The following is a 235,031-nucleotide window of genomic DNA, read 5'->3' as shown; positions in this document are numbered from 1 at the left end:
TTAATGGCAGTATTTAAAAAAGCAAAAGAAACAGAAGTCACTAGGAAATAAATGAGCATTGATTTTTAGTTTGCAATAGCTAGGAAGGTTTTTGAAATTATTTTTACCTTGTGTTGTCCCATTTTACCATTGTCTGTTCTTTAGCTCTACTCTATAAAAGATTAAAAATATTCTTCAGAGCGGCAAGATACGGAAAAGATACATCATCAATGTGTCCTGCAACTTCCTGGCATACTCTGTAAACCTGTACTAGGTATCAATAAATGCCTGGATAACCATGTACTCAGATAAGCACTAAATTATACTGAATAGCATGTGGCCCCCTATGAAACCCTATATTTGCTGCAATTGGCATATTCCTGCCTTTATTTTCTCTGAAGAAAAAGGACCTCAGTGAGACATCCTGTGCCAGAAGCTTCTAGGTTATGGCACGATAACGAAAAAATGCAGTAGAAACAGGCAATATATTTTTTCTTCCCTGTTGCAATGACTTAAATAATGAACAGCAACCCTGGGAAAAAAACCCCAAAACTGTTGCAGAAATGTTTGATTCCTGAAAGGCATCTTTGCAAACTGTAGCACTAGCTAGATGCCATGTGAAACTGTAGTACTAGAGTGACATTAATAAACAGGACCAAATCAGTATGTCTTTAGCTCATGTGGAGACTACTGAGGTTATAATAATGCAGTAAACCACAATATGATATAAACAAAGAAGTGCTTTCCTACTCTTAGGCATGCAATAATTTATGCCACTGAAAGCATAGTGTTTTAAATTTCTGTAGAAGAATAGTAGCAAGGTATCTCACAACTGTAAAAGTAATGGATAAAAAGGTTGTTGGCTGGATTTTGTGTTGATTTTATCTGACGTTTTGAACAGTACATGGCATATTGGTTGCCTGAACAGCCCTTTGAACTAGAGTAAGTTTTTGCAGAAATTAATTAGTCAAATTGATGTAAGATTTTTTTGTGGTCCACAATCATCATTACATCACTCCAATTGTTAGTTATCCAAACTGCAAAATCTGTACTCTAAATGTGTTGAGCTTCCACTTCCAGCTTTTAGATATTATTATCTTTGATTGCTAGTTTATTACCACTGTTCTACAGGGCACTGGACTTGTTTGTGAGAGCGAAGTCCGTGGATGATTGTTAAATGCATAGAAACATTAGGACCAGAAAAGTCTCTGAACTAAAAATGTTTTGGGGTAGGGGATTTTAGAGAGAAGTATCATAAATTTGCTCTGTCCTCATACCCGCTTTTCTAGGCATCCATGCTTGGTGCTCTTGGAGAGATGATGTTTAACTGAACTGATGTTTGTTTTGATCCTTTCTGGCTGTTCTTGTACCTATAGGTATTTACATGTTTTGTTAAGTAACACGTTAGGCTTGTATCAGTTTTGCTCTTTGAATATGTAGATGGTGCTCTCTGGCAGATTTGACTGCAGGGTACTTGTTTGACATTATGAATGCATCAATGTGGGTCTTGAATTGTAGAAGAACTGTAGGTAGTGTTTCAGGAAGAAAAACAGAATATAACTTCTCTACGGCTATGTGACAGCCCTTTCTTGATATACACACAGGTCACATTAGCCTTTTGCCAATGGTAGTATTCAGAAAAGACATGTACATTTTCAATGTCCACCAGGACTCCAAGCTTTTACCCTAAGTTAGTGTTTGCCAAAGCAGATCCCCATTCAGTAAAGACATGCTGCATATTTTGTTTCCAGATTTATATATACAAATGCATATTCCTTGCTTGTGCCTGTTTTGCAAACCACTCAAAACCTGCTCTGTCTCCATGAGCACAACTTAGTACTATCTTCGCCACAGAAGGATACTGTGGAAGGTGATCAACCACTATGATATGCAAAAAGTACCACCTGCTCCTGCTTTGTGGTTTTATCTGTTAGATGATTGATCCGTAAGTATTTATGATCCTCCCCTTCTGAATTGTCAGTGACTCAGAAACCTGTAAAGCTACTTTGACATAGAAGGTCAAAAGAGGGTCCCCTTTGACTGTGTGATTCTCGTTAAGAATTGGTTTTCACATTCTAATTATGCAAATATTTCTATGAGGTTTGAGAAATACCCATGGGGTGACAGTTATGCTGGGAGATGAAGGAGTCCAGTTCTTTCTTAGCTGGGCTCCTAACATTGATGCCTGAGTAACTGAAGAAATTCTTCTTGTGTCTCCTCATTAACTATGATTGTAACTTCTCAAAATCTCAATTTGGGTTAAGTGAATGCATCTATGTTCTGCCTTTTACCATGCTTTTGGATTTTCTTCATTTATTTACCTTAAAAAAATTAGATTGGTTTGAGATCTTTTTATTCTTGTGGGTGTTTTCAGCTCTGAAATATAGTTTTGAGTAAAGGACTGAAAGAATGTCTTCTTTTAGGATAGATCGTCCTTCATGCCCATGCCGAAGAAGTTAATATAATAAGCTCAGAAGTCTTTTTTTTTTTTGTTAGCTTCTCAATGACATACGAACAGCATGTAATGGAGCTAGCATATAACTCCGACAAAAGTAAAACAGTTCAAGTAGCCAGTTAGGAAATGGCTTTACCTACTCAGGGTCTTTATTTAATATTAGCAAAATTTTAGTGATAGCAGATGAAATTATTTTTGTACCTTTGACTTTACTGGGGTTAAGAAGCTAGTTTTTATACTATTTTTTTTAATGCAAGTATTAAATGCTTTAAATATTAAATATTATAATGCTAGTATTGCTGAGAAAAATATCTCATTAAAATCAGTGAAAGACATTTTGAGCACAGAGAAAAGAAAGATTTAAGTTCTACTTTTGCATATATATGTCTTCCCACTATAGCTATCAGAGATAACTTTGCTTCGATCTGCATACAATATGCATCTTTGGGGAACTATAGTTAAAGAGCTGTGTATTCTGTCTTGATAAGCATTGTGTATGTTATGCATGTTTTGGGCTTGGTAATCCAGTAGTCATTTCTGTGATCCATACAAACAAAATACCCAAACCAATAAGGTAACTAAACCTTTAATTACTGTAATGTATGTACCGAGCATTTCTCCTCCTCCCTACTTCCCTTCGCCCAAACCATCCTTAGTTCCCCTGGGTATCGTCTACTAGCTAAAGCATCAAATCCGTCACAGCGCACTTAAACGGCTGCAGGAAATTTGTTTTACAAGGCTGGTTTTAACTGAACTACCTGCTGTGCACCACATTGCTACTGTTTGTGAAATGAATGATGGGAAAAGCAAGTCTGTGATTTCATTTGTTCAGACCGATTAGTCACACGTTGCATATGGTATCATTTGCTTGTCACTTAATGACTGACCAGCCTGCCTGAATCATTAGTGCGGCAGTGCAATGAAAGGAAGACATAAACATAATGATGAGCTCAAGGAAGTGGAGTGCTGTTTTACCTAAAAGAAATGGTGCGCAGAAATCCAGCACAGCTGCAGGTGCTCCGACGACAATGTGGGAAGCAGTTAGCTTCCAATTTAGCAGAAAATTAAGAGCGAAAAAACTGTTATTTGTGAGAGAAGATACTCATGGCAAGCAATCATCCATGCTCAATATCCACAAGATGAGCATTCAGCTGTCTTTGTCGTGACTTAAAACAATTGGTATCTTGGGCTGCATTCAACACCAGATTGGTGCTTATTATCTGCAGTTTATTCTTTCTTGGGATATTTTGTAACCCCCCCCCTTTATTTTATGGTTAATTTGCTTGCTTGAATGTAAAGCCATTTAAGCTGAAAAATCTGGATTGTGGTTCATCATTGTGCCAGTGCTCTGAGCTGTGTGATGCAACATAATTGGCAATTTTCAAATTCATAATCCATTTTGTTTCATGCATACACACACACCCTGCCACCCCATCTCTTCAAATTGGTAAAAAAAGCAAGATTAGAGCATGCGGATTCCTTCAGTCAAATAACAGGAATCAACTAGAGGCATGTTTTTATAAAGTTAAATAATGAAATCCCACAAGCCAAGAGAGCGTAATTCCCAAAGAAGAACTAGTTTTCTCTTCCAAAAACTTGGAAGAATTCAGAAATCTAAAGTATCCTCATTCTTAGCCAGGCAAGGCTTCTGCCAGCTTCAGCAGAGCTTCACAGTGCGCAAAAATACTGGAAAATCTGAAGTTTTTGATTATGTCAATTTTAGTGATTTTGGTAGGAGGCTACTGAGAAAAAACATGTTGGAGGGAGGGACTGGAACTTTGCATTGAAAAGGAAAATGCAATCATTTCTTAAATGCATGGCTGTTTATGCGGATGCACATTGCTATTTGTTCAGCAGAACTTGAAATTCACTTTCTGTAACGGATGATAAAATGCAAACCAGGGAAAATTCAGGCCCAGAGTCCTTCTGTAAAAGCATTTTATTCTTCCTCTCCTGTTTCACGTCTGCCCTTTGTTCCTGGAGAAGCTTTCATTTCTCTGCACTTGCTTACAGGACTTGGAGGCCAAGGGAATTTCTGTGTCTCACCACCTTACCATAATGTATGGCGCTGGCAGGGTTGGTTTGTTGTTTTTTTTTTTTAAGGTTTATTGCTTCAAGAGTAACTCGGGTTTCTGCAGCAAACTCTGTCCTGCCTGAGCTTGTGATTTTACTGCTTCCTTGTGCTCCCTTTCTATTCTTACCAGCTGGCCACAGCCAGCGCTCAGCTCCACTCTATTTCCCCCAGCTAATGGCCAGCCGCCTCGCCTGCCAACTCTGCCTGCGATCCACCGATTCCTCTCCACCCGTTTCCAACACTCCTGTCAGCTTGTGGCCTCTACTTCATTAAACATATCCTCTGGTTTGTCAGCAGTGAAGGATTCTTTACGATGCTGGGACAGAAATGGTCTTAGTCCACCAACCTTTTGCCCGCCGGTGCAGTAGATGCCAGATCTCCAGGATTTGCCAAGTTGCACCAACTTGGGAAAAGATCGCGCTGAACTGTTTTACTACTGGACCTCTGTTCACCCCAGCATGCAAACCTTTATATCGGAGGAGGTTAATTTCACCTAAAATTGAAATGGTATTATAAACTTTGAGTCAAAATTTTCCAGTGGGTATTGTAGATCCGTACTTCCTGCGTTTGAAGACTTACGGATTTTCCGTGTTCTGCTTAGTTCAAATTCATTAGGCCTATGTACTCTGAATTGCTCTGTTTTCTGGCAATCTGCCAATCTATTCCTCAATGTGAAGGTGCTGGAACCTTTAAACAAGTGATCGCATATGAAAGATGACTACAGTGACTAGTTCACATCTTTTAACAGCTGAGTACTCAGAAGGCAAATGGGAAGTTAGCAATTACTGGGAAAGGAACTGAGAACAAGACAAAAACCATCATTTTGCTGCTCTGCAAACTACAGGTGTGCTTGTACCTTGGGCACCGTTTGGCTACCTAGTTGATCCACCATAGACAGGGCAATAGAAGGTATAGAGAAGGGCAGCAGAAATCCCAGTCTTAAGAGGAAGACTGGGAAGATTTAAGAGGAGAGTCTCTAGGAAAAGAGACACCAGGATGGAAAACAAGAGACCCATATGATCATAAACAGTGCAGATTACTCTGGTTTTCTCACCATACAGGAGCAATGTCAGACAGGACTTTTAAAACAAATAAAAGGCAGTACATGTTCACCTGGCACATGGAGCTGTTTGCCAGTAGTTGCTGTGGAAGCCAAAGCAGGACTATTAGTGAAGAAGGAAAGTCTTTATTCTTGTATGTTCATTTTTATTTGGACGACATGAGGGATGTGTGTAATCATGGTCTTCCTAGCAAATTTCAGCTGCTCGCTTTAACCATTCACATATGCTTGCAACTGGTCGTGTCTCTAACTGGCAATGGAGCAGCATCTCACCAGCATGGCATTGAGAGAGGAAAAGAAATGCAGCATTGCATTCAGAAACAGTTCCTAAAACTGTTCAGTTATACAAATTTAATGAAAAAATTACTTTACAACAATGTTGCAAGTCTGTCTTGGAGACCGGCATTTGTAAGTACTGCAAGGTGAATTCTATAAAATCTGGCTAACTGAACAGTTGTTTAACCCAAATGTTATAACTGTAAAAGTTGTAAAATATTTAATAGAAGCTGGCTCATGGTTGAGTTTGTGAGTTTCATATATTCAGATGGTGAGGTGCAGTCTCTGCATCGTAATTGACGGCAACAAACTCACACTGACAGCTGCCTGTGTATAATGACTCATATTTAAGAAATGTTTTTACAGTTGATTTATTTACTCATTGAATTGAGAATATCTCTGGTGGCAGAGTTCCTTATAAAAAAACCAATTTCTTTAAAAAAGCAGTGGAGTAAGCAAAAGAAACATTGCAGGATTTACAGAGCAGCTTCAAAATCCTCACAAGAGACCCTTCTGATCTCCTCCACCACTTTTTATGGTCACCGAAATTCAGGTAGGAAGCAACCAAAGCTATCTGCAAACTCCCCACAAAAAAAAAAAGATGCGGAGTCAAAGAGAGGAAAAAAAAGTTCAAGGGAAAATATTTTGATGTTCTTGTTTCAAACTTTATTCAGAAATTAATCTGAATTTAATTCAAAATTAGTCAGTGTACCATCCCCACCTTTCAAGTCTAATGGTACGAAGCACTCAACAGATCTCACAATATTTCTGGTTTGTTCTTAGTTCAGTTGAAACCATCCACTATTCAAATCAGGATTTTTTTTTCTGAATATTTCTGTGTTAGTCTCTGGTTCAGCCTTCAAATTCCACATCTATATCTTCATTAAAATTGTTTATGATGAATAAGTGAGAAACTATTTGCTTATCTCCGGTGCTCAAGCCCTGGATTTCTGGGAGTAGCAGACTCAAAATCAAACACCTGTCATGCCATACAGCTCCACATGGACACAAAAAATAGCCAGAAGTCAATGATGAACATTTCTTGATCAAATCTTTTCATATGACAGTCAGGCAAACAGCCACAGCTGTTTCATTTTCCATAAGCCAAGAGAACTTACAAATTAATTTCTTTCCCTGATCCCTATCTCCATCCTCATGAGTGTGGCACTGGGACAGCCAGCAAAATAAAGGGGCGACATATAGGATGGTTTTACAGCTGATGTTCTAGAAAATGTTGCAGTCACCATTTTTCTCTAAGGGCTTGTATTTTAATTACCTTTAATTCTTCTGCTTTCAAAAGAAAGTCTTTAAGACTTGTCAACAATTTAATGTTCAGAGTGAGTGTCAAGTGCAATTGTTGGTGTTAGAAATATGACTTACTGGTTAGATAGGCTAGCCACCATGCAAGCTGTAAAGTTTGGACAAGTATTTCTGGAGTTTGATTACAGGGCTTAGCCTCTGGAATTGGGGAATAGTAACGTAGACACAGCCACACTGGAACTAACTGACTAGTTTTCAGCTCAGTTTCTCAGGAATTTAAAAAAAGAGAAAAACTGTGTGAATATGAAAATTAAACTGATAAAAATGAGCTAATTAGGTTTTGAAGTTCATGAAAATAGAACAGAAAAAGGGGCTTTGAAAAAAAGATCGGGGGTGAAGAAACGGAAAGCAAGAGATGTGTAAAGGAAAAAATGGACTTATCTCAGTAACAAACCAAATAGTGAAACATTATAATTTCTCTTAATTTCAATCGCTGTGACTAAAACAATGAAAAGCCATACTCTGTTTATCAAAATGAAAATGATGTTAGCATTCGGCAAAATTTGGGCTGTCTGGTGGAAAAGAAAGTTTTCATTTAATATGGCTTTTAACTTGTTTTTACTTTCCTAAACAAGGAACTGTGAATAACATTCTTTTTCCCTACCAGCAAGTAGTAGCAAAATAGCTTCAGATCAACTTTCAGTATATTACATATCCCTCCATAACCCATCCTCCTCTTGCATTTAGACAAAGAAACAAGTAAAACCAGTGTGTATATCCAGTGCCTTGTTTTTCTTTTATTTACTTGAATTCAGAGAAAAGTCATATGGAGATTAACACTGTGAGCCAGCATGGGTACCAAACAAAAACTGGAAAAACAATTATACTGCTGCTGCTGGCACTCCTGTACAATGCTCAAATTGCATGGTTGTCAGTGCTTCCTGCCACATTTTGTTTTTTATAAGCCACTTTTGTCTTCAGCTAAAAGCATTAGTGTATTTTGCATCTATTCCATATTCTGTACCCTTGTAATTGAAATCCTTAGGAAAAAAAAAAAAAGGAATTTGAATAAAGCTTTTAAGCAGTGAAAGTACTATACAATAGGGAGTCATTACACATGTTATTTCTGTATCCAGTCCAATTCTATAGCTACATGGATATATCCTACTGGGTAGCTCAGGGAAGTCCGAGTCCACCAGACAGCGGGTAAAATGTCAGCATTGCTGAAGCTATTCACTCCACAACTCCATAAGGTTGCCCAGAGAGGTTGTGGATGCCCCACCCCTGGAAGTGTTCAAGGCCAGGTTGGATGGGGCTTTGAGCAACCTGGTCTAGTGGAAGGTGTCCCTGCGCATAGCAGGAGGGTTGGAACTAGGTGATCTTTAAGGTTCCTTCCAACCCAAACCATTCTATGACTGTATGATTCTATGATAGCATAGTAAAGTCCTTAATAATTGTGCAGTCTGATCAGTAAGCAGTCTACTAGAGAACCTGTGCAGCACAAACTGTTTATGACCAAGATGTTGGGAGGTAACTGAGCCACCCTGCTCTTGGAGCCAGGATGTTCATACAGTACTATCTGGAGGACCGAGGTAGGCAACGCAGCCATAGTGGTCATTAATTGTGTCTCTTATTAGTTCAGAGATCTAAATGAACAATAAGAAAAAGTTAGGAGATAAAGAAGGAACTTCTAGCAGAGTGTGGTTGTCAATCCATATGGCTGGAACCAGAACAAGAGGAAATGCCAGATTTGTCTGGGACACTGGAATACTTTGTTAGATACCCAAAGAGAGTTCTGCAAGTCTGATAAAATACTCCTTGTTGATGTCCTTCCCTTGCCCATGCCAGTGTAAAGGTTGAAGCCGCTCACTCATTTCCCAGGCTTGTCTTTACCAAGTGGGTTACTGCTACAGAGCCACGTGAGTGGGACTGCCACGCTCTCTCCCTCCTGAGCTGTTGCGCTTTGTGCAAACCAGTCATGAAACAAGAGAGGTGTGTCGTGCTCTGCCCCAGCATCCTTTCCTGGGTGATGGGACAACTGTATTTCAGTGCCTGCACTCCAGCAGATAGGTGGCAAGAAAGACTGACTATACATCTGTAGCAGGTCACACTAACGCATGCCTTAATGTTCCTGGTAATAACACGAAACAACCACAACCTCCAGAAAAAAACCCCAAACCACAAAACCCCTGCTCCTCCAAACTACACGGCCTTAGGTGCCAGGTAATGGAGCTGGAAGCCAAATCAACAGTTGTCATTGTTTTACTCGTATAAAAGTTTTTTAATTAATTTTTTAAAATTAAAAATATAAATGTATTTTTGCAAAGTGGTACAAAATGTAATGAAGTTTGTACACTTCAAGAATACCTTACAGCGTAGTGGTTGAAGCATGGGGATGAGAGAGGAGCGGGAAAATCCCAGAGAGATGAGAAGGGGTTTAAACCCGAGTTTCCTTTATTCTGGGGTTAATGCACTGGTGACTGAGCTCCTGAGAAAACAGGAGATACTGTTTCCTCCTCTTTTGTGAATCCAGCCCTTCTTTTCTTTCAGGAGCACCCAAGGTGTTTCATTAAGTGCTGAAAGGAATGTTTGCAGCCAGGTGAATTTTTGGTTTGTTTGTTTCAGTGAGAGGAAAATAAGAAAGTTTGATCCAAGCAGAAATAATCTATTTGCACACTCCCAATCCTGCATCTGTTCAGCTGAGTTAGTTTACCCTTCTTCCCTCTTCAGCATCTCCAGGAGTCAGCCTATACATCCACCGTGGTGAAAACTAAATTGGTGTAGTGGCAGAAAAGAAAGTTCAATCAGCACATAAAACCCTTTCTGTGCTGCAGAGCGATAGCATCCATGGCCTCCTCTGCAGCCACATTCTCTCCATTTTCACAGGCAGGGTTTCAGTGAAGGAATTGAGAGGAAAAAATGTTGCCCCTGCTGCGGCAATGAAAAGTCAAACAAGGCTGTGGGAGAGAATAGTAGTTCCAAGAGGGGGATTTTCCCACAGAGTAAATTGTTTGTAGGAATCCCATGGTTTCATTGCAATGGTCCCCGAGGCGGCACTCTTCCTGACGGATTGCTGTTGTGAGTCAGCCTAGCAGGAAAGCGAGCCTTGCAAGGAGCTAAGCAGTCATTAAACTCCTTAACTCTCTTTCATTAGTCAGAGCTATGCTGATTTAACAAGACCTTCTTCTGTAGCTGTCTAATTTCTCACCTTTAAGAATCTGTTGAAAGAAAAATCTCCCTCCCTCCTCCTCCTTAAGATGGTTTTAAAGTCACCAAATATCAGAGAAAAAGTCTTTCTTGTGCTCTAATGTAGCTGCCTTCTGTGGTGTCAATACTGATTTTGATACCAGAGCATCTTCATCTCCTGCTCAGGCCCTGCAGGAGTTAGCAGGAGTTGGATTCTACCTGCACTCGCGAGAGCATAAATTCAAGTTAGCTTTTACATTCGTGAAGCTACTCCAGATTTAAAGTAGGGCCTTTTGAGAGAAGACCATAATGACAGATCCTTTATTCCCTGCTGCAGATCCTAAGGGATGAGCTGCAGGCTTTGTGGAGGGCAAGGTGTCCCAGTGGGTATGGCTGGGGCTCGACAAACCTCACTTCTGCACAAAGCTCTGCCGCCAGCCTTCCACGGCTCCAGTTAGTGCACTCTCATGGGGCATCGCTTGTCGAAGTAACAACAGTACTCATCTCTTCTCTGAGGAGTTTTGAGGTCTAAATGCAAAAAGCATATTATGCAGGTGTTGCTAAAAGTATGCGAAGTTAAGTGGATAATGTGAATTTTGTTAGTGAGAACTTCAGTGTAAATGCTGGTTTTCTCTCTGTTTTTAACCTTCATGTCAGATGCCAAAGGAGAAGAAGAAAAGCAAATTAACTAATCTATTACATGAACTAAATTTAGTTTACCTACGTATCTAGTTATAGTTATCTATCTATCTATCTATCTATCTATCTATCATGTAGTTATATATCTATCACGTAGTTATATATCTACCAGTACACTACCTCAGTGGTGGTGGTCTGCAGTAGCAACAGTAGTGTTTCAGGATGCAATCAACTGGCACACTCCGTGGCTTTCTATGGAAAACCATATCTAATAGCAATTACATAAAAGAAACAATGTGTTTTGTGCAAAGTCCTTACCTGGAGACTTTTATTACAAAAATAAAATTGGATAATGTGTCAAATATATGTTATGCAGCAGGAATATAAAGATTTAGACATGACTGATGAATTAAAAATTACCAATGAAATAATTTAAAAGTGAGTTGTCTTCCATTTGACTAGATGAAAATATCTAAAGGTTGCACTGAACTGAAAGAAGAATTCGTAAAGTTGCTAAAACTTTTGAGGACAGCAAAGGGTGAGGATGCCTGTGAAGCAATAGTGCAAATGATCATTTGAAATAGATATAGATACATCTAACATTATATGTGTTGTAACAGATGGCACACCAAATGCATTTGATGTGAATGTAGTGTTAATTACAATATTTGAAAAAGCATTTGGACACCCATTTTTGGCATTTCATTACAATGGGCATCAACAAGCACTGGGGATGAAAATGACTGAGCAAAGCTTGAAGAAGTGAGAATATTGCAACAAAAATAGTAAAACTCAGTATCTCACATGCAATGAGCAATCACCATTTCCAAATACATTGGAAATAATCAATTTACTGTATTCAGGATTGGTGAAGCATAACAGTATATGGTGGTTTAGCTACTAGTGTTCAGCTAGATATGCCATTTACTGTTTGGAGAAAGAGAAATTGCACATGGCCTCCAAAGATCAGAATAATCCACAACTACCTCATCAGCAAAGGCTCATGACCTGATGGTTTTGTTTATTTTGATTTGCATTTGAAACACATTCTAAACTTCTCAAGTAAATATGGATTTCTGGGTACTGATATACTTTCCAATACCCAAGCTGCATTTAGGAAGCACAGAGTATTTCAGGACAGTGTTAACACTAACAGAACATTTTAAAGGATAATAGATTCTTTACTTCAGGCTCTTACAAGAGATTTAATTAGTTTTGAAAGCAAATAATCTAGTTTGCTACAAGTCTAAACACAATTGATTCAAAACATTTCAGAGCTCCTTTCTACTGAACACCTACAAGAAAAAGGTGTCTTCAATTTTAAGTAAAATTCAGTTTGGAAAATAAAATAATCAAATTCAGTAAACAAAAATGAATTATCTGAGAACTTGGTTAGGAAGTCTGGAATGTAAAACACCAGTGGTTAACAGGGTCAATCTTCAAAATAAAATTCAGGGCCTGAAAATACTTGACTACTTGCTCAAAGACAGTAAGATGTTTATAATTACATATGTCATTATTTGTGGAGCAACATATCCGAGAGATCTTTCCACCTATGCAGTACATGAAATTTGACACAAGAAACTTACAACTGAAATGTGTGTGGTATATGCTGTACCGAAACCAGTCAAGATCAAACCAACAATAACAATGCTTCCCACACAAATGTGAAATGGAAAAATATTCTCAGCCGGGGGGGACTATTGGTCTTACAGCATCTCTGGATGCGTGCACAAACTGCAAGAGTGAAAGAGTCACCATTTGTCAGGAGCAAAACTAGTTGCACCAGTAGTATCTGTAGGTGAACCTGAACTCCTAAGGGACACCCTGAGCAGTGACATGTGGTTTACGGATGTACAAGTGCCATATGTTCTCCTGCCACATGCTCTCCCTGTCGGCCAGGCTGGGTTGTTCTCCCAGCTGGCTGGTTGCTGGCACCAGCCCATCGCCCAACTCCCACCCAGCAGACTCATCAGGGAGAAAGACCTTTCAACTGGAGCTAGGTTCACTGAAGTCCCCTGAAACAATCCACCCATCCTGGGAAGGGTTTCCAGATCCTACAGTGCAGCAGAGAAAGCAGGGATGCTGCAGAGAACAGACGTGGGGAAGACAAAGCCAATTCACCTACGCTATACAGCTGAGCACAGTAATTACAGACATGGTGTGCAGCATGCTTGTTTATTTGCTGCTTTATATCACACGCTGTATAATAGCCCGCAGGAATCCGTTCTGCCCCTAATTTGGTCTTAATTAAGATTATGCCTTTACCTGGGTAAACAGCCAAAAAAAGTTGAGAAGGGCGGGTGGAATAAATAAATAATGCAGTACATTAAGCCATTGCCTCAACTGGTATCAGTCAAACTCCTCATACATCTAAAACTTTTGAATAGCAATGAAAGAAAATTTAATTTAGTAGGATTTTGCTCTGGGTATGGTGTTGAATCAGTCTGACTCTCAACCCAATTAAACCCATGCTCTTACCAACAGCACATAGGTAGGTGAAGGTATGTGTGCATGGACCTCTTGTGCCTTATGACCAAGCTTGGCTCCAAGCAATTGTCTGTTTCTTAAAGGTGCTGTTACTTATCTTTTAGATCAGACAGAAAATGGATTTACAGCAAAAACTCAGGTAGCAAAGAATAATTCCCAGATGTTGAACACACCTGCTGGTCTCTTCCTGGTAGGTGGTGATGAATAAATCTGGTAAGGCAGCCCAGATTCAGACTCACAAGCTGGAGCAATGTCAAACATCATGTTCATTTATGGGCCTGAAGTCATCCAAGGCTTTATCTTTGATGGTATTTCTGTTCTTAGATGACAAAAGGTATCAAAATGATATAATTGCTTAAAAAAATAAAGAGGATAGGTCTTTTTTAGCCACAGCAGTGGCTCTTCCACTTAAAGGAAGGAAAAAAAATCCCAATGAAAAAACCTAGTACAAGTTCATGCAAATGTGTTTATATAATTTGTTGTGCAGCATAGGGTACTTTGTATCTGAGGGGGTGGATTGGCTTCCAGGCAAGCAAACAGAGTATGCCAACACTCATTTCAGCTTGGTTGGGCAATGAGGAAGAGATGTTTCAGAGACATTTGATTTTCTTTCTGGAAAAGTGAATGACTATAAAATATATTTTTATCCCAAAGTCCCTACTTTGTTTGGGATGGTAATAATGATATGTCAGCTTGTAATTATGGATAGAAGAAGGTATTGTATCATGGGAAGAGCATCATGTCATGCACTGCTCCACTCTCTTCTGCAGCTCTTGGGACTACATTTGGAGTCCCAGTCATAGCTATGGAAAAACGCATCTTTGCTGTGTCTGGTGAACATGTAGTTACTACATGTGGCTTTGTGACTCTAGCTAATGCTGGGGACAGGCATAGCACTGGCCAATGGAAAGCTGCATGAAGCAAGAGCTCTTGGAAAATGTCTATCTCCAAGTATTTTGCTTTTCCAGTGGTCTTATTTCCTTTACATCACTCTTTCCTTTCCACAGTGAGAGTCAGAGGCACATAACCTGTCATTATGTTTTGAGGCCATTAAAGCATTTTCAGCAGTATTAGGCAAATCTACCTACGAACAGTGACTTTATTTACCAGAAAAGTGGTTTCTAGGGAAACCTTGTCTCTGTTCAAAAGAGAGAGAAGAAAAACATGCTGTTCATTAGAATGGCTCGCAGCAGACCTGCCACAGGTGAGGGTCTCCTGGGTCTCCTGTGCATTTTCCCTTACCAACTTCCTTCACTGGGAGGGGAAAATGGAGCCTTTCCAAAGACTGTGCATGGTTTGAAGGTCTAACCCTCACCTGAGGCGTGCTTCGTGATTGATGTTTAAAGAGGTGCCACCCTGAACATAATTCTCTGAAAGTTTTTTTAATACAAGTCTTTTCAACAGTGATGAAAGAGAGGAAAAAAAGAAAAACAGATAGCAGCATACACCCCATTTACAAAGGATTTGACAGTGGATTCAGTAACTACCTTCAGGCTTTTTAAATAGTTCCTATTTGGATGGCTAAGCAACATTTCAAAGCAATAGGATAACGTATTAGGATAACATATTCTCCCTCCTGCTTCCTTCCCAGATTCCTTGCCAGCCTTTTCCCCAGTCAAACAACTTTCACTGCATATCGCTGTGTCCACAAAGGAAGGCACAGGGGGATGAGGAGTGCTTTGCGCCCAAGCCTCCCTAGGACTTGGGCACACAGCTGATGCCTTGTGAGTGCTTCTGGAGATGCCTAATGGTCTCTGCTGCTGGGTGTATGCCAGTATTGTAGACTCCATGAGACTTCCTTAGTGCTATGCCTTTACAGAGAGTCTAGCATGGTGGCACTGGCCTTAGTAGTCCTTGGTGCCACCCGAATGGCAGTAATTCCTCACTGCAAGCTCCACACGAGGTCCATCACCTGGGTGGCCCTGCAAGCCCCCGTCTCTCCTGTGGAATGTGCAGATCATGGCAGTGAGCACAAAACATCTTTGCTTTTCAGCCATTGGACACGATGAGCAAAACCACGCTCCTTTTATTTTTCTAGCCGCTCGCGGCAACAGGACTGTGTCCAAAACTCTGCTGGCTACAAGTAAGCAGAGCATTGTCTTCCCTCTGCAATCAACTTTCTGTACCAGGGACAAAATACACATACGTGGGGAAACATACAGCCCCTGTGTTCTTAGTATCTCCTCCTGCCCACGTAGTACCAGCAGCCTTCCCCAGGAGCTTTTGCTACTGAATGGAAACAATAGCTGAGGATGGACCTGTGGCTGAGGACATGGAGTCTACTGAGAAGCTGAGGTCAATCCCTAGCACTGCCACTGCTTTTCTGATTAGTTTTCACAAGTCCCAGCCCAAGGGCTCAGCTTGGCCAAGCGGGATGGGTGTTGCAGCAAGCCCTGTGCTGCAGCATGGGGCTCTGCCCAGACCCACTTCTCCAGAGATGTAGAGGCAGCCTCTCCAGGCAGAGGCATGACCATAACACCTCCTGTCTTCTGGCTCTGAAGGTCAAGGAGACCTTCAGCTGTGTGAGCAGGGAGGCTCTGGGACAGCCCCTGGAGGGGGCCGTGGAGGTGCCCAGCCAGGCCTGGGTAAGGGCAGAGCTTGAGCCCACCAAAAGCAAGAAAGGCTCCAGGTTTTCTAGAAGATGGCACAAATCAGTGACCCACAAAGTCCTTCCCAGACCCACAGTGTCCCCCCCCGTCCCAGAAACCTGAAAGCCCTGGGGCTCTTCAGCCAGGTTTAGATGGGTGAGTTAAGGACTGCTAAGCAATCCCCACTCTTTTTAGCTTGAGAGAGATTAAATTATGTTTCTCACTTTATTTTAATGTATTTAATGTTTATTTCTATATGTGCACGAGTACTTAATTTAGCATAATTATTGAGATGAATTGCAGCTAACATTACAAGAAAATTGTAACTTGTCATAAAACAAGTGGGCCATATTGTAACAGAGCTGTTACCACACAGAAATGCTCTGCTAGAATAGCTTAATAACACAAATAAATCCACACTCCCCAACATGGTACTTCTTTGGGGATTTGATTAATTATTAGGAGGCAAAATGGCTAACAAAGCAGTGTATATAAAAATATCTTCTCACATCAATAAGATTGTAAATTTTAACTCTATTGCATGACAGCAAGTGTAAGCAAGAATTACACACAATGCAACGAGCTGAATGAATTAATATGCTTAGGGCCTTTGTTGCTAGAAATACTTTGCTCTGTATTATAATCAGCCATTATAACTCGGCTCAGCTGCAATTTAGGTTTCTCCTCACAGTTTAATAAGTGACAGACGAGCGTTTGTGGCAACAAGACCTTCCAACAATGTGCACCTTCACAGCTTTCCCCAGGTGTCCGAGGCCTGACCTTCAGGATCCAGCATCCTTTCCATGTGGTAGGCAGCTCTGGATACAATTGCTGCTGTCATCTCTTTTCCAGTTCTGATCCCTGCCTGCTGCAGCCTGGTCCTGGTTGTCTTTAGGCCCTATGGTGCTCCCAAGTACAATTTAGCCACCTGGCTACATCTCCTCACGGAGTCTAAGAAACCAGAAATACTGAGCACGTTGTGGAGATGTAGGGAAGAATCTCCTACACAGATATTCCTGCAGGGGTTTGCTCACTGACAGGCAGGACAGTCTGAAGCTGATTCTAGAAATTCAGCTCTGATCTCAGTGCCAGCCAACTGCTTGAATCATGAAGCCCATCTTACTTTCTCTCACCTAGCAGGAATGGAAGATGGAAGGTCACGCTGCTGCTTTGACTCCTTAACCAACATGTGCTGGAAAATTATGCTGATGTAAAATTCATGCAGCCACACAGGCTGTGTCTTTCCAGGTGGATTATGATTCAAATCAACCCAGGGCATCAGTGACAAAGATTTATCAAATGGTTGTTTATTCAGAGCTTCAAGTGACTTCATTCACCATAGAATAGACGGGCCTTTGAACGTTAAGGAGATAACCAGAGCATCCATGCAGAAGGTTTGCTTGACTGGCTGATAAGAATTACTTTTAGCAATACGATAATTTTTCTTAACACTAAATGTAACTCTGAATACAAGTTTTGTCATCAAATGTTCAAAAAACATTTCTCAGCCACCAAAAATCATGAACTCGGCTTAAAAAACATGAATTTAGAAACAAAGTATCTTTTGAGCCTTTGTATTTCCTTTCTGCTTGGAAAATATGTGTTTAATTTAGTCACAGCTTCAACCTTTTCTCGCCAGGAAGGAGGGCTGGAAGTTTACTTTTTTTTTAAATAAGTGGTTTGCAGTGCAATCACATTAAGCTATTGAGCTGCTACATGAAGCAGATTTCTGTTATGGAGTAAACACTGAAATCCCCACAAAGACAAAATAATTAATACAGCAGGCACAAGTCACACAATATAACTAACTTCTTTGCTGTCACCAGTATGGCTGTAGGCATACTGCTTCTTTTGGATTTTTTTTTTCTTTTGTGGGCTGATTGTCACCGTTAGTGAAATGGGGCAAGCACACAAAACCTGTGCTTTTTGCCAGGATGCTTGCAAAAAGTCTCCAGCACTTTTGCCAGAATAATGGTTGGATGATATACAGTAGCCACCCAAATTTGCCACCCGAGGCTTTGCTGCTGGTTGAAGCTCTCTGTGGGCTGCAATCGTGCCCCTGAAGTTTCTGCAGACAAGGCTGCCATGGAGTCATTAGACCCAGACATTTGTCCAAGCCGTGGAGGACGCCAGAGCTCTGCTTTGGCACTCTATTGCATGGGCATCTGGTCCTAGTGTTGCTAAGTGGCTGATTTCACCAAGTCAGTCATGTGTCTCCACATCATTCATTTAGTCCAGAAGTGGAGAAGGATAAAAAAAGCATTTTATAGCAAAAAAAATTACTATTATGGGAAACACAGTCTCCCCATTCAGAAGCCTTTGTGTTAATGTAGGAAAGCCAGCTATGTGATTAAAAAGATATTTTAAATTAGCTACATTTTATTTCCTGCACCTCTGCTGTTAGGTTTTTTGTCTCCATATGTCTAGGCAGAGTTGCTGGAAATCACATTTTATGAATGCATCTCCAGCTTCATTCTGTGAATGCTTGATTTTGCACCCAAGGTGAAAAACCCACCAAGAGTCATGCTGAATTTCACCTTTATGCGGTGGATGCATCCACAAGCTTAATGCTGCGTGTGTCAGTCTTCAAACAGGCTTAATGAAATGGCTGCTTAAGCTGACTATTTCCACCACAGCTGTGCTTTCTGCTCCAGCTAGTCTTGGGACACAGCAATGCCCAGTGCAACAGTACTTGCCCCAAAGTGTTTTCAAGCTTAATAGGCAAGGCAGGGGAGGAGTAGTATGATCCCTGTTCCCAGTGTCAGGGCCTAGGGCTGATTTTCATTAAGCAGAACTGGAGCTTAAACTCATGTCTCCTACCTCCTAGGCTGGATCTCTGATTTAGTACTACCGTACTAACTAGAACTCTAAAAACCTCAATCCATTGCTGCCAGGAAGAAAAGCATGTTGTGTCATAGACGATCAGCTCTGTCAACGCTGGTGGGGATCTGATGCTTTCAAGGCAAACCAAAAGAGACAAAACAGCAACCCAGCTTAGGCAACTGCACACTGAAAAGGACTTCTACATTTAGCTTTTTGGGGGCTGAGAATGACTTCATTATACATTTTACCTACATGTGATAAGAAAAAAAGAAATCACCGGTGACATTGGGGTGAATTTGTTTTTTCTGTATTTTTCAGTATTTTCTGCATTTTGAGGTCCATTGGATATTCAAGGAACTTGTACTGAAACAAAATATGTAGCATATTGAAAGTCTTCCATTGTAAGACAAGACTTCACTGATACTTGTTTTCAAAGAAGGGCTGATCTTCATGAGAACAAATAAATAGTGACAATTCAGCAAGATTGAAGCCAGATGACCTCATGGAAAAACGCAGTGTTTCATGAATTAGGATAGTTCCTTTAGTGTACACAAGATTAAATTGGCTACTGCAACAGATCCCAAAATATAGACAGCCCTCTGCCACAGTGTTACAACATGAGCAAAAGGTTAAGAAAAGACATTTGAAAAAATAGGTGATTGTCAAGGCAGACAACTTAATGACACTGCCAACTTTGCTGGAGCAGTGAACTGATCCATACAAAATGTTGACCTAACACAAAAGACTACCAGCACCTCCTTGCCAACATCCTAAGTGCTCCCCCAGCCCCCACACTCTGCAGTGCTCTGCCCAAGTCAAATTCAAAGTCTTGGGATTTCATCTTCAAGGCACTTGAAGCTCAAATGTCACCCCAAATTTCAGGACTGTCTTTGACAACTCCTGAGATCCAAATGACATTTTTTCTATAAGGGTGAAGTCTGCAGTATAGCGATTGGGACAAATTTTTCTCAGCTTCAGGTGTAAAACCACACAAAGACCTCCCAAGGACCATCCCAAAATGTTGCACTGCAAAGTTCTCGAGTGAGGACAAAAAAGAACAAGTAAATGCACATGACAGTCATCTATTGTGTTCAGTCTTCAAACTTCACAGAAGCGTGCTTCGGTAAGGTGTTAATGGATCTTTATAAGAATGTCTGAAGCACAGACTTTGGCCACCGTGCATGGGCTGAAGCTTCATGGACTTCATGGGTCATGTGTCTCAGGTGTAACTCAAAGAAATGGATTATACCTCTTTGGACATTTGTGGACTTGCAGAAGCTGCAGATGAGAATTCGGATCTGGCAGAATAAGGTAGACTATGACACAATTTGCTCTGCACCATCAATCATGAAAAAGAAGAACTCAAGTTAAATCCAGACAAATGCACTGTGAGAGCATCCAAAGAAAAATATTTCGGTCATATTCTCTAAGCTAGAAGGATATCAAACCAACTTCTGCTAAAGCAGCAACTTTTTCTACGATAAGGACTCTACAGAACTGTAGGGTTTAGGTTTTATTTCCACGGGGCCCGGACGATAGACCACCAATATGATGATTAAAGTCGCCAATTTATTGAGCTTAGCTGATCATTTTTATACAATTCTCTAAGTTGTTTAGAAACTCTGATTGGTTGCTGCATGCAAGCATTTGGTGTCCACGCGCACAAACATAAACGGTGATTGGTTACATCGGTACTGTCCACGCGCACAAATGTAAGATAAAGTTAGTAATACCCGCTCTGTACACACGCATAAACACAGGACATAATTGGCCGTATTAATTAGAGCATGCAAGACTTGTCTTAGTCCAATTGGTCGAGATAAGCCCCTGAATTGAGGTTGTTTGTGCCAAGTTCCCTTTATCGTGGAATGTGCACCTGTGTTTTTCTAATTGGGATCTTTCTTTCTCTATCTTCTTGTTTATTCTGTTCAAGGCCTTCTAAAGGTGTCTGGAATGCTCTTGTGACCATGAGCTACTTTTAGGCCCAATAACTAAGTTCCCTATAACTGAACCCTACACAGAACTGTCTTAAGGTAAAATAAAATATATGGTAATGTGATGTGATTTTAGGAGTTTATGTTACACCTTGCAGAGCACATCATACCTTTAAGCTAGGTTCTTTAAAAAAAAAGAACCATTAACCCAAACCCCCAATGATTTCAGCATCCTCCCAGCAAGATCCTGCATTGGTAAAAACAAACAACTCGTTTCTAATGCAAGAACACCAGTGTATGTCCATAAAAATATAGCTGGTAAGATGAGGTAACCAAATCATAGAATCATAGAATGGTTTGGGTTTGAAGCGACTTTAAAGATCACCTAGTTCCAATGCCCTTGCCATGGGCAGGGACACCTTCCACTGGACCAGGTTGCTCAAAGCCCCATCCAACCTGGCCTTGAACACTGCCAGGGATGGGGCAGCCACAACCTCTCTGGGCAACCTGTTCCAGTGCCTCACCACCCTCACAGTGAAGAACTTCTTCCTTAGATCTAATCTAAATGTACCCTCTTTCAGTTTAAAGGCATTACCCCCCATCCTGTCACTACATGCCCTTGTAAAAAGTCCCTCTCTGCCTTTCTTGTAGGCCCCCTTTAGGGTACTGGAAGGCTACTATAAGGTCTCCCCAGAGCCTTCTCTTCACCAGGCTGAACAACCTCAACTCTCTCATCCTGTCTTCATGGGAGAGGTGCTCCAGCCCTCTGATCATTTTTGTGGCCCTCCTCTGGACTTGCTCCAACAGGTCCATGTCCTTCTTATGTTGGGGGCCCCAGAGCTGAATGTGGTACTCTGGCTGGGGTCTCACAAGAGTGGAGCAGAGGGGCAGAATCCCCTCCCTCGACCTGCTGGTCACACTTCTTTTGATGCAGCCCAGGATACGGTTGGCTTTCCGGGCTGCAAATGCACATTGCTGGGTCATGTTGAGCTTCTCATCAACCAAGACCCCCAAGTCCTTCTCCGCAGGGCTGCTCTCAATCCACTTATCACCCAGCCTGTATTTGTGCTTGGGATTGCCCCGACCCATGTGCAGGACCTTGCACTGGGCCTTGCTGAACTTCATGAGGTTCTCACAGGCTCACCTCTCAAGCCTGTCAAGGTCTGCAGCTTTGCTGGTGCGAGGAAGGAGGCAAGCTTCACATGCCAAAATTACCATCCAAGCAAACAGAGTTTCGATAATAAAGAAGTGTGTGCAAGCTAGGCCTGCCTGAACTAACCTCCTACCTACAGATTTTGCTGCTCCAGTAATCTTTCAAGACAAAACCCAAGCCTTAGGCTGGCCTTTTGCTGCTGGCTCTCTGCACTACTGTTTTCTCCCTGCCATTACACTGAGCTGCCTTTCCCTTGTCCCCCAACACCAGTCTGCATCAAAAAGATGAGCTGGTTACCCTTCACTGAGCTTTCACAGCTCCAGGTGTCTGTCAGACACGCTCTGGCTGCAGCTGAGCTGGGTGAAACCCCACGAGTCCTTTGAAGCTCTTTGCTCTTAAAAGCAGTTAGACTGAAACAGGATGTTTGTCTGGTCTCGGGGCATGCCAGCAGTAGCGATCGCTGTCTAGTTTCCAAAGCTTACCCTGAAACTGCTGAGATGAGCTGGGCTGAAGGCAGGAGAAGAATCTGCCCCCAGTAATGAGGAGCTGAATGGGTGGAAGAGCATGAGAGATGATTTGAACATGGTGAGGAAACAAGAGAAAGATGAAAGAAGACTTCTACCCAGATATTAAAAGCCCTTCTGACTCCAAATGGGTTTTATTCATGCTAACAAGTGTGTCCTGCCCTACACTTTTAATCCTTTTAGTTGACAATGGCTTGCTCATGGGTGCAGAGATGCTCATGATGACTCTAGGTAAACCCAGCCTAGGTCCAACCAGACCCATTAGCTTATGTCTGAGACTGCTGTGCAAATGCCACAGTGCTATTGCTGAAGGCAGCAGTCACCTGCAGTTGCGTGGCATCAAGCCCAAGGTAAGAAGCTTTGCCAGTGCTTGAGCCTGGCAGGGAACTCAGTGCAGCCTCAGCACCGGCTGGGCTGGAGCCACGCAGCCATCACCACTCTGCAGCCCTGCTTCTGAGAACGGCCTTTAGCCTGGGCTCAGTGCAGAGAGCATGCAGCCTGGCTGGTCCTGGACCTGTGCTGATGCTGTGCCTCTACCTGAGCCAAAAAAGCATGAGCTGTATGGGAGAGGATGAGGACCATCACCCAAGCTGCCACAGCAGCAGCTCAGGTCTGTTGTATTTTCCAGGTTACCTGATATTTCTCACTCCCTCACTTTCCCAGAGACATAGCAGAAAGTTAACCTGGGCAAGCTGAGATGCAGCTCTCTGGGCTGCTCAGTTTTATTCCTGGTTTGCCCCAGTCCTCCTATCCCTCTTTTTTTCCCCTTCTGCCCACTGGTTGCTCAAAGAAAGGAGTTTTTGCTGAAGCCAGCTTTGAAAACCTAGTGCCAACCTCTTTTTGCTTTGAGCCTAAATGAGCAAATGAATAATATGGTTACACAAGACTGGCTGGGTGCCACCAGTCACACACAGTAGCATGGTTCTCTGGCACCCTGCAGTATTGGCAATGGTGACTGGAAAAAATAATAAAGACATTTATATTTTTATTATGGAGACATCAGCTGAATAACATCCTGGTGATGTACCATAATGCCTTGGCTGTCAGAGAAACTCAGAAAGGTCTAGACTGATGAAAAAGAGTTAAAGCACATTAGTATTCAGCAACCAGGATGATACCAAAGCAAACAAAAAAAAAAGCTATCTAGACCTTTAAGATACGACTCTTTCTCTCCCTCTTTTTTTCAATATTAATTTCTTCCCTGCTTGTCCCAGCTGTTACCTGCAGCAATAGTGGAGCATTCCTGGTTTTACTTTGGTCACTTACAGTGCTGAATTCTTCATCCCGTGCCAATCGCTAAGGCAGTATATGGCACATAAATCATGAAGTTAAGGACTGTTCTGAGCCATGGTATTCAAACTGGAGATACTTCAGAGCATGAAGACATTCAGGCTCAGGTTTTTAAAAACAAATTTCATTTGAGGTAAAATTAATTCAAAAAGGCCCTGAGGCTCCTTGGAGTGGAATGATGTGTAGCCTCAGATGAGCTGCAATTGCCCTCAGCAGGGCCAGAAGTCAGATTTATGAATCCCTCATCAGCAAGAGTCCCCTGGGTTTTCCAGGCTGAAGGGCCAGGACTTCGGCTGCTGCTTTCCCCAAACAGGACACTGCTGTGCACCTGGACCCACGTTAGCTGTCGGCTGCCTCCCCTCTCCCTTCCTAAGGAAGAGAGGGATAGTGGCAGAGGCGCATTCCTCTTTATGCTGCCAGAGCTTCATCCTTTTTCCAACAGTTTGGAAGAGGAGGCAAAAGTCCACTCTCCAAAGTATGGACAGAGCGGGGGAGCTGCTTCTTGGCCATCTCTGCCCAAGGAGATGTGTCCTGCATCGCACTTTCCTCCTAAAGACCCCAGTCTTGGTACATACCTCAGTATTCAGAGATCCTATAGTTCGGGTGGTGTGGGTGCTGGAGCATCACCTGCTGAATCTATTATCCCTCTTGGTAAGGTGGTTGTAAGGCAACTGGTGACATGTAAGGTCAGGCTGAGGGAATAAAACGAAGGGGGAGGAGGGAATGGTAACCGACAAGCTTTGTGTTTTTATTACGTTGCACAGCTGTTGCTCTTTGTCTTCCTCATGCTGTTGACCTGCCTTTGTCTTTTTAAACTGTAAATTCTTCAAAGCGGGCTTATTCTTCATTCTCTGTGTGTAAAAGGGGTACGTATTGCGTCTAAATAGCATGTATGATACAGAGGAATACAAAGAGTCTTTAAGAGTATACAGTTTTCCCTGTCTCAAGATTATCCACATTTCTGTAAAACAGAATGATCTGCATTTCTTGTCCTAAGCTGTAGATTTGTCCTACATATTTTTTCCCAGTACTTACCTTAGACATCACTGTATTTGCACTTACAAACATTTTGCAGATTACAAAATGCCAGTTTCTGCCTTTTTTAAATCTCTCATGGGAAGTGAAAGTTCCCTATGCTACCTGGAAGTGCACAGAAATGTCTACCTTGGGCCCCCAAAAATCGAATTAGGCTTGATAATTAAAAACTGAAAAGTGCATGGGGAAATATAAATCAGAACAGATAGGAAGAAAGGGTTAATTGCCACGAAGACCAGCATAATCCTGACCACGTTGATTGCAGTAAGGTTTTCATTAGCAAACAATTAGCAACACCTACACCAAATAAAATGAATTTCTAAACAACAGGTAGTAATAACAAAATATGTTCCTTAGCCAAGAGTCATTAGAAGGTAGAAAAGGATTATCCATAAAAACAGGATTAGAAAAAAGAGAAACCCCTGATGTAGCAAAGGGAGCCCCAGCAGGCCAGCTGGCTAGATTGAGGTAATAATCCTGCATTTCTTGAAAGAAATAATGAAAGTAAAAAGAAAGATCAAAGCCACTAAAAGAACCCCTTCACATGATACAGCATGCTATAGATAAATGCATGTGCCTTTTTAACAATCGTTTCTAACAGGCAAACAAAGAAGAATCAGCAGTAGGGTTCAGTAATATTTAAAGAGACCCAGGAACTGATAATGCCAGTTTTATACCTGTGTAACTCCACTGGCTTTTTGATTTATACCAATATAAGTAGGAGGAGAATCTGGACCCGTACGGTACCGTACAGTGTGCTATAGGACAAATTGTTGCTCACTTTCTCCAACTGCTGGGGGGGGGGCAGACAGAACGAACTAATAGGTCTCTTGGTTTTCTGGGATTTTTTTTTTTTTCCTTAGGAATGTTTTAGATCCCAGTTATTTTCTTGCCTTAGTACTAATTATTGTTCCCTCTGCTTAGTGCTGGGAAGGGCAGAGTGAAAGTTTACCCAGTTTGACTGTTCCTTGAGGGCTTTCCAGCCTTTCCTGAGGCAGGACTGCTACGGCAACAGGTAACTGGGGGAGGGAGCAGCAGTTCAGGGGCCCGAGCCCAGGTACGAGGGACCTCTTCTCTGCGTAACCAAAGCTCTCAGGCCCCGCCAGGAGGGTTTAGCCAGATTTTCAGTGTGATAAATTAGACTCCAGCGGTCTGCTCTGGGCCGAGCTCGCCCCTCACGTTCACAGGACCCATTCTAGCAAAACCCAGGGAGTCACGCCAGCGCACGGCAGAGCCTGCGTGGGGTTTTTTCAGCTGAGCCGCTCAGATCCAAGGCTTCCTCATAGGAGTTGCAGCCAAGTTTCAGGCTGGCGACCCCCACCTGCTCACCCCGGGCACCTGCCTTGGCTAACATTTTCCGTGTGCCCCCCGGTCCTGCACGCTGCCGTTTCCAGCACCACCGAGCCCCGGGACGTGCCCGGCGCCCCCCGGCACGGCCCCCCCGGCCTCTCGCAGGCCGGTTCCCCGCACACCCACCGCCGTGGCAGCGACGGCAGAGAGGAACAACTGCAGGCCCTCTCCCCCACCTCCCGAAACCCGGGCCAGACCCTGCTCTTCGGGTTTGCTCCAGGAGATGGCACCCTTGCAGCACCCAACCGCCCGCGGCCGCAGTCTGCGTGAAAAACCAGAGGCGGGCACCGGGGAATTTTGCCCTGCGTGGGGAAGGCAAGTACACCTGGGTGTACCCGAGAGGGAGGTTTCATGGGGAAAAGGTCACGGAATGTCTGCGGGAAGAGTAGTTGAACCTTCTGGGTTTGGTACCACACCTCCCACGTGTGGTTTGGACCTAGAAGAAGAGCAGGTTTGGACCTAGAAGAAGAGCAGGTTTGGACCTAGAAGAGCGGGTTTGCATCCGACATAGGTCACTCCGCAAGGTGCGAGGGTTATCGCCCGCCCCATGATATATATCCTCCCAGTAACCCCAGCTTTGTCTGCCTGTGTCTGCTTCCCACAGAGTCTTCAATCACACCGCGTTTTCCGAGACAGCAGGAGCAGTTTAGGACATTATGGTCTCTGCCTGCTTGTTACTGAGTAGCTGCTGGAGGTTGTCACCCCCGCAGCCCCCATTGCAGAGCCGGTGTGTGCTCCTGCCCCGGTCCAGGGCAGAGTCATTCCATAGGCTGCAGAGGCTTATGGGAGCTGGAATGGACCGTAGCTATGGCAGCACCTCACCTGTGGGGAAGCAACTTCTGGACCAAAGGTGGGAAATGAGGAGCTACCAACAAAGCCTGCCAAAGCGCTCACCTGCGAGCAGTGCCACACTGCACCCTGTGTCTTCTGCATGTGCTCAGAATTAGGAAAACATCTACCAGATGTCTTCAGCTTCTACCGTATTGAAACTGCAGGAGACATGGAGCTTCACCTGCTCTCACAGCTCTCGTTTACAACGAGGGACTAAATTAACAGAAAGTGCTAGTGAGACCAAGTCACCTAGAAACACTGACTTGATCCATGGCGTAAAATGGATCCACAGAACTGGATCTACAAAACCAGTAGATCCACAAAACTGTGCTCTAGAAATGGGCAGGTTGCTAACACTAAAGTCAAAACAGGATCCCTGTCCCGCCACAGAGCTTGGGCCACAGCCCCAGAGCCAAGAGGATGCACTGCACGGCTGTTAAACACCACGACCTCCGTAAAGAAGAACGGACGTTGCTGTAGTAGTGACGCTGTGCTTCAAGGTTGTCCTTTCTGCACACCCAGTGAACCACAAGCACAACGGCCGTGCCAAGAAGAGTCCACCTGTACTCTCCTGGCCCGCCTGAGACCCTCACCAAAGTCTCATCCAGGTCGAGTGTCTTTTTACACCCCCATTCACAGGCATGGGAGGAGAGGGCAACCTAGGGAATGAGCAACTCCACCATCAGGCAAAAGCTTAGGCACAGTCTTGACAAGGCAAAACTTCCTGGAGATTTCCTCCCACTCTGCTCCCTCCTATGGTTTCTCATGGAGGAGGGGGCATCCAGGCTCATTATTTATTTAACACCAGATTGCTCAAAAAGAGGTTTGAGCTGACTGTATAAAGAAAAGTAGGTTTCATTACCTATAGCGCTTCACATTTCAGAGGAGCTTGTATTGTTATGCGGTTTGAATTGTTTGACAATATAATTATTATTATTAGTCCATAATGTACACTAACAGGTCTGGTGGTGAAAGGCTGTATATTAATGCACAGTAACTATGTTTCTCTGGAGGGGGTTAAACAAAACTGTAACTAGGGTCAAAGCTATGCCTTTGCCTCCATCTGCTAGAAACCAGACATACTTGCTTAAATTTTAATTACAAATTAATCAAACAAAAATATGGTACATTTTGCACTGGAGGAGTAAATGCTAATTTTGCAGCTAACCAAGAAATATCTAATATGGGAACACGCTAATGCTAAAGGTTCCTGTAGTTTGCCTTTGAAAAAACACCTGATAAGATCCTTGAATTGGAACTGACCACTAAAAATCAGGAAAGAATGGCATAGCCCAGTGAACTAATTTTTACACCTTCTCTCTTTCTGAAGGTTCAGATAATTTCCTGGCAAGGGCTGTTAAACCAATATTTTTTTCTTAGTAAAGACTGACAAATTTCTGGAGCTCTTCTATAGCTGCACTAGTTTCTGGGAAGGAGAGATAAGCCCTTTGCTATTTGCCAAACAATGATGGCAAACAAAGCGGTATTCCACAGGAAGCAAAAGGCTTTTTAAAAAATGTGTTTTATCTGTTAGGCTCAAGGTAGTGGCCTGCTAGACCGAACAAGCAAATACATTTTGCTCACATTTCTCTATAACCCATGTTACAGTGCAAAGTACAGGCATTAAAGTACAGGTTCAGAACTGGTTTCAGGGTGCCTGGTCTGTTTTTTCATAGGAAAAGATTTGTGTGGTAATAATGGAGATACAGCATGCTCGTAAGAGCCTTGAAGTTATTCCTCATACCTAGCCCCCTGCCAGGGGAGAAGCTGACAAAACGCTCATCTCTTAAGAGATGCAACAACAGCTGTTGGTGACTGTGATGCGCCATCCTTTCTTCTGGGTTATCAAAAGCACATAAAACAGGATGCTTCTTGAAAAGAAGTGGTACCCTTCAATAAACTAGTGAAACTCACCCAGAAATGGGCAGGAGGCAGAAGATGGAGGTGGTGGCTAGAATATGTAAGTCCAAGAGATGGCCAGTCAGATAGACTCTTGAAGGATCTCTGTCAAAATACTTATTTATGTTTAGGCCAATACAAATCTTCATGCCTCCCAATCTATTCAATCTCCTGCTAAATGTACCTTTCGTTCCCTACATTCAGCCGGTTGTGCTCACACAAGCTGGTTCATTTGCTCCAGCAGAGCTGGAACTCGTGTTTCTTTGGACTGTGCCAGATGTCTTAGGCAACCATGACAGAGCTCTTCTATTGAGGACCACTTTGTGCCCTCACTGCTCAACAAGCTTTGCTGTAAATGCACCTTAGCACTGCAATAACCAGAGGGAAAATGTAGGCGCTAATGATGGTTGCCTCATCACCCGGTTATCTTGAAGGAATCTTCCCTCCTGATGGGCTCTCCTGTAAGCGAGGACAACACCAGCAGACAAATTTGAAAAATGCGAGTTTCCTCAAATCATGGTTTTGCTGGTGCCAAGCCATTTTGAGGAGATGTGTTACTTCTGCTGTGGCTGCCACTACCACCTGTTTGCTGGGATGTGAGAACTCAGCTTCTTCTAGGTCTGCCAAAGTCCCACTTTCCCAGTCCAGCTGTATCAGTTACCCTCCTGATGATGAAAGGAGAATTGCCACCAAGAGTCCACGAGAGAAGAAAGGGAAGGGGCACTGGGCTGGATTTCTGCAGGGGGGGAGGTGATCAGTGGAGAGAGGAAGGAAAAACCAGCTAGGCTAGGCCAGCCCCCACTTTCTTCACATCCTATCAAGGGAGAAAGCCAGTGCCCTGCCAGCCACACAGAGGACGGCAAGCCAAGCTGGAATCAGACCAAAGCTGCATAAGGAAAGGAGGGAAAGGCAGAGAGCTAGTGCTCATGCAAACCTGCCCCTATTCTTGCATTCTCTGTGTTACTACAGGGAAATACTCATTCTTTCTCTCCTTTGTTTCTGCCTCTTTCCAAGGAAGGTAATATTTAAGCATAAATATTTGATGTCAGCCAAGTGTTTGGGTTCCGCAAAGATGGTAGAACTGTTTGTTCTTCAGCCATCATCTGGGTCCTTGCTTTCTTCAAGCAGAGTAGGTGCAGAGCCTGTCCTGGACATCGGCCAAGCCTTTTCATGGCATGCTTCCCCATGGGAAAAATTCAGGCTCTCATTGCTGTTCGCTGTGGCGTGTTAGCAAAGGCCTTGTCTTCCATCCTGAGTGATTTAGTGGATTTGGTGACTGATTTCCCACTTTTGTAACAGGAGCTTCCCAAACGAAATCTAAGCACAGTGATCTGTCTCTCCATGGTCTGTCAATCAACCTGGACATATGGTTTTTAACTGTGTTGCCAGTTGCCTTGAGGCCTTATCTTGTTAGGCTCTGTTTAAACACATAGGAGGTATTGTCCCTGTCACGAGGAGCGATCTAACTGACCTGATATATGTAATGCTGTAACATGTAGGCAAAGCATAAGCCAACCACCAAGGATACATAACCATTCTCTTTGGATTTCTGCTTGTGTTTTAAATGCCCTCAAACTGTTCTTCTTCCTGTCTGTTCCCCTCTATACTAGACTCAGCCAGTGCCTGCTGCCTTATGAGCTGCTCAAAAATACGTTCAGCATAATATGTGTGCATATGGGAGAGAGGTCACTGAGGACAATTGAGCTTTATTAATGTTGGAAAAAGATTGGCAGTATCAAAAGGCTTCCCCTGCCCTGCACATCCATCCCTTGCTCCTATGGGGGAAAACTTTGTGGTTTGAGAGCATAAGTGAGGTCATGACACCTCTTGAATCTGCAAATCTTTTTTGTTCTTATGGCATCTTTTATTGCATCTCCTCTAGAGAAGGGGATGCATTCTTTTTTCAAACTGTGCGTGACAACTGCTCAACAGAAGGCACAAGGAAAAGGGGATGCTACAACAGCACAGGGAGTCCTGGAACCAAGATTTTGTCCCCCAGCAGCATGTAGGAGCTTCTGTCTGTTTGTAGGGGACGTGGCTTTTCCTCACCAATCCTTCGAACTATACTTTTGGTGAGGGCAGGTGAGAGGTGTGTACAATTCACTTAATTACTACCTTAACCCTCCTCTGAAGTGTGGAGCAAGCTTTATTTGGAATGAGTTCACTCCTACAAACACTAAAAAAAAAAAGAGAAAAAGATCTTAACAAATGACATAAAGACTCTTAAATATAGAGTACTCTCCTAATTGTATGGTAGTACAAACCTATCTCTCTCTAACAGATACACCCATAAGTCTTCAGACTAATGGATTAACTGTTTACATCTACTAAAGATAGGGTTTGATCCAGAGCATCTTTGCACTGATACAATGGAGAGGATAATTCTAGTTATCAACACATAAAAATAAAAAGAAAGGAGAGGGGTTATTCCTATACTAGACTCTATTTTTACTTCTTGACTTTCTTGAGCCACAGTGCTATACTGATTGGGCAGGAAAAGATTTTTAAACCACAACAAATTATGAGGAGTTTGGTTTTGTGCTTTATAAGACAAGGTGGAGAGTCCCACAACACTCCCTTGTTTTGGTCAAAGAAAGCAGCCACAAATTTTTCCACAGGATCCTGACCACCAGTAAAGTCAGCAGTGTGAACAGCAGTTGTGCCCCAGGCTAGGTACCTAGTGCTTGGGATCAAAAGAAAGTCAGATGCAATGCGATAGATGTATCAAAAGATTCCCCTTGCACCACGCATCCTCTCCTTGTCCCAGAAAGGAAATCATGGTGGTTTGGGTGCACAAATACAGTCAGGACATGTCTTGAATCTGTGACTATTCCTCTCTTTCCCACTTACTGATTATTGCATCTACATATTCCTTTTCTTAGACTGTGAGGGACAGAATTACCCGCTAGCACCCAGCACCAGGTACTGACTAGGTACCGTGTAGGCTCTTGCAGGGATTTGGGCTTCTTGCATTCAGTGCTGTTAGTACCTTTCAAAACTTACTCTTAAAAGATTGTTAGAATAACAAAGAACTTTGATGTGTTTTTGTAAGAGCTTTTTGATTTCACTTTAAAGTGATTTGAAGTGATCACTGGAGGCACAGCTCTATGGGCTGGATTTAAGCTGGATTTAAATTAATTTGCATAGTAGACAACATTTTCCAGGTTTTCTGTAGCAGAACATAAATTCTTTTGACCTGTGCAACTTTTAAATGCAAAGGATAAAATTCTCTAACATGCTCCTGGGAGGCAGTTATTCCTTCCCATGAAAACTATGAGATTTTGAAACTATTCTAGGAAGATGGTGTTGAAAATCCTTTTATGGTGTAGTTCAATCAGCATATCAGAAGAGGGAGTATGACATGGTTGACTATAAAAGCAGGGAACTGGACACCTACTTCCCAAACCCTGCATTTCTAATGAAACACACTGCTTCTTGATAATTTTTCCCATGTGTTGTGAGAAGACTTATCTGCTCCTTCAGAAGCTGAAGGGTGGATAAAGGCCAGGAAAAAAGTTCATTCAAACAAGCTAATTCCACTGGGGCACTCTCCAGTCCTATGTTTGCAATATGTGCTCCAGCCAGTGACGAAACATAGACAGATCCAACACAGGCAGTCGTCTCTACCAGACGCTGAGCACTGGCGCAAGTCTCATTGTCTCCAGTGATAAGGCACAAGAGATGGTGGCAAACACTTTTTCAGGGCTGTGGCTCCAGGTAGCTCTTCCTGAGGGATGGTGTACGGTTCCCTGCTGAGCTGGAGACATAGGCAACACTCCTTGCTGATGGCAAAGCCCATCACACCGCAGTCAGAGACTGCACTCTCAGCAAGACATGGGATGCCTGGCAATGAGCATAGACATTTTGCATGAGTAGATGGTACTTCTGGAGCTGTGTGAGGAGCTTGTTTTGGCCCACACAGTTCTAACAGACTCAGTTGGAAAGGGCCAGAAGTAGAAGATGTCTGGCCAGATTGTTACAGGTCCCTGGCTAATCAATTTGGAAGTGGAGAGTCACCCACTAAACCCATAGTTACAGACGGTTGCTGGGGGGAGTTGTTGCTTTGGTTCATTTGCAGGTGGCCAAAGAAGGGCGAAAGAAGTGTTTCCAAAATAATTGCAGGCTTTCAGTGAGCTGCAGTATGGCTACTGAGGGCACACAGGGGCCTGTTATCTGCTTCCCTCTGGAGTGTGCCAGCAGGAAGGGATCTCACTCAGATGCTGTATAGGTGTTGGCAGAGGGTTGAGAGAAGTCTATGGACATGTACCCATCAGCAGCTTCCAAGTGCCAAGAAATAATACCTGAGACACAGCTTATTTGTATGCTGGTAGTCTCCTACTATCTAATTCTTTGGGGCATGATGATCAGCTTGAATTGCAGACATCCAGCTGAAGGTTTTATGATGCCCCGAGCAGATGTGTGGTGCTGGCAGAATGTCATTTGATGATCCTGCCTAACCTATGGGAGGAAAATGGGAAAGTGTTAGTGATGCTGTTTTTCTAGACCAGTGCCAGCAGGTTGTGAATCTACTACATCCAGGAGAACTGGGGAAACAAGGTTGTTCCCACAAGACTGGGCTACGAGGAGAAGGTGCCTTTAGCATAAGTACCACTTTTGTGCTCTGTGTAAATTAATTTAGAAGCTATATGAAAAGTTGGGTGAGGGCCAGAGTTTCTTACTACTGAGTATACTCACCTTAGTCCCAGTTGCTAGAATTAAATGTGAGCCAGTAATAAAACAATTTCTCTAAGAGACTGAGGCATTTATTGAGGCATAGCCCAGCTGCCAGAAAATAAAGCACAGGCAAATGGGCAAAAGCAATGCATTACCTAAGTCATTTGAGACCTGGGACAGTAAAGTGCCGTGGCCCATGGGGTAGTATTGCAGACTGTCAATATACTGGTCACCCTTCTCTCCTGCTGGCGGGGGAGGCTGGGGGTCCTGGGAACCTCTCATCTCACGCTGTCCCCTCTGAGACAGGGCAGTGCAGCCTCTAGTGTGAGTTTCCAGCTGGCTGCCATAGCAAGGCAGAAAGGTGGTGGCATGGGCAGGGGTAGGCTTGAATCCTCTTTAGATATCCCAAGGGACGTGTTGCTTTGGCTGCCAGAGAGGAGAGAGGCAAAGGCTGCAGGAGCCTATTCTCTGCTTCTGGGCTTCCATCTCCCAGCCCTCCTCACCTCCAGATCTGTGCTGCTGTGGCCTGATTTTCCAGCTTCAGTTTGTGCTTTGTCCAATCTACTCTGGCATGTTGTCTTGGCTCCTTTTCCTCCTGCTGCAAAGATTTAGTGAACGGCACACTGTTAGCAACTCCTGGTAATAAGTTAATTCCACTTTCAGTTTAGTGGCCGTGGAAAGCAGTAAGACACAATATAATTTGGATTTGGGGGAGAATCCAGGTGGCACAATGCTCTGTGTCACAGCACGGCAAAACCTGACACTTCTACCTCATAGTGCTTTACACTTTGTCTTTGCCTCCTCTACCCTTGTTGGCTCCAGACATCGATGATATACCTGTTTATTATATATTATTTAATGTGCAGTGCGATTCGTAATACTACATTGCAGCTTGTGTACTTCAGACACTTTTCCTGTATGAGTTCCCACAGGGGGTCAGGAGGAGGAAAGGGGCAGATTGCAGGATGGAGACAGGGCCTCCTCCACCTGAAATTTAAACTACCTGGACAGCAAAAAATTTCTTCCTCTCTTCTTTCACTATATTCTCAGACTAGTGTAGAGATGGGATATTCATAGGCAAACCCACATAGCAAGTGACACCATATGTGATGCTGAAACTTACTGTTAGCTGCTAATAAGTGTGTCTAATACGGGTTGAAGCTGATGGGTCCACTAGCCAGATTCTAGGCATGCTATGTAAAAGAAGTGATTAAGCCTTTTATGGATTAAATGAGCAAACACAATGGAGGCCACCTGCCAAAATGTTGGCCATATGAAATGCCAGTGCAAAAATTATCTCAGAGGAAAGAAGGAAAGCTTTCCCAGGAATTTGAATACAAACACAGGACTGAGATGTCGAGTGGTTTCAGAAGTAGAAAGCAGTGAGGGCACATGGCCTGAAGAGAAGCTAAAAGGTAGAAAATGAACTCTAGTTTTGGGCAGACAACTGGATGAGATGGATGGACTGGAACAGTGCAGAATAAAATAGTCTATTTTTTTTTCTGCTTTATTGCAGAAAAGGGTCTTTAAGCACACTGCAAGTAAACTGGAATGCACCAAAGAAATACCTAGTGCATATCTTCATTTTCTACTTCCAAATGAAAGAAGCTGTGATTCCCTGTGCTTTCAACTCATCGCTTAAATCATGCAGGTGATTTCTAAGGGAGATCCAGAAGCCCAGGAGAAAAACTTATTGAGTCAAGATGTAATTGAGTTGAAGAAAATCTTACGTCAGGTGGTAGAGGTACTTGCAAAACTCAAATATTGACTAATATATTTAAAATCAAAACTGAAACTGAACTTGCCAAAAGCAATGAAAATAGCAGCCCGAAGCATCCCAAGAAGTCATGAAGAGTGACCTTTCATACAAGAGCAGAGCTCTGATGCAAAGACTTTGTTGGGTACGAGAAGTCAGAGCAGATTTCTCTCCCAGCTTCAGATGTCAAAGTGGACTGGCAATTGGTAGGGATATAGCAGATTTTTTGAGAAAATTTATGCCAGGCAAACTTTGGTGAGTTTGGAGTTTGCTACCAATGACAATCTTCAGCAGGATTTACAGAACTGACAAATCAGCCTCAGAAAGAAATTAAAAGGATGACATAGGAGAAAGAATTTGGAAGTGAACCACCTAGAGAGTGAGATGAAGTGGGGCCTTGCTGTATGTTCCCAGCCTTTTTTAAATCCATGGAAAGCAGGAGGAGAAAGGTCAGATGATCCTAGCTCACGGGATACAAAACAAAAAAAACAGTTCCTCTGAGGGGAAAATCCAAAGCTCATTTCTCTGAAACAGTAAGACTCATTTGTCCCAGATGAATGGCTGGAAAGGTAGGGAAGAGAAGGGCATTTCCCATATCCAGCTGAAATGGTCCAGTTCTGCTGGTGCTGCAGAATTTACCCAAGGAGGAATTAGCTAAAACTAACACAGCCCCCTCATGGTCAGTTTGGAAGCAGCCATCCATCAGAGTGGGCTGAAATACAGCTAAGAATTAATAAAAACACATGACATCTCCAATTATCAACAAGAAATTTTAGGATGAATTAGCAAGGCTGTTCACCTTGACCTGAGACTTGCAGAATTAGATCAAGAAAAGGATGCTAAGGATCCTTTCATAAATTTGGACTGTGGATTTTTTGCTGCAGCAGTAGCATACTGGAAAGGAAAATACCTCCTGTGAGGAAGCTGGAAACTAGCGTTCATCTACCTTGTAAGTACAGCTTGCTGTCTAATAAGTGTAATGGAAAGGGTGAGGGGACACTAATCCTGGTTCATCTACTTTATGGGTGACTGGAAACAAAATACTGGTTTGCAATATGGAACAAGGAAATGAAATTTTCAGCAATGCAAGCTTTATTGGTAACCACCCTCCCCCGACTGCAGCTCTTTTAAGGGAACTATGAGAGAACATGGGGAAGGAGGGTCTCTTAGAAGTCAGGCTACTATTGCAAGAGAATAACCCGAGGCTTGATTTTCAGTTGGTGCCTTAAGTTTGGGTAAACTTTGCCCTCAGCCTCACCCACAAGCCAATTTCTTGCAACAACCACCACGTGGGAGGAAAGGTTTTGAGATGGGTTGGTGGAAATCAAGGTAGCAGGAACATTTGCGCTTTTGTTGTTCTGTCGGGTACCACTGACACCACACCCTCGAAGCACACAGCTTCACCACCACCACCACCACCAGCTTCTTTGGTGTTGGCTTTTGAAAATACTCTCCAAACTGACCTTAGGCAATTTGAAAAACCACTACGTTTTGTATATAAATTAAAAGTATGTTTCTGGGGTTTGTTAACAGAATACATTAATATTAAAAATTGGGTTCAAGTTAAGGCAATTCAGTATCCGTAGCTCTTTGTAGATACCTTTGAGAGAAATGTTTTGTCCTGAGCACCATTCGCGTAGCCATTGTGCGTGTATTCATACAGCTATTAGAAACTAAAACAGAAAATATCAAAGCACCAAAAATAGTGATGGAAGATGCCAATGAGTTAATAGTCAGGGACACAGCTCCTGGACAAGCGTGACCACAAGTAAATCTTAGATTTGTTGTTTTCTTCTATACCTTGTGAGATGGTGATTTGCCCTGCACAGCAGAACAGATCTTGGCCTTTCTTTTTCACTTACTAGAGGATTTGAAGAGCAGGAAAAGAGGATTACAATTCCTCTCAGCAGAAAGTAATCCTTTTAAGTTAGGTATGTCAGCATTCATTGAGAAGTGTGGGAAAGTGCGTGCTGCTTGAAATGCTTGACAGGTCTCAGAGAAACGTGGTGGCAGGAAGATGGGAGCGAAGCCCCCAGTTGTGATTACAATGGCCCCCAAATTAGAGACTGTTGGAGGGAGTAGTGAAAACAGTGCTCAGGAGCGAGGACTGATTTTAATGTTTATCCAGCTCAGTAAATTGACAGCATTAATGTCCAGAATTATAACCTAGAGTGGCATTTGTTCATTTGAAACTAATGGCAAACAAATTTTGCATTTACAAGGCCACTTCAGAGAGATGGTAGTCCCATCCTGTAATTTCACTGTGTATCAGCATGTTAGTGAGGTAGTCCCCATAAACTGATGGACCTACTATACCTGATACATATTATGAGCAGCTCATAATTCCTTCAGTACACATTTGTTCTGTTTGGAAAGTTATAGCCTGATTATAATGGTCACACCGAGCCCAAGACAGAACTTACTGTTATGAGTTCCATCGTATAGTTTAGGAGACCTGGACTGAGACATTATATCAGCAATGCTCTCAAGGGATGATGAGTGATGCCAGAAACTATTCTGGACCAGGTCACTGCAAAATAATTCAGGCTTAATATATAAGGCTGAAGTTGAAGAGTACCTGGAATTCAGCTGAACCTCATCTGAGCAGCTGATGAGATCCTACTGACAAGGCAATAACACAAAAGCTATTGGGGGTTAGAAAAACAAACTTTGAAGTAATGTGAAAAGAGGTAAAGAAAATGGGCAGGAATTCAGTGATGGAAAATCCACACTGAGAAGTATTTGAGGTGCAGCTGCAGACAAATTAAACTAACGAAATCTAAAAAATCCCCACTTCTAATAGAGCAACATAAAGAGCAATAGCTGACACAAAGGGCTTGAAAACACTGGGAAGGAGAATGATTGTGAAAGTACAAAATGAAGTGGAAAGTTAACAGAAAAAAAGAGAAACAAAGCAACAAATTGCATAAAATAGCAGAAGATATCAGGCGGTTCATAATGTATTTGTAACAGCATAATAGCTGCACATCTCTATTGTAACGGAATGCAATTTTATTCACTCTAACACAGGACAGTCAACACAGTCATTTCAAATCTGTTGTTCGCAATCCAAGATAGCATCTTGACAGCTTTTAACAAACGAAGTGCTTCATAATGTAGACTGTTGGGGACAAGTGAGAGAACCAAACCCAGGGTCAGCAGTGGAAAACATAAAATACATGTCTTTCAGGAATGTACTGCACAAGAGATCGTTATTCTTTTGTATTTGTAGAAGTTCACATTTCAATTTTGCTGATATTATACATAATTCCTGCATTTTGTCTTCTACTGAATTCCCTCCTCCCCAAAGCTTCTTATTTCTGCAAGCCTGAGTGACAACCGCAGGTGCCTCTGTAGTGGATATTGCAATGCAAACCAGTATTTAAATGGCCTGCTTTGGCTAAACGGTTCTTTGTTTGCATGTAACTACTTTCCTCTCATTCCCTCCTAACAAATACTCTCCATATGGCTGGAATATAAAGGCTTGGAAGTACTTAAACCGGGTAGTCCACCACGTGTTACACTGAGGATCAGATACCATGGTAGACGGAGAGGCTATTCTTCCACGTTTTAGGGTGGCTCTTCAGAAAGGGGCAGAAGATGACCATTTCTCATCTGTCCTTCACTTTCCTACAAAAATGTCGCTTTTCTCTGACTTTTATTTTAAGTCAATATTTACAGTACAGTATTTAAAATACCCAGTCAGGCCTGGGAAGTCATCGTAGTAGGCAGACTGCACAATGCACTTTGGAGCTTTCCCCTAAATTAAAACATACTTATAACATTTAATTTGATGGCATCCAGAAAGTATTAAAATAGTCAAAACAATGTGAACTCATTTTTAGCGTGGCAATTCACGATCAGGTTTGAAGGCAAGCTACAGAGGAACGCCGTTGGTTCATCTGATTTGCTTTTATCAATGCAAAACCTATAAAGGCAGCTATCATGGGCTTATTTCAGGCAGATTATGTGGGCAAGTGCATTTCTTGCTGTCCTGGTCCAACTATCCAGACCAGAGGGCTTGTGGAAGCTCCCCCACATGCTGCTAGACAGAAACCTGGGTGTGGAACGTGCCCGCATCCCCCGGCTCAGGCACAGCCATCGAGAGTTCTGCTATTTTCTCAAATGCCAGAGAGAGAACGGTAAAGACACATATTTATTTCATGGCACTGCAAACACCGAAGGTTCTTCACTGCCGATCCCAAGTGGGCTCTCTACCTGTGAGCCACCTGCAGAGTTCATCCTGCTGAGATGGAGGATGAGCAGTTAGCATCAGCCCCATCAGAGGCTTTAATCACTAGAGTTAACTTAACTACAACCACATTGGAAAGTGCACTGTTCCATTACCAAAGCTGCGGCAGGAAAATACCATCTCAACAGGTTTCTGTTGGAGCTGCTTCACATGGCATTGGACAAGTGAAGATTCGCAGTGTGAGCGGGAGCGGGGGAAGCTGCGCGTGGGCCTCCACCCCACCCCATCGGCCAACTTTGGGAGCACGTCTCTGCTCAAAGGGCTGCTTTTCTCACTGAATCACTGAGTGATCATAAAATAAAGTGCCTAATCTAGTACTCCCCCCGCCGCCGCCCTTGATTAATAAGGGGACACATAGGATGTTTTAGGTTTTTAATAAAAATTAAGCCTCTTCATTGAGGAATACAGGTTATTCAGAGGAAACTGGAAAAATAGTTTCCACGTCTTTGTGTCCATTTTTCTTCCTGCTAGCTGAAGAGTGGAAGAATATAATAAAATAGGAAGTGGCTTGCAGGAAAAATGCTTTAACAATTGATATATTCCCGTTTCCCCGATTAAACTTCTCTAAGTTGGCCTACTTTCCACCATTTGTGATATTTTGAAATTTGAGCTCCTGACTCGCTGTTGAAAGAAACCAGCTCTGCTTGCCACCGCTTTCACCTTTAGATCTCCCTGGCACAGTTAAGGGCGGTCGACTCGGGAAGGTGGGGAACGCTCACACAAAGCGTTTAAAGCGACATCATCCCCATTTTCTCGTCTATTTTTTTTTTTTTTTTTTTTTTTGGAGTTTTTCAAAAAGGCTTGCACTTCGCACCTGTACCCCGTAAACAAACATTTTAAGTTCTTTGGAGGATGAAAGCACACTCCTCCTCCCAGACCACCAGCTGCTGGAACCGAAGACGCCGCGGGTGCCGCCTCACCCCCCCCCGAACCCCACCACCGGGAGCTCCGCAGAGCCATCCCGACCGCCGTAACCCACCCCCCGCCAGCCCACACGCCGTGCCCCGTCCCCCATCCCGCCTTTCCCGCCGCCGCCAGCCGGCTCCACCCCCCGCTCCTCCTTCCTCCCTCCCTCCCTCCTCCTCCTCCTCCTGTGGCAGCGCGGCCGGCTCTTCGCGCCATGGTGCGGCGCGGCCGGCGGCGGCGGCGGCGGCGGCAGCAGCACCAGCGGGGGGGAGCGGCGGCGAGCCGCGGCGAGGTGAGGCGGGCAAGGCCGGGCCGCGGAGGAACGCCGCCGGCCAGGCTGTTTCCCGGGGAGAACGGCGGCCTTTGTCCGGCGGCGCGGGGAGGGGGGGGGGGGTTCGGAAGGAGCCGCACGTCGCGGTAGCGACGTGCGGCTCCTTCCGACCCCCCCCCCCCCCTCCCCGCGCCGCCTCCCGGTACGCACGATCGCGCAGCGGCCCACCGGGCCGCCCTCCACGTGGCACGGCGGCTCTGCGATTGTAAGGCACCGGGGCGGGGGGGGGGGGGGGGGGGGGGGGGGGAAGGCTGATGGGCTGCGCGTAGCTTGCTGGGGAGGAGCTTTGTTTAATTAATTAGCCTCCGTAAGCCTGGGGGTGTCAGTTTTGAAAGAGCTAATTTTTTTTATTATTTTTTTTTTAAATTTTGTCCTTTTTTATTTTTTGTTGTTGAAATGCCGCAAGCGCATATTTGAGCCTCGAATACACGTGAGTATGGGTAAGGCTGGAGGCGTAAGGGCCGAAGGCAGGCGGGCGTTGATCAGGGTACCCGGCTGCGGTCTGGTCCGGGCCCGGCATTTCCTTGGAGGCACCAGGCTGCTTGTGTGGTTCGAGTCTTGAGAGGTGGCATGGTGGGTCTCCCCGGTGGTGGGAGGGAGCGAGGAGAAAGCCAGCCTTGCTGATGGAAGGTTACGGAGCTCCCTGGGTTTCTGTGGAACAGGAGGGTTGTAGAAGCACCGAAACGTTTGTTAGGACCTCTGTCCTCTCGGGGACTTTGTAAATACACTTTCCGCCTCTGTATGGCCTCAGGGTCTCCATTGGCAGACTGGAGATAAGGGCGCTGTAAAACAGTTTGGGAGAAACCTGACTGACACGGGACAATGCGGAATGGCATTTACTTCTCACCTCTGGTGCTATAAGGAGAGGCTCACCTTTCTGCTGCACATCTTGTCTCTTCTAAGGCTCAGCAAAGGGGCCGAGGATGCAGTCTGTTCTCAGTGCTCCTCTGTTTCTCGTGGGAGCTTGTTTTGGGCCGAGCAAGGCCTTCTGCTGGCTCTTGCTCCTCTTCATGACACACTGGTGAGTGGCGGGTTCAGTCCTGGCTGAGCAAGAAGGATGTGGTGGCGAAGGTTTCCTTGTCTTTTGAAGTCATGGGTTGTCTGCTGACTAAATTAACTTGTAAGCGAGTATGTGCCCCTATGGAAAGCAATCGCCAAGGAGTACAAAATTCTTTTGAATCGCAAGACCTGCGGTTCCATTTCCCAACCCAGGGTCTAATTTAACAGGTCCTTGCGCAGCAGTTCCGTTCAGTACATAGAGCTTGTTGAAGGGGTCCTGGCTGACAAAGTTTTTGCACCCAAGAAGCTTGGACGCTAGCAGTCCAGACATGAAGAGGGGATGCGTTGCATTCCTGTGGCGTTGTACAAAAGTGTTTTGCTTGGAACGCCGGGGCTCGGAAAGTAATTAGGCACCACTGCAGATGAAAGGGAAGCTCTTGAATTATGCAGAATTAATTCAGAAATAGCTGTTACTACTGTTTGGATCAGCGAGAGATTAGATATTACAAAAGAAGTGATAGTAGCAGTTGACAGAGCATTTGGACTGTGTTCATATGCCGGCATATGCATATGCTGGTGCTCACATTATTGTCAGTGGTTTTGAAAAGTAGGGGATAGTTTCCAGGTAGATGTTGCCTATAGAAGGTAACATTTTAAAGGACTTGTCATGTGATGATGATAGTTGGGCATTCTTTATTTTAGGATAAAGTAGCTTGATGGGTTTTCGCTTATTTAATTATCTGTTAAAGCAGTGTAGAAATCATACTCTACTGTTCTGAAAATAGCTGAATTTACTAAAATTTTGTGGAGTACTTGCATTTAGCAGTAGATTGATTGGGGTGAAAATGACCATAGCTTTTTGGGCGGGGACAGGAGGAACCACCCTGAAAGTCCCAGGAGTTGTTGCTGTGACAGATTGACAGGCTCAGGCTAATCCATCTTCACCTTTGGGGGAATCAAAGTATCCCTGTGAAGATTGTAAAACTGCGATGACTGCTCATTTTATCACTTGTTCCTTCTTATCTCTGAACACTCAGTTACCTTTTACCCTTCTGCCACTTGTGCCAGGAATATACTTCACCAACCAGAAAGTTTCGTGGTTTTGTCCCCTGATGCTGTTGAGAATTTGCAGAGATCACCTGGGATCTTTCTTGCCTTCCTAGATTTCATTGTTGCCCTTGAGTCCCAGGCTGGTTGGATGGTGTTGACAGTCCTGTTGACTGTGTATCTAGTTGTGTGATTCTTCTGCACTGTGATATGTCACTTTGCCTCTCTTTGCCTTCCACATCTTTCACACATTTGTATGATGTTTAAAATTAAGCTTTCACACAATGCTGTTCGCCTTTATGATTCCAGTGGAAAGACTGGGATCTTGACTTCTAAATAGTTTTGGGTTTTTGGTTTGGCATCTATCTGCATTCTGGCTGGGGCCCTCTAATTCTTGTAGCGCTGCCCATAATTGTCAGCCTTGGAGCACTTCCCTGTTCAGTTGTTATTTTGGGGTTATGAGCCAAATCCAGTGCCTGTAACCCTTGGGTGGCGTGCCTTGGGCTTGCCTTCGTATTGAGCCTGGGACAAGTCAAGAGGTTTTCCAGTGCGTGTTGAAGGTGTGACTTTGCACAAGTTTGGTTTGTGTGAGTATGTGTTTGAAACAATCCCAGTTTAATCTCAGTTTGACTGAGTTTGAACATTACCAAAATTATCTGTCCTCTGCTTCAAATAGGAATGTCCATATATTGTGCAAACTTGAATGAGGGGAACACAGCCCAACTGATTTTTTTTTTTTTTTTATGGTAGGAGCAAAAATAGAGAATTGCATCTAGCCTTGCTTTCTCACACAGTATGTTCTCCTGATGCATTGTTGGAGAAGAATGGGCTAGTGTGACAATTGGCAATTAAAGTGATATGTACAAATACCTCTTAAAAACATTAAATATGGTTGACAGGGACATAGAAGTAACTCTGATGCTTCTTACCGAAGCTGTGGGTGTGCATGCAGGCAAGCATTCTCCCCTTGCAGCCTGCCAGAGCACTGCCTTGCATAAGGGCAAGTTTCATCTGTTTGGCTTTGGTATCATGAAAGTTGCTTTTTCACTTGAGACATGAGAATTCTGCCTGTTGATGTGGAAAGTAAAACAACTCATCTCAGGCTTTTCTTTTTCTCCTTGCCTAACAAGGCAGGTGGAATTTATGTGTTTGGCACTTAGAAAAATGATGTTTTGACTGATGGGGAGCCCAGGTGCCTTACTTTGCCCATCACTCACGTGGTGAGTGTGAGAGCATCACCGAAACAGGTCTGACATCCTTCCCGACCTCGTTTTCCGCCTCTGTCGCCCTTGGCCCTTGGTGACAGATTTGGCAGCCCCCACAGGCACGCACGAGCTGCCTGCTCCCGGTTCTGCAGGAACAGTAACTCTCCTCCGCGCAGTCCGACGAATCTGTGTGCGCTCTTGGGTCTACTGGCGGTATTTTGTCAAATTTAGAGAAGGGGAAACTGAGAGATGGGGACGTCTTGAACTTTGATCTTCCGTTGAAAAAGCATAGTTAGGGTTGGTTGTTCTGGCCATTGTTGGATTGTGTGCTGTTTGTAGCGGCAAATGTTCGTCTGCTGCTTTTGAGAAGTACCTTGTGGGTGTTTTAAACAAGTAAGTGTATTTTATGTGCAAAAATAACTGAGCTCAATAGGTATAAAATTTCCTGTTAGAAATAAGACACTGACTTTTTCAGCAGCTGTGAATTATTTCCAGCTTTTACTAGATTTTCAGGGCTTAGCTTTTTGTAACTGGTATCTTTAAAAGACAGTATTTCTCACATCTCTGGAGCATTTCAGCAGACCGTTGTGTCTGAACCTGTGGTCTGTTCATGTTGAAATATTTTCCCTGAGCAAGCTTGGAACGTTCATCACCTCTCTGCCGTCCTGCCTTTTTTAGGGGTTTAGTGGCAAAAAGATCCTCTCTTGAAGTGCCTGCATCTTTCAAGTGTTTAGAATAGATTAATATTTTGACGTTTGTGTTTAGGCAACTGTGTATTTTCTTTCTTGGTATATGCTGCTTTGTTACTTTTGACAGAGTTAAAATGCTAGGCTCTGGTGCTGATATAAATCAGTTTCTGAATGTATTTTAGTTGAAAGTTAAAAATGGAAAGGTCTGTGGCTTCCAGGACTACACAGTAAATAACAGCGAACCAACCTGTCACGGCAGAGGTGTTTGGTGCAAGTTTGTCTTTGATGTCTGTCTGCTAATGGCGATGGACTTCTGCTGGGAATAAACTTGACTTGTGATTTCAGGTGTAGAAATATTGGCCGTGAGCAAGCTCGGTTGTGAGGGTGCTCTTTTTAAACTCCTGGAGTATGCCCACCTTTTATGTGTCAGCTGTTGTCTGTTATTAACCTGAGCCAGTTCACTGAAACGGGGACTCATCAATGACTGAATGGGATTCTTCATAGTCAGACTATGGGGAGCAAGTCGCAAACTAAAAATCTTTGAAATTCTGCAGTAAGTTGCTTAAATCAGTATCTTAGTATTTGGGAATGCATAAAGATCAAAAAAGGTCTTCTACTGGTAATTGTTTTTTTTCTTTGTTCAAAATCAGTAATTACACCCCCATAATGGCTCCTCAGATGCAGAATCAGAAGTAAGAGATGAAGAAGAAGAAGCAATTAGTTAGGCATATAGTAATCACAGCAGTGGTTAACTCAGCTGTACAATAGCACAACAACTAATGCAGTGGCTCCTGGAAGCAGTTTATTCATAGCAATGAGCCTCACAGCTCCTTGTATGTTTTTCCATTAAAATGCATAATGCTTCATTTTTAATGCCGCTCTGTACTGAGTGAATTCCATCACAGCAATGGAGGCGGATTCTGGCTGTTTGTTTTAAGAAGTTGGGGTGAGGGAATATCCAAAGGGGTTCAAATGTGGACAGCACAACTTCTGCAGCAGTGCGTTGGGTCGTGCCGTTATATGCCTGTGAGGGTCAGTTGTTCAGAGGTGAATTCTGTTCTTGCTCAAGCAACAGGAAATCAATTTTGCATCAGTCTACATCAGCTTTATAAGAGCAGAGCAAGAATAAAGTTAAGCCCATGTATGCCCATTACTGTAGCTTATTTCAGAGAGTGAAGCTTTGGTCAAGGTGCTGCTTGCTTTTCTAATGGAAGTGCAATTTTGTCAGCAACGTTATTTTTGGAGGATGAGCCTCCTTTCGGCCATTTGCCTTGGCAGAAATAAATAAATAAATAGATAAAATAATAATTTAAAATAATCATTATATCGGGCCCTGTATGAGCAACCGTGGTTGCCTATGACAGCGGACAAGGGCAGGCCACTCTCGGTTCTGGAGTTCTTCTCAGGGGTGTTGAACATACGGGACTGGAGACCTCCTTCAGGCGAGGAACTGGCCCCTCTCACCAGGTAGCTGTTGATCTCGCATTCCTGAGAATTAATGTGAGGAGTGGGAAATCTACATGCAGCTTTAGCACACAGCAAGCAACAGGGAGGCTTACCTCAAATAAAGAGTGGTGTGCGTGACATGTACGTGTGGTCCCGGCGATGTAGAAGATAAATGTCCGGGTGCTGGTGAGCGATGCGGATGCTGTTCTCCCCGAGCATTCTGTGAAGGGCAGAATGGTTTTGCAAATGATACTGGGCTGTGTAAAACCGTGTTCTGAAACTTGGCAAAATGCCTTCTGCCTCGGTTTTTAAGACTGGATCTGTTCATCCCGTCCTTCCACACGCCAAATCCTGAAGCAGCCTAGGTGGGAGCTGTCTGAAGGCTTCCTTAGCGGCCCATTACACAGAGAGGCTCGTGTGAAGTGCTTGCTGAAGTACATGGCCGGGGGAATGGTTGGTTGCGGTGGTACGAGTCTCCTTCCGTGCTGGGACTGGACTTCTCAAACTCTGAAGTTGTGACCTTGGTCACCTCAAAGTGCTGCTGCCTGCCCTTGGCAGTGCTTCCTCCTGGTGGGCTGCACTATGGGCTTCTAGCAAACGAGAGATATCCTCGGTTAAAATGGGTTTTCACTTTCTTACCAAGCGTCATGGAAAAAGCTCTGCGGCAGTACTGACCAAGGAGAATGGGTTGCATTGCCGTTATTTCTGGAGTTAGTTAAGTGTCTGTCTGCTGAAATATGTAATGGCACTGTTACCAGATCTACTGGTAAGGTTTCTCTGAACTCGTTTAGCATTGCGTTATATTTGAAGGTTTGTTCCTCACCTCTGAGCCATCGTTGCTGTGTAAGAGGAGGAGCGGTGGTGGATTTCACCATGGATAAAGGGTGCCCTGAGCATGTGCTTGCAAAGATGAGGCACACATGTATTTTTACGTCTGAGAGGTACTGTTCTGTGGAGTTAAACACCCTGCATATCGCATCCCCTCCCTAGCCCCAAATCTGGAGTCTGTATTTAGGGATTAAAACAGTCTGTACAGAATTTTCCTGGAGTTGAGCTAAATGAGGTACAGTTTGCGCATAGCATATTTTGTGATACAGATTTGTACTTGCGTAACAGTATAAAAATAAGTTGTACTGTTGCCAATTTGAGTATTCCTATTAAGTTGGCGTGTCTGACTCGTATCTTCTGTCTCGTTTTGAATCAGAAACAGATACCCAAGGATGTGGCTGACGTTTTTAATGCCCCCAGTGACAGTGAAGATTTTCTGGGGTTCCAAGATGATGCTTCCAGACAGAGGTTGTTGTCAGAGGATGGCTATACTAGTTTTGATTCCCTGGAGTCAGGAAAAAAGGTAGGAATGGATTGCTGTGGCCCAGTCATGTGCTTTGGGTGCAGTAGTACGCTGAGCTGGTGTCAAGGCTGTGCTAGCCATAGCTCGCAGCAAAACCCATAATCTGCAGTCCTCATATTAAAAATAAATGTAAACAAACTTTCTATCCTTTTTAGGGTTTAATGATTGCTTTTAAAAACTTTCATAATATAAAAAGGAAAATGGGTTTCGTTAGAAGGTGAGTTTAAGTGTAGCAAACAGGAAAGAGAGAATTACCATCCTGGGCTGGTGTGCTCTGGATACATAAGATAGTGAAAATGCATGATAATAGATGGGTATTTGTTATTTGTGAGTATGCAGACTTCAAGGTATTTCTTCCAGAAATTTCTCTCCGTGCTGTTTTGCCCTAAAGCTGTGTTTTAGTGGTGGTGACCCACAGAAACCATCAGCTCCTGCTGTGATTGTGAAATTTGCTGGTTTTCTGCTCTCTTAATGGTGAAGTAGCTCAGATCAACATAATGATTTGATATTTTTTCATTCTCTGATTTGGTAGCTGGAGGTACCAGCTGAATTCACAAGAAAGGAAGAGAACTGGTGTGCTGTCTTGGCTGCCAGAAAATTTAGTTTTTAGTCTTTTATAAGCTTAGAAGCTTATAATTATATACTTGATAGACATGGGCTAATGTTCTAAAAGATACCTTTGTCAGCAGTGCTCTCGGAAAGGTCCCGCCATTCCATTATAACAAAATTGAAAATGCCTTTTTTTTTTTTTTTTTTTTTCTTTTCCGCCTAGTCCATCAGATCAGTACTTGGTTCAGAGGTGCTGAAGACAAGCAAGATGGCAGCAAAGGAAGCAGACAGAATGAGCCTTGTACGAGTGTGTACTATTTCTGAGCCTTTTTAAGCCAATGGCCTCAGGAAAGTGCAGAAGCCATTTGGGCATAGACCCACAATCTGTGCTATGGAGAAAGATGGTGGCTAAAACGTAGTGAAATATACTGGGCTCTAAATTGCTTCATAATCTTGTTGCTAGACGGCGGTACTGGTAACTTCAGAAAACCAGGAGGTCGCTTGCTCTTGTATTTGTGGCTTTGTGTGGAGCATGAAGAAGAATTAACGAGGACAGGTGGTGGTGATGGTGGAGGGGGAGCCTTGTGCGGGAGCCTGAGCTTCTGCTTCTGCTGCCTGCCTGGGGACTGCAGGCACCCTACTTTATTTCTCTCTGCTTTGGTTTCCCAACTTGTGAGATGGAGCTTATGACAAGGCTTTGCTGCAGAGCATTTTAAAATCCTCTGATGAAAAATGCTGTGGAAGAGCTAGGTATTGTTAGTTTAACGTGCGTTACTGAGAATCCCAGTGAGACTTGTTCCAAATTTACAGCTGGCACTGCAGCCTTCCTCACCATTCCTGTGTTTCCCTTGGGCTGGGAATTATTTTAAATCTCCATCACTGTTGAGTTTAACTCCTTTACCACTAAATGGTATGATAACAACATGATTTTTTTTTACCCTGAGTTCCATCCTTTTATGATGCCAAACACCACTGTCGCTGAGAAAGACCATAGGTACTTGTTGTGCAGGAACCTAAAAGGTTTTTGTGTGAAGAGCAAAATGATGTGAAGTTCAGAAAAATTCTGCAGTGGTTGGGACAGGAGGCAAGGCAGCTGCCCTGCCAGGGTGGTGAATGGGATGTTAGTACATCGGGTGTTACCTTGGATGCTGATGCGCAAATGCATTAACAAGTAGTGACCTCTGTGTGTCTGCTTTTCCTCAGGGCTTTCTGCAGTCCTGCTCCCATAATCTGCATTTCTGCTGAGTTTCAGCTGTTTCCCCTATAGATATCCCTGACGCATATTTTACCTTGTGTAGACCGTTCTTCATAGGTGTAACAGCATAGCTCTGGGTGTGTTATTTTTGGTCACTTTAGCTAACAAACAGCTTATTTCTATGGAATTTCATTAAAACAGAGAATGCATAAAAACTTCAATTTCCCTCCAAGAAATGCAATTTAACTTTAAAGTAACTTCCCTATTGTGTTTGTTCCTTTCTCAAGCAGCTGCACTGCAGCTATCAACAAAAGAATGAAGTAATTTTGCTCAGAGAAAACTCATTCCAATTACCCATAATAATTTGTAGGAGATGTTTAAGTGTAAAGAAACAGCATATGCAGTAGCTCCCCCCCTTCCTATTCCACTGTAAGTTTTTGCACTCATCTATTGTATCTGGTTTTCACCTTTTCTGGTATCTTAACGTAAAGAAGTGTGTAATTAAAGTCAGGGAAGGGAGGGAATTGAAAGGAAGAATAGAGATATTTAGCAAGTGCATCTTATGAAGGGTCATTTTTGTATCTTGTGTAGGAGGAAGAAATAGCAGAGGAAAATTGGGGAAACAAACTTAAGTGAGTGTTGCTGACTTTCAAGAGGCAGGTGTGGTGTGAACATGGGTTATGCTCCTACCATGAACAAGTCTTTCAGGACACTAACAGAGACAAGTTGACAGATGGTCTTCTACTAATTCTGATTGGAAGTATGGAAATATATTCTGATTTAGTAAATGCGTTGTGTTTAATTGGTATGTAATGTGCATATCGTGAAGACTGTTCTAATGAGATCTTAGCTATTTTTCATGGGCTGTCTTTACTTCCTGGTCTGTAGGCAGAAATTTGGGATGTCTACCCTAGAACACGTTTGAATGATAAACTGCATGATTAAAACAGAGAGAGTTGAGCATCTGGAAGGTGGAGGGATGTTAGTCAGACTGTTCAAAGCTCTGTGGTTTTGTGTTGGTATCTGTCATTTCAGTGATGGTGTAACAGTGTGAGAAGGAGCAGACTCCATCTCCAGGAACCTTGAGTACTGCTCCAGCAAGCCCAGAGAAGAGTGTTCTTTCTACTGCTAGGTGAAAAAAGGAGGGCTCCCTCTTACTGTGGTTGTGGTTTGTATTTTCTTCCATTCAAGGCCTGTTTTTTTTCATCCAGAAGAAAACATGCGAAACAACATGGTAATTTACACATAAGAAAACTGATAATTTATTTTTATTGGGTAGTAGTGAAGAAGAGGAGGAAGAGGCAAAGAAGTTCCCCCACCCCCCCTCAAGAAGCAGCTCAGTTAAAGCCCTGTGCTCAAAATGAGGCAAAAAAATCCTGCCAAGTTAAAATAACTCAGTGCTGAAACTCTGAATGTCTTCTGCTTTTCTCTTTTGACAGCCTTTGCCTGCAAAGTGCTTTCACAGTATATGCCATCTAGTGGGTACCTGCTTGAGCCTCAGGACCTGTTTATTGTGACTGTGTGACTACTCTGTATCTGACTGTCTGTCACAGCTGCTGGCTTATATTTTTACAGGGGGTTCAGTTTCAGTCCAGATACCTCACTGAAGAACTGCGGAGGATTTTCACTGAAGACACTGACTCTGAAACAGAAGTGTTTGAAGGCTTCGCTTCAAGTGAGGTGGATGTGAACAAGAAAGGAGTTCTGGTAAAGGCAGTCGCCTATGTGTGAATGCATATGTTGACTTCTTTTTTTCTACCTCTTCTGTGTAAACCTCGTGTTCTAGCAGGAGTGTTTCTGATACACAGTGATGTTCTTTCTTCATGCTGAAGAAAAATATGTGTTATCTAAAAAGAGGAAAAAGCTTTATTTAATGTAACATCACATATTAGAAATGAGAACTTCTTCCCCTACTTGTAGACTGACTGTGCTGGGCAAGATTGTTCCTCTGAAGACAGCCATGTCTGTATCCCAGACAAAATTAATATGTAGATTTTGTGTTGGTCTCTGCCCAGAGAGAAGTCATGTACTGTGAACTTTGAAAAATCTGTTGATTTAGGTGAATTTATGACAGTGCCTTTGGGTGGCAAGAGTGCTGCCTAGAATTACTGATTTAAAAATGAGCTTTCTTGTGTCACAGCCAATAATGTAACATGGGATTCTTCCTGCCTTTAGGCGGTGGAGTCGAACTTGAGTGATGAAGAACGTGATAATTTATTGGGTAGTGAGGAAGAAGAGGATGAAGAGGCGAAGAAGAAAGTTTCCCCCAAGAGAAGAAGCTTTGGCCTTCGTGTTGCCTTGCAGTTTCCCACCAGAAAGTCATCTGAGAAAAAAGTGCCTGAACAGGCTTTTTCTAACTTGCCTCTAAAGGACAGTGAATCCCTCACACCTCTTTCAAAAGACATAAGCTGCAAGCGGTGGGACAAACTAGAGGGCTCTGCTTCAGAGTCTGAAGAAGACGTTAAAGAAACACAGGAGGAAAGTTCCAGTGCTCTGCTTAAGAGAGCCATGAATATTAAAGAAAATAAAGCCATGGTAAGACTTATGAGCAGTGCTTTGTTCTCTGACATTTACATCCGAGTACTTAGCTCCAGCACACTTGAATTTTGGGCTCCCCCCTGGTGCTGTGCTGGGACTTTGGGAAAATCTCATCGTGGTTTGTGTTTTGACTTTTTCTACCTGGGAAAACCCTAGAAGACCATCAGCATTCAGACATTTACCCCTAAAATAGCGTCAGGTAGGACTAGCCTGCTCAAGTTTAAAACCTGAGTTGAACCAAGCATTTTGTATGTGGATGTGAACAAAGTTACAGATGCCGAAGTTGCAGTCTTATATTCGGAACATGTCAGAAAACCAGCTGGTCCCTTCAGGTCGTTCATGTTGTCATTTGCACAATAGAGTTTCTACTTTTCATTTGTGTCTGACAGATCTGCTGCAGTTACTGATTGGAGAGCCAGATAAAAAAGGATGCTAAGGATGATAAATGTAATTTTTCAGTTGTGTGGGGTGCAATATTTACAGTTATACTTTGCTATATAACTACTGAAAGTGTGTGTGTGTAGGTGCGGAAAAGAGACACTGATCATTCCCTAATGCTTTTTCCTCTATTGTCCAAAATGCCACCAGCTCTCTTTAATTATCAGGCTGCCATACAAATCTGAATTGATGTTGGGTCCTCAGTGCCTCCTTCAGTTTTACTTTTATTCCAGGAAAAGCTGCAGCTTCCAAGCAGTCTTGGGGCCCAGGTACAGCTCTTGGGCATGTGGGCCTGCAGCTCCCACATAAAAACTTGCTTTAGTTTTGTACCTGCGTTTCTAATCTGTCTTGTGTCCTCACTGCTGTTGTGGTGGTCTGGCTGCTCTTCCACCCTTCTTGCCTTCCACTCTTCCTTCTAGTTCAACCATTGTGAAATTCATTGGCATCCCAGTTGCAGTACTGTAATGACATTAAATAGCTCTTAATAAATGCCACACTGAAGTATTTACCGAGAAATGCTGTATCCAGCTTTTAATCTCATGATTGGCATGGCGGTCTCAGCGACAGCTAGCAGCATGCCTCATCCCTGCTGTTGCTGGCTTTTCAGAAGATAGCCTCAACCTGGCCTTCCAGAACAGCTCGGTATTTTTTTGGACCTGTCAGCCACCGCTTCTGTTGAAGCGTGCCTCCAGGACATCTCCTACATGGTGCAACAGACGGTCTTGCTGAAGTGCTTCTGATACTGCATACGCCATCGTTAGGGGAACCGCCAGTGGGGTTCAGTTGTTTTATGACTTTGCAAATGAGCATGTACCCATGTTGCTGTGTGTATCTGCACAAAGCAAGGGGTATGTAGAATTACTGGCTGTGGTTTGCAGCATTTGTGAAATCAGCACTAGCTGTCATGGTTGAAAAAAGGATGTTCCTAGTCATTGCTGCTAAGGACCACTGAGAAACGATGAGCAAAGTTTCCCTGCTACAATGTCACCGCTTAAGGGCAAACTCTGAGTTCCCTGGAAAAAAGGCACAGGTGTATCAGCAGTCATTCAGTAAAATAGCCCACAGGGAACATCTCACCGTCTTCTGGCCCAGGGCACCCTGTCTTCCTCTTCTCCCTCCTGTCATATGAACTGTGAATTTCTCGTTATTGGTCATAGATATTGTAACCATCTTGTAATGCGCTGTTCAGTGCTGTTTTGACAAAATTGGATGCAATTCTAGCTAATTCTAATTCCCAGTAAGAATTAATGGGAGCTGTGAAATTAGTACTGCCTGGAGAGTTTTGCTTTGCAGGTAAATGCAGAGGTAAATGAACCCCTTTTATGAGCCCCACTTAAATAAAGTGCCTCCAGAAAGGTTTCCTGCACTGAAACTTCATATGTTCAGATATAATTTGGAGTGCATGGGAAGAGTGGATGATAGGTGTTGCTTATTTCCAAGTTTGCAGTGAGTTTTCAATGCAGCATCACTGTTGGTTTCAGCTTGCCCAGCTGCTGGCAGAACTGAATTCCATACCGGACCTGTTCCCGGTGAAAACACCCACCTCAACTCCTTCGGTAAGTCTCTACTACCGGCTAGAGGTGACAGTCGTTTTTGCTAGACTTAGGATTAATGTGTTTCCCTATGAAACGATTTCACCAAGTCTGTTCTGGCTTTCTTTGGGTTTGGTCACTTTATTTATATAGATTTGCTATTGGTCAGTATTTAAGTACCAGAGGTTAAGTGAGGAAATGGAATTTGATAAGATAATTTATGAAGAAATCCAGAGACCAAGGTGAGATCCTTCTTTATCATTTTTGCCCCAGAAATACTAGACACTAGACTAGATGCTGGACAAATGTCTGTGTATGTGGGAATAAGGAAGAATAGTCGCTTTCCTTTGGGTTTAGATCCTGTTAATTTCCCACTTGCAGGCTTTTCTTTTAAAATCTACACTTCCTAGCAGAGCTGTGCTGATGAAATTCAACCACTTCAACATAAACCTGGAATGTAACTGTAGTTATTTCAACTGACTTTTCTTGGCTAAAAGCAGAGAACTATCAACCCCTCTAGGTTCTCTATAGAGCAATGTTTTTCCACATATATTATAAACTGGAGAGATTTGAGGAAAAATGGAGAGGCCATGTCTTTGGGAAGCCGATGTAGAAATGCTGCTGTGTTGGTTGTCAGGTGAAAAGGTGAAGTCAAATTTTAAAGTCCTTGAAAGGCTGGAACCTCGCTATCTCTAGTTAAATCCTATGGAAACTTAAACATCCTTTGAATACATACATAAGCCTGCTGCTTTTATTTAGTATCTTTACTTGAGGAAGGGGGAGGGCATCAGGAGTACTCTAGTTGCCTCATGTGCTTAGTTTTTGACTTCCAGCCTGTCTCATTGTAACGTGCCTTTCACTTCTTTCGAAGGAAATAACTAAAGTGTGTGGCAGCAAGCAGACTTGCTTCCTACATCTTGTTTATACTGTCAGATTTAATAGCTGCCTTTATGGTAGGTGTCCATGCAGGACTTCTGTTGCATGAATTCAGTCATGCAGTAATTGGCCGGTGTGACAATATGAAGAGGGTATTGTGTGCCTCCTATTAATTTCCAGGTTTTCGGAATCTGGAAGTAGGAGAAGCAGCTTATTAATGCCCATTCAATTTAAAAAATATAGAAGAAAATAACCTAGTATTTGGATTATTCATTGAAGGTGTATTCAAGTTGTGGGAAAATCTGAACATTTAGCTACTGAAGCGTGAGAGCTAGCTTCTACCTTAATATGCCATACAGAAAATTTTGGTATGGTTTTGTGATTTGATTGGAATAGAATTTGACTGTGAAGGTGTGGTGTTTTAAAAGAAGCAAAAAGGTACAGTGTGTAGGGAAAACACTTAGGAATGCTAGAAATTGGTGAGGTTTGGCTTAACAAATAAGGGGTGGGAGAAGAACAGATTAATTCATGATAGTACAAGTGTGGTACAGGCATTTTCAGATCATTTCTGGTGTTTAACACCACAAACGTAACTGAAAGAATGGTTACTGGAATCTTCTCTTTCTAGAAACAGAAGAAAATCCCAAGGAGGACATTTTCTGAAGGCCAGATAGCACGTCGCATGAACCCAACCAGAAATGCTCGTCCACCAGAAAAGTTTGCCTTGGAGAAATTTACTGTGTCGGCTGTCAAATTTGCAGAACACTTCCGTAGCTATAGACAACAGAACCTCTTGAAGAAGAGACTCAGTGTGGTATTTGCCAGACTTTGATATCTCTAGTAGTCAGGGATTCAGAAACATTTAGATTGTTGGCCAGCACTTAGAGCAGACATCACATCCTACAGAAAGTTAGTGAGAACCTTTGGTTGGGATTAGCTACAGAGGTTATCTTCAGGCCTTCCTGCCTCATCTTTCACCCGTTAACTGGGCTCTATTTGTGACCTGTGTTGTCCAAACATAACAAGGCAGTTTACTTATGGTCTGTTATTTATTCATTATCTGAAAATTACTAGAGCCCACAATATAGAAGGCCTTTGAGTGGCAAGGCAGTAGGGCTAGTGGAGGTGACAAAGCAGATCTTCTCTATCTTTGGACTCAGCAAAAAAGAGCAAAAACGCTTCTCTGGAAATAGCAGAGGGAAGATAAGAGTTATATAGCTGAACTGAGAATGAACAAAGGGAATCTGCACCAATAAACTGCTGATGTACTGGCTAGCCATTCAAAAGTTGCAGGTTTTATTCTTCCCCATTTTTTTTAAATCTGTTTTTTCCCTCCCTTAGCTTATGGTGGTCATTTATCTTGGTTATATTTATTTACTGTATAGCCTTTATGAGGAAGACTCTTTAAGTTTGTGTCTGCACAGGCTGGATCCCACTTCTGCTTGTAAGAATGAGTGCTGGGCATAGTTGAAGCATTATAGAAGGAACTTGGCTATTAAAAAAAGTGGAGTAGCACTGAGTGAGAACCTGGGCTGGTAAATGGTTATTTTGGAGAGAACAGAGCTGATGTAGAGTGAAGGACAAATGAGGTGTTAAGAGTGGGGCACGGGGAAGGCTAAGGATCAGATAAGACTTGTACGTGAATATGGGTCAAAGAGAATGATACTTGGAAGGAAAAAAAGAGCACTCACTATTGAGTGGAGGACTCTCTTCCAAGTAAGAAACAGGAAAACAAGAAAGGGCTGGGTATGGCAGGACTAACTTAAAATTTCAGTAAAGGTTTTTTGCAGGACATTAGAGATTGTCATTGGAGAAGGCAATTGGAGAGTATGCTAGGAGACTGAAGGAGCAAAGCATGGGAAGGCAGATGGTCATAGTTCCTTATTCTGAAAGGGAAGAAATGGATTATGAAGAGTTACAGTGTAGGTGTGCAGGGAATGCAAAGAAAAGGAGGTATCATAAAAACGTGTTAGGGATTTGTGGAAATAGAAGTAGCAATGATGGGAAGGAAGAATATATAAGCAGAATAAATAATAAATGGAGTATAGAAAAGATTAGGGAGAGAGAAAGAGGCAGTGATGATTTGGAAACTCTATTTCCTGTTCTTCCAGTGGTCCATGAGCCTGTATTCAGCCCCCTTTAGACTGCATATGCATTATAAATGAAAGAATTTGTCGCCAAGTGTGGTGACAAAGTCTTCATGACACCAGACAAAAGGTGTTGAGATGAGTTTGTTTAGCAGGGGGATTGTGGAGTGCGCAAAAGAAGGAGATCATCAAAGTATACATCTCACCGTCCAGTAGAGGATATTACTGAGGAGGACTTGGACAACATTGCAATCACTGTTAAAGACAAAATCTATGACAAAGTTCTAGTAAGTGGCTGCTGTATTCTTTAGTGTGTCCATGCACTTGAAATTGAAAGTCTCTTAATAGTTCACTGGTGTTTGCTAAAAGATATGCTTTCCTGAGGCTCTGGAGAGTGCAGCTCAGCATTATTATATTACACAAGCACAACTTTGAAAGCTTTGCCAGGCTTCTGTGGGCTTGCCTGTGCTGGTTGATATGCCCCACCAATTTTTTGCCTCTGCAAACAAGTGCTTTCTTGCCATAGAGTTATTAAGTGGAATTTGCTGTAGCTATGACTCACCACTGATAAGAGTTGACATCCCTTTCATCTCTCATTCTCACTTAATATAAATGTTGTGGTGGTGGTGGTTGTACCGTTAAATAATAGTGATCCCTGATGCTTCTTGTACCCTTTGGAAATGACATTTCTGTATGGGTTAGGTAGTCTCCAAAGCTCTTGATGGAACTCCTCTTTCCTTCACTGGTTTTGGCTATTATTAATTGTCATAAAGATCTAGATGATCAGCTTACTATCTATTTCATGCTTCATTGTATTTGCAGAGATGATTCACAAGGTCATTTTCTGAATAGGTTTAACTTTTTCCTAGATGGAGGAAAACATCAGAACTGCAACATGAGGTTCATGTAGTTTCAGACTCCCAATGCAACTGTGGCTGGGCACTGTCTCTGTAAAATTCCTAGCATCTCTCCAGATAACTGTATGATTTATCGTAATAACAGAACTTACGGTTCTTTTACTAAGAATTGCATTGCTGAATTTGACTTGGTTTGAAGTTTGTGCTTTGCTATCAGCAGATATATTAGGAAAGTTTAGTGACCAGCATTTAAGATGTCCTTCATACATATGTATGTGTTTCTGCTCCTTTCCACCTTTAGGGTAGTACTTGCCACCAGTGTCGACAAAAGACAATTGATACAAAGACAGTCTGTCGCAACCAGGGCTGTGGAGGAGTAAGGGGGCAGTTTTGTGGACCATGTCTTCGAAATCGATATGGGGAAGATGTGAAATCAGCACTGCTTGATCCAGTAAGTATCGTTTCTTGGGCTTGGAGAGTAAGTGGTGTCACAGTTTTAGCTCAGCCGGCAACAAAGCACCATGTGGCCGCTCGCTCGCTCCTCTCCCCCACCCCTGGTGGGATGGGGAGGAGAAAATATAACAAAAGGCTCGTGGGTTGAGACAAGGACAGGGAGAGGTCACTCACCAATTATGGTCATGGGCAAAACAGACTTGACTTGGGAAAAAACCCAAAATTAATTTGATTTGTTACCAATCAAATCAGAGTAGGATAATGAGAAATAAAACCAAATCTTAAAACACCTTCCCCCCACCCCTCCCTTCTTCCTGGGCACAACTTCACTCCCGAATTCTCTGCCTCTTCCCTCATGAGCGGCATGGGGGGCTGGGGAATGGGGGTTGCGGTCAGTTCATCACACATTGTCTCTGCCACTCCTTCCTCCTCACACTCTTGCCCTGCTCCAGCGTGGGGTCCCTCCCACAGGAGACAGTCCTCCATGAACTGCTCCAGCATGGGGTCCCTTCCATGGGCTGCAGTCCTTCAGGCACAGACTGCTCCAGCGTGGGTCCCCCGTGGGGTCACAAGTCCTGCCAGAAAACCTGCTCCAGCGTGGGCTCCTCTCTCCATTGGTGCACAGGTCCTGCCAGGAGCCTGCTCCAGCGCGGGCTTCCCACAGGGTCACAGCCTCCTTCGGGCACCCACCTGCTCCAACGTGGGGTCTTCCACGGGCTGCAGGTGGAGATCTGCTCCACCGCGGACCTCCCTGGGCTGCAGGGGGACAGCCTGCCTCACCAGGGTCTTCACCACGGGCTGCAGGGGAATCTCTGCTCTGGCACACCTCCTCCCCCTCTGACCTTGGTGTCTGCATAGGTGTTTCTCTCACGTTCCACTCCTCTCTCCGTGGCAGGTTTTTCCCTTCTTAAATATGTTGTCACAGAAGCACTACCACCATCACTGATGGGCTCAGCCTTGGCCAGTGGCGGGTCCATCTTGGAACCGGGGTAGCTTCTAGCAGCTTCTCACAGGAGCCACCCCTACAGCCCCTCCCCACTACCAAAACTTTGCCATGCAAACCCAATACAAGTATAATGAATATGGTTTTGTTAGTAAGCTGTGATGCATATATGCTCATGATGACATGGTGTTCAAATTTTTTTGCCATGAGAAGATCTGTAGTGTAGTACTGTTACGACTGACACTTATCTTGTTGGAACTCGAGTGGAAGGTGCTGGGCCTGGTTTATAATCCACCCATATTCAAGCTTTGGAGCTCCACTTGCTTACCAGATGATAGTGGAGGGAAAGTGTGAGAGCTTCTAAGAGAAGGAACGTGTCCCCTTTCAGAAAAACGCCAGAACGTACTTTTTTTTTTTCTTTTTTTTTAATGCTTTCAGTAATGTGGCATGCAATGCCGGTTCCTTGTTTTAGATTCTAATTTTTACATATAAGAAAAAAAGGAGAAGGATAGCTAAAAGGCTTAGGGTTGGTTCCCTTTTTTCTGTTGTCCCCCAAGGCACTGAGTAAGGAGAGAGTACAGGCTGCTGCCAGAGAATGAGGCACGTGGGTACACAAAGACCTCTTGGCAGAATAGCACTCTGTGTGCTCAGCTTGTTCTGGGACCTCCTCTCCCCCACCTCTGCTTTAGAGATGGGCTTCTGGGCTGTTCTGAAGGACAGTGGAGAACCAACAGCTCTAATGTGCTGGCCCAGCATGGCAATGGCTGCTATACTGTAATGCAGGCTGTTAGCACCTGCGCCTCTGTGCTCAGTTGCTGAGCAGCTGGGAGCTGCCTGACTTACTTCATGTACATGCTGGGTAATTCGGTCCCAGGAGTCGTGCTACACCAGCAAGCAGAGCCAAAGAAACTTGTCACAGTGGGTACCCGTCTTGTTCTAGGGAGTTCACTACGGTCAGCCTAGCATAGGATGTGTTACCATTAAGCATTACGGATGCCTTTAGGCTCTTTGAAAATGAGTACTGAGGACATCAGAGAACCTGAGTCTCCAGAGTAAGAAGTATTCAAGCAAACAGGGTAGTACTTAATCAGTTCTTTAATCCTGCTGAATTTGAAAGTGTTAATAAGGTTGGGTGGCTGGCTGATAATAGGCTTTTAAAAACCTAGCCCAGAACAATCACATGGTGGGGAAGGCAAATATAACCTTACTCATGGCTTGCCTTTACCCCCCCTCCCACGTTCACCCCCTTGCAGGCCTGGATCTGTCCTCCTTGTCGTGGGGTGTGCAACTGCAGCTACTGCCGCCGGCGGGACGGGCGCTGTGCCACAGGCATGCTCATCCACTTGGCCAAGTTCTACGGCTACAACAATGTCAAGGAGTACCTGGAAAGGTGAGGGCTGTGCCCCGTAGTCATTTCTTTCTAAACTGTTGTAGCTCTTTAAATAATACTTGACTTCTGTGGCCTGGGGCAGATCCTGGACCTATGCAAAAGAAGTCTCTTGGACTTCAGACTTCTCCTAGGCTGAAATCAGCTTCATTAAAGTGAGTTATATTGTCTGTGTAAACAACTCATCTGCTTAAGAAATTGAAATGCTTTTGCTGATTTTGAAAACTGTACTGATTGCTTGAAGCACATAGGAGTGCTGTTTTGGAAGTTGTCATCTTCAACAATGGAAATTATCTGTTTATGGGGAACCTGAGTTTCCTAAAAAGCACTAACACTGTTTTCTCACATGTCTTCTAGTTTACAAAAACAACTGGCGGATGACAATTGAGAACACTGAACTCAAGCTGTGCCTGCAACTGGTTAATATGTTGACAAATTTTGACTTCAAAAGGTTATTACTATGTTTTATATAAGATAGAATTGTAGAGTATAGTATATGCATTTCTATGTTGGGAACTTTTTGATTGATGTGGTCTTATGCAAAAGTTCTCTCAGGAAAATGTTTTGGTAGAGAAATCTACATGCACAGACCTATAGGTTAAGTGAAATGGCACTCTTGAACCTTGAGTGGTTAATTTTTAATAGAGCTACACAACCACATGATAGAGAACTTGGTCAATTTGAGCAATATTTTTATTTATATAATTGTGCAAGTTTGCAGAAAGGGTGTTTAACAGCTACCTGTAAAGCACACTCTGTTTTTTAAAGAAACAAAACCCCCTTGTATTCCAACTTGACCATAAAGATTCAGTTTTCCAACCCTTACTTTCTGAACCTACTCCTCCACCTGTCGTTTATGGAACTTGTCCCTACAAAGAAGGGAACGGTACTTTCATCTGAATGCCGTTATATTCCAGCCAAAGCTGATGCAACCTACCACTGGGAGGGTAATTTTTTTTTTTTTTTTTTATTCCAAAGTGCAATTAATCACTGAAACATGAAAATGGAAGAGTGTTTTGTTAAAAAAAAAATAAATTTTTAATCATCATCCTAATAAAAAAGAATTGTGCACGAGCAGTTTTTTTGTATGGTGTACCTGCTGCCTGAACCAACTACCTTATAGCAGTCATAACTGGTTAACTGGCTTAAATCACAAAGTTCAGAATTATGTTTTTTTACATACCGTTCATACCTAGATGTTTTTTTCATATGTACAACCAAGTTTTCAGACAACTTTGTTTAAATGCAACATGTTTGTATTGCAGTATGATTATGTTAAAATTCTTGTAAGATACACATTTCACTTTATGTAGAGAGAATAAAGAATAATCAAGAGGAGTATTTTGTGAGTCAAATTACACCCAGATGCTGATGTTTCCCATTTACTTTCCTGTAGCTGATGTAATGAAGGAATGCTTGGAGATCAATAATCATTATGTAGAGAAAGACATTGAGTTGCTGGAGCGTGTTCAGAGAAGGGCAACCAAGCTGGTGAGGGGCCTGGAGCACAAGTCTTATGAGGAGCGGCTGAGGGAACTGGGGCTGTTTAGTCTAGAAAAGAGGAGGCTGAGGGGAGACTTGCTCTCTACAACTACGTGAAAGGGGGTTGTAATGAGGTGGGTGTTGGTCTCTTCTGTCAGGTGGCTGGAGATAGGACAAGAGGAAATGGCCTTGAGGCAAGGGAGATTTAGGTTAGATATTGGGAATTTTTTTTTTTTTACTGAGAGGGTTGTCAAACATTGGAATAGGCTGCCCAGGGAAGTGGTTGAGTCACCATTCCTGGAGGTATTCAAAAGCGAGTGGATGGGGTACTTCAGGACATGGTTTTAGTGGGCATGGTTGATGGTTGGACTCGATGATCTTGAAGGTCTTTTCCAACCTAAATGATTCTATGATTCTATTCTATAAACGTATGAACACAACACTGACACATGAAGAAATAGCAATATAGAGCACATAAGTGTTATGCTAAGGATTGTGTTTTTGTGAGGCAAATCTCCTACTCCAGCTGACTGTGAAAAATATTTATCTCCTTTTGCTTTAACTACAAGGCAGACTGAGAAAGCAGCGCATACTATTGAAAGCTTAGTACTAAACTGCTGCAAGTAAAGCTACTCCTACCAGAACCCATTTAGCTGGCTTCTCCTTGCTTTTCAGGTTGAAAGTCCAAACGTCAGCTTGCCCTCTGCTTTTGACTTTATAAACTGGACATTCACTGGAATAGCCCTGGCATTGCTGGAGGCAATTCCTTGAGCCAGGCTTCATCTATGGTCCCCAACTTGATGTCCCAGCTGGATGTCCCACCTGGCACCCGCAATAAACGCAGGCACATAGTTTACATGGTGTTCTGTAGTGCAAGACGAGAATAATTTGGGTTTAAACAAACAGTTGCTTATTGCTAAATACTTAAAGCTACATTTGAACACAGAGATTTAGTGTAGACTGTTGTTGGCCTGTTGTGCATCATCTCTTCATATGAATGTGGAGATGAGTACATAGTATCTGCCTGGTCTGGACTACTGGTTTCATCAGCATGCCCTTTTATTGAAAGCAGGGACTGGAAGCTACTTACACTTGGGACTTTTGAGTATGCATGTGACTTGAATGTGCCTGTCAAAGTCAGGTGCTCAGATCTTCTCCTAATTCTCCACTAGTTTATGATCAAGTATTCCAAAAGGTGGAAAACTACACTGGAGTATTTAACATATGTTTGTACTTCAGTGTGTTTAAGACAGATGAGTTCTGTGCTGCTGAAGGGCTGTGCACCTTCTGAAAGCTGCTGGATTTAACTTTGTTGTGTGTTCTTCTAACATAAACTAGCATATAAAATGTTGCAGATGCTTGTTGTGGATTTTAGGAGTGTTTATGTAGCAACTGGGAAGTTTATATTTGCAAATACCAACAGAAACAGAAACTGCAGCTCACAAGGTTCCTCGATACCTTCTTCATATCCACAGGAGGAATGAACAGTATTGCCCTTTGAGTGACAGATGTTTTAAAAAAAATCCTCTGAAAAATTCAGGCTTCCATTTCAAAAAGCATCAGTCAAATGACATGCTTATCATTGCTCCAGTCCCTCACCCTGACTCTCCCCCTGGGGCTTACCTGCTGTAGTAACAGCTCCCTTCCAAAAGAATTGCTTTCCTTTTATTATATTCAGGCCTGATGAAGAGTACAAGTAATGATGATCTTTCTCTAATTGCCTGTTGGAGTCATTCATCTTTCCTCTAATTAGCTGTAACTTAGTTGACAGCCTTTCTAAGTTAAAACTAAAAACTCATTTTGACTGTGGGCTTTAGTTGTCATTCCTAAACTAGATGCTTCAGTCTCAGGAAAATACAATTCCAAAAGCGCGAGGTACAGTTTATTCTCTGAAAGTTGTTAAAAGAGGGATTGCAGCTCAAAAGATGAACATGATTTCCATTCAGGGACAGCCTACAACCATATTACAGCTACTGCAATAATTGACTGCTTGGAAACCCAGATGAAAAATCTACTCTTGTCATACTTATACATCACCCACTTTTAGGTGTGTCATTATACCTCATGCTAATATAAGGATTTTCAAGTATTTTGTTGCTTCTTGGTATGTCCCCTCAATGGCCTGTAACTACTATGGCCTAGCAAATGAAAAATTCAGAGGTCTTTAGAACTGTTTATTTAGAACTGACAACTTTCTGCCAAGGTGGAAGAAAAAACAGGAGAAAGATGAGTTTGAAAATAGCTTTTTCTGTGTTTTTTGGTTGGTTGGTTGGTTGGTTGGTTGGTTTTTTAACTGTAACTGTGTAGATGGCTTGATCAAGGTTACCAACACCTGGTAACTACTAACCCTATTCTGCAGCAGGTGATCAGTAGTGGGGTGAAATTTTGTGTCTCTGGAATAGTCTTTAAGCTTCTGAACCTGAACTAGATTAGAGCTTCTGCTTTACTACAACGCAGACCTTGTTCAGACTCCATTAACAGTTATTTAAATGCATGAAGTATAGTCAGTGATTAGGACACCAAGCTGGTGTGAAATTTAAAGTCACAGTGGACCAACACCAACAATCCACCCCCATTCCTAAACTTCTGCGGTGCTGTTCATAGGATCATAATATTTTAGTCCAACCCCCTGAGGGAACTTACCTACGTAATGAAGGAAGCTAGAGTCCCTGAACTAGGTTACTGAGATCAAGCAAATGTAGGTTTATATCCTACCTTCCATGAAAAGTCCACAGATAGAGGCTCCTTTCCGTGGTGGGTGGCCATAATCTTCTTTGGTCTTTTTGGTAACATCTGCAGTCAAGCACACCTTATCCAAAGACCAGTTGTTCTTGCATGACATGCTCTGCATTACAGCTTTAAAAAATAATACTTTCAATATCCAGACAGTAATTTCAATGTCAGAACTGTTAACATGCCCCTCTTGGGCCAGTTGTGCTCAAGCCTGAGACTGACTTGGGTTTGTTTTGGTTTGGTTTTTTTTTCTTTGGCCATTATTTGATGTAAGGCAAAAAAGCTGCATGAATGCAATTGTTTGGAAACAAAACATTCTGCACAGTACAGACCAAACCAACCCCCTCCCCTCCCCAGCAGGGGAGCAAGACTGCATTGCTGTCTGTACTCAGAGACACCGCTTCTCCCCAGCCGAGTCCCCCTTTGGAACAAGCCTGTGCTAACATCTATTCTAGCCTGCGTGGTCCTTACATCCCCCCAGCCCTTGATAGGAAGAAGTGCCCAGAAGAGAAAGCTTGGAGAGAGGCAGTAAAAGGAGTGAAAAATAGAGTGGGGTTTCTCTATGCCTGTGGCACAAAAGGAGCACCAGTTGGGGACCTCGACTTGAGCAGCAGAGAGAAGAGGAGCTGCCTGCCAGCCCTCGGGCTCCCATCCCCTTCTGCTTCCACGTACAGCGAGAGGGGCCTCAGTGTCTGGGCTGCAAACGCCCCCTGGGCTCCCACTGCCCATCTCCTCCAGGGAATGACAGCAGCCTGGCCAAAGTGTCCTGTGAGGAGCTCCTGGCCACCTTTCTGCTAGGCTAGTGAAGGATTATCTCAGTGCCATTGGTGGCCATGCAGAATTTGAGATACACTGTTACCTGGCTCTCATGTGGTCTTCAGAATAAATGCATATGTGCTGTGATCATGGCAAGAAGTAAGACATCAATACACTGCTGAAGATTGTTCATCCCCTGCTGTGGCAACAACTACACAAAGAGGACAGGGAGATTGATTTTTTTTCTGCTTAGCCTGGTAACTGTTACCAGGAATAAACCAGAATGGTACCATGACACACACGCTGAATTGGTTAAATAATAAGGGTAGGAAAACTTGCACTCTGAACCTTTTTTAAACTAGGAAATTCAAGCTTTTATTTATTTCCTTAGCTGCTTTGTCTTCACACTTCTGAATAGACTGAAGATGAGTTTGGATTGTTTCCCCTGCTTTCAGGAGATGGTTGTTCCAATATTTGGCTGATTTTTATCTTTTTATTTAAACTGTGCTTAACTCTCCGAACAGCATCACAAACATAGCTAATACCTATGGTAAAAAATAAATGTCTGGCAGCGAAACCATATGCCTGGTTCCCTACAACCATCACTGTTTACGTGTCAGAAAGGACTGAGGATTGAACAAGCCAGAAAGCCACACCACTGCTGGCAGCATGAGGTCCCCTGTCCAGATGTCAAGTTAAGTTCTCCATACCACATGAGAAGATCAGTAACCCTAAAAGAGAAGCAGCAATAGCTTCTGCCTTAATATGTATGTACTACATTTTTAGACAAAATAAATTGCAGACTTCAAGAGTCCTTTTGTCTATAGAGAAAGTACATGGCTGAAGTAACCAGAAAGTATATCCTCATGTAAGTATAAGGTCATAGGTTTAGGGGAATTTGTTCTTTTCCTGATGTAGGTATGTCCAAAATCAATTGTAGAAGGTGATCAGCATGAGACAGGTTGCTCTCAACAGAGAATGTGAGTATGCTCAATCCTCTAAAACTTCTTGTCTTGGGGAGAAACCTGAACATTACCATTAGTCACATTAGCGCACCTTCAGAAACTGCCAAAAATTGGTAACAACAGTCCATGGCTGCTTAAATGCAAATTGTCTGATGCCATCTTCAGTGGTGCATTTAAACTTCCAATAAGCCAGAGCAAAGTACAAATCAGGAGTACAACACAGTCTGACAGAGAGACTCTGAATAATGGCATACTGCAGCATACATTGCCATGAGGTATCAGAGGAATTTCCAAAATCACTACCTATTTAATCTATATCTAACTGCCTGCAAGTGGATATTGCTGGTGGCAGGGTAGGGGAAAAGGAATCCTGCAAGATGCTGAACACCCCTAGCACTTGTGACAAAGGGAGGTGACAGAGCCCTCACTTTAGCAAAGTGCTTAGCATTTCTGCAAAACTCGCTTCAAAGTAAAACTGACTTGGATTAAGACAAATTTTGGACAAAAAAAATAAATGGAACAAAGCTGCTGATTTTAGATTACTAGGATAGCTCTGTGCATAGTAGCTAAACCCTGTTACTCTAGGGTACTTGCCAGTGGGCAAAGCTGTATGTGAATAGATAGGCTAGTCTAGTCCATGTGTCTGGCACAGCATCATAGAAGAGTGCGGATTGCAGCACTTGCATGTGAGGAGAGAACATCAACTCCGCCTTTGTTTGGAGAAAAATGAAAAGCATACTGGCATCATAAAGAATAGCTATTTTTTCATTTCCAAAAAAGGAACAAAAAGCCCCCAAATACATAGAAGAGCAACAGTACTGTTAATAAAAAAGTCACTTGCCTTCAGACCGAGGTTCAGCTATTTAAGAGACCTATGGATCTCTGAAAGGAGGAGGTTCATGCTTTCACACTCTTGAGGGCAAACAAGGGCACAGGGGCTCCAGGCCGTAGTGTTCTGCATGATTTCTGCCATGTTAAACTCCTCGGGAAGCACCTCCAGAATATCATCCAGGACATTCTTCATCTGTCCAGGTCAATACAACCAGAGCCATTAGAAATCACTGCAATCAACTCTTTTTGACTCTTCTACTTTCAAGTCTGATTTCTTCTCCAGAAGAGTGCAAACATTGCATTTTCTTAGGCAGATTAAAACCAGAGATGCTCCCCCACCTTTGCTGTGACTTTGGCAGCAGTATTGAGAGAAATGACTGCAAACCAGTTAACACTTAGCAGCTTCTATTTAGCTTTAGCTTTTCAAGTAACATTGACCCCCAAAGCCCAGCAATGAATCGCCCCTGGGCTTGGGAAGACTGCTGTTACAAGGATGTACCCTGAGATTGCCTTGGTTTTTAATCAAACCTTATTAGTAGTTTGTATTTCTGTAGTACCTATAGCTTCCATTGCCCCCTCCACCACCCACAGTCCTTACTGTCTCGGGCATTAGGTAAAATACAGCACAGGCCCACATGTCTCACCCCCCAAAAGAGCCTCTCTCCCTCCCCGCAGGGCTGCTCTGGAACTGAGACAGAACATAAATGAAGAACAATTCATAACAGTACTCAATGAGCAGGAACTGAAACCACAACATTAATACAGCTCAGTCTCCATTTCAGCCCTAGCTTTGGCAGAATTAATGATGAATGCCATATATAATTGTCCACACTCCCTAAAGCGGATGGGAACAGAACGTGAAAAGCACAAGCTCCCCCCGGGAAATGAAGTGTTGTTTGGCTACTTGCATGCAGAGATGTCACATTCCCTCCCGCAAAATCTCCATGATCTGGTGGTGATAAAAGAAAAAAAAAAAGGAGTGCCCAGAGGAAAAGAAGAGAGTAAAGAAAGGGATGGAGAGTTGCAGAACAAGAGTGGCAGTCATGGGGGAAATTAATTAACTCTGGTAAGGTTGAGAAGCTGAAGGCTCAGTCTCAGATATGCCAGGTTTTGGGGAACCTGGACATAGTTTCTCAGGTCTACACTCAGAAAGGAAGGTGCAGAAGACAGCAGGGTCGGATAGCAGAACTAGCTGAGATTTCTGATTACATTTTCCTTTGCTACTCATCCTTTATTCATTTAATCTATTAAGCACAGCACCAGTGCTGTTCCATGCTTAAAACCCAGTCTTTTACCTTTTTCTGGAATCAGTTTGGCTGTACTAAGATACCTGGGTGTCTGAAATGTCTTGACTATGAACAGAACTACAGTGCCCCAGTTAACTCCATATTAAGTGACAAAGCTTATTGTTGTATTAGGGTTGGACCCTTCAGCCCAGCATCTGATAGCTTATAGGTATTAATGTTATTGTTCTGCTAAACTCCAGATTTGGTACAAGAGAGGTGCTGAGGCTAAGAGGTGGTCAGACAGCCTCCTTGCCCAGATTTCACCTCTTCAGGCTACCACAAAACTAAAAAGCCCTGAAAACCTCCTCAGCCACTGCTTGGAAGGGAAGTCTCTTGGAGCAGGCACATGGCTCCTGCTCAGCTCCAGGGCCCAGGAAGGGGAGCGGTGGGAGAGCACTGTGCTTGGGCTGCTCTTCCTGACGTGGAGACCTTACACATCACTGCTAGGCTGTGCTGTGAACGTGGCAGAAGGAAGCCAGGACTGTGGGCTGGGAGGGACTTTGTATGCTCGGCGCAAGTGGGAAGGAGCAGGGAAGCTACCCAAAGGGGATTTATCATGCAGGAGATGGGAACAAAGCACAGGGGTGAAGACTAGACTCACCAGCTCAACCAACCGCAACTTTTTTAAGTTAGTGTTGCTGAACTTGTTTATAAAAGCACACAAAGATTCATACCTTGTTTCCTACCTCACATTAAATTCAAAGGTGAAAAAGAAATGGTCTGCATAACAGGTTAGATGTTCTTCTGGTCCAAATTCCTCCCTAGTGCATAACATTGCACAGGCTAGCACATTATCATCACTGCTATTAACACTCAGCTGATCTTCGCTAATTTGATGCATCCTTTTTTTTCCTAGAAATGAAGTCTCTTGCTGAAATAACACAGTCAGAAGTGTGCTCCACATGTTATTAATATGCACTAGATGAAGAACTTTACCTTTTCCTCTGCAGATTGGCCTGATCCCTCTTCTACGAATGAATTCATGGGTTGCATTTCCAAAAGAGTTTTGAAGAGATTATCTGACGTTGTTGTCAAGTATCCCATCTCAGCATTGGGGTGCAGTCCATATAGTACAGGGCTTTCAGATGGAAGCATTTCATCTATGTATTTATGGTATCCAGCATAATCCAAATTTGGTGGGGCCAAGAAACCTGGTGCCCTTTAAGCTTCAGTAAAAGAATCAATAATATTATTGATAATGCTGTCATCAGTTCTCGAAATATTCTGCATCTACAAAGTTTCAGAAATTTGTCTGGAGTCTATGAATATGACATCTATAAGTTCTGATACAGTGGTACAGGGTTACCAAACTATTTTTAGCAGTTACTACTTGCACACTTTTCTGACATTCCCATTTTCTGCAGTATTGAAATACTGTTGCTGCTTCCTTCATGAGGATGCTCTGAGTTTATTTTAAGGACTGTCACTACTGAGGTGAGTGTATTTTAAGTACTGAATTTCTGCATCCCCTCAGCAGACAAGCAAAGATTATTATGCCATTCTGCAGATGAAAGTCTGAGATACACAGGACAGAATCACACAGGACACCTGTGGGAGAGGCAGGACTGGAGCCTCAAGTCACCTGAATCCCCATCCTAATACATGAGCCATGACATTAGTTCTATTTAGTGTGTCATTATTTAGGGGTTTTGCACAAACACACTGCGCTCATAATAACCTTAAAGAGGTCACAGGGAGAGATGGGTAAGTGGGGTGTGGAAATGGGATAGCACAGGTCAGTATACAAGCAATCTTAGCTTGTCAGAAACAGTGATCCCATTTCACTTTCCACAGAAATGGTTGCCAGTTAGGACATTTCTTTGTGTGTTGATGTCCCTTCCTTTCTCTTCTGCCTGGCTGTTAACACCTAGGAGCTGGAACAGAAAGGAAAAACAAGCTATTCCACTACATCTCTCAAAATGTAGGAATCTTGCGTGGAGTTTTGTACTGCTGCTTTGGCCTCAATGAGAGAGACAGTGGCGGTAATTTTCACAGCAGAAAAAGTTAAGGTCTCAATCAGCTCAGTATTGAACTGAATACTATTAACTGCACTGTTCCTCTAGAACAGGCAGGCCCTACCCCTGTCAGCATGTTAAAGGTAAGACTGAGGACTGTGGAGCAAGTCAAGAATTAAGTAGGTAGACAGAGGGCTTTGGTGAGATGTACTCTCAGTGGGCTGCCCTCCTACTCATGATAGGACAGAATAAAAGCTGTAGCAATATCACATTTATTTTCCAGGCTCCCCCAGCTCCTGTGCTGTAAGGACTTCACTGGATTCAAAGAGTTACTCTGAACTCGTTGTCATAAAGCTGTCTGGGATTTAAACCAGACTTGCAAGTTGTTTTTGCTGAAAAATATTTCTGGCTCTAAGTGGCACTTTTCACAGGAGCTATTTCTTCCTAATGCAGGGTCCACTCCACAAAATCACAATAAAATTTAACAGCTTTTGGCATTTACAACAGTCAACAACAAGCTGCTGCTCACAGTAACACCAGTAAGCACTTATTTCTGAAGTCATTTTGGTTCTGCAACCAGCCATTTACCTGCGCCTGAACCTGCACCACTAACCTCACCCACAATAAGCTATGTCTTAAGACGCCACTTTGAAGTAGTGCTGAGGTTTTGAAAAAACCTCTGTTATTCATCTCGAGTGGAAGATCAGTTCTGTCAGACCATCTGTACTTACCAGTCTCTCTGCTGGCACTTAAATCGGGTTTTACTGTATTCCTGAGAGTCATGCACACAGAGAGAGGCTGCAGGTTATGGGGCTTCATAGTGGGAACTCACCGTCCTTCTGTCCTTACAATAGATCCCAGGTGAGGTATAGGAAAGCTGACCTATAGTGGTTTATTCTAACACACCTCGTGGAATCAATTTATAGCTAAAATAACTCATCAGTAATGCAAGCAGGTAAAAGAGAAGGTAATCTCCCCAGTGAACAAAAAGCGCCAGCATTGATGAAAGACATTGCCATCCTGTTTGCATTCATTTGGCTGATGGTCAATGACTGATTCTCTGGTTTTGCTGGTAATTCGGGGCTCTAACATTTTCCAATTAAGGCAAAAAGCTCGGAAAGATATCTCACTGTTTAAAATACTAGTGGATCCACGCTCAGGGTTGGGTCCCTAAACTTTCCAAAGGCCATACAAATAGCAGTGATTCTGCTCAGGTTTCACCACCTATACTTATTTTACAATTATTTGAATGAAAGTTCAGGCTTGTGAAGGTTAATGGACTGCCTAAACTGGAAGCAGTAATTCTTTACTTATCCATAGGCTAGAGGCAGAGCCAGAGCCGGCAGGATGAGCTTCCCACCATGCCCCTGTGACCTCAGCTGTCATTTGGAGAAATCAGCCTCTGCCGAGGTCAGGAGTACAGTGGTGTTTAGCCTTTCCATCTCCATGGCAACTTACTCTTGGGCATCTTCTTCTGAGCAGTTACTTCCAATTGCCTTCATCTGAGCGTGGCTCTTTGACATATGGAAACCCACTTGTTAGGGACCGAGGAGACACCAGCAAGCTCATCTCGCTCGCAGCCGAAAGGCAGGCTTCAGCCGCATCGCCAAGGGTGAAAAGTGCACTTTCCCCAAGTTAGCCAGGCTCCACAAATGGCCTGCTCACAAGTAACATGCTAATTTTCTTTTTTTTTTTTTTCCCCTCCCAAATAAGCTTTTTACCTTTGGACAATGAAAAATAACAAGTCTGGAAAGGGCACTTGAAAAATCTCTTGGCTGTTTTTAGCAAATTGTGTACAATCAGTTCTCTGAAGTGACTAGTTCAGCAGCTTGGAAGAAGCAGCCAGTTGTTTTTTTTTTATTTTTATATATACATACACACACCCCCCCTATATATACATACACATTTTATATAAATGCATGTATATGAATAGAGATTAAAGTGGTTACCATGAGAGACTTTTTAGAGCTAAAGTTAAAGTAACATTTTATTTTTGTATCCTCAAAAATTCTAACATTTGTTTATGATTAGAAGCAACTTCGGCAATCTTGCACCTTGGACTCATGGATGCTCCACATACACTGCTGTCCAGGACCAAAACTCAATAGTGAAATTAGAATAATTCAGTATATATCAGCTGGTGATAATCTGACAAAGCTACAAAAACAGATATGTGAGAGGGTTGTGGAAAATGAGAAACGGTCTTACAAACCATTTTCCCTATTTTGGAAACAGGAAAATGCAAGGAAATGCATAACATTTCCATTCTATTTTTTTTCCGAGGAAGAAAACATAGAAACAGTAAATGTAAGTTTTGAGGCTAGTCCCATTGTGGACTACTGTAACTAGTGAGTCTATCAAGTTAAGTTGGTTAAAGTGCAGTTCCATAAAAGATACTTTCCTATGCCGACCCAGACCTTTCTAAAGAGCAGCACCTTAGAAAAGAATAGTTTTATTAGGAAAATGGAAACCTCTGTGTACTATCCCCTAATGTCATTAAGCTGGCTATACAAGCAGTGTTACAAAACACTGAATTTAAGTTGCCAAGTAAGGGTGCTTGCAAAAGCATTTAAACAAGCAATATGCCAAGTCACAAATCCTTGCAGACAAAATCTGCTCATGATGAATTATTGTACTCATTACGAGTTGGAGAATTTATTCCACCCCAGCCAGACAAGACCTTGCTACAAGTGGGGCCGCACAGACAAGAAAGCTTGTGGTCTTCTCCGCAAGGCTCCACTTCTGAAAAATGAGTTTCTCTTAGGTTGAACACAATCAAGAGCTTTAGGCATATATGAAAGTTCTTACCACAGGTGGGCTGGTGAATTCTTGCAGATATATACAGCAGAGCCTGCGGTCCCAGGCATCAGTGATGTGGCCACCGTACATGACCTCACCAAAGAGGTAATGCAAGTCTTCCCATGGAACCTACCCGAGGAAATAGAATGCACCACTGAATAAAACAAGTCAGCTTTCTAAGGGACGAACCAAAGCTGCTCAGAATAAATGCTATTATGAGAAACAAAAGAAATTCAAATACTTCCTTTCAGAAAGCTTCATGGTTATATATTCGCATTGCTGGTTTTCTTTGTTTAGCAAATAACTACATTGAGACACAGATTTCTTTTATTTCAATCCAGTGGAGACATCTATAAATATCTGAGTAAAAATATCAAGTTTCTGACTAAAATTTAGTAATGGTGTAAAATTGTATCATCTGAGCCTTATGTCATGTTTTCTACCTTACCCCTTATGAAAAGGTTTTAAGAGAAAAGTACATTTTCAAAACACCGCATGATATAAAAGAACATAACTCATTAACGAGCACATGTATTTTCCCATACAGATCTTTAAAAACATAATCCTCATGAGTGATAGGAAGGTAACCTACTGTGCCTTTCTTAGAGGAAAAATAAAAAACTTGTATCTGATTGCAGTCTTTTATAGCTCCTCACTAGGAAACACTCACTAACTGAAATTCTACATTATTTGAATTTGGGATGTATTCAAGAACTTTGGTAAAAATTGAATTAATATTAATCCCATTACTACCACATCACGTAAGCATTATGTTTATTGTAGAACTCTAGTCATAATGCCACTGTTATAGCATGTGATTAACAGTGGTAACACATTTTATTCAAGCAACTACTGTCTTTCTCTTTTATTTGGCTTCACAGAGTTTGAAGCTTCTTTTTGCAACCCTTTGGTTTGCAAAATATGCCAGTTTGTGATGAAGCCTTCCCAGACAGGAACCTTTACCACCTTGGGGGCAGTATTTGCCTCCCAACAGTTCAAGTAAAAACTTAATTATAGGCTTTAAATATTGCGTGATGTGACAGAACAGAACAAGTAAAAGAGCTGCAGCTATTCCAGCCTGCTTGCTACAAGTTTATTTCAATTTAAATATGTGAAACTCTAATCCATCTTTCTTTTAAACTAGTTTGAAGAGAATGAAAAAAAAAAGAAAAAAAAAAAGGCCACTGGAATATAATACACAATGCTGCATGCTGGTGATGAGAAGCCTGAAGAGAGAATCCCTGTGAAAAATGTCAACAACTTGGATTTAGAATGAAACGTTCTTGCAGTTAGAATAAACCTGCTTTTCTCTTTGCTGGCAACAGAAATGCATTTAATGTTTTTCTAATTTCATATACATTTATGTCAAGAAATGGCTTTTTTCTTTGTCTTTTAGAAGAGTATATCAATATTCTAACTCAGTACAAGCTCATTCAGCTGCATACTTCTGGGGCACTGACTACAGTGGGATAATCAAAGCTTGTGATATAAAAGGGACATTTTTGCTAGTGTGAGAAAACAGAGGGGTTTGCATTAGAAATATTTTGGGCTGTCAGGTTTGCATAATTGCCATTGCACTAAAGAAAACTGGTCTGTTGTACTCAAAAAACCACTGAGCCGTTGCTCAGTGGGTGGATATGGCAAGGACGGAGCCCACATCCCCCTCACAACATCGAACAACAATTCCATGAACATGCATATGGGGATCAGAAGGCAGAGGGGAAGAGCAGGACAATGAGACAGGATCAGGCGTCCTGCACTTCACCTGAGGAGACCTCAACTATCAGAGGTTAGTGTGGTGGAGTTTGTCTTAGCAAAAGGAAAATGGATTAAGTCAAACTGAGATGCAAGATGTTTAAATATTCACAGGGAAGCACCATAAACTGGTACAAGTGATGATGGAGTTAGGGCAATTTCCACTAGCTGATGGGCTAGCTCAAGGCTCCCAGTTTATGCATTCTAGTCAATCCCTAGTTGTCTTAAACAAAGTTGTCCCCAAAGGATAGTCAATTGGGAGATTTTTTTATACATATATATATATATATGTAGGTACACACATACGTGCAAAGTCACATTTTAAAAAAACTATTTTCTCTTTCTTCTCTCCAGTATCTATGTTAAAAAAATGCTTATAAACCCACAGGGTAAGGAATCACTAACCAATACAACAAGAATGGCCAATAAGCAGTATTACCAAGAGGAGAGAAGAAATAATTCTTGCTCTTACAGACCTTTCTAGTCCACCCTGCCATCAGAATCCTCCCTCTCATTAATTAGCAAAATTAATTATTCAGCTTATGAATTGTGGTTTCAAAAAAACAGAGCTTAAAGCAGCAAGATTTATTAGCAAAGAAAACTAAGGGTTGGAATAAGCTGTTTTTATAGACTTTTTTTCTAAATGGGAAGCATTATTAAATCATCACTATAAAATTAAGCAATTATTTCACTATGACACCAAGTACCACAGAAAGGAAAAACAGTTTCATGTCCTATTAGCTAAATAAAGGTCAGTAGGGGTAAAAAGAAAAAAGAAGAATTAATTTCTAAGAGTAAATACAAGTTGGGAGATATGGAGAAAACCATATCATCAAGGGGTGATACTTCCCTCTCTTTTTTTCTTCATAAGTATCTCTTAAATTTCTTTAAATTACTAAATGAGATGACCTATCCAGTACTATCCTATATCATTCAGTAATAAATAATTATTGCTTTTATTTAGGCATTTCATATAGAGAACTTACACAAATAACCTCAACTGAGTATTTAAACTATACAAGTGTGAAATATGCTGTAGCTCAGAAATAAAATCACTCATCTACCCTTAACTTTGACTCAAGGGGAACATTACTGAGAAAGTCACAACAAGGTGGCATCCTTAATACATAATAATGACACATGCAGGAAATGCACCATTATTTATACATGTGACGTGCTGTAAATTGCTTCCATCATCAGAACTAATTGTAGTGATTATTAATGCAGTGTTATGAACTGTCAGAATTGCTGTATGTAATTACATTTGTGCAAATGCTTCATTACCTGCCTAATGAATTTGGCATATATGCACATGTAAACCACTGTTTTTGTTAACATAATGAAGGGCATTTTTTTCCCCCTTAGCTAGTGATGTGGAACTGGTTTGACCTATATTACAAGGTTCAAGCATCCACTGCCAGAAAAAAGACCACACCACACCCTTGCCCCCCACCACCTTTGATCTGGTTTATTTTCATATTCAGCAAGAGCATCTTATCATGCCAGCTACTTAAATAACAGCTTCAGAGAAAGAACTGTGTCCCCCCTCATTCAGTATATACAGCTGATGGAGTTAAAATGACCTTGGTGTGTGGTTACCTGACCACTACTTCTTACCTTTGTAGGGGTCTCTAAATTGTTGCCGAGGTCAGTGACGCAGATGGCGAGATCTCTAGCACTGAACGGGTACCTTCCATTCCAGCCCTGAGGGCCAAACTTCAATCTCCCAGCAATGCAACTGTGAAAATAGCGCAAGAGAAAAAAGGATGCTTTTAAATTCCACTTCTCTGGTACACAGTTCAAGGGTATCCTGCCAAAGAAAAAAGGAATACGTTTATCGAGTTAGCAGACAGCAGTGTTACCGATAGCTGTGCCTGTCTCAGCTGCTGAAAGGGAGCACTCGCAAGCCTGGAGTTTGAAGGAGAGTGAGAAACAGGTTTCTTAGTGATCAGAGTCTACTAGGCAGTACTTTCTGCAGTAATTCCCAGATGCAAAATTGTTGGTGGTTACCTTTTTATTTCCAAATGTCCCTTAGGAAAGGAGAACTGTTGTGCTACTGAAACCAATAAAAATAGAGACTTTAACTAGAACTCTATATTACTCGGATAAGTGCTACAATTTCTTAGCATAAAAATCATCCATAGACTTTATCCCAAGTAGGAAATTTGTCAGTATAACATTTATTAAAAAGCATACTATTCCTTCAAATTTTACAGTTTCCCAAAAAGCCATGTTTGAAATTGAATTTTAATAATTTTATTTTTTTGTTGCTTCCTGTGTTTATAGTGTTAGTAGAGAATCTCAGCAAGATGAGATTCTGCACAGGGCTTCAGCTGTTTTTTAAATTACTGAGACAAACTATTTGTCATTTGCCTAGAAAACTTGCAGAAATTAATTCTTAGTTCTCTAACATTTTTCTATATCCTATCTTTTAGTTTAAGAAGTAATTGACATAAAATTACTTTTCACACCCATAAAAACATAGATGTGTGGAAGGAACTTCAGAGAGATGAACTCTTGGCTGTCAAAAGGAAATAGGTCATCCTGAACTGAACAACAGGTAGCAAAATCTGAGCAAAGGTGAAGGATTTTATGTCTGACAAACCCCCCTCCTTAAGTGAGAATCCTGAGCTTAACCATGAAAAATACAACACAAGCTTCTATCCTGAAGAAAAGCACAAAACATGAAATATATTCCACCTGGATTAGACATAGTTTGATTTTCTTATTACAATTCTCCCCCCTGCCGCCCCCCGCCCCCGCTCAAATTAAAATACCTTAACCAGAAACATATTAAAGACAGTGTCTGGACAGGAATTTTTAGTAAGCCACAAACACCCATGGCTCAAAATAATGGGGGAGAAAAGAGAGTTTTCTAAAGTTTCAAGCTTAAAAATTAGCTAATTAAAATACATACATATATATATTTCTTGAACTGAACACAGCCTGAAGTGGGACAACAATGCATATGAATTGCCTTTATTAAAAACTTTTTCTAGCTTTTTCAGCTTTCCATTAAAAATATTATTATAATAAGTTACAAAAAAAAGAAAAAAATTGCTGCATTAATTGTTGTCTGTTTAGCTACAAAACCACAGCCATTCTTCCTTTCTCGGGAGTATTTTTCCAAATCACCTCACACTATCAAAATCAATCCATTTGTAGCCAAGGTAGCTTTGACACAGCTCTTCTAGCGCACGGCTCTTTTTTTTCTAGGCATTGCTTAGCAAAGTTCCCTTTAAAAGAAATCCTTACCATTTTCACATCCAAGCTCTGCCTTCATGTGTCCTGTGCTCAAATAAATACATGTTAATAGATTGCTGGAAGGCTAAGTGCACAGTTATGGTTGCCTTTATCATGGTCTGCTTTGCTGACATGAATAAGCTTGCTGCTCCAGCGCTTTCACCACTGCAGGGAAGCTGACTTGCACCGAGCTTCAAGATCTGCCCACAGGTTCCTCAGGGTAACAGACAGGGATAACCAGGGACCTGGAGGGAAGGAGGCTACACATGTCCAGTGACACCCCTGTCCTCCACATTCTCACATCATCTTTCTCTTACTACTTCTCCCCACCCATCAAGCAGCTCCGCAGAACGTCATGCAGGGAAAGAGTGAAAGACAAAACAACAAACAGCGTGTCATCCTTGCTCATGAATTCCTTTCTTTATGCAGACTACAGGAATTCATACACAAGGCACTGAGCCATTGCCTGAACATCTGGGTACATAAATCCACTCTGTGGGAGAAAGGACATGGTCAAACCAAATTTCGAGCTGAGCAAAGTTAGCGAGTACCATTGAATGAAAGAGCACTGATTTCAGAGCATGGAAAGGTTTTTTCATAAGACTGCACCACTGGGTAAAGCTGGTGTGATAAATGCACTTCTTTCTATCTCTCTAAGCATACCTACGCATCTCTATATCGAATAATACAAATGTACGCATTATTGTCACACCTTTCCTCCTGCCCAACATTGATGAGAAACACGGAGGCAGCGCAGGGCACAGAGGGCTGGCACCCTGCAGCTGTCAGGTTAGTTTGGAAGCACAAAGATCCCAAAGTTCTGGTCTCGTACAAAGTGGTCATCAATGTTACCACTTCTCCCCACAGGGGAAGGAGTAATTAAAACAAATGAAAAAAAAAAAAAAAGGTACATCTTGCTTTTACCTGTAGAAAGCGGCATGTAAATCAGCCAGCATCCCTATAGGAGGTTCACTGGTAATTTTAATTTAGTTTTCTAGTCTTCCTTGAGGAACGATATGCTTTTCTGGGGTTGGAGCTGCTTCAGCACTAATAAAGACATGGAAATCAGGATGACTTTCTTCACTGTATTGCTCAAGGAGTTTTTCCAAGGTTCCTAGCCACTTGGCTACTAGATGAATACACTGTTGAAAAACAGCCAACACAGCTATTGTGAGAAAACAAATAAATTTGTTATCCTTAAGACATTGGTATTGTGCCTTTAAAATGGAAAATAGTTAAGTTACTTAATTCAAAGTATCATTTTATTATTAAATAAATTGATAACACAAAGAATAAACTCGAAGATTCTTAGCTACTGCCATTTCTTGATATGTGTTGAAATAGCAGAGGTTTCACCATTAGCCTTTAAAGTTTCAGGCCTTGATTCTGAAGCTAAGGAAAATATTATAAACTTAGGGTTCAGTGATCTGGGGGTATGGGTGTTATTACATGTGAAAATAAGCATAACTCAGCAGACACCTGGACTCTACTTAAATTCCCTGTAGAACTGGGACCTAAGACAAAACATGCCCAATGCATACCAGGAGCAAGACTGAAGTGCTAGACAAAGAAAAATGCTTACAGTGGTGCAGTCTTATGAAAAAACCTTTCCATGCTCTGAAATCAGTGGAACCTAATAGTTTTTAAGGTTCTTAATATATGAAGACAGTGGAAAGTCACCAATAGATCAGAGAAGTGAGTTATAATGGAAAAGTATTTGCCTCCAAAGCACCTACTGCTGAAATATGGGAATATCAAGAGAAAGGTTTAAAATGTGGCTGGGCTACAGCTGTTTTCACCCCTCCATTAGCACACACTCCACTTTTTTTTGTTACAGGACTAGCATTTCAACTCAAATTGCAGCTCAGCCATGCAGCTTCTCTCTGGCTCTTCACTGCTGTGCCAGAACCTGCTGATTGCACTGGCTTCCATCTCTGCGCAGCGCAAGAGGAATTACAGCTCCGTACACCAGCCAAGGAATACGACGTGTCAGTCACACTCTGGCTGTTGCATCACTTTATCATGAGACCTGCTGTGGGGGATATTCCCAAATTGTCCCTTGACATGTGGAAAAAGGAATAGGAGAATGGAACGAGAGGGAGACTTTCATATCACATTACATGATAGCAGCCTGGTGGCATCTGCATTTTCATATAGGCTACATCCATCCACTGCAAAGCAGAAATGATTCAAACCTTACTATAGTAACAAAATAACCATTCAATATATCAGATGTGTGAGTTTGAGAAATTAAGAGTGACAGAAGAGTTAAACCCATTACCAAAAAATACCAAGTCAGTCTTTCTTCTGCCAGTTTACCAACCGCTGTGCCAACTGTTTTTGCTAGATCTGAAGCTAAAGTAATTTTTAAAGTATTTCCCAGGTCAGTCAGAATCCCTTTTTTTTTTTTTAATATCTAATTATGCACCCCCTAACCTCCAACAAAATGCGTAATAAAATACTCCATCTTTTTGCTCCAGGATTTTTTTTAAAACATAAACATATAGGGGTTTGGGGCTAAAACCCAGAAGGCTGAACCTTGAGGAGCACTGAGTAAATCCAAATCCCACAGCTCTAGCTAGCTTAGTACCATTTGGGATTTGGTCCAACATCTTTATGTAGTCACCTTTCGGACTTTCCCCAATCCTTCACTAGCAAAAATATTCACAGCAAAATCATCACCTCCTTCCTCCCTCAGAAGCCATGCTGGAAAATGGAGCAGGTCTGTAACACCAGAAGCCTCTCAGATGTTCCCCATTTATCCCCGTGGCTTCAGACACACAACACTGCTGATTTAGGGCCTCTGCCATCTCCCATTTTCTCACCCTGTCCCCAGAGCAGCTGAGAACACCTAAATTCCCCTGAAAACCAAATCTGCTCTTTCCTTCACAACACCATTTCTATACTCACTAGCAGAAAAGCAGGGTTATTTTCAGACCAGCATGACTAGCTTACTCGTGCGAAAACTGGTTAAAGAATTCTTCCAGATTCACTGTCGATGAAGAGGTCAGTTTGTGCATGTTTGCACAGCACCTAGCACACCAAGGCCCCTCACTAATCCCACAGTGACTTTATTTCAGCTGACAGACAGCACTGAGTCTAGCCTACCTCTTCATTTGTTGCAGGCAACCTGGTTGACAGCCAAGCATTGCTGAGGTTAAAACCAGAAGAGGAGGGAATCACCCCATCGCCATGACCTCCTTAATATCAAGATCTGATCACGCATTTCTTGTTTGGCTTCAGGGCAAAGGGGTTGTTACAAATATCCATTGGCTATTTAGCATAAGATGGTGGGAGGGAAGCAACTTCTTTTATTAGCATTAACAATTGCAGTGCTCCTGTCCACTCTGTTACTGGGCTGGGAACTGCAGCTCGCCAGGGGATTGCACTGATCTTTTTGTCAGCTGCAGAGTGGGTTCTCAGTCCATACAATGCTGGCCAAAGCTGCAGCTGCTATCTCGGAAGAGCAGCATTCCAGGGCTAATTATACAGCTTCCCAAGGGGGAGTCAGACCCATTTCATTACAGTCTCCATTATGGTCCATTGAAGGGAACAGGAGCTCTTAATTATGTGGGGGAAGTATATGCCTGAGGGCAGTCCTACCTACCCATCAGAGGCTTTCTGTTTTATCTCTCCTGTTTCTCCTCTATTAATATGATGTTTATCCTGTTACAATCAAAAGCAAAAGCCTAAAGGAACAAGATTATTAGTGGTTTAAAACTTTTTCTGTAATCTACCACATATTTTGTTTGGGTTCTGGGAACATCCCTCCAACTGAAGAGATAGTCCCCATTAGAGGGGCTGTTTGACACTCACTTGGAGAAGAACCCCATGGCCATGTCTGACAGCCTTCTCAAGTGCCTCCTCTGCAACCATCTCCTGCCCTTGTCCTAGAGAGATGCTACAAAATCTTCCAGAGTCTACAGTGAACCCAAGCTTTTTGCCTGTAGAAGAAATAATTGGGGAAGGGTGAGTGACAGAGGGGGAGGAGATAGGAAAATTAGCAGAGCAGAAAGGAAAAAGAATGATAATGCCCCCATTAATTTCACTATCACTTGTGCAATGCATATTACTTCTTCTGAAGCACTTCACTAAACCCTTACAATTTCAACAAGCAAAATTGCGAGCTCTCAACAGTGGCCTTATTGCTGGTATTAGAAAAAGCCTGCAGAAATCTGTTCCCTTGGTTTTAAGATAATGAACCTTTTGACATTTTGATAGATGCTCGGCATTGTTACTGAGCTTTAGAAACTCTTACAGGGGGTACAGAGCAATTCCCTTATGAAAAAGGGAGCAACATGTGGTAGATATCACATCAGTTTTTTAACTGATTGGTTCAGTGGGTAAATGCACAAGCCTCTCACCTTGTGAGGCCTGAGTTTAAATTGAGCACAGTGAGGTCACAGCTGTATTAACCTGGTATTCTCACTATTGTCTGTGGGGAATAGTAATACTAAGTATAAAGCCACAGAGCCCTACACAATTGAATATAGTTTGTATAATGACCATTATTTAGTCACAGGGGGCACAAGATTACATGAGCATGGAGAAAATTGCCCTCTGGCCCTCATCTAGTCAAAAGGTAGAAAACAGTACAAAGGAAACCTGCATTATGCCAAGCAGAGGAATGCTCGGTCTAAAAATTTCTTCATACTGTAGCTTATGTCCTTACATTTTCATCCACCCCATTTACCATGAATATGGTGGGGGTGGAAGAAACTTTAGAACTTGAATCTTCTGCTGAAAATAAGCCATGTCCAACTTTCCCGTAGTAATGTACACTCCATCATAGTGACAGATGATTCCAGAAACCTTTGTTCTGTTTAGTAAAAATACACCCATACACGTATGGGTGTTCGGGCACATACACACAAGCATATAACCATATCTCGATTTATCTACATTTCTAGCCCTGCATGCTCCATTTCACTTTTGAGCTCAATTTTTCTTTCTTTAATGGGGGGACAGTTGAAGGATCTTTGCACCAGAAGCAAATAAGAGGCTTACCTAGTGTCTCAATATCTTCAAGTGGGTCTGCTCCTGGAGACAGAATGAAAAACACAGGAGTGGCTGGACTGCTTCCTTCACAGGATTTTGCAAAGTCCATCCTTGTGCTTTCCTTATATCTTGAGCCAAGCTTTTCCTCCACAAAGTTCCTACACATACAAAAAAACATGCGTTAAACTCTAAAAACATTCCCTGATACAGGCTTCAAGCCTGCACCATTCTCAGATTTGAGTGGCTGACAGTGATGGTCTAATAGTCATTTCATCACATCTATGAGATCATCACTTGGGATCAAAAGATTGAAACAGTACAACCGGAAAACAGCTGGGAGAAGATTTGTAAGTACCCACAACTGACTCTTTCTTGGTATCACAGAATTTTAAAGAAGAGAGACCTGAAAAATTGTCATCTCGTGGGGTCAGCTACCAGCCCTAATACCATAATGAGAACTAACACTAAGAAATACATTTTTAACTATTAACAACATAGCTTACTATATTACATTTATTAATGAGCACTCTCCTCAGGGTACCTATATAGAATCTAAAAGAAATCACAAGCATAGCTCTCCAAATATGCTGGACTCACGTCTCACCACACTACCTCTTCATAAACTCTTTACCAGCAGAACAGGCTGGGAAGGACCACAGTCATTGATTTCAAATTCTGGTTGATCACCCAGTTTTATAAGTTATTTGCTTGCCTCAAGATCTGAGTTTTCTCCGCACTGACACATACAAGTCACCCTCACACACACTTGCCCTGAAAGACATACCCTCAGATTTTATACCCAAGAGCGTACGTCATTCTGTCTGGACGGAGCGCCCTCAGTATGATTAGTTTCTGAAGAGAGCTTTTGTTTGTCCATTCCTGGGGGAGCTTTTCATTTTCTGGACATTCTGAGTTCACCCACTTCTTCTGCCTCTCGGTGAATCTTTCAACATCTTTATCTCACCCCCGGAACACATCCATCACTTCCATAGCCTGGACACGTGCCAAAGATAAATACAGATGACGTACCTTCTGCGTGAAGACTGAAACGGGAAGACAAAGACTGATGCTTTTGGGTGTATGTAAAAAAACATAGTTTAACCAATTACAAGGGACTCAGGACTTACCTTAAAATACTAAAATACACATATATACACACAAATAAAAATAATATTATTGATAAGAGTTTACTTTGGTCAGTATTGCCATACTCTCTGCTTACTGTTAAACATCAAGATATGACAAACTGGAAACCTTGTATGGGACATTTACTATAGTAAGGAGTGGTATGAAGATCAAAACTGTATTTTTAGGGGACTGGACAAATTATGGTAAAACAGAATTTCCTCATAAAGCACAGCATGTGATATCTAAGGAAAAATACACTCAAAAAGCAAAGACAACTCCTCTTTGAAAGCACCACTAGTTCCACTAAAAATCACAGTTGAATGTATGACTTTATCTGAAATTGTCTAGTTGTAGCATGCCTCCAGAAATAACATCAAAATAGATTTAGAACTGAAAAGCAATTTTCCCAACCTACCCTAATGACACTCTATGACTGAGTAGTTAAGAAGTCAACAGGACTCCTGTAAGTGTGTTCAACTCTGAATTGAAGAAGGAAATCCAATTCAAGGAGTTCTATCTCTTTGCTTCTTAGAAGAATCCTGACAGCATACAAAATTGAAAAAGGTCATCAGACTTGCTTCAAAGCCACTTCTGCCTTAAAGTATTCACCACTCAAAGTATTACTGAGTAGGGAGCTCAAAGCGACAAGAATTCCTACGGCTGCATTTTTTGAAACTCTGATATAAGAATTTACAACTTGTTTTAATGATATTTTAAAATATTTATTTGAAATCTATTGTGAATGAAATGATATTTTTAGATATTAGTCACTAAATGTGACAAATTTTTTGAAAACCATTCCTAAACACACACACGGAGCTGAACTTTACCTGTTAAAAAAGATACCACAAAAACCAAACACAACCTGTCAGTCAAAATTTTTTGCAGAAAATATAACTGCTTTACATATATACTTTTTTATATATACTATATATATTATATATATATTAAATATGTATGATATATATAATATTTATGTACTGAAAGACAAATTCACCCCAAATTTAAGATGAGCTAACCAACAACAGCAGTTATTTTTCTTTAGCTTGTGGGAACATAAACAAACATAAAAATGTAAGTCTTGCACACTGAAGTTAACCTTAGATAAACTTGGCCACAAATTATTTTATACTAATAGTACCAAAAAAGTACAGATTTCTGGACTGCACTTAATTATCTCTACCTATCCTTTCTATGTCTCAGAAGATAGAGAGAAGAACAAATAGTGCACAGCTGTTTCCATCACCATTCTAAGCCCTCTTCAGACTGCAAGCTGTCAGAAAGCTTTGGGAAATTTGCAAAGCCTGAGTGGTTTTTGTTGTTGATTTTTGTTTGGGGTTTTTTGGGGGGTTGTTTTACACTGAATCAGTTCTGGCACATGAGCTGTATGTATACTGAAGAAAATTCCTCAGCTTCTACGAGGGGTTTTTCTAGTTCTTTTATCACTTTAACCACATGTAGTGGGAAAAAGAGACACCTTTGCCATGATAACATATATTCTCTCTCCTTTCTGATATAAACACATCTTTATTTCTCTATTAAAAGCCCTCTCTCTTTCCATCTAAAAATATAGTTAATAAATCAGAAGTTTATTGTGCCCTTTACTCTGGTTTCTGCCTACTCTGTAATTGAGATTGAGCTTATTTTTCAGATGCCTTACAGATTTCCATTCTTCATGATCCCTCCCAGTATCACTGCTACAAAAAAGACAAAAGTTAAGCAACACAGTGCTAGAAACCTAGGTGATATGAACAAATCCATCTGCACCATGATGCAGAGTAATCATCACCAGTTTTCTTTCCTCTCTTTTTTCTCCTTTCTCTTCCAGACATTTCTGTCTGCTTTTTACTCCCATTTACACACTGTGTAGAGTGATTTCTTTTTTCCTATCCACCCTCAAATCAGATTTCTCAATTTATATTTTTTCACCTTCTTCCCAAATTGTTGGTTTCTAGTTTAATTCCTACCTGTGTTACTGTCCAGCTCAACGATACACCCTCTTTTAAAGCAAGCTTGTCAGGGGAAAATCTGCCACCCAGTAGAACTGAGCACTCATTTTTTCCAGGGCATACAGATACTAAAATTAAAAGGAAAAATAACAGCCTAAATGTGATATGGATATGTATTATTTGCTGAATTCTTACTTTACATACCACATCAATTTCAACCCTAATTATCCAACCACAAGTGGCTAAGTCATGCTATTTATCCTCAGTGTAGCTTCATGAAGTCATTGCAGCATTTTAAATGAAAAGAATTACTTAAAAGCGTCTTTGGAAATTCTGCAATTATGATTGATACTGAAGCAGCAGTCACACTGTGTGAGAATCTGCACAGCCACAAGGTAACAAGATAACTTGTCTGGGCAGAGGCATCACCTTCTAGTGAAGAAACAGCAAATCCAGTATATATCAGTATCACAAATCTGAAAATTTTTCCTCACCTAAAAAGCTATTTGGGCCAAGAAAATGAGCTTATCCTTTTCAAAAAGTCCTTGGCTTGTGAAAATAAAGGTTGAATATGTGACAGCTGATGTCAGGTTAGAGATAAAACACTGAATGTCCCTTGATTTTTCAGCCTGCTTTATTGCTGCTTTGTGGAAGACTGCATTGAAGGCCTGAAAATAAGTACAATTGTTTTTATTTATTTGAATTCTGCTTTTTTGCTTTTCTACTTGTAAGATAATCGGTTTCTGACTGTAGGCTTCCAAGAAGAGCTGGCCTAAGCAGTCTAAAATGCAAGGCACTTCTGCCAAGAGGCTTTTGAGGAAACTTTCAGCAAACCAGGAGTGAGGGCTGCAAACGGTAATACTCTTCTGCTTCCTTATTTAACTCAGCGGGCAGAACCTCTCACTTAAGCAAGCTGGTAATTTTGCAGTGGGTGATACTCCTTTCCTCATAGCATTAGATTGTTTGATAGATTTATCACAGTGGATTGTTTATACATAATCCCTCAAAACTCTTCATACCTGACCCTGTGGGATGGCTTAACACAGGGAAGGTAAACTTTGCAAGCACAGTCAGAAAACACCATCAGAATGGAGACTGCTGACAAAGAGACCCATGGGAATGTACAGTGTTTTGGACCAGCAGGAGATCACACCGTGTCCTCCTTTCTCAGACACACAGCCCTGCAAATGTAAACATCTGGTACAAGTAATAACTAATATATCGGGCATCACTGCTGGGGGCAGAATTCTGTCCCTTGCACTTTGAAACCACATCATCAAGATAAATTTTTACCTTCAGTGAAAACTGGTAAATGGGGTTGATGCTGTCCAGATTGTTATTAATGAAGTAAAGAATGGATGCTCTTATGGCTGTCGGTCTGTAATGCCCTCTTGTCACTTTAATCTGAGCTTCATTTTCTTTGGTTTCAGCTACCTATAGGATGACAGTTGTTTAATTCATTTTTTAATGCGCCATGATTTCCCACACAATTACCAAAACATTCCTATCTGTACAAAAAAGAATATGGACATACTCTAGAAAATGGACTTTATTTCAGACAGTAGCAAATATTTAAGGTAAGCAAGCTTCTTACCTTAGACAGACTTTAGGGAATGACTGTTGTCTGCAGCAATATGCCTATTCACCTGTGAAAACGTGGCAATCATATATGAATACATTTGTTCATATTGCATGCTGATACTTATTTCTCTTAGGAGTACTAACTCAAGCACCTAAGTCAAAATGAAAAAAATGAATATGTGACAACTACATACCATAGATATGAAACTGTGAATATGTGGGTGGACAGCCCTTGCTGGACAGACAGGAATTGAGTATTCCTAGCTCATAGAAAAGTTTTACCAAAAAAAAATTGATAATACACATTTTACAGGCGACTTTAAGCTGTTAAAAATAGTTCAAGTGTTATCACCTTGTGCTGTATTTCTGCTGCAGTTGACCTTGTTGATTTGAGTTTCTCTACAAGTTCACTGTCGTCTAAGAAACTGCCCTGGGCAGCTGACAGCTGCCTGAGCTCAATTTTGAAATGGTTCTGCTGCTCAGCCAGGACTGACTAGCAGAGGGAACGAAAACACTGTATTTAAACAACCACAGCAAGAAATACTGTTTTGCATCATTTCTGAGCTATATTTCCTGTTGAATTACATCAATCAATTTAATTTAATTTCTGAAAGAGACAGTTCATCTTCTGTCCCAGTACAGTAGAACTAAGGTTCTGGGACACCCAAAGCGAGAAGGTCAGAGTCACCACAGACCAGAACTTTATCTCTCTCCTACCCTCTTTCCTCCTCAGACTACACAAAAGGACTGGGATCTTGCCAGAGATGGCAAGTGATAATCTACGTGGCAGCTGAGAAATCCAACAATAGCACAAGGCTGGAGAACCCCACTTCGGCAGCAAGTAGTGTGGTAAAGCATGGTCGTAGTCTGCTCAGCGGGACTGACCTTCTGACAGTGAAAGAGCTTGACTAGTCTTATGGGGAGCTCTCCATCAGAATCCGACCCTCGCACCAAAAGCCCCTAGGTGATACAGGCATTGTAAGCACACGGCCCCATGTGGAACAATGTGCGGATGCAGAGGAAAATGGCCAGCTGTTTTCAGATCATGTTTCCAAGTATATGGCTTTCATTCTTCAAGGGGTAATTAAACTCTCTGACCTGGTTTGCCCTTGCATGAAGCAGCAGTACCTCAAAGAGGTGTAGCAAATCTTTGTGGATGAAGTTAGTAAATTACATGAGATAACTGGAAAGACACACTAGAGAAATAGGAAGTGTTCTTGTTATTCATTTCACACCCCTAAGTATTTTTTTTTTCATTTTTTAGCTCATAGATCACAGTCTGCTCAAAGTCCTTTCTATAACCAGCTATAAAAGTGTTCCTATTCATAAGTTACTATACATTGATATGACAGCAGCAGCCACAGAACTGCATCTTTGCAGGAATAAATTATGATTTATTAACCAAATGCCCCAGGTCCTAACAGTGCCATCATATCCTGTTATGGACTGGCATGAAATTTTATTCGCACTTATTGGCTCAAGATCACTGAAGCACAAAGCACTGCAGAGGGCTTTAATCCTGCATTGTAAATTAAATGCAATGCACAGAGCAAACCAAGCAGTAGAGAGAAGTGTGGGAATAAGATCACAATAAATTTAATTTCTAGCAGAGCTTTAGGTCAAGCCCAGCTCTCTGGGAGCATGGATTTGAGCAAATCAGTAGAACTCCTTTCTACGCTTTGAAGAATCTGACCCTTAAAATCTTTCTAATACATGGGTTACCAACAATTACTGTACAGCAGATTCAAACAGGCATATTAATGCTAGTCTTAAAATCTCAGAAGGGGTAATGGACAGATCAAAAGTTAGTCTTTACCTTACTTCCTTCTAAATCTGGCCTTTCAGCACTAACAACCTCAGCCAACAGCTGGTCTTCCAGCCTGACCCTGGTGACAGTGAAATTAATGAGGGTGGTCTGAGCCTGCAGTTCTGGCTTGTAGTGAGGGTTAGTCAGTTCAGTGTGAAGGGTGAGACAGAAATTCTTGTTGAATTCACATTCTTTGTCCTCAATCTTGATATATCTGGGAAGGAATAAAATGCACAAGAATGGGGATCTCACCAAATTAAAAACCCATAAATATCTTAGATTGCAAAAGATGTGTACTGCATGATCTTGGCAGCATTGGAAATGGATACAAACCAAACTCTAGGTGCCTGCAGCTTAAGAAACAAAATGAGGATGATTGAACACACCAAAATTATATGAAGAATACAGAGAGCATTTCTTCATTGGCATAGTTTCATTTGCATATACAGCAGACACACGTAGATTATTCACTGCTGTACTGAAGAGTCTGTGGCTTAGGGGTAAATGTCTATCTTCATTACTTACCACAAACTTAGGAAAGTTTTCAAACAACCCTTAATGACATAGCTGTTAGTTCTTACAATCATTTTCTTAAATATAGCTCACTTTTCCATCTTTTGAAATAGCTTAGCAGTAAATCCTAAAAAATAAGCAGATGCATATAACAAACTGATAGAGACCAGAGGAGAGGGAAGGGCTGGTAAGTGGAACAACAAAAATCACTTTTTAAGGCAAGCTACTAAATGTTTTGTTCCAAATCAGTTATTTGCTGGGTGAAAGAATGAGTGAGACAAGGTTCACCTTTTATTCACTGAATAAGATCCCTTACTCAAGAGATGGCATTTACTAACCCCTTGTCTTTAACGAGAGATGCCAGCCTGTTTCATACAGCAACACTACTACCACTGAAGTGCCATTTTGGAGCCCAGCACTGAGGCAACATAAAGTTCACCTTCCTACTTTTATGGCACAGCACCAAAAAAATGGAAAGACTGCTTATAGACTACAGCGTGTGCTGCGCATCTGGTCTGGTGTGAGCAGGTGCCACAACTTTGTGTCATCCACTTGCACAGTGAGCGGTATGCCAACCTTCAGCCATCACCTGCCACACGCAAGCACAAGTACAATATTTTCTGTACGGCAATGGCTTTGAATGTTTTCTGCCAAGAAAGAAGATCAAATAAAATTCAGTTTAAAAAAGGTCAGTAGAATGTTTATACAATGGAACATAGGTAGACATAAACCTTTTCCACAAAATTCAAATTGACATTTGTTAAGTCAAATTAATCTTCAAAGTGATTGCAATAGCATAGATACAAAACACTTAAAATGCAATTAATGAAAGCCACATCAGCACATGAATAAAACAAGTATTTTATGTACAAATTTTAACATTGCATTCGTTCTAGGATATCATAGGGCATTACCAGAGTCAGGGACATATATTTCAGCTCTTAACATCCTTGCCTGCTTCTGACATCCCCTTAGCCAGAAGACATAGGCTAAATGAAATGGCGTGCTGGAAGCACTTCTGCATTTCACCAACAATCAGGAAGAAAAGACAGTCACTTATGATATACTGCAAGTGAATTCCTAAAAATAACCTAATAAGTCTAATTCTAGGAAACCCGTGGCTCCACAAAACTCAACATCAGACATATATGTTGTATACTACTGCCATGCAAACTACTGGAGACAAGTTTTCCTGGCTTGTGCTTGTATAATAGTGAAATAATTTAGCCATACAGTCATGTCCTTCAGATAATACAAATTTCTCAGGTAGATATGAATTCACCTTCCAGTTCTGCAACATGGATTTCAAATCTGATACTGTGGTCTCTCCACAGCCTTCAAAACTGGCCACAACTGGAGGGAACAAAACAGCAGAACTTGACACAGAGAGAGGAATTTTGCTTCGCTTTCAGTGCACACACAGGGACAAGAGACAAGCAGAGATCTGACAAAAGACAACTTTTCAGTTTGCTTTGTCAGTGGAAAAACCTTTGCTAAGGGAGTCACACTATACTTCAGAAGGTCTATGTGGCAATGTAATAAGCTTTAGAGTTCTGGATTCAAGTACTTACTTTATGGGTTCTCAATTCACAGGAGCAATAAATTACCAATTTCTGTGATTATCATCTATGAAAGGCAAAAACTACATAATGAGTCAGTGGGTTTTATGACTGCAGCTGTTCTAGGTTTTCTGTTAATTACAGATCTGGGAAAAATAAATGTTTTGTTATTGCTCTCACACGGTTCAAGGAGTATAAGCAACAACGATAAACACAGAGGTGGGGAAACCCAGTAGAATCGCTTCATTTTTTTCAATGAAATGTATCTGTTTAGAGGTTAATTCTGGATTCTGGATTCTGAAGAAAGGTAGCAGATATAGGCACTATTTATGGAAGTCCATGATAGAAGGCATATCAAAAAAAATGGTTGCCAATGAAATTACTAAAAATAAGTTCTACTTTTGGTAATTTTTCCTTCATAACCTCTGTCATGGTTTAACCCCAGCCAGCAACTAAGCACCACGCAGCCGCTCACTCACTCCCCACCCACCTGGTGGGATGGGGGAGAAAATCAGGAAAAGAAATAAAACTAGTGGGTTGAGATAAGAACGGTTTAATAGAACAGAGAAGAAGAAACTACTAATGATAATGATAACACTAATAAAATTACAACAGCAATAATAAAGGATTGGAATGTACAAATGATGCGCAGTGCAATTGCTCACCACCCACCGACTGACACCCAGTTAGTCCCTGAGCGGCGATTCCCCCCACCCCACTCCTCCCACTTCCTATACTAGACGGGACGTCCCATGGTATGGAATACCCCTTTGGCCACTTTGGGTCAGGTGTCCTGGCTGTGTCCTGTGCCAACTTCTTGTGCCCCTCCAGCTTTCTTGCTGGCTGGGCATGAGAAGCTGAAAAATCCTTGACTTTAGTCTAAACACTACTGAGCAACAACTGAAAACATCAGTGTTATCAACATTCTTCGCATACTGAACTGAAAACATAGCACTGTACCAGCTACTAGGAAGACGGTTAACTCTATCCCAGCTGAAACCAGGACACCTCCTATTTCACCAGCAGAGGTAGATAGAATGGACTGAATTAATGCATTCTACCCAGGAATAGACAGAGTATCTTTCATGTGAGCTCCAGCTCCGTGTTATTTAAGAACATACAAAGTAAATTAAAGAGAGATTGTTGTCCACTAGTTTTTTTCTGCTGAAATTCTTGTAGATCTTGAAATAAAGTAGATTAAGGGACTCAAAAGGGATTCATAAAGCACTTTAAAAATCCTGTATACACTTTGAGGAATAACTGATTTTTAGCAAAAGCAAATATAAAACCAAATAAATTTCAAAAGCTAACATAAGCACTAAACTCTCAGCTATGAGACGTCTAGGAATAGTGCAACACCTGGTCTGATCTGTCAGAATTTGAGTTACCGGCACAAAGACCTGCTTTTCCCTTGCATATGAGCTGCCTAAGGAAACAACGCCTCAGTCTTTCAAAGACAGGATCTCATAAACATGAAAAAGTCTTGAGTATAGGAACATGACTTCATATCATGAAATGGCTAAAGAGTTTATGCAAAAACTTTTCTTAGCAGATACTTTCATGCAACTCAAAATTAAAGAGAGTACCTTTCATCGGGGCAGATGTTCTCCAAAACATGCCATGACTCTAAATGGCAGAAAGTAGGATAACTTCCTGTAGCTAAATGTTTTGGATCAGCTCAGCAAGAATGAGATGGGATAAATTCTTGGACAGGAAAGGAAAAGGAAACAATATTTTTCAGTGTGAAGAAAGAGGGATAAACTCATTTTCCAAAGGAGCCTTCTTTCAGTTCTTGCTGCTTAAAATTAAAAGCTTCTGGAACTGACTTGCAAACTCCAACAAGTAATGTAGAGAATGAAGTTGAATAAATCAGGAGAAAACAAGCACAGAATGGAGCTGTTACTAGGCACTCTCAGTAGGCAAACTGTGCAAGTTGGTCAAACTAGTTCAGTGGGAAAAGCACTGCCTTAAAGTTGCACAGCTGGCGAGACATTGGAAGCAAGGAAAGCTTCTCCCTGTGGAGAAACTGAGTGAATTGTCTTGCTGTTTCATGAATAATAGTCGTGCCTCATAAGAATGGAAACTTGTTCACACAAGCTACATTTGCACATAAATCAAATTTCAAGACATCTTAAAGAATCTTGTAATAACCTAATCTTGCAACTGAAGAGACATGACTACCACTTTGTGAATGTGCAAACGATTTGAGCAGGTGTAACAGCTCATGTGAATGCAAATAGGGGCCTTATGAACAATGAATTCATTCCTTCATCTTCTCTCCTATGAGTCAAAATGACATTGATCTATTATCGTTAATGCTCATATCCAGTGATCTCCAAAACAGCGGTGCAGGGGAGACAGGATAGGAAACACACACAGATAAAACTCAAATATTCAAGCCTATCCGTACCAAACCTATTCAATGGCATCAGTCCTTTTACAGCAGGTGAGGGCCAAAACCCAACATCGTATAGAATTGGTACCTGTTTACTTCTATGCCTTGATTTATCTGCTCCAGAAAATCTAGGTATGTGCATTTTGAATCATTTTTGCACACATTGCTAGTAAGTTCCACCTAAATTTTACTTCGTTTTTCTTGTGCCTTTCATGCTACATAAAATTATATACTACAACTGATATTTTTTGGAAATTATTTTCTTATCTTCCTTCTTCTCTCCCTCTTCTTAAAGCAAATATCTTAAAATATTTGAAAAAAAAATCTTAGCATTTTGAAGCCATTTTGAACATAAGGTCACAGTCTAAAGTGTATTAAGACCTACTAGGCAGGTTAGCAGCTCCAAAATTAAAATTAGAAAGGTGTCCAAACTTGAACACCTAAAACTTATTAGTCTTCTAAATATATACTAAGGCACTTAAGCAAGAAGTCTGATTTTCAGAGATAACAAGTATCTGTAGTTCACCCTATAATCACCCATGTTTTGAGGAAAATGTAAATTTATACATATATGTGAAGTTCTCTGAAGCTGAGAATTTATTTTGCAGGCTTCATTCAGAAACAATACCAGAAGCTGGTGTTACAGAATAGCCAAGGGTCCAACACGAGAACAGTCCTGGTAAACAAGGAAGGGGAGAGATACTTTTATGAAGCTGCTTCACAGATCAGCAAGTTCTCTAATATGCAGGCTAGTAAATTTGCTTTGGAAGGAGTACAAGTTGATAAATCTCCCTTGCTATGCTTTCTGTCGATTGATATGATAAGATATATTTTACTTAAAATTAGGATTGTCTGAAGCTCAGTGGATTTAATTATTTGTAATTATCCAGTTGTTGTCAGTATGTGGCCATTTTATGACAGTGGTATCTACTGTGTGGGTCAGGTTCAACTGTATATCTTTTCAAACACAGAATTAATGTACTATTGATGAAACCATTACTAGAACCAAATTAAAGTCTGGGCTGATGTATTGGTCCACAGGGTGCTGTCAGACATGAAAGGAGTAATTAGTATTCATTACTTCATACTCTGCAACATTCCAATTATTAATGAACTTCAACTGCTGGACTGCACCATATCTATCACAAATACCTTTCTAGTCTTTCTTTATTAGGAAAAAAAATTCAAAGCGCCTGACACAACTACTAAAATAAACAAATAACAGAAATGAATCCAGAATGAGGAAAACTCTGCTTATTTGGTAATAAAGGGGTATATATATTACCAGTGCTCCACAAAGGAGACCTGCCGCATCTTCAGTGAGCCACAGAATGGTATGCCATGTAACGCTGCTTAAAATATTCACCAGAAGAACCTATATTTGAATGGCTTCATACATTTGTGCTTGTGTCTGTGTATACAGCTCTGTTGTGCTACATAGAAACCTTTGCTAAGTAAATGCAAAACTATATTGCTGTGACCCTTATCCTTTTCAATCCAACCTCTATTGTTTTACATCCCTCTGTCTCATGCCTTAAAGACTTGTTAGCCTGTGCAATTTCTGATCTCTCTTTTAGGCCAGTATAACTCTAATTTTCAGTAGAGTTTCTTCACTACAGGTTCTAAAAAGCAAGCTATATGGTCTTACTCTGAAGCACTTCAAATACCACTATTGAAAAATGTAAGAGAGAGGAATCATTTCAAGATCTCACAGTGCAGGGCAAAAGTGCATCTTCCAGGAGCTTCATGTATGCAAGGAGATTTGAGCTGTTGTGCATCGCTTAGATTTACTGTGCAGGCACCAGTGCCTGAAATGGGGGGTGGAGGGTCAAGAAAAATCTTGGGTAATCTGTTCAAAACTAGATACCATTTTATTTAACCTTTCTTTCATATGTTCTCTTTTAACAATCTGAAACTGTGCAAGCACTCTAAACACTCTTTGAGTAACATTTGAGACCCATCCAGAAACACTTCAGGGATATCTCTGACTTTTTATCATAGTAAATATCATATTCTTCAACATGAAAAATCTAGCTTGTTGGTGGGTTGTTTGAAAACAGGAATAGAAGAGAGGAGCACTTTCAGGCTTAAAAAAAATTTCACATTTGAGCAGAGACAGTAACATGGCATTTCAGTTCATCAGATGAAATATTTAATGAGGTTTACCAAGTTTACTCTCATGCAAGCGCAAATCAACATTATTCTGTAGATTGACAGCTGCATTGAAGACTCAACAATCATGTTGGAAGTTTTAATGAAAAGTGATGGAAGACATTGCAGACTGAAATTCTCTTGCACCACGTACAAGCTCCTTTATTTTTCCTATTATCATCCTGAAAATATGTATCTAAAGGTATCTTAATTAGACCTTAGGGAAGATTTTTGATAATATTTTCTAAATTTGACAACAATTCCTCAAAATCTAGGGAAAAAGGGGGCATGGGAATGAAAGATGAGATTTGCAGACATCCCCCCCCAAAAGGTCAGAACATAAGGTTACCCTCACTTGTACCATCTACCACTCCTGCCACTGCAGGGTCAGAACAGGGGAAACATATTAACTCAGCCTTCCCTTACCCAATTCAAATTCGAATCTCCCACTCTAATGTCCAGCTACAGACCTCTGCAGTGGAGCTCACACGGCTGTCAGAGCTGTAGCCCTTTCATTGGGAGGGAGAGTTCAGAACAGTCCCTGTACTGGGATATTTGGAGCACTCATATGAGAAATGAGGCATGTGAGTCTTGGTGCTAGCAGACTAGGCTTCTAGCTAAAACTGAAGAGACAGTAACACCACCGTACATCTGCCTCAATGGATTTGTGAACACTATCACCTGGACTGGTTTGACGCACAGGACACTGGCAGCAATACCAATGTAAAGAGTCCCCATCTCTGGCTTGCTTCTTTCTGCCCCGTGTTCTATCATCTTTCCTCAGCCTTACTTGATTTTTTTTTTCTTTTTTTTTTTTTTCCTTTTCAAACCAGTTCATTGATTTGTTTCATGGGGTGGCTCAACAAACAGTTAAGGCAACACACTGCAAAGTGGAGGCATGGTTTTCTTAAGCTGATATTGCAGCTGGAAAACACTATATTGTTACATCCAAATCTCGTCTGTCATTTACAATGCTCTTCCTTTTGCTACAGATGACTAACATGGAAATGAAATTTTTTTTTTCTTTTAAGCCAAATTATAATATATGCTCATCCTTGTTTTGTTCCATTTTTGAAGTAAAAATAAGTAAAGATTTTCACTTTGGGTGGAGAAACTCAAATGCATGTCTACATTATATTTTGAGTCTAATTTGTGAATTGAGAATTTTGTTCTTCAATCAGGTGAAGATACTAACATTTTAATATCCACTCATCACCAGTTTTTAGCCATTGCATTTTAAAAAGAAATAAATAACTTCATGAAGGGTTATGAAGTAGTAAGCAAAATGTGGCAATCAAAGCAATATAGATCCAGTTGTCACGGAAAAATTCTGATTACTCAAGTATACTTACTTTCACTTTTTAACTGTATGTCTTCCAAGCAGAGGATCAAGTATGGGATCAATAGATTCACCCATGTTTTCGATTAGTACAGTCTCTCCACAAGCCAAAGCTCTTTCAATGGTCTTTAGAAAACTTAACATGAAAAATAAAAAAACCCCAAACCCTCAAATATTAGATAAATGCTGGTTATAGAAAGATTTCCTTTGTATAATAGAATTGGAGATGGTTTTCTAAAAGAGCATGATTAAACCATGCAAAACTGTTCACAAAGAATTTCCCAATGGTTAAGAGTTTGACAGTTTTGAGTTCAACATCTTTCTACCTATGCTCTTGCTAGTCTTCATATTAATAAAAAAATATATTGCTGGGGCTTTTCTTATAAGCAAATATGAGGATAGAGCCCCACACTGAACACACTGGAATTGACATAGAGAAGCTGGGAGAGCACATGTATCTTTTAGATTTTGTTATATTTTTTGATTTTGTTTTTGTGTTATAGCTTTTGGTAAATCCTTGTCTAAATGACAAACTTTCTTGAAGGGTTAGAATCTGAATGACTTGGGAGAACTCTGTTTCAACAAGCACTGAGAAAAGAGTAGGTAATAGTGGAAGGATAAGTAAGCAGACTACAGCTTCACGCAGAAGGGTACGAGAGGTTACGAATGAAAAAATCATAATTATTTGTGAAGTTTGGAAAAAGAACTAAAAAAAAATCAGGGCAGGTGAGGGAAAAGAGCTTATTCAGAGGAGCAGACAGGTTAAATGTTTAACACTTATTTAAAAAATGCGGCATTACTGTGACCATTTGCTGTGCTGTGTAACTGTGTGTTATATCTGGAATTCAGTAAAATAAACTCAGATAGCCCTTTGAAATGGAGCAGTTAAATCTTACCTAGTTGTCTCCCTAAATCAAAGGAAACATGAGAAAAGATATGAATAGATCAATTACATGCAAGTGCTATCAACTTACATATAATTCAGTAATAGCAATGAGAATTAAAAACATGTTTGTTTACCAGGAAAGGACCTGATATTGGCTTTTGCCTTGAATGCTACACACTGGATTGAATCTTTCCCTCTGTAAGGTGCACGTGCTGTGTTCTGCCGACTAAACTGTACAGTATAAGTAAGGTCATATCATCAGGCTTTGCACCTTACCTATTGAAAAAGTGATTTACCCCTCACAAGAAGTGCACCTCAACTTCCACTTTATTTCCTCCTCAACACTTGAAAACAGCATAAAAAAGCTTCCCTCTCAAGCACCATTTTAAATGGAAAATGATGCTATGGATAAATAAGCAGCAATGTTGTAATATTTCAAGTCTTCAAGTAAATGCATTCCAACAAACACCAATCCCTTACAAAAATTAGGGGAACTGGAGGTCAGTAAATGTGAAAGCCAATTCTTCAGCATGCACATACCCTTTCTGTCCTAGACGTACGACTTTAAGGTCAGCTCCATATTTATTCTTTATCCATTTAATTCCCTGTTGCTGGGGATCTATCATCAGAGGCCAGCGCTTGCAGTTTATTAGAATAGTAGCATTTTCTGTTGACATCCTATCACTGGGCAGTCCCTCGTTACTCCATGCCGCAATTGTAGCATCATCCGTCAATGTGGCAATCAGGTCCAGGCTCTCCGTCACAGGAACAGGAACCTTTGAATCAGAGTGGAATATATTCATCCAGCAAGGTTACCAAGCAGCAAGACACAACTCAGTGCAATGCACAAGATAACTGGGCCGATATAAATTAAAGCTCTTTCTTAGGCAGAAAAATAAGGAGGATCCCTATGGAGTTTCAGATGCAAAAGAATATACTAGGAAATGTGATGAGCAGCAGTTTATCATATCTATGAAAAATAAATATTTATAAAAATATTTATAGTTCGATAAAGTTAAAAAACCACCATGTATTATAAATTTCAGTGTTTACAGATACTGATATTGCAAATTCAATGCTCATGTATGCTCTTGAGCAGGTATTTCTGGTGTATAAATCAGTGTTTATCCACACAAAAATTATAAATACAGGATTCCCAAGGTATCTTATTAATATAGTTCAGCCATGTGTTAACAAGCTCAGAAGCCAGAGAACGGGACTATCTCCAGGGGCAGAGGCAGCCTTGGAGCTCCCTGTGTGGCACCAGCTGTGGCACCGTTCTCGTGGGAGTGCCTGTTCGCCAAGAAGGAAGCTGCAGTCTCCACATGCAGTAGAGCAGCCGTCAGACAGCCATGCTTGCTGGATATTATCTTGTCGCAGGTATTTACAAGGAGATGAAATCAAAATGAAATGGAACATCTGAAATCAGTGCTTACCGAATGGGTATGGGTGGGAAGGGAAAGGCCTAACGCACCATGACAGAGTAAAAGAGAATGAATAACTAAGTTATTTGGGGGAAAAAAAAAGTGGCCTAGTGGAAGCATAAAAGAAGATCTATACCGGATGCTTGGAATTAAATTTTTCCTTACTGAAGCAAAGGGCAACCCCCCACCAATTCCTTCATGACGTTATACCAGGCTTCCTTATTTGTGATTTCTGGATTGAATTCTAAACCCATACATTAAAGGAAAGCACAGCATCGCCAGTATTTAGTCTGAACTATCTTCTACCCCATTCAGAAGTGTTTTGAAAACTCTTCCATCAAAATTTTCCTCCTCCCTAGACATATATAGTCCTTAGTGCTACCTTGTAGACTGGAGATTCTTTTAAAAGTGCATACTGAAATAAAAAAGCATGTTAATCTGGTGGTTATTTATAAAGAAAATCATTATATACACCCAAGTTGAGCCAAATTTGCACAATTATTAGCGTTAATAAGAATGGCACCATACCTCTAGTGCAGTTTCTGTGGCACAATGTCATAATGACCGTATTATTACAAATACATACCACCTTAAATTTTCTAACCCCTGATTCTAATCACAGAGCCCAAAATAAACATAACTTTTGATGATCTTGCTGAAAATACAAGCACAAAACGACCAACAGGTATATACTCCCCTCTGCAAGCATGCAACATATTTATCTCCCACGTGTAACACATTTATCTAAATATACCAGAAGACTGAAAATATGATTTGTTTTATCTCTGGACTGTAAGGCAAGCAATACAATCATTTCCATGAGCTGAAGTACTTCCTTGTGGAAAACACCAGCATTGGGGTGTTTTCAGGGTTTCCAATACAAATTTTCACACAATGCAAGAAAACTATTTTAATATATAGATACATCTATTATCCCAGTATTGCCACAAAGCTGATAACTTCATAGCATAGAACTACTTGTTGTTCTTTCTAAAGAGGACTATCTCTCCTCTTTTCCACACTTCCCCACTTGCAGGAAAACAATCAAAACTGAAATGAGGTATTTTATCTCACTGCTGTTCAGTGAAAGCATCTTAAAAAGTAACAGTATGGATTATTTTTATTTATAAAAATGTTCAATCCATTTCAGAGGATTCTTAAAAGAGTTAAGAATGACATTTATTTCCAGGGTCCTGCTACTGAAAACAAATATACAGGGGTAATTTTTTCTACCTATCAGCATTAGGCTGCAAGGTAGAAGAAGGTTTTTGAGAAAGAACTTTATCTGCAGACAAATTTTTGGTAGAAAAGGACAGGGAGATGTTCCAGGCAAAACAAAGCTCCACACAAATTAGTGACCATTAAACTCTCACACAAAGCAAATGTCTAGAAAAAGATGCCCCCCCAGTTCTGAGTGCTGACCTTGGGAAGCTTGGATTTGGCTTTAACTGTGTTTCCAGAGTGTCCTCAGGCAACTCAGCTCGCCTGCTGTGCCTTAGCTTTCTGATTTAAAATGCAGTAGGAGTTCCATATGTCACATATTTCAGAGAATAAACTACATTAATCGTGATATAATGCTGTCATTTGTGGCACATGAGAAATAGGAAACAAGTAGGAAGAAGTGAGGAGCATTTTCAGCAGTAAGGAAGAAAGGAACAGTCCAAATCTTCACAAGGAAGGACGAAGAAAGCTTTCTTTCTGTTGTCTCTGCTGCTTCTCTGCTGAAGAAAGCAGAGACAACTCTACGCCTCTAGGCATTTATTGAGTACTATCACTGTTTCCTCCATGTACAGAGAAATGGGGATTATCATAACTATATGGTCTTCCTGGAGCTGTAAAGCTAAGCAGAATAGGTCTCTCTATACAGCTCTATCATTATTTATAGCATTTGCTGTTACACAGGTGTCACAAAGGACAGAATTTGGCATTGAGAATTGGAACAGGAAGGGATTTTCTTTTGCCAAAGAGAACTTAACCTCTCTCTCTATTCCTCTCAAAATGTATGTGTAATCTGAGGAAAGTACGTGTGTGTGTATGTGTGCACATATATATGCATATATATATATACACACACTGGAAATCAAATTCCTGCAAAGAGCCACTTTTAAATACAGATCTGTACTTCAAATTTTTTAAAGACAGCAACTTTAACAAAACAGACTCTTCACTGGAGACTCCCATTTTGTACAGTAAATTTTACCTTTTATGACTTTAGAAAAGGAATCCAGAAATGTTCCATCAGTTCCTGGCAGTACTGTTTTGTGAAGGGTCCAAAGTAAGACACAAATGCTGCTGTTAATAAGATGTCACAGCATAAAGTTTTCTTTTGTACTTTGAGGTCTTTGACGGACTGGCTCCAATGCATGTTTTCAGACTGCAAAGCAAAATTAGAAAATGTTATCTCTTGAACAACTTGGAAGTGACAGAATGTTTAACCTCCACATTAAAAACCAGAAGCGCACAAAAGTACAACAGGAAAGGTACTCTGTCAGCAAGAGATACGCTTCCTAAGACTGCAAGGCTGGAAAAAATCCATACTCTCTGGCGGTGATTTGAAGTCTTTGAAGTTGAAAAAAATAGGATGGAGCTCTTCATCAAGCATTCTATGTCCTTCCCCTGTCTGATTTTTTTTCAGTAATCACTGCTTTTGTCTAGATCAGATACAGTATGGCAGACACACGGTAATACTGGCAGCATCTGGCATACTACTGCCTTGTGCAAAGTGTAATAATTTCCAGCAGGATTCAGAAAAGGCAAAGAAACAAGAATATTAGAAGAAAAAAAAAAAGGAAGGAGAAAAAGCTGTTTCAACCTCAACAAAAATGTGACTTCTACTTTTTTCTCATGCTTTTTTCCAATGGCAGAGGCAAAGCAGAAGAGTTGCAGGCTTTTTTCCTCTTACTTGTCTGGCTTGTTTTACCTACTAGCTACAGAAATGTCACTGAGTTAAGAGCTGTAACGATTTGGAATTTCCACAGAAGGGAAGACGACGGTGGTCAAACACAAAGGTTGCCCAGAGAGGTTGTGGAGTTTCCGTCCTGCAAAATATTCAAAACCCGATGGTACATGGTCCTGGACAATCTGGTCTAACCAACGCAGTTTAATCAGTGGGGGGTGGACTAGACGATCTTAGAAGGTTCCTTCCAGCCTCAACGATTCTGTCAAAGTTTAACTCTAGAAACTGTTTTCTTCATTCCCCTGCCCTGAGTGCCCCTATTTCTGGAATCCCTTGTGCACTTTGCAGAGTTCATCTTAGCCACACTTACCCTGGGATATTTTTGATGAATAGTCAGGAACAGTCTCAGATATTGATGATTTCTGATTAGTAGCTATAGGGAAAGATGTTATTTTATTCCAGTTATGTTGTAAAGACAGCCCACTGTCTATTTAAAAAGTTGAATTGGTGACTAAAGAATTTCAGAGAAATGAAAGTATCTTCTTGTCATGATTTAACCCCAGCCGGCAACTAAACCCCACACAGCCACTTGCTCACTCCCCCCACAGTGGGATGAGGGAAAGAATCAGAAGAGTAAAAGTGAGAAAACTCATGGGTTGAGATAAAGACAGTTTAACAGGTAAAGCAAAAGCCGTGCACACAAGCAAAGCCAACCAAGGAATTCATTCACTACTTCCCATTGTCAGGCAGGTGTTCAGCCATCTCCAGGAAAGCAGGGCTTCATCATGTATAATGATTACTTGGGGAGACAAATGCCATCACTCTGAACGTGTTCCCTCCTCTTCCTTCTTCTTCCCCCAGCTTTATGTGCTGAGCATGACGTCATGTGGTCTGGGATATCCCTTTGGTCAGCTGGGGTCAGCTGTCCCGGCTGTGTCCCCTCCCAACTTCTTGTGCCCCCCCAGCCTCCTCGCAGTGGGGTGGGGTGAGGAGCAGAAAAGGCCTTCGACACTGTGTGAGCACTGCTCAGCAATAACGAAAGCATCCCTGAATTATCAAGGCTGTTTTCAGCACAAATCCAAAACATAGCCCCGTACTAGCTACTGTGAAAAAAATTAAGTCTACTCCAGCCAAAACCAGCACACTTCTTTAAAGAAAGTTAATGTTTAAGATATGGATCAAATCATTATCTTTTCAATTGGACTTTATGACATGGTGTAAAAAACAAACTAGCAGTATTTGGGACATTATACTTTGATTGTTCTGTGTACACAGTTCTCAGCAAAGGAATGATCGTATGCATGAATGTATGCTCAAATAGTTTCAGCATGGAAAGGAAGGTAAAAATTGATCATCCATTAGAGTAATCTTCAAACTGATTAAATTCTAGATGTAAAATTGGAATAGACTGCCATAACCTTTCTTTGTTGTTTGCACTGTTTGAAATACTCAGGATAAAATAAAAGTTGTTTCACAGTTTGTTCACTTGCATCAGGGAAACCTCAGGAAATCATTCTGCAATGAGCAGAGGGACTGAAGCAAAGACAGGACCAGCATGAAAGAAGGAAAACACACTGCTGAAAAACTTATAAGGACAGTCCTTTACCCACTGTCCGTACATTTATTTTTCAGAGCAATGACAGTAATCAAAACATATTTTTCCAGTTCTTTACATGATGTAATCAAAATCAATGAAAATCACTGAATAGAAAGTATCCTCCATACTTCAAATAATTTCATGTAAAATGCTTGCATTTTGCTGGTGCTAGCTGCTTGAAGGCTTAAAAGATTATTTTTAGATGTGCTCATTCTTGAAAGCCTTAAAAATGTATAAAATCAATCTCAAATAACTCATTTTAAAAATAAATTTCTATGTGTACAAAACCAAAGTAACAAAACAATTGTTAAATTTGAGATTCATGAAGTATTTTCCATCTATATTTTTCAGAACACTCAGAAATATTTACTGAAATGGTTAAACATCCTATGCTGCATAGACAGACACAGAATTCTACAATAACAGAAGACTCAAACACTTTTGTTATAAAATAGGAATAAAAAATATCCACTAAGAAAATGGAAGTATCTTCAATCAAAGTAAAATGCTTAAAAGAGTTAGCATTTAAATGTTTCACAGTGTAAACACAGGAACTCAGTGTGGGAAGGCCTCCTAAACCCCAGTTACATTCATAAGAGATGCCCAACAAATGATAACTAAAAGGACTATTCCTGCTGAAAGTGCTAACAGCAATCTTTGTAACGTAGCAGTTTTGTTTTGAAGTATTTTAGACATCCATTTTTGCCTACAGAAGTAATTGGATTCTTCTTTAAATCATCAGCTGAAGGCAACAAGACAATAAATCCATTAATTTACAAGAGGGCTTTTCGATTTATCCATTCTCTCCTCTTGTTGTCACTGACTGGTAAGTCATAAACAATAAAGAGCACCCAGCTCATTCTCCAAAGTAGCTTTGAAATTTGAAGATTTACTAAACATAGAACGATTGTCTATTTAAATCTTCAGTAATTTTACCATACCACCCAAGCACCATAAATCACTAGTGACATTGGCTAACAAGGGTTTAAGAGTTGGAACATGCAGTGTAATAAATTTCCAGACAGTTAAAAATCACTATAATTTTATTCTAATGCATTATAGATTGCCTGTAATGTCATCCTGGCCGGGGTGACCCATTTCTAATTTTGAACAGCTGTTCAGCTCGGGAGTTAGTTAATGATTAAATATAAATTGCCTGATTTATTAGTCTGAATGGTTGAGCTTCCAGGTCAATGCTATATAGACAAAATCATCAGTCTTGATGCTTTTCAGAAGTTAACTGTCTCCTGTTCTAGTCAAAAAGAATTTATTCTCAGGGGAAAAAGACTTGACATTCTCAATTAATCCTTTCAAATATTTTCCTCCTTAACTTACACAATAAGATCACTAATAAAAACTCAAATCTTGGAGAAAAACTTCTTTTAACTATGTATAAACCTTCAAATCCAAGACTTGGAGACTACCTATGGGCAAAGGCCATTTGCTTCCACAGAGCTTCCAAAGGTTTTGGAGGTCTGCAGGGTCAGGCCAACGGTGACCATCTCAGGTGTCTTGGGACAACTAAAAATTTTCATATGCACATAGTAACATGGATGTCATTGTTTTTCTACCAAAGGAAGGATTATTTATATATTTTACACTTCTAGGCATATTAATTTCAGAATCAAGTATCAAAAATGGATCTGCTTTAATTGCACTGTTTTGGTTTTTTTTTTAATTAGTTTTATACTCTTACAATATTTTTTCCCAAACTGATTTAATCTTGATTGCCAGCCTCTGCTGAGAGATTCACAGAAACAAAAGCGTTCACTCTCTGATCTTAGAAAGAAAGGTCACAGGGGTTTTACGAAATCCAACTTAAAATATTTATTCAGACTGCCTTGGGAACTCACATAGTAGTGTAAATATTCTTTGTACTTTATATTTCCTTTTATTTACACTTATTTGTCAAAAAGGAATGGTTAAAATTCTAGATCATGATTGAGACAGCACAATTTCTGTAAAGACCTAGGAGAGACTGCACAGCAACGCTGTGGCTGACTTGAATGTTTACTGACCGTTAAATAGGCATGTGTTAGCTTTAATGATGTTTGTCTGCAAAAAAAGCTAATAACCACAGTGAAATATATATAATTTTAACATAAATACATTTCCTTCTTATTTAAAAATTAATAGTTTCTGCAAAAGGAAAAAACCAAAAGCAAACAGCAAATATCTGATTGGTACCTTCCACTTATTTGCAATCTAAAGTGCAACGGGAGCAGATGCAGGGCAACTTCAACCTGACCTAGAGGATTATTCAGTCTTTCTGCTCATTAACTAGAGGCTGCCCAGGCTGTCACAACGTGTTCACAGTTGTGTATAAATGTGGTAACTTAGTTATCAAGACTTCTCTCAAGCAATCATGCCAATATCAGTAGCTCAGCAATACATGACTTCTAGGAAATGCAGTTGTGGTGCAGCATATTTTACTTCTCAGGATTTTATTATGGGTTTATTGGTGGGTTTGGTTTTGGTTTTTTTCTTCATTTAAATGATTTCTAAGAAGGGTCATCTTGTCGCTTGTCCCACCCCAGCCTTTTTCCCCCACGCAATCCTCAAAAATTTAAGTTTAACCTCATGCTCAACAAACATTTCAAATATTTCAAAACTCAAACTAGGGTGAACATTCAGGCAAAATCTTCTTACCTCAAGTCCCTTGACCAACCTGTTGGCCAGTGCAATAGTTTTGTTTGGTTCACATCATCGTGACATCAGACTTTCTCTGTGACTGCTTTCTTGAGTGAAGCTGTGAGCTTATGCAGATTGCTATCCAGAACCTATTCAGGAAAGGGATGGGTAAATATTATAGCTTAAGCTTTGGCGTTTTTTTTTCTGTTGTTTTTAATTTTTTTTTATATTTTAAATAATATATTTTAATGACAATAATTGTAAACAGTACCTTTAAGTCTGAAGGTTACAAACTTTAAAGGAAAGGTTTTGTTGTATTCTACATTCTTTCTACAGCTCCTGGCACAACATAAGTATGCTAACTAACAACAATTTAGAAGAATACCCATCATTAGAATCCCTTACCAAATATCCATTTAAATGGTTGAGATCAGGTACTTGGAGATAATAATAGGAGGAGAAATGTTTCTCCTTGATGACAACGGCCTGTATTGCAATGGCCAGATCCGGAGGTCCCAAGGCAAAAGTGCAAGTTTCTTGTGCTAGATTCAGTAATAAAAATCCTAGGACATTGTAACTACATTCTATGCATTCTGGAGCATTTAAAATTGTAACAGAGAAAAAAATGCAAGAACAGAATTATTATTTTCATTTTGTATGTGAGACTGGTGGCATAAGAAGATCCAGCCATTTGCTCTTGGGCAGACAGGATGGTTTTGCTAGTGGCAGAAAACAAGTAGATCTCCTGCATGCTGATCCACACCTTTACCAAAGATCTTTAACCACACTTGTATGCACTCTGCTTAAAAGGCAGCAATACGCCCTCTCCCTGCTTTTGGGGATTTCATACTAAATGTACATCAACTCAGTAGCAGCCACTGCCCATCCCCAGTAAGCCCCTGCAAATTCCCTGTCTTAGATTGCTCAGACCCTTTATTTTCATCAGTCTCCATCACTCCTGCCATATAACTGGTAATTTGCTGAGCTGCAGCATTTTTTCCAAATTCTCTTAATGGAGCAGCTAGGATGACATGGGATTTTTAGATAAAATAATTAAAATTGTTTCTGTTAATGCCTACTTAACTAAAACAGCTGAAAGATGCTTGGATGAGGAACTATCTTGTTATTGTTGTTGAAGATACAACACCCTGTCTTTCTGAAAAAGTCTAAGAAATACAGTAATTATCAGTCAGGAATAGTTAGTCAACAAAATGGGGTGGGGGGTGGGGAATCACAAGTTTCTTTTGGTTGTAAAAATAAAAACTCCAATACTACTGCATTTGTTCATCAAAAAGAACCAAAAAGAGGAAACCCACCCATAATGCGTTTATCTCACTTTTCCCTTTCATCAGGAAGAAAAACACATTCTTTCCCACTCTGTCAGAAAAAAAGAGAATCCTCTCCACCTCAGCAAACTAAGAGGAACTAATGAAAAGAAAGGTTTTAAAAAAATCAGATAGCTAAGCGATAAAAGCTAAGAGGTTAACACCTTGAAAAGTACTATTTTTACAAATAATCAGGTGAGGCAAAAGTTGAATACAAAAACTGGGCTTGAAAGACCATTTTGTAAAAATGAAAAGACAAGGCAAGACAACAGAAGTTACAGCAGGCAAGTTGTCTGAAACGGTTTTGTTTCTCTAGAGTAACTACAGCACTAACAACAGTGAGTTCCACTTTAGAATAAAATTTTCCTATTTCAGGTTTAATGGAAGAATCCCAACAGGAGCAAGGAGTGCACACCTCCACACAAGCTTGGTAGTTTCGCAGGATCAAAGATTTAGATGTCATCTGCCAAGTTTAGTGCTTGAACTGGTGGTGTGCAATCAGGAAATGTAAAAATAATATATAAATTAAAAATAGGAAATTAATTGGCAAAGGGGAAAGATGAAATTACAACTCAGAGCTTAATAAAGAAGGTTGGCTTGATTTCTTGGGGATAATGAGGCAGCCAATCCACTTTTTAATGGTGATGGATCTTAAACTGAGAGACTAATGAGGGCTTTGCTCAATAAGGGCATCTTGCAGAGATGGGCTATAAGTAAAATTTCATCAGCCTAGCATGCAAGGCATAAGAAGAATGAACAGAGAAACAGTTCTCTACTCTCTCTTTTTTTTCAAGGGAGACTTATTTCTAGCCATCTCAAGTTTGCCTGCATGATAACATAGATCTGATCATAGTTCAAATACACTCATCCATCAAAGGCTCAGGTAGTAAAGATGGCAAGAACATTCTTCTGCAGCGAGACAAAGAGTAAGGAATGACCCAACATCTCTGTGGGTTTTTTTTTGGTACATAATAGTCTCCTTTATCAGAGTGCTTCCTATCTTGTGACTTTAGAATAGGAAAGTTGTCACTACAAAGCACGCCATTCCCTTTTGTCATTCTTTCATAGGATAGAACATAAATAAAGTATAAGTCTAGCAACAGCAGGATTACCTATTGCATTTTATATCCCAGTACTCTAAATTCTATGGGATAAATCAAGTGTTTTAAAAACGCTTGTTATTGAGAAAGTTAGTGACAGGGAACTATGCTCCACAAATCACAGCAGAGAACCATTACTCTCCATAGCAAGCCTGCTGGACTGTGTCCTTGTATAATCCTTTTCAGGAACAAAGTGTATTTTCACTGTATTTAAGTGCTCTCATATGTTAATAATAATGATTTTAATGATAAATAATATAAATTGCACCATATCTGCCAAAAGGATGAACTTGGCCCAACTTTTTAGCCTTTACACTAATAAACATACTACCTTTCCTGCTTTTTTCTGCATATTATAGGCATACTTATTTTAATATATATATATGTGAACATAAAATCATAATTTTCACAAATATTTTTAGCAGATAACTGTAGTCTCTTTAAGGATAGGAATCTGATTTAATTTCACACAAAATACTTAAAAAATAATTTTGCTTGTGAAGAAACAATCCTTTTTTCTATTTCATAACCTGCTCTTCTTTCCATTTACTGTAAATATATAGCAATTGTTTGACTGGATGGACAAATGTGTGTGTTCATATCCTAAAATTTTAATATGCAAGAAAGGATTAGTAAGCATCACCATCCACAGAGTATTTTTTTTTAATCATCTTCAAAACATTGTAAATGTTTAAAAAGACATACTGTATTAGTATTAGTACCAGTCTGTATCTATTTGACATTAAAAAAATTACTGTGACAATATTAATTACAATAGTGCCCATAGAATCATTTAGGTTGGAAAAGACCTTTAAGATCATCAAGTACAACCATTAACCTAGCACTGCTGAGTCCACCACTAAACCATGTCCCTAAGCACCACATCTACACGTCTTTTAAATATCCCCAGGGATGGTGGCTCAAGCACTTCCCTGGGCAGCATGTTCCAATCCTTGACAATCCTTCCGGTGAAGAAATTTTTCCTAATATCCAGTCTAAACCTGCCCCGGCACAACTTGAGGCCATTTCCTCTTGTCCTATTACTTGTTACCTGGGAAAAGAGACCAACACCCACCTCACTACACCCTCCTTTCAGGTAGTTGTAGAGAGCAATAAGGTCTCCCCTCAGCCTCCTTTTCTCCAGGCTAAACAACCCCAGTTCCCTCAGCCGCTTCTCTCAAGCCTTGTTCTCCAGACCCTTCACCAGCTTTGTTGCCCTTCTCTGGACACTCTCCAGCAACTCAATGTCTGTCTTGTAGTGAGGGGCCCAAAACTGAACACAGTACTCGAGGTGCAGCCTCACCAGTGCCGACTACAGGGGGACAATCACTTTCCTGCTCCTGCTGGCCACACTATGTCTGAGGCAAGCCAGGATGCCGTTGGCCTTCTTGGCCACCTGGGCACACTGCTGGCTCACATTCAGCCGGCTGTCAAACAGCACCCCCAGGTCCCTTTCCGCCGGACAGCTTTCCAGCCACTCTTCCCCAAGCCTATAACGCTGCATGGGGTTGTTGTGACCCAAGAGCAGGACCCGGCACTGAGTCTTGTTGAACTTCACACAACTGGTCTCGGCCCATCGATCCAGCCTGCCCAGATCCCTCTGTAGAGCCTTCCTACCCTTGAGCAGGTCAACCCTGCCTCTCAGCTTGGTGCCATCTGCAAACTTAGTGAGGGTGCACTCGATCCCCTCGTCATTTCTCATTTAAAGATATATTCTGGAAGCCGTGAAAAATGAAAGGAGGTTAGTTGGTGCTGTCTACACTGAATATGTATTATTGATTACTAACAGCTGCACCAATTATCGTCACTGAGAATTGCTGGCCACAAAAACTTCCATTTGAAAAATACGTACAACTCTCCTCTCTCTCTTTGCCAACAGAAAGAAGTTGAATTATGAGTCAGGGAGCACAGAACATCCATGAGTTCAGGAGCAGAGATCACTAACAACTGATACTCTGCCTTCAAGACTATTCTTTAGAAAATTGGATAGAGGAAGATGGGAAAGAGACAGGCAAATCAATGACCAGAAGGGAAAAGGGCAAGAAATGAACTGAAGGATAGGGGGCAACTGAATGTGTGGATTGATGCCTGGATAATGATAAGAAAAACACTAGTGCCACTTTAAAGGCATTTAGAAGAGATTAGACAGAAGACTAACTGCTTCATTGTTCTACTGAATTTGTTTAGCTTCAGAATAGAAAGGACTACTGAAAGGCTAGCATTCATAAATGACATAAAAAATATCTCTCTCCTGTGTACTGCTTAATTCCATGCAGATTCAGATGAATTTGCGCTGGTAGAGTACCTCCTTCTTGTGGGCTCTACATACTGGCCTTGTGCAAGCTTATAAGAAATTCAGCTCTTCAGAGGATGACTGATAGGGCTGCACAGCACTTCTACTGCTCCTGAAGAAGAGGTGGTGGGTGAGGTGAAAACTTCCTGCAGACTGGATACAGTCAGCAGGCAGCCCAGATAGAGAGAGTTAGAAGAATGTCCATCTATCGAGAGTGACCTTCCTTCAGCATCAGAGGAATTCTTGCTTTTACTGACTATGCATGCATACAACTCAAGTAAGGAATAAGAGCTTTCTAAAGCCTGACGGGGTACAGAGGTTTATCAGCAGCTAAGGTAAATAAAATCTAGGTACTTGTCACTGAGGAGTGCCTGAATTGTTTGGGTTTTTTCCAGAAGAAATACAAGTTTGTCTTCTCTTTATACCTGCTTCACAGACTCCCTTATGCAGTGAATCATACCTTTAAAAGGTCTGACATGTGCCAGCTGGAACAAGTTCCATAGGGCAGGGGTGCACATTACAAAATACTGAATACAAGCATTAAATGAAGCAGATCGAGAAGTTACCATGGTTGGAAAACTGGAGCTGATGAAACTTGGTTAGATGTAAAACTCTCTGGAAAAGTGGAAGATAACTGGTGAATACTTATACAGCGCTTCATTCTAACTCCAAAAATGGATGCCAGCAAAAAGTCAATGTTTCACTCTGAATTTGTGTCTTTTAATCAGCTAATCCTGGTTAATGCTACTGTTGTACATAACAGTCCTCCCCATGGGACATCACATAGAACATCAGGTACTTTAATACGTGGATGGATACAAGTTTCCAGCTGAGGAAGTCAAGCTGATTTTAAATGGAACAGTGCAGTTCAGGATCATTGAATAGGGATGAAAATCTACAGACAAAGTTGTTCACTGTTGACCATGTTGTGCATGTTTAGGTGGAGAAAAAGGCTGAGCCCAGAAAGCTAAGTGGAGGCTCTGTGAAATGTCAGCTGTAACTATGGTTAAAAAAAAAGCCCAAGAAAAGTGGTGGATTTCATGGAATTAGTGAGTCTCAATTAGTGAGTCTCAATTCTGTTAAAAAGCAAAAGTACAAAGACAGGAAAGGATCCTGTTCTGTACCCACCAATCTACAGAGCTCATTCCACCTACTGAACCTTACTAACGAACTTAACCTCTCATCATCCTCTAACATTTCACAGGTAGGAAAATGGTCACTAACAATCAGAGAAAATACATCTCTCAGCCATACAGTTTTCTATAGCTGAAACTTCTTGGATTAACATTTTATAAAGTGGGTGTCACATCCCCAACTTGTTCTAATACTGGAAACTTAAACTCCCTTCTAAGATTCCTAGATTATTTGAAGCCCTGGTGCATGCTAACTTGCAGCTTTTTTTTTTTTTCCTCCTAGTTGCCAGTCCTGGGAAAACTATCAATGGCTTTTATACACACATGTCTTCATGTTATGCACTACACTTTTATTGACACTTTGATAATTTCCAGTCTGCCACACAGCTATTAGATAAGACATAAGTTAAACATGTAATTAAAACTAGGTTACTTCAAGCATTTTCAAATCTTTTCTTTAAATAACATTTTAAATCCTCTCAGTGAACAAGAAATTACATTCCTTCCTTTCTATGAGTACAATAGGTACATAAATCAACGTTAGTCCAAGCGTATGTAAGTTTATGCACAGTATACCCCATTTGGATACAGCATATATACGGGTAAGTAGTTCATGGAAATAAGTAACTTCAATCACCTCACATATGGAAAAAAGCATGACAAATTAGATGAGAATCGTATTGCTAGCTGGAATTTGGAAGACGTTTGAATGAATGTTTTCCATTGGCCTGTGCAAAGAATTGCACTGTAACTGAAGCTTCTGAAGTGAAATATTTGGAGGCTGCATAGAAGAATACTTAAAAACGGTGACTGTATGTTCTTCCTGCGAGATGACATGCAACATGTGGACCATGAGAAGCAAACACAGGAATGTCCAAGAGGAATAATACGCCTTCAAAATAAAATTCTACCAATAATCCTCAGTAATTAAATGATGGATTAAGACATGAATTATGGAAGTACATAAATTTTTCAAGTTTCTTCATATATAAAAATTGAATCCCTTTTGACATCTTCAAACTTCTGGACTGAGTCACAGCTCAGTTGCCAAAAGCAAGTTTTCCTGAGTGAGTTGTGTGCAGCAGTTTTTACTATATCATTATAACACTCTCTTAAGCGTTACAAATACATTTTAGCATATCTAATATATACACTGAATAGACAAGTATTTCCTTTCTACTCTTCTACTGAAGTTCATCTTCTTGTAAAATATTACTGGATGAACCAAATTTCTGCTTTATTTTTGGAATCATGAGATAGTATAGGCTAGAAGGAGCTTTGGAGGTCATCCAGTCCAACTCTCAGCTCAAAACAGGGCTAACTTCAAAGTTTTCTTTGAATTATACACAATCAACCCCAGGTCTTCTTCCCTAAGCTGCTAATAAATAAACAATAATCAAGAAGTATTCATAAAAAGTTCAAATTTTTCATTCCAATAGGTATTATTTTGCATTTATCAGCAGTGAATTTCACCAGCTATAATGTTCTCCATTCAACAACCTTGTGAGCTCTGGAGCTTATTATTGCTATGAGTAATACCTACTGGAGAATCAAAAATTATAGTTACAGCTCCTTAAAAAAGTTCATCAGGTTGATCAGCTATGGTACGACTCAGTTATAAAAATAATAGTTTTAACTGTATCCTCCCACCTTGTAAAAGGAAGCCCGGTTGAACATGCAGTATGGATTTTCTAAAGTGGTTAGGAAAAATATTCATATTGAATGACAAGGTGACAACTGTTGGCCTAACACAGGAAACAGCTAACTGCAGAGGAAACTGCAACTTTGTCTGTGGTGCAGAATTCTTCCTACTAGGAACTAAGCATAGCTGAGATAAAAACTGCTGCTAACCACCTCCAGAAAAATTCATGAGGAAATGAAAGGGAAAGTAAATAAATATAAAAAGACAGAACAAGATTCAAAGTTGGAGGCTTACTGAACTGCAAGATCACCTGAACCAGGAAAAGGTTCTTTGAGATACTGTCAGGCAAGGAACAGAGATGCATTAGTGCTCTTCTCTGAGCAACACATTAAAATAATAAGATTCCATGAGTTTCAGAAGTGATTTCCATGCATTAAAAAAAAACCCAAACAAACATTAAAAGGCTATTTTTGACCAAAAAGTATTTGCATGTAATAAACATACATCAGTATAGATGTGTGAAATAAAAAACATGATTCTTCAGTAAAGCTATCTTTTAGTGTAAATACAAGCTTCACTAGGGCAGATGCACTTTGATCTGAATGGGCAACTCCAAGGCCACAAAGCTAAGGCTGTATCATATGGAGGCAAAATACATGCTGTAGCAGCTGATGGGATTTTTGGGGTGGGTGGCAGAGGGTCCAGAAGAGGAAGAGAGATGGTAAAAGCTATCTTTGTTTACCCATTATATCTGCATCTCCTTCAGAAAAAGAAAAAAACAGATACTACAATAGCAGGAGGAAAAACGGGAAATTGATGAAATAAAGAATGACATTCTCAGATACCATAACTCACAGATTTCTAAGAGTTTCAGTAAAAGTGAATCTTGCTCATTCTCATAAATTGTTAACTTAAGAGAAAACAGTGAGAATAATCCCCATGTTACAGATTTGTTCAGCCTTCATTTATTGCTTGATATCTTAAGTTGTGAGATTTCAGATCTACATATTGTCAACAAAAGAAGTCTTAAGCCAAGTCACACCCTTCTAAACCTAATTAATGCTGTCTTTTGAACCATTTGAAGCTGCCTTTGCTAACTAAGGGTAATTAGCTTGCAGCAGAGAAACTCCTTCCACCCACCATCTCACAAGGTACCACAAGATATCTTTGTCTGTTTCAAGAGCACTTTGTGTTGCTGTTGCTCCATTGAATGAATACTTAATAAACAACAAGTAATCCCTCTCAAAAGTTCAATAGGTACTTGGTGGTAAATGTGGTCTTCGATTCAATCATTAACTCAGAAGACATTTGTCAGTAAAAGACTAATCAAAGTTTCCACTTCTATGTGCATGTATGTCTATATGTGTTTGGAGGTCTTTCAAAAAATCAAAGGAGGTTTGATGTAATTTTTATGATATGTTTAGTGACAAATATAAACACAGATGAGCATGACCTTCCAAAGTCCTTTCTGGAAGTTATTCCTACATTCCAATGTCATCACTCAATAAAGCACTTGGCATATATTCCTTGTAAAAATCACAACCAGTTATTTATATCAACTCTCATTTCAGTTTAATAGTCTATTGGTTATAACATGCCTAGATGGCTTTGAGGAAATTCAGTTATTTCTGATAAACAGCTTCATGTGCTACCACCCAAACTATGGAATATTCTTCAGTAGGTTTGTGGGGAAAATAGTGATAATCACTAATGAAAACATATCTTTAATACTTGAACTAGGAAGTAATAAAATCAATAAGAATAAAATAAAATTAAATAAATAGATAAAACAAAACTAATAAAATTAAGTGGGCCCAAGATATTAGAGAATAATGCTCATTGATCAAGCAGTACTTACAAGAAGCTTTTTCCTGATGGCTTCTAGTTTTTCTGTAGCTGCTGTTAATTCAGCATTTGCCTGGGCCAACGCACATTTTGGTTCTACCTCACAATACACCTTGAAAAAGACATACAACATAGGTACATTAGACAACAAGTTGGTCTCACATTCATTACAAAAATTACAAATGTCTCCTGATGAAAGACTTTCAGATAATCCTAATAGTCTCTCATTACATATATTTGCTTAAGAACCATCCTTCTAGAAAATAGTGAGACATGCGGAGATTTCTTTCATTCTTGACTTCAAGACTACAGGAGATTAGATTACAGCCCACATCATAAGGATATTTTAAGCAGAACTGAATGTATCCTTAGTGGGTCTACTCTCCAGCTAAAATGAATTTATATGTATCATTTTCATGGTTTTAGAATACAGGTGGAAATCAGACAGGCATTAAGCTTGATTAGATTTCAACTAAAATTGATCGGTGTTTCACTATTTTGGAGTTAAATGATAACATGCTACAATACTAGGATGAATGGAGGAATCCTGCTATCAGGTGCTCCAGGGACTTGTAAGTCATAAGATCTGTCTGACACTCCAGACAGCCAGACTCAGATGAACATTTCAAGTGAAACATGTACATCTGGAGAAAAATATTTCCCAACTGTTGCATCATAATGACAATTGAGAAGTCTTGGACAGCCACATCTTTTTTACCATATTCTACTACAAATAAATACATGTGTACGTACTGTTAAGCACTGAAGACTTCCCACTTTACCTGTGGTTGCTGTTACATTCTCCCCAGAACACCAAGCTGAGCTTACCAAAATAATAAAAAACTTCAACAACAGAAATTCCCCCCCATCAGGGCTAGTCAAGTGAGGAACTGATATATATATATATATATATGTGTATATATATATATATATATATACACACACATACACACACACACACATATACACCTTATTGAATGTTACTATATTTATGACCCAGGCACAGAGACCAGCTGCTGCAAAGGATTTTGTATGAACATACTTTGGGTTGAAATCTGGATCCTTCAAGTAATGTTCCTCAATGACTTTCAGACAATTCTGAGGAATATGCTCCTTATCATAGTTGATTAAAGCTTGTAAGAAGTCATCAACCTGCAAGAAGAGAAGTTCCAGTGCATCAATCCTTTTCCATTTCAGAGGATCAGAACCTAACTCCTACTTTCATCACAAATGAAATCCTGCGCTAGCTTATTGGTTTGGAAACATTATGCAGTACAAAGCAAAAATATTATTTCTGCCAAAAGCCTGAAGTATTCACCCTCGCAACCACATTTTGTGATTTTATGATTCACTTGAGGAATTTGGCAGAGATGAGATAAATATCATTAAATGCTGTCCCTTTGACTTTTCTTTCATTTTTGCAATTAATAAATCCCAGTGGCACTCAGGCTGGCTAGAATTCATCATAAAACATACACAGAAAACAACAATGTAGGGTTGGGTTTTATCCCCCTAAATTCAAACTGTAAGAAAATGAAGTTGTGATTTAGTTTCTTTTTCTCTGGCTCTCATTTTTAACTATTCTTTTCCTCTCTCATCTCAGATATTATGTGATATTCCATTGATTGTTACCTCTCTTGTAAAGACTTTTGTAGCTTTGCAGCTTCGGTCTTTGAGCACTTTCCCCTTATATGCCAGTAAAACCATCACTGCAGTGATAACATTGATTACAACCATTGGTGCATCAGTGAAGGCTTTCAGTTCTGTAAGATTAACTTGGAAAAAGAAGATCAGAGGAACAGGTACAGAATTGTGCAACGATAGTGGGTTTGTTCCACAGAAGCTTTCTGATTACTGGTACAACTCTCAGCTCTTCAAAGACTATTACTAACTATTTTATGTGGTAAAAATACTGATGGTCACAGCCCTTCTCTTGCTCTGCAATCCTAAGTGCAACTTGGTCAAGCAGGGTGATGGGAAGTGTAATGCCAGGTCAGGTACAGCAGTTGCCAACCTGTTGCTTTGGAGCATGCTGCCCAGAGAAGATGGAAATGTGTGCTTGGCAGCTTGGCACTGGAATGACCATTTAATAGCCTTGAACTGCTTGAACAATTAACAAATTTTTTTTTTTTTTTTCAGAAATCAAACTGTATGATCTTTACCCTACTAAGTGTGTCTAAGGCTGCTGTAGCAGCAACAAGAGCAGGTTCATCTTTCAGCAGCTCATCTTCACATTCTTTCTGTCTCAGATATACTTCTTGGATTGCTGCTACCTATTAAAACAATGAATCTTAAGATTTATATTGAAATTAAGGCTGTAAATCAAATCAGAGCTGCTTAAGCACTCACACCGTAATATCTGTATACACAAACAGATTTAGAAACCATTATTTTATGTTATCCATCAAAAAAGACCTCTACAACTCTGACACTCAAGCAGGTTTGTGCTTGGCTCTAGACACCCTCTGTTCTGCAAGGTGAGAATTAACATCTCCTGTCTATACCACCATACTGCAGAAGAGTCAGCATCACCTCTGTGCCTGGGAAGATCGTGGAACAGATCCTCCTAGAAGCTATGCTAAGGCACATGGAGAACAGGGAGGTGATTTGAGACAGCCAGCATGGCTTCACCAAGGGCAAGTCTTGCCTGACCAACCTGGTGGCCTTCTATAATGGAGTAACTACACCAGTGGACAAGGGAAGAGCTGCAGATTTCATCCATCTGGACTCCTGTAAGGCCTTTGACATGGTCCCCCCCAACATGCTTCTCTCTAAATTGGAGAGATACGGATTTGATGGGTGGACTGTTTGGTGGATAAGGAATTGGCTGGATGGTCACATCCAGAAAGTAGTGGTCAACAGGCTCAATGTCTGGATGGAGATCAGTTATGAGTTGTGTCCCTCAGGGACCCATATTAGGACCAGTACTGTTTAATATCTTCATCAATAACATAGACAGTGGGATCAAGTGCACCCTCAGCACATTTGCAGACAACACCAAGCTGAGTGGTGGCTGCCACACCTGGGGGATAAGATGCCACCCAGAGGGACCTGGAAAAGCTTGAGAAGCAGGCCCACGTGAACCTCATGAGATTCAAGAAGGCCAAGTACAAGGTCCTGAACCTGGGTTGGGGCAACTCCCCAGTATCAATACAGGCTGGGGGATGAAGGGATTGAGAGCACCCTGGAAGAAAAGGACTTGGGGGTACTGGTGGATGAAAAGCTGGACATGAGCCAGCAATGTGCACTTGCAGACCAGAAAGCCAACCTGGACTGCATCAAAAGCAGCGTGGCCAGCACGTCGAGGGAGGTGATTCTGCCCCTCTATTCCGCTCTGGTGAGACCCCACCTGCAGTACTGCGTCCAGCTCTGGAGCCCTCAGCACAGGAAAGACATGGACCTGTTGGAGCAGGTCCAGAGGAGGGCCACAGAAATGATGAAAGGGATGGAACACCTCTCCTGTGAGGAAAGGCTGAGAGAATTGGAGTTGTTCAGCCTGAAGAAGAGAAGGCTCTGGAGAGACCTTATTGGGGCCTTTCAATACTTAAAGGGGGCTTACAAGAAAGATGCAGACAGACTTTTTACCAGGGCCTGTTGCGATAAGGCAAGGGGCAATGGTTTTAAACTAAAAGAGGGTAGATTCATACCAGATATAAGGAAGAAATTTTTTACAATGAGGGTGGTGAAACACTGGAACAGGTTGCCCAGAGAAGTTGTGGATGTCCCATCCCTGCAAACGTTCAAGGCCAGGTTGGATGGGGCTCTAAGCAACCTGGTCTAGTTGAAGATGTCCTTGCTCATTGCAGGGGGGGTTGGACTAGATGATCTTTGGAGGTCCCTTCCAACCCAAACCATTCTATGATTCCATGATTCTAAGAGCTGGTGGGCAAGGCCCTCAATGACAGCTGAATTTTGCAGTGCCAGGACATCCCTAAGGCAGCCCTGCTCACTTCGGTAAAGCTCCTACACGCTCTACATTAGCTAGCACATGCAGCTGCTCTGGAGTGAAGCCTTGTATGTGGTGAGGATAATGTGATAAGGAGCCGGAGACAGAGGGATGTGCTGGCAAATCAGCTATCTACAATATTAGAAGTTAACAGTCTTCTTCGTGACTTATAACCTCATACTGTACCTGCTATTTCTACTAAAGCAGTAGTTTAACCTCTGGGTGGCTAGATCACACTTATTGTCATTGCTCCAGAGAGAAAATTTGGTATACGAAGTTCCTTTCTTCCCTGCTCCTCTGAATCATGAAGCATCCCTGCATGTTGCTCTGCCCTTATAAGGACAATAGCGTGAGATAGGAGGTGGAAACCTGCTGACTACCTTCTTTGTGGAGAAAACACACTGAGACTAAAAGAGACAAATAGGAAACAGAATAACTTTGGATTGGCATGCCAGAAACCGTTTTTGTTTATACTTATGGACAAAAGTCTGTATCATCACAAAGAATCTTTATCTTGTTTATTATAACAACTAGACATTCTCTATCATCCTCTGCTGCTCAGTTTTGCAAACTGAAAAGTAAGGAACAGGTACTGATGCTTTGTCTGCTAAAAATGTTTGGTACTTAAAATATTCATTTTTCAAATTCACTTCTTCACCGGCTGCTCTGATTCTGGCCTCAACAACTTTGCCTTATTCTTATTATCATGTTAAATACATGTGCAGTAAACCTGATGAAAAAGAAGTTTTACCTTTCGCTTACTAAAGAAAATATGGCACTTCCACATAATTTTGGTAGCACTCACAAGGTTGATGGTGAAAGGAGTATGGGTCTCTCAAAGACCACTTCAGCATTTGTAAGACTATTGTGAGATGACAATAGACCACATACATTTTTCAAATGGGTACTGGATTAAGAGATTTTGTGTGATGCCTAATTTCTTTCTTGCATAGGAAACTACAACACAAAATATTGCAAGTAATGCTTTCTTTGCCATTTTGATATCTAAGGACATAAAGGAGAGGAACAGCTGTAAGAAGCGTAGTATGTATTTATGTATATAATTTTTCTTTTCTTCTAGATAGGCTTTTAATACCTCTTGCTGAAAATTTGCTAGTATGAAGACTGTCCTTCTGGCAGATGTACCTGTCTACCAGACTGTGATCAAGCATGTCTGTATGGATGTGAAATACCACCTATCTGTACGGATGCTTTTGAAAAAAGGAGCCTGTAAGCTTTCTGTGAAGACACATCAGATCATGAATGTTCCTGTTGCCAACAGAAACCTGGAGATCACTGTGTGCAATACAAAAATTCAGAAAGACTCCTGTGTTGAGGTGTTGAGGGCTCTATATAATACTGTAGGATGCAAGGGTTAGAGATTTACTAATGCAGGATAGGGGACCAGGTAAAGTTTCTGTACAAAAACCTGGGGAATATTAGGGCAGTCTGTTACTCCTTTTGGAAAATTTGCCTTTTTCTTTTAATTCCTCAGCTCCAGGTCTGAAACCATAGGCCTCAACAAGGGAAAGAACAGGAGAAAAGGAAATAACCTATATGAAAACACTATACGTACTTAATTTCAGGTTTGAAAATTAAACAGATACCAATCCAAGCAGATTTGTCAAAACACTTATTTTGGCTTGAGAGTGGCTTAGATCAGTGACTTTACAGTGGCTAGTATCAGTTTTAAGTGAAATCTGAGTGTCTCCACAACTTTCTGCAAGGATTTAGTTATCTGTTTAAAAGCTGATTATGATTTCCTTGGTGCAAATTCATCTGGTAGAGTAACCCTGGAGGGTGTTTTGTATCACCTGCAATTGTGTATTTGGAAGATTACCGTACACGTTTTTAAGGATACATTGCCTGGGGCTGAAGTTAGTTATATTTGGTTCATCTTTATCCTTGTACCTCATGCTCATCTCACAGGTTCATTTCCTGTCAGGTCTTGCTTAAACAGAGTAATTATAGAGAAAGAGGATATTACAGTGATCAAGATGTTAATACTTGGATCAAGCACTATGCATTGGCAGTAACAGGCCTCTATAAGAATTTAATATCCTTACAAAATGTGTTTCTGCAATTGTTGGGGGCACTCTCCTGTATACTCTTATTACATGGGACACACATAGACAGCGTCCGTGGAAATAGCAAAGATTAAGAATCAAAATGCATTACACTACAAATGACAAGTTACCAAAAGTTAAATATTTCCCCCAACTCTTGTGAAGTAGCTTTTAGGATGAAATTCCCAATGTTTATTGGTTTGCATCTTAAACACAAGTTTTCTAAATTAAATACTTCATGTACAAGTTGCAGTTTTACTTTGCTTTTTTATTTTCTCTAACATGGTTTGAAACCCATGTTACTGAAATTAACTTAAAGCAAAAAGTTTAGAACAGCCAAATGCTCCTTCTGTTGAAGTTTTTAAGGATGTAACCAGGTGAACAAGGATTGCATTTACAGTACATAGTGCTTCTAACAAGACACAATATTTTCCATTAAAAAACCCAGCTAATTTAAGTCACACAAGCTGCATTACAGTTCTGTCTCTCTTTTTTCTTATGCTTCTTACTCTTTGCTTGCTGATGCCCAAAGAAAATATGGGACAAGATAATTTTTTTTAAGGGAGGAAAAATGAAACAGAGCAGGTTGTAGATAAGCCTTAGGACAGTATTTCTCAAATCTACTTCCCTCACAAAGAGATGAAGGAGCTTTTCATCCTCATCTCCAGAAGTTTAGTCCCCTTCACATCAATAACTTCTACGGTATAGAGCTCTTCAATGATGGCTAAATTGCTAGAAAAGCTGGAAGCAGTATGCCCTTAGCAATCAGACCATGAATAGAGTGGCTCAGATATACCATGTAAATAAAGAACACACTTCAGCTGAGGGAGGTAAATCAAAAAAGCTGGTCAGTCTGGTTTCATCTTTGCTCCTAATCCTCAGCTAATGTCACTATCACCCATATACCTACACCATCCTCTGCAGGTTTTCTTCCTTTGAGGGGGTAGGTCCCATTTTAAAAGGCAATGGCATATGCATCTTCATCTGTAAACCACTCTGGCTGGCATCATTCAGAGCACAAAAACGGCCAGTAAAATGACAGCAGTGTTACTGCCCACTATTTTAAAACCTTAGCAGTGTCACATTCATAGTCAGACCCAGTGATTACTATACACATATGTAGCTCTGCCACATTTATGGGGCATCCAGACTGACCTCACTTTTCCTGATGAGTCTGATCTAAAGTGATTTCCACTCTTCACCTTTTCTGAAGTAATGCTTTACTCTAAGGCAATACCTCCAAGGTATTTACCGGCTTAATGTTGTAAAACTCAAAAAACCCTTATAAACTCCAGTTTGAAATCTATAGAACAGGTAAGCCAAAATAATTTTTTAAAGGGTGACAAATTTTAATCAATTATGGAAAGTATTCACAAATTACTTAGCTGGAATATGTATTCTCATTTTCTAATTATCTCTTTTTGTAACAGAAATTATAGAAGATTAATATTTAGAAACCATCATCAGCCTTATGAAATAGCTTTAGATTAACGTAGCACAAAATGACACTTTCATTTCCAATAAAAACATTTCAGAAGCACAATAAAGCAATGAACAGGGGAGTATAGTGATCATTAGTGTCATGTGCTGAATTTCATCCCTTAAACAAAGTAGCCCAAAGATGTGATTATCCCATGATAATCATTCTGTGTGTTTCACCTACTTAGTTAATGAAGCAATTAGAATTGTGTTAAGGGTGTATTTTGATCATCCAAATCCGTCAGAAGCATATAGAACCAATAGAGGAAAAGCACCGTTGAAAAGTGGTTGGTAGGATGTTGAGCTGTTGAATCCAATTTGTGCAAGTTTAATTAATTGCACTATTTGGACTTTAAACTTCATAGCAATTTTTAAGTCCTAGATAAGATATGGATCAGCAAAAGGCTGAAGTCCATAACTAGCATAATCCAGACAAATATAAAGGTCCCAATCCAGTCTTCATTTATGTTGGTGTCAAAAATCATTTCTCCCTCAATAATATCAGGATGAGACACAAAGTAATTAGAAAAGTATTAAATACCACCTAATAATAATAAGTCTTTAAGAAACAAAACAGAAGAAAATGAAAGACCATTTTGATTGCTCAGAAAGTATAGCCTTCCCTGCTGATCAGTATCTGAAAACTGTTTACAAAGTTCTCAGCAACTTGAAGTTTCTGTAGCTCAAAATCAGGCATTAACAACTATTACCAGTCAATTAAAAATTTCTCTCTGCAATACTGATAAATGACACAATGTACATCAGATTTTGTAGCAAAATGCTAGAGTTGAATGAGCCCTTCGGAGTTTAAAGGCAGAAGAACTTCAGTTTACAGCATTCCATATTGCTGGTGTTTTATTTCAAAAACCGTGCTTGTAACAGTAGAAGAAAATTTTAAGAGTCTAGATGAAATTATGCATTTCTACTTGTTCTGTGGACTACTGCATGTAAACTTCTGTTTCCAACAGGGATGTTGATAACTAAAGTTAATAGGCTGAACTGAGAGCAAATAAAAGAAGATTCAACACTGATGACACATATTATTAGGTATGCTATTATAATCTTAAAATTCAAGGTTTGCAACTTGTAATATTGTGAGATACTGGAATGAACTTCTGTATCAATTGAGTTGTTCAATTTACCTAGAGCCTCAAAGCCTTTAGAAATCTGAAGTGCTCAGAGATGACTCTCTGACCTTTACTGTATTAAAAATAGGTCTGATTCTCAAGATCCACATCCATTAAATGCTTGAATGAGCTCAGTATTTATTGTTCTTTCATCTCATTAAAACAGCTAAAAGGTTGGGAAAAAGCATAATGTAAAGAAAGGTCAAGTGGTAATCATGGTGTGAAATGCTGTTACATGTGTAAGTATAATAATTCTTTAGACTTTATGCTCCCTGGAGAGGAAGTTGTTCAAAACTGTTCACCTAAAAAGGTTTATTTTGTGCTAAATATAGCTCAACAGCACTAAATGGGGGAATTAGACTGACCTTTTGCTCCTCTGCATCTGCAATGGCCTCTTCTTGGATCACTTTCTCAGTCTGAAACCCTATCTTAGCAATCAAAGCTTCAGCATCTTGATTTCTCAGTTGCAGTTCTGCCTCTCGAGAAGCAAGTTTGTATTTTAGATCTTCTACGTACTGGGCAAAAGGTAATGCGTTATTTGGGAGCAAGGGTCATTAGGTATGGTTCTGGACAGATTATACCACACAAGCCCCAAAAAGCTGAACTGAAAACAAAATTCTTGTTTCATGGGTCTCAGTACTAAAAGTGTTGTCTTCTCCTTTTTAATTTTGTTTCCATTTGACAGCTCCTTGTTTGTAGCTCACATAATCTTGTTGACATAAAGAATTTAATAAGAACAGCCTAACTGCTCCCACCAGCGACCCTGCAGCTCCCCTGAGATGCTCAGATGTCTGTCCAGCTGCTGAGGTTGTGTTTGTAACCAGGTGTCTCAGCGGTGCAATAAGGCCCAGCTGCAGCACCTAGCGAAGATGCAAATGTAAAAGGACATTATGGAAAATGCTTAGTAATCACTCTGAGCAGATAATTCCAGCAGAGGTTTGCTGAAAGGTTAAGACAGGCTCAGAGACTGATGAACAAAGACTACCTGTTAGTTTGCTGAAATAGCAATTTATTGCCTGCTAGGCGAGAAACCCATATCAAAATATCCAGCGACAATATCTTTCCACATATAAAGGAATTGTTTCAAATACTTGGGTTTTTTTTATTTTTTTCCCCCAATCCCTCCAAGCATTTTATCTAGGAGCTATTCATGATAAAAGGCTGTATTTAAGCCACAGGGGGCTCTTGTTAACCTGATTTGGATAGGAATGGTAAGACAAAGCGGAAGACAAATATTAGAGGGCTTGAACTTTCATTACATGGAAGGTCTTGAGGGCTCTTCTTCTTTGGTGAGCTCCTGAAATCTTATAAGACGTAAAAAATCTACCTTTTCAAATTTGACCATTATGAAATGAGAAGACAAAGCTGTAATACTGAGTTGTAATAGATGACTGTAGAGATCCCAAATGTCTCCAATCACTTTATTTTTCAATTTATTTCAGCTGACTTTATGTCTTTTTTTTTCTGAAAAAACTAAGCAGTGCTGCATTTGATATTTTTGTGTGGAGCTCCAGAGTGCAGGATAAAAATGGCTCAGTGTTCAAGCACCTGGCTAGGTAATAGCTGTGGCTCTATCTGCTAGCACAGCATGCAGCACTTGAAATTGTCAAATTACCTTTTGGTCATCGTCAAATTAGAATTCAGAGAAAAAGAGCGTTTTAATAATTTATTAGCATGGGATACCTTATTAAAAATAGACTTTAAAAAAGCAGTCACCCTTTTCTGTTGACCATTTATTTTTGCAGGTCTTCAGCTGGCAAAGTGGGAAGAAGTCAGCCAGCTCCTGTTACTAATCTGATGCTGTAGCACCAAGACGCCGCATTACGTGAAGACTGCAACTAAGCATTTCATTCGCAGTTTTTTATAAAAACATGCAGACTTTTTATTTTTAATAAAGAAATTGCTGGATTACAGCTTGTCTTCAGCATTTGCAAAAGGGATTATGGAACGCGTCTGTGGGTGGCGTGGGGGAAAGGCTTCAAAGCAGTTTCCCCTCCCTTCTGTCTTTGTGGACTGACCAGCCACAAATGGAACTGTAGGCAGAAGTACTGACTGGGGGCTAAGTGGTACTAGCCCCACAAGGAGGTGACAACAGCTGATGGAAAGGCTCCAGACTTGTTCCTCCTGCTTTCATTACCCCTCAAGCTGGTCACTGGCCACGCACAAAATCCCCACGTACAGAACTGCATCTTCTCTCTCCATGGTTTGGCTTTTACTGTGGCATTTGCTTCCCCTCCCACCCTCTTAATGTGGTACCACTACAGTCCCCTTCCCTCCAGACTTCGTCCTTGCTCAAATGGATGGACCCCTTTCTGAAGACAGCTAAGGAGTTCAAAGAGCCTCTATATGAAGAAAAAAAATAACCCTAGTTTCCAAAATGAGGTAATTTCAATGAAACACAAAAATGCCACCCCACAGCTAATCAATCTAATGAAAAGTGGCTGTGACAACTTTGTTTTATTCGCAATAAACCTAAGATTATTTATAAAGAATGAAAGAAAAGGTTGTGACTTTCACAGTTTACCTGGAAAGCTGCTGCCTTCAGCTTCTGCATGCCATTCACCAAGTGCTCCATGTGTCCCAACACCTTGTTTTTCTTCTCTAGAAGGATCTTATAAAGCATGATTTTCTCTAGAGAAGTCTTCGCAATAGTGTAATTGTATCGCTTGTCCTTACGATTGTATTTGGCACTCAGCATATTCACACTGGTGTGAGCATAAGCCATAAAGTCACAAATGGAGTCCTGGATGAGTGGCTGAACATACCCAAGGAACAAGAACAAATGTAAACACAGGAGCAAAGAAATGTTTCCAAAATTAAGTGTATCTATATAAATCAGAAAAGGTTATGTTTCTAAGGATGGCTCGTTCACAAATCTATTCTTCAGTCTACCCTAAACATAATTTTGTCAGCATGTAAAAAACATTAAAGCAAAATGAGCCTCCCCCCAACTTTTTTTGCATATAAATGAATTAATTCTGCACTGGCATTCATTAAGTCTTCATCACCACAGAAGCTCAGTGCTTCAACATACTTTCATTTTTTTTTTTTAATAAATACTCCTAAAAGCTAGAAACAAAGATAAAATCAGTCACTATACTGCTATACACAGAGTTAAAACTGTACGGATTTTCTATTTCAGCTCTGGAAATCCTATTTAAGGAAAATCCTGTATAGGTAAAAGAAATACAACAGAGTGGTTACTCTAATCACACTGATACCCACATACCTCATATATCATCAAATTCCTATTCAGAGTGAAGTGCATTTATGCCATTAACTTCAGATTGAACAGACCTGGACTCCATGATTTAGATTTCTGAAGTCGTACAAGTCCCTGCTTATCTGTGCTTGTCAAAGTCAGTGATAAACTAACATAAACTGTTATGAGGGCAGGATTAGACCACTGTGGAGTGCTTCTGAAAGCTGAGTCTCTACATACCCTAAAATGTCAGAAAAATAGCAACGGTTCTGTGCTGAAGAGATCTTCTATCAGTTTCAAGGGGTATTTGACCAGAAAAGTAGTTACGACTTAATGGAGTTCAGAGTCACTCTGAGCTGTGACAGCTGACACTCTTCCCTACATGCCACCCAGGCATCAAACCACGAAGTATACCTCCAGCTCCAAGCAAATCTCAGCATGCTGCAGAAAGGACCCCAGAGCGGTCCTGTGGCCCCAGGGGGTTGCACTGGGTGCCACACAGCACTGCATGGGGCATCTCCCTCGTCACGGGGCGGGGGGGGGAAATGCAGCCGTGAGACTGGAAAACTCTTCACATACTGTATCATAACCAAAACAGGCTAGACATATTTAAAACTGCTCCAGGTGGTCATTTAGTCATGTATTTCTGAGCAAAACGCAGAGCTAAAATGCCTGGCTTTATTCACCTCTCGCAGCAAGAAAAGAGGTAGTTCTAGGACTAAAGCTCAAAGGTCCTTTTTCTAAATTTTTTGAGAACTGAACTAGCAAATACAAGGGACTACTATACTACTTTGAATACGAATATACTTCCCCAGGATAAAGGTGAAATAAGAAACCACCAAAATTAATTTTTGTTTGTTTTAAAGGACCCTATCTACCTATATTACTAGAATATATGCCTATACAGGTCTAAGAAAGAGGACTGTATGCAAAATTAACAGGGAAATACTAAGAAAACCCATTTAACTCCATCACTGTAACTAACTTCCATTTTGTCCTCTATGACTTCTAGCATACTTAAACTTTATAATTTGTGGAGTCACATCTCCCTCATTTTAATGATTATTTATTGCATTCTGTACAAGACGAACCCAGTTCAATTAATCAAGGGAAGCCTAAAAATCAATTAATATGAATTAAATGAGCTACACCGACTCTTAGGAAAGTCACACATAATTTACCAAAGCATTGTCAATAATGCTTAGGGAACTTTGGGAAAATTGCTTACGAGTGGCTGTTGATGCAGTTAAATGTTTTAAGCCTACATCATTAATATTACAATCAGGTTGATGCAGAAAGACTTGCCATTTTTCTCAGTAAGAAACCTCATTATTTTCTTGTGACTTTTAAAAGCTAGTTTAGAAGAATACTTATTTCACCTATGATTACAGAAACAGAAATTAAAACACGAACTAAATAAAGAACGATTTGCATTTAGAGAAAGCAGAAATAAATTGCTTTACAGATAAAAAAAAATCAGAACATCATTAGTTGAGGCAAAGCTAGCATAAATTCATCTTAAAAAAAAAACCTGTTTGTAAAAGCAAGGCTAGTCAGCAGGAATGGACGTTTTATGCAGATTTGAGCAGCGCTTGGTTTCCAACTGAAATGTGTTTCAGCCTTTTTCTCCTTTTTTCATTGTTCGTGACACACGCACCCTGCAGCACAGCTCTTCCTAGAGAAAGACAACCTCCTTACACATGATCCTTATGAGAGGTCTCTACTCAGCAGCCCTGAAAAGCCCTTTAACAACAGTTTCATTTGTAAATCAGTGAGGGAAGAAGTGGGTTCCGGTAGAGCTGGAAGTGGCCCGAGACAACTTGTCTCAATGGGGCAAAATAACTATTGTTATCGAGCTTAACAAAATGGCACAGCATGGGAGACACGCCGAGCCAGAGAGCAGCTGGTTGTAATTCACACTGGTTTTCAGAAAACACTAATCGTTCCCGAACAGACCTCTTTGAGGATTGGTCTTCCCTGCATTTTCAATTTGTCACTTTCTCTTATGATAAGGTCAGCGGTGACAGCACTTCCTGACATTAACAGCTGTGGCTTTTAAAAGGGTCATTGTGGAACTACTAATTGCAGTAATTTCATTAGCATAAATTATTTATTCTGCCATTCATTTATCTCCAGGTTTTGGGGTCTTTTTAATACTGCATTGTACTTTTCAATATATGCCCATTCAGGGTTGCAGGCAAAGGAAATTATTATTGCTAATTTAGCCTTCTTTATTAAAAAAGAGGCAAACAAAAAAGAGTTGATACAGTAACAAAATCTGATTTAACTGCAGTTCGCTAGAAAGCATAAAGTAGCTTGAAGCCAATAATGAAAATTAGACTGGTACAAATCAAAACCATTCAATAGTCCTAAAGATGACCGAGCAATAAGCCTGTATACAACCTGAAAGAAAATGTAAGGGTGAAGTCTGTTCCTTCTTATGCAGTCTCTCTATTCTAGGCCTTGGCTGACCGACTTTTAAGCATGCAAAAAAACCCCAGTGTAAGTTACGAGTAGAGTTTAGACAGGAGTTTTGCCTGCGTCCTCCCTATAACTTTCCTCAGGATGTAAAATGGTAATCACCAAATTGATAAATCTTAACTCTTTGCAGTTAAGTTGAGCTAGCTGAAACATGCTGAGCAAAGAGCAAAAAAGACCAATGTCACTGTACTTCAGGCTGCTTCTTTGCCATACCACATGTTGTAAAATACTTCAGAGTGTGATAAACTGAGAGCATAACAAATTTATCCTTGGTACGCTTCACAGTGTGCGCTGCTTGGTGCTAAGCAGAGGAGGAGCAGCATGCAAGACAGCATCAGCAAAATACTCAAAGGAGATGGCAAAGATGTACATTGCTGTTATTTTCAAAGGGATGGATTAAAAAATCCTGATTCTTTTATTCTGTACTCAGTGCTGATATGTGACACCTGCTAAAAGTAAGGATGAGAGGTTGTCCGTCATGTTGAATTTGAAAACAGAGACATTATTTTAAAATACTATACATCATGTTTTATAGCAAATGAGGTATAAAGGCACTTTTGTAAGTTTGGTAAGCTCGGTACATGGATTTCAGAACTGCTGCACAGTGTTCTTTTCTTGCGCTCTTTTAAAATTAAGTTTAGCAATTTGAGTACTGAAACAGAAGAGGGCTCTTTTCCTTTCTTTTCTCCCAAGAAATCAAAGACATCCAAATTGATTAAGTATCTGATACTCTCCACTTCCCTCCAAATATCTCTGAACTCACTGTCTTGTCCTTAAACCACACATTGGCCAATGTCCTTCCGAGTGAAAAGGGGCTCATGCTCATGGGACTTATTTTCAACTGGCACCATAATTAGGGAGGATCACTTGTTCTTTCTGTTCAGACACTTTCACACAGGAAAGAAGGGACATTCACAGCATCCTTCATAGCACATACTGATGCTGCAGCTCACAACCTCCCTGCTGAGCTCAGTCTACCCCCCTTTTTTCCCTGGATAAACTGTATCTTCCAGAAAAGTATGTAGACTTGGTTTGAGGATAAGGAGATGGAGAATCTAAGACCTCCTTCTCAACTCCCACAATCACCGTGAATTTTTTTATGGTTTCGCTCACCATTTAAACTCAGAAATTTTCCAGTTTTTGTTAAAGCAATGTAGATATGATGTCACATTTGTATTGAACTTTTAAGAGGAAACAAAAAGATCACTAGCTTAATTTCAAGATACCCTAACTAAAAATAATCTGTAATATTGTTATACAGTGATGAACAATAAGAACAACAACAACAACAAAATCTATTACTGTTGCTGTATTTTTGGAACCTCTGAAAAAGGACAACTAGGAGCGAAGTGTCAATTATGCCAAAATAATCACTCAGCAACAGACCTCACGCTGCTCATTGTAAGGGACAGCATGATTACAGTACGTTTCAGAAGTCCAGGCATACGTGAGCCCTGGCTAATAAGATTTCTCTACCAAGAACAAACAAAAGGCTGTCCCGAAATAATCTAAAATGGAGCAAGTGAAATGATGTATTAACATACCAGCACTAGAGATGAGAGGAAGAAAGGAGACCACCTCCCATAAATCTTTGACGGAGAGGGGATGGCAGACTGCAGCTAAGATTCACACTTCTTCAGGGTGGTCCTTTTCCACCCAGCCCCTCTCATTCTTTTGATATCCTAATACACCTCTGCAACTCTCCTGTCCCTCCTCCCTTTACTAACTATTTTTCTGTGATCATTCTCCCTTCACCTCCCTTTTACTCCTCCTCAGACTCTTTGCTGTACACGTCTCCTACCTTTCTGGTTCAGTTTTGCTTTTCTTCTGTCTCTCTTGGTTGAGTTCTCCTTCACTCCCCCCATAACACTGTCATAGTTTCTCTGTTATTTCAAGGCCTGTGTTCTGGGTTCATTCTTCCCATCACTTTCAAATCCTTCCCCTGTCTCCTCCTAATATTTTTTGCATTCCACTGTCTTGTCTGTTGGTCTTCTCATCGGCTGCACATGCAGACATGACTCAGGCACCCAGTACTGCTTTACGTATGCTGATGACACAGAAACCTTAACTCACTGTCAATAAAGTGTCGTGTTATTTTGTTAGCTGCCATTTGTTTCATCTGCTGGGAACTGAAGAAGAAAGATATCTACCAGGAGCAGTTAATGCCAATGTGAAACAAGACTCATCAACAGTTGCTTGGATCAGTGAAATTTTTCCTAAATATCTAAAAAATGAATTCTATAGGAACATAATGCTTAAATTAAAAACAAAACAGTTTAACCCCCCCCTCCCCAAACGGTTTCAATATGAAAAGCCTAAATTCTGATGACCAGATGTATTTTCAAGGGAGAAAAATATAATTAGTTAAGGATCTGGAAAAAAAATATAATTAAGTCAAAATAAATGCTATTCTCTTTTCTCCCTGCATGCAATCCTACCAGTTTCTTCCAAATAAACGGGAATCTTTAAGTTAGTATCCCAGTAAGAATTAAACGCAAGTGGGTATCACAGACACCACGCCCCCCCCGCGCCCCGCAGCTCACCAGACGACAACCAACCAGCCTAATAAACAAACACTTCAAGTCTCTTAGGAGCTGCTAAAGCAGAAGGCGCCGACGGCAAAGAGAAAGGACGAGGGTTTGCGAACACCTCCCTTTCCCTTGCAGCCCTACAGGAGGCATCCGTGTGCCGCGGGAGCCCGCGGGAGCCCGCCGGGCCGGGCCGGGCCTAGCCGGGCCTAGCCGGGCCCAGCTGCCCCTCTCCCCCGCACAAGGCCCGGGGAGGAGGGGAGGGAAGGGTCCGCGGGTTACCCTGGAAGCAGCCCCAGGCATCCCTGCAGACTCCCCCTCTCCTTCGGCTTCATTTCACGATGGCTCCGTGTGCGGGGGTTTGAATGGAGGATTTGCCCGGGGACCGGCGCTACCGGCGGCCGAAACGGGAAGGCTCTTCCCTCCAGCTGACAACAGAGGCAGCTGGTTAAAACCCTTAGAAGAATATAAGAATATTCCTTTTTCCCCTGAAAGGAAACTCACTAATGCATGACTTTTTTTTTTTTTTTTTTTCTGAAAACAAACAAGTCACACTCCAGACCAATCGGGAACAAAAAGAGAGTCATTGCCCAGATATTAAAACTCTAAATGCATTTGCCATGTGGTTACAGGGGAAAATTTTCACCTGCTTACTTGCTGAACAGGGGCAAAACTCTTCTTTAGTTAGCCAGGACTGTGCACAGCAATATTTCAGCCTCACTTGCGACAGCACTAGTGAATATATTTAACTGTATTGAAAAGGGTTAAATCAATTCTGTGAGGTCTTAAAAGGCCTAGACTTGAAGGATTCTGCAAAAACAGTGCTAAGAAGTATATGCCTCTTTTCCCCTCACTTCTCTGCCCACGCTAGACAGCTCTCTAAGCTGTGCAGAAGGAACCGGGCAGTAACACGCCATAAAAACTCAGCTTTTAGCAGGACACCGAAGGCAACAAGTACACAAGAAGGAGTGAAAAGAGCGTTGGGGTTTTTTCCAGCTTATTCAGTTATCGATCTTTCAGTAATCTCCGTTGCTTTCTTAGAAGACTGACGAGCGTGAAACTCCGTACCTCAACCCCCTCAGCTCCCTCAATGAACCTCCCGCTGACGGAGTGCAGGGCCTGCCGCGGCCACTCATGAAACCAGTCGATAGCCGCGCAGTTAACGATGGCTGGGGACTTCTGAGCTTGCCCTCGCAGCGTAGCGGGCAGGAGAAGAACACTGAACAATCTGCGGAGATGAGGGAGGGAAAAGGGACAGAAAAGAATCACACAGCAAGTTGAGGCAACCGAAGAAAGGCATGCAACGAACCACGGCCCAGCACCGGCCCCAGCCAGTGCACAGCTGAGGCTCCAAAACGAATTTTGCAGCTAATAAACTTCGTCAGCTACGATGTTACCTTGGGCAAACAGGTTTTACTCCCTTTCCACTGTACAAACACAGCGTACTCGCAGATTCCTTTCCCTCTCTCCACGTTGGTATCAGTTACTTGGTTTGATAGCTATAAATAATAATGTAGCCACAGGGACTGGCTGGCACGCAGACAGCCAGAAGGCGCCTGTTTAGCTGGTCACGGTGACACAAACGCAGCTCTTGACTTGCCTAATCTATTCAAACAATTTCCTGCCATTTTAATACGCACTGCAACCCCGTTAAAAGAACAGGAAGAAAAGGAGATCTGGATCTTAGTTTGTATGTGAATTTTTAGGGACTATTCTTTACAAAAGTGGAAAGTGATATCTGAACAAGGGTAGGCTAAAATATTCAAAGGAAAAGTAATCTGTAATCAGCTGTTAATATCACCAGGCTTACCCAAAGCAACTCACATTTGGGAAGGAAGGGTTATTCTAGTCTCTCAGTTGCATCTGTGGACCTACTTATTGCAGTTAGCACGTGTTTTGGCCATTGTATTTGCTTTGGGTTTATTAGCAAAATGACAGACATCAGGCTGTTAACACATAACTGGAGTCTCTCCTATATGCTTCTTATGAAATGAGCTATTTTTGCTTTACAGGGCTTCTCAAACCATATGGCATCAAAATTGTTAATTCCCATAGAAAACATCCAAATGGTATCACAAGAGTTTATTACTTCCTCAACAGCCACAAGAGTCAGGACAGAGCCCAGTCAGGCATGCCAGGGAAGTGACAGGTTTATTCCGCCTCTGGAGGAATCGGGAGTTGACATTACCTATTAAGTGAAACCTGGATAAAAAAGGAAAAAGAGCAGAAAGTTGAAAGAAAAGAACGGGGAAAAAAAAAGGAGTGAAGAAAGGAGGAGGTTGACCGGAGACAATACTTCACTGGGTCTTAAAGCAGTCAGAGAGGAGAGAGAAAGTGAGGAGTAGATAGTAACACTGGAAAAAGCTTCTGTGGTATCTGGAAAGAAGATTACAAAGAAAATGGAGAAGACTTGCCACTATCTCATAGTTTCTAAAAATAAATCTCTGCATGGGAAACACAAGACAGCCATTTCTGCAATTAACTTTTAGTTATGAGCAAAGATGAGTAAGTTTTAGTAGAACTAAGTCAAAACAAGAAAATCTTTTGCCATTATTCAGAAAACCCTCCTGAAGAGAAACTATTTCCGGGGACATTTATACATTTTGTAAAGCTTGGATTTTATGCTGAATCACAGGGTATGCCCTTTTTTTTTATTCTTACCCTTTTTAGCAAAATTAATTAAGAAGTGGCCTCTGGTCACAAGCACTGGTCAGGCTGGATCTCACAAAAACCTTTTCTCATGGCTGCAAAAACTGAGTGGGATTTTGAGATTACTGAAGGCTTCAGATCAATGACACCATTTTCAGAAGGGTGTGATATGGCCAAGCATAACAGCAAGAAAAGCACGATTGGTCCCTTCTGTTGGGAGCCATGGTGGAAGTAGAGGAGGTGATAGGCAGAAGACGTGAAAATCCTAAAAGAAAAAAACGGAAAGACCTAAAAAAGGGTAAGAGGAAGAAGCAAGAAAGGCAAACAGAAGCAGTGATAGTCTTCCATGTTGTGACAGACAGGAAGTGAAATGATGCAGACTAAAATACTAAATGGGGCATAAAAGAAATCTTTACTGGTGAGTGAACCATAAATATTCAATAAATCAGAGCCCCCTAGCCCATGCTTTAGACTGCACTGTGAATTAACTGCACCTTCCACCATTTTTTAGTCCATTTACTTCTTTATATTTCTAAAAGGAAGGTATTCACTACCACCTATTCCATTTCCAACATGCCTACCAGCTTCCCAGAGATACAACAACTCATAGTACATTTTTCCTGTGTCTCATGGAATGGGATGTAGAGGACTATTTCCTGTTAAAACAGAGTTTTGAATTGCTGTAGTTATTCTGGTCCCCCTACTGATCTCGTTTATTGTCAAACAGAGAAAAATACCTCTCTTACATGAATCTAAAAATTCTTCTAACCACAGGCAATTTGCACATTTGTCTAGAAAGTACTTGAGAATGTCAGCAAGAGAAACTACTGGTTTTAAATCACTTGTGACCTTTGACTCCTGCAAGAATTACAAAAAGCAGTGCATGTTCTCATATTTGCAAGAAAGTAATGTTCTCCCCCATCTTCAAGAATTTAAGCAGAAATGTAGACAGCCATGCAAAACCACAGTGGAGTCCAGTTTTGTCCAGGGATGTTACAAAGACAGGCTGATCAGCAAGTTGGCATAAGGTACAGAAGAAAAATGTCATCTACTTTGAATATGTTCAGCATGAAGAGTCAAATGGCAGAAATGTCCATGTAGAAATCCATTCTAGCCAAGTGATGAAAACTACACTAAAGCAGTACAAAGACCACAGAAAGATATTGGAATTTACAGCAAAATTTTATCAGGCTGATGAGAAGGAAGGGCAAACAGAAGGAAAAAATCAAAATGCTACAAGAATAAATGTTTTCCACCCCAAAACTCTGAATCAGAGAAGAAACATGCATGAAGAATCTGCTACATCTGTTTCATGATTTTCAATGATCTTGGACACTTCTGTGAGTTTTCTGAAATTTTTTCTCTGTTATACCATGTATCCTTCAATTAGACATTGTCTCTCCCTCTCATTCATGTCACCCCATTTTCTGATAAAAATCTATTTTCAGTTATAATACCAGAGGCATGGTGAGCAATATTGATGCTTGGGACACCTCATTTTCTCCTCTCTTATTCCTCTACTAGCCACCTTCTCAGATCTGTGTACCATCCTTACTATGGTAGCAGCAGTAATGGAGATATCTGTCCCTACTTTGATGTGCTTCTCACAAGTGCCCTTGCTATAGCAGTGGTACCAAACTGAATCTATCACATCTCCAAAGCTGCAAGCCATACACAGTCTTGCTAGAAGTTACATCTTCTACATTCTCCTACACTGCTCATATTGCTCATATTTGGACTTAACGCCATAAGTAGTGGTCCAAATCAAAGCCTTGGACCATTTGCCAAACAAAAATCAGAATTTGGTGTTTTCCTTAGTCTTGTACCTTGAGTAATATTTTATCCTCCCTAAATATTAAACAATTGTTTGTATGGAATGATTACTATTTATGCCCTATTTATATCAATCTTATGTTGAACTTTAGGGGAGAAGGTGCTTTCTCTACCCAACATGATTTGTTAGGAGTGATTTAAAAGAAATACTTGTATCTGTAAGGAGCAGCATTAGTTTATATGAACTGCAGATCCTTGAGAAGTAACACTGACTTTTCAGGATTGTTACTTTTAACTTTACCCTAGCATCTAAATTCTAGATTTACTAGGTTATACCCAGAACTCATCTGTTCTCCTCATGTTCTTGGCCACCCCTTGAAAAAAATTCTGAAATTTTAAAGAGTACATAATAGTAGTATGTTCTAATCTTTATTCTAATCTTGTGCTTATCCAGCACAGTACTACTGGAGCTCACGTGGATAACTGCAGAACACAAAAGCCTCTCAATAGTTAACTTCCATAACTAATGAGTACAGAACAGGAGGTGAACAGAGTGACAAGTGAAGGCAAACAGGACAGAAACAGTTGAAGCAATAGCGCATCGATCACAAGTTGCTAAACATGGTAAGCAAGTCCTAGTGAAAGTCTTTACAAGAAATACCAGGCACACACTAGTCCTACCAGGATTATTCAGCTGGAAAGCCCGACAAAGAAAAAGGAAGTATACCTGGGTAAGTATCCTAGACTCAACTGTCATAACTATACTGTGAACAACCCTGACAACAGCTAGTTTAAAGGCAGGTGAATGTAGTATACATGAAATACAGATATACCAATCTTTTGCTTACAATGCAGACATATTCAAATACTTAGCTGTAATTGTAAAAGTGCAGATTACAAAGCAGAAGATAACAGTTGAAAAGAACTGCTATGAAGGCTAAGAAGAGAGGGACTAGATGAGAGGATCTACAAAAGCCAATAATAAAGTGAACAGCAGCAGATCTGAATTCTGGAAACCTGGCAGAGAAAGAACAAAAGCAATTAAATCCAATAAAAAAGTAGCAATAGGTAAAATTAGTTAAAATTAGTGGTATAGCTAGTTCTAGAGCTCAAATTCAAACACACTATTTATAATTTCTATTACTTTTCTCTAAAACACAAAGTTACAACTGAATGATTTTTACTATATTCTATTGTTAGGCAGGAATTTCCAGCACAGCCCCAGCTATAACATAATTAGATGTCTTTGTTAATTATTTTTTGTGGACAATAAAAATATAGGATACAGCATATACTTGAAAAGGTAGTCATAAAAAGCAGGCAACCAGGTCCTCACCATGGCATAACCTTTCTATCTCCTTTAGCTTTAGTGAAGTTTGGTAAAATCACACGAGGCGTGGATTTGATGCGGCATGTTTTCAGGGTTCGTTTGCATTCCTCCCAGTGAATTCCCACTATTGTAAAGGACCTTGTGGACTGCTTGCTTTGCACACAGAATAATGAAGATGCTATGCGATCTGATAACAAGATAGCTGTGAGGAAAAATGAGTAATTATTACTGACTACATTTTGAACAATCTTTGCTTAAGTAAGGAGGTCACAGTTTGAAAACATTTATCTTCTGCCCAGGCCATAAATGACAGTCTAATTTGACAGAGGACCCCCCTCCAAAAAAAAAGCGATAGGAAATGCTTCATTTCTTGCAAGGCAAGGGTATAAATATTACAGTAAGGGTACCTCAGATAGTAATAGAAAAACTTCGGAAGTTCTCCAAAATAGACCTATCCCTTTCTTTGAAAAAGCTGTGGATTGAGAGGGACTATGCAAGAGTATATCATCTGACATTTTTAAGATTTAAATTTGCACAACTGAGTAATGAAGACAATCAACGTGGACAAAAGAACTGGTATAATGTGGAATTAATATCAACTTCCATGTAGCATTCAGCACTCCTAAGAAAACACCCCCCCCCTTTTCTCAAATGTCCCATTTGAGCCTCACACTTGCATGTCACTCTCACTACAGATCTATCTCTTACACTGTGTTTCTCAGTTCAGCCTCTTCCTGCTTATCTCAAATATGCAAGCTCTCTAGGTTCACTGAGTGACCGTAGAGCAGGACAGACAACAGCGTATCTTAATGCTAATAAACTAAAGAGTGACTTGACACACACTTGGCTGCTGGTCTGACAGGGCCCATCCTAATTAAGTATTAGCACACTTGCACGATTTTATCCATGGGAAACTAAATGGTGCTGCAGCAGGAGTAAGGAGCTGTGCAAACCAAGAATCATTTCGAACTGGCTCTATGCCACCACCATCATTTTGTGACCAGAGCAAGGGAAAAGCTAAGCCACGTGGATGCCAGCCGTGTCACGCCACCAGTCCTCAGGAGCACAAGACAGACCTCATAGATTTACTAATATAGCTGTATCCTTAAAAATCGAGTCTCTAAGTACTCAAGAAAAGATGGCTGACATCCAAATGAGAAAAGCCTGGAGCTTTTCATAGAGAAACAGGAACTCTGCAAGAGCCTGCCAACTGCAGAAGCAGCTGCTTTGTGTGCTATGGAACTTAGAAATCCTCGATAGCTTCTCGGCTGTCTAATAACATAACTGAGACTTCATTCGGGGGGGAGCAGTAACTGTGTCTGTCTGTCCCTGATCCACCTGCCTCCTTGGTGGCAATTGGTTGTCGAGTTCAGAAATTATGTGGGAGGTGAGATCAAGTGATTGACAGCATGATCAATTGAACCCTTATTTCCCATTGAATGAAACAAATATAATCACATCTAGGGTTAGTATGAGTTTAACATAGAACCAGAAACCCTAAACCCATGGTTCTTTTTGGCTGGGATTAAAGCAGTCAAGCTGATCGGCACGTGTACTTATGCCCTCACAGGGAAAACCATGAGAACTGGCCAAAAACTGAGCTGTGATGGGGATGCATAAGTTCCTCTTGGATTCACAGATAAAAGAGACGTTCTGTCAGTGAGGAAACAGACCACAAGAAAAATGCTAACGTTTCTTGATGAAAAAAGGATTTGGAAATAATTTAAAAGAAGAGTAATAGTAATAATATGGACAACAGTGCTTGTGGTGATGCAGGGCACGTACCCCGCATATGTTTGACATTAATTCTGGCTGAAGCATGAAACTGCTTTACTGCTGAGTTCCTTAGAAAACGGGGAGCCAGCTAAATACTGACAGAACTATGCAAGGAGGAGACCATTATAAGCATATAAGGACTAGAGTAGTTCAGCCAAGTCTGCCTATTGGAAGGAAACTGGAGAAAACAGTATTCCTTTAAAACGAGCAGATTTAGTTCTTAATGCTGGGACTTCACAACGGCCACTGAGGGACTGTAAACTTTGAAATATGAGGAAAATACACAATAAGGAAACTTTTTCAAGAAATGGGAGCAAGTATTTGTAGTAGACATCCATAGCTTATGAAGAAAACTGGCTGCACAGGGACTAAATAACAGAGATTCAGTTCAGAAGAAAAGCCATATAACACATAGGGCTTTAGAATACACAGTAATGTTTAAGAGCACTAAGGAAACTAAGATGAGCTAGTAGGAAATGTAGAACTTGGAAAACATGCAAAGATGAAATGCCGTAAAGAGTATGTTTACTGGAAAGAGTACATTTAAGAGTATGTTTGTGTAGGACATGAGTTGCAAGGCATTTAGACATGGTGTTCCCATTTTTGGGAAAATGTTGAAAGGTTGCCACCACCAAAAGAATAAAATAAAATTAGATGGAGCTCAAGAGACAGCAGGACTGACTGGCCATGCCTCATATCCATGCTTTTGAGAAATAGTTGCTTCTTCTGGCCTTTACTTTTATAATTTTTTTTTTATAATATGCAGAGTATTTAAGAATGATTACTGCACAGACATGGGATACTGAAAAACTTCTGGAGCTCCAGTAACTTACTGTGAGCCTTAGAAACTTCTCAGCCTATGCAATGGCATGCCTTAGCACTGTCAGCACATTACCATTCACAATGTTTGCCCATCAGCTTTGTTTGCTTAACCAGCATTCTTCCTTTTTAATTTATTTCATCATTCATCACTAAAGCTTGTGAAATCCTCAGGTGCATATACATCCTCACACACACTTCCATTGTGGGCCCATATTTTATAATGGTGCAATCCACTGTCTTTAACTGACATAGTTCCAACTTCTACTGACACAAATTTGCACCTACGTACATGGCATGTTCTCAGTATGTTAACAGCAGAATTGACTGTAAGTGCTGGACTGAAAACAATCAAAAAAACCCCAACACAAAACCAAAGAGCTGTGGTGGTTCAAAGAATTGCACTGTGTAGTTTGGGGTCCTGAGCTACAGATTCCTCATCATAAACAGAACTGTAGGGTATAAGATGACAGGTGAGCACAAGGGAAATGTGGCTTAATGTAGGATGTTGGGTTTTTAAAATGAAATTAAAAAATAAGACTATATCACTTCACTAAACTTTAACATTCTGAAACTGTCTAAACTCTCCCTTTTGTTCTCTTTCACATTTTATTAGTCTTTTATTCTTCAAATCTAGGGAAAGGAGGAGGTGATAGGTCACCCAGCACTAACTAAAAGTCCATACGGATACCTGCTAGTGTGTTAACTCATGAAATTTACGTCTCCTTCAGTACTATAATGTCTCTACTTTGCTTCCCTGCAACGTGAATAGATATCTCCTGTTCTTGCCTCCAGAAGTGCTAATTTGCACAGTGGGGGACTGGTGAAATGGTTGCAAGGTAGAAGGCGTCTGAAAGCTGGCTTTCAAAAAGCCCTTAAAAAAAAAAAGTAAAGAAAAAGAAGAAATTGTTGGAGGAATAAGGAAAACACAAAGGGAAAGAAATGGGAAAGAAGAAAATGAAGAGATTTTAGACATCATATTTTTTTTCCTGTCCTTTCTTAAAAAATGTACAAAAATGCAATAGTCATGAAACAGAGACAATTAGCACTGACTAGAAATAGATGTACAGAAGGTAAGCACCACTATTGACCATGTCACTGAAGTCTGGAAAAGTGAAAACAATACAGAATATGTCACACTAGATCCCGTACAATCTCCACTGGCCTTTAAGTTACAGAAGAGATTTGTGGATGGACAGAAGTGATGGCAACAAAATTGGAGATAGGAGGGAACATCAGCAAAACTAAAGCAGGATAGGAAAAAGAGAGAAGATGAGATAAAAAATGAGAAAGTGGTATGTTATAAAGTGTAAGAACTTGAAAAAATCTCATAACCAAACAGGAATGGTCTTTAGATCAGTGGTGGTTAAACACTTCAGAAGAAGCAGAAAAAACCTGCACAGAAGACTGCTGTGGAATAATCTGCTATGGGAAGGCTCTTCTCCTCCCCAATCAAACAGATTGGTTTAATACACAAAGTACAGGGCATATATTCCTTTCAAAACATTCTCTTTCTAAAGGGTTAATGGTTTTCAGACTTCTAATTTTCTTATCAGCTACATACATGTTTCAGATGATACGTAAAATTGAAGCCTGTGTAAACTGAAAGTTCCTAAAGATGCCACTCCCGAACCAGTGTTCCCAGCTTCTGCTTTCCAGCTTTCAGGAGAGAACAGTCTGCCTCAATAACATTGCCTCTAAAATGGAGTTTAAGAGAGACACTTGTTGCAGTTGTGGTATCATATTAATAATGTGTATTACTAACCAGCTTTTGACCTGGAAACACCTACATGGATATTTTTATTTTCCCGGTTTTAAGTGGCATAGGAAAAGTAGAAAGAATTCACGTTTACTGTGAAATTTCAATTATTTGGGCAAACATTTAAGAGTTGACTACACATACAGAACTACTGTATGTGTAATTGGGGAACATATTTACAATTGCACTAACGGCACCACTGACTCCTCATCAGCACATCACTTCTCTCTGAAATGCATCGTTATATTCAAAACATAAGACCATGAAACTAAGACACAGAGCAACTACGTGGCTTTCCTATGAACAGGCAGGAAGTCAATAACCAGGTCTAGGAGTAAAACTTAGCGTAAACCAAGCCTCCACATAGAGAAGGCTGTTACAGGGGTAACATGAGAGGCAAATTCAGTGTCACGTGTCAGCGAGTTAGCTTTTCAAGAGAAGTATTCCAACATATGCTGGTTTATGAGATAACTGAAATATGCGGTTATTTTGACCAGCTCCGCGCTCCTCAAGGCCCCTGAAATATGGCTTACTTTTGACTGCAGCTGCAGTCTACTCAAGAAGAACCTCCAGCAGCTCTCCTCGGTGTCCATCAGGCCCAGGGCTTGGACTTCTCTAACATCTGTAACTATGCCCTCCACGTCTTCATCACTGAACAGATCTGGAACCTCTCCTGCAAAAAGACAAAGGGGTAGTTAGGAGAAGCCTTACACAACACAACCTGAGATATAATCTACACTGTATTTAGCACAATGGGGTTTAGGTGCATAACTAGAGCTATGCTATGCTAATAGCTCAAGTAACAAATCGGTTTCCTCCTGTTCCCCACACCTTTTCACCTCAAAAGAACAATTCTTTTTTTAAGGGAGAGGAAAAAAACCCCATTGTTTTAGAAGACAAAAATATTTGCCCTGATAGGAAGTTCACTCATAAATTATGTATTCCTCACAATAGTGGTTCATTTTTTTACAGGCTGTTAGAAAATAGTTTTCCAGTCTGGCTGCAAAAAATAAACAATAATTTTGAAAAAATCTTTCAAGATGCTCCCAACTGTACAGCATGGTATTATTCCCATTTTTCTTCCACCCTATATCCAGATCCCCACATTCAGAATCCAGATTCTCTAATTTTCAAAACATGGATGAAACTGCATTGCTGTCTGTTGCACTTGCCCAGTCACAAAGACATCGCTTGAAGTCAGTGAAATCATATCAAAGCAAGCATGGCATTAAGTCAAAGAGAGATTCCCACCTCCTCCCAGATCCAGGCACTTATGCATGATAAGCCTTAGCAATTCATCTCCACAGTGGGCAATGCCTTCTTAAGTAAGTTAGACTCAATGCTCAAGTTGGATGGGTTGACTTGGCCGCTCTAAAAGCTCCCACTAAAAATACCTGAAAGAGAATCTCTTTAAAGTTCAAATGAAACCACAGATCATTTGTCATTGGAAAAGATCTTTCAAGAAATGTGTTGGTCTAATCACCTGATGCCAACAAGTCATTAATCAGCACAAGAAAGCGTTCATCTGGAACCTGGGCATCTGTCAGGAAAAACACTGTGGGCATGTTCTTGGCACCAGTCTTGATGTACAAACTGCCAAGATCTACCTGTAAGGAAAGGAGGCAATCACTCATATTCTGTTAAAACATCGATACAGAAAAAGTGTGAAATGCATGCTAGTGGATGGCAACGCATTGCTGACTTCCTCTTACTTTTTTCAGTTTATTTACATATCGCTAATTTGCTGCATAACGTCCAAAGGGAAAAGCAGTTTGCTTCTGTATTCCATATCAAACACTGAGGTTTTGACACGATCTAGTGGTAAAGATCAAAACGGACTACTAATCAAGGAAATCCCCCTATGAATGTACTAAAAAAGGGATCTTGCAGCCATGAAAATCCCCATCAAGAACAGCCATAACAATACCAAGAAAGTCTGGTAACTGCACTGAAGAGTCAGAATTTGTGTGTGTGTGTGTGTGTGGTTTTTTTCTTTAGTGAATTTATTTAGGAGAACTTTCTCATGTAAAAAAAAACCAACCAAAAAAACCCCCAAAACCCCAAACAAAAAACCCCACCAAACAAAAAAAAAAACCAAACAAAAAACTGAGTAATGCACTGGTGCACTGTTGCTTTTGCTGTCCCACATGGGTGGCCCAGAGAGAGACATGGCGTGCCAACACTGTGCTGGCAGTGGTACAAACATGGAATGCTTTTGGGGACTGGGTTCCAGAAAAAAAAAACCAACTCACATCAGTTGCATTCGAGTGTGGTCACATTTGAAACAGAGAGTAAGGTCAGTGCTGGCTGATACAAACAAGTTGCCACACAACCTAGCAGAAAGCAAGTCCTCAGACTTGTTAGCCCCAATTGGAAACAGCATGGGGGAAATGACCACTTGAGCCCACATCTTATGCTGCACCTCATTTGCCCAGGGAAGGAGGGCACAAGAAGTTAGACACCATGTAAGACACTGAAGGACACACAGCACTTTTCCAAAACAGAACAGCATGTACCTCCCTCTGAAAACTGATGCCTTGGGTTGCACACACTGTGGTGGCGTGGCCATGGCCCAACGTTAACAGAAGGGGTTTTTGGGGACCACCATCCACCAAATTCGGCCATACTAAGATCCTTATTTAGCTGTGTCTGAGATTCAGAAGCATTGCTTGTTGTCCATGTGGAGTGAAGAGGGAGAGCACATTCCCTCCTTCCCTGTTTGCTCACATAGATAGGACTCAGCTTTGCAAGGTCCTGAAGTCTGTAAGCCTGATAGAGCACCTCACTCAACTATATTCCTTATCTTTGCATCTGACCAGTTTCAGTGATTAAATGACTCACATACAACAAGGACAAAATTTTGCCCTGTGCTCACCCACAACAATTTTATTCCACTAAATCTATACACATGCAATGACATGCAAAAATTTCTAACAAACGGCTAACTTTAAATAACAGAACTCCAACCCCATCTTTGTAGTGTGTGAAGTACTTGCCTTGGAAAAAGTGGAGAAACTACCAAAATTCTGTGAAGAATATAAACAGACTAAATATCTTTTGACCACCCATTTTTCAGAGATAAAGAAAACAAGAGGTAGAGCGGGAAACCACAGGAACCACAGGAGTTGTTACTGTAAATTATACTGGTTTGCCTGTGATTTTATCAAGCCCACGCAACAACAAAACAACACATTCTTGAAGTAGTGAACTCAACAAACTCAAATAATATCTATTAGTTTACCCTCAGGTCCTGGATCCTGTAGTCTTTCGTCAGTGCTATTTGGAAAACCTCCAGGGAGCAGATGTATGCTGCCAGCCTTGACAAGCTTTGTTTACCATTACCACCTACTCCAGTCAGAAGTGCACAACCCCTAGGGGCTTCTAGGATACGACTGATCTGGCACCTGATGACAAAAAAACATTAACGTAACATAGACTTCAACAACATCAGCAGCAAAGTTTCTCAATTTTTCTTTATTGCACCAAGCTTTCTCCACCCCCCTTCTTTCTTTTTTTGTCTATTGTGTGCTCCTGACACCTAAAAGTACATTATCTTCATGTCAGTATTTTGTCAAATATCAAAGGTCTGTACTGACCTCTACAGTGACCAGAGCCTGTCTGGTTGCTCATTCTTTACATTAAGCTGCTCCACTGTCTGGACTCAGAAAAAGATCTAGTTAACCTGAAGGGAAGACGACTAAGCCCTAGGAGCACATTAGAATTTCACGTCTGGCAGTTTACACCACAAAGGCTGAAGGATGATGAATCTCTAAATGAAAAATATGCATCAAACTTTAATTTACTCTTGGAATACCTAGCCCAGACTACTTAAAGTATGTTTTTATTTGCTGATCATGGAATACTATAGGATGAATGAGGTCAGGTGAGAATCTGGCCCCAAATTAGACGAGATTTAGTTGCTAGAATTTTCAAAAGTAAGTATTGAGATAATTCTTCCCCCAAAACCCTGTGTTTGAGACATTAAGAAATCTCTTGCAATTGATATTTTAATAATTTATGTAAGCATCTAAAAATTATTTTCAAAGTTTCATTTTTTAAAATCAGATGCAGATTCTAAGGGATTACAGCATAGTATCAGCAGACCAGAACTTAGAGATAGCATGTTGGACCTTTCGTTTCATTTTTCTTCCATGTATCGATGAAAACATGCAAAAAGCAACCCCCTCATTCTCTTTATGTCTCATGCCACTGAAAAAATCATCCTTGAAAAAACATCAATGAGAACCTTCTTAAATGAAGGGATAATGTGTTTAATCTGGTTGCATCTAATAAAGAGACAGAAACCTGTTCAACCAAAACATTTCTGGAAGCCAATTTTCTTTGACCTCACTGTAGAACTGTGAGCCTTATTCATGATTTCACAATGGATCCATAAAAAAAAAAACACCATAAAAGGTGTGGAAAAAATTTACAGGATTTAATTTCACATACGCTTTTCCGGGACTGCCAAATTATAAGGCTAAGTCACCCTACCACTTTTTTTGCCAAACTGGGATACTACTCTCAGTCACTAGACTTCAGAGAGAATATAATGGCTTACCAACATTTTCAAGCAAATTTAGCGATACCTGAGAAGGCTTCTGTCTGCAATTCTGATGACTATCTCATCAACTTCTAAATCAGCAGAACAAAATCTACAGTTCCTATGAAAGTTCCATATGATTGCCTTTGTAATTTAAGCTCATTTTTAATCCTCTTGGAGAGAAATTTCTACAATAGACTGCTTTGTCAAGAGTACCTTCTCTTATATAGTTCCTGCCTAAATATGTGCAAAGTGAAAAACGATGACACTGAAATCGCAGTCCAACTCAATGAGAAGAAAAGGTTCTGTGTTAAATGATTTGACACTGCAAATAATAGAAACTGCTTTAACAAAACTAAGCTCTGCCAGCATGGGCCTCTGTCTCTTTCTCAAAATCACTGATATTATACATGACCAGAATGCCTGTATATGTTGAAGAAAGATTACAAATAATGACAAGGAGCAACAATGAAGTCTATGCCTCACTTATTCAGCAAAATCTTTACTTCATCTTCTGAAAATTGGCTGATTTTCTTCTGTGCAGGAAAACAATGCAAACGTGGTTAATCAGATTTCAGAAACAGAAACTGAGATTTTGGGCCATGATGAATACTACGATATTGCTGGACATGAAAAATCGAAAATACATTAAACTGAGATAAGGTAAGAATACATATGAAAAACATTTATGGATAAATAAAATAAAATAAATCTATGATGACAGTTAGAAGTCTGGGCTGGTTTAGATTTTAAAAAAGTACAAGGCTAGGCAGCAAAGCAAATTCAAGTCTGCCATGCAGTGGCAACATTTAGTATACGTTTAAGGTATTACTTGTCCTTGTTTTGAATTAATCTAATTTTAAAAGCATTTTCTCTTTCCTGGAAACAAAAGATAAATATTACTTTTCTTATAAAGGCCTGTTACATCATTAAGTAATTAAAAGATAAGGCAGACTATCTACAGCTTTATAGATTATTTTTCCAACCTCACAGAATAAGTGCTGTTAATTTCTGTGCAGCACAAAAAAGGATGAATCTCTGTTTAAACAAACAAAATGGATGTTAGCTTTAACACTGAGCCACGATCTACTCTTCCATAATGGCACCAATAAAGTATATTTAGCAGGCCTATTGCTGCATGGTGCCCTCACATAAGCCTTCCATTAAGAGTGTTACAAGTCTGCACTGCAACAACCTCTGAACAGTAAAAAGCAACAACTCTGTGCAAACATTGGTAGCATCATGATGAATTACTTGCTCCCTTTACAGATATTCTACTTACACATGCTGTGTGGCACCCTCAAATAAGACTGGGTTCATAGAAGCACGCACTTCATCGTAGCTTTCTAGGAACTCCTCAAGTAGATTCCTCAGTGGTTCCTGCCCTTTCACAGGCTTGTAGCAAGGGTCTGCTGTACCACTTGCAAAATGGCAATAGATGAGTGGAGATTGCAGCAACACTGGTCTTCCACATTCTACCACATAGTGAGAGAGAAAAATAATACTTAAAAAATGCCCTAAACACAGCACATGAAAAATGTTTTCATGAAAACACGGTCCATTAGTGTAGTGATTGATGTACCCACGCACTTATGCACTGAAAGACTAAAAATAGGTGCAAGTATGGGCTCAATCCATTTGCACAGTACATCCAAACAGACAGGCTTCAAACAGAATACTAGTAAAGCTCTCTATATCTTTAACTGTTCATGCCTAAACTACTTAAAATTAAGGAACAATAATTTATTTGTGATAGGAAGTCACTGCTCAATCTAGGTTCAAACATTCCCAAATATTTCAAATTTTCTGTTTGGGTGTCCTCATTCCTATCCTTATTCTATTTCTTTTCACTCCTCTTTTACTGGCAAATAGAATTTAGAAAGGAAGGGAAAAAAGGACTAGTAAACAAAGTTGATGTTTTCCAGTTTCCATTTTTTGTAAAATAAATTCAACTACTCCCTCCCTTCCCTCCCTGCTCCCGTCAGGAAAACTATTTTCTTTTTTAAAAATCAAACATACATGCATTTAATATGTTTATTTTAGTTTGTGTTCCTGTTGCTTTGTCTGCTGCAAAATGAGTATGCTTTTAAGTGAAGAGTTTTTGAAGGACAAGTAGAAACAATATCATGGTCCTCACTAGTTAATTCAACCTTGGTATTGGCACAAACACACATTAATTCCAGAAGAAACTGTATATGCAATAGTACTACATAATATGTGACATTATTTTGTCTTCCTTGTGCCATGTCTGATACAATGAACAATACTGAGAGGTACTATATTTCATTACGTATGACAGGTTAAAGAAACAAGAGGTGTACATAACAAAACTGAACTGAGAACGTCAAGGCAAAGGAGCATACTTGTATCCCAGTTTATATTTGCAGTGTTTCCTCTGTGAAGACCAGATGGGTGTATTGTCCCTCATCCCTGTACAGCTGAAAGACCAAAATGAAGCCTGTATATCTACTTTGTATGTCTTGCAATATACAGCGTCTTAACTCTTTAATAGCTTAAATCTGATAACAGATACTTTTATTTGAATAACCAACAGTGCTCACAGTTCAAAAAGTACATGCTGTTTTACTGACGTGCTCTGAAACCCAAAGAGAGACTGCAATTTAAAATTATTTGAAAAATAACTTAATTCAATTTTTTTAATACATATGCATATATATACACATACATACACACACTTAATACTCAAGTTAAACTATTCAGGGAAAGAAAACTAATACAAAAGGAACAATTAGTAAAGGAAAATAAAAGTAATTATTCTTGTGGTTTGAAGCACAGAATCAGGAAACAAAGTGAAGACCGCAACTTGTTTCCACATATTGGTGAAGAACATGAAGAGTCATGTCTGCAGACAGGTTGCTACCTCCCCATTCTAGAGAAGGCTCAAGTGTTTGCTTTAACTTACTAACAACACTGCAACAGAGATACTTGACAGTCCTCCACCAGTCAAACATTACAGTCAAGGTAAGACTAATCACCTCTGAATCTTCTCAAGGGGAAGCTTCCTTGATCTCCCCTTTTCACTTGCTCTGGCACCTGGTTTTCCTCAGTAAGGAAGATGCTTGCACTGGGGGCTGAGGATAAAAACATAGTGTGCTACTGATACTTACAGTTCCAGTAAATAAGACCTTTCACTACCCAGTTCTTAACTTGCTGGCATTAGGCAAAATACTTCCAAGCTACCAATGTACCTCAAAATACTTGTGCATAGCGTCTATCATAATTTTAAAAAAGAAATTACAGTCTTTGTTTTCCACCAGTTTATCTCCATAGCCACGTGCTGATTCATGAAGCCAGAGATTAAAGATCATTTGGTTGCTCTAAACACTTGGGTGTAGTAAACAGAATGCCCTAAACATAACACAATTTTTTTATTATTATTATTTATTTTAAATGCTGTCATCTGGCATCAAAATAGGCCACTCTTAAGGGACACTAACTGATATTCTGCAAAGACATTAATAATACTGAGTAAATACCCAATACACATTGTACTTGAAACTATATATTCTTTAACATGAATCAGAATGTCTATAAATTAGCAAGTTCTCCAGCCAACTGAGCATGCAAAATATAATTGAAACAAATGTCTGCTCTCCACTGACTAGCACAATTAGGTGACTCATTATGGTTTGAGGCCCTAGTGCAGTCCAGGATACAGGGAAGTATCAGCACTGCCAGGATCTTACATGTTCACTAGCCGTGTTTTGCAATACCACTCAAGAAAACAGGACACAGTTTATCATGACAAAACTAGCACTTTCTCAACTGTCACCTCAAACTTCCTTCCTTAACAAATTCCATGCCAGGACGGCCACAAACATACATGATGGGCCAGTGCATCCCCATCAAACCAAGGTATGTGTTACAATAGGAGACCTGACAAATCCTTGCCTCCTTGCTAACAGTTCATGATGATCCATGGGGCGTGCAGGCAAGAAGAACATTCTGGAAGAGAACAGAGCTGCACTCCAAGGAGCAGGAAAGCATGGAAAACCAAACCAGGATCAGACTCGCCTGATTTTACAAGAGGGACCAGGATATGCTGAACATATTATATTCTTCCCTCATTTTTCTCTTTAATCCCAGGTCTGGCACTTGACTACTGGTTTCAGCCCCTACTTCAGAGCTTCTTCAATCTGTGTTTTGTTCTACCTAGTCTCCAGAAAGTTGTTCTTCCCTCTGAACAAATGTTGACCTTCTCTTCTCAAAATAATAAGTAAGCATAGCAAACTTTGCAAACCATTGCTTTATTACAACTAAATATATTTTCTTTCTTAGATTTCTACCCCTTTTATCTACCTGACCATAGTCACCTCAGGGCAAGGACTGTCTTCTATTTTGTACAAAGGGCATCTGTTCTTCATTAGTCCACAGACCAAGGTACCTCATTAAATAATAAAAGGCAACAATAATAGAGTGTTGTTAGGTATTAACAACATTAAGATTAGCCCATGGTATAGACCTGAAAGACATTGTAGAGGTCTCCCACGTTAAAGATATAGCAGAACTTAATAGTGGAACTTAATAGTGGTTGGTGCGAGGTTTTGAACCACCACCTGGTGAAGCCATATGGCTGCTTGTACTATGGCTGGAATATTCTTGATTCTGATGGAGTAAAAGCATGTTGCTGGAAGTGGGAGCAAACTATATTGGTATAGATGGTAGACAGGGAATCTGAAGAAGGAAAGTTCAAAGCAAATACTGCAAAATGTCTCTGAAAATGAAAAGGGAAAAAGACATGAAGATTCTCCAGTATCAGGCAGCAGATAAGCATCAATGAAGCATTAAGTGACAAGACAGCCTGGTGAAAACGCAGTTACTTGTTTGTCACAGAATATACTTCATTTCTAGCCTCATCCTTGATGCAGTTCCACAGCAGTTGCATGTCTGGCTACAAGCCCCAAGGTCACATCTACCAGGTGAAGGACTACATGAGACTGCAATTGATATGAAATTCAGGGGAATCTCAATAGCATAATAAATATGGTGAGTCTCTTTCTGTTTAGCTATAGAAACAGCAGGATTTTGAACCTGTACTAAGTTTCAGACACTATGTTTTCTCCTATCCCCTTTCATCTCCTACCTATTGCAGTGAAAAGCTAAATAGTAATTATTTAATACATTGAATACAGGATTGCTATAATATGACACTTCAAAACATACCTGGAGTCTAGGGTTGAGAGTGAAGCTGCCAGCAATTAGATTCATACAGGCAATATACTGACAATTATGAATTTCTTTAATAGTTAGCTTCTGCTTATCATGCCTGAGAAAGAAAATGTAGCTTGATTAATATTAGTGACAAAATACTGTACATTTTCCAGGCTTAAACTCAGTTGAAGAATCAACATTTCTGCCCTATGGGAAATCTGGAATACAAATGGCCATGGAAGTATCAAATTAGGATCGACATTTTAAAATTAAGAAAAACCCCACAATTTCTATCACATAATATTTTGTTCAACATTTTTGTTGAAATGAAGACATTACATTCTCACAAAACATTCTGATGATGATAAAGAGAGACTTTTTTTTTTAGTGAAACTGGGTCCATACAAACTTGAATGAGTACAACATGGTTAAAGAAAGTTCAAATAGGTTTGAGAATGCACACAACCATCATAGATAAGAGCAGGCAAAATTAACAGATCTCAATAAGAAAAAAAAACCAGCAAAGATCATCATAGACTATGATGTGGCATGCTTAAAAGATCACTCCTTTTTCTGCATCATTATCTGATTGATACTGTTTCTGGCTGTCCAGATAACACAGCTTCCCGTGAATTAAAAGGAGGCCACTTAAAAAAATATAAAATTTAAAAAATTGAGGCTTTCAGTAGCTGGCAATTTGAGTTCCCATTGCCCAAATCTGAAGACAGAGTCTTGTTTTTTAGAAGTTAATGTACAACTGAACTAGGCCAAGCAGGTACCATTCTACAAAAAAAAACACTGTAAGAGGAAAACTCATAAATAATGCAGCCATTCCCTGCTTAAATCAACAAATCCTTCCCAGGACTTTATAGTATAATGCATTCTCTTTCTTTCCCTGCATTTGAAACACATTTTACTCTATTTTAGAATTCTCAGAAGGTTATGTTTAAAATCCCTGAATAGCATAGTCAACTTTTTTCCAAATTTGATTTGTTTTGTGAAATGGAGATTTTTAATTTTCAGTTTGGTTTTGTTTCAAAGGAAACAATTCAAAACAATTCAAAAAAAAGAAGCATCAACAGTTTTAAGCAGTAGGGATTTTTAAAATCTGAGGTTTGAAATCTTTGTGAGGAAACAAAAATATTCTTGGCTAGAATAGCATATAGCTCTGGGGAGAAAACAGAAGGGCTTTGAGATGTTAGCTTTGCATGTCACTGAACTAGACCTGATTGATTTCTCCAAGCTAGAGATGCTTCAGATTTGAGCAGTCACTTCCTTTTTTCTCTTTAGGTCTTGTTCCTTAATAAGATATTCAGCTGACGCCTTGTATCATTCCTTCATGAGATGAAGTATGACCAAGTAAAAAAGCTTATAGATTCAACTGAATCTGCATTAAAAGGTGCAAGAACAGTACAGATGTTATTACCTCACCTTAGTCACAGTTATAGTCAGATGACAGCATACATGCCAGTGAAAAGAAGAACCTTCTATGAAACAAAATTTTAAGGGTATGGGTAAAATCCTTGAACACATGGTGAAGAAGCACAGAACTGAGAAGATGATACACTCAGCCTCCTAATACCACTGAAGTAGGCTAGTTTTGTGTGTGGAGTCCCTGCCTATCTGTCTGCGCACCTCCTTTTGACAATACACAGACAGCTAGCTATGTGTATTTAACTCTTCTTTTTTTTTTTTTTTTTAATGTCTGATTACTTCTCTCCTTAACTCACCAGATCATTCACAATGTATTCTTTGTATGTCATGTTTTCATGTCACATAAAAGTGATATGCTTGTATATGAACAAGAATCTAATATGCATTTATAATAACAATGAAGTATTTACACAAGATATAGATCCGCCTGTAACAGAATGCAATCAAACACTAATCAGTTGATTTTTAAACTGAAAACTTTCTCTTTCCACAGACTCTGGTGAAAGGATACTAATATATTTAACTGCCAAAAAATTAAATTGTCCTTTGGAAAGTAAGAAGGGAATTACCTTAATTGCCCAAATCAACTTAATTATCCTTCAACAGTCATCTTCTCTGGTTTTCTTCTCACAGCAGAGAAAGAGCATTCATTTTAATCAGTATCATAAAGTTTCTGTGGATTTTGTCTGCTGTCTTAACAGGATGATGAAAAGATAGAGGGTGGTATAGGCTAAACATCTGGCAAGCTACAATTTAGGGAATCAGTTTCTGTGTCTCTGACATCCCTATTCTCATCAGGTCAATTGATGGGGTCAACATCCAGCAGTTCCATCATGGGCAGCTGAAGGATACTTCCCTTCCAAGACTCTCTATAGCCCCTCCACTTTCTGCTTCTCTCTTCTAAAACTGTTTATAACCTCCAGGGAAAGCATGCTTTTCTGTTTAAGCAATTCACCTAGAAGCTTCCTGTTTTATGTGGTTTAGGGGTCCCATCATGGCCCACAATACAAAAATTATAGGATAACATTAAGTAAGAGGTAAACGCTCACCAGTGTCCATGATCTATATGCTGCCGAATCAGTACATGAGGTTGAACCGTTCCATATCTATCTACTTCAGGCATATTCAAATCATCAATAAAATAGGTAAGTTTCTCATTTCCTGCTGGACCATAGTTATGACCAGCTTTTTTCTCCAGCTTTTTTCCAAGTATCTCTGAAATGTAACACAACATATGTAAATATTGTTACCAGACTAAGGAATACTAAAACTAAACAAAATCAAGAATTCAAAATCATGCTGGCTAAAATTTATGAAACATTTCACCACCTACGAGGGTTTTTGAACTATTAAAGTCCTTAGTAATCAGTGAAACTCACAGAGTGTCTTTGAAAAAACATCAGACTGCAATTCTGAATTCCAGAAGAGTCTTTTTGATTTATTTGGTTGACTGCTTCACAGCTTTTGAAAATCTCACTGCATATCCATCTGCATCCTTTGGAACTGATATGCTTTGAATGTGAAATCCCCAGGTATCCTGACACTTGGCAAGTTTACCAGTGAAGTAGATTATTTTCTTCTTCTCCTGGGAAGAATTAAACAAGGACTTTACCATATGTAAAAAGTAAAAATATGAATTGTAAACATCATTTAATCAGGAAACTAGTGTGGCATCTCCCTTACTAAGGAATATTAAGCTGATTGTATTAAATTTCAGCCTATTCCCCAAAATGAGGTGGTTACACATGATGCTGAGTGCAGACCATCAGGAAACAAAATTAATACAACAGTGAACAAATTAATTAAAATACCCTTACATATTCATCAGAACTATAAAATCTTGAGACATAAATTTTCAGTTTATGCAATTTTTATCCAACTGCACTGCCTCCCTTAGAGTTGTAAGGGAAAGAATAACTACAGAAAACTGCTAAGTCATCTTGAAGATAGAGAAAAAAACCACTTGTATTAAACATTATTAAAATTTGAAACTTAGTATGATGTGATCCTCAACTTTTGCCACTTAGTGAATTATTCCACAGATTCACAAGAAAGGATTCACCATCCATGGAAATTTGATTTCTAATTGCACTGTTTCTATTTTGTGCATGGAAATAAGAACCTGCAGAAAGCATCAGAAATTTATTAAAGCAGGACTGGAAACTAACTATCTCATCTCTCGTCCTTCCTAGGTCATATATTTTTGTTGTCTAAATGATCACATAAATGTTTTGCACAAAACAAAACCACAGTAATAGGTTGACTTCAAGTAAAACTTTTCAGCATGTCCCAGTGACTGGGGCTCTCATCTTCAGTGAGCAGCCTAATTTCAAAAACTCTCTCTGCCTCATTCAGAGCAGGGATTTGAACCAAAGGTGGCTATGAAACAATTAGGGAAGATGGTGGTTACAACCCTTACAGCACAGGAGGGAATTTAATTCAGATTTTATATGCATCAGATTTCTCGCTCAATACTGCTGGGCAAGAGGAAAAAGATTTCTCAGAAATTTGGTGCATCTAGCCCAGGTTTTTTTTGTCCAGTCAATAGTGTCATGAATTTGGGATACACCTGCTATTGGTGTTGAGATGACCAAGCCCACATTTTTTGAGACTTTAATATTTGTCAAAAAGAAAGGAATGTAATGAAGGAAAAAAAAAAATTATCAGTTCCATGTATAATAAGTAGAATAGGAAAAAAATGTAGACTACAGACTTCTTTCTTTTTTCCATTGTATTAGGCTGTATGTTAAAATCCTTTGGGTTAGATAATTAAAAAAAAAAAAGTGAAATGTAAGCATATGGTTCTGAACTTGTCTTTTTTTTTTTTTTTTTTTAACTGGGTAACATGTTCACAAAAACTTGTAGGAAATGGAAACCGCACTTGCGTAATGACAGCTGAATGCTGTACGTCACAGCACTGCCACGGTTCTGACTCTCAGCAGACTTTTTGGTTTCTTAGGCAAAGCAGTATAAACAAATATATCACTGGAAGCAGTTTCCGTTAGGACAAAAGGAGTTTTGTGTTGTCATCTTAGATTCTTCAAACAGTGAATGAAATCATCTGCAAACCTCAACAGTGGTTTATCGTCTAGCCAGTTCAAGAAAGGTAACAAATGCTTCCAAGGACATTTCCATCTAGTCAGAGTCAGCTAAAAGGATGGTTACTGACTGGAGAAGGAAAGTAAGCCGATAAAAAAGTGAAGGTGTGCTGGAGGACAAGACAGAAATGTAGAACCTCAACATATTTGCAATTGGATAATCATAAATGGGGGGCGGGGGGGGGGCATGACTGCACTTATCCTGCTTTTCCACCACAAGAGGGAAAAAACTTTTTGCAGAAAATATATGCATATGAAAGGTTTAAAGCATCTCAATTACCTTAAAATCTTAGGTAAAAGAAAACTTTCCTCTTTTAGCTGAGGTACATATATACCAATACTTTTAAACCCCAAATTAGGAATGCTCCTTCTTGATCCTAACCTTCTCTAAATTTTAAATGAAGTCTACAATTATAATCTATTACTCCTATTTTTTTTTAAATACTGCATTATTACAATACAGTAAGGAAATATATTTTACTAAATTCCATTGTACATAAATGTTTATGCAAATTTCTTCTCTATGGCACTGTTCCAGAGTTTAGTATTACTGAAGACCCCAAACTTAATGTACCAGTATTAGTTTGCATCAGAACCTGTCTCCAAGTCAAGTAACATTTTGAATTTTTCTGCTGCTCTAGAGGCAGAGCGGATGAGTCATACGCCTTGGGGGAATGCTAAATAAAACCCAACACTACATGCTAATCTCACCCACTCTTGCAGATACCTCAAAAAAAGTTATGTGGATACAGATAAGATGGGAGCTGGCAGAAAATACTGCAGATTAAAAAGTGATACGATCTGCAAGAAAAATCTTTTAACCTCTAAACAATGGAAAGAACATGTCAATGTAGTGAATAACTGTACTTCAAGTTCAGCTCTTAAGCTCTTCTTTTTGAACCAAGACAGTTTAAATTGCTCATTTGTGTAATTTGATGTGAATGCCTCTTTCCATTAAAAAAAAAATTCAACAGTTTGATTGTTCCCAACAATTGCTCGGAGCTGTAGCCTAAAACACATAAGGCAGGCATTTCAGTGTATCACTTGAATGCATTTTATAGGAAGAAGCATCGGTACATGCAAACACAAAAATAACGAGGCAGTCATTTCAAGCTATACATGACAGTACAAAATCACTCCATCACAGCTCACCAAAAAAAATGTTGTAAACACAATAGAAAGTGAACACAATATATTTTTCCTGAATCATCACGCAGTTCTTCACCTGCTGTGATTAGCAGAGGGACTTGCTAGCAGAGCATTTAACAAAGAGGGACTTGGCTGAAGAGCAGCAGACAGAAGGAAGAGCTGCAGACAACCAGAGGAGTCCATTTTTTTGTTCATCTCTTAATATTTCTTAGAAAGAGCTGTGGATGTTCTACAACACTGACTTAAAATCTGAAGGAATACTACTAACATTTCATGGCAAATCCTTAAAGGTTCATAAGATCTCAAATTTTATGCCACAGTACAGTTGGTAGATGTGATACACTTGCAGAGAAAGCCTTTGTGATGCCTACTTTACCTATTTGGTTTATTTAAAAAGTTTCCTGCAAGAAGAATAGACAACCTTTGCTGCCTAGGAGCTCCTTTCATCAGCTTCTGTTTGCAATGGAAAGTGTTATGCTTTTGTGCTCTAGTGCCTTTGTCATGGTTACTGCTGGAACGGCAATCATTAGATAAAAAACCCCTCTCTGATCAGAGGAATACCTGAAAACTTTTTAAGGCTGATTCCCCATTAAAGGAGCTGTGACAGTTTACAACAACTCATGATCTCACTCTGACACACAGCCAATTTCTTTTCTCCTAATCTCTCCATTCATTTTGAGGGGCAAAAAGGCTATTAAGTTCTGTTAATGCAGGATTCTATGTTAACATGAATTTGGAAACTCTTCAAAGAATAAACTAAGGTACAAAGTAAATTGAAAGTGATATTTGCTTATCTGACCTGAATAGAGAAGAAATCAACACAAGGTAGTAAAGAAAAAAAAGGGTAAAACCTTACTTAATGGAGATTTGTGGATTTATACTTATATTTTTAAGCCTAGTGACAATTTGATCCATTAGCAGCAATGTAGGTTGGCTAGAAAATTAAAAATTTGATTGCACAAGTAGTTAAATTAAGCATCAAGCAAACTTAAATGCTCCTAAAGATTTTATCTGAAGGCTTCTTAAATTCGGGAAAGTTTTTAAAAGTGAGAAATTGTTTTCTGTATTTTCTCCCAGACATATGAGACGATAAGCCAGTGCATTAACTTCTTTAGTGCTTTTTACAGCTGTGAAAAGCTGTACAGTGAATAGGCCATGTCATTTTTTCTGTAGAGTGATAAGAGTTCAAGTTACTGTAAGGATAAAGAAAAGAAGGCAAAGAGGGCATATCCACTGATGGCTGGGCTCTCCCTTGATTGTGGTCTTCATGAAAAGCAGAGAGACACAGAGCTTTTATGAGTCTATTTTACTTTGACTGTCTGCTGCCTCTTGTTCCAAAACCTACCACCAGTATAACATTTTTGGCCAACATACAGCCCCCTCTGTGTGTTATATTAACATTTCCTTTGCTCTGCATCCATCTCGCCTATGGAGACTCCCAACTTCTCTAGACAGGCACTGCCCCTCCTCAGGGGTGGTATGGTGCCTAGCAAAAGCAAGCCCAACTCCTGACTGTCATTTTTGGTACATCTACAGGCACAACGCAGAGACATCCACGCTAGCCAAAGCTGGCTCAAAGCTTCTTGTTAACATAAGTAAAGCCAAGCTTTCTCTTGTCCACAAGCACAGAGCAACTTGTGGGAGCACAGTGTGAGTACCAGTTTGCCCCACAGTTTCATCCTCCTCCTTTCCTCTTGCCTGCCCCAACTTTGCTAAGTTTTCCACTTTGCAAAGCGAGGAGCTTGCCAAGACTCAGGCAACGGCAGTAGCCAACAGCTGTAATGAAATCGTAACAGCTGCGTAATATTTTTCACCTTTGCTGTTGAGGGAAGATAGGTTTCTTGCATCTGTGTGGAACTTACTCTGAAGCACTGCTGATACGGTGTAGTAGTTGAGAGGGATGTTATCCAGGAGGTAGTCTTCAGAGAGAGCAGCAAGCCTATCACCTACAAACACTTTTACTTACTCTGGCATTTCCAACAAGCATGACTAGTTTGCCTTTTGTTAAGAGTAAATCAATAAAATATTTGAGAAGTGCAGTCTCAGATGTGTGAACAAAGATTGCCTGAAATTGAAAAGGAAAAAAACCCATCAAACACTTGCACAACACAGTTTAGTTTTAAAAGCAAACAGTAATTTCTGTCTCTCCCTCTGGCTAGGACTGAATTCTAAAAAGCAATGAAATGGGACACACCGTTCTCTCATTGTCAAACACAATTACTAGAACAGAGTGTTCTACTAGATTACTTTTTACACAGCATTGCTACCTGAAAATCTGTATTCAATTTCTTCTAATAGGAAGATTTTTAAATCGTATTGTAGCTGAAATGCATTGGTTCCGTCTCAACCTTTACAGAATGCCAGTCTCCCAAAACCTGGTAGAGAAACAAAGGCTAGTGCAACAGGTAGTTGGTTTAATTTTTCAAGTAGTAGCTCCATTTGCTTTTTGGTCTGGCTTTCAGCATACCTAAAACTGGACAAATAGTTGGCAACAAATTAGCTGTAGTTACTGTGAGCACCTAAAACCTTTATTGCCTGATAAAACTTTCTTTTCCAAGCTCTGTATTTTCCTACCAAATATTAACCATCAAAGAGAACTTGTTACAGGATAGCTGATAATGGATAATGTCTTTTGATCATCAGCTCCATGTTTCTATGCCCACAAACTTATAATCTCCTCAAGAAAATTCCTACTCATCTAAGCATTTAAAAAGAAAGAGGCCTACAAGTTAATGCAATCAAAGCACCATGAAGCATTTGAGACTATTCTGTGAAACACACTGAAAAAAGAGCAAAACTAACCAAACCCCCAAACTGAGGCAATTACAATTAACAGCTCATGCGTTCTACTTCTCCACTGACAGATACATATCATACTATCATATTCAACTTCTACAATTTGTATTCCACAAATATAATTCTAACTTTGTAAGTTGATCAAGAGCATAGTGGAAAGGTGATAAGTGATTTGCTTCCCCCCCCCGTTCTGTTAGTACGAAGGGAATTTAGCTGGCAAAAGAATACCTGTGTGTGCATAAAGCTGGCAAGAGAAAAATATTAAGGCTTCAGTTTGTGGTGTACAGTTGCTGTGGGCATTATTTTCAATGATTAAATGGACTTGAAGCCTGAATTTCTCCTACTATGGAAAAAGGGTATAAACCACTAACAAATTGAAGATGGTATGTCTTCAGGAGTGCTTTAATAACATAAAAATCAATAAAAGCTTTGCTTTATTGTTAAATCCTCAAGACTAAAATAAAGGTACATGGCCCAGTTAGCAGGGATTTATCCAAACACATCTAGAGAGTGTTACTTCCAGGACATCTAAGACTATGTCAGAAATCATGACAAGACCCTAAAACCTTCCCGCATCTAGCAATGCTCAGCATGTCGTCACAGGTGTGCACTGTACTTGCAGAGGTGCATCTGGATTGACATCAGGAGTCAGGACCGTATCCACCCAGGGCAGGAACTTCCTTGTCTCTGCATCAAGGTAATAATTGAACACTGTGCCCCGGGATGGAAACTTCACTGCTTTCATCTTCTTAAGCCACCAGCAGCTGAATTCAGCTTGGTAATTTGAAAGCTATAAAATGGTGCATTGTTTACAGTACATATTCCATAGAGACATTCATGTGAAACACACATGAAAAACAGACTTACAAATAAATCTTATTTTTAAATGCGTATACACGTAGACTGTGATGAAGTAACCAAGAACATCAAAGTAATACCTTAGTGTTCTGCTGTTTAAGGGGCTAAGGACAGGCCATCTTCTAACGACATCCTGGGTTGAGTGCAGGTGTCAAGATGTTGGCAGAAGGGGCCTGCAGGATGGCCTCTGTGAGGAGAGGATGGGGGCTGCCCTGTGCTGGACATGGCCAGTTCCAGCCAGCTCCAACAGACCCACTACAGGACACCGCAGAGCCCCTCGGCCAAGCTGGTGCCACTTCAGGAAAAACATATTCAAGAAAGGGCAGAAAGACTGAGAAACGGCAGAACACCAAGGTCAGAGGAAGAGGAGGAGTTCCACATCACTGGAACAGATACCCACACTGCAGCCCCCTGATGACCCCATGCTGGAGCAGGTGAATATACCCTGAAGGACTGGAGCCCAGGGAGAGCCCATGCTGGAGCAAGGGTAAAGCATGAGAAGGAAGGAGTGACAGAGAGAAACCACTGTGTATCAACCATAACCCTCCATCCACCCATGTTGCTTGGAGTGGGCAAGTGGAAGAGTGAAGGAGTGACGCTGATTTTTGCGGGCAGGAGGGGGAAAGGTTTTGGTTTAATGTTTGCCTTTGTTTCTCACCACCTGCATCCATTTTAATTGGCAACAAATTAAATTAATTTTCTCCATATCGAGTCTGTTTTGACCATGAGAGTAACTTCTTACCAGTCTCCCTGTCTTCATCTCGACCCACAAGCTTTTTCAGCCTGTTTTCTCCCTCTACCCTGCTGAGGAGGGGGAGTGAGCAAGCGGCTGGGCTGGTGTTCGGCTGTTTGCCAAAGCTAACCCACCACATATCCAGCCCAAATATTTTGTTTCCTAAATCTTTTAAATTCAGTTTAAATTTATATAGCTGTGGGACCACAGAGATGAATTCCTTCAGACAAGACCTTCCTGCATATGTCCACAGAACGGCACGTCTTTTTGAAGGACATGAAATCAGATGTTAATATGACCAAAAAGATCTTCCCAGTCTCTTGTTGCAATGATGTGTTGCTTCTGATTCTCCAACTTATGCAAGGTGCTCCTTTACCTATGGATGACGCACATATAAACTTGCTCCTTCACAAGGGCTTCATCTAATTCAAGCAGCAGTAAAGCCAACTATATTTTTCAGCCTTTAGGAGGCAAGTATGACTAGATACTTCTCAAGAAATCAAGCTCTATCTAAGCAAAACACTGACAAGTAATTGTAGAGTTTTAGAACTTTCTTCTTCAAACCTTTTGTAGCATCACAACAAAAAAAAACTCACTAAGGGGAATGCATTATAATGCCTTGCTTATATCTACATTTCTCAGTGTAAATCCAACAGGTGAGATTAAACATACATCTGTCCAGCCCTTTACTAAATGCTTCAATTCTGGTAGGCATGACTCTCATACTACTTTTTACTGCTTGCCAGGGACTTTAGTGTAGATAAAAAAATACAACTGGTAACACTTCCCTAAGTAAACACAGCTTCTCTATGCACGGTAAATGAGACTGCATGCCGTCTTGCACTGCAGGCAGTCAGCTCCCTCCGGTCAAGTTAGCTCATTTACAGATAAGCTCTGATAGCTACAGTACAACAGGCCAACAAATCAGATGCATGGGCCACTGCTCTGCACCCCTCCATCAGTATTAATGAGTAGAAACCTGCATATACATATATACACACACGCACATATGTATTTATATCTGTTTAAATACGTAGGTAGGTGTGTGTGTATATGTATATATATTATATCTGGTTTTCAAGCACAGTGAGATACTGTGGTCATTTTCATAAACTTACCTGATCTTGAAAGAGTGCCCCACCAAACGCCCAAATACAAGCAAAGACAAAATACATCTCATAGAGCTCTCTGGGGCAATCCATTGGCACATTTTCAGGGGTCAGTAAGCAATCCAGCAGAGAACAGAATTTCTGCAATAAATAAATATGTGAAGAGAGTGACCTGTGAGTCTTACTCCATAGGAGGGTGACAGTGACCTCAAGAAGGTATTTAAAATTTAAGTAGTGAGACTGCAGCTCCTTGCTCTGCTTCCTTATAGTCTAGGAGCTCCTTTCAGAGGTCAAAGGCACAAAAGAGGCCTACTGCTAAAATGTACTAAATTACTTTCATTCCACACTACTTAAAGCAAAGTATATGAAGATAACACAGTTCAAGCATGTACATTATGGCGAATTCTTAACACTCATACTCAATAATTAGTTTTCTCCTCTCCTATTGACTTATTTAGAAGCAGGCAAACAGAAGAGTTTAGAATGACAAGGCATATTTAGTAAATTTAAAATGTCAACATAAGGATGTGCAGTATCAGATTGTTTATGTATGAAACAAACAGAGCTCAGCTCCATTCTTTAATAATGTTTAATAACATAGGGCCTCATTATCAGAGTATGAGAGTAACTAGTGAGCATTTAATTTAGTGAGCATTTAATTAGAGAGAGGCAGAATGCTTGTATGGAGAGATGAAATGGCTAGCCCTAAGCTAGCTAAGACATTACTAACAGAAGCAATGCAGGAATTGAAAAGTCAGAGAATTACGTGCAGTGCCATAAACACACTACCTTTCTTCTTGTTACAATGGACCGCTGCAGTATGAAACCTCTGAATCTCTGTAGGTCTCCAAAAACAAAGGTCCACATTTGATATATAAGAGCCTCTCAATTTCATCTCACCTGCATTTCAGATAGCCAGTAATTTTAAGCATTTTTATTCCTGCATAGGACCACCTGCTCAGTGGATCTTTCAGAAACACTGTTTCTTAAAATATAAATAGTTATAATGCTAATGCATACCTGAACCACACTATTCTCAGGAATAACAGTTTTAAATCTTGTTCTGAGTTGTTCTAAGTAAGGAGGCACATATTTGTCAAAAAGAACAGTCAAATTAGCCTTTTTGGATTGGTATCTCCTTGTTTCTATCCAGCTGGCAACATACCTGCAAAACAAATTGGAAAGCAACCAATTTTTTTAGCAGAGAGAAGTTGAAAAAAACCCAAAACTTCTTCCCTCTAGCTTTGAAATGCAAACTTTTGTTCACTTTTGAGAATTGTTTGTGATTGCCTTTAGTGCAATGCACAAATACTACTGCACTGGATACAAGTCAGACATAAGTGCTGCCAGCCTTACAACATTTTTATTTGTTTATGCAAAGATCATTATGCTGCAGAATTTCTAAGAGCTATTATGACAGTTGAGCACACCAGCATATGGCTACACTCCTTTTCCTTGACTGCATCCTTTATTCCAGGGAAGGCAGGGAGAAAGGGCCTAGAAAGGGCTTTCAGAGGGCTGCACCACCAAAAACCAGGTGGGATCAAGGATGCTTTATTTTATGTTGTTTGAGAACAGACTATTTAAAATACCAGCATGTAAGTTATACACAAGAGGGAGGATTATGTGACACCCAAGTTCAACATAGCTTGCATTGCAGATATCTACAGTAGTATATATAACCCAGTATGGCTGAAAAGTCTGGCTATATGTAATTAAGGACAAAAGAGTAACCTTTCTCATCTGCTAGTTCCTATCACAACCAAGTCTAAAATTCCTTATCATTACGCTAACTGAAGCACATGCTTCAGGTTAGCAGCCATTTGCTTAACTGTCTATATACCAAAGGATTAGGCAATTTTATCCCCTGCTCGTGTTCACACAGTATTAGTCAAACACAGTCTAAACAGATTATTTACTCATTTACAGCTATTCCATTTGGACAGTTTGTTGCCTACTGTTTCCATCTCTACACTCCTCTGTTTGCTGTGAGAGATCATATTGCCTCTCTATGTCCTCAGCAGCCCTCTGATTCTCATCACCCAAGGTGGGCAGCTTGTACAGACTCATGCTGTTTGATTAAATTCTCCTACTGACAAGATTTCTCTGGGAGATATTTGCACTGAAGGCTTCTTACCCCAATGGCATACAACTCTAACACAGACAGTTAGAACTGTCTGAAATGTTGATGACGTATTGGGACGCTGCAAAATTGAATTTTGACATGAAACAGCAATACTGCTGCTTGAAAATAAAACCACCGACTGACAAATGTTAAAAAGAATCACTTCTTACTAAAACTTGTAACAACTGTTTTGGATCAGGTCAACCAATGCAAAAGCAAAAGATCACATTGGACTTCAAGTTAATGCATTGTGCCTTGACCAGCTAAATTCCCTTTTATTCACGGAAACCCATATTCTTTAGAAAACATCTTATAATTAATTTGCATGAAGCATAGATATATAACAAGTTAAAAGGGCAGTACTGTGATCCAAACGATTAAGAGAAACAAAGAGCCAAGCTGATGTAAACCAGTGTCCTTAACAGTGTCAAAGAAAGATGGTGACAGTTACTAAAAAGCTGTCGGAGAACAGTAACCAAGTTACTCACTTCTTGCTACTGCCAAATTTGTATCACAAAAAGAAGACAGTGGATTTACTACTTGTACTGGGTTTCTGTGGCAAGATTTTGGTAGCGGGGGGGCTACAGGGGTGGCTCCTGTGAGAAGCTGCTAGAAACTTCCCCTGTGTCCCATGGAGCCAATGCCAGCCAGCTGCAAGATGGACCTGCTGCTGGCCAAGGCCGAGCCCATCAGTGATGGTGGTAGTGCCTCTGGGATAACATATTTAAGAAGGGGAAAAAAAAACCCACAAAAAACCCAAACCCCCCTCCCTGTGCAACAGAAACTGCAACCAAAAAAAGGAGTGAGAACACGTAAGAGAAACAACCCTGCAGACCCCCAGGTCAGTGAAGAAGGAGGGGGAGGAGATGCTCCAGGTGCTGGAGCAGAGATTCCCCTGCAGCCCGTGGTGAAGACCCTGGTGAGGCAGGCTGTCCCCCTGCAGCCCAGGGAGGTCCACGGTGGAGCAGATCTCCACCTGCAGCCTGGGGAGGACCCCACGCCGGAGCAGGTGGATGCCCAAAGGAGGCTGTGACCCTGTGGGAACCCTGCGCTGGAGCAGGCTCCTGGCAGGACCTGCGGATCTGTGGAGAGAGGAGCCCACGGAGCAGGTTTTCTGGCAGGACTTGTGACCCTGTGGGGGACCCATGCTGGAGCAGTGTGCTCCTGAAGGACTGCACACCGTGGAAGGGACCCACGCTGGAGCAGTTCGTGGAGGACTGCACCCCGTGGGAGGGACCCACCCTGGAGCAGGGGAAGAGTGTGAGGAGTCCTGCCCCTGAGGAGGAAGGAGCAGCAGAGACAACGTGTGATGAACTGACCATAAACACGATTCCCCGTCCCCCTGCGCTGCTGGGGGGAGGAGGTAGAGAATTCAGGAGTGAAGTGGTGCCCAGGAAGAAGGGAGGGGTGGCGGGGAAGGTGTTTTAAGATTTGGTTTCTCATTACCCTACTCTGATTTTGACTGGCAATAAATTGAATTCATTTCCCCAAGTTGAGTCTGTTTTGCCTGTGACAGTAGTTGCCGAGTGATCTCTCTGTCCTTATCTTGACCAGTGAGCCTTTCATCATATTTTTCTCCCCCTGTCCAGCTGAGGAGTGGGGAGCGATAGAGCAGCTTTGATGGGCATCTAGCATCCAGCCAGGGTCAACCCACCACACTACTGCTTTGATTAAGCACTACACATTAGATGGGAAAATAAAACACTGATGGTGAAATTTCTGAACTGCATATTTGATAGGCCACCAAATAAATTATCCCACTATTATCAAAATAAAAACTAGAAGGAAAAATTAATATAAATAATGGAATCTATTTCCATTAATATTCAAGATGTATCTTGAAAATGCTAACTAATACCATCAGATACTCACAGATTCCACGCCAGGTCCTGGGTGTTCAGACAGAGAATACCAGCTCTGGATACTGTAGTTGGGGTAACAGCTCTTAAATGGGGTACCTCAAATAGTAGTCACATTGATGGAGTCATAGGCACATGTCCATTGCTTGTAAGGGTCAGAACCTAGAAATCATCAATAATTTTTTCAGCAAAAGCAAGCTAAGATACACTGTCTAACAAGAATGAATAATCAGGGCAATCTTGTATTTATTATAGCCCCGCAAAGGAGTAAGGATTATCTGCAACACCTTGCACATACACGATTTCTTAAACATAGCTAAACAGACTTTATTCGAACATGGCTATGGTTTTTTACTTCAGAAACACAGAGGACAAATTCAAGGTTTTACTTGATCTCGTGTGAATTTTTCCACAGTTCAATTCATTCAAAAGATGACTAGCCACTGTCCTGGTTTCAGCTGGGATAGAGTTAATTGTCTTCCTAGTAGCTGGTATAGTGCTATGTTTTCAGTTCAGTATGCGAAGAATGTTGATAACACTGATGTTTTCAGTTGTTGCTAAGTAGTGTTTAGACTAAAGTCAAGAATTTTTCAGCTTCTCATGCCCAGCCAGCGAGAAAGCCGGAGGGGCACAAGAAGTTGGCACAGGACACAGCCGGGGCAGCTGACCCAAACTGGCCAACAGGGTATTCCATACCATGGGACATCCCATCTAGTATAGGAACTGGGGGGAGTGGGGGCAGGGGGATCGTCACTCGGGGATTAACTGGGTGTCGATCGGCGGGTGGTGAGCAATTGCACTGTGCATTATTTGTATATTCCAATTCTTTTATTATTACTGCTGTCATTTTATTAGTGTTATCATTATCATTATTAGTTTCTTCTTCTCTGTTCTATTAAACCGTTCTTATCTCAACCCATGAGTTTTACTTCTTTTCCTGATTTTCTCCCTCATCCCACTGGGTGGGGAGTGAGTGAACGTCTGCGTGGTGCTTAGTTGCTGGCTGGGGTTAAACCACAACAGCCACCTTCACCAGTGTGAATTGTCCTGAAAGCTGCTAAAAGCAGGGGAGGCAAAGTCTCTCTCAATGTCAATGGAAATAAACAGAAAAGATTCGGAACAGGAGCCTAAATGTAGGTGCTCTGAAATGTCCCCTGGAAAAGCCACTTTCTGTTCATTAGCTAAAGTTAGGCTCTGTGGCTAGCCCCAGATGGACACCTTGCTGAGTAACCAGAGACCATGCCACTAAATAGGTTTCAATTCTTAAGACAAGTGTGCTAGTTTCAGCTGGAATAAAGTTAATTTTCATCTTAGTAGCTGGTATAGTGCTGTGTTTTGGAGTTAAGATGTGAATAATGTTGATAACACACTGATGTTTTAGTTGTTGCTAAGCAGTGTTTATACTAAATCAAGGACTTTCAGCTTTTCATACTGCCTTGCCAGTGGAGGCTGGGGGTGGACAAAAAACTGGGAGGGGACACAGCAAGGACAGCTGACCCAAAATGAGCCAAAGGAGTATTCCATACCATATGACATCATGCCCAGTATATAAACTGGTTGGAGTTGGCTGGGGCACACCACGGCACAGCGACTGGCTGGGCATCAGTCAGCAGGTAGTGAGCAATTGCGTTGTGCATCACTTGTTTTGTATATTCTGTTGTTATTATTTTCCCTTCCTTTTCTGCCCTATTAAACTGTCATTATCTCAACCCACAAATTTTACTTTTTTTTGTCCCCCTGATTCTCTCCCTTATCCCACGGGGGTGGAGGGGGGTGTGTGTGTAAGTGAGTAGCTGCATGGTGCTTAGTTGCTGGCTGGGGTCAAACCATGACAACAGGAAAGCTTAAGAGAATGGGCTAAACTACAATCACCTTTCTAAGGTTACATTTAGGTTTTAGATTTGGATTTCTTTACATTACAGCATTTCAGACAGCTGTAATTGGTTTAGCTGCATAATTAATAAGAAGGGAATAAAGAAGTCTAGATACTACTACTAGTTCTTAAACTGACTTATTTAGATTTCCTAACACTAGCCTTCCTTACTGCAGTGACGCAAGGACTTCACTCATGGAATCTTAAATCTACTTTACTGAGAGGCTTTCCAAATACCAATTTCAATAATCTTATGCTGACATCCTGAATTACATCAACTCATACACTAGGAGGCACAATCAGCCTTATAGTATATGTAGGCTACTTTAAGTCTGTGTTGTACAAAATAGGCAAGACATAACATGTTAATCAGATGCTATTACTTAGCAATAGTGAAAACCGAAGAAATTATAAGAATGGAACAAAAAAGGAACATACACTGCAAAACTATCTCCAGAAAAATAAAGGAAGAGGGAAATGTGAAAACAGGTAGAGGGAAATCCACTGTACTTGCTTCTCAGTTGCTCACCTTGTTATCATCCATAACAGTATTGAGGGACTCAATCCACATAGGATCTATATCCCCATGTAAAACTAACCATTTTGGCCTCTCATGGGTAATACTACATTGCTCTCTCAGAAGAAATGTCAGGAGGCCTGCAAATTATATTTCAATAGAATCCCATCACTTTAGTGCTTAAATAACAACACTGCAATTAAAACTTCAGAAGACTTAATGCATCACTAAAACAAGAAGCTTTGTAGCATCAAAACCATGTTTTTTTCCTTTGCTTGCTTATTAGGTGGCTATTCAAAGTAAAAAAAAAAAAATTCAGTGAACGCCTGATACAGCAAAATGACTGCATTTTATGTAATAATGACCTATTTCTGGTTTGATTACAGGAGAGTATGTCATTAGTCTTAAGGATATGGGTGAGATATGGGAGGTTTCATGGGTCTGGGAAGAATATAACTCACCCTTTAAGGCAGCTGAATCAGCATCATTCAGACTAGTACTTTTCTGTCTACTAGCATCCTGCCCTGCCTCCAGTCTTCCCACAACCACTAGTGCTCTGCACCCATATGTCATTGCATCAACATACAGAAAAACCCAAGAAGTGGGTCTCTAACACCTTCTCTGAATTCTGGCATTGTCCATTTCTGATGGAAAGCAATGCGTCCAGGTTCAGGTCCTAGTAAGGACACGTGTGCTACTTGCCATCTTTTCACTCGTGCATTGCATGGTGTATAAAACCAAGCAATTCATCAGCTGTCAGAACTTTTGACTTAAAGGCATTCCAAACAGGCTTTTGTTTCATGTTCACATATGTGTGATGCAGAACTTTCAGCACCTGAGGAGGAGGAACAGGCTGCATGTTAGTGACACAATTTTGATACAATAGGAATCTTTGACTTTCTTCCTGAACTGGATCTCTGACTGCAAATCCCTGCACTCAGTCAACTGTTCACCTTGATTTACTCATGACTCTGTGCTGGTTTAGTCCTAAATTTCCATTAAGCCTAAGGATAGGAGACTCCCATTCTGAAACAGCTGTACTCTGCAATCGATTCTAATAGAAAATGTTAAATGGGGAAGAAAATCCATGCAGCTGCCAACGTTTAGTAGCAGAAATGGGCAAGCATTATCTATTAAAAGTATTTGTCTAGTGTTTTGGCAATATATTCCACTATTTCTGTCTAGCAGCCTAATTAAACCATCCTGCTTCTCCTTCCAGAACAAAGTATTACTTAGTCTATCTGTCAAATTGAATGCTCATTACTTGGTGCCATGATTAATTTTCCTTTGGGACATGCAAACAACACGTAAAATGTAAAATTTGCTTGTAACATTTGAGCTTTGTCATTGCACATCATGTGGCTGACTAGATGGCCTGAACAGCGTGTTATTACACTGCAGCCTAAGGCAAAGGCAACATGCAGTATGTTTTCCTCAAGAACCATGGCAATTTCTTTACAATGTAAGATAGAAAACGTGCTGCATAGCTATGCAGGTACCTTACTCTTTCCAGTCCCCGCATTTCCAACAGCAAACACAGAGTGACACAGTGCTGGTAGCTCCTCCAGCTGAACAACCTATCACACAGAAGGGATACGCAGTGAGCACCTTTCCTCTCCTGTTGTCCTTCTTATTAGAGAGACACAATTATTCACAAGAGTTATATCCCCCTTTACACTCCTATTCCCTTTAACAGAAAAAAAATGAACCTACATCTTCTCAGCAGATTTGCCTCAGCTGAGCTGATGTTGCATCAAGCAACATTGTCTGACTTCCAGAAAATGGGAAGAGAGTTGGCTTAAATTAATGAATGCAGTTATCTCAACAAGTGAGAGCAAATCCTATTCTGCTAGACAGCCATACAGTCCAGTAGGATTGTGCCAACCCAGGAATACAGAACAGTTATTACAATTTTGCCATCAATTTAGCAGAGTGAATTCCACACTCAGAACAGTTGTGCAGCTATGATTTTGTAAAATACAAAATCAGTCCACTGAAGTAATATGTTTCTTCCAAAGAAATAGTTCTGTGAGCCACAGAACTAAAATATCTTGGCTGCTTATGGTTTTCTGTCTTAGAAGAGAGCACCCACACAGATTTTCTGAAGTCCAATAGGAACAAGTCCATGTTCCTTAGTGCTCACCTTCTGATTCACCCAGTTAGCAGGAATCAAAATATTCTATAGACGGCTGATTACAAATTTCGTAATACCCCAAGGCATAGCTTACTGTCTTTCACCCTTCTGTCAGGATAATGGAACAAGATAGACTAGAGCAGAAAATCCTTTATAAATCCTGAGATCAGTCACATTTAACTGCCATGGTTACTTCAGTTTCCAATAAACCCTAAAAAAGGAAAGGTGCATGCTATTACATAGAGCAGATGTGGATGTTCCTTGAAGGAGGGTGGGAATACACTTTCTTATTAGTCCAAAGAAGCACACTTTTTATTTGGTCTGTATATTAACCAGTGTTTCTAAGTTTCACCTTTTCATCCTGGCTGTAATTCAAACTAAAATTAGTGTTTAAATTTGGCTTATAGACAACCAGTTCTTATAAACATACATGCACGCGTACATGTACATACATGTTTTTACTGTGTATAGCACAATGTGCATTATATTATACAGAAATACCAGAACATGCAAAAATCCACGCCATCTTATTTACATGGTTTTGCTCCCTTACTCTTCTTTCCTCCCTATAAATAATCACCAACAATTAATTTGCTACCGAGTACAAATGCTTGGTAGTGTACACAAACATGTTTGTCAATGTAGACAGCTTTTTTTCAACAGGAGACACATTTCCTTATGGATGTATTTTTCATACTGAGGTGTATTACTGCCATGACAAAATGCCTTTGAAATACCAAGACACTGAGGACACCTTATCAATAGTGTAACATACTCAAAAATAACCTTCATGTCTAATACAACCCATTTGCAATTATTTTGATTGAAACTCTTAAGGGGAGTAATTAAAAGCAATGAATTCTTTTACTTTGAGAATAAAGCTCTCTTCAGGCTGCAAGTGAAGCTCCAGGGTAGATTGTTTAACCATCTGTTCAAATTGCAGGTTCCTCTTCCTCAGAACATCCAGAGCTGGAAACGGGTCACTGATCAGACCCATGAAAATTGGGATATCATCTGTCACTGTTTTTGGCAAATTGAAGTCTCTTAAGGCTCACATAAGCACCTGGAAAAGGATGGTAAACGACATATCACAAGAGGATTAAATTCTTCTTTTTTTAGCATTCTGTTTTTATTCAAAGCCAAAGCACCAGAAACAGCTCCTACTCTTAGGTGCTTTTAAGTGAAGATTTTACCTGATTGTCAGATCTGTTCCTATCTCCTCGTTTCAGTGAGCCAGCAACTACCAAAACTGACTTGATAGCACAAAGTCCCCAGTCATAATGGTCCTGTGAAAACATTTTAACTAGTCATGTTAGCACAGGAAATAAAACAAAGTGGTAGTGTTTACAAAGAAAACAAGCGATTTACATACAGCGTAAAGTGACAATTTTTTATTCCCTTGTAGTCTTGCAGTGGCTTTAGGCCAGTGTTGGAAGTCTAGTAAAGAAAAAAAAAAAGAAAGGGTGGAACATGTATATTTATTTCATTTTTAGTATTCCACCACTTTGTTCCCTATTTTTAAATGGCAAAATTCGTATCATCAAATATTATTGTATTCATGGCAACTATACCTCCATGATGAAACAAGGCAAGCAAAAAATTGCTGTCAAACTTCTACTATTTGACCTGATGCTAGTAATACTTTTCTGTTTCCAAGAAGAGAAGATTGGACAGATTGTCAACATATTTTGCAACCAGCTCCAACACCAAAATTAAAGGAAAAGAGAAACAGATAGGTACTCAGCCTAGAGGAAAAGCCTAGAAACATTTGGTAAGTGAAGGGCAGAAAAAAAGCCTATATCCTCCCCTAAGCCCTGCCAGTAGGAAGGCAGATATGCAATGCAGAAAGCACAACTTTTTCCATCACACACAGGCTCCTCAATCCCTCTTCCTCCTTTTACCAGGACTTTGTAACACTCACTTCTTCCCCTCTCCTTCCTAGGTAACATAGAAGCAGAAAGAGAAGGAGTTTGAACCATTTTGGAGAGTTAAAGAATTTGAACAGCACCTTGCGTGACTGAAGGGAGTAGCCCAACAGCCAATTTTGCAATTCGAAGAGGTCTACCGTGAAATTACAGCTCTCTAAATTTAAGGCTACACCTACACTTAAAGATGTTCTTGCAGCTCATGCAGAGATCCCCAGATGGTTAATTTTGGTATAACCAGCAGTGGGACCAGCCATTACATGAGCGGCTGGCTAGGTACGCGACTAATCAGTTCCTCTCTAACCTCTGTGTTGCTGCAGCCAAGAGTGACACAGCCACCACCTCTCTCTGTTAGCATGCACCACACCACTCATGGTGATCTAGTTTCCTTAGTGTGTGCACACTACACCTCCCTCAATTTCAAAAATCTGCCTGGGGTTGCAACTATCCTGCTGTCACCACCCAAACTGGCTACCCATCAGGTAGAGTTTGAGAACATTTGCTGCAACCACACCTATGACTCCAATATAAATACAGCCTAGTTGGTATTATCACCCAAGCCAAAAGAAAGAAAAAAGAAAAAAAGAAAAAAACAAACCAGTAGCAAACCCACAACTTCACAATATACAATTTTTAAAGTTGACAGATGTCAGTATTCCCTTCCATGACAGTGGCACTCCATAACTGTGAATCAAATGCACCAAATATACCACAAAGAACAACAAATAAAAAGCAATTTTCAACTTCAGAACAGTTCATCATCAGAAAGAAAAATTGCCATTTTTTTCTGAGGTACTAAAGATGCTGAGTATCTGCAATGAAAATGATTCTCCACATTTTAGAAATAGTACACCTAGGCAAAGAAGTTAAACTTAGAGCTGATTAGGAAAATAGGAAATTTAGGAAAATACTGGGCTTAATGAGCTTTTGCTTAGATTTAGGTAAGGTTTGGGGTTTTTTTACCCCAGATTTTTGGTTGGTTTGCTGTCTGACGGGTTGTAAAAGAGCAAGCTATGCATCTTTACAGCAGCCTGCTGTGTGGATTGTCCGGTGTACAAGGACTTTAAGACATCCAAGCTATTTGCCATGGCATGGCAGGACCAGAAGTCACTTCCTCATGGCATATGCAATGAAAGCCCTGACAACCCTGTTCTGAAGCAGTTTTCATAGGCTAGGATCCTAGTGCCCCCAAAGATATATTGAGAGCCCTAAAAGACCCAACACTGGACCAATATTTTCAGAGCTCTCTGAACTGCTGTATGTTTTCTTCAGCAGCCCAGAATTTTAGTCAAAGAGATTTGATTTCTCCCATTTCCATTAAAAGTAAAACAAATAAGATAAAAATAATAAACAAACAAGAACATTCCAGGTTTTGCTTTAAGCATTATTAATATTATTATTAATATTAAAATGGGAAACAATTGTACAAGTCATTTTTCTGAATTCAGAAAATGACTCCAGGACAAAGTACTCGCTAGAGTTGAGGAATCCCTGTTCTAGTAAAGCAGGCAATATTGCTGTCTTAAGATATTCAACATTCAAATTCATTATCTCTAGAAACGTTGCAAGAATGTGTCAGGAAAACTTTGGGATATTTAGAGATAATTCTGAAATTATGCAGGCATGAAAATAAAGTTGCTTTTGCTTTCACAATGGCCCTGCTTGCTAAAGTTTATGGCTTAAGGTTGAAGGGTTCTCCAAGTTCTTATTCTACTAACAAAACTGAATATTAAGAATGTCTTGTGAAAAATTACACAGTTGGAAATGAGTAAACAGCATACATACAGGGAAGAAATGATAAACCTTCCAGTTTTACAAGTTGTAGATTTTTAAGATAATTATTCTGAATATGAATTCTTTCTAGTATAATAATTAAATTATTTAGCAATGCTTTATTTCCATTTTTCAAACAGTCCTCCACTGTGTTTACTGGGGAAAGTTTAAAGAAGCATTCATTCAAGCAGAATGTTATTTGTTTTTCAGAATAATTCCTACTCTGCTATAAGGTTTTTCTTTTCTCCAAAAGAGAGTTACATTTCTAATATAGGTATTGCATGGCAGCGCAATGTAGTTCAGTCATCCCAGGTATGAAGCAGTGATATACAAATATTTAATGCAAAATGAACGCATTACAAATGTCCCAAGATCAGAGGAAAGGGCACTTTCTTCTAAATTCATATCTGACAATTTAATAAGGATGGACGCGTGATTTAAAGTGCCTTCAAAATAAAAGATAAGACTATATACATAAAAAACCCTATTATTATACAATGTCCAGCCACACTGGTATGGAGTATGTGTTAATCAATATGTATCAAACCCAAAAGCCCAAAGAGACCCTCACCTGTTTAGAAAGCAGCTCTCTGCAGAGAGTATACAAGGTAATAAACTTCCTGGCTAACAGATATGCATAAATAAACCCTTCAGCAACCAATGTAATTTTTGAGATCAGTTCAAAGTCAGGGACAACTATGGCACAGGGTCTAAGGAAAAAAACAAACCCCATAATCCAAGTACACAAATTAGTATTTAAACATGGTAAGAATAAGTCACTCAAATCGAATGACTGATGTGTGCAAACATTTTTAAAAACAGAGCTCAAGAGAGTCACAATTAAGAGTGTCAGTCCAAGCTAAAAAGGACCTTACTTCAAAGTAAAAGGAGCTAATTAGGCACTGTTGATTGTTAGCATGCAGTAACATTGCTGTACACAAAGGAGGCAGCTGAGAAACGCAGGGCTTGCGAGACAGGTACTACCAAAATTTAGAGCAGGCACAGTCTGCAGCGGCATCACTTGCCACCAACGACTGGAGGACACTGCCAGCAGCTCTACAGGGTCTGGAGGTCAAGTGCAACACCCTGCCATTGCTAAAAATGCCATCATTTTTAAAAGGACTTCCATTTTTTGAGGGCTTTAATGCTTTTATATGAAGTCATGGTTGCCTTTGGAGGTTTCACTGTTTGTTTCTTTTTTAAATGTAACCTTTAGTCCAAAATTTAGAACAAAACCACGGCCATTTTAATGATATAAATGAGAAATCTCCACTTAAAGTAATACAAAGCAATAATGCAAAGGCTAAACAATTTCCTCATTAAAAATCACTGCTTAAGTTACATAGTAGCAGAGAAGAGATCTTGAATTTTGTGTTCGGGTCAGCTACAAAGAGGCAAATTTGTCCCTCAGAGCACTTTTCTTACTACTGACAAATACAAAGATTTCTTTTGTTCACCATTCATATTTAAATACGACAAAATTAAGACCAGTGGTTTAGTCCAGCAGTATATTTCTGACAGAAATCAATAACATGTAGTGTAGAAAAAGAGTAAGCACCCCTCTGTTAAACAATTTTTAAGTAAACTGTTTCTTAAGAAGCATTTCTTCATAAGCCCATGCAAGGGCTGCTATATGCATTGCTATCAATTATAAAAAATTATATGCTCTTCTACCTACCATAACCAATACCCTTCTTGCAAATAGAATAACTGCTTGCACAAGAAATATCAGACTAGTAGTATTCAATATATCTTCTCTCCCTTGTGAGATTTCATTAGGTGGCAAATACATGGAGTTAATGCTTTACCACTTACCTCCCACCTTTTCTGTGCATTATACAATGGATAAGAGCTATTACAGACATCAGCTACAGGGCTGAATTCCCGAGTCCCAAATGCAGCAGTTCATACTTTAATTCCAAAGGCTTTTCATTTTATGTGACAACCAAGTAAAGGTAACACTTCAAGCTGTATGTAGCAAGTACATTTTGAAAATTAAAAAACCCCAACAAACCAAAAAACAAAACCAAAGAAAACCCATAATAGAAAGCACATCAAATAAAGCAATAATTTGACTTTATCTTTCAGTAGGGATATTTTTAATTAATATTATTTCATATCCCTTACTCTTTTCTTCCCAAATGAAAAAGAAAAGAAGGAAGAAAAACAATAAATGAACAACAGAGACAAATCACATGCATTTTCCATCCTCTGGTAGTCCACTGAGAGGTGAAAAACCCGGTAACAACAGGGAGGGATCCCTCCTGCTCTCTTGTCAAATACCACATCTAGCTGACTGCAGAAGACATGGCCGCCAAGGCAGCTGACTCTGTCCGAATGCAGAAACGGTGGCAGCCGCACCGCACAGACAGGGTGGATGGGGTCCCCGTCGCCCTGTCCCCTCCCTTGTGCAAGGTTCTGAATTGAGCGGCCGCCCAGCATTGGTCCCTCAGTGCGCACCAATCCTGCTTTGCCTTGAAGAGTCTTTAGATGGCAATTAATGAGAAGGCTTGGTAAAGCAACAGCTAAGTTGTGAAATATTTAAAAAACACTTGTGGGGAAGTAGGATGCATCTCTCATGGTCTCCCTCCAATGTTTGCTAAGACCCAACTATAGGGTCTTATTCAGCAACAGTCTTTGCAGAGGCACATGAATTCAAATCCTGACCTCCTCCTTGTAAACAGATGTTACTTACTGCTTGTTACAAATGATTGTAATTTAGGCTCAAAGAACAAGAAAGCTAATTGCAGTGCCGCCCAGTCCTGCCATCTGAAGCAGGATGTTTAGTTGGCAAGAGGATGAGATGTGCCCGAGCAAACAGCTTTCCAACTTCAGCAGATTTTGTATCTTTCTGCAGTGAAAGCATGAAGGAGTATGGTGTCAGGAATCCCATGGCTAGAGCAGAAATAATGAAATACGCCAAAATCTTGATGTACCTTTTAATACAGAAGAAAGTAGTACCTGTGTTTCAACTTGCTCACAGAAGCAACAGCGATGCCCAGTTCTGCCCTAAGTTTCTATGTTTTAAAAATCAAAGGGATTTACTGGTAAGAGAAGCAGATCCCAGATAGCACCATCTATACTTGTGCCTCCCAGACAGCCTGTCAATGCCTTGCAACTTGCCCCATTGAACTTCAATATGTTGAGAAATGAAATCACAGAATAACTTTTTTTTCTCAAGTCTTGATTAAATCACTGAAAAGTGTTAATGCAAGAACAAGGATTTCAAGTGCCAACTCTTTCTTAAGCAAGTCCTGTACCATTTAAGTCAAAGACCATTACCACATAGTTCAAAGCGCAGCTCCAACACTTTGTCGGGATAAATTGGCATCATTTTACTGCCCATCGTGCTGGAGCAACTGCTTGTGGAATTAATTCCCTCTCAGAAACACCATTTCGATACAACTCACCGAGCGCAGCATGCAAAATACAGTCAGATCTTTTAAATTCAAAACTTTCTTCCTTGAACGTTAGTGTTAAGATATAAAGTATAAATATGTGCTTCAAGAAAAAGTTACTGGGCTGTCCTACAGTGTCCAAAAGCATACAAACTTTTTTCTGTGAGCTACACTTCAGAGCTTCTCAACAATCACATATTCAATATCTTACTAGGTAAGAGCATGCAGCTTCATCTTCAGCTGGTAGTTATGAAACATCTATGAACGCATGCATGCCGACACCCATGGAAGAATGTGATAGTTAGACACTTATTCAAATGGCTGTTTTACTAGGTAAAGCCAGCTGTGAGGATTCCCATTTACCACAAAACAACGAACGTTCTTGCACAAATTTAGGTACAATCAGTGTGTTCACAGGTACCTTTAAAATTATATGTAGATTTTTAAAAGGCAAGATATACATTTAATTTCCTTTGTCATTGTGGTGTACAGATATGCACAGCTTGAATACTGATTTTTTTCCCCCCACATAAATTCTGAAGCAAACAAATGGCATTTCATTGCAGATCAAGGCTAGTAACATTAGGCAACATATATACTCTAAATGTAAACTTGATACACTTGTATACCATAAAAATACACTATAGCATACTTGCCTGAACAGAGCTTTGAAGTTTTCAGGTAGTTCTGTCCAACCTGCATATCCTGGGTTTATGGTAATAAGTGTTCCAACTGATGACTTCAGGGTAATGTTTTCACCAAGGAATAAAAATCTGTTATAACACGAAAATTTTTACAGTTGGATTAGATGTCAACAACTGCATCATACAAAGCCAGCCATCATGGGTCAGGTGACAAAGGTGCATCTGGGCTTGGATCCAGTCTTGCACAACGGCCAAAAGCAAATGTCTAGGAAAGTTTATTAGAGCTGAGCAAACAGACTTTTCCCTGGTAGGCACCAGCTTTCAGTAATCTCTGGCTCCTCTGGCCAGCACTGTAGTTGGAAGGAGAAGAATGGACTGTTAGAGTAACAAAGAGTGCATATGGCTGAAGCATGTCTATAGGAGGAATTAATATTTAAAGCATGTAGAATAAAAGACATTGATAGGGATGTGGTGGGTTTGAGAAGGCCAGGAGGCAGCATCAAGTAAAGCAAGCAGAGAAGGGAGAACATGGTACACTGGAAACACAAGGCTGGCCTCAAAAACACCAGGAAACACTGGAAATCCTGAGAGTTCTTGCAAGGTTGAACCCCACCAAACTTCTCACCCATACGATGCAATGATTTCACATGGCGTGACTTGAACAGGACCAGAGCTTCAACAGCAGAGCTTTAATTGGATTCCTGTACAGCCAGGAGTTCACTCACATTTGTTGCTACATTTTGAAGAGAAAGTTATTTTAAGGTAGTATATTATATTACATGGGTGATTTAATGTTACCATCTACTCCCTCACCACATTCACAAAGGGTTTCGGAGGAACTCTGGAAAAAGGTTTTACTGGTTCAGTATTTATAGATGGCAAACGACAATAAAGAAGCACTGCTAAAACACTGAGTTGTTTTTCTTGTTCCTAATTGCAATATGAATAGTCTTTATTTGTACTGCCACCACTGACAGAACTTCTACCAAGATGCTATTGAATTCATCAAAGCATCCCCAAGGTCCTGTCTGGACCAAATCTTTATAGATAATCCCTATAGACTAAAATAAAAAATGGAAGATTTAACATCTTTTTCTTGAAAGCAACAATTTCCAATGTACTTCATATGAAAAAGAAACTAAACAACAATTTCTGTAACTGCTTAGCAGAACATCTCACCTTGTAATCCATCTGCTCAGAACAGCTGAAGAAATACACCATCATAGCAAGGGCACAGCCTAGATCTTTGGTGGTCTCTGTTTTACCTGCGCTGGCTGGTCCTGCAGAAACACTGCTCCTTGTTAGGTGGAGAGACTGGATTAGAGTAATGTAACACCTTAACATAAGGAAAGTGATAGCATTGCAAGGAACATCTACAGCGTTGGGAGGTTTGGTTGTTTGGGTTTTTTTTCCCCACACCTTGTTTCATGGGTGATTTATTCTGAGTCCACTTTCTCATTGTAATTTAATGTCCTAAACTACAAATGTACGTCTTTTGTGTTCATGTAAAGTCATGATGTGGCACTACTTGGAAAATGCTTATTTTAGATATGAAAACCAACCACATCAACATTTTTTAGCAGGAAGGAATATCCTATCAGTGGTCACACAGGACAGGAAACAGGAGGCTGTAGTTGCTGCTCTGCCTATTTCAAAGACTTGAGCCCCAGAATTGTCCCCCAACTGAGGGTCATAAGCACTAAGCCAGCCAAGCTTGCTGGATCCATCTTTCCAGATCACAAATTTTGACAAGAAATTCCATTCTGGAGCCAAAACATGTCCAGAAAAAAAGCTTCATTGTATACGGTGTGAAAAAAAAGGTACTGGTTTGGACTTTAAACACACACACAAATATTCTTTTGCTGAAAATGCCTGATTAACCTTGGTATGAATCCACTTATATTCTTCTTCAGACTAGACACTAAATATATACATTAAGTTATGTGATAAATATTTCAGTTATTTTAAAAGTAATGGACATTAAAATCATACTATTACTTAAGTATGCACACCTACATGCACACACATGCTCAAAGATATTGTGTCTTAATAACCTTATAAAATACATATGAGGTATGAAAGAACACTGAACTTCTAAGAAATATTTAACTTTTTATTCAGTGAAACAGGTAAAGCAGACACTGTTATTAGTAACAGTCATTACCTGTCAGTCAAAGGTGTAATAACTAGCCAAGGGGTATTTCCCAAGTACTCATAAAAGTACTGAAACTGAGCATCGCAAATGTTGGCAAAACCGTGTTTCTGGGCGTCATCTCATCTATGGTGTAGCTGTGACAGCCAAGCAAAAGCTCAGGAACTGGTGATCTAAAAAGCCATTGCAGAGCCATTATGCCACGTAGGAGCTCTTCAGATGAAAGAAATGAGACCCATCACAAAGCTACAGCTGTCATCAGTAGGTGTCACACATCATTCCTAGCCATTTATGAATAACCACTACAACCATTTATAAAGGATTAGATGCACCTTGAGGCATTTGTGCTTTTATACAGATGCAAGTGTAATATAAGATCTTTTTAATAGAGCTATTACATCAGAACACATTGCCACTTATTAAGCCAAGACCTTTCCTTACAAACAATGCAGTCTGTGCATGGGAGCAGACATTGCTTTGACCAGAAGGAATTTCATTTTACTCCTCAAACTTTGTTTCTTCTTGTCTTAATGCCATCTTAGAAACCCATTTTATTTCTGAGGCTCAGGAGGTCAGAAAGAAAATGAGAATTCTTTCCTATTTCAATACCCATCCAGTGAAACGTTTCGTGCATTCAAACCAGCAGCATGGGTCAGCCACCTTAGTTCTACCTGAACAAAGTTAAACATAGGACAAGCACCTTGGTTTAACTTAACGCTCAAATTGTAATTGCATGCACTTATGAAGAGTCACCAGAGGAGTGCCTTGCTCTAGAGATGCACATGTGTGCCCCTAAAAGGAGAGCAAAACACACCCTGAACAATGGAAGAGGGAATAACTAAAAGCAGAATAACCAAAGACATTTGGAAAAAACACTCAAATCGCCCAAGGATTGTCTGCACCCAGTTTTGTGATCTGAAGTTTAAAGGAAATATCTTGCTGCTCACAGAAAACCTGCTGACAGTTTGAACGGTTCCCAGAAGTAGGCTAAAAGTTGACACATGACTTCTATTCAGGAAAATTTTGAATTCAGAAGGCAGTAGGCTGTAAAAATGCAGGCACAGTACACAGGTCTGAGACAGGCTGTCTTCATGATTATAGCTACTCCACCTCCACCATCCTGGTGCCCTCATGCAGATCCAGACCCAAACTTGGCTTAAGTACTACCAATTCCTGTCAAAACCACTAAAACTGCACTTGTAAAATATAGCCGATCCAAATACATACTTTCTGAGCTACAAGGCTTGCTACAACATCTCTAGCATGAACATCTATGGTGCAAATGGTCATTGTGATTTTCTACTGATCACCCGAAAAAAGTTCTTCAAGCAGCATGGTAATAAAAGCATTTAGCTGCGTGACCTTAGAAGATTTAGGCAACTCTCTGAGACCAGATGGATCCCAGTACCATCTACCATTACTGCTAAAAGAAATTAGTTCTGCCTACATCATTAAATCAATCACCACAAAACCTGGCTGGTAGGTACAAATTTGCTGATATTAAACATGAGATGAAGAAACCCTGGTTTGAACAGACATTTGAACCACCTCCAAAACAATGACAATCCCAATGAGCATAAATACTGAAGATGGTCAGCTAGGCTGAGTAGGAGGAATGGATAGGTAAGAAGATGTGCATGAAGCTGAATTTTAAATTTTGTGGTTACAATCTCCACAGAGATATGCACCAGACTCCACAAAAATTGTACTAATTGCATGAGAACATTTATTGGCAAACTGTTTGAAAATAGACTTTAGGCAAGATCAGTGATGTTTTAAAAACAGGCAAAGCAATGAAAGGAAGATCACAAAATATGACATGACTGATTATACAGAGTTACATAGTGAAAGATGCAATGGAATTTTTCAGGTTTCATATTAATAGGCAAAAAACCCCATACACAGCTACTGCATGTAATTCTAAGGAGGCAAATGTAATCTTATTAGAAAGAATATAACTTATTTGCTAGCTGGTGTGAGACAGAACCGTGCTTGTACACATATTAAAGTTCTGGTTTAAAATGGACAGTGAATTAGTGAGACCTTAAATGCTACACTTTTTGTATATTATATAAAAATAATACAGAAACACCTATTGGTGGTATTTTTACTGAGACACAGTTAAAGGCCCAGAAGGTAAATCCATGCAAGCAAATTGTTTGAGGATCACAGTCTAAAGCCCTAACAGATTTTGAAAATGCTTACAAAAATAAAACCAGAAGGTAATTTCACAGGGCTCCCTGTTTTTTCTGTCATATTATAAAGGAGATATCGATAGTAACATTGTGAATGAAATTGTCTAGCATCCTGAAATATTTCTGGCATCTTCCTTTAAACACACCCAAAGCTCCACTTCTTTATGGCAGTGAGCTACCATCTGCAGAGAGGTTCAGAAGATCTTTCCTAGTCCACTCTTTTTACAGCAGAACCATTCCAAAGCCCCCACCACAGGCCCGGGAAGCAGCAACAGCATGAGACAGTGCTCGCTGCTCTACTTGCAAAGTGACCACAGAAACATTGCCTGCCTGGATCACATAGAGGTTCCTCGTGGATCTGTCTCTGCCTTTCACAGAAACTAGCAGAGACTGATTAAAAAAAAAACAAAGGGAACATAAAAAACAAGTGCAGGAGAAGGATATCCTGGGAACATATGCCATAATTTGCCACAGACACAGCAGCCAGAATTTACTAAACAAAAAAGAACCAAGACAACAAAGCCAAACTCCCAAAACTACACTACCTATTTTATCATTATATTTAACAGCCATGACTGAAATTTGGCTAACCCTTCACTTGACCTTTTCATATACTTCTGTCATTCTGTAGCCAAAGATTCCATATTTTAAACTGTACACTGTGTGAAAGTATTTCTTTTGTTTAAAGTCTGCTACCTAATAGCTTCAGGTAGTGCCTATTAGCTCTTGTATTACGAGAAACAGCAAAGAAAGATTAATCTTTATCCACCTTCTCTATTACAGGAATAATTTTAGACATCTCTATCAGATTTCCTCCCCCTTAAAAGCCTCTTTCCTATTTCATATTCCCTTTGGCAGATTTTCTAGGTTGGAAAAGAAAACCAAAACTACTTAAAATTTTCACAGAGAGAAGAAATACTTGCACCAGGACAAAAACATTCAAAATAGGCTGGAGGTAAACAAGGGCAAACCAAAAAAGTCAAACTGCAGAAGGTACCCTTCTGAAGGGGGACTAAAACTAATAATATTGTAAGTAAACTGTTTGGTTTGACACAGATAAACCCAACAGGTTTGACTTCTTTACACACACACGTGTTTAGTATTTGTATACGTACTGGTTGCATACTTGGTTCTTGTCACACCAGCATGGTTGATGTTCAGCAGTATCTTTGCTTTTATCTTTCATCTCGGTTCAGAATAATCCTACAGAAACCGCAGTAATTAAGACATGATAACAAAGCCCATGAGATAACAGAAATGGAAGCAAAAGGTGCATTTCTTTTTTCTGTAGGTGTTAACAGCAGTTTATTTACTACAGGACTGAAATTACTAGATATGCCACTCCTCTCTTTTTAAGAGACCATTTTCACACTGTACTTATTTTTTCACTGCATTAAACAAAAAGATGATGTTCACACTTGCTTCTAGTGGCAATCCTTCAGGGCTGACGCCAAGCCCTCTTCCAGCCTACTGAATGCCATTTCAACATCTGAAACCCACCAGATTTGTGAACCAGTAAGTGCAACCTGGGCTGCATAGTCAAATCCCCACTGTTCTCTCTGCTTCTCTTCATAGGCCAGTATTGCCTCCATGATGTAGAGGTGCACTGTTTTGTGTAGTGTTTCCTCACGGTGTTGCCACCAAGACTCTACCTTTTGAAGAACCCCCTCCCCAAACATGCATACATTTATGCATGTAACATAAATGGTACATTTTATACTACCAGTATAGGAAGCTTATCTCAATCTTGATAAAGGATTTTCTTTACATCAACATTCTTTGCAAATTTGAAATGAGAGTGGGGAGTTTTTTGTTCCATTTTCTCTCTCCCACTGTCTCTTCAGTAGGGTTTAGCTCACCGGAGCCCTTCCCAATTACTGAGATACCAGACATTGTTTTGTTTTACATATCCACTTGACTTGAACACAGGCATACTGTCTTAGAGCTCCAGATATGAAAGTCTGAAGTTTTTCTGGTCACAGACACAAAGTAAACACAGACAATACAGTCTTTCCTATGTCTCTATGCACTCAAACGGAGCTGATCTTGGAGAAACTGTCTCTAAGAGGCAAGCTGCATATATTCGTCCATTCAGTCTGGGGCCTCCCTGCTGAGACAATCAATCATTAGAACCACACGTAACATTGATTTTATGCAATGTGAATGCTTATCCATTCAGCACTGTTCTGAGAACAATAAGTTATTGTCTCAGAAGCTGCTGATCTGTTCTTTCTGACCTACCACTACTCAGTTAGCACACATACTGGCTGGCCAATTAGCAAATATGAGGCTCAAAACCAGATAAAACCCTGTTCAGCTGATAGGGGACACAGGAGAGAGCTGGAGGTCTGGAGAGGTGTGTGCTAAAGGATAAGAGAGGAGGGGATCTGAAAGTATAATGGAACATGAAATAAAAAGGCAGAAGAAGAGAGAAAGTATGAGAAATGCAACATTCAACCACAGGCTTCATCGATTCTGTGGCTTTTAGAACTTCTTTTTTTTCTTTTTTCATTGCTCCTAAACACTTAGCTCTCTATTCTTAAAAAAAAACCCAAAACTTACAAGGGGCACCTAGACAATTTGTTAAATTATTAGTTTATTACACAGTTTTGGGCCACAAAATATTTTAGAATTTGGAAAAAATACTTGTAAGGGTTTTTTTATTTTTTTCTAGATTTACTTTTTTTAAAGCAGCATTTCATGCCATTGAAAGTGTCTATTTAATCTATATCCCATAGAGGGCAAGTTCTGTAAAGGAAATTTCACATAACTCAACACACCTGACCACTGCATCCACACCCTTCATAGAACGGAACATACTCCTTTTCTCTGCTGAACATCCCAAGGGCAGTATTTACAGATTCCTCTATATTCTCTTGAAATGTAAGATCAGCAATATTGTCCAAAAGTTTGGTAAGATAATGGGCCACCTGCACCCAAAAAGTACCAGACATAAGGAAACCATTTACCTTAGATTTGTGTCAATCACACTACTTTAATGCATATTTCTATTAGAGTGGATGGGATGACTACCATCCTAAATTTTGCTCTACACAATAAGATTTTGTGGTTCAGCAAAATTTAACATTTCTTAGCAACTAACTGGAAAACATGAAGTCCTTGCACTTATCTTACAATTGTGTTTCTTATTCTAATGCCTTCAGCACATAGTGCTTCAATTGATCTTAGCAAGTAAGATGCACTGAATGACCAGGTGATTGATCAACATTTCATTCTTAAGTTTTAAAGACAATTACAAAAATTAAAAACATTTTTTTCCATAGTATTAGAACACTTATGCCAACTGAACAAATAAGAATAGTACTTCCCTGGTGGCACAGACTGACAAGGTAATGCTATCTGATTGTCTGTAACATGATCACTACACAGGAGGTTTTTATGGGAAAATCTGCGGTTAATTACATTATTGTCAGACATCAGAAGAATCTGAAGGACAAAGGTGGCTCAATATAAAACTGAGAGGTCTTGAAATTATTAATTATGGCTAGTGCATATTTCACAAATTGTTGATTCAGGTCTAAATGTCTTGTATAATTATGCACCTCTCCAAGGACCATGGAGTTTGAAGATCACTGTCTACACAAAAGCATGCTCTATGCCTGGTAACTAGAACAGAAGATTTATTTAGTTGTTTTTCTTATATATGGTGCAGAGCAATGAGTGAATGAAACAAGTCACAGAGACTTAGTTACATACAGAAGCTATGAGACTCTGTCACCATGTTTGAAAAGGCTCAGTGTTCAAGCCTCACATGCCCTTCATCCTCTTGGAAAGCATCAGTTCTTCTGTTACATGTCACATTGCATCTGAAAAGGCTTTACCTGAGACACACCAATAACTAGCACTCAAAGAATTAATGGCCACAGCTGGATAGTGACTGAGGCCAGGAGTATCATCTGGCACATAGATAACATAGTACAAAGCTTCTGAAATACATCAAAGTGCCTGTGCTTTTATATAAATTGGTCTCAAAGCATCACAAAACCTAGCAGATTATTGTTCAAGGTAGGAAAACAGAAGGATAGCTACAAAAAACATTCCTTGTACAATGGTCAGCAGCTCAGTCAGTAACAGCCTAACAGAGACCATAGATCTTTCAGTCTTACTTATCATTACTATGCATAGCATGCCTGAAATTAGATCAATCCGTGCTAGAAGGAGAATAGATTTGATGATCTCATTGACCTTTTCCATTTTCAATTCCTGCAAACCTACAAACCAAAAATCCAAATAAATGCAAATTGCACATGGCTAAATTTCCAGCAAGAGACAGCACAAGATTTGTAACGCTTCTCCTCAGAATGATGGTTTCAGCTTTCCTTGCTGAACACCTTGTACTTGCCCTAGCTAGGGGGAAAATGTTTACTACCGTCCTTACACAAAGTGATCGTATTTGTAAAGTAAATTAACACTCAGAAACAAAGGTGCAGTTCTACAATACTATCTCCTCACATGGTTAGCTGGAAAACTTGCCTTTCTGTAGACAAAATGGAGTACAATAAGATGCAAGGAGGTTCACCTGTTTTGGCTGTGTTGCTTTTGAATGAATGTCTAGCAAGTCTGCTGAAGAAACAAAATAGAAGCGTGGAAAAACTATGTGCTTGGTTTCTAAAAATAAAGCCAGAGCTTTTTCACAAAGAGAAAGTCTGAAAATAAGACAAAGATTTTAACGATACGTGCTTTTAATCACCCTAAAGCCAAGAATTCCCTCCCAGTTAAGGAGGAAATCGGACCAAAGAGTAAAACAGAACAATACAATCCACTTCTAATTTAAAATAATAACAATGAATACAGCTGTAAGGAGCAGATAAGGTGGCAAACCTTATATGTTTCCTTTCCAGAAACCAAAAGGGAACATGCTCTTTTTACTCATTCAGACCAAGGAACCCAAGAGAATGGAAAGGTGACAGAAAAGTCCCTGAAAAGATAAGTTTGGCTAAGGGGAAACTCCCCCTCAACCTTCCAAAGAGTCCAGCCTTAGCAAGTAAGGGACAAGAACAAAATTTCTTACTTGACAGGGCAGTTATTTGCAGATAAATAATAATAAAAAAAAGTGTGTGTGGAGTGAAAAATAACCACTTTTCTTGAGATGCACACATTTTATGTATGAAGGATAACAAACATGAACACACATGTTGCTATTGACACAAGAAGTATTAAGAATCTAAATACTCAATTACATGCCTATCATCTGGAGAGGAAAACCACACATTTATTTATGTGTGACTGATGCACTTTAGCTATTAGCTTGGTATCTCTCATAACAGAAGTGACGTCTCAAAAAACAGGTTTGTGTTTGGGGTTTTTGTTTGTTTCTTTGTGACTTCCTTTTACAACTTTTTCCTGCACGGAGAAACAGGCTGTGACTCCAAACGTCACTGCCTCTACAGGTAGGAAGAGTGAACATCAGTGGCAAGTTGAAGGCATACGTTTAAGTGGGCTGAAGGAGGACCTTTGCTGTAGACAATCCACTATCTTGTGCTGGAAGTGTGAAAGAAAGACTCCCAGCTGCCAGGTTGTGGATGGGGAGAAAAAGAATTTGATCCAAACCGACCATATTTTTAAGACTTTTGACGATTTTTATGTCATGCAATCCATAAATAATGAACCAATGCCTCAAATGTAATTGATCATATAAAAAGCAGTAAAAATCCAGTATGTCAAATAGAAACAAATGACAAAAATATTATCAGATCATCTCACACCTGTACAAAAAGCAAATGTGACCTGACAGCTCTCATTTCCTGACTGTTCCAGAATTACACTTCAGAACAATTGTTAATCATGCTGGAAATTTTACTGTGCTGCAAAACTTCAAAATTTTCGTACACCTTTGGCTTGTAGCATCCATCACAATTTTTGTATTTGCTCTGTCAGTCACCAACTGCTGTACAGAAGTGTGAGGAAGTTATTGCAACACGTAGAATTCCCCTCAGATTTTTTTTCTACTTCATACCTTTTACTATACTGGGACAAGAAAAGTACTGGGGAAAAGAGCTGGAAGAAGGCACCTCATCAGCTTGTTTTAGGTTCTTTTTCTTAAACAGCAAAAGAAAAAAAATCTACAAAAATGTATTTTGACAGTGTTTAGACTGAACATGAAGGAAATGTAAAAAGAACAGAGAGAACTGCACCAGAGGAAAGCAAATACCACCGACTATACTATCAGGTCTCGTGTAACAAAATAAAAATGACAGATCGTAACAGCAGCATTAACTTGTACAACAATTCTGCATATGCGTGCAAGCCCAATACCTTTTTCAACATGCACCATGAAGAAACTTATACATGTTGAATGCCATGAATAGTTTCATTGTTCTTAACAGGGTTGTCAACTTGTACGAAGTTGTGAATATAGATTTTTTTTTTTTTTGGCATATAGTTAGACATGCTGCTGCCCACATTGTTTAAATCTGCAATTTAAACAACTAGAAATTTATTTGAAATTTTAAATGTAGAACCTCCCTATAAATCATTATCATATCCTAGCTTTTCAGAAATGTACATAATGAGAACTTTCCCTGGCATATGTGGATTGAATTATAGGTATATTGATAACACACAAGTTATTCTCTTTACTAAGTGAGGGTTCAGTGACCTTTCTTGGACAGAATGAACAATTAAGACACAATATTTTGTGTAAGTTCAAATGTTTAGGTTAACTGCTGTAATTACCTTTGGCCAATAATAAATAATAGACGGTTAACTTGTATTTCAACTGTCATTGTCCTAAATGATACGGAGTTTGGCAGAAGGGATTTCTGTAACTCAGAAGTGTCGTATCTCTGTGTGACTCCAGGGGTTAAAAAGCTAACAAAGAGTAAATAAGAGAAAATATTAAAGTCATGTGAAGGAATGACCTGCAGAACTTTGTCACAAATTGCAGTTTGTGACAATGTGTCAATCAGCAGCTGCCGGTCCACGTGAAAGGAAAACAAGGCAATAATTACTTTGATTTTTAATAATAAAGAATGCAAAATCTACCTCTGATATTCTCCCAAGTAAGTCTGAGACTCTTGTAATAATGTTAATTCAGTGGGTTAGAAACAAGCCTATCAAAGAAGTACTCAAACTAAACTGTCAATATGGTATTTTTATTTTTAAAAATAATATCTATTAAATTACCTACCTTAAATAATTAAAATACAAGTTATAAATGGACATGAAACATTAACTCTACTAACTTTCAAGTCTCTGTTGATTTCATCAAATCTGTTTGCATCTTCTGGAAGCTGGCTTCCGATATCTTCAGAGCCAGTGAAAATAATTTCTGGGTGAGACCACGTGAGTTGAACTTCCATCCAAATGGAAATGACAGAATCTGCTATGTTTAGTTTATTTTGCTAACCTTTCACTTGTTCAGTGAAATATGCCACATATTTCCTTTTCAGAATCATTTGCAGCTGAACCTAGAAAAACAAAACACGTAAAAAACTGTACTAATCAAAATAATTTATCAAACAGAGGAACTAGGGCTAATAAAACTTTAACAAATTCTCCTGTAACTTATTGTATATGGTAACAGAAGACATCTTTAAACACAGCAAATGGACAGCATATTATTAAATGACTTAAAAAAATTACAGCTTTCTAAGCTTATATCTTCTTAGATTTTTTTTTTTAACTCCTACGTGGAGACAGGAATTTTTTTAGAATATATATAGTTACATAGCATACATATAATTTTCCAGGACTAACATCTGGAGAAAACATAACTCTCTGCAATAAAGATTCAGGAGAATTGTTTTAACTGACCAAGTCTATCAAGGGAGTGAATAATATTAATATACTAATAGTTTTTTTATTATTAAATCCTTACTTGATTGTTATCTAAAGTTTCAAGCAGCTGTTCATCTGACTTTAATAAAGGAGCTCTGTTCCTGTGATGTTCTTCATAAGAAAATTCCATGGCAGCCCACGTTTGGCTGATTTCTGCCAAAATCTGGGAATAAGAAGAGTAGTAATAACATCTGCCTATGCATATTACATTTCATATTTTGAGTTGAGAATTTTAATTAAATTATATTTAATTCAGAGTGGTGGTAAATGACACCACAGACAAGAAGTTAGTTTCACTAGGCTGTGAATTTTTCTCCCTAGGTAAGTCACATGAAACTATTCAATTCTATCATTAATTTCTTGAAACAAAACTCAATCAAGTAGCTTGTTACATACTATTCTGCAAAAACAGAAGGAAAAAATGGGCATCTCTCACCTTTTCAGTACCCAGCTCCTTCACAGCATTGTCACTCATACTTTGGACTTCATCTTCTGCTTTATGAAGCTGGAGTCCCAGAAGGTCTGTCGGGGTAGTATCTTCTGCTACTAAAAGCCTGACCTATAAAGCAAAGAGGCAGCAGAGAGCAAAATGAGTATATGAATAAGAAAAATCAGACATAAGCATATAACAAAGTATTCAAATGGAGTCCAAGTAAAAAACAATGAAATAAGTTATATGCACTCTAAATACTAGATACACTTTCAGACTTGCACCAAACTTTGAACCTAATCAGCCTAGATGAAATCTTTCTTGAAGCTGTTACTGTATATTTTTGTTTTGAAACAGTCTGTCAAGTGATAGTCTGCACGTTCTTGTACTGTGACATACTGTATGTCATAACACTAAAAGCCAAGTTTATTTGCACAGCTGCCATTGAAGCTGATGTAAGCTACAGACACAGTATTTGCACATTAGAAATCTTGGGGGTGGTGGAGGTATTTGCCATATTTTGTTACTGCTTTGTAAGATATCAATAAAAAAAAAACCTTTTAAATTTTAATCAAGGCTTTGAAAAGACTACAGTCAAACTTTATTTTATTTTTTTGTTAGGAAAAAAATCACAAAAATGTTGTGCTAGGCCCATTTAGGAGCTTTCTGCATTAAAAATAATTTTAAAATGTCCTTTTAATAAAACTGTATCTGAAAAATGCTTGGCATATGGGAACAGAACCACTGTGTTATGCTCATGCTCTTCTGTGTTTTTCTTTCAGCCTTCCAGTTTTCTTCATTTTAAAAAAGTGATTGAAAATTGAACAACTTTTTTTTTTTTCCCAAAGTGGTTACAATAATTTTATTCAAATTTTGAAAACTAACAACTGGTCCATGTTATACCCTAGGAACCAAAACCACTAGGATTCTTTTTGAGAAATTGAAATCACTTTTTTTTTTGGTTCATACAAACTTCTTTGGTTTTCCAGTTATATTGTCAACAGTTGGGTAAAACATATACATCTCTCCCCATTCTGGCACCCCTGTCTCTCTCCCCGCCCCCCCCCCCCCCTTTTTTTTTTTTTTAAATATACTGTCAGGTCCAACAATCTCCTTATACACTAATTCTTAAAAAATGTACCAGTAGGCTGATATTTCAGGTGGCCTGCATTTCCTTACCTACCATTTCCCTCTGCCTATTATTTCCTCTCTTCACTATTAAGAAACATTCTCTTTTGCTAGCCAGGAAAGTTTCTAGCCACATTGCTTTGTTTCCTTATAAATATTTAATAGAAATTTTCACTGCGAAGTATTCCCTTGTCCCAAACCAGACAGACTCTTTCAAGCTTACTGCTATTTTCAGGCTCAGCAGGGAGACAGCCAGGTATGGAAGAACCCTCTAATTTTTAGCAAACCAGGTCTGCCTCCAGAGAATTGGGTCCTTTTGTCTGAGCAGAAACCACAAATTCACTTCTCAACCCATGAGATGCCTCTGTCTGAAACTTAAATCTCTGCTCCACTTATACGTTGAATAGTTGGCAGCAGTGGCTCTACCATATGCCTGACAGTACTGCTGCGTCTATGTGCAGAGTGTGAAAGACCATCACCAGGGTCTCTTTGGCTGAATACTTACTCCTGTCACATTCATGACCTGGTAGCAGTGTCTGTCTCTGATTGCAGGATTTTGCAACTCCAGTATTGCTCTCAGTGACAGCATCAGATTCTTGATCTTTAACTCCAAGCCACTATATACATCCCAGGAACAAACTTCTTTATCCAAAGACCACCTTTCCTAAGGAATAGGGTTAAAATAATTGCAATAATTACTTGCCATTAACAACCACCTTGTTGATAACTTTAAGAAAAATTTAGGCAGTTTGTCAGAAAGCTCTCCTTTCTTGTTTCATGTGCAGATGTGTGGGACAGTTGTAGTTAGCTCAAGACTAGGGAAGATTTTATTGGGGTCATTGGTTTATGTGGCAGATAAAGCAAAGGCTTTGGAAATGTACTTTCCAGTATGTCACTTAAAGTAATGGAACTGTATTAACACTGCATTTTCACAGTGATTGTATGATTCCTGCTGGATCAGAGCCATTTACTTTACCACAGCCCTGATGATTTAAGTCTAATTTTCTTATTAATTATTTCACTGCAGATAAAAACATCCATAAATTCAATACATTCAAAAGCACCATTCAGAGGAGAAAGGGAGACTCGTATGCACACTGGAGCGTGATGAACATGACACAAGTGATCAGCTCACAGGCAGTGATCAGCATCTTCTCTGTTCCAGGACCTGGCATATGTGCCACAGTGAATGATGAAAAAGCAGAAGGAGAATGCAGTTATTTCAACTCTCTCCTTGCTTTTACCACCCCAATCACAACATGACAACCCTCACTATCAGAACTGGCTAGGTGGAGTCCATAATTTTGCAGCAATTTAAGCCAAGACATCTGCTGTAAAGTCTGATTCTTCTCTTAAAGCACTGCTAACCAGGCATGCAGTTAAACTTATTTATTCCCGAATGAAACAAATGTGTAAAGAAGAAGAAACTTTAAACCTATTAGGTTCAAGACTTTCTTCCTTCCATACTCAACTACTATACTGTCTATGAACCACAGCTATTTCTCTAGTGTCCTGCAAATAGTCGGGGGGGGGGGCTTTGTTGCTATTTTCGCTTCATACTTCCCTTGACCCATTGGAATTGTCTTCTGCAGGGCAACTGTCAACAAAACATTGCAAGTACTTCAAGAGGAGAAAGCGCCCTCCCTTTAAAAGTGAGCATCTTTGCTGCAACGCCCAACACTCTGGAGCTATGTCTAAGAGCTAAGCAGATAAACCTCTGCAAATTCCACCTGTCTCTAAAAATAATGATGTTCATCTGGTGGGCCCTGTCATAAACGCCCACCCTCTTTATTTCACATACTGCCTCAATTCGGAGAAGTGACAGCACGGTTTTACTATGTACCTCCACGGGGACTCGAAACTCACCCAGAAGAATAAAGTTTTAAAGGAAAGCCCCCCAAACAAAACATGTTCCAGAACATTCAGTTTGGACATGAGTAACAAATCCACTGAAACATCCAAGTGGGCGGGAAGAGTGAGGAACGGGTGGCACCAAGACAGATAAATTGCAAAAAGAGACAGCTATGGAACCTGCCTTGGCAAACCTTCTGAGCTGCACCATCCATCTGTTCCACATTAATCTGTGTCCACTGGGTTTTAGTCCAATCATCAGTGCTGCTCTGAAAGTACAGATAAAAGCATCAACAACATTTGGTAAAGACAAGCTTCTGCTACATAACAGATAAATGGATGCAGGGGAAAGCCCATAACACAGCAATAGCTCCTGGACCTTATTTTTTTCCAGCCCTATACCAACACTACCTAGAAAGCACACAAAATAATCCATCTTCTCAAAATCCAAACCAAAAGCCAAGCATTTAAAGAGTTTCATACTTCAGTATCTGATAAGTATACATACATACGTAGCTTTCTTGCACTATTAAACACACACCTATATCCACTGACAACATACAGGTGCACCTGGGAGATGTGGGGGAAAATGCTCTGCAGCCCCTCCTGGCAATACAAATGCTATGCACAAAGTTAGAGAAAGAAAATCTAGTACATATATTTTTTAACCTCGCCTATGAAAAACAACTTCTTGAGGGAAACAGAAAGTTACAAGGCTGATTTCCCATACAGGTATGTACACTGATTTTTCCAGACTCTTGCATCTAGCCTTCTAATGTACAATCCTTAGTTCTGAAGTAGAATTTTCTGGCTTTCTGAATTTTTACTCAATGATTTTAATTATTCAAGTTATTGGTATTAAAAAAGCTTGAAATGAAACTACAAGGTTGTTTTGCTTTGGGATTATCTTGAAATTAGTTAACTTGAGGACAGAGATATCTTTACTGTGGGTATCCTAAAATGTAACAACTGTAATTTCATAAACAAAAGGAATATAGAAATCTTCAGTATTTTAAACTTTTTTTAAAAAAATCAAAAATATAACACTTCTAGAATCAAATTTAAATGAATATATTTTCAATGTTATACAACTTTATAATTAATTAAAAAAAAAATCTTACATTAATATAAACACTAATATCCCAAACCATCTTGATCAACTGCACTTTTCAACATTGTTTCATTTGCTTGCAGTCTGGAATAGCTACTTCAAATAGTTTTGCAGATTCCTGCATTAGTAACATTTCTTTTTCCAGCATCTCAAGCTCTTGATTTGCCTTGAAGAGGAAAAGAGCACTCAAAGTACAGTTATAGGGTATATTGAGCTTACCTAAACCTGGCAGTGAAATCTATAGATGCTGTATATATGATTCAACGTAAGAAAAGCTGAGAGCAATTACTGCAAAGATGTTGAAAAGCTGCATTTACGTTGTCTCTGAAAGCACCCAAAAGGCATATGAAGGACTCTATTTGAACTACAAAAACAAAAGGTGCATAGAAAACAGTTAATTTATACTCTTATAATAGATCTCTTAACTTATTAATGTTGTACAAATGTTAACAAAATCCCTGCACGATGTTTATTAACAGATGCATTAAATAGTCCACTTTACACTATTGTATTCAAGAGCACATTATACTGACTTTTTGAAGGAACATGAATAAAGAATATGAGCAAGTATTCTGAGATTTTTTTTTTATCAGTAAGCATATGAGCATTAGAAGAGAAACAAGAGAAACCCAGATTTGGTGGTGCTAGAATTATACCAGCTTCTTGAAACAAAACAAAACAACCCCCAAAAACCAAACCAGCAAACAAACAAAAAACCAAGAGAAACAAAAACAAAACAAAAAAACCCACCCAAACAACACACCCCACAACCCCCAACCCACAAATATTTTAATATCTACAATAAAATATCATTAGATTTAGCACTGAAAGTTTACAAGCAAATATGTTTTTCCGAAATTCCCCATTACCTTAGAAATGAGCATATGCATTTTCTGCACCAAACTCAAAGGGAGCTTCCATTTTAAATCTTTCTCTGAATTCCATCTGCTTCCCCTGATGAAAGACAGCTAATAGCACCTGTCACTGATCATGTTCTTATAAAAAACCAAACACATAAAAAAGACCGATCTTAGAATTCAACATACATCAAAGTAAAGTGCATTTTCTTCCAATAACTGCAACCTCAGATGCCTGAAGAGAAGTTACTTTATGCTGCACCGACACAGCTCTCTTAACAGCATTCTGTTTTTCAGGGAATTCCTATTTAACAGGGTAACATTATCTTGAGGGAAAAATATCGCAAACAGCAGAAATAATATACAAAATTTACTGATACAAGTGAGGATACCCCAACACCTGCCTATGAATAAGAAATTACAGTGGAGGATTTATTTAACCACAAGCTATACTCTATATCATAGCTTTTACTAGAATTTTTGTCAACTGTAAAAGAATCAATTTTATAGATCATCAGTAATCATAAACCACTTGAACTTAATGAAGTCGGTATAATCACATAAAACTTCATTCAAAAATATGTTGGGAATCTTCCACACAGTAAAACAGAGAGCTCCACTCCTGCTGCTTTAACACATTTTCAAACAGATAAAGCTGACCCGGAAATAGCTTTCTCACTCTACAAATCTCCCAAAGATCTCTAGAAAAACTGTTCAGTAAGCCATGTGAAAAAAAAACATTCCATCAGGATGAAAAAAAGAAAGTACAAAAAAAAGAAGCCTGAACCCAAGTCACTTCAGAATAACTAGAAGACTAGTTTAAGGTACACATCAAAAATCCTACCTTTATTTTCCTAGTCATCCTCTCAATCTGGTTTGGACCAGATTGACACAGAAATTCCACTGTGGACTGGAAAACTCACTGAAACTGGTGAGAAATTTTCATTGTAACTAATTAGATTATCTGATGCAAAACATTAGTTGAACTTGTACCCAATTCTATTTAACATTATTTACAGTTTAGTGCATCTCCCAGAACAGACCAAGTAAAGGTCTGTCATATACAGATGCTGATCTTAAAGCTTAATAAACTCTTCTTCTAGTGTCAATAGGAACCACTGCAGCTGTAGAGCTTTCTGACCTATTCTTACCACCAAGTTTTGCTTAATTCAGATAATTCCCCCAAATCTCACTTGCCACACAAAATAATTATAACTGGGATGGGTGCGGGGCAGAATGTATACAGAAACAAGTGGCTGAGGATGTCTGAAAAAGACAGCATCATCTGACAGGCCTCAAATCCCAGCTTTTGTATCCATATTTGAACAGAGCCCCAAACTACTGGTAACTGTGTTAAGGCAGGCAAAGCAACATAGGAAATACACTCACTGGAGTTTCTATATGGCTCTGCTTCTGGGAGGAGGCTTATGAATGTGGACACAATTTGGTCGTTATTTAAAAAAGAGGCAAAAAATAACTATGGACCTCATCAGAACAAAATGTACAGGTCTCTTTTTGAACTGATTTTCCATCATTCATACAAAATGAGCCTTTTAAAGAACATAAGAAAAGCTACCCGGTTTTATTGCTGGCAGTTGAGAAAGAACAAGGAGAATGGAATTATTTTACATCACTAAGATCAAATACTGCTATTTTAGGACTATCTACACATATGTACATGAAATATTAGTTTTACTACCATACCTCTGACTGGACATAAACTTCACTTGACATCTTCTGTCCATAGCTTTCTAACAGTGCAACCATCTCTTTTAAAGGTTCAAAGAGTTCATCAGGAGTTGTCTGCCTCTCCTTCACAGCCAAGAGATGGCCCGTCATTTCTGCCAGCACACAATAATTTCCCTTGGTCACCTCTCTTTGGAGTCCAGCATCTGCCACTTTTATAAATTCTTCAAAGTCAGTTAGACTACCAAAGAGAGACAGGTATGATGACACACAGAGCAAACATTCCTTACTATAGTGAACAAACATATAGTAAGCCCCACTGATACTACTTAAGTTGTTTTACAAAGTAAATATAGTTATTTATAAAATAAAATAAAACCAATACAGTTTTACTGTATTATTTTAAGACTTTCTGGGCCTGATTTCCAGAGATGGTAAGTGCTGCTACTGAGAATTAACCCAACAGGATATGCAAGTACAATACCTGGAAAACAAAACAAAACAAAAACCACTAAGAAAATAATAATAAAAACAAAAGCTGCAAACCTAGATCATTGAAGCATTACATGCAAAAAGACCCCAAACTTATAGTAATTCCTTTAGTGCATGTAAACATGCACACATGCACTCCATTTTGCCTAATAATGACAAATCTCAGGAGATACTCCTTAAACATCCAGCTTCATTTCTTAATAATGTTTAGCAAGCTCATTTTGAAAGGCTTTGTATCCGCTTTAAATGAAGTTTCAAAAATTTTTGAGTCTTCAATGTTGCTTATCTGAACATAAAGATTTTCATAGATGTCAATCTAGAGCAGAAGAGAGATAAATAAATGCGTATACTCTTCCAATCCCCATCCCCACCTCCACTAAACAGCCAATTAAGACTAGTTGCTTTCTTGCCTGCTCTTTAAACAGTTTAATAGTGGGAGGCTGTTGAAAGGCTTCATCAGTAAGAGGCATCTTTGTGGATGCTGAACCATGACCACAGAGAAGGAATTACTTCATAAACTCAGACCGGTCCTCCAGCCAGAGGGATGCATAGCTAGCAAGAGAGATTCTGTACTCCAGCACTTTGCTGGTAACATTTGCCAGTCTCTCCATAATCTCCTGCCTGATTTCAGACAGATCAAACATGTTGTCCATATCATTCTAGGCATCAAAAGAAAAGTTTTGTTGTTTCAGTGAGACAGTAATACCAAATGGTTAAATTTACATACAGATGAAAGACTGGAATGCCACCCCTTTTCCCCAGAGATCTATTAACAAGAAAAACTACAATTCACTCAGCTCTTTCTATTTTGGGTTTACCTTTCATTATATGAACACATAAAACCACACTGAACAGATATCCTTTGCAAGTTATTCAAAGCTGAGCTTTTAATGGACTATATATAATTTTGACCACCAGTTTAGTGGATAATCCCTTACTTGTCTAAGAGATTAAGTTTCCACTACGTGCAGATTTACAGACTTCAACATGGCACCCAAGGTGGAAGCTCACAGCACAGGAACCAAGAGACAAATATTCAGCTACTCTAAACTAGCTATGTGTAAAGCATGAAATGGATGACTTCATTCTGCTGCTCACAGCTGCAGAAGTGGGTGAAAACATGAGTAAGCCTTTGGAAATGAATGGGACTATGCCTCTATAAACTGTGTAACTGAGAGAACAGATGAGGCTCAGGATTTGAAGACGGATGTTATTAAATGAGTTTGCAAGTAAAAATAAGCTTCTTGCAACTTGCAATTAATTGGATTCATTATTTCCAAACACAAGAGGAGAGGCTGTTCCTGGCAGTGTTCTGTTCCCAGGTGTGCTGCTACCCTTTTCACCTGGGCAGACATCTGGAAAACATCACCCAGGAGCTCATCTATTAGGTCATAAAAGCCATCACCAGCCTCTTTTATCTAGAGAAGGTTTAAAGTTAATCTCTGTGGCATTAAGGATCATTTGTGTTTGAAAAAGTGGAGCTGGCTTCAAACTTTCTTCTGTGTTCTCCAAAAAGAAGTCTAAGGAATGCATTCTGGTGTTATATAAACCATCAACCACAATGTCATCAATGCACTGTATATAAATCTTCCAAGAGGCTGAGGAGGAATCTGTTTTAAGGGCTTTAAATTTCCCTAAATAAGCAAAGAAAAAACAATTGAAAAGTACTTTAATATATGGTTGTGTTAATGTGTATCTTCATTCAGTACACCTCCTTGTTTCAGTATTATTTTATATAATTGATGTATATCACAAGACAACACTCAAATATCTCTCGTATCAAGTATACTCCTGGACCGCACTTTGGTCAGTGTAGGAGACTCCTGAACCTCCTTGGAATCACATTTACACCAGCTAAGCTCAGTGCAAGGGTGAAGGTATCCCTGCATTGAAAAGGCCACAGGTTGGCAGAAAGTTATCATAAAATACAGCAACTTTGACAGAATAGCCACATTTTGTAAGAATACTTCTGCATGTTTGTTCTGTGTTGCAGTATCAACCCTTGTTATATTTAACTAAATGTTAAAGAGACCTTTTTTCTGATCTTTTAAAATAAATATCAATAGTATAAATAAAGGCAATGATACAAATAAAATTAGGTCTGAAACTGAACTAAAAGGTACTGCAGATAGTAACACTAAGATTAATGTCAATAACAGACACATAAATTTGTTGCAGTAGACACAGAAGCAGGTCCCTCAAAATATTAGCAAAAATGGGGCACAGAGACAAAAAAAAAAACCTGCTTCTGCATTCACACCTTAATTCAAGTTAAGTTCTTTGATTCAGTCTCTGTATGACATATCACTTGTAGTCATGTAATACAACAGTTCATATTTATATATGTTATAATTTGATTTAGTATTCATAAGTAAACTGGTGAATTAAATTATCAGCTGTATATTTTTAATTACACATATAAGAAAGGAATATTCACATTTCAAATCAAAATTTTTTCACAATATATCTAGTGCAAGGAAGTGTTTCAGGACAATTTCTCCAGCTGCAGAAATTACTTTACCTGCGGGGATCACAGGAACATAGCTTAGAGTTACAAACATGAGATAGCAGCACTATCATGACTGCAGCTTGCCAGTCATTCCTAAACTACCAACTTTTAAAAGCACTAATGTTCTTTTCAAATGTTGCCCTGAATTATTCTCTCTTCTCCCTATTTGTCTTCAAACATCAGTCTTAAAGAACTTCTATGGAGTTTGTGCAATTACACAAATAATTGAACAAAACCATACAACTGACCAAGTATTAATGGTCAAATATTTAACACCCATATCACCACATCAAAATACAGCTCACTTGGCTGTTACCTCAACAAGATGATGGATCTGGTAGCTATCTTCTTGCAGCATTTTGTATATTTTAGCAAGCCTTTCTCCTTTGTCATCCAGGTATAACAGAGCTTCTTTTTTACCCTTCCTGAAAAAGAGGGCATGTTCCATCCAAGCCTTCAGTCATTCCCTGGATTGATTCAACATTGTCCTTTGATTGCTGAAAACTGCCCCAAATCACACACTGACATTTTCACTTGTTTGATGCAGTCTCAGCAGGTTGTCGCCTGCCCTGTGCATATTTCTTCCACTTCTTTCAGCTGGTCATCAATAGTTCTCAGCTCTTTTTCAGAGGATATTCTACCTCTGCATTAGTCTCTTGTACAGCTGAACGAGAAGTTCAGGGCTTCCAATACGCTGTTCACAGGGAAGACATGCACAAGATAAAATCCCTCTAACGTTCCACACGCGATTATGCACTTTTCTGGGCAGAACAGCTATTAGAGGGAGGTCTATAGACTATGAAAGGGAAACCATGCAGACCTTGAATGTCTCAAAACAGAACAGGCTGCCAGCTAGAAGGTAAGCTACGGGAAGGCAACCGGACCCACAGCCTGGAAGATCCAGACCGGTACTGCCCCCGGTCCCTAACGCTCAGCTGTGGCCAGCACTGCAAGCTGAAGCATAAGCTGTGGGTGGGATTCTGTTAGACAAAGATGCGATACTTCCTTCCAACAACAGGATAGTTAGAGCCATGCACGTGCTCACGTACACACACGCAAGTTGCAAGGGCAGGGCGGGAAGAAAAACAAACCCCAAAACACACATGGCTAATGTATCCCACCATGACGAACCTTTGCAAAACTGTTCCTTTTCTCACACATAGCTAAAAGCAGAATCTGGAATGCTGGGTTGGTTCAACATAAGAGATATTTCACCTCTCTCAATAAAGCCACTAGCCAGAAGAAGGAAAGAAACAGTTTAACTTATATTTATCCTTTCAGAAGCCTCAACACAATGACTTTTTGTTTACTTTGCATTTAATCTCAGATACAAAGGCATTAGAATATCTATTTGATGACTGGAGTATAAAAAAAAGTATACAGGAGACACCGTTTAATTAGTAGTCAGCAATTTAAAGGTAGGAACTTAAGGGCTTTTTGAAGTTTGATAACTTAAAGAACCACTGCATTTTACAGGGTAAGAGCTAACTGTCTCTATTATATTCCTCCATGTGTCTCTGGGGAAACCATTTACTACTATAATAACCTTCTTCACTGTTTAAAGGAAGAATTGTCCCTCCAGCAGGTATAGGGCAACTAGATTTCCCAACTGGAAAACAAAGACAACAAAATGAGTAAGATTTAACATTTACTTATACCCTAGAATATTGCTGTCATTTTATGAATATGAAGTCAAGGAAAAAGATCAGAGAGAGGTTTAATCACAATTATACATACAGACTTTAGCATCAAAATTAACACTCAGGAGGCCATTTTTGGGATTACACTTAATTAGAAGTTGGTCTAAATTAAACTGACAAATTTCATCCTCCTGAACTTTCCATACACAATAGGTCTGATCTTCATATTGGTCAAGGAATTTCAACATCTTAACATATTTCTGAGAAATAAAAAGAAGCTTCTGGACTTTCTAAGACTCTGCAAGGAAAAAATCCACACCAAACCAGCTTTCTTCATTTAATGATAGCAATTCACAACAAAATCATGGCGAAAAGTTTTAGTTTCCCACATTATTAATTTCTAGATGAAGTTCTATGTATGCTGGCCATTTTTAAGCTAGCCATAGCCTTACTGAATTGAACCAGAGGGGGAAAGATGTATAAAGCAAGAAGTGAGAATGCTGGGAACAATAAAATTCTGGGAAAAAAGGAGGATATGTCCCCATTGTATCTTAATAGCTTTTACAGTGGTCAACAGTTGGAATGGTTGTTACTCAGTTTAATTCAGGTGGGTCTAATTCTCCTACAGGAGCTTTCCATCCTTTGTGCTGCCACCTAAAAGCACGTTTGCTAAAGGATCAGGAAAGGAGGGAGAGACAGGGCACAATTTTCAAATAACTTGGATGACTAGGTCCCACATAGATATCTCTGAAAGTGTTGTCACCATAGAACAATAATACTGTTTAAATGGGATATGTTAGTGTTGTCCTAAAGCAGTGAAATTCCTAGTTTTGTTAGTTATTGACTAATCCAAAAAATCCTCAAGGAAATCTCTTACAGTTCTTAAAAAGCAGCTCTGAGAGTACTACCAAGTACACTTCAATGCAGAAACAAAAATTTTCCAGAATATACCACAAAACTTGAACTGTACACATGTGCAACATGGATATATAAGTCCAGTTGGGTAAGAGATCATATCATGCAGATCACGCTTGTTCAGTGATTAGCAATGCCTTATTTAAAAGCTGTTAACTTTCTATTAAATCAGTGACTATGAACACTTACGGGTGAGGCAGACTCAGGAAGTGGGACCAAAACGTCTGTATTCCTTCCTTCAGTTCTTTAGACCATTTAAGGTTTCCTAATAAGGTTTCCTAAAATAGCTGGCATATTTTTTAAAATTATTTAATTCCCTCCTTCTGCCTGTTTATTAGAACAGAAATAAAGTCATTATGAACCAACAAGAACACAATCTTTTATTTTCGCATTGTGGCATACCTTTTTAATGTGTTCATCATGTATACATCTGCAGTTATCCAGTTCTTCATCAAACATTTCCTATAAAATGTTGTAATTTGGGCTAAATACCTCCATGATGACAGGGTTTTTTTAGAAGGCTTCCAAAGATAGTTAAAAGCTTAAAAAGAAAATAAAGAGAAAAAAAAAAGAAAACAAAACAGCAAAGTAAGCTTTAGAGTTCTCTTTCTGTAATACCATTCTCAACCTGAAATCTCATCCAAAATGTTTCTGAAGTACAAGGGCTGGAACTGTACCAAGCTATACTATTGGTACATGCCATGTGCTGATAAAGAGACTACATATTTCCAAATATACTCTTAAATTGTGCTAAACAGATGAATTCTAGAATGCTAAAGAATGGTAGGTTAGCTTAAATCCTAGAAAGTACAGAACTAGGAATCCAGATCCAGGCATACACCCCCCACACTAAATGCTTTCTAAATCCTACCCTGTATGTTTCTAACTTGTGTGTTTTCTCCCCTTTTTCCAGATATATTCTCCTTCATAAGTCACTAGCATCTTCCTCCAGTGTCTCACACAAATTCAAAGTCTTAATTGCATGTTAATGGTTTTTTTTTCTGAAAAACAAACAAACAAACAAAAGCCTATGATTGTAAAAAATTACCAAATAAGAGGCAAGCAGAAGTGACTTCTCTGAGGATAAGGCATCTTCCATTCTCTTCACTATGTTTAAAGTTAAGACAAGTTACCTGCCTTTGAAAGAGTACATTTAATGCAGTATGCATTACCTGAATTCAGTGAGAAAATAAGTTTGGAAAGAAACAGGGTAAATGCCAGCAAGAAATGGAAGATACTCATTTAACTGCTAACAATGCCAAAAGTGACACCCCGAGGAAAATACATTTCCTCAAAATTTGTATTTAAGTATTAATTATTACTGCCTTCTGCTTACCACAACTAATTTGCAATACTTCGACACAGTTTGAGTGCGGTGTATACAGTGTCACAGAAATGTATGTCTAAAAGAGACTTCAGGAGTAATTAGTCTGTGTTCCTCCCCCATGACAAGGTCTGCTGTACCTATGCAATTTCCAAGAGATGTTTTTCTAACCCTCCCTGGAAGAATTTTTCAATAATGAAGAGCCCGTCACCTCCCCTAGCAATCTATTCTAGCAATTCATTATGCTTGGCATAAAGTGGTTTTCCCAGTCATCAGACTTGAACCTTCTGCACTTTAAGTTCAGTTCATTATGTTCTGGATGTAGAGAACAGACTATTTCCTTCCTGTAGGCAGAAGTCTAATGTATTTGAAGATTTATGTCTGTTCTCTGTCTTTTCTTCTTCAGCCGCAATAACCATCAACAAATCCTCTTTCCTGAAATGTAACGCTTATACCTGGCCACAATACTCCATTGGAGGGCCATCAAGGGTGATTAAAATGTGAGATTTCTCCTTGTGCCTTTCAGGACAATCACCCATTTGAACATCTTTCTTAATAACATGACATCACTTACTCAGGTTCTACATAGGACAACTCCTAAATTGTATTTTGAAGAACTGTTTCTTATCAGTCGTTCCCTATCTTACATTTTAATTATTCCCGTTTAAGAATAACACATACTACTGCAAAAACACACTCCAACTACCCAGGCTAACTGTGTGCCACACTGGATGGAGAGCCTGGACACATCTGCCACCCATGAGACTCTGTGCCTTGTGCAGTCAAATGCAAATACAGAATGTTAGTGAAAGGGAATCTCTCTGTTTCTTTGACCTACATTTTAGATCTGGCCTTAGCTGTGGGTTAACTTCTGGAAAGAACCCGTATTCAGAACATCATTAAAATGACACCAGAATCAAAGAACTCAGTTTGATTCTGCAGCTGAAATACATGTTAGTATTCCAAGGCATTCAATTCACAAAGAGTTTACCCAGATATAAAGTATAATTTAAGCAATGCACAAAACTTTTCCTAATAATAAATGAAGAACAGTTTCATGTGTATGGGTACTGACCTTGAACTGGATTCTAAACCTCAACAGTCATGAAATCCTACACAAAGAACCGAGGCAAGACATCTGTCAAGATCCAGGGTTTATTATCCAGTATAATAATCTTCAAACTCCTGTAATGTAAAAAAAAAAAAAAGCATAAAATGCATGTCTTTCCAATGGGAAGAAAAGCTAATGGGCAGCATATGGTTGTGTTAAAGACATAGCTCGCCTCTGTCACTGAACAAACTTCTGAGATTTTTGTTTTTCAGTATTATTTTAACTGATGAACAATGATCAATGCTAACAGCGATGCTTCTGGGGTTTTTTGTTTGTTTGTTTTACAGACACCGAGTTAACAACTGAAGCATTTGCTTAGCAATACAGATTATTTTTAAATAATAGCGTAAGATCTATACGTATGTGTACCAGTGCAAGAACAATATGTGTGTGTACTAGTGACACCTTTGTTTAAGAAGCTTGATAAGAGCGATAGCCATCTCTGCCAGGTAATATTACTCCTTACATTTATGCTGTTTCATCCTATTAACCCTCCCATTAAAGAAGAGCTTCTCAATGAGTTTTTACAAGCCCAAATTATCTCTGCATATTATCATTAATTAGGATATTATGAGCATCAAACTTCAGCTACTCAGATGTTTGAAGTCAACTCACTAAGTAAACAGTATCTTTTGACTGACTCATTACTACAATTAATTAATCTTAAGAATCTGCAGCTACCACATGTATTAGGCAACAGAACAACAGTCATTTTCTATAGCACAGCTGTACTTTCTTAAAACTCAAGGTAATTAACCATGTTCACAGATGAAAACTTTTGGAAAAATAATACCAGAGCAGAAAATATGGGTGCATATTAATGCAAGTTCATGCTGGCTCTAAAGGGAGAGCTTCCACACCTTCTGCTTTGTCCTGTTGGCAGCACAAACAGTAACATGTACATGTAAAGCTACACTTCTTCCTTTGTTAAATGGGTTAAACATTGATCATCTCTGAGAAAACATCCTTCTTTTCTTCACAGCTTGGCTGCATCTCTACTGTTGCAAGCCAATAAGTAAATAAACAAAAAAAAATAGAAGTACCAGTAGCCAAGGTGGTCATTTAAATAAAATCCAGCACCTTTGGAAAGGCATATCAAATTAACTTTTTTATTTAATAATTGTCTTCCTTTCTAACACCCCCACTCCCCCCCAACTAACATGTTTCTTGTTTGTTTGGCCTTTTTTTTTTTTTTTAAACACACCGCACAAACACACATATATACCCAAACCACATGACAGGATGAACTACATGCACTTCTCCATCGCAAATAAAGAAATTCAAATTTAGTTCTGTGACTGGGTGTGATATGTTTTTAAAAATATATATATTTAACACATCAAGAATCCATTTAAGACAGTCAGTCCAAGAAGCCCACATTTGTGCCCTGAAAGCTAAGCACCCTTTGGTCCTCTTTGGGGTCAGACCCCCCTTGTCATGCCACAAACCAGACCATTGCTCTGTCCTGGATTTTGGGCAGTTCCATCCACATATTAACTGAACACATACTGCACATTGCCTATGCAGAAGCATGTAAAACTTGTTCTTGGAAATATGTGGACACTATTCATATATATCACACACTGAATAGCATGAACCTTGAAGCTTCTGACAAACAGATCAGCTATAAGCTGACAGCTATTCTTTGATAAAGCTCCTGATTAGCATTGTCAAACCCAAAGGCAAATAGTTTCTGAAGAACTTGAGAAAAAAAAATTTAGCAATGACAGTAAAAAAAGCACAGTAATTGGTACTTGGTATTCCACTTGTACTTCTTCTGCAACACTAAGCCTGCATACATGAGTAAGTGTGGCGCAAACTTGAAAACTAATACTCATTGACTATGTTTTACTTGGCAATAAGCTGGAAAGTCAATAAACTTACAACGCAGAATGATTGTTCAGAAACATGCTATAAAGGCTGCTTTTGTCCGAAGTCAGTTGAGTCACTAAGGAAGGACTCACTGCCTTAAAACCACATCAGCTTAAACTGTCTTTCTTACAATCTAGGTCCGGCCAAATATGATAATTGCTGTACTTTAATAACAGTTTTAAGCTGCTAGTTAAAGTGCCTCACCACCTTTACATGTATATACCGAGTATGCAGGGAAACCCCCACGGAGGTAAAGGCAAAACCACACAAACTACATACAGACCTGAGAATGGGTGTCTTGAAACCCCATCTCCCGCAGGTGCTTCTGAGCATCCTGCTGCCTCAGAAGGCAAAAAAAGCAAAACCAGCAGCAGGTCTCTGCTGCCACTCACTTCTCCTTTCCGAGGCAGCTTTGTAGCTTTGTGCAGGGATTAGCAGGAATTTAGTATGAATTGTAAGGGATTTTATCAGGAGTGATGAAATCTAGTAGTACAGTATAGTGAGTCCTGACCTTAAGACACGGGAAGCTTTGCTAGGGATTTTAAAGCAGTTCCAGGATTTTACCCCAAAGACATTAACAACTTTGCAAGACTTCTGCATGAATTAACCCTGTGCCATTCATTGAGTTCAAGTCTGGTTTACGACCATTTCTCTGGGTTTTTAATTACCTAGATTAAACCACGTATTTGCAAGAAAAATCAGTGTGCAGACACATAGAATACATTTCCTACCACATCTAACAGAACAGTAAATTTCTATATTTCATTAATAATTCTATTATTATTAAAAATATAAATTATTTTAATAATAATAACTTTAAGATTTCTGTTAGGTCTGTTTCAGAAAATTTGCCTGTTAAAATAACACCTTATCCAAAATACGTATTCCTTTCACACACAGGACTCTCTCTCCTATTGCACTGCCAAAAACACCACACAGCAAGTCCAAGCTCCTAAATGCCAGCAAAGCTTATACCCACACATCTCCTCATTGTCTGCACCTGTGCAAACCCAGTACAACTTGTGGGTACACACGTGTCAGGAGCACGGGGAAATGGCAGGGACATCGCTAGGAGAATCAGCTGGCCTGAAGATTTTGGGGGAAGAATGGGTGGGTGTAAGCATAAAAAAAAAAAAAAAAAAAAAAAAAATAAAAAAAAAATCAGTCATCCAATAGAGAAGAATAATTTCATTTAACTGAAGTTCAGTCAGGAAACAGATTAGAAAAGGTATGTTTTTACTGTAGCTTATTTGGGTTGATTGAATCCCGCTTGTGATGGCGATCTTTCGGATCAGGATGGCACAGAAGAGAGTCATCGCAGGGGACCCATTAAATCTGCAGCTGGTGCTGGGGCTGCCTCATCTCCCCCCAGCTGCTGCCTTGCCTCCCCTGGCTGGGGCACACACCTGCGAGGGCGCAGACCTGGGTTCACCAGCCTCCTCGCTTCGAGAGGGATTTAATCAATACCTCCCCGCTCTCAAAGGCAGTGCCCTGCTCCACAAAGCTGTAGGGCAAAAAGGAAGGAGAGCGCGCATTTGGCTGCCGCTCTGGCAGCCGTGCCAGGCGGAGCAGCAAGCAGCCAGAGCAGCCCAGGTGCTTGGGGCACTCACCGGGCAGCTCTGCTTTCCCCGCTGTGTGGGGCTGCCCAGCCGAAACGCCGAAAGCATCCCGCGCCCTGGGACCAAAGCCTGCTCTGAAGGCAGCCAAGAGCGCTAGCCAGCGGGCAGCAAAGCCAGCTACGTAACATGACAGGGTATTTCTGTATCCGAATTTGTGTTAAAAGTGGATTACATCCTTCAGAAAACACCATTTTCCAAATTTCCAGATGCTCATAGCTGTTAATTAACACCAAAGTCTGGAAAATGACCAAAAAAACCCCACAACCAACATCTATGAAAAGAACAGTGATAAACATTCTTTCTGATTTATCAGATATACGTACCATGGCGATTAGTGAGCACACTGTTAGGAATTATTTTAGCTATTCCTGCAAGACATTGCTATATAGCAACATTTTAAAACCTTCTCTATCTTTCAAGTAGAATCAACTGATTTATTATATACAGTTCTGGTGTAAACAAATTACATCCTAACGCTCAGGGAAAATACATCCTAACGCTTAGGGAAAAAAGCTCACAGAACTAGCTGTCAGTTCTGTATGTTGTATGTCAATAATTAACTTTTTTTCTTTTTTTAATTTTGGGCAATGTTGGTGGGGGATTTTGTTTCACTTTATCCAAATTTATTTTATTCACTTAAATCTATTTTATTCACTGGAATTCTTTGGCGAAAGCCATCTGAATGCTTCTCCACATGTGGCACTTCTAAATAATTCAGCCATCTGATCAGGAGAAAGCATCCAGAAATCTTTTCTTAAGAAAATTAATTTCTGGTTTGAAGAAGAAGTGGTAGACACTGAACCCAGCTGTGTTGAAAGCCTATCTATCTCATGCCTTTTTCCATTCAGCACTATAAAACTCTTAGTTTCACAGCCTCCAAGTTCACAGATACTTTTAAATAAACAAGGAAATAATAGCACAAATGCCTATGTGCAGGATGCAATATTACCATAGTACTGTAATGTGAAGGATCGCATGTTCTCTTCCTGAAAACTTCACAGCTTTCCAGAAACTCTTCATCCATTCTGCAGACCTACTCACTTAAAATGTTCCCCTTGATTCCACCAAACTCCAGCTTTTCCAGCTTTTGAAATTCCAACATGTTAATGAAAATTTCCTAGATCAGATGAATAAAAATGAATTAATGGTATGCCTCTACCAAAAACAGTAACGAACCCGATGTTTGAGATGGTTTTTGCCTCATTTGACCTTCTCCCTTCTTGTTTGGGAGAATGAGAAGTTAAAATCTGTGCCATCTTAAACAATTAATATGAAAAAAAGTGGAGGAGCAACAGGTAATTTCAGCAAGGCTTTATCCTGGTTGAGTCACTTATGGGATTAAAACACAAGTGGAAATGAATTGTCCCATAGAACATACAAATTCAACTCCATTTTATCAGATTAAGTTAAAAAAGGCCTAGATAAAAAAGAGCAAGCACTACTAAACACCTACTTTCATGTATAAACACATGATCTATTATCATAACACAAAATGTTGCTATGAAAATTAAACATAAATCTTTCTCAGAGGAGTAAAATTGAACCCACTTCAACCTCCCTTGTAACATGTGCAAAATTAATTTCTATGGTCTCTGACTTGACTTGAGTGAAGTAATTGTTTTATGCCCCAAAGGGATGAAAATAACTGGTTCCTTGTGTGTTTAGAAGTGTGCAACACCTATTCTCTGCAGGAGCAAACCAGCCATGGGTTCCCCAGGCAGCTCCCGGTGGACTGCAGACCCTGAGGCTCAGGGTCAGGATCTACAAAGACTTCGCTCGGCTGCCCCCCCGCCCTGAGGGACCTGCTTGCCCAGGGCAGGGCTCTCCGTGGCCCATCCGAGTGTCAAGAACCAAGACCGTCAGCAGGAGTCCGCTCATGTCACGAGGCTGGACGTGACGGCTCCGATGGGCACAAGCAGCCACGCTTGCAAAACTGCTGGCACAGGACGCTGCCCCTAAGCATGGACAGCCACCCCCCAGCCAGAGCACCTCGACTTGTCTGTCTGCCGACGGACAGCCGAGAGCCGCTGCCTTCACCCCAAATCCCTTTCAGAGAGAGCTCCGGCAGGCGCTGTCAGACGCTGTCAGACTGGATTTCTTACTCTCTGATAGTATTTTAGAGGGGTGAGATGGGGAGGCATACCAGCTAAATAATTGCAGAGCTAAAGTACATAATTTTCCAGCTCGGATCCCAAAAGTGAATCTCCCACTTCCCAGAAGGGCATCCTAACCAGCGGCCAGTCTAGACTCCTACTGCAACTGCTTCCAGGCTCAGGAAAGCATAAATAAAAGGCCCCATGGAGCAGGAACCAGAAGCTATGACTACTCCCATCCTACACATCTACCCTAACCACAGTATCAGAAAAATATTCTACACTCCTTTCCTGACCTCAGATTTTTCATCTTCCATTACTTGTTGGCACAGAATTAAAAGGGAAGATGAAGAGTATTCTGTCTCATTCATCCAAAGACTACCCTAAACCACCACATTTTTTCTAGCTATAAACAGATAACTCCTCCTCAATTCTTAGACAAAGCAGAGGCAGGTGCCATGCTCAGGAGAAAGCCCCAGCCACGGGCTGCATATGAAGAGTAGCACTTTACTCAAGCAACTTTCAAAACCCTGGGAAGGCCTGGATTTAAGAAACACATTTGTCATTTTTCTTACTGCTAATACCAGTCTGCTCCTTGCACAGCACACAATATTTGCATCCTATTCAACACTCCTAACTCTTCCTATGCAGTGTAATTCTGCAGTGTAATTTTGCACTCTGGATATTAGAAAACTGAGTCTTGCTGTCTGTATAACTGAGAATAGCCCATATTTCTCAGATATTATATTTATCCAGCAACATAGATGATGAGTAATACCTCCTCTACAGTAAGCTGTTGGGGAACATATCAAATCTGGAAAACATCACCTCAGATCTGAAATCCCATGGTTTAAATTCCTTGCCACAAATGAAGGAGCTCTCCAATCTGTTTCTGTGACTAAAGAATGAATCCTTAAAGCTTTTTAAGTTTTTTTAATAGTTTTAACTATTTTCACATCCTCCAAAGCTTCTTCAGTTTCTCCTTTGAAAAGATTTTCTGGTGAAAGATACAACCTAGACTAGCATGTAAATAAATGAACAGGAGAAGAAAAAAAAAATTAAGAAAAAAAAATTAAAAAAAAACTTTTTAAAATGCAGTCATGACATCAATCATAAAGTTAATTTCCACTTTATATAAGAACACAAAAAATAATATGTATCATCTTTCAAAACTGTTATCTCTAACTACTGTACTTTGTCAATTATCTCATAATACAACTCTCCCTTTTGAGATGCTCCCAAAGCATGTTCAGCCTGTCACAAATCCGTCCAGCTAGACTGACCCTTATGTATCACCTTTGGTACAGTGAACATTCAGGAAATAACAGAGTAAAGGGACTTTTTTCCCCCAATAAAACTGATATTGGAAATTTATTTACCTGTTTGCTGTAACACCTCCATAGCCTTTGGGTACTAACTCTCATGTAGCATATGTTGTGCCAGCACATACAGAAGTGCCAACACAAGTCCTCCTAGTTTTTTTCATTTAGTAAATTAGTGGAAGAGAGCTTCCCCCAAGCCCAGAATCAAACCTAGAACACATGTGTACCTGATGTATAATTCTGGACAGTAACATGAATAACCTGAAAGAGAGAAGCAGGATCCATGGATAACACTGTCTGCATGTAGTAAGGTAGGGTGGGGGGAGCAGTGATAAAGACAGGACTATAGGTTGTTTTTTGCTGTTGTTGTTTCATCAGTTTATCCAAAACTGGTAAAACTTACATTTATTGCTGTCCTGGTTTCAGCTGGGATAGAGTTAACTGTCTTCCCAGTAGCTGGTACAGTGCTATGTTTTCAGTTCAGTATGCGAAGAATGTTGATAACACTGATGTTTTCAGTTGTTGCTAAGTAATGTTTAGACTAAAGTCAAGGATTTTTCAGCTTCTCATCCCCAGCCAGCGAGAAAGCCGGAGGGGCACAAGCAAGTTGGCACAGGACACAGCCAGGGCACCTGACCCAAACTGGCCAACGGTGTATTCCATACCATGGGACGTCCCGTCTAGTATAGGAACTGGGGGCAGTGGGCATGGGGGGAATCGCCGCTCGGGGACTGACTGGGTGTTGGTCGGCAGGTGGTGAGCAGTTGCACTGTGCATCATTTGTACATTCCAATCCTTTTATTACTACTGTTGTCATTTTATTAGTGTTATCATTATCATTATTAGTTTCTTCTTTTCTGTTCTATTAAACCATTCTTATCTCAACCCATGAGTTTTACTTCTTTTCCCGATTTTCTCCCCCATCCCACTGGGTGGGGAGTGAGTGAGCAGCTGCGTGGTGCTTAGTTGCTGGCTGGGGTTAAACCATGACAATTGCAGATTCACATCAAATACACGACGTTAATTTCTTTAATTAATGTAATGCAAGTAGGGTTGGCAAGGGAGGGGTGGGTGGGTGCAAACAAAAACCTTTTCCTGGTCATATTTTTCATCCTATTCCTCCCCTCCCCGCCCACTCCCCATATTCTTCTACTTCACATTGCCACTCCTCCTAGGTACTTCTTCCCCTGTCTTTCTCCAAACCTTACAAAGAATTATATATGGCTCCATCCAAACCTTTTGGCACCACTTCAAAACCTGCGATTTGGGGCTGAGATCAGAATGCACAGGCTCTGTCATTCATCAGTACTTGCCTCATAACGTACAGCAATAATTTGCCAGGCTTTCAGGTTAATTTCAATGAAAATTTTATGTTAGCCTGTTAATGTCCAGCTTAAAACACAAGGAAGGAGATGATGCAAAATTAAAGAAGTGGCAAACGGGGCCTTGCCATATATAACAGATGTTAGCCAAAGTAAAAATAAACGGGAGATCTGATAGCGCAGTGCTGTGTGACATAGGAAACACAATGATTTCTTCAGATCAAGCTTCCTTCCCAAGCAAACCTAAGCACACTTCCAAGCACAAATCTAAGCATCCAGTTCCCATCCGGCCACAAAGAGGATTCCTCCGGTGCACAGATGTTCACACCACAGCTTTTTCCCCTGAAAAAAGAGTGAAGTACCCTGTACCCACTCACCACATCAATACCACTGTAAGCCTGTAACAGAAAAAGCAGATTTACTCCTCCAGGTGCTCTCAGGGGGCTCTCACACAGTGACAGCCCTGCCAAGCCTCCTCCTACTTCTATAAGCAAGACCCACGAGCTGTTTCTTGCAGGAGAAGAGGATCAGGTCTCTTCCCTCACTCCCTGGTCGCAGGTCACCCTGGAAGCTGCACACTTGTCCCCTCAGGCAGGGGGGGTCGGGGAGGCTGGCTGCCTACTGTTCCTAAGGAAGGATTGTGGTGACCATTTAGAAAGTACAACAGGCTGGCTTTGAAGGGGATTCTCCTGTTTCTTGACCAACAGAAGTGCCTTCAGAACAGTGAATCCTACAGAACAGCTTTGCTTGCCAACGTTTAAAAGTTCTCACACTCCCACCAAAACAGTGGGCTTCAGTGGAAGCATGGGGAAATCTTATTGATGACAGGAGGACAGAAAATGCATCCAGGCGGCTCATTCACAGCTTGTTTGCAAACCCCCTATTTTCTTGATTTGCATAGCTCTTACCAGCATTTTGTAATTCACCAAAGGAAATACCTACCAAGAAACGTGGTAAGAAAAGAGGCAGCAAATATATACCAACAGGAGGGGGCTAGGGAGCAACAACCCAACCTGAAAAGGTTATATGGCTTCCAAAGAACAGTTTTCCTTTCACTAGTCAAGAAACATATTTCATTCTTAAATACACAGTATGTGAATGGTAGAGCTGATGACTAATTATTCAGCTCAGCTGCAAATTTAATAATCTAATACTGGTTGAAAGTATCTATAATGTAATTATGGTGTTTATTAGACAACTAACAGACAGATTAAATCCATGTCTTTGTTATTGATGTACTGTATATGAACTAACATTTATTTATTAGGTACTTACGTGGTTTACTACCCTTACTTGAAGCTACCTGGTCAGTAAGCAGATTGCAAAACTCCTCCAGCAGAACTACTATTCGCACAGGCATGCTGTAGGACTTGGAGTGGCTCCGTATCAGGTAGATGGTGTGAAATAAAGGTGGGATTAAATTACAGATCTTCGGGAATTCCATTTCTTTCCATAGACTGTAGAAGCTTGTGCTGTTTTGCCCTTCAGAAGGCACAACAGCTGTGCGCTGAGCTGCTGCTGGCATGGGATGACATGGGAAGGATTCAGACTCATACAAGCAGTTTGGTTTGGTCTCTGTTCAAAACAGATGAAGTCTGTTCTTTTACCGCTCAGAACTTTTATTAAAATGAAGGTTGTAGAGCAACGCCAGCCTCTACAGGTGGCAAGGTTCTGGCGAATAATGTCTGTCCATTGCCTGGTAGGTACTCCACACATCTCTGGCCTCAAAAGTTCAGAAAAGACCTGAAAATTTTTGCACTCTGTCACTGTGGACTATTTGCTAACTAAAAGCACCTGATGAACTATAGAAGTTTCAATCCTTTCTTCTAGTCATACATCAATACAAAAACTGTTTAAATATATTTCAGTTCACTGATACAAAATTATCGCCTCCATGAAGAAACTAAATTTTAACACTCGGTTTAAAAAAAAAGAAAAAAGAAAAAACAAGAAAACAATGTAAACGTGTGAGTACTTTAAGGTTTTATTCCAAAACTTTAACAGTGATCGTTAACCATGAGTAAAATAGGCAAGCCAATACTTGTGAGTGTAAGCTGTTTGCAGAGCTAGTATCTCCAAAACTGAATAACATCATAGAAGCTGGCACTTTATTATATGCCATTAAAGTATAATTATTTTATATACAAAGTAGTATATTAACTAAATATTTCTTTATTTCTAACTGCCTTATTTAATTTCTTTTAGCAGTAGAATTTATCTATCTACAGATTTACTGCAGCTAAAGATCAAAAACAATGCTGAAAAAATGCATTCTAATTGATTTTGCTACCGTTATATCTCTCACCTATTTTTATGACAGGAAAAGTATCCACATAAAGTTAAAAAAAAAAAAAAAAAAAGAGCCAGCTCAGCACACAAAGGAGCGTGATTTAATATGTGTGTGCCCCTGCAGCCCTGATATATCTCACCATCATGACTTACAGTTATGTCAAGACAAATTATAGATTATTCTGTAACACACACATATAAATGCAGACAAAATATACATCTCATTCTCTCTACCCTTACCATCTTCTACTTCCTTGAAAATGTCCTGAGAAGCAGGGTAATAGCTGCTTTCTTTGGCTTTTAAGATCTTAATCATTTTTTGGACAGGACTCTAAAGCTATAATTTAACAATGGGGAAAGAAAGCAATTAAAGATCATGGTTGCCTGTCAAAAGAAAGAGAATTAATGAATAAATATGTCTTAAGTCTACTAGCAGATAAAGGCTGATCCATGCCAGCTGAAACGCAGGGAAAGGCCCCAAAAGCTTTCAGTGGGGAATGAACTGGGCTCTTCATAATGTTCACTTGCCTGACATTGCAGCATCGCTAACAACAAGCACGGAGGAAGCAGAGGATTAAACACAGCTCCCAACAACATTTCATATTTGGAAAGTGAATAACCTTGCATATCTTTTTCAATTAAAAAGAGCTGTTTCACTTCGTAACAAGCTATGATTATTATCATTAAACAATAGTATGCATTTCATAGTCAAATTTGGCAATAATTTCCCAAATATAAACTTTGGTCTTAACCTAATTTTCTCCAGAGTTTGAGAAATGTCATGGGAAGAAATTTAATAAAAACAGACAAGAACAACAGAATTCCTTGCAGCTACAAAGCCCTTCATCAGCAATTTTCACTGTCCTCTGATGTTTAACTCTGTTTTACTTTGGTAACTTATGCAAAGTCTGATTACTTTGAGAAACCACTATAAGGTATTTGCAAAAATAAAACAACAAAAAAATCATTGTGGTGTGTCATTTTTCAGACTGCATGTGGAAAGGCAAATCAAGAGAAAGTTCTCCTTGATGTTTACAATAATACCTGAAATCACTTACTTGCTTATTTATATATAAAAGATTGTCTTTTCTTGCTTTCCAGAAGTTCACCTCAGTTTGGGGGTCTGAATGAAAGCCATGCAGAAGTTCAGCAGAATCCCTATTCAGAGTGTCATGCAGCTGATGTGACCACCTAATAACCATTGATTCAGTGGCATGTAGTACTACCCTGGAATTGGGATCTTATCTGTAAAATATGAAGAAAGCCACTGAATTTAAAAGCAAGCACTCTACTGTGATAGTACAGAGCTCTTCTCCCCCCACTCCCCTTTACATTTAAGGATGAACAACACTGAAATTTGGAATTCAGTTCCGATAAGAGGAAAATCATAAGAAAAACCCTGAAGACAGAGCTAAAAAGGCTGTTTGTGAAGACACAGATCACACTTCCAGATGTATTTACTGATCAAAGCCATGGCCAAACACCCTCTTAGAACTTGTTGGCAGCATATCCTTTAAATGGTCCCTTGCAATTGTTTCAGATGTAAAAAATCTGCATTTTACTGTTTTGTTTTCCAATAAGTAAGTTACATGGTAATTTGGTGTTTGAATGAATGCTGATAATTAACATAAATATTAAATAGATTTTATTTAATATATTTTTATTACACTTTGCCAGTGTTTACAGAAAGAGGAGCTAATAATACACAGCAAAGCTTTTTAATAAAATATTAATGGGACATTAAAGTTTACATTCTCCCTTTCACACTCTGTTTTTTTTTCCCTTTAGTCCTTTCATTTAAGCTAATTCATTTGTTCTGCCTTGGTTTTAGCTCCGTACTTACTTACACTATTCTGCCTGGCACACCTGCTTCACTGCTATGACATACATACAGCAAGGAGCTGACCCTGGCCAGGGCCTTTGAAATAATTTATTATAGACAGGATTATAAATCTTCACTTACCCAACAACTGATTATCAAACATCTCTGTACACAGTCAGACCTAAACCAAAATCAAGCCTTTGGTTTACTCAAACTGTGAGTTCTCTGCGACATTGCTGATATTATTGCTGTTTCGACAGGTAATAGACACACATCCCAGTGATTAGTGCCATGCTCCTTATTGATGCCATCCTTTGAGACTGCTACTAATCTCATTGAAAACAGCAAAATGCCTTTTATGATAAGAGTTCAGTTCACATTAAACACTCAAAGCAACAGAGAAGTGCAATCAACTGCAAACACATTTAAAAGGTAATTCAACAGAATAACCTTATTTTGTACTCTGGAAGCATAGCTTCATGTGATTCCAAATTCTGGTGACTCTACAGACAGCTCAAGTCTTGCCTTTGAAATTAATAAACCAAAAAATATAAATTCCTAGAAATTAATGTTTTCATATGACAGAGTAATTACAGTGTTTAAAATATATTAATTGCACAGAAAATATTTTTAAACACCTTTCAAGCCTTAGAAAAAAAATGAAGTAATAAAAATATTATATTTGGAACACTAAGCATTTAGTTACTTTCTCTTTAATGCAATTTACTACCAGTTTGCATCTGAGACTAAAAATCACCAAAAGCACCACACTTTTTTTGCCTTTTCTTTTTTTTTTCCTCCTGTGTTGCATAGCTCACACAATACTCTTTCCTTACTTATTTTCAGCATATATTTGATGCAAGTCAATCTTTGCTGCAACTGTAGGAGTGGGAAGATGAGTTGTTCCTGACATCAATCCTTTCATAATTTGTGTTTTATTTTTCATGATTTCCACAGGATGGATGCTTCATATCTTGGGAAATGCAACCTGGCCAGGATGTATGGTTTTTCTTATTGCTTAGAATAGGCACTAACACCTGGAGTGGAGGCAGGAGAAGTAACATTACAAATCAGTAATAACCGTAAAACTTGGCTGTTGGTGACATACTGCAAACTGCTTCTTTAAATCTGAGAAGAACAAGCTAACCCAAGCCACACTTCTCAAACTCATGACTATTTGAATCAAAATCAGCTTTATATTTTCTTTTGCTAACAACATAAATACGTACTTGAATCTCAGTCAAATTGTACTGTAGATGGAAATTACGTTTTGGGGCAGTATTGCTTCTAAGTCAGCTGAAAATGAATTCTGAGCAGCTTCAGAAATGCAGAAGAAATTTAAACCACTTTTATTATCTCTCTCCTCCTTCCCTCAGAAAATAGAAACAGATGGGGAGTAGGGGGAGAGGCAAGCAGGCATAGTTATACATCCCCTATATCCAGTATTTTCCTAACAGGAGAAACAAATCCTATTAGTAGCACAAACCCTTCTTTCTGTGGTTTAATAGCTACTAACATATACCATTTAAAGACAGTTTACTTGCAGGCTATAATAAAATCATACTTAAATGATTTCCTAGAAATAGGCACCTGTGTTATCCTTTGGAAAGATATTTTTTCTGTGGTGCAAATGCATAACATTGATGATGAATTTTGCTCCAGTTCACACATTTATTTTAAATCTTTCATCTTCTTTCACTACATAAACATTTCCTAACTTCTCTCTGCATTGTTTCTTAAACTGTGTCAGTCAGTACAGAGTTCTGCTCAGGAAAGCACGTAGGAACTTGAAGTATGTTACTATTTGTCATAACACTTAGAATTAAGCACATGCTCAAACCAAAGTACTTTGCTGAATCAGGTGCAAGCCATAGATAAATTAATTAAATCTCCACACCAGCATCTCAAGCGAGCTTCTTGGGTGAATGTCTTCATCCGTGTATAGACTTCATTCACTTCAGGCCCTCATAAGGCTCAAAATATTTTGTTGCCATACATCAAAATTAACGGGTAATCTTTGAGTTACAGATTTCAGGGAGATGGACCCCTGCTATGAACTCAGTTTTAGGCCTATTGCAGCTAAAGATGTGCTGCTACATCCATACTGTGTCCCATTTACTCCTCTCTGTGCCAGAGTGATTTACAAACAAGAAACTGAAAAATAACGGAAAGGGAAGCAATAAGGAAAATAGCGATGCAAGTCTGCTCTTGCACAAGTAATTACAAACTTGAGGTTCGCTCTTAGGGTTCGGTTTTGCTTGTTTTGACAGTGAGGGCACATGAATAGCACAGAGGCAGACTCAGCGTACCCATTTGCAGTTATTACTCAACTGCAATGTGTAAGCAAGTGGGCCGCAATACGAGCGAGAGAAGCTAGGACGAGCAGCCCAGTGCTTCTGTTTATCTGTTTTAACCAGCATCCCTCTCCCAACACCTTATCTATTAGGGCCCGACAGAGTAACAGACGGTTTTTTCAGCACTTTGAAGCTCACACACCTTCCAAGCCTGCACCTGAGTGCCGCCGGCTGCTTCAGGGCAGCGGAGCCCTGCTCCCACGGCAGCCCGTCCTCCCCTCCCAAAAGCCTTCGTGAGATCTGTCGCTCGGGCCAGTTCCCATCTCGTCCAAGAAGAGGGCATGCCTTACACTGCTTGTATGCTCCCTAGAGACTCGTAAGGCAGACATTAATTGAACGAGTTCATTTGTGGCTCTGTGATGGAAATCATGCTCCCTTAACACTGTGAAGGAAATCATGCTCCCTTAACATAAAAAACCCCCTTAAACTTCCCAAACTTCATAAATCTGATAGGGTTTGGGTTTGCTTCAGCATGGAAAAGAGAAGCAAAACTGACATTTGGGGGGGTATTTTTCTGTTGTTGAACACTGAAGTCAGGGTATGAGATGGTACTGGAGTTTAGATACTAGACTTAAATATCGGGGCTATAAATGAAACTTCTTGTGTATGTACTGAGCAAGCACTCAATTCACATCAATATCTCTAAACCTCGATTTCCTATCTCATCTCTCCTTTTCAAAAGGTTTTAAAATACTCTTAAGCACTTTTTTCTGAAGCCTTTACTTTTTTTTTGTTATTTTAGTAACACAGATGAGCAACACATGGAAAGTGTTGTTAGAAGTTTGGCATTTAAGTTAAAAGTTTAGCATGTGCTACTGCTGATAAATTTTGGCTTCTCTCTACAGAATATGCTAGTTAAGTAAACAGCCACAATAGTGCTACAGATACTGTTTGTGACAACCACATCTTAGATATTTGTTTCCATACCATCATACCAAAGGAGAAATAATCCCATTCTAATTTTAAGCAGAAATACCTAAGCCAGCTGATTGCCTACATTAGCTTGCACAAAAATCAGCTTCCTTAATAAAGACAGATTTAGCAACAGACTGTGAACTTAGTTGTCAACTTCCTCTTTTCTTTATGCTAGTCACGATTTGCTCTCATTTTTCTCTCTTCCTTACTAATCTTTAAAAAAAAGTTGACCTTTCCAGGGTGCCCAACAGTGGATTTCAGATGCATTCAGGTTGCTGTGCTTGAACTCCTTCTCCTTTGAAGTTGATGGGAGTTTTGTCATGGGCTTCAATCAGGAAGAGATTTGCTTCTCGGCAGGAGAGTTGCAGTTCTATCCCTGCTCCTATTCATAACTGCTGTCTCTCAAGATCAAACTGCTGAGATAATGACCAGCCTGAAATCTGAATGCTGCTAACAAAGTACTAAAAGACAGGAAGATGAAAACTATTCTTTTTGTCATTGTCATCGGTATTTATACACAGTATCTGTAATACTGTGGTGTAAATGGCACACATTTATTCCCTCCTTGAAACACCAAATTTTCACAGATATGCAGGAGTAACAACTAAAACTGTTCTGTCAAACCTGTTTGGCTGTCCTGGTCTTAAATTTGGCTTTCCTGAATCCCAGCTACAGACATGAACCACTATATTGGTCTCTTCCTCAATCCAAAATTTGATCCTGGATCTGTAATTACAAAAATTTACTCAGAACTAGAGTATTTCCATTTAAAAACATGTTATTGTGATGAGCCAATGCTCTTCAAAATTTTGGGAACGTGTCCCAGATAATCAGGGTCAGGACCACAGGCATGACTCAGGACCTGGAAAGAACAGCGCAACACCTTTACATCCATGACGTTGCCTTTTTGTACCAAGCGTAGATCCACCATTGGTTTAAAGCAGAACTTCAGATGCAGTTTTAAGGGAATTTTTATCGCAAAGGTAGGAGTCCTATCGGCATTACAGTCTCTCTGTACTTTCTCTGTAAGATATTCACACAGACTCAGCTACACTTCAAAATGAAATACTTCATGTTATTCCCAGAACTTTTACAAGGCAGAAAAAAACGCAAACCCAAACATTTTGTATCCAGCCCTAATTCGGAGTGTCTTCTACACAGTGTTATTAATAAAGCGAGAGGTTTCTACACAACTGTAAGACGTGTACACTAAAAGAAATTTAAATATGAATTTAAATACTTATGCCTTGTTCTTTAAGAAAATCTCATGTAAGTACTTGTTTTTATAGCTTAATCCTAATGACTCTTATAAGACAAATTTTGAAACCTTGTATACGCATCTCTTATGATTTACATTTCAGAAGCAGCACAATTTTGGTAAAAGCTGGTGCAACGCTAAATGCTTCTTCTCTTTCTTATTACCTTCTTATGAGCCTTCCTCCTTTATGAGCTGTAAAAGCCTTTAATCATGTGACTTAATAAGCTGTTATTACATCATATAGTCAGCAGAGAGCTGATTTGAGGGGATGATTCCCTGCGTGCCTAACCTCTGGTGCGGTAGCTTGACCACGTCATTGCTCCCAAAGGAGAGGCGGTTAGTCATCCCTGCCCACAAGGGAAGTGACTCATCCCTCATCTTTCACAATGACATACACTGGACAAGAAGTACACCACCTATCACTGCATCGAGGATGACTCTAGAGACCTGAGCACAGGAAAGAATATATATTTCATGCTGTAAACAATTCGCATGACAGCAGTCACATCCATTATACAAAACGCAACAAAAAGAAAGCAAGAGCGACATGCTACACAGACCTAAGCCTCAAGCAACAAGCCATCTCTGATGATAATATAGAGGGTAGAGTAGCTACTTTTTTTAGAGGCACTTTTTTCCTTTCATAGGATTTATTTTGCATCAGTTGTCTCTGGTGCCAGTTAAAATCTCACCCTTGTTTTTGCTGCTTTATTACAAGTATTTGGTTATAAATACCTCTTCTATGAAAGCTACTGTGTGCTGGAGCAGTGTTTGAGACACCTCCCCAAATGGACGGTCCTTTTTGTTGTTCTCCATTCCAAGGCATTCTGTGGTCTTCCTTATAGCACAGCTTTCTGTACCACCTCATGTGGCACCTGAAGCAAGTAAGATGCAGGTTATTGGTTTGACAATGTCACTGTTGCACTGCTGTTTAGACAGAATAAACAAGATGAGGAGAACCTCAGCTACTCATCAGAGCTCTCCATCAACTGATGCATCAGAAAAGTCAAAATCTCAGCTCATTTTGTTGGGACTGAGTGGAGAAAACATGAAATGTAAATAGGCAAGTTGCAAATCCAAAGAATGTTTGCCAGAACACCTATACTACATGAACACATATATATGCCTTGGTCTTCCTCCTAAACCTGTTTTTCCAGCTTCCCTATGGATGTGCATTGACCTTTTCCAAGCCTCCGGGCTTGGAAATATGACCATGCAAATCATCTTTTGAAAACCAACCCTGGATACTCCACACCACCTTTCATTGGCCATATTTCAATATACCTAATTGCATTTAGTTATCTATTCTCTTCTCTGCTCTGCCAAAAAGCCATATATTGTCATCTTCCAGAGAGCCTACTTTGTAGCTAACAGATACAGAATCAGGGTCACACTTCCAGATGCCAGAGAGGTTGCATTTTAGGACATGAGATGACACTGCCACAGACCTAACTCTGTTCAACTCTATCACATGACTCCTTCTTAAGTTAGTGGAAACCAAAAGAGTATTCCTGACAGCATAGTCTCATCGCAAATTATGTATTCCTATCCAAAAATAAACTAACTCTTCAAAATCTTTTTCTGCCAGAGTTCTGTATTTCATGACTTGGAAGCTGTGCAAGTTACTGTGAATTTCACTGCTTGCTCAGAAATACAGAATCTGAATTTTCATTGAAGCAATATACTTTTAACCTGCCTGAAGAAGTTAAAAGCCATAACTGAGCACAGGCTGAACTAGGTGCAGCCTGGGACCACGCCGACAAGAGACGAGTTGACTCCGTCGTGCCAATAAGCACACATAGCATTAAGTGACCCTTATGGTTAGGTTGTAGCCCACTGAATGGTATCAGGCAGAGGGCTAAGAGGGACTGAGACAGCTCCTCAGCAGAGGAATAATCCCCTCAGAGCAGGTCGGCATGCTCCTGGCATAGATTAGCAACTAGAGGTAAGAAACAGCAAGAGTCCTGGCCGTAGCACAAGCATAACTCCATTGGTAGAGAGGGGGGAGAAGAGGAGCTATGCTAAGCACAGCAAAAGTTTTCACAGATTTTCCAGCTGGACACTATTTTCATGAAAACAACTCATTTGCCACAAAGCGTTTTAACCAGGACCATGCTTTACACAGTTCTCATGTTTCTAGTTCTCGACACGGATGCCACAGAGCCAGTACAGCGGAGGAGAAATCAGTGACCTTTGTCAAAGTAAATGGCACAGAAGATCCTCAAAACCACACACATTCAAGGGAGGAGAAGGAAGGAGAGGACAGGAGGAAGATTGCCACTGTAAAGCATTAGCATTTCTACCCCTTGGTTTCTATCCCAAAGTTAAACTATTCTTAAAATGTATTCAGCTTATTTGGGAAGAGATACAAGTACAGCCTCACAGTGATGCAAGGAAGAGTTACACGAACAGTTAATTTTTGAGCCTGCTGGTCAAACCAAGAATTTGGAATCAGCTCGAGGTTTTGTCCATCCCCCATCCCCTCCAAAAAAAAAAAAAAAGGAACAACAACTTTTTTGTCTCGGGCGGAAACTAAATTTCATTGAGAGATGGCATTCTCACTGCCTGTGCTGCAGGTCGCAACGCTCTTCAGACTTGCAAAATAACCCTCGGAACTGAAAAAAAGGAAACACGAAAGCGCTGCTTTCTCCCACTATTTACCCCCCCCCTCCCCCCCAAAAAAACCCCAAACAACCACAACCCAAACCCTTCTAAATTCCCTGGAAAAAGCCCACCACGGTCCCCCGCGGGCCGGCAGGAGGCACCCGCGGCGGCTGCCAGCGCCGCCCGGCCGCTGCCTCCCCGGGACGGCGGCCCCGGGGGCGGAGCGGGGGGGGGCTCCGCCGCGGCCGGGGGGCTCCGCTGCCCGCGCCCGGCCCCGGCCCCGCTCCCCCGCCGCGCCCGGGGCCGCCCGGCGGAGCCGCGCTGAGGGCACCGGCCGCCGCTCCGCCGCTCCGCCGCGGCCGCTGAATCCCCGCCGCGGGCGCACGCCCCCCACCTTCGCCGCCCCACACTTACCGCTCACCGCGTCCCCGGTCCCCCGCCCGCTGCCGCCGCCGCCGCCTGCACCGGCGAGGGCGGGCGCGGAGCTGGGGGGACCGCGGAGCTGGGGGGACCGCGGAGCTCCCTCCGCCCGCCGGCTGCGGCAGCCGCGGGGGCGGGCGGCGGAGCCCCCGCGGGAGGGGGCGGGGGAGGAGGGCAGAGGCGGCGCGGCCGGATTTGAAGGAATCCGCGATCGTTTACAGCATCGGGTCCTTAAGAAGTAGCATTTACACATCTCCCGCCCCCGCGAGCGTGTGAGATACGGGTCCCTCTCTCAGCATCCCCCTTCGCAAATGTTTACAGAGCTGCCATAAATTTAACTGTTCGCTGGCTGCCCGCACTTGCTCCCCGGCGTGCCCTGGGGATGGCAGGACAGCCCGTCAGACGGAAGCTGTTAGAAATGAACCAGACCGCAAACGTCGGTTCCCGCTCCGGGGCCCAGCGCCAGCGGGTCCCCCGGGGACACGTCCCGCACAGGGACCAGGGGCTCGGAAGGAAGCGTTGCAGCTATCCCAATTTTATTTGGGCAGCTCTTCGTTAACCTTCAGGTCATGAGAAAAGCAACTGCCTCTTATGCAGCGGCGTGAGGACAGCTGCTTTCTGAAGTTACTCTCACTGCATAATAAATATCGCCTGCTGCAATTTAAAACTGCTCCTTGGTTTGCTTTTTGCAGAAGAAAGAAGAAACAGGTCACTAGTGTTTGCCTTCCCAACTTCACAGCTGCTAGAGCTGCCTAATTGTATCTGATTAAGCACAAACAAAATACAGATATCTGCAGAATATATGTTTACAAGCCAGTGAAAGCAAAAAATCCGTGCGTGTTTGAGAAGAACATCCATTATGTCAGCTGCAAAGAAAGCCAGTTTCATTTGGTGTGTGACGGGTTCCTCTCTGAGGTTTCTTCAGTTTGGCACCTCCAGGCTGCTCCTTCCTCTATCAGCCCACAGTGGTCAGCCAACTTGCTGGTCAGCCAGACTGTAGACACCGCTGTAGATGGCCACTTATCTCAGCAAAAGTTGTTTTCCCCCATGTGACTAATGCAACAATACCCTTATAAAATATATGCATGCTCCTGGCATGGGGATCAAGCCGACCTCTGTGATCATGGAGTTTTTTTCAAGAAAAACAGATTGCATCAAGGAAAAACCAAATGGTGACTAGGAGTTGAGCTCTACTGCCAATGTACCCTAGAAACCAGTACCTGTAGGTGGGCAAAGCTCTGACTGCGCAGAGCCCCGCTCTGCTGCATGTAAACCTCTCTCAAGAGTTGAGCACGAATAGTGAGGTAATGCCTGGTGACAGCAATCCACCGTGTGCTAGGCTGCTGCCCGACAGACCTTTGGAGCTGGCTTGCCTTCTCACTTTGTGCAAGAAACTGTAGTGCTCCTTGATGATTTTTTCTCTCATTCTCCTGCGGCACAGGGGACCTTACATTTCTTCCCCTAGTTTCTTTTCTGTGAGCACCTTTGTCCTTATATTCTTAGAAAAGGGGATTATTTCCCCCTCTGCAGGGGCCAGCTGGAGTTCAGCACGGTTGCTAGGGCTTGGAGCTTGGCTCTCTCGCCAGTGCCATCCGTTTGCTTTTCATGCTTCATTTGGTCAACATTTAGCACGTAACCAACGTTTAGAGCATTTTCCACCTCAAGGAAACAGCAAGAGTTCTTTCAACTTCTCTTGCTCTTTGGAGCCATTGATCTGTGCAATATAGCTCCTCGCTGCCAGGCTTGATCTACTTCTCTTTTCTGGGATCACGGAGCGGCAGAGAAAATAGCTGTCCTGGTGTAAGTGTGGGGTTTTTTCAAGGCTTCCCCGCAGACAAACAAACCTGCCTCTTGGGTCACTTCCAGAACAATCTACAAATTTAAATGGGCACTGGTGAAAAAGTCTCATCTCTCTCTCAGACAAGTAATTTCCCCATGTCCTTGCGGGGGAAACCAAGTGCAATATTCTTCAAAGAAAATAAAATAATTCTACCATTACAAGAGGGCTTAAAATCCTAAAGATTGACCCTAAGTATCTTACTGACTTCCTCTGTAACCTCAGTGACTGACATGAATTGTCTTCAAGTTTTATTTGCCATATTCTTTTCTGATAATCCTTTTGTTTCTTTAAATCTTGTCTCAAATATTCAGCAAAGCAGAGGTCTTCTAGCAGTGCAATTCAGCAAGAGTTTGGTCGAAAGCTTCAACCTAAATTTTATAGTTAGCTGTTGCAGCTGTAGCACAATGAATAGACACATTCAACAAGATAAATAGAGTGGATATTTGAATCTCTTAGTTGGCCAGTCAGAAGGACAATTAATAGACAATTAACAGACAACAGTAATTTGAAATCATAATCTTAAATCTTGAGGGATATAAAGTGAGAGTTGACTAGATGTACAAGAAATAGAAAACAATCCCTAAAATCTCAGTGAAGTAGTTGAATAGAAGCTTTTGTTCTCTGAAATGAAAAGGGTTGGCACCTTTAGAAGTCATTTTCTGACCCTTATTATAAACTCCTGTTTGCAGAATCTTTGTGGAAAGCTTTGGCTAGCTACTTCGGCTGACGGATTACACAGGACATTCTGTGAAGTCATTTTAAAAAAGGGATTCATACAGATTATTGTGATACATGAATTATCATTTCTTCAATATGACAAAAAGGTAATCCCCCAAAATTCCTTCTCTGAACCTGTGACACATCTGAAATCTGTTACCATTTTTCCCAATAAATTTCACTTTTGCTTTTCCTCAGCATATCATTGCTGTCCAGCTGGCAGGGGTTGGTTGCAATAAACATTTGTCTCAGCCTACTTTTTTCACTGCATGTGTTCCTGCGTATTTGTTAGACATCTTCTCAAGACCAAGGATAATGAATTTTTTTTCCGCAGGCCACATACAGAACTTGGAAGAATGGAAGAGACCAAATAGAGACAGGATTAAATTTAGCATTTTTGCAGGTAATGCCTGTTTATATATTGGCTTGTTACATACTCCATTGCTCTCCAGGTCTCTACTCTTCACATGCATGCTACTGGGCGATCAGTTGGCTACTGCTAATTAATTAGATAACAATCTAATACAGACTACAGTTCTTAAAAGACTAAGACATTTTATTCTAACAGTATGGTAACAGACTACTGTGCTAAACCAAATAGAAGATAGAGGCTATTGAACAGTCATAATTAAAGGAAGAACAAAGGTGCAATCACTCATTACTACTGGCTAAATAGCAATAATAAATAGCGATCAGAGTGGTTTCTAGGTGATCCACAATGGCAAACTAGTTTTGAAAGCTTAAAGTGTAAAAAAGAGAAGGCTACCCAAAGGTTTCAAAATTAGTTTCAGAAGAGGCTTCAGACAATTGGTTCAACAGAAGTGAAATTTATAAATGTTAACATAGAAGCGTGGATTGTGTTTAATGCAGCAGCCATATTGACCACAATACATCTGAATTACATCATTCGAACTTTTTCAGTTAAGTTAATGTTGGAAGACACTGAAATCAGTCCTGCCCTCATTTAAGAGCAGGAGCTTAAGTGTATTGCTATTTCATGTCTTAAGCTCTTACCATTTAAACCAGAGTATTTTTATTCCATCAAGGTTACCAACTTGATTTCGGCATAGTTTCACACTGCTATAAAAGAGGAAGGGGAAAAAGCTGAGGGAAATTGAATTTTTTCCTCTGTAAGTAGAAAAATCTTCCAGTTTTATAACAGCTTGTAAAAATTGATTGCTTGTCTTAATGTAAACAGATGGTAACAGATCCAGGATGACTGACATTTACTATGTCCACGCACAGCTCCCAGAAGACTGTACTCTTAACGTATTCCACTGTGCCTGCAAATCCAGCAGTTTAGAAAAATAAACACTAACAAGGATTTCCACTTTTAAAGAACTTTCAGTAGTAAGTCTACTGAGTACTCAGTGACTTCTGCTGCTCATCAAGATAGGAAGAAGCTGCCTGCATCACGTCCATGACCAGCATTGTTTCAAAAGTCAAAAGCATTAAAACATTTGCATTTGCAAAGGGACAATCCTACTTATTCTCCACCTTCTTCTGGCTCAAAATGGGAACTACTACTTTTCTTACTCCTCTCTTATCATTTTAGATCCCATTCAGGTTTGTTCCTGTTCTTCAGTCTCCTGTTTTGTAATGTACTGTTTTATATCACCCTTTTTTTTCTGCTAATTAAGTATTTTATCATCCCTCTCATCCCACTCTCAAGTAATTCTTGCCTCCTTCAATTATTTTGACTTTTCCCTCTACCAGCAGCAGTAACCTTTAATGAGAGCTGTCAATAAAAACCTGAGATTTCAGGGGGACGAGGTACACCAACCAGAATCCTGTTTATGCTCTAGCTACATTTTGTCCTTTAAAACACTTCTTCCACATCCAGGTCTGGAAGTTTCCTGTTAGGAACTGACAAAAGAAAGTGATGAAAATCTGGCATGCCTAAGTAAAAATTACAACAGTATAAAAGTAAAATATGTGCCTAGAAAATGTTAATTCACTTGGTTTGGCTTTCACTTTCTTGGCTTTGTTCCACCTACCTGTTTAATTTTATGTGTTAGTTCCTTAGATTTTTAAAACTGTAAGCAGAGGATGTGTATTTGTGAGACTGAAGTAGAACTTACTAAAAGGAGTTAGAAAGAGAATGGAGTTTTATATACTTGTGGATGGACAAACTCAAAAATCTTTCAAGTAGCTCCCGAAAGATGCATATGCATCACTTTGCACACACCCCCCCCTTACCTATCAGCAGTAGCTTCAGTTAGTAAATTGAGCTATGAAAGTAAATCAATACCTCATTAATTCAATTACATTTTAAAAAAATCTGAACGTGTCTAGGTCTACAGGGAGCAGGCTTCTTTTAATGCTTGTTTTCAGTTGTTTTAAGAATCTTCCAAAACTTTGACAAATGTGTCAACACCAAAAATTCAGCCAGCTTTGAGATTGGGTTCTTCCTGGAATTTGTCCCAAGACTTCCCTTTAAAATATAGACAAGTGACACAAAGCTATGCATTGAACTTAAAACAGCTTAAAAATTAACACTTAACAGAATTTCAGACCAGCAGTACAAATATTTTTTAAGAAACACCCCCTGCCCTGCAAATTTTTACTCCCATTTTAAACTCTACCCTGGACTATGCTTCCATAATATGTGGGGATGGAACAAAAACCTCATTCAACTCAAATACTTTCCAAAAGAGTTTTCCAATATAAATATGAGACAGATTACTTCTTTTGTCCAGTCTATGTGTTTCTGCAATGGTTTTAGCAAGAAGCAGGAGATTATTAAGATAAAAAGCTATAGCATTTGAGAACAGTAATAGAGGTCTTAATGGAAACCTAGGCTAGGATACACATAGGGGACAGATGTGAGAGAAAGTGAAAAATTCTAGAAATGCTGTGAAATGTATTGCTGGTAAAGAAACCTCTGAATATTTATGGTCTCTAATACACTTCATTTTAGAACTGAAAGGGTTTATTCGTAGGGAAAACTAAAGGCCGACATAATTTTTGTTGGGTTTTTTGTTTGTTTTAAATGAAAGTTGTGCTAAAAAACATTATTATAAGAAATTATTAAATGGTTCAAGGGTAGGCATTTTTCATACATAAAAGTATAAATGATAGGCAAAGTTTGGAATCTACATATTATGAATCTTACATTGCACACTGCTGCTCATATAAGTCAAAGAATGCCTGTGTTCCTTCATCTGGCAATTTAGAAGTAGGGAATTTTTGATCCTTGCTAAAACCCCACCCAACAAACTAAAATAAAACCGGACAGAAAAACACCTCAGCAATGCTAGCAGAATGATTTGAAGAAACATTTCACTTGAACAATTCCCAAATATCAGAGCCTGCTAAAAAGCCCTTGCAAGTTACACGTCTTCTATCCTAAATGCTTCTGGAAGGAAAGACAGACAATTCCATGGCAAAATGAGGGTTCTTTCAACATTTCTGTTAAATGGTAAATCACTTGCATTATGGAATGGGCACATTGAGCCAAATCCCCCAATCACAGTGGTTTAATGTCTAGCTCAGTTGAACAAAGCGTCTTTAGCCACATTCACATCAACCAATCCCATCACCAATCTACCTTCTGATAATAATCTCTAGTCATTTTTAGAGTGAAGCAGTTCTGCTAGAAAAGGTATCTTGCAGTCCTCTCCCTATAAAAGCAAGCAACGATAGCGTATGCTAGCTGCTGGTCCCCACAGTATTTCCATGTGCATTGACAAGTCTCAGGATATTGGGAAATGATGCAAGTAGCTTTGGGGAAAGAAAAGGAATGGCAAGCAGGGACATGGAAAGCATAAGGAAGTGAAGGTGACAGCAAAAAGTTCAATATGAATTAAATATGAATTTTACACATAGAAAACAACATCCTAGATTACTACATAGCTAGACATAAAAATAAGCTAACAGAATAAATATAAAATGTAATTAAATGACTAGCAATGGCACTGAATCTAAAGTTATAGAAGATATGAGTCGACTTGGTATTATACTTTGTTTCACAGCATAGAATGATCACATTTAAAGAACCAAAAGGGTAAAATAGAATATGAATATTCATCCCTAGTGTCTTTTTGTTACCTTTTCTGATGTTGTACCACAATGGTGGCTGTGTAAGTGGAAGACTACTCTCTTATCAATAACCTAGAAACTGCTTCAAAACTCCATGTATCTTGTAATTCACAAAAAAAATGCCAGTGCCACAATAATAAAGAACTGGGCAATAAAGACATATTAGTTGGTCAGATGCATTTACTTTGAAATATGGCCTAGTTTGACTTCAGTTAGTAAGTTTGTCTGACATTAGAATCATTGCATTCAAATAGAGATTAATGAGACTTAAAATTAAACAGTTATTTCATCAAACATACAATAAAGAGAATTGATTTTAGGTCTCAATTAGGAAAGAGGAAAGATGATTGTTCTTGCAGTACACAACTAGAAGCCACAAATTTTAAATTCCATCTTCTTTTGGAAGATGGAAAAACCCAGTGGTCTTCTGATATGTAGCTGTGGCATTTAGGGACATGGTTTAGTGGTGGACTTGGCAGTCTTAGGTTTACAGTTGGCCTTGATGATCTTAAGCATCTTTTCCAACCTAAATGATTCTGTGATTCTATATTTATTTCTTCCTTTGTGAAATAGTACTACTTGTTCACTGCAAAAGTATGGTAAGCCTTACCGCAAAAATTCTTCTAGTATTTAAAAAAAATAATTAGTATATCATTACAATTAGCAATTTAATATACCATCAAAGAGATTTTAGTATAACACAGTGCAGGAACCCGTTCACATTTCACTGAGAAAAGCTCAATATATTTTCTATGATTTGAAGTCAGTACTTTGAGGTTTCCATTTATTTGTTCTATTCATTCCCTGTTTGCAATATAATCATAACATTTCTATTATTTCTCTCTCAAACGGAATGATTTTTAATTTTTTTTTAATTTAAATTATTTATTTTTGTGTGTGTGTGTGTGTGCGT

General features: G+C 40.1%; 2 protein-coding genes across 6 annotated transcripts; one reads left to right on the top strand and one right to left on the bottom strand.

Moving 5' to 3' along the window:
* The first annotated feature begins 40,609 nt into the window (after positions 1-40,609).
* CDCA7L (cell division cycle associated 7 like) lies at positions 40,610-62,007 on the top strand. Of its 5 annotated transcripts, none has more exons than XM_075050571.1 (10): positions 40,610-40,726; positions 47,356-47,502; positions 50,822-50,953; positions 51,422-51,781; positions 53,704-53,778; positions 55,259-55,444; positions 56,870-57,004; positions 57,876-58,025; positions 60,224-60,360; positions 60,715-62,007. In XM_075050571.1, the coding sequence occupies exons 1-10, from the start codon at positions 40,649-40,651 to the stop codon at positions 60,743-60,745; spliced, it is 1,431 nt and encodes a 476-aa protein (XP_074906672.1). In that variant the 5' UTR covers positions 40,610-40,648; the 3' UTR covers positions 60,746-62,007. The 5 variants fall into 5 exon arrangements, with proteins under 5 accessions (XP_074906672.1, XP_074906642.1, XP_074906631.1 ...); XM_075050541.1 differs by having other exon boundaries at positions 40,630-40,726; positions 55,265-55,444; XM_075050530.1 differs by having other exon boundaries at positions 40,630-40,726; positions 56,873-57,004.
* A 425-nt stretch (positions 62,008-62,432) lies between these two features.
* On the bottom strand, positions 62,433-224,813 carry DNAH11 (dynein axonemal heavy chain 11). Its single transcript, XM_075041966.1, is given in 94 exon segments — positions 62,433-62,572; positions 62,574-62,661; positions 64,555-64,695; positions 65,942-66,023; positions 66,884-67,003; positions 67,135-67,317; positions 69,347-69,569; positions 71,824-71,879; positions 73,174-73,293; positions 76,537-76,668; positions 76,670-76,737; positions 79,085-79,304; positions 81,979-82,106; positions 83,170-83,318; positions 83,960-84,153; positions 84,704-84,831; positions 86,737-86,905; positions 87,531-87,671; positions 88,171-88,311; positions 89,635-89,839; positions 97,596-97,718; positions 99,009-99,244; positions 102,093-102,266; positions 107,035-107,081; positions 107,084-107,165; positions 116,368-116,466; positions 117,324-117,506; positions 117,987-118,201; positions 118,522-118,627; positions 125,338-125,477; positions 127,490-127,727; positions 134,252-134,387; positions 134,389-134,411; positions 143,823-143,962; positions 144,773-144,896; positions 146,531-146,693; positions 149,115-149,307; positions 150,169-150,255; positions 150,879-150,924; positions 153,017-153,119; positions 155,488-155,653; positions 160,548-160,642; positions 160,644-160,750; positions 162,098-162,271; positions 164,191-164,322; positions 165,202-165,346; positions 168,179-168,327; positions 170,568-170,695; positions 171,294-171,390; positions 172,055-172,132; positions 173,558-173,752; positions 173,883-173,975; positions 176,959-177,097; positions 180,442-180,558; positions 181,339-181,490; positions 181,609-181,765; positions 182,594-182,754; positions 183,809-183,943; positions 186,195-186,428; positions 187,557-187,706; positions 189,317-189,454; positions 191,943-192,206; positions 192,617-192,739; positions 193,013-193,135; positions 194,640-194,798; positions 196,170-196,193; positions 196,195-196,254; positions 197,414-197,460; positions 198,158-198,257; positions 199,658-199,880; positions 200,278-200,447; positions 200,542-200,792; positions 201,435-201,546; positions 201,548-201,827; positions 202,592-202,652; positions 204,378-204,570; positions 205,372-205,482; positions 205,484-205,522; positions 205,598-205,702; positions 205,704-205,743; positions 207,601-207,676; positions 212,163-212,238; positions 213,111-213,120; positions 214,002-214,147; positions 214,150-214,233; positions 217,162-217,438; positions 218,315-218,478; positions 219,206-219,387; positions 220,179-220,300; positions 220,806-220,933; positions 220,935-221,006; positions 223,863-223,907; positions 224,128-224,261; positions 224,786-224,813. Coding segments are annotated over 94 exon segments (12,441 nt in total). The 3' UTR covers positions 62,433-62,448.
* Between the last annotated feature and the right edge of the window lie 10,218 nt (positions 224,814-235,031).

This window comes from Buteo buteo, chromosome 2 (assembly GCF_964188355.1).
Source record: "Buteo buteo chromosome 2, bButBut1.hap1.1, whole genome shotgun sequence".
Lineage (NCBI taxonomy): Eukaryota > Metazoa > Chordata > Aves > Accipitriformes > Accipitridae > Buteo > Buteo buteo.
The sequence above is the reverse complement of the archived record's forward strand: the minus strand, read 5'-3'. Positions and strand labels throughout refer to the sequence as shown.

Coding starts and splice junctions, on each gene's coding strand:
- CDCA7L (XM_075050571.1), top strand. CDS start 40,649: ATGGTGCGGCGCGGCCGGCGGCGGCGGCGGCGGCGGCAGCAGCACCAG. Junction 47,503..50,821: donor CCCTGGAGTCAGGAAAAAAG/GTAGGAATGGAT, acceptor ATATTTTTACAG/GGGGTTCAGTTTCAGTCCAG. Junction 60,361..60,714: donor GTCAAGGAGTACCTGGAAAG/GTGAGGGCTGTG, acceptor CATGTCTTCTAG/TTTACAAAAACAACTGGCGG.